The following is a 270,369-nucleotide window of genomic DNA, read 5'->3' as shown; positions in this document are numbered from 1 at the left end:
TTAGGGGGAGTGGCCCTGCTCTGATGCTAAGCCGTGGGGGTGGCAGGCATCCCCTCCCCAGACCATACCACCTCCCTCCACTGGACAGGGTAGATTGAATCCAGAGATGTCATAGTGGGAAATCAGTGACCTTGGCCACAGATCTGTAGCTTAAGCAGTGACCCTGGTAGCCTGGGCTGGGCTGGCGTGAGGTACATAAAAGGACCTCCAACATGGGGCAAGGACACCAACGTGGGTTAGGCCATGGGAAGCCCAGAAAGGGGCCAAGGTGAAGAAGACTCTGGGAATGTGTCTAGACCCGGGTTTCTCGACTTCTATTGACATCTTGGACCAGATGTAAGTAATCCTTTGCCAGGATTGGGGCCCGGTGCAGCACTGTGCATTGCAGGATGTGGAGCAGGACTCTGTCCACTAGGTGTCAGTAGAAGCCTCTTTCCCTATTGTGGTCACCAAAAAGGTCTGCAGGCACTGCCAAATGTCCCCGGGGAGGTAAAATTTCTTCCGGTTGAGAGAACCACTGATGTAGGCAAAGTTGGTTACAAATCTCATTTCTGATGCTTATTAGCTGTGTCAACTAGTCCCATTCCCTCTCTAGGCTTCTATTTCCTCATTATGCATAAAGGGACTGATGTTCACTGAGGATTAAGTGATACGGTACCTCATTTCCTCTTCTTCCCTTTTTTCTCTTCCCTCAAGTTCCCCAGCCTACCTCTCATCCCTCTGTGACCAGCCCTCACACCCCATCTCCCCTATGGACTCCTGCCATCCTTCAGCAATGTCCCTTATGGTGTCAGTGTGGCCCTGGGAGCAGAACATCGGCCCTCCCTGGGTCTGGATGCCTCTCCCTGAAGGCTATAGGAGGCAGGTGGGGAAGTGGGAGATGAGATGATGGCTATGGTGAACATGGTCAGGAGTGCACATGTGTAGGGAGGCAGGGTGGGTGCAGGCATTCCTGCAAACATGTTCACAGCAGGACTGTGCAGAGGACACTGAGTTCTCCTCTCAGAAGCAGCTGGAGACTTGTGGCTACCCTAAGGGTCTTCCCTCTGTGGCTCCTCTGATACTAAGAGCCTTTCAAGTTCTCTTGTGTGTACACCTGTAGGTGTGGCAGCCTGCAGATGAGCATGGTCAGTATGCAGAGGTGGGTCCAGGGTGTGCAGGGCCTGAAGCCTAGAGATTTTGGGGGTCACTCTTTTTAAAAAAGAAAGAGAGAAGAATACCAAGTTGGGTACAAAAGCGGATATTTATTTATTGAGTCCTTAGAAAAGGACTCAAGACCAAATACAAATTTTTTAAGGCTGACATATACTTTAAATATAAAAAATACAGAAAAAGCTTCATATTTTTATTAACTGCATGAAACACCTATATAATGATTTTAAGTAAGTTACATTTACTTGGAAGCATTCAGAATGCCAACAAAAACAGTTGCAAGGTTTTTGCAATTACAGAATAATATTTAGCTAATACAACATTTATTTTACATAAACTGCATCAAAAATGACTGAAAATTAAAATATCATCACCTTTCCTACAATATAACTATTTTTTTCTGTGTACTAGTGAAAATCCTGCTTTAAATTGCTATGCCAATGTATAGGTCCCAGATAGTACCAGGCACAGTTAGTGGCTACTGAAAACACCTCCTGACAGGACTACTTAAAGATACATTATGAAATGCAAGGGACTCAGAAAAGTCACAACAATATTGAAGAAGGAGAATAAAGCGGGAGTACTCACAATTCCCAGTTGCAAAACTACCACACTACACTAATCAAGACTGTGTGGTGTTGGCATAAGGATAGATAGATAGCTCAATGGAACAGCATTGAGAGGACAGAAATAAACTCATACATTTATGGTCAATTAATTTTTGACAAGAGTGCCAAAACTATTCAATAGAGAAAGAATTGTCTTTCAATAAATGATGCTGGAACAACTGGATATTCATATGCAAAAGAATGAATTTGGATCCCATCCTCACACCTATTAAAAATTAAAAATGGACCAAACCTAAATGTAAGAGCCAAAATCATAAAACTCTTAGAAGAACTTGAAGTAAGTAATGGTTCTGAGATATGATGTCAAAATCACAAGCAAAAAAAGGGAACAGGTAGATAACTTGGATCTCATCAAAATGAAATAAGCTTTTGTGCTTCAAAGGAAGTGAAAAGAATTCACAGAATGGGAGATGTATTTGCAAATTCTGTATCTGATAAGGGTATCTAGATTATATAAAGAACTCTCATAACTCATTGTATTAGTCTGTTCTCACACTGCTATGAAGAAATAGCCAAGACTGGGTAATTTATAAAAGAAAAAGGTTTAATTGACTTAGTTCTGCATTGCTGGGGAGGCTTAGGAAACTTACAATCATGACAGAAGGTGAAGAAGAAGCAGGCACCCTCACAGGGTGGCAAGATATAGTGAGTGCAAGCAGGGGAACTGTCAGACACTTACAAAACCATCAGATCTCATGAGAACTCACTACCATGAGAACAGCATGGGGGAAACCACCTTCAATGATGCGATTACCTCCACATTGTCCTACCCTTGACATGTGGGGATTATGGGGATTATAATTCAAGGTGAGATTTGGGTGGGGACACAGAGCCAAACCATATCACTCAACAACAAAAAGACAAATAACCTCATTTTAAAATGGGCAAAGAATTTGAATGGACATTTCTTCAAAGAAGATATACAAATCCTCAATATGCACATGAAAACATGCTCAACATGTGATTAGAGAAATGCAACTGAAAAGCACAGCAAGATACCACTTTATACCCACTAGCATACTTCTAATACAAAAGACAAACAACAGAATGTTGTCAAGGATGTGGAGCAATTGGAACCCCTATACGTTTCTGATGGCAATATAAAATGGTGCAGCTGCTTTGGGAAAAAGTTTGACAGTTCCTCAAAAATTTAAACATAGAGCTGTGATACAGCTAGCAATTCTGCTTTTAGATACACACCCGAGAAAATTCAAAGCATACATTTACACAGACACTTGCGCTTAAATGTTCATAACAGCATTATTCTTAATAGGTAAGAAGTAGAAATAAGCCACATGTCCATCGACTGATGAATGAATTTAAAAAGTGTAATATAGCCATATAGTACACTATTATTCAGCATAAAAAGGAGTGAAGTATGCTGCATACTATAAGATGGATCAACCAGCTAGGTGCAGTGGTTCAAACCTGTAATTCCAGCATTTTGGGAGGCCAAGGTGGGTGGATAACCAGAGGTCAGGAGTTTAAGACTAGCCTGGCCAACATGGTGAAACCCCGTCTCTACTAAAAATACAAAATTAGCCAGGTGTGTGTAAGGCACCTGTAGTCCCAGCTATTTGAGAGCTGAGGCAGGAGATTAGCTTGAACCTGGGAGGCAGAGGTTGCAGTTAGCCAAACTCGCCCCACTGCACTCCAGACTGGACAACAGGGAGACTCTGTCTCAGAAAACAGAAAAAAAAAAAAAAGGATAGATGAACCTTGAAAACATGATGTTAAGTGTTGTTGAGATCTAGTTACAGTGGCATATTATGAATTTTATATGTGATTCCATTCATATGAAATATTCCAAATAGTCAAGCCCATAGAGACAGAAAGTAGGTTAGTGGTTGCCAGGGGCAAGCAGGAAGAAGGGAATAGTGAAGAGTGACTGCTAATGGGTATGGGTTTCTTTTGGGGGTGATGAACATGTTTGAGATTAGATAGTGGTGATGGTTGCACAGCCTTGTGCATATAGTACAAACCACTGAACTATGCATTTTAAAAGTGTGAATTTTATGGTTGTGAATTATATCTTAATTTAAAAATTGGGAAAAGTATAAGAAAGAAGTACCAGTTAACCAGGAGGCTATAATTGACTTGTCTATGCTGAGAATAAGCTTCTCAATTTCTTGTGGCCCCAGTTCCCTTATCTGTAAGAGATCTACTTCATAATCTCTTCTTTCTTTGAAATGCTTTAAGCAAATTATGAAATAATTTCAAAACTGAGGCATACCTTTTAAATTTACTAATTTAAATTTAAACACATTGCAGGTGTTTCAAATGCCTTATAGGCGAGAAAACAAAAACGGAGCTAGGACCAACTTGTTCTTCATCATTATCACATCATCATCCTTGCCTTTACCTTCCTCCTCATCTCCTCATCTCCTCATCCTATCTACCTTCCACCTCTTGCTCCTTTCTCTTGCCTTTTTCAGTCTTGCCTACCTCTTTCCACCCTCATCCGGCTGCACATTCTTTGATTGCTTCTTCATGTGACAATGGTTTTATAATATCATTTTCTATACAGAATAGAGAGATTATTCAGTCTTTCCTTCAACATGGTTGATCAAAACTTGTTTTGTACCATTGATAATTTAAGGAAATTTCTTTCAGGCTCACAACTCTATTGGAAATGTCATGTACATTTTTAGAATTGATGTCAAATTTGAGGAAACCTCAATCAAGTTTCTTTCATCTGTGGGATGTAAAAACTCAAGGCATTTTGAGTTTTCTTGGTTGGTGACTAAATTTAAATATTTTTTAATTGACAAGTTTCATTAAAAATTGTGTTGATGATGCCGAGGTCTTGTTATAGTGGCATATTATGAATTTTATGCTATCTTTGTGGATGCTAGTATTTTGTATCAGATCAGCAAAAAATTTAACTCTTTTCCCAACATGTTCATGTAATTTACCATTATTCATTGGTGGAATTATTAAACCATGCAGGAGTCTTTTACATAAATCTATTAGAAAATTTTCTTTTTTTAATAAACCAAATGATCTAGGTACATTTTGTGGTTGTAATTGTCTTCTCAATGTGAGAATTATTTCAATTTATATCATGGTTCATCATTATTGCTTATATTTTATATTTCATTTATTTAAAATACATTCCACTAAACCCAAATGAAATTTATACCTTTAGATAGGACTGATCCCAACATGCCGATAAATGCCACCCAACACGCCCATAAATGCCACCCAACACAAGAGTAGGAATAGAAAGAGATAATGGTCATAACCAGTTGTTAAAAGTGATTTACTTTGGCAAATTAAAAAAATAACTGGACCATATATACATATTTCTAGGGTTTCCCCCAGGACCTTAGAAGGGGCTCATATGAGAGCAGAGAATTGAAGCTTAAACTTTATTGTCTCCATAGTCTATCAGCCTCTGGTGGTGTGCTCTGGGTACACATGTGCTTTTCTATGAGCACAGATGTATAAAGACATACATATATGTCTCTGCGGAGAGCATGGCCCTGGTGCTTCCTCAGATCCAATGCAGGTAAAATGGCCCCATGAGCAAAGAATGTTCCATCTACACTGCAAGTGAAGTTGGACTCAGCCAGTTGTCCCTCCTTGAGGGGACTGAGATAAGGGACAGGCTAGGAGGGGACCTCCAACTATCCTCGATGCTGTGATCCAATCTCCAGCTGCTCCCATCCCTCCTGACTTTTCTCACTTCCTCTCTTCTGACATCCTCTGCAGAAGACACAGAGCAAGGCAGCTAAGAGTGCAGTCTCTAGAGCCCTCTGCCTGGGTTCAAATCCTGGCTCATGACCTAAGCTGGTCTAATTAGACTTCTTCCCTGGGAATTTTCTAACCGGGATTTGGTGGTAAGATCCAGGGCAACCCATGAGTTTCTGGAGAAAACCAATATAGAGTAGGAGAGAGAGAGAAGCCAAGCAGAGTCAAGAAGCAGGCAGCCTAGAAGGGTGAGAGGGGCTCTAGCTCCCAAGGCCCATAGATACTGTGGTGCTTATAGCTGTACTTCCAGATATGAGCTGCCCCGTGAACTTCCAACACACCCTCTTGTGGGGTTTAGGCTAGTTTGAATGAGTTTTCTGTCATGAGGTAGTCAGACTAGGTGTGTCCCCTTACCTGCTTTTCCTCCTGAGGTCCCTGTCTGTATAATGGCACCACCACTTACTCAGAAGCAAACCATGGCCTGAAGTCAGAAGCAAACCAGAGTCTGGAGTCACCCATGGCTCCTGCTTTGTCTTCACTTTCTAGGGCCTCCATACACAAGGCACTGTGAAGTTACGCAGGTTGTTCACTACACAAATGCGCCCAGCTCAGGAGGTGAGTGAGGACTGAAGTCCAGCCTGCTCTCTGCCTGCCTAGTCATGATCCCTGGTGCAGGGCCATGTCTCAGGAGAGAAGGGGTGTTTTTTTCTAATTACACATTGACCCCCTATATGATACTGGGACCCTCTTCATGTATAGAATTGCTTCCCTTGGTGCAGAAATTCTGCCTCCTCTGTCAACCTGCTTGCCTTCTCACTCCTCATTGCCACCTCTGCTTACACCTTTTGCCTTTCCTTGTGGTGTTTCTCATCATTTATAACACTGCATTTATTCACTTGCTTCTTCCCCAGTGGATTTTAAGCTACTTCCCTAGTGGATTTTAAGCTGTGTAAAGGTAGAGACTGTGCCCTCAATGTTCTCTGCTGTACCCTCAACACCAACACATGATTTGGCCTGGGTCAGTTCAGGATATGTCATAGCTCCTCTAAGCAACCCCAGTGGCCTCCTGAAAGATCTCCCTGTCACAAGTCTTGTCTCCTACCTATTCTGCTAGCCCGAACTGGCCTTTCTAAAGGACAGAATTATTTATATCCTTCCCCTGTGTAGATTCCTGTATGGCTCCCTACTGCCTTTAAGATAAAGTCCAGATGAGGTCCACTGTGGTCCTGCCTCTGCCATTCCCCTGTCTTCCTCTGGCCCCTCTCCATGGGCATCTACAGTTCCACAAAGGCAGTTTTCTTTCTCTCACCCCTGGATCATTGCACCTGCTGTTTCCTCAGCCCCCTACTTGGCCCCTCTGTCCCGACAAACTCCTTCAAGATTCTCATTAAAGTTTACCTGCTTGTCTATATCTCCCCCAGACTAGTTAGGGAATCTTCCCCTTTGCTCGTCTGCATGTAGCAGGTGTTCCCCTGCTACATGCATCTCCAGTACAGTACTTAATTCATCGGGATATAACCAGCTGCTAAAAGGTCCCATCCTTCCCAAATGTTTGTGTGCTTCCTAAGGGCAGGAACTGCATCCAACAGTCTCTGTTTTCACCCAGCACGAGATCTGGCATCTGTGGAATAAATGAATTCATAATTGGGCCCCAGTGGGTCTCAAAAGGGTATAAAGAATCCCAAGGGACATGTGGGGAAGTGGCCAGAAGACAAGGAGAGGATCATTAGCAACAGAACAGCTCTGGGCAGCTCCCCAGGGACCCCGTGTTGGGGACAGCAGAGAGTGGATCCTCAGACGTGTAATGAGGATATTCCTTCTGGCATCACATCTTGCCTGCATTCCTGAGGGTCCCCTACTTGGCAAACAAAGCCCTTGAAAGTGGGCCTGTAGGGTTTTCAGGAAGAGCATCTGTGGGGTGGGATGTAGGAGGTACTGAGGTCTGATGGCACGTGTGTGTTGGGGGTGGGGAGGTGGCATGTGAGTGGGGAAGAACCCTTGCCAGACCATCCTTCAGGGCCTTGTACCAAGGGGAGGGCACAGGTGTCTCTGTGTGTGTGTGTGTGTGCATGCACGCCTGTGTGCATTGTGAGTGCATTATCTACTCTTGTTTCTTAAGACAGAGCTCAAATGATAATTTCTCCAGGAAGCCCCCCCCCCCAACACCCAGACTAAATAAATGGCCCCTCCTCTGCTCTCAGAGAGTTCAAGCCTGATGAAGAGTACCTATGTCACCTGTGATGATGCTGGCCCACATGCCACTCTGCTCACAGGCTCTGGGCTCCTGTCGTCTTATGGGATCTGATAGTATCAGAATGCTCTCGATGCTGGGTTACTGGCTGGGTAGAGGTGTCTGTGTCTGTCTGGCCTTCTATGCTGCCTCTTTGCAGTTACACCTATTACTAACGGCCTGTAAGTGCCAATGAGCTTACAGCACATCTCTGCACCCTTTTAGCTTTTCCTACAAATGCTGTGAGCACCTTATCACATCCTCTATACCCACGAGCATACCACCAAGTGGTGCCTGGGCCACAACCTTCCTGTGGTTCTTCTGGTTATCACACCTGGGTTCACTCACTGTATATGGAGGAGATGATTCTCAACCTTGAATGAACTTCAGAGTCACTTGGGGAGTTTTTGAAAAAATACCAATACCTGGCCCTGGGTATCTGGGGTCAGAGACATTGAATCAGAATCTCTGGTGGGGCGAGCTCAGACATAGGTTTTAAAAATACTTATATCAACCTGAGCACCCTTCCATAAGAGCCACTGACGTGTGTGATGATGTAGTCAAGGTCAGAGGAACGTCACTACATATTGGAGAAATTTGCACCTCTCCTTCCTCCCCTAGGCAGCAGGCTTCCTCCTTGCAATCCGCCGGCCACCTACAGGGGTCGCTGACGGACAGCTGGCCCAGCTTGCGGATTTTCCTCCGGATCCCACTCCCATGCCCAGGGAAAGCTGGAGCCACCGCGGTATAAATTAGCGTCTTTATTTTGAACACCTGAGCGAGCGCCAGCGGCTCGCCCGCCTGCGATATAAACGTACAAAGTCCCTGTAGCACCACACACCATGCCTCAGAGATAAATACAGCCCTAGGGGCTCCTGCTCTGGCAAAGCAACTCTTATTTACAGGAATAGATTACAAAAGTATTACAAAAAGTGGTCCTGAACCAGGGAACTGGATGAGGGTGGGGTGGGTTACGGTTACACCTGCTGCACTTGGGACGGGAGTGCACCTGGGCCTCACGCCCCCCAAATAACCGGCGCATCCAGTAGCAGGGTTGAGGTCTGCGAGGGTCTCACCCCCATGGGGGAGGGCGCAAGAAAGCTGAACCTAGCCCCTAAAGGTTCAGCTCTGGCCCACCGAGGAACACCGAGCGGCCATCGCAATGGCGCTCCAGGAAGGGTGCTGCGTGGGAAAAAACCGCGCTATGTCCTTGCCCTGGGGGGCGGGGGGTGGAAAACTTCAGTTCTCCAGCCTCTCCCACCTCGGGAAGGGTCGCTTTTAAAGCACTGTTGGGAGGGGGCATTTAAGCTCAATCTTTTGGGCGCGAGGGACCCTAGGGGCACCATCCCTCGGGCGGGTGTGTGGCCACCCTCCCCTCAGAGCACCTGGTAGATCGGGTTGGGGTTCGCACCCGCAGGGCACTGCGGGGCGTCGTCCGGGGACTGGGTGGGGTCGCCGCTCTCTCCCTCGCTCGGGGCGGCAGCCTCTGGCCCGCGCGGAGGCGACTCCGGGGGCGCCTCGGCCAGCAGGAGTGCGGGCGCCGCAGGGCTCTCGGTGGAGATGCGCTCCACGATGCTGGACAGGCAGTCTAAGCTCGACACCGCGACACTCTTCCCGGGCCTGGGTTCTGCGCGGGGAGGTCTCGGTTAGTAAGCAGGGGTGGGGCCGCGAACAAGCCTCCCACCCCGGGGCCCGGTGCTTTGAGACAGATTGGAAACTGAGGACCTGTCAGAGTCCGGGACGATTGAAAGGAGAGGGAGCTACTTGCTTAGTATTTCATCGCCTGCACCACCTCCCAGAACAGAAGCGTGTGTGAGTGGGGGTGGGGGTGTCCTAGATAGGGGGAAGCCAGGACAGCTCCAAGGAGGACGTGGGGAGAAGGAGAGAGCAGGGCGAAACCCGGAATACCCACCGCTGGGCGCCTCGCTGTAGTAGGCGCCTTCGTAGCAGTTCCGCCGCCGGGCGCCGCTTGGGGGGCCGCTGTAGTCCATCTGCAAACAGCAAGGGCGACTGAGTCAGGCCGGCGGGACGGCGCGGGACCCGAACACCACTCCCTGTACTGCCCCCTCCCTAACTCTAGACTCAGTCTCGAGTTCCCGGCCCAGATCTGTCATGGTTAGGGGATAAGGGTGGGTAGGAGATGAGGTCTGCAACATGTAGAGCCAAACCAAGGGTGGACGGTCACCAAGGGGGCAAAATTCTACATTTTGGAAGTAGGGATAAGTAGAGAAAAAGATCTTCAAGTCCACGCTGCAGTGTTCCAATAGCGCCCCCAATGGGGCGGCTTAAACGCTTGCCCGCACGCTTCCAAAGCAATTAGGCTATCCCGGTGACAGCTGCCCAGGACACAGGGGTCCTCTCTCGGGATGGATCCTGGCCCAAACTTCCAGGAAGGATAGCTCCCTGCCCTCGGAAACGCGTCCCAGATGTCCCAAGCGCCGCCCTCACTTCTACTCCCGCCTGGGGTCCCGGCCTTACCATGCCGTCCGAGCAGTTGGAGCGCGGACTGGACGCGTCAGAGTCGCCGCTGTAGTGCTCTCCGCTGCGGCCTGGGGGCAGAGGGCCTGGCGCGTAGAAGGCGGCTCCGGCGCCAGGGGGCGCGGCGTCCTGGTCCCGCAGCAGAGCCTGCAGGCCCTCGATATAGCGGATGGCGTTGCGCAGGATCTCCACCTTGGGCAACCGCTGATTCGGGTTGCTCGACGTGCAGCGCTTGAGTGTCTCAAAGGCCTCGTTTACTTTGCTCAGGCGGCGCCGCTCGCGCATGGTGGCGGCCTTGCGGCGGTCGGCGTTGGTGGTCTTGCGCTTGCACGCCTTGCAGGCCCACAGTAGGCACCGGCCCGCCTGGTGGTGCCCGCTGGGCGCGCGCACATGCTCGTCCTCACGCTCGCCCGGGGCCGGGTGCGCTGCCGCGGGGAAGTGCGAGTGCTCTTCAGGTTTCAGGAGCGCGCCCACGTGCATCAGGCGCGGGTCCAGGTCCTCGAAGAAGCGCAGGTCCGGGGAGTCGAAACACGGGTCGTCATAGAAGTCGTCCGTTGTGGCAAATGAGCAGAGAGAGCCGTCAGGGCCCGTCAGGTCTACATCGCGGAGCGGTGGTGACAGTAGCTCCATATCCTGGCAGGGACGCGGCACGGTCCTGGCTTCGCCCAACCCAAGCGGGAGGGGGTGACCGGAACTTTCTGCCGCTCGGGAGCACCGGCTGTAGATAGCAAAGGGCTGCAAGTCTGAATGCACACCCAACTGTCCCCACCCCTCCCTGTCCCGTCCCGCCTGATTTGTAGTAAGGAAAGTGGAGGCAGCGCGCTAGGGCTTCCTCACCCCTAGCTGCGCGCCTGGCGCCCTGGGCTATTTATCAGTAGTAGCCTAAACGCCCCGGAGCCCAGGCGGGCAGCTGGGGGCGGGGGAGCCCGAGGCCAATAGAAACACAGCGGGGCGGGGTTTGGGGGGGTCCTCTGGGTGGCCGCAGGGGGCTGCAGAGTGGCCAGCCCGCCCGCCCCTCGACACTGGCGCGCGCGCTCCGTCCCCTACCGGGCAGGGAGGGAGGGAGCGACCGGCAGCCCGGGCGGCTGCACTTGGCTCCCAGGCAGGCCCATTTCAAACCTCTCCAGCACTCGACTGCTGCGTCCGCTGGAAACGTTGGCTGCGCGCACTCACCACTGAGCTGACGTTGAGTACTCCTCTATCCCCTGCTTTGTGGGGGATCCAGGGTTAGAGCGGGTGTAGAAATCAGGTCGCGAGAGATTTGGAGAGAGGCAAGTCACTGGGGGCACAGAGCTGAGAGAGTGAGACGGTGAGAGAGGGACCGAAAGAGACTGAGAGATACGCAGAAAGCAGAAAGCTTAGAGGGTCAGGGGCAGAGAAACGCACGCAGCAACAGGCGGAGAGACCCCGAGAGTTTAAGTGGGCGAGACCACTTAAACGAGTCGTGGAGGCTCTGATACTCCACCAGTTCCCGACCTGGGAGTTGCTCAGGGGCTCTTGGGCCCAGTCCTTCTTCCCTAGAAGCTTGGAAACCCAGCTGCGGCTATGTAGGAATCGGGCATTGCTGCTAAAGCTTCGCGCCAATCTCTCCAAACTCTGATCCTGCGCAGGTTAGGATCTCGTTCATCTCAATCTGCACGTTTCCACAGCAGGGGTGTCCAGTGCCAGGCCTGGGGTCTAGGCTGAGCTGCCTCTTCATCTGGGAAGAAAACTCTTCTGCTCAGGGCTTGGTTCCACCTCACCCGCGGGTGCTGAGTCAAGGAAAGTGCCTTCCGCCAAGGTCGCAAACTTCAGGACCTGGCCTGAGAATCTGACCTCGGAGTGAAGTCTCTGAGAGTTCCGTTTGCAGATCAGTTGAGTCCATATTCCAAGTTTCCCAACTTTGTGATTTTATAGAAGTCGTGTCTCCTTCCTGAGCCTCAGTTTCCAGTTACAGATTTGGGGATGACAGTAATTTCTTGGAGTAATTGCGGTGGGGATGAAAGTCTGAAAAGACCAAGGATATGGAAGCCCTCAGGCGGTGGTGTAGGGTTATGCGAACAACAGGGCTTTCAGAGTTGGATGCTATGTCCTGCAAGCTTACAACTGGTGCATGGCACCAAGCCCAGACAGAGTCGAACACAGTCTCCAGGCCCCAGCTGTGTCTCTTTCCTACAGCCTCACTGGAAAGGCTAGAAACAGGAGGAGGCAACCACCCCATGGGATATGGGATCTCAGCATACCAGCCTCAGCATACTCACCACCCCCATGGGGGCCTCTCAGCCTCTTTCTGAATCTGCAGTTCACACAGTCCTCTGGGCAATCTGGGTAGGAATCTCCATTGACCATACATCCCTGCCTGGATCTCCCCTCTTGGAAACCAGAAGGTTAAGCAGGAGTGATCTTTGTGTCCCACTAACTTCTGAAAGCCATCCTGGCTGGCCCTTCTGGGCCCTGAGATGTCCTCCTTTCCCACCAAACCCAGAGGGCTCTTTTGTGGTCCTACCTTTTTCGCTTCTCTGCTGCTGGTAGTGGTGCTGCAGGTCTCCCTTCATGAAGTGCTCACCCAGCTTTACTCCACAGGACCACCTTTATTTGTGTATTCAGTAATGTCTATGTCATGGAGCAGCAGTGATGGTAACTCCAAATCCTGGCAAAGGCAGAAAAGTCCCGGAAATTCACATATTGTTAAGTATCCATTATATGTCAGGTGCCAGTCCAAGTGTGGGGCTAGAGCAATGAACGAAACCAAGACTCTGCTTACATGGCACTTACACTGTAAATGTAAGCAGGGTGACAGAAAAGGAACTAATAAGGAAGTACGTGATACCAGGATGTTAGAAGCTTTACGAGGAAAAAGCCAGGCAGGGGAACACAGTGATGAAGATTATGGAGTGGATAGGGAAGGCCTCTCTGCTACATTTGAGCAGAGACCTGAATGAAGAGAAGTGGAAACAGATGTCTGGAGATATGCAGGGCCAGATAGAAGGGTAAGCATGTGCAGAGGTCCTGGGACAGGATTGTGTTTGGCAGATTTAAAGTATGGCAAACAGGCTGATATGTCTGCGGCAAGGTGAGTGAAAGGGATAGTGGGAAATGGGTTGAGAAAGAAAAGGGTTGTTTTGTGAGATGGAAAACTACTGGAGGGCTTGAGCAGAAGAGAAGAATGTCACCATCTGACTTAGGTTTTAACAGGCGCATGCTAGTTACTAGAGGGAAAGGGCAGAAGCAGGGAGACCAATTATTAGGCTATTGCAGTAATCCCAGTGAGTGGAGGTGGTGGAAAGTGGTGGTTGAATTCGAGATTTATGTTTTCAAGATGGAGCTAGCAATATTTACTCATGATTGTATGTGGGAAGTGAAATAAGTGAGGAGCTAAGGATGACTCCTGGAAGAATGGAGTTAGGAAGAGCAGGTTTGTGTGTGGTAGATCAAGTGTCCAGGTTTGGACAAAATTTGAAATGCATATTGGACATCCAGATGAAGGTGTGGAGTAGGTGGGGAGAATTTTGAGGCTGGAGTTCCCAAGGAGAGGTCTGAGCATGAGGAAGAGCTGTTCACTCTACCTCTAAGATCTGTGTCAAGTCTGTCCATCCCTAGCATCATCATCCTGGACTAAGCTGTCACACTGCTGCTCTGGATTGCCAGAATAACCTGGCTGCCCTCCTCACTTCCTCTCTAGTCTGTATAATTCATTTTCTACAATGCAATCTGAGTAGACCTTTAGAATGTAAATGGGATTATCTCACCCTTCTGCTTCAAACTCCCCAGCAGCTGCTTCTTGCATATCGAGTAAAATCTCATCTCCATACCCTGGCCTATCAGGCCCTGCATGAACTGGCCTCAGCCTGTGTCTCCTACTACACCTGGAGCCACCATTCTTTTTGATTGCTCCACTCCAGTCAGCCTGACCTCTTTTCTTGTCTTCTAACACTCTGAACAGGATCCTGCCTTGGAGTCTTGTCCTTGCTGCTCTAAAATCATAGCATAGTCCTTTGGGCTTTCCCCAAGATTGTCTGCATTTTATATAATAGATCTTCTTGCTTCCTTGGGACATCTCCTACTATTCCCTCTAAGATAACTGCCTCCCATACTCTGGGTCACATCACCCTGTTCATTTCCTTCCAGGCACTGCCACTCTTCATAATCTTCTTCATTAGTTTGCTCATGACTGACTTAGCCTCATGAAGGCAAGGACATTTTGTTCACAATGACATTTCCAGAAACCATCACAGTGGCAGTCACACAGTAGGCACCTGATAAATGTCCAGTGAATGAATGAGTGGCCTCATGCCCTTTGGAACTCTATGCATGTATTTGAACTTCTTGAACTGTGACATTAATGAGGATGGTTGTATTTCTTCAAAACTGGGCAGTCACATACGTGATTAGACATCCATGTTCTATTGCACTTATTCTTCCTAGGCAAGGCTTAGACCCATCTGCCTAGAACATCTTCTCTTTTGTTTGGCATTATACATGGCACGCTGTAATATTTTAGTGGTATACTATAGAGAGATTTGGCATTTGTGATGTGTCTTCTTATTATTTTTTACTATACTCACAATGAGGAATGTAAGTAATTTTTGTATTAATGATTTAGAAACAAATACTTCTTCCTACTTGCTCAAGACTCAGCACAAAGCCTGGCACATAGTAGGCACTCAATCAATATTTCTTGGGTGAATGAATGAATGAATGAATGAATGAATGAGTCTACTTAATTGAAGAGTACTCAGAGATTCCCAGGTGAGCTGTTCAAACTCTTATCTATGCAAATATTGATTTTCCTCAAATCTGAATAAGCAAGAAACTACAAAATAAATTGGATGCTGAGACAAGTGATTACAACTTTGCTTTTTGTGTTTTGTGTTCACAAAAACTTCCTCAGAACTGTCATCAAGTTGCCTTTACAATAAATAAGTAAATATTATATGTTTGAACTTACCAAACACATTTAATATTTTATCACTTGTGGCTTATAAATCTAAACTGCTTTGACAGTTTTAAGCTTGATTTGTAGCTACATCTTCTTCCATAATTAGGAAGCACTGTTTTAAAGCACACACACTCTCTAGTGGTAAAATGCCATCTTTATATTAGGCTTTCAAGTGGGATTTTTGTTTGCTACCAGGCTTCTGTTGCTCAAAAAAAGTTTGAAACTCACTGAACTCGGTGGCCATTTCAGACCTCCTCAGGTCTGGCATCCACACCTGCCTGGGATCGCCCTTCTGGTTGCGCCTCTTCTAGGAGAGAGGTTTGTCAACATCATCGTCTCATCCCTGCTGTCCTCAGAGCAGGGAGAAGTGTGTCTGACCTGGGATATGGTGTCCTTTTAGTTTCAGTGTTGGGTGGGGGGCAGAGGGGAAAAGGACACCAAGTTTGGAAGCTGAAAAAGTTCAAACTCCTACACTGCAATCTCGTCATGGGTACCCCTTCTCCATAGGTGCTGGACTTGCTGTGAGGGGCCACTAGCAATGGGCTGAGGGGTTTTGAGGGGGTCCCCGGCAGCCCCCTCACCCCTCAACGCAGGAATGGTAGGCTCTGTGCTTCGGGGCAAGTGCACATCTCACCCTGGTCCTGGCTTCTGCTGTCTCTACCTTGAGGGGCTCCTGTGTCGGGGAGTTGGGAAGGAGCGCTGCCTGGGCTGCCCCTTCTCCCTCTGCCCTTTCCAGTCCTCCACACTCAGCCCCCTTGGCTGGCCTGCCCTGGGGCTATAAATGGAGAGCTGGCCTCTGGATAGGAATGCAGGCCTGGCTGGGCCCCCACAGTGTTGCGCCCTCAGGGAGCGGTCCTGGGGCTCAGGGCAGCCTTTATATATATATAGCCCCTGGAAACCCAATCCAGCCTGCACCTGCCCCAGGCTTCAAGCACCCTGCCCCTGCCCAGGCTGGGCCTGTGGCCTCTGCACTTGGGCTGACACCGGCTGTGTATCTGGCCGGGAGGTGGGTGGCACCAAAGGGCCAGAAGGTAAAAGCACGAGTGGGCCTGGTGGGGCAGGGCCAGCTCCAGGTCCCCTCTCAATCCTCAGCCTTTCCCTTCCTGTTCCTGGGTCACCCTGAGTGCCCCCCTCTGTCCCCTGCCAACCTTACTCTCTGGGAAAGCCTAAATCTGGCCACCATGTGGGTATAGATCCTTCTCTGGGCCCAGTCTGGGTTGGTCAGGAGGGACTGTGATATTGCCAGGATATAGACATGGTCCCAGATTAGGGACAGTGTCCTAAAGATTCCCCACAGATGGCCACATTTCCTTTGCGGCCACATTTCCTTTGGGGGTACTCTCCAGCCTCCCACAGACAAGCAGGGCTTGGGAGTCTGGCAGCTGAGCTGGGAGTTGAAGGACAGGAGTCCGCACTGGGCAGGGAGGGAACAGGAAGACAAGCAATGGCATGTCCCTTCCCACCCAGTGTGCAGGGTGTGGGAGTGGGGGCACTATTGGGGTGGCAGGGATAGTCCCACTCTCAGTTCTCCAGTCTGTGATTCATTCACTCATACAACAAACATTTATTCAGGTTCTGGGAATGTGGTGGAGAACGAAACAGACTGTGTTCCTTGCCCCTGTGGAACTGACATGCCAGCAGGGCAGGGCAGACAATAAGTAATGCACATAGTAATAAATTATTATATAGATGTTAGAAGATGATACATGCAGAAAAATATTGCAAGCAAACAGATGAGCAGGATTGAGATGCCAGGGTGGGGCCAGCTGTAGTGTTTAATAGAGTGGTCAGGTTGACAAGGTGACATTTGAGCAAAGAGTTAAAAGAAGCTTGGGAGTTAGCCATGTGGCCATCTGGGGAAGAATGCTTCAGGCAGCGAGAACAAAATAATCATTGTGCATCTTCGATGGGTCAGTCGCCTCTGCTAGAAGCAGAGGATTCCATGAGGATAGGCAGGCATGGCTCCTGCCCTCCCAGGATGCCTTGTGCTGTGGGGGCTGAGGGTGAGGCGTGGAGGTGGCATGAGATAGAGTTTGGGGATAGGGTTTGTTGGGCAATTTGGTACTTTTTTTTAAATTGAGACGAAATCTTGCTTTGTCACCCAGGCTGGAGTGCAGTGGCATGATCTTGGCTTACTGCAATCTTCACCTGGGTTCAAGTAATTCTCATGCCTCAGCCTCCTGAGTAGCTGGGACTACAGGTGCGTGCCACCATACCAGGCTAATGTTTTTGTATTTTTAGTGGAGACGAGGTTTCACCATGTTGGCCAGGCTGGTCTCGAACTCCTGACCTCAGGTGATCTGCTCACCTCGACCTCCCAAAGTTCTGGGATTACAGGCATGAATCACCCGAGCCTGGCAATGTGTTATTTCTAATGAAAGAATATCTTACAAACCAAGAGATTCTTGAAGAATTAGGCATAATAGGCTAGAACTGTTTACCCCCCTCTTTAATAGGTTTATTAAAACTCCCTCCAAAACTGACATAGTACTTACATTTAAGAGGGAATTCGCTAGATGTGATTTTTAAATTTAATTATAAATTCATCTAGAACTAAGCTTTAGCCCAATTCAGGAGGTGAGGTGAGGGTGGGCTGCTATCCTGGGAAGGAGCTGAAGGGCATGGGATGTGACCTATGTGAGCTTGGTATGAGGGGGGATCCTGCAGCCATCCAGCTCTTTCCCCACGAGGCCCCACATGCCATGTGCACCTCACATTCCATGCATCCCTTACAATGCCTCTCACTGTGGTTCTTTCCCAGGGACTGGGAAGCCAGGTGAGTGAAAGTAGCAGGAGCTGAGACTGCCCAGCAGGCAGGGGAAGCTGAGGTCAGGCTTAAGAACCCACCGTTGCCTGGCTTCTGGGAGGACCCAAGGCGTTCATTCATTCATTCATCCAGACTCTCTCCTTCAAGCATATACTTCATGTAATTAAAGCCCTTCTCTGTCTCAGAGGTGAGCCCTAAGGTCTTTGTGGGGCTGGATTCCTGGGGTCCAAATACACACTTACTGTTTACTAAACAACACAAATAAGGTGACAATAACTTAATGACAAGAAGTGTTCAAGCAGGCAGGGCTCATGGAGGTGCTAATTCTTCCAGCCTAAAGACATTAGGCTCCTGGGTGAGGAGGTCTACATGAAAGGAGAGTGTGTTCACTAACTTCACCTTTGAAAGCACCAAAAAAGAGAAAAAAAGTGAATTCAACTTGCAGCACGAGGGATTTAAGTCAGATGTAAAAATAATATCCCAATGTCGTATTCCTCAAAGAGCACATGGTCTTGAACTAACGTGGTATGAATGCAGGCAGAAGGATGGAGGAGAAGGCCTCTCAAAGCTACCTTCTCCTTTATGCATAAAAGGACTCCTGAAAAGCCAGAAGATAGATGTTCATCTGTCTCCTCTGCCTATGACACTGCACAGGAGGTTGTGTGAGCCCAGGACACAGCTGACAGGTACATGCTTTTGGAAGGACAGTTTGTCCTTACCTGCATTCTTCCATATGCCTTTGTGGCATCATAGGTATGAGCACTTGATAAACTGCAGACAAGTCGCACACCATGCTCACCTTACACTCCGTGCATGCCTCTCACAAAATGCACACTATACACTCCCTGCATGCCTCTCACAGAATGCACACCTTTCACATAATGCACACATCTCACATAATATACAGTTCACCCTCTCTGTACACCTCACAATCCACGTGTATCTCAAGCACTGTGTATATCTGTTATGTGCCATATCTACCTCACACTCCATGAATATGTTACACACTGGGTACATCTATTACATTATGTATATCTCACATGTACATCTCCACTCCATGTACATTTCACACATACACATCTCACACGCCTGTTACCTCACATACTATGTACAAGTCTCATGTTGTATATGCATTACATGCCATGTACACATAACACTCTGGATACACTTGAGACTCAATGTAAACTCATGTGCCATGTAAACCTCCAACATCAGTATGTCCCACATATGAGACATTTCCTCTCTCGCATCATGGCACATAACACATATTACACCTCACACACCGTGTGTGTCATACTTCATGTACACCTCACACATGTGCACACCTCCCATGCTGTGAACCACTCACCTACAGAACACACAAGGCTCACATTCCATGTGCACACCACAGACGTGTCCCAGCTGCCCATATTCTAAGTCAGGTACGTCCACACCTCTGTCCCAGTGTGAACGCTTGTCTCCACCTGTGTGCCTAAACATCCCCTGCCCCATTCAGAAAGAAGAAACTAAGGGGAAGCTATGCTGCGGCACCCATCTCTTCTTTGCTTTTTCCAATTTGAACTTTTTAAGCTGAATCTTCCCACTTCAAGGAGGTCAGACCTCCCTCTAAGGGCTGAGGGAGGAGCAACTCAGGGCTGAGGGGAGAGCTGGTGATAGGGACCTGGTGATGGGGAACTGGTGATGAGGTGGCACACATGGCAAGATTCAGAGGGCAGCTGTGGGTACCTGGAGAGGGGGCTCAGCTCCCCACCCATCTCCTGTTGCCTCCTTGCTGCCTCATTGGCCCACCTGCCAGCCTGCGGGGCACCAAGGGACTGGGATTAAGGCACCCACAACCATTGGGATCTGGGACAAACATCAGCTGCCGCCCCCAGCAGCTGCCCCAGCCAAATGCCTCTGAGTGGAGATCGGACCCCTTGGAGAAGCCTGATTCTCTCCTTAAAACCTGCTCATCCCTGGCCAATAGCATCCAGGACAGGGGTTTCCTGGCAGAGAACAGAGGGCAGAGGGTCTCAGGACTGATGCCCTGGTTGCCTGCAAGTCTATTGTCTGCCTCCGTTCCCACACCCAGTCCTGCCACTTCCGTGAAGCTCTCCTGGATTGGTGCTTTCCCCCTGGCTTGGGAAGGTGATTTATGGCTCATGTGCCTCAACAGGCCTAACCTTCCCTGACCCCTTTAGAATTCCCTAGACACCCACTCTGTTTACAGGCCCCAAGCTAGATGCAGCAAGATCTAAGGATTTAGAGAGGGTCCCCAGCCTCAGAGAGCTGTCTACTGGGGAAAGAGTGATCCATGAATGAATCATCAAAACACCCTGTGGGAGCACCCAGAGAGAACAACGGACTCTCTTGTGGACACCCAAGAAAGGTCCCCAAGGAGGAAGTGTTGCTATTCTTCTTCTTGCGTACTGAAGGATGAGTAGGAGTGCCCAAGCGGGTGGGGTGGGCTGCTGTAGGGAAAGGCTTTCCAGGCTTAGAGACCAGCATGAATGAAGGCCAGGAGGCATGACAATATGCCTTGGGATGTCCCTGAGGTGGCTGACACTGGATCCAGGGCTCCTTGGATTATTTGAGACCTGTTGCTTCAGACCCGCTGAGGGCTCTGTCTGACTTGAAGCTACCAGTTTTCCAGGCAAGATAAGAAGTCATGGCAGGAGTAGAGGATCGCAGTGAGAGGGCAGAGACCACATACAGCGGAGAGAGCCCGGACCAGAGCCAGGGTTTTCACCTCACTGTGCTGTGCCCTGCCGCGTGACCCTCTCTCAGCTCTTCCATGTCCCTTCTTGGCTCCCACTTTCTCCACATGTAGGATGGAGGCATTGCATGGCTGACTCCATGCACACTCAGGAACGAGCAGGTCTTGCCAGAGTCCCTGCTTCTCCCTGTCTTCTCAGCATCCCTTCTCTGGGCCTCCCTTCTCTGGGCAGGAGGGCAGCTGCCCATCCTCTGACTCCATCCACGTGGCCCACATAGGGCTGGGTACATCACCCAGGTCAGCCCTGGGGTGAAGCAGAAGCTGTGTGAGGCGAGGGCCCAGCATGAGATCAGAAGCCTGTTCCCCAGACTGGAAAGAAGTTAACTTGGGGACCCCACCAAGAAGTGCTGGGGAACCGTGAATAGCATAGTCTTCTGCTTCTCCCAATGACGTAGTACAACTTGTCCGGGCCCATCTGAACTTGGCCTGGGAGAATATGGTGATCTTGCCTGGCATGGCGACTGGACCACCAGTGCTGGGGCTGTGACCCTCAGGTGTCTCCACTGGACTTAGGGGTCTAAGACACCTGGATTCACATGCTGTGTCTCTGCTCCTTACTTACCTTGGGTAAGTCACTTCCCTTTCTCCATGCCTCCTTTTTCCCAGCTGTCAAATGTGACTGGTTCTAGCACCTACTTAGGAGGGCGGTAAGGGTTCAGTTGTCAAGGTATACACAGTGCTTGCATCGTGCTTGTCTCAGGGTGCACAGTAAAAGCTTGGGAATTATTCTTGCTTTGCTTGGCCTCTGTTTGGATGGAAGCTATGGGTGAGCAGTGGGTGGGAGTGGGGATGAGGAAGTTGGGAGCTTGGCCTGGTTATTCTGGACTCTGGACTTCTTGGAACTAGGGACCATGGTGGCGTGGGGGCAGCTGGAAGTGTGGGTGATGATACAGCCTGTGAGGCATTGCCTACAGCAGCAGGCATCACCGCCTCCACCATGCACATGGGCAGTCTGCCAGCCACCCCCAAACAAAGGCTGCAGAAGGGGAGCAGAGCAGGCTGATGACAGATGCAGAGAGGCTGGTGCAGGCAGGGCCAGGGCAAGGGGCTAGAGGCGGCCTGAGGAGGCAGCTCTTTGCGAAGGCATCCCCAGAGAAGGCTGAGATCCAGCAGAGTTCACATTTCAGCAGCTAGTGTCCCCACCCTGCCCCAACACCAGTGACATTTATCCTCGTTGCATGGTGTTGGAACCTGAGGCCCAGAGAGGCTAAGCCACTTGCCCAGGGTTCACATGTGCTTAGATATGGAGGTTCTGGGACAGAAACACTCATCTCTTGCTTCTACATATCTGGTTAACTCTGAATCCCAGACCTTGGAAACAGGGGAATGGACTTCTTCAGGCCCCTTTATGCCCAGGAATCTTTGAAGGAAGGAGGATGAACTCCCACCACCTAATGCCTTTGAAGGAACGAGGATAAACTCCCAGCACCTAATGCCTTTGAAGGAACGAGGATGAAGTCCCAGCACCTAATGCCTTTGAAGGAACGAGGATAAACTCCCACCACCTAATGCCTTTGAAGGAAGGAGGATGAACTCCCGCCACCTAATGCCTTTGAAGCAGGGACATCCCACCAGGGGTGGGCAAAAGCAGACACAGGACACCAGGGGCTGGCACTGACTTGGTTTCTCCATGATCAAGTGGTGGCTGTTTCTGCCCTGACCTCTGATCTCTGGCCCATTTGACTAAGGGTCTTGGGTCTCTGTTTCTCCTTAGCTATCTTGGGATGGGAGCTTGGAATAGGCTTGTCCCAGAAACTAGAGAGAGGCAGGGAGGTGGGGAGAACATGGGGAGAAAGAAACATCTGGTCTTGGGGCCTTGCTGCTCTCCATCCATTCAGGCCCTTCCCTGCCTCTTCTTCCCTTTCAAGCCAAAACTTTTCCACTCTTTCTTATGAATAATTTTGAACATAGACAGAAATAGATACAATAACACCATGAACCCCATTACCTCTTCCAATAACCGTTAACCCATGTCCAAACCCCATATGTCAATGCCCCGCCTACTTCTTCCCCTTGTATGATTTTGAAGCAAATTTCAAACATCCCATAATTTCATTTGTATATACTTGATTATGTATGTCTAAAACATAAGGACTTCTTTTTAAAACATAAGCACAATATCATTAGCATACTAGAAAAATTAATAGCAATTCCTTACACCAGCAAGTATCCAGTCAGATTTCAATTTGTCTCATAAATTTGGTTTGTTTGTTTGGACCAGGATCCAAATAGGGTCTGCACTGCAATTATGATTGATTGATCTGTCTTTTACATGTAAGTTTCCCTCCATATCTTTTTTCCCCTTGCAATTTATTTATTTTTTTAAAAAACTGGGAAACTGGGTTGTTTGTCCTGCAGTTTGTTATAGTCTGGAATTTTCAGATTGCATCCTGTGTTTTAACAGGTTCACCTCTTCTCTGTATTTTCTGTAAATTGTTGGTTGGATAGAGGCTTGGTCAGATGCAGATTTGATTTTTTTGGGGAAGACTGCTCTGTAGGAGATGTTGTGTTCTTCTCCCAGGGGCACATAATGCCTGGGTATCTTCAACCAAGTTTCTAGAGCATCTTCACTTGCTGGCTCCACCTCCTCTTCTCCTACTTTCACGTTCACTTCCCAAAGTCAAGCAAGTGAATGAGACACCTATTCACCAAAACAGCCACCAACAAACTTATTATTGCTGCAGGGACATTTCTCCCTCCTTGCCTTACATGACAACTTTTAAAAGTCACCGTTGACTATTTCCTCTTGCTCAAAATGTCCCATTCCCTTGGTGTTCAAGAAAACATTCTCTCTGGTTCTGCTCTGACTGTTGACCATTCTTTTCAAGCTTCTTCCCGGTCTTCTCATGCTCCGTCTGCCCCTGAAGTGATGATGCTCCCTCCTGGTTCTGACCTTTGGCCATACTTTCTTCACTCCCTTCAGAGTCATTATTCATTTACAAAACGTAGCCACCACCACCTGAACACAGATAAATTCATCCACATCTATTTCCCTGGCTACCCCTCACCTGCAAGCCTCAGACTCATGTATCCAATTGCCTATTTGACAAATTCACTTGAATATCTCACAAGCTCCTCGAATTCATCATGTCCCCAAATGTGCTCACTACCTTCCCCTGGAATCCAGCCAGTCCTCAGGAAATTTTTCTCTCTCATTCAATAGCACCACTAACTCCTCTGTTACCCAATGTGAGCTTGGGCTGCATCGTCTCCCACCTCTTCTCCCTCGTATCTTCACTTAATTGGCTACTAAGTCTTACTAAGTCTTACAGATTTCATCTCTTTAATATCTCTTGAAGTCATCTTCATCTCTCTCCTCCAATTACCCTGTTGTAGGGTGGCCCTTGACAGCCTTCATCTCCACTATTGTAGCAGCTTCATTGCTGATGCCTCTTCCTTGACTCTCAGTCTCCTCGGGGTCCTTCAAGTTGGTCCCAACACTGCCCCTGGGCTGATGACTCTACAATAGAAATCTAGCAGTGTCTCCCTTGCATAACCCTTTCACAGCTCCCCACTGCCTCCAGAATAAAGTCCTAGAGTCCTGGCATAGCATTCAAGGCCTTTCAAAATGCATCTCTACTTGTCTTCTGGCCACATGGCTCAGTGTTCCCTGAGAAGTAACATGGGTTCCTCCAACAGGATGACTCATGTGGCCAAAATTCTGCTCTTGCCATTTCCTTCTTCTTCCAGGAATTTCCCTTCTCCTTTCACAGCCCACCCTGTCACTTGTCCTTGAAGATTCAGTTCAGAATGTTTCATTAAGGAAGATTTTCTGATACCCTGGCCCTCAATCTCTGGCCTCCAGTCTGATTCAGTGCCCTCTCTCTGTCCTCGCATCCCAGTTTCCTCATCTGTAAGAATGTATTATACGGATGAAATACATAAATGTAAGTAAAGAATGTAAAACAGCAAACACAGTAAGTGGCTCTGTAATGCTATTACTATTACTTCTAGCACGACATTTTTCATATTAGATTGACACTATTTCCTGGTCAGTCCTCCGTCCTAGGCTGTGATTTCTCCAAGCACTTTACTCTCTTTATGCTGCGTCTCCTGTGCCTTGGAAGAGTTCCTGTCATGTAGCATGTACCAAATGTTGGAGAAGTTTAACACCCATAAGCCTCTGTGAATTCCCAATATTTAAGCCCGGGTCTCACACACACAAACTTCTGGAATACTTATAGCCATGATTCTATAGCCCCTCATTCATTTGTTTTGTTGGAGACACAACAGAGACAGCCAGTTGTCCTCCAATTTCCATACCTCACTTTTTTTTTGACGTAATGATATAATTTTTACTTGGAAACATGATACATCAGTCAACTTGGGCTTCCCACAACAAACTACTACAGACTGGGTGGCTTCAATCTAGACAATTGCTTTCTCACGGCTCTGGAGTCCAGAAGACCAAGGTCCAGGTGCTTGTGGGGTTATTTCTCCTGAGGCCTCTCTCCATGGCTTGCAGAGGGCCACCTTCTCACTGTGTACTCACATGGCCTTTTCTCTGTGCATGCACATCCCTGGTATCTCTGTTCTTGTTAGGACACCTGTCATATTGGATTAGGGTCCTGCTTTTATGATTTCAATTAACTTTAATGACCTCCTTAAAGGCTCTTTTTCCAAATACAGTCACATTGAGGATTATGGCTTCGACCAAGAATTTCCAGGGGAGGACAAAATTTAGTCTGTAACATATGGCATCTGGCAGAAGACAACATTTCCCAGATGCCCTTGCAGCTAGCTGTGGCCATGTGACTAAGTTGTAGCTAATGGGGTATGAGTGGGAGTAATTTGTGTGCAACTTCTTACTTTTGACTTTTGAGGGGAAGGAGCTGGCCTTCTTGTCTTTCCCCCTTCCCATTGGTTGGTACGTGGGTGATTGGCAGGAGCTGGAGTAGTCATCTGGTAGACAGAAGAATGGCCTTTCCTCAAAATGTACACCTCCTAATCCCTAGAACCTGTGTGTGAAAACATTACGTTACATGGCAAAAAGGACTTTGCAGATGTGGATAAGTTCAGGGTCTTGAGATGGGGAGATTATCCTGGATCGATGAAGTGGGCCCAGTGTATTCACAGGAGTTCTTATAAGGGAAAGAAGGAGTCAGAGTCAGAGATGAAAATGTAACTATGAAAGCAGAGGTTGTAGTGATGTGGCCACAAGCCAAGGATTGCAGGTAGCTTCTAGAGGCCAGAAAAGGCAAAGAATGAATTCTCCTCTAGAGCCTTTGGAAGGAGCACTGCTCTGCCAACCTTGATCTTAGCCCCATAAGAATCAGTTCAGACTTCTGACCTCCAGAATTGTAAGATAATAAATTTGAATTGCTTTGAGCCACTAAGTTTAGAGCAATTTGTTTCAGCAGCAATGGGAAACTAATATACCACCTTAGATCATGTGGTGGAAGCTGCACATAGAAAATCCACAGAGCAATGAGAAAGAGAGAGAATCTAGGTACCTGTTATTGTTAAGCTGCCACACAAGTCTTTAATCATCTACCTGGAATTTTATGTAAGCAAAGAATAAACTGCAATTTTTAGGTCTCTTTGTAATTACAGTGATCTAATCTGTATCCTACTGATATGCATACCTACTATGGTTCTGGCAATGACATGGGCCCTAGGCATTAAGATGTATATCATATGTGGTAAGTGAGGTGGCTGGGATATGCACAGAAATTGTGTGAACACAAAAAAGGAGGTGAGAAATATTTGTTATACTAGGCTGACTACTGCTAGGTAAATAAGAAATGCTCTCCTCATTTTGCAGATGAGATCAAGAAGTTGGGGGGCTGTCTCCCAGGCAGACAGATGGCGTGTGCCTGAGGAGGAGGTAGAGGTTCTAGGGTAACCTTTAGGGAAGATGTGAAGTGAGCTCCCCTTGCAGGGAAGCAGTGGGAATGATGTGGGCTGTGATGTCACACTCCCTAGGGTGTACTCATGACTCTACCACTAGCTGTGTGACTTCCACAAGCCCCTCAATCTCTCTGAGCCTTCATTTCCACATATGAAAAGTGGAAATATTAATTTATATTTCAAAAAGTGATGTCGTATGACCAGGAGTGGTAGCTTATGCCTGTAATCCTAGTACTTTGGTAGGCCGAGACTAGTGCATCCTTCGAGTCCAGGAGTTTGAGACCAGCCTGAGCAACATGGTGAAACCCTGCCTGTACAAAAATTATCTTAAAAAATTAGTTGGCCATGGTGGCATGTGCCTGTAGTCCTAGCCACTTGAGAGGCTGAGAGGTGGGAGGATCACTTGGGCCCAGGAGGCTGAGGCTGCCGTGAGCTGTGATCATGCCACTACCCTCTAGCCTGGGTGACAGAGCAAGACTCTCTGTCAAAAAACAAAAATGCTGTTATGGATATGAAGTAGGAGAATGCAGGAAAAGTGCATCCAAAGCACAGAGCTAGGAATATAGTGAGTACTCAGTCAGCAGCTACTGGCTGGGCATGGTGGCTCAGACCTGGAATCCCAGCATTTCGGGAGGCCAAGATGGGAGGATTTTTTGAGGTGATCCAGCTTGAGTTTGAGACTAGCCTGTTCTCGAGCCTGGATCTTCAGTTTGCTAGCCTGGCAACATAGTGAAACCCCATCTTTACTAAAAATAAAAATATTAGCTGGGCGTGGTAGTAAGTACCTGTAGTCTCAGTTACTTGGGAAGCTGAAGTGGGAGGTGGTTTGAGCCTGGTTGAGCCTGGGAGGTTGAGGCTGCAGAGATCTGTGATAGCGCCACTGCGCTCCAGCCTGGGTTACAGAGTAAGAGTCTCTCTGTCTCTGAGAGAGAGGGATCTCTCAAAAATAAATAAACAACCAAACAAACCCGGCAGCTACTGTTAGATCTCACCTGTTCAAAACTCCAAACCTCAACGATCAGACCCACCTATCAAATGCTGGAAAAGTCTAACACCCATCAACCTCTGTGAATTCCCAACATTTAAGCCCGGGTCTCACACACACAAACTTCTAGAATACTTATAGCCATGATTTTATAGCCCCCGCCCAAGTAAGAGAGGAAGAGGTGAAAGGGTTTGCCATGTTGTCCCTCCTTTCATCTCCCTCTCTTTTGTCCTAAATGAAGATGAAGTTCACATACGGCATGAGTCCAACTATAGGAAAAGGCCAAACTATGGAAACAGTAAAAAAGATCAGTGACTATTAGGGGTTGAGGGGATGGAGGGTTGAATAAGCAGAGTGCAGATAATTTTTAGGGCAGCAAAACTATTTTGCATGATGTTGTAATGGTGCATATATGTCATTATCTACTTGTCAAAGCCCATAGAATATACAACACAAAGAGTAAGCCCTAATGTAAACTGTGCATTCTGGGTGATGATGATATGTAGTTTCATCGATGTTGGTTTGTTGATTATAACAAATGCCCCACTCTGGTGCAAGATGTTGACAGTGGGGGAGGCTGTGTATGTACAGGTGCAGGGGGTATATGAGAACTCTCTTGCTTTCTGCTCCATTTTACTGTGAACCTGAAACTGCTCGGAAAAATAAAGTCTGTTTTTTTGTTTGTTTGTTTGTAGATGGTGATTTATTTAGAGAGAGAGAGAGAGAAACAGGAGAAGGAGAGAGAAAGAAACAGCTAACTCTCACACTAAGAAAAAGAAAAGACGGAATCCAGGAGAGGAGTCTATGTTTTTTTTAATGGCATGTATCTCTTATCTATTACCATGATAATTCTGTGTATTGAACCACTCTCCAAAATACAGTGACTTCAGTTTCTGAGTCTGCAGGTTGGCTATTTGGATTGGGCTGTTTTCCTGGACTCTGCTGGGCTTACTCACATGCTGTACTTGACTGGCCTTGGCTGATTCAAGCTGGTCTTGGCCAGGCAACTGGGCGACTCAGCTGTTCTCCACAAGCCTCACTTCCAGCAGGCTAGCCTAGGCATGTTTTCATGGTAATGGTAGTGGTACAAAAGTGCAAGCAGAAACATAATCATATTTCCTAAACCTCTGCCTGATTCACATATGTTAATTCCTCATGGGTCAAAACAAGTTACATGGCTGAACTCAGAACTGAGACATGGAGAACTATACATTATGCCTCCTGATATGAAAAGCTGCAAAGGGTCACCAGGCAAAGGGTGTGGATACAAGGAGGAGTGAAGAACTGGGTTCATTAATTAGTCCACCACATGGAGGTAATAGTACACCCACCCCAAGGGGTGCTGCAAGGGTCAGATACGGTCAAATATATGTGTTTAATATAGTGCCTGGCCCATAATGGGAACTTCTAAAGTGGTTCATTCCTCCTTACCTACAGGAGTCTTTGGATATGTATGGGACTCTTCAGATGGAGTAGAAGGTATTGAGAATCACTGGCACCACAGGAGCAAGGGTTGCCTCATGATTTGTGCTTTGCTCAGTAGAGGTACCAGCGGGAGCCTTTGTTATGTGTTATAGCTGTTTCTTGGGTTAGGTCTTCAGCCATAACAAGTAAGACGCTGCTGGCTGGCAGATACTCCCTTATCATTTACAGAGTCACATTCATCAGAATAGATTTCCTGCCAAATGAGAAGAGTCACTGAAATCCTTTGAGACCATTAGCTTCCCTCCCACTATACAAACATAAGTCCCCTAACAAATGAAAATGGATTCTCCTGCTTTTTGAGCAATATGATCATGACGATAAGAATAATAATATTAATAGCTCCCACCTACTAAGCAGGAAAACAGAATCTCATCTGATTCTCACACTAGCTCGCCCAGGTAAGTACTATTACTATCCCACTTTTACAGATGAGGAAACGGAGGCTCAGGGAAGCTATTCAGCTAGTAGTTGGCAATGTTGGGATCATTGGGACCGTTGGGACTGGAACTCATGTGTCTCCAAGGCCAACACTCGACTCTACCTTTTCTCCCTGACACAGCCTGTGTTTATTCCACTGATCTCAAGTCAGAGGTCCCTTGTCATTTGTGTTACTTTTTGCTAGCTCATTTCTGCCACCCTACACAGGCTTCATGTCACATGATGATGGGGAATGAAGATCCACCATGAGAGGGTCATGGCCAAAGGGGATTTTTTCCAGGTCTGGGCAGGTGAGGCAGGGACCCCAGTTTCAGGGCCAATCCCTCCCAGAGTTACATGTGAAACCTCCCCCTCTCCCAGAAGGCCAATGCCTGCTGGTCATTTTTGGGATAGCCTGAAGGCTTGGCCAAAACCAAGGCCTGGAACTGGCCCTCTTCCCAGGGCCCTGACCTCTCGTGGCTTGTATGTAGGGGTCAGTGAGAAGCAGGACTCCAGGAAGGAAGACAAGGCCCCAAACCTCAGGACTGAGTTGGAGAAACCAGAGAAGGCCCCAGAACAGCTGACTCTGGGCGCCACGTATTGGAGGCAGTCACCCCCTCCCCTACACTGGCTGTGCTGTGAGTCACGGGTTTTAAGCTGAGCACTCTGGGAGATTAACCAGCTTTGTGACCAGCTGCTGGAGGAGGATACTTGGCCGAAAGAAGCAGGATAAAATTACCCTCTCAGAAGTTTATAGGAAGGCCCATAAATGCCCCCAACTGCTGTGGGGCCCATGTTCTGGGGCATTCCTGGGTGTTCCCCCTGGGCAGATCATCAATGACTGTACTCATCTCCCCTGCTCCTCACCCATCTAGTAGGTTCTACTAATCTGGCACTCATTGGGAATGTCTGCCATTTGGGGCCCCATGGTTCCAAGAGGGTCTTGGGCCATGGGCTTTCCTTGCCTAGATAATAGACACTAGAAACAGAGCCCATCCTGAAGTCAGTCGGAGGAATCTGGCTCCTGCCTGGCCTAGGCTTGGGGCAGAGGCTGGTGGGAAATGCCTGAGCAGGATGGCGGCCCCTGACACACAGGCTGTCCCAGCCAGGGTGAAAGTGACAGGAAGAACTCCAACCCAGGGCCCTAGAATGCAATGTATCAAGGGGCTGAGGAGCGCCTGAAGCCTTGGAGGGGGAACCAGAAGACCTGGCTTCTAGCCCAAATCTTCCTCTGAGCTTCTGACCTTAGTGTCCCCATCCACCAAAAGGAGAACTTGTTATTTTCAACCTGTGTTTTCTGGAGTCCTGGGCCATTCAGAAGTGCTATAAGGATTTCACAAATGTTGGATTAGATTTCAGGCCAGAGTATCCACCAACCATCATACATATTTACCCCCTGATTTCATAGATTTGTTTTCATTGAAATAGCCTCATTTTTTTCCTCCACTGATGGACTATCCATTCATTCAACAATTATATCTTGAATGCCTACTATGTGCCAGGCTCTTTTGTAGTATAAGAAATAATAACTGCTATGGCTGGGCACAGTGGTTCATGCTTGTAATCCCAACATTTTGGGAGGCTGAGGTGGGCAGATGACCTGAAGTCAGGAGTTTGAGACCAGCCTGGCCAACATGGTAAAACCCCATCTCTACTAATAATACAAAAATTAGCCAGGTGTGCCAGGTGTGGTGGCATGCACCTGTAATCCCAGCTACTCTGGAGGCTGAGGCAGAAGAATTGCTTGAAGCCAGGAGGCGGACACTGCAGTGAGCCAAGATCGCACCACCACACTCCAGTCTGAGTGACACAGCAAGACTCCGTCTCAAAAAAAAAAAAAAAAAAAGAAAAGAAATAACAGTTATCTACATGAACTTATTAATCAATTTATGGCACAAAATAATGCTTCTGTCTGCTTTACATATCAGGGTTTCACCTAAGAATTTATCTGAAGACAGGATTCCACTCCTAAAAAAGTTTGGCTTGGGATGATCTCCCGGGTGCCTCCCTGTCCACCTGGCTCCATTCTCAAAACACTAAGCTGCCAGTCCCTTGGGGAAAGGTCTAGAATAGGTGAAGAGGAGACACTTTAGCCCCTGGGTACCCACTGGCATGGGGATTTCTCCACATGGTGGAGAGGCCACCATCTGAGTGAGGTCCTATGTGTCCTCCGTACCAGGGCCTGAATGTTACATGGGCAAGAGGAGGACATTGGGTGAAGACTCTGCCTCTGGATCCAAAAATGGGGCATTCAGAAGAGCCTAACCTGGCTATACCCCTCCCTCCCCATTATCCTACCAACAGCCCACCCTCCACTGGTGCTACTACTGATTCCAACTTCTGCCCTGTGCCAGGCAGTTTACATACATCCTCTTAATCTTGCCAGGTGGGTATTTTCAGTCATATTTTATAGATGAGGAAGGGAAGGACCTACTCCAGGCAAACCCTGTGCTAAGTGCTGGGGATGCAAGCAGAGAGTGGGACCGGGCCCCTTCTAGCCTAGTGGGAGATACTGCATCTTATCTAACACAGGCACTACTTACTATAGGACAGGAACTTTTCCTAACTCAGTCTCCTCAATACCAGCATTTGCTATCATGCCCATTTGACAGATGAGAAAACTGAGACAGAAATACTAGTGTCTCAAGGTCATAAAGGAAGTAAGAGCTGAGATTTGAACCCCAGCCCTTGGGCTCCTGAGCCCATGTGTGTAACTACCATGCTGTGCCCTCTAACAGCCAAGGTAATATTCTACAAGCATTCCTTCATTCCTTCACTGGGACCATTGAGAGGAAAGGACAGTCCTTGCTATCCCACTGCTCTCAAGCTAATGTGGGAGGCAGAGGCATAGCAGAGAGTCACCACCTAGGGTGAGGAGAGCAGCACCTGGGGTCAGCATTGGAAGACAAGGGCATGGAAAGATGTGGGGTGTGAATCTTGGCTCTGCCACTGACCAGTCCAACACTGACCTTGGACAAGGGATATAGCCTCTCTGAATTTCTATTTCCTCATCAGAAAGATGAGGATCATAATACCTATGTTTCAGGATTGATTTAGGATTAAACAAACAATGCACACACAGTGTCAAATACTGTGCAAAGAAAGACATTAGGTGCCTGGTAAACGGTAGCTGTTATTATTAACAGAACTAAAGAGTGGGTGGGGAAAAGGAGGTCAAAGAGGATTCTGGAACTTGTTTCTCTAAGTTCTGTTCTTGGCCAGAGGGTGGCCTTCTGTGCCCAGCCCCCTCTTCATCCCCAAGCCTGTCCAGGCACCTGCTGTGGGTCCTGGCATCCCCAGGCAGGGCCAGGGAAGAACCAGGAGGGCGGGTAAGGACAGCCCAGCCCAGCTCCTCACTGCTGGGGAGCCTGGTGTGGGGGCAGGGCTGCTCTTGGCAGATGGGTGCTCCCTAGTTGGCGAGAAGGCCTGTGTGTCTGTGGAGGAATAATTAGAGGCAGGGGTAGCCACACTCTCCTACTCCTTAGAAATGAAGGTTCTAGCAGCCTCTCTCTAGGGGTTCATGGTAGGGGTAAGGGCAGTGGCTCTGCCTGCCCAGTGCCTCAGCTCAGTGCCCATATCCCTGTCACTTATCCCTCCAGGCCTGGTCTGGGCCCTGTCTTTGTTCTTATGCAGCAACTGTCTCCAGGAGGTGGAGATGACTGGAATAGCCAGAGTCAGGTGTGATCCAAGGTTCTGCAAGGAAAAGGAAGGGTGGTGTGGAGTCGGTTGCAGCAGAGCGGGCTTGCCAGTGGAGGTGGCTCCTCAGCTCTAGGAAAAGGGAAGGGAGTGTCCTTTCAGGCAGAGGAACAGCAGGTGCAAAGGCCTGGAGGCTCACCTATGAAGTTCGATAAAACCTCTCAGTTCTAACACAAGTTTTGTTCAGATCCAATTATTTTGGTAGGAAAGGGGGCATGTTAGAGCATGGCTGGGGGCCCTTAGGTAGGCCTTGGATGAGGAGGGGCCTAGGGGGACAGGCCTGAGTTTGAGGAGGACAGGTCTCCTGTCTGCTGTTTGAGAGGTCTCCATTTCAGCACCAGAGGCCTGAGGCCTGTGGGATGATGGCTGAGACACTCCGGCTGGGAAGGAGCTTGTGGTCTTACCAGACCCCTAATGAATCCCAGGATCTTTGCAGGTGGTTCCAGGGCCTCTTTGAACCTCAGTTTTACTTATCTGAAAAATAAAGAGGTGTGATTTAGATGACCTCTGAGGACCCTCTTGCATTTCCTATCCCCAAACACTAGTAAGGTCAGGTACTTCCATTCATCTGAATACTACAGAAAGATGAATATGGAAGGATATTCACCGGCCATGTGTCCCCACTGGAACCCTTCCCATCCCATAGCTGTCAGGGTCTTAGCTAGCCAAAGGTATATCTGCAGAAGAAACTTGAGCAGCAGGTCCCGAGGAAGGTGGAAGCTCTTCCCCATACTGCTAAACACACTCAGAATATGGACGTGTCCCATAGACAGTCTAGTTACAGAGATACTCCGAATATGGGCTAAGGTCCTGGACAGTGACACACGGCCCACATAGGGTGAGAACAGGGATTGTCATATCAGAGAGGCACCCCCAGTTGGACCCCCGGGACCACACCGTCGCACAGTGACTAGAGCTCGCGGCCGCACGCAATCGAGTGCCTCGCCTCTCCCCGCGGCCCCTGGGGCAGCCTCGCTCCTGGGACCCCCTGGAGCCGGGCGCAGCCGGTGGCCATCAGCGCCAGCCGCAGGGCCCCCCGCGGCACACGTGCACTGGCCGTCCGCAGCCGCACCCCGCGCACACGCTGGCGGGGCTAACGAGCCCACAGCCCTCCAGGGCGGGAGGAAGCCAGTTGTCGGGCGGGGCCGCCGCGGTCACACAGCATTAGCCCTGCGGCCGCCCCGCCAGGTGCGGCCACTGCCCCTAATCCCTGGCCCCGGCCCCGCTAATCCGGGCCTGAACGACGCCACAGCTGGGGGCGGCCGGCCACGCGCCTCCCCTCACCGCAGCCCCGGCCTGGCCCCGGCCTCTCCAGGCGGCCGCGCGCCCACCGCCGGGCCCCTCCCCACGCCCCAGCGCGGCTCCCATCTCCCCGCTCTGCCCAGCGCTCTCTAACCCCTCCCCGCCATGCCCAGCGCTCTCCAGGCCCTCCCCGCCCAATGACCCGGTGCTGGCACCCCCGTCTCTCCCCAGCACCCCCACGGCCCCGCCCCAGATCCTCCCCGCTTTGCCCACCGGCCTCCATCTCTGTCCTCAGGCGGGCGGGAGTCACCAGCCCCATCCCAGTCTCTCCAACGCTGGACCGGCGGCGCCCAGCCCTGCGTTGGCGCCACCACCTGCCAGCTCCGTGCCTGCCCCTTCACTGGATCATGACTTGGGCTTCAGCTCCCTCACTCTCCATGCCTCTCACTTGCCGGCTGTGCCCTGCTCAGCGGGCCAGACCTTGGCCCCCTCCCTACCTGGATTTGCGGAGCCTCAACATTCATCTCCTCCCCCGCCACACTTATTCACAGCCTCCACCTGCTGACATACCCCGGCAAGACTCCCTTAAATCTTCTAGCTCTTACCAGACCCCTGATGAATCCCAGGATCTTTGCAGGTGGTCCCAGGGCCTCTTTGAACCTCAGTTTTACTTATCTGAAAAATAAAGAGGTGTGATTTAGATGACCTCTGAGGACCCTCTTGCCTTTCCTATCCCAAAATACTAGCAAAGTCATGTACTTCCATTCATCTGAATATTACAGATAGATGAATATGGAAGGACAGCCACCGGCCATGCGTCCCCACTGGAACCCTTCCCATCCCTTAGCTCTCAGGTTCTGAGCTAGCCAAGGCAGCTTTTAGCCTCTGGCACAGGGTGCGTAAAAGCGTACAGAGTGGAACCTGGTTGCTTAGGTCTGGGCCAGGACTTGGGTCTCTGCCACCTTGGGATGCATGTCTCCTAGAAGGGTGCATCTCTGAGGCTGGCCTGCTGGGGGTCCTGGCCTCAGGCACTGCCAGCATTAGTGCTGATGGACAGCCCTAGCAGGTGGGAGCCGGCTGGTCACCCCCGACAGCTCTGCCCACCTGTCACCCTCTTTGCTTGGGTGACCGGCTGCCTGACCCACTGACCAACTTCTTGCTGCTTCCCAGCACCCTGGGCACTGTGCACAGTGCCCCACCCCTCTCCCTTCAGCTTTTCCCAGCAATGTGCTGGCTCAGAGCACACAGCACACACATATCATGCATATGCACATTCACACTGCACACACAGTCACACACTAACATAGGGCTGCCTGCATGCGCACCCCACATCTGAACCTGCTTCATACTCATGCAAACTGAGCCAAGTTGCTTCTCTCCGGGTGGAGAATATTGGTATTGCCATCTCTGTGGCAATAGGGCCACATGGATAAAGCAAAGGCATTAAGTCTGGATCACCAGATGCCTGTCCTGGCTCTGTGATATCCTAACGTGTAGCCTTGTCAAGTTACTTAACCTTCCTGCACCTAATGTTCCTGATCTGTCAAATGGAGCTGATTATATCTCATAGGATTTTGAGAATCAAATGAGAAGATCCATGGAAAGGACTTAGAGCAGTTATCAGTACTGTGTGAATTCACAATACATTTTCACTGTTAGTAGTATCCAGGAGGGGCTGAGGGTCTCTTGGGCACACCTTGATAATGTTCCTTTAGTCAGTCATCTCTGGCTATAACTATTCAAATGGTAACAAACCGTCCTGATGGTACTGTTCTTCCTCTTATGAAGGCTGTGTCAGTGGCCCAGATGAAATCAGGACATGCCATTTTCACAGCCTTACCTTTATCTTGATAATGATTGTTCATTCTTTGTTGTTTAAAAAAGAGAGGACACTAGAGTGATCCATGTGGAAATAAATTATAGTTGGAGACATTAGTATGAACTCTGTTTAGCTTAATATAGATATAGATCGTTACCAGAAAAACATACATACATGCTCACATATCCAGGTTAGTGTACACATATATACTTCCTTTGCCAGTTAAGAGGGCCTAAGGGAAATGATACCCCAGTAGTAATGGCCATACCCAGTTCCCAGTTCTTAGTTTCTAATACCATTCTCCAATAAAATGGAAACAGGAGTCCTTGAAGAAATTGTGAATTCTAGGACTGGGGCGGGAAATATACCAGATGAGCCTGGAGTATCTTGTAGTGTCAGAAAGTAAGGAATATGCAAAAACAAAACAAACTGAACATAAATGCATACATAAAAATAAAATTGTAAAAACCCCACATTGATGGAAATCTATTTTAAAGAACACAGGAGCCAATGAAAGAGCTTACAATGGCCAAAGCTGGAACAATTTGAACAAATAAAGTACTATTGGGTTGTAGCCCAAAGTAAAAAAAAAAAAAAAACCAAGACAACAGGTAAAGGTAGATCTGGGTTGTTTAGAGAGCTCTGGGCTTGATCCTAGAGCTCACACATCCCTTTGGAATCTGTTCCAGACCCTCTCCCCAGATCAACATCAGCATCCTGGTCTGCGTGTCTTCAGATCCACCTTATTCTTTCTGGAAATGAAGGCAACATCTGCCTCCCCCATGCCCCAGGTCTCAAAGGCCATCTGCAACTTTTATTTCACCTCATGTGCTCCCAGTACTCAGAGTGGGATTTCTCGGGCCTAAAGAGAAGAATGTACCTGGCAGAACTCTGAGCTCTAGGAAAATCTCCTGCTACGTCTCCTTCTTCAGTCTGCTCCAACCAAACCTAATTCCATTCTTGGCCATATTTGAGAAACAAATGCAGCAGCTTGAGACTCATGGACCCTCTGGAGACAATAGCTGCAGATGAAGCTGTAGAGTTTTGCTTCTTTTCCACCCTCAGCCCACCAAAAAAAGCCTTCTTTGTTCTGTTTCTTGCCCTGAACAAAACTCAAGAAATCCCTTTTTGCTGACTTTAGTATTTCCCTAAGTCTCGCTCCATCGGGGTCCTCTCCTTTCCTGCTCCCTTTTCTGAAGTCATCTCTTTCTTTGGTTCAGCTTCAGGTGTCTGTTCTGTCTCTTATTTGGGGGTATAGTCTCTATATGTTCTTTATTGTAACTATTAGAGAGTATTATAATGTCTTTTATAATCTTTCCTATGCTCTATTACTTCTTAAATTTAGAAGCTTAAAACAACAAAGGTTTGTAGTTGCACAGTTTCTGTGGGTCGAAAGTCCTGGAGCCATTTAGCTGCAGTCTGGCTCAAGTCCCTCACAAGGCTGCAGTGAAGGTTTTGGCTGGGGCTGCAGTCATCTCAAGATTTGACCAGGGGAGGATGCACGTCCAGCTCATTCATCTGGCTGTTGGCTGGAGACATCAGCTCGTTGCCATAGGGGCCTCTCAATGGGGTGACTCCCCACATGGCAACTGGCTTCTCTTAGAGCGAGTGAACCGAGAACATGCACCCTAAACACAGCCACACCTATTTATAACCTAACTGTGAAAGTGACAACCCACTACTGCTGATACACATACTCAGAGGAAGTGATTACAGTGTGTCAGAGGCAGGGATCACTGGAAACCATTGTAGAGGCTGCCTACCGCATTTCCCACCTGGCTTCTCCCTGTACTCTTGTGCCTAACACAGGGCCCCCAGTAAATGGTTAGTACTCAGTAGATATTTGCTGAAAGAATGAAGGTGAGCATCAGAGGACACGCTGCAGAGTTTGTATATTTCTATATCGTTCTCTGCTATGCCCCCTACCCCTGGCTTATCCTATACTTTTCTTTCTGGGAATCATTTGCATTTAAATTTTAAGCATATATTATCCTTGAATAACACACTGGCTTATGGGAGCCTGTTTACCTCCTCCCCACACTTTTTGAGATTTGCCTTCCAGAAATGGGGACGTGATTGACATATATCTCATGTGGATAACTTCTATGGTGACCACAAACTAAAAAATGACGTGACTACTTTCTTTCAGGGGTTCTATCACCTGCCTTCATCTAACTGGTCAAAAGAAACCATTCCCCATGTCACATCCTCCCATGTGTTCACACCATGTGTGCTCACCTTCTCTCTTATGGCTCTTAGCCTCCTGAACTTCCCGGCTTTTGTATAGGTCTGCCTTCCTGGTAAACAATGAATGAACCCTCACAGGGTAGGAACAATTTAGCAAACATTCAATGAGCACTCACGGAAGCATGCATTATGTGCTAGCACTGGCCTGGAGACCAGGAAGGGACAAAGGAGTAACTCATGGATCCTCTAGCACCTGTGGATGGAACAGGTGCTCGGGAATACTTGCTCCTTCCAGGAGATCAAATTGTCGGCAAGTCTACCCAAAATAATTCTCGGATGCTGTAGTGGCAGAATTTCTAGGAATGGCTCCCAAGACTCCACACTCACTGGAACCTATAAATATGATACTCCCCTGACTGTGCTATGTTGTATGGTACAGTTGACCTTACAGAGGGGAGACGATCTGAAGGAGTCTAATCTAATCTCTTGAGTCACCAACAACAAAGAACTCTCTTAGGCTGGTTGCAGAAGAGGAAGTCAGAGAGATGTGGAGTATAAGAGATTCAAAGTGCTGCTGCTGGTTTGAAAAAGAGAGGGCCATGTAAGAAAGAATGCATGTAGCCTTAAAGTGCTGAGAGACAGCCAGCCAGCGAGGAATAGGGACCTCAGCCATATGACCACAAGGACAGTAATCTGCCCACAAAGTGAACAAGTTTAGAAGCAGATTCTTGCAATATGCCTCATGCCCACCCACCCCTGACATCTCAATTTCAGTCTTGTGTAACCTTGAAATTAGAACTCAGCCAAGCCCCTTCCAGACTACTGATCTACAGATCTGTGAGCTAATAAACAGGCATTTTAAAAAGTGGACAATTCATTCCCCCAGCCCCAGCAATCACGTATCTACTTTCTGTCTCTATGGATTTGCTTATTCTGGATATTTCACATAAATGGAATCGTACAATATATGGCTTTTGGTGTCTGAATTCTTTTGCTGAACATGTTTTCAAGGTTCATCCAAGTTGTAGTGTGGACCAGCACTTTCTTTCTTTTTATGATTGAATAATATTCCATTGTGTGGATATACTGCATTATATTTCTCCATTCATCAGTTAACAGACATTGGGCTGCTTCTACTTTTTAGCTATTATGCATAAAGCTGCTATGAATATTGTCAGAAGTTTTTGAGTAGTCACGTGTTTTCAATTCCCTTGAGTATATACCAGGAGTGGAATTACTGGTCATATGGTAACTTTATGTCCAACTTTTTAAGGACAGGTCAGACAGTTTTCTAAAGTGACTTCACTGGTTTAAACTCCCACCAGAAGTGTACAGTGGGGATACATCCACACGAATTCTTGTTATATCTGTCCTTTTTATTAGAACTATGCTGGTGGATATAAAGTAGAATCACATCACGGTTTTGATTTGCATTTCCTTAATAACAATTGATGTTACATGGGTATCATTCTGGGCCACCAAATTACCAATACAACAGTGAATTATATACTTGAAGAATGTTGGTGTTATACAATTTAAAAAGAAAAGAAAAAGTGGACCACAGTAAAGGAGCTCAGGATCGAGAAGGCGGAAGTTTCAACTGCAGAGAAAGGGTGGCCGGGGAAGGTCTGGTGAGATTTGAGCAGACTTGAAGGAGGTAAGGAGTTGGGAAGGTATATATCTGGTGGAAGAATATTTCTGGCAAAGAGAACAGGTACAACAAAGATCCTAAGGCACGATCATGTCTGTCAGGCTTGAGACACAGCGAGGAGGTTGGTGCACCAGGAGCAGAGCAAGGAGGAGAGTAGAGATGAGGTCCAAGTGTTAGTGGAGCCAGATGGTGCAGAGCCCTGCAGTCATTGCTGGGACCTTGGCTTTTAGGTTGAGTGAAATGAGGGAGGGCCTTTGAAGACTTTCAGCAAAGAGTTACGAGCCCTAACTTGGATTTTTAGAAGGATTCTTCTAGCTGCTGTAGCTGCTGTGCTGAGAAAGATGGGGTGGGCGTGTGAGGTTGGGGCAAGGGCAGAGGCAAGAAGACTTGTAGAGAGGGGTTGTACGGCATTAACCCAGCTGCAAGACGACCATAGCTTGGTTGATCATGGTAACAGGGGTGGGATTAGGAAGTAGTCAGCTTTTTGGTATAGTATTTGAAAGCAGAACTAATGGAATCTCATGACAGATTGGATGTGTTAGGAGTAGAGAGAGGAGACAAAACGATTATGAAATAGTACCAAAGTTTTTGCCTGAGCCACATGAATGAGGGAGTTACCCATAAGCTGAGATGGGAAAGGCTGTGTTTGTGGGCGGAGACCAAGAATTTTGTTTTGGATAGGTCAAATTTGAGAGGACTATTGGATATCCAAGTGATGACACCAAGTAGTTTGACAGATATGAGTTTGGAGTTCAGTTGAGAGATCTGGCTTGAGGATAGCCATTTGACAGTCATCAGCATATAAATGGTGTGTAAAGCAAGCCTGAAACACAATTCTTGGTGCTTTTGGCATATAGGATTGTTTCCCTTCCCCTGAACAAATTCATTTTCTTCATGCACAGGAACATTTCTATTTTGTTTCTGAGGGGTGAGTCTCATCCTACTACGTCTTCGGGAAGTTGGAAAGGTGCATTGACTTTGCTGACTTAAAATCTCAAGCTCCAGGGATTTATCATTCTACTCTGATCTCTGTCACTGCATTGTTCATCAGCCTCTCCTCCAAGTGACATCTCTGAAAAAGGGCAGCATCCCTGCGTTGCTCTTCTGTCTGGGTCATATCTGTGGATGCTATGCCAGTGTTATTTGGCCATATTTCTCCCTCTTCCTCCATTTTCAGTTTGTTTATAGTTTGGAGTCAGATCAGAAAGCTCTTGGTGTGGGCCCCAGTATACTGTCTGTTTAGGGAGTGTTAGATGGTGCTTTTAATTCAGAGAGTCATAGGATTTTAGGCCAGACCATGTTCTCAGGGGCAGGAAGTGAGGCTAGCTGTCAAAGATACCTCTGCCACCCCAGCCCTTCAACACAGGGATTTGGGATGGGCCCCAGGGTGAGGTGTTCCTTACTCTTGTTGGCTGACTATTCTCTGCCTGTTTCAGGAATGGAGACACAGTGGTCTGGGGTGGGCACAGCATGTGAAACAGATGGGATTGGGAGTCAGGGTGTAATAAACGGACATCCGGATTGCCTGACCTGTTTCACTCTGGAGTAGAGCTTTGAGGACTCTCAGAGTCATAGGGAAAGTGATTGAGTTGGAACACTCCTAGGAGCCTGGCCTGGTACCTCTCTACAAGCCCCCTGCCCTTTCCTTCCCCTGGATTCTTGCTCCCCTCTTCCTGTGGGCCTGGTTGTCCTGGCCTCCTCCTCCCCCGCTTCAGGAGTAGAGGGGCCAATTCAGGGCCCTGTGACTCAGGCGCGGGTGGGGAAGGATGTTTTGGATGCCGCTCTGCTGACGCTGGTGCCCTCTGTTCTTACATCCTCCTTAATTTACTGCCTGAGGAGGGGGCCAGGGCTCTGGAGAGGGGATTAGATGGTCCACACTGATCTGAGGCAACAGCTGTTGGGCTGGCAGCCGAGAAGTGAGCAGTGAGCAGGCGGTGGGGGAGGCTCATGCCTTCACTAGGGCCGGAAGGGAACTAGGCAGGCATCCGGATGGGGCCCTTAGGTAATGATGGCTCTGGAGGAAGCTGCCCTTGGTCTGAGGAGTAGGCTGCATTGACTTGTCTGGCCAATAAGGTCAAATCCAGGTGTCACAGGAAGAAGGCCTAGAGGGCCAACTGGTCAACCATCTTGCCAGCTTTCTGGAGAATATTGGGAAGTGTTTTCTTTGGCCTCCTGAAACCCAGAAAGGAGAAGATTGGCTCTGGGGCCCTGGTCCAAAGGGAAATCTTACCAAGCTCTAAGCTGTCATGCAGTTGCATGAGAGGACCCCTAAAGTCGAAGCTATTCTACACCAGTTGGAGCAATCCCTTCCACCATGACAGTACTCTTTTCTCCACTCACAAGGCCAGGCAGACTAGACAGTGGCATTTCCATTTGACAGATGGGGCAACTGAGGCCCACAGAAGTTGAGTGCCTTGTCTCAGGTCACACGTGGGGTTGGTAGGATGGATATGATTACAGCCCAGTGCTCCTAACTAAATTGTTCTGCTTCTTGAATACCAGTGCAACACAGTGATATTTGGCACTGGAGGCCAGCATCTCTTCTTCCCTGTAGTTCGTAACTCCAGGTGATAGCTTTGTCTAACAGAAAATAGCCCAGGCATGGGAGCCATAAGCCTGAACTCTTCGAATCAATTAATGTCCCCTTTTGGAGACTTGGTTTTCCCATGTGTATAACAGATAATATCTTGAATAGCACTATGACTGTCCTCAAAAGTATAACAGTCTTGTCTTAATCACTCAAAGGACAGGAAAGACTTTGGAGATCATTAAAAACATTGGAGTGAAGATTTGGGCTCTAGAATAAAAATATCTAGGATCAAACAAAATCTCTGTCACTTACTAACTTTATTTTACCTAGTGAGTTTCTTCCTGTCTTTTACTGCAATTATGTCATTTTCTGTAGACAAGGGATAATAATGCCTATCACACGCGGCTACTATGAGGATTAAAAGACAATGCATGCTAAGGGCTTAGCATTGTTCTTCGTGCGTAGTAAATGCTAAATGAATTATAGAAAAATTATACTCCTTGGTGGTAATACTCCTTGTTTATTGATACATGGAGCCACTGAGATTGGGCCAAGAGCTCCTGGGTTAGAGGGTAGTTTAGAGCGATGCTTCTCACTCCTGCTGACCAATCAGGATCATCGCATTGGCAGTTGATGTTTAACAAGGTTTCTAGGTGCCCCTCAGGATCTCCCGAGTTTGGTAATCACTATCATAGAGGACCTGCTTTGATGGCCAGATAATTGCCGTTTATCAGTTGTTTGTACGTAAACAGGTGCTCAGACATTTAATAGTTTAAACACTTTGCCCGATTGGCACTTTCACTACCAACTAACTCCTAAAGAGCTCTTCCTTTTCTGGGTCATGAGCAGGAATTCCCCACTGGGGGTTCCCAATTAATGAAGTTTACCCAGCTTGGGGGGGGCCTCTGGGAATTAGGCAGGACTAATTATTCTCTACCACCCTCCCTTTCCACAAAAAAAAAGAAACCCTGGCCAAATCCTCTCCCTATCCTTCATCAATCTTGCCCTGGCCTCCAGCTGGCTTGCATTAGCTCTGGTTTTCCAGCCCCCAGGGCTGCGGCTGTAGCGGAGAGGTTGAGCCAGACCAGGCTGGATGGATCTGTCACCTGATCCTGGGTCTGTGCTGCAGCCAGTCCTGGAATCTGGGGCAACGTGATCCTGCCCTGCGGGAGCCCCTAGCCAGGCCCTGGACGCCACGGTGGGGCTCCGAGCATCCTGGCTGTCCAGAGGACCTCTGTTTAAGCCTGCAAGGAAAACAACCACTCTCAGAGCACCTCTGGTCTAAGCCCGTCACCTTAAAGGAAAGAAAACTGGAGTTCAGATTGGTGAGGCACCTGCCTAAGGGCACATGCTTGTTCACAGCAGAGCCCTGGTCTCTCCTCCTAGTGCAGGACTTTTCCTGGCCTCTCCTGGAGAAGTTTGTCTGCGGATCTATTGTCTGCATGATGGGATTGGCTATGGAGGCTCCTGCTCAACCCTAGACGCCCAAGGCAGAGGAGGTCAGGGGAAGGTTTTTGGACTAAACTACATGATCCTTGACCTAGATTAAGTAAGTCAAATTTCAGGTTATTTGAAGGAGAAATTCAGAGAGTAGCAAGAATGGAAATATGGAAACAATTGAAATAAGGGAGGCAAATCAGTTTTTAAAATATCTTTTGTAGATAGTGTCATTTTTTAGTACAGTTCAGGCACAGATGGTTGGCTGTGACACATGGAGACGCTTTCCTCTGGAATCTGAGTTTGCTTTTTACCGTGTCTTGCTTGCTAAACCCAGCAGTATGGAAACCCAGACTGTGAAGCAAAACTTTTATAGAGGAAAGTTTCTTTTTGTTCTTTAGTTGTTGGGGGAAAGGTCAAGATAGTTCTCCAAAGACTGATCTTTTCCACACCATTCCATTTTTTAATGTCTGGTTTCTCTGTATCTCACTCACAGACCTACTGCTCTTGTACCTCCCAAATGGTTTGAGCCAAATCTCTAGGACATAAATGATTATGTTAGAGTTCTGAGGGCGAGGACAGCGGAGGCCATATGACAATCTGGTCTTGGTCTTGAAAGTATTGAGATGCCAGGCAGTTCTTACCTAGAGAAGGCAAAATGGCCACCTTCCCTTAGGGGCATCCTGGAGCTCAGGGCTGGCTCCTGGCATGAGTCTCTGAGGGTGTGCTTAATGTACCTGCCCTTTAGTAAGAGTGGTCATTTGTTGAGAAAGGACCTGGCAAGTCCCAAGGGTTTTGCAGACAACTGTTTTGTAAGGTAACTATTTTAATCCTGATTACACACTGGAGGAAATGGAGGGTTAGAGCAGTCAGGTGATATGCCTAAGGCTATTAACCTACCAAGTGACAGAGCCAGGATTTGAACCAAAGTTTATAGGATTCAAGAGTCAGTAGGTATTTCTTCAATGCATTTTGGGTAGAAGTGTGGAATACCATATACTCCAGTTTAGGCAGGGTACGTGGGTTCCTGTTTCTTGCTCCCTTTGAGTTTCTTTCCCTATTGTTCTCTCTCAGGGTTCAGAAAATTGTTTAGAAAGGTTCCATTGAGTGTGTGTAGCCCCTGGTGCTGCACCACAAGCCCCTGGCTTGCCCCCAACTTCAGCCACAGTAGTAGTAAACAGTTCTGTGTGAGCCTGGACTCAGGCTCAATGTCCTACCGCAAGTAGGAGCCAGAGTCTTTCCAGATTCTGATGTGAGGTTTCTTCCATGCCACAGAAGCTTGCTAACAACCTGAAAATGCTGCCTAAAGGCACAAGGCAGTTAATTTTCAACCAAGAAGGGAAGGGAGATGGTGGATAAAGACTCCACGTATCACCTGTCAGGTGCACACTGCTCAAGGCATTCTACACACTTCTCAGAGATCCCAGCAGAATTGAGCTCCTACACATATAGACATGATTTTAAGGAAACACTCTCATCTTAGCTTTTCCTCCTTCCCTATTGCACTCTTGCTACTCCATATAGACAAGGAAACACCCCTATCTTAGCTTTTCATCTCTCCCTATCTCACTCTTGCTACTCCTATCTATCTGTGTCCTCAGATCACCTTCCAAGCAGATCCCATACAAGTCCTCATCTCAGGCTCTGCCTTCTGGGCATCCCAAACAAGATGATGTACCTATGCCAGGAAGCCTGTTTGGATTGGGGAGCAACACCATGAGGTGTGGGGAGTGACACCCAGTGATAGCAGCAGGAAAGAACTTTACACAAGGTAAATTCTAAGGAATGCAACGGCTGGGGCCTCCTTTCCTTCTCTGGAGATTCTCCACATATCAAACTCCTGGAGCTCCTGAAGTTTCTTTTCAAGTGGGAGGCATCCCATGGTTTGTGGGGACCTGAAGAGATGTGATTTTTTGACATTTGTGGCAGTGGTGGGGTCCTCACTCAATACAGTGATATAGGAGTGGGTTAGGGAAGCCCTTGTTGATGGCTTCCGTGGGCTAGTCAGTTGACTAGTGGGGCTGTCTCAGGTAGTGACTATCAGCAAGGTTACCCCTGGGATGACTCCTGACTATGGTTTCAATTAATCAGTCTCACTGGTCACAGAGTCTGGGTCTTGCATGACAGGGGGCAGGAGGACTGTTTTACCTGGTAGTATCTTTGGACCTGATATCCAGCCTCATCCTAAGCCTCTGTATAAAAACAAAGTGAGGGAATTTAACCAGGCGGAAAAATCAATTTAAATGCTTACAGAGAAACACTAAGGCCCAACACTGCCGCCTCATTTTCACGAGGTGAGTCACTCAAACCGTTGACCTCATGGCTGATCTATGAGCAAAGGCGCGCTGGCAGTTGCTGCTGGCATGGGAATGGCTTCAGACCTGTTTCCTGGAACCCTGGCGCCAGGCAGAGCCCAGAGTGGCCTTTTGCCATTAGGAGGTCAGATCACCTCTCTGGGGAAGCAAGTTCCCAACACAGAGTTGCAAGCTTTCCTGTGACTCCGTGATTGGTCAATTTCACTGAATAGTCTCCTTTTCTCAGTCACTGACTGGCTGGTTTCACCACACATCTGTTACAATGTGCAGCTCTCATTGGTCAGATCCACCATATGTTCTCCAAAGCCCTTGCTCTCTGATTGGTAAGTCCAATCATCCAGTCAGCGGAAATGAATCTCTGCTTGGTCAGCTCTCATAAACCTTCCACCCAGTTTCTAGGCTAGTTCTTGCTATGATCATCTAAATTTATGCTGCTCTCATAGACCTAACATGAGCATTCCTATTTGATTCCTTTACCCTGTACTGCAGGCTTAGAAACAAAGGTTTGGAGGGGAAAAGATCTGGGTTTGAATCTCAGCCCAGCCACTTATTAGTTTCCTAACTGTAGACAAACTATTTAACTTTTCTGTGCTCCAATTGTAATAGCTAAGAGCTGTGGAGTTAGATGGGTTCAAATTACAGCTTTATTATTTGCTGGCTCTGTGCTTTCAGATGGGTTACTTAACTTCTCTGAGCCTCACTGTTTCAGGCCATAAAATAGGGATATTAGTAGTACATATCTCATGGACTTGTTTTAAGGATAAAATAAAATAATGATTGTAAAGTATTTGGCACATAATAAGTTCTCAATAAATGTTAACTGTTTTTCTTGTGTGTTTAGAAGGAAGGAAACTTGAAGAACAATAAAGACCCAGCCTTATCCTCAGGTAGCTAAATATTCAGTTCCAAAAGTCAGCCAACGTGCAGACCTGGGTGATGGTCAGGACAACCCCAGCATCAGGTTCCACCTGGGCTTGTCCCTTACAAGGTACAGGCAGAGGCTCCAGGTGTGAGCCAGAGGCCCAGGAGGGGCAGCGGGGTGTATAAGAACATTGCATTAAGACCAGTGACTCTGAGATATCCACACGAGTCAGAGATGGCAATAGTATTGGCTATTCATTACGATAAAGCATTCAATAATTAGTGTGAAAGCATTAGCAAAGAAACAAACACTCACATAGGATTCAGATATAAGATCTGACTTCAAACACAGGACTGCAGAATTATGATGTATAACAATTATTACAACAAAGGAGGTAAGATCTAAGGTATCTTAAAGTGCATCTTTGCACTGTTCTATTAATATGATTATCTGCCAGTTGCCCAATACCACTTAATTACCATCCTACTAGTCTTTAATTGGATAAGCAGTGACAAAACCAAAATATATCATTCCAATAAAGACAAAAGCATCAGTGGGTTTACAAAAAGGGCACAAGAAATTGTTATATTGGTCAAATTCATCTTTTGGAATTCAGACTTGATTTTGACAAAGAATATTTCTTTTGCATTTATTACTCTAAAATCTTTGGATTAGGCTATATTATGCTTGGATTATTTTTATGTGCAAAAATAATATACATATATCTGGTCAGTATATTGTGAGGCCCTCTGAAAACTTGTTCTCGCTTGCCCTTTGCCAGAAGAGTCTGGAGGTTTGTATGAGCATTAGCAAGGACAAATGCTGTAGTGGTTGCTAGCCCCTTGAGACTTGGCTGTTTGTTTCCTGAAAGTATATAGAAAAGTCTGTCAGAAGTATTTGGCAGGGATCATCTATAATTAAAAAAACAAAAAACAAAACAAAAAAAACCCCTCCTCTATTCTAAGAGGTTTGGGTTTATATCCTACAGCATTTCTTTTCTTTTCTTTTTCTTTCTGTCTTTTTTCTTTTCTTTTTCTTTCTGTCTTTTTTTTTTTTTTTTTTTTGAGACTGTGTCTGTCACCCAGGCTAAAGTGCAGTGGTGCAATCTGAGCTTACTGTGGCCTCTGCCTCCTGGGTTCAAGAGCTTCCTCATGCCTCAGCCTCCTAAGTGACTGAGATTACAGGCGTGCACTATCACATCTGGCTAATTTTTGTATTTTTAGTAGAGACGGGGTTTCACCATGTTGGCCAGGCTGGTCTTGAACTTTGATGTCAGGTGATCCACCTGCCAAAGTGGATTGGCTTCCCAAACTGCTGGGATTGCAGGCATGAGCCACTGCACCCAGCTTCAGCCCTGCAGCATTTCAACCATCGAATTTCAGGCTATTGGGCTGAAGTAGGAAAGGAGGAAGAGACAATGTAAGAGAAGTCCCTTTAGACAGAAGGGGAAGCAGAGACCTCTTCCTGAAAAGGATGAAATAACATCAGGATGCTGCCTTAGTCCAGTAATACAGGGACTAGAGAGGATGGATGCGCTGATAAAACCACACACCCCCAAGTTGGAGGAAATGCTACAAGAGTTCGTGCTGTGGTTGCGTTTTCTCGCTGCCCCACTCATATTCTGCAAGCTGTGTCTAGACTGATTGCCTGAAGCAGCCTTCACATGCTGTGAAAGAGATCCAGAATCATCTGCATGGCTGTGGCAAGCAGAATTTGTGACAAGAATTAAGAATCGGCAGGCCTGCCTAATGATTGCCATGGTGTGGAAGTCCAAGGACCTCCATGGCTTGGAAGTCGGAAGACTCCCATTACGAGAGGCTGGGAATAGGTGGCCCAAAGCTGGGGTTTAGGTGGGAGTTTTAGCCGAGTCTCAGAGGATCAGTAGCTTGAGCAGGAGCTAAATAGCAAAATGAGAGGGCTATCTTTTCAAATCACCGAGTGATTTGCCAGTGCTGAGGGCACAGACTGAGATTGGTTAGCAACAGATAAGGGAAGGAGGAGGTTCCCTTCTAGAGACCAGGTGGGCCGATCTATCCCTTTTCCCCAGGAGAGCAGAAGCCATATGGCTTAGATCACAGGTCCTCCTCCATGCCATCATGGTATGGAGCACCCCCTTTCCTTGCCAGTGCCTCTATAGCATTCCACGGGAAGAGGGGAAGGAATGAGTTAGGAGTACCTTGAAGAACTGAAGTACTCCCAAAAGAACTGGAAGAGTTGGAGTGTGCAATTCTCCCCCACCTTCAGTTCATCTGAAGACTTTAAAACAAGATGAAAACGTATAGAGAATAATGTCATATTTTCTAGTGTATTTGAGTTGCAATTCATAAGTTGTAGTCCAGTTACAAAATGTGCAGTGGACAGTGTCCTTGTCCTAAAGGCTATGTAACAACCAACTGTTTTAAATCACATGTTCCACATCATAAAACTCTCTTGTTTGAAAGGATAGCACTTTAAAAAATTTTTGGTCATATGCTCCAAAGCATAGATGGTTCTCTGATCCGCAGATTCTTTGGGGGAAAAGATAATAAGCCATCATTTTTCATCCTGTAATTGATACAGCAACTGCCCATTGAGACACAAGATTTCAGAGGCCAAATACAGCTACTGGCTTTGTTTTGGATTTCACCAATCCCATTAAAAGATGGATGAAAAATCCAGTGTGGCAGACACACCAAAGGTATAAAAACAATTCTCAAGTAACCCTCCAGAATTACGATCAATGCTGCTCTGTGCAAAATCATAAAAAGGGCAAATGCAAAAAATTAACACTGAATTTGCCAAGATAGCTACTTTGAAAATTACAACCCAAGTACCAGCATTTCTGCTGTGTTTACTGCAGTTTCAACAATTCCTAACACTTTTGATTTTGGCAGAACGTTCTTTCTCCAAATTAAAAATGAAGACCCTTTGGCTGGGCATGGTGGCTCACACCTGTAATGCCAGCGCTTTGGGAGGCCAAGACAGGTGGATCACTTAAGGTCAGGAGTTCAAGACCATCCAGACCAATAGGATGAAATCCCCTCTCTACTGAAAAATACAAAAATTAGGCAGACACAGTGGTGTGCTCCTGCACTCCCAGCCTACTTGGTAGGCTGACACAGGAGAAGTGCTTGAACATGGGAGGTGGAGGTTGTGCCACTGCACTCTAGTCTGGGCGACAGAGTGAGATTCAATCTCAAAAATAAAACAAAACAAAACCTTTAAGTAACTATAGGAGGTGGCACTTGATTTGTGAGGGTAACACAGCTTAACAAAAAGGCTCAAAAAACTGGAACCTCTCACTCTCTCCTGACAGGAATTGCAAAATCAGAGCGTACCCTTTTCCAGTTATAGAAAGTTCTTCTTGCAGGATAATATTGTTTGTTATATTTTTGATATTTGTTTTACAGCTTCTGTTTTTTCAAATGAAGTGTATTTTGTTTTAAGCAGTGAACCAGTACAATCATTGGTGCTTAGTAATGTGCCACTTATTATACTAAACTCTCTATATTGTACTCAGTGCTGGATGGAGGTATGGCAATGTCACATTGTGGTCTGTTTCTCCTGCCAGGAGCTCTTGCTATTCCCCAAACATCTGCTTGGAACTCCCACCCTTATAGTCCTGTGGGCTAAGGCACCTCCTTTATAAAACGTGCTCACTTGCACAGTGTGAGCAATGCAAGAAGGAAGTAGACAGGAGAGGAAGATGGGAGACAGCCACAGATACAGAGAAAGACACTTTTACTGAGAATGTGCTGGGCACTGTGCTGAGTTCTTGATAAGCATATCGTTGCTATTTTTTGAAAACTTTTTATTGAAGTGTAATACACACAGAGAAAATGCACATACATGTACAGCTTAATATATTTTCACAAAATGAGCACAGCTGTGTAATTTAGCTCCCAAATTGAGAAACAGACCGTAACAACACACCCAGAAGCCTGGAAGTGTCCCCTTCCAACACTTCTGACTCTACCAAGGGTACTACTATCCTGACTTCTAGCACGATAAATTAATTATGTCTGTTTTTTTTTTAAAAAACTTTATATTTTGAAATTATCTTACAAGAAATTGCAAAAGTTGTGCAGAGAGTTCTTGGGTACCCTTTACCCAGCTTCCCCCAATAATATATTATAAAAATTTTAAAATTTATTTTGTATTTTTTTCAAATGGAGTCTCACTGTCACTCAGATAGGAGTGCAATGGCACCATCTCAGCTCACGGCAATTTCTGTGTCCAGGATACAAGCCATTCTCCTGCCTCAACCTCCCAAGTAGCTGGGATTACAGGCATACACCACTATGTCCAGCTAATTTTTGTATCTTTAGTAGAGATGGGTTTCGCCATGTTAGCCAGGCGGGTCTCCATCTCCTGACCTCAGGTGATCTTCCCACCTCAGCCTCCCAAAGTGCTGGGATTACAGGCGTGAGCCACTTGTGCCCAGCCTATATTATAAAATTATAGTATATCCTCAAACAGGAAATTGATGTTGGTATAATACTACTAACTTAGCTACAGCCTGTATTCGGCTTTCACCAGTTTTTGCATGCACTCACTGTTTTTGAGATATAGTTCCATGAAATTTTATAATATGCATATAGATTCATGTAAATTACCCACCACAATCAGGATACAGAAAAGTTCCATTACCACAAAGAATCGTGCCTGGTTCTGAGCTTTATCTAAATGGTATCATACAACATAACTTGGTTCTTAGGGTATGCACAAGTTTATCTTGGATAAATACTGCAAATTGATTTTCCAAGGTGGTTATATCAACTTAAATTCCCAGTAACAGTTTATAGAGTCCTGGTTTCTACATCCTCAGCATGTTTTGATATTTTCTACATTTTTTTCTAGCCATTTAGTGATATTGAATGTGGTACTGTGTGGTGGTTTGATTTGCATTTCCTTGATGACTAGTGAAGTTGAGCACAATTTCATACATTTATTGGCTACTTTGATACTATTTGAATATTTTTTATTGCATTTTAGTGTGGCAATTCCTCAAGGACCTAGAAATAGAAATTCCATTTGACTATTTGAATATTAATTTTTTGAGAAGTGCCTGTTCAAGTCTTTTGCCAATTTTTATTGTATTTTCTTTTTTATTTCCATTATTGATTTGCAAGAGTTTGGCTATGAGTGCTGATATGCTTTAGATTTGTGTCCCCACCCAAATCTCATGTTGAACTGTAATCCCCAGTGTTGGGGGAGGGGCCTGGTAGGAGCTGACTGGATAATGGAAGTGGATTTCCTCTTTGATATTCTTATGATAGGAGTGAGTTCTCATAGATCCGGTTGTTTAAAAGTGTATAGCACCTCCCCCTTCTCTCTCTTCCTCCTTCTCTGGCCATGTAAGATGTGCTTGCTTCACCTTCACTTTTGGCCATGGTTGTAAGTTTCCTGAGGCTTCCCCAGCCATGCTTCCTGTACAGCCTGTGGAACTGAGTCAATTAAACCTCTGTTCTTTATAAATTACCCAGTCTCAGGTAGTTCTTTATAGCAGTGTGAGAACAGATTAATAATACAAGTGCTTTGTTGAACAGAATACCTCCCCCATTCTGTGTTGCTGTTTTAATAAAAAAGTAGACTGTTTTAAAGAGCATTTTTAGATCACAGAAAAATTGAGCAGAAAGTAGAGAGTTTTCATATAGCCCCAGCCTGACATATGTCCAGCCTCTCTCCCAGTGTCAATGCCCTGCACCAGAATGAAAATTTGTTACAATCAATGAACCCACATTGACACATTATTGCCCAAGGTCTATAGTTTACATTAGGCTTCACTTTTTGTGTTGCACATTCTTTGGGCCTTGAGATGTATAGTTACTTGTACCCTCCATTATAACATCATACTGAATAGTTTCTCTGCCTTAAAAATCCTCTGTGCTTCACTTTTTGTCTCTCCCTCCCCAATTCCTGGAAACCATTGATCTTTTCACTGTCTCCATAGCTTTGCCTTTTCCAGAATGTCATATAGTTGAAGCCATACAGTATGTAGCCTTTTCAGATTGGTGCCTATCAATTAGTAATATGTGTTTACAGTTTCTTCATGTCTTTTCATGGCTAAATAGCTCATATCTGTTTAATATCTGTTTAGTGCTGAATAACATTTTATTGTCTGTTTATTTATCTATTCACCTACTGAAAAACAGCTTGTTGCTTCCAAGTTCTTGAAATTATGAATAAAGCTGCTATAAACATCCATGTGCAATTTCTGTGTGGACATAAGTTTTTTTTTTTTTTAATTTTTTATTGGATTATAGGTTTTGGGGTACATGAGCAGAGCATGCAAGACAGTTGCGTAGGTACACACATGGCAGTGTGCTTTGCTTTTCTTCTCCCCTCACCCACATTTGGCATTTCTCCCCAGGCTATCCCTCCCCACCTCCCCCTCCCACTGGCCCTCCCCTTTTCCCCCCAATAGACCCCACTGTTTAGTACTCCCCTTTCTGTGTCCATGTGTTCTCATTTTTCATCACCCACCTATGAGTGAGAATATGCGGTGTTTCATTTTCTGTTCTTGTGTCAGTTTGCTGAGGATGATGTTTTCCAGATTCATCCATGTCCCTACAAATGACACAAACTCATCATTTCTGATTGCTGCATAATATTCCATGGTGTATATGTGCCACATTTTTCCAATCCAGTCTATTATCAATGGGCATTTGGGTTGATTCCAGGTCTTTGCTATTGTAAACAGTGCTGCGATGAACATTCGTGTACATGTGTCCTTATAGTAGAACGATTTATAGTCCTTTGGATATATACCCAGTAATGGGATTGCTGGGTCAAATGGAATTTCTATTTCTAAGGCCTTGAGGAATCGCCACACTGTCTTCCACAATGGTTGAACTAATTTACACTCCCACCAACAGTGTAAAAGTGTTCCTATTTCTCCACATCCTCTCCAGCATCTGTTGTCTCCAGATTTTTTAATGATCGCCATTCTAACTGGCGTGAGATGGTATCTCAATGTGGTTTTGATTTGCATCTCTCTGATGACCAGTGACGATGAGCATTTTTTCATATGATTGTTGGCCTCATATATGTCTTCTTTCGTAAAGTATCTGTTCATATCCTTTGCCCACTTTTGAATGGGCTTGTTTGTTTTTTTCCTGTAAATCTGTTTGAGTTCTTTGTAAATTCTGGATATCAGCCCTTTGTCAGATGGGTAGACTGCAAAAATTTTTTCCCATTCTGTTGGTTGCCGATCCACTCTAGTGACTGTTTCTTTTGCCGTGCAGAAGCTGTGGAGTTTCATTGGGTCCCATTTGTCTATTTTGGCTTTTGTTGCCAATGCTTTTGGTGTTTTGTTCATGAAGTCCTTGCCTACTCCTATGTCCTGGATGGTTTTGCCTAGATTTCCTTCTAGGGTTTTTATGGTGCCAGGTCTTATGTTTAAGTCTTTAATCCATCTGGAGTTAATTTTAGTGTAAGGTGTCAGGAAGGGGTCCAGTTTCTGCTTTCTGCACATGGCTAGCCAGTTTTCCCAACACCATTTGTTAAACATGGAATCCTTTCCCCATTGCTTGTTTTTGTCGGGTTTATCAAAGATTGTATAGTTGTATGTATGTTGTGTTGCCTCCGGTGCCTCTGTTTTGTTCCATTGGTCTATATCTCTGTTTTGGTACCAGTACCATGCTGTTTTGATTACTGTAGCCTTGTAGTATAGTTTGAAATCCAGTAGTGTGATGCCCCCCGCTGTGTTCTTTTTGCTTAGAATTGACTTGGCTATGCGGGCTCTCTTTTGGTTCCATATGAAGTTCGTGGTGGTTTTTTCCAGTTCTGTGAAGAAAGTCAATGGTAGCTTGATGGGGATAGCGTTGATTCTGTAAATTACTTTGGGCAGTATAGCCATTTTCACGATGTTAATTCTTCCTAACCATGAACATGGAATGTTTCTCCATCTGTTTGTGTCCTCTCTGATTTCGTTGAGCAGTGGTTTGTAGTTCTCCTTGAAGAGGTCCCTTACGTTCCTTGTGAGTTGTATTCCAAGGTATTTTATTCTTTTTGTAGCAATTGCGAATGGCAGTTCGCTCTTGATTTGGCTTTCTTTAAGTCTGTTATTGGTGTAGACGAATGCTTGTGATTTTTGCACATTGATTTTATATCCTGAGACTTTGCTGAAGTTGCTTATCAGTTTCAGGAGTTTTTGGGCTGAGGCGATGGGGTCTTGTAGGTATACTATCATGTCGTCTGCAAATAGAAACAATTTGGCTTCCACCTTTCCTATTTGAGTACCCTTTATTTCTTTTTCTTGCCTGATTTCTCTGGCTAGAACTTCCAGTACTATATTGAATAGGAGTGGTGAGAGAGGGCATCCTTGTCTAGTGCCAGATTTCAAAGGGAATGCTTCCAGTTTTTGCCCGTTCAGTATGATATTGGCTGTTGGTTTGTCATAAATAGCTTTTATTACTTTGAGATACGTTCCATCGATATCGAGTTTATTGAGGGTTTTTAGCATAAAGGGCTGTTGAATTTTGTCAAATGCCTTCTCTGTGTCAATTGAGATAATCATGTGGTTTTTGTTTTTGGTTCTGTTTATGTGGTGAATTATGTTTATAGACTTGCGTATGTTGAACCAGCCTTGCATCCCTGGGATGAATCCTACTTGATCATGATGAATAAGTTTTTTGATTTGCTGTTGCAATCGGCTTGCCAATATTTTATTGAAGATTTTTGCATCTATGTTCATCATGGATATTGGCCTGAAGTTTTCTTTTCTCGTTGGGTCTCTGCCGGATTTTGGTATCAGGATGATGTTGGTCTCATAAAATGATTTGGGAAGGATTCCCTCTTTTTGGATTGTTTGAAATAGTTTTAGAAGGAATGGTACCAGCTCCTCCTTGTGTGTCTGGTAGAATTTGGCTGTGAACCCGTCTGGACCTGGGCTTTTTTTGTGTGGTAGGCTCTTAATTGCTGCCTCAACTTCAGACCTTGTTATTGGTCTATTCATAGTTTCAGCTTCCTCCTGGTTTAGGCTTGGGAGGACACAGGAGTCCAGGAATTTATCCATTTCTTCCAGGTTTACTAGTTTATGCACATAGAGTTGTTTGTAATATTCTCTGATGATGGTTTGAATTTCTGTGGAATCTGTGGTGATTTCCCCTTTATCATTTTTTATTGCATTTATTTGGTTGTTCTCTCTTTTATTTTTAATCAATCTGGCTAGTGGTCTGTCTATTTTGTTGATCTTTTCAAAAAACCAGCTCTTCTCTTGGATTTATTGATTTTTTGAAGGGTTTTTCGTGTCTCAATCTCCTTCAGCTCAGCTCTGATCTTAGTTATTTCTTGTCTTCTGCTGGGTTTTGAGTTTTTTTGATCTTGCTCCTCCAGCTCTTTCAGTTTTGACGATAGGGTGTCAATTTTGGATCTCTCCATTCTCCTCATATGGGCACTTATTGCTATATACTTTCCTCTAGAGACTGCTTTAAATGTGTCCCAGAGATTCTGGCATGTTGTGTCTTCATTCTCATTGGTTTCGAAGAACTTCTTTATTTCTGCCTTCATTTCATTGTTTATCCAGTCAACATTCAAGAGCCAGTTGTTCAGTTTCCATGAAGCTGTGCGGTTCTGGGATGGTTTCTGAATTCTGAGTTCTAACTTGATTGCACTATGGTCTGAGAGGCTGTTTGTTATGATTTCAGTTGTTTTGCATTTGCTGAGCAGTCCTTTACTTCCAATTGTGTGGTCAATTTTAGAGTAGGTGTGATGTGGTGCTGAGAAGAATGTGTATTCTGTGGATTTGGGGTGGAGAGTTCTGTAAATGTCTATGAAGTTTGCTTGCTCCAGGTCTGAGTTCAAGCCCTGGATATCCTTGTTGATTTTCTGTCTGGTTGATCTGTCTAGTATTGACAGTGGAGTGTTAAAGTCTCCCACTATTATTGTGTGGGAGTCTAAGTCCTTTTGTAAGTCATTAAGAACTTGCCTTATGTATCTGGGTGCTCCTGCATTGGGTCCATATATGTTTAGGATCGTTAGCTCTTCTTGTTGTATTGATCCTTTTACCATTATGTAATGGCCTTCTTTGTCTCTTTTGATCTTTGTTGCTTTAAAGTCTATTTTATCAGAGATGAGAATTGCAACTCCTGCTTTTTTTTTTTTTGCTTTCCATTAGCTTGGTAAATCTTCCTCCATCCCTTTATTTTGAGCCTTTGTGTATCCTTGCCTGTGAGATGGGTTTCCTGGATACAGCACACTGATGGGTTTTGGATTTTTATCCAATTTGCCAGTCTGTGTCTTTTGATTGGTGCATTTAGTTCATTTACATTTAGGGTTAATATTGTTATGTGTGAATTTGATACTGCCATTTTGATGCTAAGTGGCTGTTTTGCCTGTTAGTTGTTGTAGATTCTTCATTATGTTGAAGCTCTTTAGCATTCAGTGTGATTTTGGAATGGCTGGTACTGGTTGATCATTTCTATGTGTAGTGCCTCTTTTAGGAGCTCTTGTAAAGCAGGCCTGGTGGTGACAAAATCTCTGAGTACTTGCTTGTTCGCAAAGGATTTTGTTTTTCCTTCACTTCTGAAGCTCAGTTTGGCTGGATATGAAATTCTGGGTTGAAAGTTCTTTTCTTTAAGAATGTTGAATATTGGCCCCCACTCTCTTCGGGCTTGTAGTGTCTCTGCCTAGAGATCTGCTGTGAGTCTGATGGGCTTCCCTTTGTGGGTGAACCGACCTTTCTCTCTGGCTGCCCTTAGTATTCTCTCCTTTATTTCAACCCTGTTGAATCTGACGATTATGTGCCTTGGGGTTGCTCTTCTTGCGGAATATCTTTGTGGTGTTCTCTGTATTTCCTGCAATTGAGTGTTGGCCTGTCTTGCTAGGTGGGGGAAATTTTCCTGGATGATGTCCTGAAGAGTATTTTCCAGCTTGGATTCATTCTCTTCATCCCCTTCTGGTACACCTATCAAACGTAGGTTAGGTCTTTTCACATAGTCCCACATTTCTTGGAGACTTTGTTCATTCCTTTTTGTGCTTTTTTCTCTGATCTTGGTTTCTTGTTTTATTTCGTTGAGTTGGTCTTCGACTTCAGATATTCTTTCTTCTGCTTGGTCAATTCAACTACTGAAACTTGTGTTTGCTTCGCGAAGTTCTCGTATTGTGTTTTTCAGCTCCTTTAATTCATTTATATTCCTCTCTAAGTTATCCATTCTTGTTATCATTCCTCGAATCTTTTTTCAAATCTCTTTTCAAGGTTCTTAGTTTCTTTGCATTGATTTAATACATGATCTTTTAGCTCACAAAAGTTTCTCATTATCCATCTTCTGAAGTCTAATTCCGTCATTTCGTCACAGTCATTCTCCGTCCAGCTTTGTTCCCTTGCTCGTGAGGCGTTTTGGTCCTTTCTAGGAGGCGAGGTGTTCTGGTTTTGGGTGTTTTCCTCCTTTTTCCGCTGGTTTCTTCCCATCTTTGTGGATTTGTCCGCTGGTCGTTTGCGTAGTTGCTGACTTTTCGATTGGGTCTCTGAGTGGACACCCGGAATGTTGATGATGAAGTATTTCTGTTGCTTGGTTTTCCTTCTACCAGTCTAGCCCCTTTGCTGTACGACTGCTGAAGTCCGCTCCAGACCCTGCTTGTCTGGGGTGCACCTCTAGCAGCTGTGGCACAGCGAGGGATGCTACCAGTTTATTCTTCTGCTATCTTTGTTCCAGGATGATGCCTTCCTAATGTCAGTCTTTTGGATATAGAGGGGTCAGGGAACTGCTTGAGGAGACAGTTTGTACTTTATATTGGCTTAATTGCTGAGCTGTGCGCTCTGTTGTTCATTCAGGGCTGTTAGGCTGCTATGTTTGATTCTGCTGCAACAGAGCTCATTAAAAAACCCTTTTTTTTTTTCTCAAATGCTCTGTGTTGAGGCGTTTGGGTTTTATTTTTGGATGTTCGATGAGGTGTCCTGCCCAGCTAGAAGGCAGACTAGCCACTGTTTGGCTGCCGAGGCTCCGCCCTGCTGTTGTGTGATTCGCCCTGTTCCTGCAGGCTCTGCTGTGGTCTCTGCCACACCCTGCGGCGGAGTCTCTTCATTGTAGCGTGTTGCCTCAGCAACAGCAGGCTGTGTCAGCAGTGGGCGTGTATCTCAGTAGGGACGGGTTGCCTCGGCAACGGCTGGCAGCGTCAGCAGTGGGCGTGTATCTCAGTTGGGGCGGGTTGCCTCGGCAACGGCTGGCTGCGTCAGCAGTGGGCGTGTATCTCAGTTGGGGCGGGTTGCCTCGGTAGTGGTGGACGCCCCTCCCCCACAGAGCGTCTCGGACCATCTGCTCGGGATAGTTTGAAATTGCGGTTTTGTTCGTCCCACTGGGTATCCCAAACGATCTGTCCCTGCAATCCCCTGGGCTGGGCTACTGTCCAAGTCTCGTTCAGTCTCAAGTCCAGCCCTCTCAAGTCTCAGGTTGCCGGTTCAACAGGGCACCTGGACAAGCGCGCCCTGTGGGGATTGCTGGGTGGGGCCAGCTGCCGCCGCCCCGGCTGCCGGCTTCGCCAGGCAGACCTACTGCCTGGCGTCCCGTGTCTTTTTATACTTGGGAGTTTCCCCGTTCTGTGGGCAACAAAGATCAGTCTGTAAATGCAGCTCTGACTCACCGTTTGCGGATTCAATGCGAGGTCCAATCCTGGGTTGTTCTCACAGCGCCATCTTGAGTCCTCTCCGGACATAAGTTTTTAACTCATTTGAGTAAATACTGAGAAGTGTAATTACTGGATCATATGGTAAAAGTATGTTTAGTTTTGTAAGCAACTGCCAAGCTGTATTCCAAAGTGACTGTACTATTCTGCATTCTCACCAGCAATGAAAGAGAGTTCCTGTGGCTCCACATCCTCACCAGCATTTGGTGTTGTCAGTGTTTTGGACTGTGGCCATTCAGATAGATGTGTAGTATTATCTCACTCTTTTAATTTGCAATTCTGTAATTGCACAAGGACATATGATGTTGAGAATCTTTTCATATGCTTATCTGCCATCCTTGTGTCTTCTTTGGTGAAGTGTCTGTTCATATCTTCTGCCTATTTTTTTAAATTGGGTGTTCATTTTGAGTATTAAGAATGCTTTGTGTATTTTGGATAACAGTTCTTTATCAGATAGATCTTTTGTAAATATTTTCTTCCAGTATGTGACTTGTCTTCTCATTCTCTGGATGTTTTGCCTTTTCACTCTTTTAATGGCATTTTTTGATGAAAACACATTCTTAATATGGTTTAACTTTATGTTCGATTCAAGAAATTTTTGCCTATACCAAAGGCACAAAAATATTCTGCACTTTACTTGAGAAGTGTTACTATTTTACCTTTCACATTTCAATTTGTAATCCAACTGAAACTGATTTTTGTGTATGGTGTGAGGTGGTGGGGTGGGGGGCAGTGTTCTCTTCTTTCCCTGTGGACATCCAATTGATCCAGCACCATTTATTGAAAACATCATCATTTCCTTATTGCACTGCACTTGCATCTTTGTTATAAGCCAGGTATCCACATATGTGTGAGTTTGTTTATTATAGATCTTTTATTCTTCACAATTCTTTGTAAGAGGTAAGGGCTTAGGATTCAGGGCAGCTGTCTTCCTGACCTGCTTGACAGAGACCAGAGCCAAGGCTGCCTGGAAGCTGGAGAGCTTCTGTGATAACAGTTAATGCTGAAGGCTTCGGAATCTGGTCAATCCACATTTGAATCCTAATTATGTGGCTTTGAGCAGGTTGGTTAACTTCTCTGAGCCTGTTTCTATAGGTGTAAAATGAAGATAAAAAATAACAGTGTGACCTGATACTTGGGAAGCTTAGACAATTAAATGTATATTATTGTTGTCTGTTATCTCAAGAATGATAATAACAAGGACAGAGTGCTTCCACTGTATCCTCTAAGTGTCTTAGGGCCCCACCTCTCTTGTCCCTAAGCTAACGTTCTTGTGAGGACAGGGGAATGAAGGTTGGAAGGGCTGCCTCCTAGGGAGAGCCTGCTGCTTCCTATCCTCTAGGCTTCTACATTTTCTGCATATTCTTTCTCCACAACCTCTGCTCCTTCCTGAGTCCATCCCTAACATCCCCTAAGACTTTGTTAGGTACTGGCATTTCCAAGGTAGGCACAGGATGCAGGAGCAAGAGTAAGGTGTGGCAGTCAGAAACCTCTGGTTCTTAGGCTCAGCTTAGTAGTTAATTGGAGCCAAGATTGTCTAAGATGATATTAGATAAACTTCTCCCATTCCCTGAGACATAGATTATCACACACAGTGGAATGGGATCATTCCATCCTGTTCTCAAGCCTCCTTGGTGCTCATATTCTGTAACTTCTTGATGAGACATGACATCATTTAGCCTGGTTTGTGATAAGTTCCAGGGTAAGTTTCTAGAGAAGCTGCAGAGGAGGCTGATCCCACGCAAGGGGGCCTATCACTTTCTAGAAAAGAGCCAGGCAGCCTGATTGCTGTTCTTTATTATTTGTCCCAAAAAAAGAATAAAAAAACACAGAAATATCTTTATGCACTAAGATGTTAACCACACCATTGCTATGCCAGTGAAAACACCCAGTTTGGAAATAGTTGCTTTGCCTAATTGCTCCATCCAAGGCCAGCCAGACTGGTCCTCAGGATCCCAGATTCGGCACAGAGAAATAAATCTAATATTGACTTGGCTTCAAGAAGGCAGTCACAATACTTGATATAAAATCATTTAGTCATTCGTCAAATATTTTTCAGTCACCCGTTATGTTCTATGCCCTTGGCTAAGTGGCTATACAAAGATGACTCAGACACTATTTCTGCCCTTAAGGAGTTCACAGACTAACCAAAGAAGAAGAAATATAAGGCGTGAAGTAAAAGTCAATGTAAGTGCTGCCCTAGGGACATGTGCAAGGTGTCCTGAGAACTCAGGGAAAAGAGATAGTTATTTTCCTTAGGGAGAATAAGAGAAGGCTTCCAGGAGGAAGTGGCATCTGGGTTTTCCAGAGAGAAACTGGAAAGTAATTTCAGACAGTGAAAGCAAAGGCATAGAGAGGGATTTCATCTGTGCAGCTGGGTTGCAGGGTGCATAAGGTTGGCAAAGTGCCAGAAGAGGGAAGAGAGCAATCAGGACAGCAAACTGGGATCACATGTGGAGGATCCCAAATGCCAGGGTAAGGAGTGTGGGCTGTATCCCATGAGTTGAGTGGGCTGGGGAAGGGGGTAGTAGGACAGCAAGGTAATGATGATTTGGAAATGTTTTTGAAAGAGAGATTGGGGAAGGGCAAGAATGGAGACTGAGTGATCAGGTGGGAAAACTTGTAGTTTTCCAGGAGAGGAAGGAAGAGGTATGGGAACCTGAGGACTGAGGATGTAGGGAAGTAGAGTCCAAGTGCTACTTAGGAGGTAGAATCCAAAGGCCCCTGGGCTGAGAGGATGTGAGAGGTGTGATGAGTCTCAGGTTCTTGATTCTGGCAATTGTGTATCCTTTACTAAGATGGGAAACCCAGGAGATGGAGAAGCTAGTGGGATAAGAACTGTGGTCCGGATAGTGATGAGTTTTAGTTGCCTAAGAGGAGATATCAGGAGGCCCGTGAGTGGATGAGTTGGGACTCAGAGAGATGTGGAGGCTGTGAACTGGTTTTGGGCCTCATCAGTGTTGAGTTGAGGTTCAAAGCCGTTGGAAGAGGAGAAATGTGTATTGAAGGAAAGGACTTGAGGACAGAACCAAGAGAAGCCCCTACCTCTAAAGAAGGGAAAGAAAAGCAATGAAAAGGCAAAAGGGGAAAAGCCAGTGAAAGAGGCAGAGAAAGAATCATCAGAGGAGACAAGGAGAGAGTGGTGTTCTAGGATGAGGATGGAGGAGAGAGCAGGAAGTAGGAGCTGTCACTGTGTCATATAATGCTGAGAGGTTTAGGTGGTCAGTGTCCTGCACATGCAGGAATGAGATGGTCAGAATAGGGTAGTGTCCACAGGGTGTGGAGAGTGGAATCCAGACAGCGAGACATCAAATGGGAACTGGGGAAGTTGAGGACAGGAATGGAGACAGTGATTTCGAGGAGCTTGATTAGAAAGGGAAGGGAAGAGACAGGCAGTGACGACAGTGATTAGGCATGATGGAAGGTTGAAGGAAGGTGTGAAGCATGATGGTGTCCACCATCCTCTTCCCACCCACTGCCAGCTAGGGACCTCTCTCTTCTGGCTGTACTTCCCACAGAAGAAAGTGCCTAGGCCAAATGCCTGTCGTTTTCCCTTTGGGTGTATGAGTGTTTGTGGTGTGTGCATGCCTGTGTGCAGACAGCTGTAGGAGAGAGCCTTTGGGTCAGAGCTCTAACTCCCCACTTGGTCTGGAGGTAGCCTTGGTGTGCCCCAAGATTCCTGAGAGGGTGTCTTTTTCTCTAAGATGAGGAACAGGAGCTGGAGGCAGGCTGTGGACCATCAACATCTGTCAGCAGCCCCCGTAAGTCTGCCCACCATCTGGGCCCTATCATACAAGTGTGCTTTTCCTACATTAATCTCTGATGAGCTTGGCCCGGCTTTCATTTCAAAAGGCTTCACTTCATTTTCTGTCTTCTACCCAGCCCCTTCTTTATGCCCCTTCCCCAGAATAGGGCTAAAAATTATACTTTCTCCCTTCCTTGGTTTCCCAATGCAGCTGGGGCCAGAGAAAGCTTTGAAATTGGAGCAAGGCTCAGGACGAGAAAAGAGGAGGTGCTGAGTAGGGACAGGGAGGGGGCCAGAAGCAGAAATGGCCAACAGGGCCTCCGAGGGAGGGGCAGAGAGCCGAGATCTTTTTGGTGACTGATTCTGACACCTCAGGATCTCTGATCCCTTTCTTCTCATCTCCCACCAAATATCCATCCATCACCCCAGTCCTTCCTGTCTTTGTCCCGTGTACCTGGAAACCATTTCCTGAAACTCCTAGTCCTCCCATCTCCATGTGTCTGCAGACCAGGCCAGCTCTTAGTGTGTCAGGGAGTGAGTCTGAGCAAAAGCTAACCTGTTATGCTTGAAATCAGGGGCTTTCAGAGCCATGAGCTAGGAGTTCTGGAGCTTGTTTTTTTATCTTCCTCCTTCCACATTCATTGTACAGTACAGGAAACCAGTATTGAATGGCTGTGTGCCAAATGCAAAATAGGATGTTGGGCTAACCAGTGGGCAGAGTTTGATATATCTGAGAGTCCAGGAATCCTGGAAGGTCAGAGCTAGGAGACACCTGGGACATATAGTCCAGCCCAATTATTGTATGTAGAGGACTACTATGGCCCAGACAGGAAAGAATGATCACAGAGGGAATTGGTGGCTTGGCCAGGATAAGAGCCTGGCAGTAACACTCCCATTCATGTGTCTGTCTAGTGTGGGGTCGAGCTACAGGCATAAAGATTCTCCACGGGACTGAGTTGTATCCACAGTCAAAGGAGGCCAGGGTTTTCGTGAAGATGTCTCATAATAGATCTGGATTCCACACAATGCAGATAAGGTGTGGGTTGGAGCCAAAGCCAAGGACCAGTTTGTAAGAAGATTAGGGAACAAGTGAAAGATAAGCGGCTCAAAATAAAAGGCAAGGAGCCCAGTCTTACTAAGTTTCTGCTTCTGTGAGTCTGTGTCTTTGTGAAGACTCTGTGTTTGCATGAAGAAGAGATTCATTCAGTGATGAAAGGCTGATCATATGGATGCAGGATGGATTTGGCTACACATAATGGAAAACCCATCCCAAATAGGTTTAGACCAATAAGAGCATCTATTAACTCACAAAATAAGTTCAGAGAGGAAGTAAGCCTCAGATCTGATTGATTCAGCAGCACAACACGTCACTAAGGATTCAGGTTCTTTCTGTTACTCAGCTTTGCCTTTCTCCATTTAATAATCGGGGTGCCTCCTAGTTGTAACATAGCTGCCAGCAGAAAGCTGTTTTTTTTTTAATTGTTCAGTTTAATGGGAAAGAGGAAAATAACTTCTCCCCCACCACAGAATGTACATCTTTCTCTTGAGTCTAATTGGGCAACTTTAGGTTACATGCCCATTTCTGGACCAATAATAATTACCAGAAGAACCCTACGCTTATTGGTGTAGACCAGAGGTTCGCTCATGGACCAAAGAAGTTGGGCCATAAGGTAAGAATGGCTTTCACATTTTTAAATGGCTACAGTGTAATGGTTGTATAATTAACCATGTAATCGCTTTCATGTTGTCTTTTAGCCTTCAAAGCCTAAAATATTTACTGGTTAGTCCTTTAAGGAAAAGTTTGCCAATCCGTGTCTTGGACTAATTAGGATCTACCCTGACATTTAGGATGAGTCCAACTTTCTCTGAGGTCCATGACTATGCAAAGGAAAGGTGGATATCTGCATAAAACTGGGATTCCCTTTGTGAAGGAGAAGGTTGGTAGACGTGGGTAGTAACCAACAGTGTCCACTGAGGCATAAATGATAGCCATAGAGTCAAACCTCATGAAAACTCAGGTGCGACCATTTAACAAGATTCACAGAGTCTCAAAAGTAGCTTGGGAAGTGGGAGGCCATTAACAATCCAGTGCTATCTAATAACCTCTTCTTCAGCATGAAAAGTCTTGTTGCTTTTCCCATACCAGCCATGATCAACCACAAGCTCTAGTCTTTATGTCTTTCACATGTAATTATTCCTACCTTCTGTTTACCAGGATCTCTGCTTACTCTTGCCTTCTGCTGACTGATGCTTCTACTCTCTGTCTTTATTCATAGACAACATGATTATCTTGGAAAACAGTATAGAATATACAAATAAACTTCTAGACCTAGTAAGTGACTTTATCTAGGTGGCATAATACAAGATCATATATGAAAATCGATGGTATTTCTAATTCCCAGCAATGAACAATTGAAAGTTAAGATTTAAAAAATAATTCCATTTATAATAACATCAAAATTATAAAATGTTTCGAGATAAATCTATCAGAGACTGTGCAAGAGTTGTGCAATAAAAACTTCAAAACGCTGCCAAGAAAATAGAAAACATGAGGAACAACTTGGGATTGCAGCTCTCAGTGAAGGCGCAGAGGGTGAGTCCTAGCCGCATTTCCAGATGGATCTTTGTTGCCCACAGAACGGGGAAATTCCCAGGTGTAAGAGAGACACAGGAAGCCAGCGCAGCCCTCTCGGCTTGCGCGAGCCATTTTGGCTGGCACCGCAGCGCGGTGGCACCCCTCACAAAACGCACTGATTTGGGTGCCCTGTTAAACTGTCAATCTGAGATTTGGGAGGGCAAATTAGCAAATCCATCTGATTTAATGGGACTTGGGCAGTGAGCCAGACAAGGAGATTCCGGGAAGTGACATTTGAGCTGGTGCAGTGGGCCCCTGCACAGGAAATCATACAGATCCCGATGCCCTACCCACAGGCGACTAAAACTCCTGGGATAGAGTCAACCGTTCAACTTAAAAAAAAAAAAAAAAAGAGGGAGAAAGGGCTCTGAGGCAGGAAACCAAGTGATCAGGCTCGGCAGGTTCCACCCCCACAGGGACAAACAAAACTACGATTGGAAATGCTCGGGGTTGAGAGTTTCACTGCGGGCACAGCTAAATCCAGGATGGTGCAGCTCCGTGGGGGAGGGGCATCCACCACTACCAAGGCATTCGCCCCTACTGAGGTACACGCCCATTGCTGACACAGCCTGCCGTTGCCAAGGCAACCCGCCATAACAGAAAGACTCCACCAACAGGGTGGAGCCCACAACAGCAGGGCGGAGCCCACGGGCAACAGGGCAGAGCCCAGGATGGCAGGGCAGAGTCCACAGCAGCAGGGAGAAGCCCACAGCAGCAGGGCAGAGCCCACAGCAGCAGGGACTGGAGTGGACCTCAGCAGTCGTACAGCAGAGGGGCTAGACTATTAGAAGGAAAACTAAGTAACAGAAATACTTCAGCATCAACAATCTGGGCGTACACTTAGAGACCCAATCGAAAAGCCAGCAACTATTCAGACGACAGGTGGATAAATCCACAAAGATGGGAAGAAACCAGCACAAAAAGGAGGAGAACACCCAAAACCAAATCACCTCGCTTCCTACAAAGGACCAAAACTCCTCACCAGCAGGGGAACAAAGCTGGAAGGAGAATGAGTGTGATGAAATGATGGAATCAGACTTCAGAAGGTGGATAATGAGAAACTTCTGTGAGCTAAAAGAACATGTTCTAAATCAATGCAAAGAAACTAAGAACCTTGAAAAAAGATTTGAAAAAAGATTCGAGGAAATGATAACAAGAATGGACAACTCAGAGAGGAATATGAATGAATTGAAGGAGCTGAAACACACAACATGAGAACTTCGTGAAGCATGCACAAGTTTCAACAGCCGAATTGACCAAGCAGAAGAAAGAATATCAGAAGTCGAAGATCAACTCAATGAAATTAAATGAGAAACCAAGATTAGAGAAAAAAGTGCAAAAAGGAATGAACAAAGTCTCCAAGAAATGTGGGACTATGTGAAGAGACCTAATCTACGTTTGATAGGTGTACCAGAATGTGACAAAGTGAACGAATCCAAGTTGGAAAATACTCATCAGGATATTATCCAGGAAAATTTCCCCAACCTAGCAAGGCAGGCCAATATGAAAGTCCAGGAAACACAGAGAATACCACAAAGATATTCTGCAAGAAGAGCAACCCCAAGGCACATAATCATCAGATTCACCAGGGTTGAAATGAAGGAGAAAATACTAAGGGCAGCCAGAGAGAAAGGTCAGGTTACCCACAAAGGTAAGCACAGCAGACTCACAGCAGATCTCTCAGCAGAAACTCTCCAAGCCAGAAGAGAATGGGGGCCAATATTCAACATCCTTAAAGAAAAGAACTTTCAACCCAGAATTTCATATCTAGCCAAACTGAGCTTCATAAGTGAAGGAAAAATAAAATCCTTTGCAAACAAGCAAGTACTCAGAGATTTTGTCACCACCAGGCCTGCTTTATAAGAGATCCTGAAAGAGGCACTATACATAGAAAGGAACACCCAGTACCAGCCATTCTAAAAACATACCAAATGCTAAAGAGCATCAACGAAAAGAAGAATCTGCATCAACTAATGGACAAAACAGCCAGCTAGCATCAAAATGGCAGTATCAAATTCACACATAACAATATTAACCCTAAATGTAAATGGGCTAAATGCACCAATCAAAAGACACAGACTGGCAAAATGGATAAAAATCCAAAACCCATCAGTGTGCTGTATCCAGGAAACCCATCTCACATGCAAGGATACACAAAGGCTCAAAATAAAGGGATGGAGGAAGATTTACCAAGGAAATGGACAGCAAAAAAAAGCAGGAGTTGCAATTCTCGTCTCTGATAAAATAGACTTTAAAGCAACAAAGATCAAAAGAGACAAAGAAGGTCATTATATAATGGTAAAAGGATCGATACAACAAGAGGAGCTAATGATCCTAAATATATATGGACCCAATACAGGAGCACCCAGATATATAAGGCAAGTTCCTAATGACTTACAAAGAGACTTAGACTCTCACACAATAATAGTGGGAGACTTTAACACTCCACTGTCAATATTAGACAGATCAACCAGACAGAAAATTAACAAGGATATCCAGGGCTTGAACTCAGACCTGTAGCAAGCAAACTTCATAGACATTTACAGAACTCTCCACCCCAAATCCACAGAATATACATTCTTCTCAGCACCACATCACACCTACTCTAAAATTGACCACATAATAGGAAGTAAGGCACTCCTCAGCAAATGCAAAACAACTGAAATCATAACAAACAGTCTCTCAGACCATAGTGCAATCAAGTTAGAACTCAGAATTCAGAAACCAACTCAGAACCACACAGCATCATGGAAACTGAACAACTGGCTCTTGAATGTTGACTGGATAAACAATGAAATGAAGGCAGAAATAAAGAAGATCTTCGAAACCAATGAGAACGAAGACACAACATACCAGAATCTCTGGGACACATTTAAAGCAGTCTCTAGAGGAAAATATATAGCAATAACTGCCCACATGAGAAGAGTGGAGAGATCCAAAATTGACACCCTATTGTCAAAATTGAAAGAGCTAGAGGAGCAAGATAAAAAACACTCAAAACCTAGCAGAAGACAAGAAATAACTAACATCAGAGCAGAACTGAAGGAGATAGAGACACGAAAAACCCTTCAAAAAATCAATAAATCCAAGAGCTGGTTTTTTGAAAAGATCAACAAAATAGACAGACCACTAGCCAGAATGATAAAAAAGAAAAGAGAGAACAACCAAATAGATGCAATAAAAAATGATAAAGGGGAAATCACCACAGATTCCACAGAAATTCAAACCATTATCAGAGAATACTACAAACAACTCTATGCACATAAACTAGTAAACCTGGAAGAAATGGATAAATTCCTGGACATCTGTGTCCTCCCAAGTCTAAACCAGGAGGAAGCCAAAACTATCAATAGACCAATAACAAGGTCTGAAGTTGAGGCAGTAATTAAGAGCCTACCACACAAAAAAAGCCCAGATCCAGATGGGTTTACAGCCGAATTCTACCAGACACACAAAGAGGAGCTCGTACCATTCTTTCTGAAACTATTCCAAATAATCCAAAAAGAGGGAATCCTTCCCAAATCATTTTATGAGACCAACATCATCCTTATACCAAAACCCGGCAGAGACTCCACAAGAAAAGAAAACTTCAGGCCAATATCCATGATGAACATAGATGCAAAAATCTTCAATAAAATACTGGCAAACCGATTGCAACAGCACATCAAAAAGCTTATCCATCATGATCAAGTAGGATTCATTCCGGGGATGCAAGGCTGGTTCAACATATGCAAGTCTATAAACATAATTCACCACATAAACAGAACCAAAAACAAAAACCACATGATTATCTCAATTGACTCAGAGAAGGCATTTGACAAAATTCAACAGCCCTTTATGCTAAAAACCCTCAATAAACTCAGTATTGATGGAATGTATCTCAAAGTAATAAAAGCTATTTATGACAAACCAACAGCCAATATCATACTGAATGGGCAAAAACTGGAAGCATTCCCTTTGAAATCTGGCACTAGACAAGGATGCCCTCTTTCACCTCTCTTATTCAATATAGTACTGGAAGTTCTAGCCAGAGCAATCAGGCAAGAAAAAGAAATAAAGGATATTCAAATAGGAAAGGAGGAAGCCAGGTTGTCTCTATTTGCAGATGACATGATAGTATATCTAGAAGACCCCATTGTCTCAGCCCAAAAATTCCTGAAACTGATAAGCAACTTCAGCAAAGTCTCAGGATATAAAATCAATGTGCAAAAATCACAAGCATTTCTCTACACCAATAACAGACTTAAAGAGAGCCAAACCAAGAACGAACTGCCATTCACAATTGCTACAAAAACAATAAAATATCTAGGAATACAACTTACAAGGAATGTAAGGGACCTCTTCAAGGAAAACTACAAACCATTGCTCAACGAAATAAGAGAGGACACAAACAGATGGAGAAACATTCCATGTTCATGGTTAGGAAGAATCAATATCGTGAAAATGGCTATACTGCCCAAAGTAATTTACAGAATCAACGCTATCCCCATCAAGCTACCATTGACTTTCTTCACAGAACTGGAAAAATTCACCATGAACTTCATATGGAACCAAAAGAGAGCCTGCATAGCCAAGTTGATTCTAAGCAAAAAGAACACAGCGGGGAGCATCACACTACCGGACTTCAAGCTATACTACAAGGCTACAGTAATCAAAACAGCATAGTACTGGTACCAAAACAGAGATATAGACCAATGGAACAGAACAGAGGCATTGGAGGCAACACAGCATATCTACAACCATACAATCTTTGATAAACCTGACAAAAACAAGCAATGGGGAAAGGACTCCCTGTTTAATAAATGGTGTTGGGAAAACTGGCTAGCTATGTGCAGAAGGCACCTTCCTGACACCTTACACTAAAATTAACTCCAGATGGATTAAAGACTTAAACATAAGACCTAACACCATAAAAACCCCAGAAGAAAATCTAGGCAAAACCATTCAGGACATAGGAGTAGGCAAGGGCTTCATGAACAAAACATCAAAAGTTGATTTTTTTTGGCAAGAAAAGCCAAAATAGCAAATGGGACCTAATCAAACTCCACAGCTTCTGCACGTCAAAAGAAACAGTCACTAGAGTGAATTGGCAACAAACAGAATGGGAAACAATTTTTGCAGTTTGCCCATCTGACAAAGGGCTGATATCCAGAATTTACAAAGAACTCAAACAGATTTACAGGAAAAAAACAAACAAGCCCATTCAAAAATGGGCAAAGGATATGAACAGACACTTTACAAAAGAAGACATACATGGGGCCAACAAACATATGAAAAAATGCTCATCATCACTGGTCATTAGAGAGATGCAAATCAAAACCACATTGAGATACCATCTCATGCCAGTTAGAATGGCGATCATTAAAAAATCTGGAGACAACAGATGCTGGAGAGGATGTGGAGAAATAGGAACACTTTTACACTGTTGGTGGGAGTGTAAATTAGTTCAACCATTGTGGAAGACAGTGTGGCGATTCCTCAAGGCCTTAGAAATAGAAATTCCATTTGACCCAGCAATCCCATTACTGGATATATATCCAAAGTACTATAAATCGTTCTACTATAAGGACACATGCACACAAGTGTTCATTGCAGCACTGTTTACAATAGCAAAGACCTGGAACCAACCCAAATGCCCATCGATGATAGACTGGACTGGGAAAATGTGGCACATATATACCATGGAATACTATGCAGCAATAAAAAAACGATGAGTTCATGTCCTTTGTAGGGACATGGATGAATCTGGAGAACATCATCCTCCGCAAGCTGACACAAGAACAGAAAATGAAATACCACATATTCTCACTCATAGGCGGGTGAGGAAAAATGAGAACACATGGGCATAGGGAAGGGAGTACTACACATCGGGGTCTATTGGGGGGAATGGGGAGGGATAGTGTGTGGGGGGGAGCTGAGGAGGGATAGCCTGGGGAGAAATGCCAAATGTGGGTGAAGGAGGGCAGGAAGGCAGCAAAACACACTGCCATGTGTGTACCTATGCAACTATTTTGCATGTTCTGTACATGTACCCCAAAACCTAAAATGCAATAAAAAAGAAAAAACAAAAACAAAGAAAAACAAAATAGAAAACAACTGAATAAATCAAGAGTAGCCTGCACTCATGGATTAGAAGACATAATATTGCTAAGATGTCAATTATCCCCACACTGATCTATAGATTCAGTGCAATCTCATCAAAATTATAGATTGACATGCTGATTCTAAGATTTATACTAAAATGCATTAAATTTACAATAATGAAACAGCTATGAAAAAGAACAAAGTTGGAGGACTCACAGCACTTGATTTCAAAAGTTATATAAAACTAGTTTTTAAAATGTGTTTTAAGTTAATACTGTTTTCCTATGTCAGGACACAGAGAGAAGGTAGCTTTCTGCAAGCCAGGAAGACGGCCGTCAACTGATTTTGGCACATGATGTAAGGCATAGATTGAGCTTCATTTAAAAAAATACGGATATACAATTGTTCTAGCATCAGTGAAAAGAAAATTCTGTCTCCATTCAATAACCTTTGTTCCTTTGTTGAAAACCTGTTGTCTGTATACGTGTGGATCTATTTCTGTAGTTTTTATTCTGTTTTATTAATTGATTATCTTTATTCCAATAGTAAATTGTCTTGATTACTGTTATTTGGTTGTTTTTGGACTCTCTAGTTTGTTCCATTGATTTCTTCCTATAGTCAATACTATGTTATCTTAATTACTGTAGCTTTATATTAAATCTCTAGCTTATTGCATTGATCTATGCATCTATCTTTTAGTCAATGCCATATTCTCTTGATTACTATAGCTGTATATTAAATCTTAAAATCAGGTAGTGTAAATCTTCCAAATTTGTTCTTTCTCAAAATTGCTTTGTTTATTCTAGTATCTTTTCTTTTTCATGTAAATTTTAAAATCAGCTTGTCAATATAAACCCAAAAAATTCTGCTTGGATTTTATTGGAATTATATTGAGTTTATAGATAACCTTAGGAAAAATTGACTTTTTTTTTTTCTTAATTGAAACAAGGACTCTGTTGCCTAGGCTGGAGTGCATTGGCTCCAACAAGGCTTATACAGCTTCCACCTCCTGGGCTCAATCTATCCTCCCACGTCAGCCTCCTGAGTAGCTGGGACTACAGGTGTGTGCCACCACACGTGGCTAAATTTTATATTTTTAACAGAGACAGAGTTTCCACATGTTGTCCAGGCTGATCTCAAGCAATCCACCTGCCACCCAAAGTGCTGGGATTACTGGCATGAGCTACTGCACCCAGATGAAATTGACATCTTAGTGATACTGAGTCTTCCAATTCAAAACCACATTTATTTCATTCTTCCTTGATTTCTTTCATTAGCATTTTGTAGTTTTATTCATATTACACATATTTTTTAAGCTTTATACTAAGTATTTTATTCTTTTTGGCGCTATTGTATATGGTACTTGCTATGGACTTAACTACATCCCCCCAACCCCAAATTTGTATGTTGGAGCCCTAATCCCCAAAGTGATTGTACGTGGAGATGGGGTCTTTAGGAGATAATTAAAGTTAAATCAGGTCACAGGGTGGGGCCCTAATCCTATAGGACTGTGGGCCTAGAAGAAGAGGAAGCTCTCTCCCTCTCTCTTTTCGACTCCCATCCTTTCCACTTTCCCCATGTGAGGACACAGAGAGAAGGCAGCTTTCTGCAAGCCAGGAAGACAGCTGTCAACTGGAAACAAATTGGCTTTCCCCTTGGTCTTGGGCTTCTCAGCCTTCAGAACTGTGAGAAAGTAAATTTTGTTGTTTAAGCCACCTGATCTATGATATTTTGTTATGGAAGCTCGAATTAATACAGTATTTATTTTAAATTTTATTTTCAAAAATATTTATTGATGATATTTTGATGAGTCCTACAATCTTGCTAAACTCACTTATTCTCTAGTTGCTTTCTCTATTCTTTGGAATTTCCTGCAGAGGCAATTAGATCATCTGTGAATTAGAGGTGGTTTTATTTATTTTTTTCTTTTCAATCTGTATACCTTTTATTTCTTTTTCTTAATGTTCTTCCCTGTCTAGAAATTCCAGTACCATGTTGAATAGAAGTGGTGAGAACAGACATCTTAGCTTTGCTCTCAAATTTAAAGAGAAAGCATTCAGCCTCTCATTATTAAATATGATGCTACCTTTAGGGTTTTTTTCAGATGCCCCTTATTGGATTGAGAAAGCTTTTGTCTATTCTTAATTGGCTGAGAGTTTGTATCATAAATAAATGTTGAATGTTGTCTAATGTATTTTCTGTATTTATTAAGATGATCTTATGGTTTTCTTATTCTTCTGTTGATGGCAAATTACATTGATCTTCAAATGTTGAGCTCACCTTCCATAGTGGGACCTCACTTGGTGATGATATACTGTTCTTTTTCTATACTATGAGATTTTATTTTCTAGTATTTTCTCGAGGAATTTTGCAACTATGTTTTCAAAGAATATTAGTTTGCAGTTTGCTTTTTTCATAAAATTTTCTTGTGTTTGCAGAATCAGTATCATCCCTGCTACATAAAATGAGTTGGGAAGTATTCTTTCTTCTTTAATTGTCTGCAAGAGTTTGCATAGAATTGTTATTATCTCTTCCTTAATATTTCATAGAATTTACCAGTGAAGCCATCTGGTCCTGGGGGTTTTCTTTGTTGGAAAGTGTTAAATTATTAATTAAATTTCTTTAATAGAATAGTGTTATTCAGATTATCTAATTTTTCTTAAGTAATATTTGGTTGTTTGTACATTTCAAGAACTTTTTGTATTGCTTTTAAGCAGTTAAATTTATGGACATTATATTCTCACGATAATGTCTTATTCTTCTTTAGTGGCTGCAGTGATCTGTAGTGATGTCTCTTCATTCATTAGTGATACTGATAATTTGTATCATCTTTCTCTGTATTATTGATCTGACTAGCTAGAAGTTTATCAATTTTATTGCACTTCTCAAAGAACCAGCTTTGGATTTCTTTGATTTTTTTCTGTAACTGTTTTCTTTTAAAATTCCATTGATTTCTTTTATTATCTTTATGATTTCCCTCTTTCTACTTGCTTTGATTTAATTTATTCCTCTTTTTCTATGTTTTAAGGTGAAAAGTTAGAAAATTGATTTATGGTCTTCCTTTTTTAAAAATAAAGGCATTTAATGCCATAAATATTAATTATACTGTAATTTACCTGCACCTCACAAATTTCAGCATATTGTGTTTTCATTTTCATTCAATTAAAAATATTTTCTAATTTCTCTTATAACTTCATCTTTGACCCTCTTTGACAATAAATGCATTGATTAATTTATAAATATTTATGGATTTTCCAGATATTTTGTTATTAATTTCTCATTTAATTCTATTTGGTAAGATAATCATGAATTATATAATTTTAATTTTTAAAGCAATTTCTTCAAATTTTTAACGGCTCAGAATATATTCTCTCCTGGTGACTATTTCATATGCACTTGAGAAGAATGAATATTCTGCTGTTGTTGGGTTGAGTTTTCTTTAAATGTCAATTAGGTCAATTTGACTGGTAGTGATCAGATCTTCTACATCTTTACTGATGTGCTGTCTACTTATTGTATTGATTACCAAGAGAGGAGTTTTGATATCTCCGGTTATAACGATTGATTTGTTTTATTTCTATTTTAAATTTCATTTTAAAATAGAAATAGACAAATATAGTTGATGTCTCCAACTATAATGATTGATTTGTCTATTTCTATTTTAAATTCCATTTTCATTTCATCCAAGTTGTCAAATTTGTGGACATTACATTTTTCACAATCATATTTTATTCTTCTTTAGTGCCTGTAGAATCTGTATTGATGTCCATTCATTAGTGGCTGATGTTGGTAATATATTCCTCTGTCTTTTTTCTTCTAAATTAGTTATGCTCCAGGAAAATCAGTTTTATCAAGCTTCTTTAAAAAGAAAATTTTGTTTTTATTGGTTTTTCTCTATTTTTTATTTCATTAATTCTAACTTTATTATTTTATCTTATTTATGCTTACTTTGGACTTAATTTTATTTCCCTTTTCTAGCCACATAGAGTGGAAGATGAGAGCAATGATTTAAGATTTTTCTTCTTTTTTAATACAGGCAATTAGTGTTATAATTTTCCCTCTCATAATTCTTTAGTTGTATCCCACAATTTTCACATGTTGTGTTTTCATTTACAATTACTTATCATTTTCTTTTTAAATTTCTTCTTTGACCCATGGGTAACTTAAAGGTGTGTTGTTTTATTTTTGAATATTTCAAGGCTTTCCAGAACTCTTTCTATTAATGATTTCTAACCTAATTCCATTGTGGTAAGATAAAATGCTTTTTATGATAATATTCTTTTAAACTTATGTGGACTTGATTTATGGTTCAGAATATGGTTTATCTTTGCAAATATTCCATGTCCATTTGAAAAGACATGTATTCTGCTGTTGTTTGTTGGAGTGTTCTATGAATGTAAACTAGGTCCAGTTGGTTGAGAGTGTTGTTCAAGGCTATAGCCTTACTGATTTCCTGTCTACTTGTTCTATGAATTGTTGGTAGAGGAGTGCTGAAATCTTCAAGTATAATCATAATTGTTTTTTTACCTCATATTTTTTGAAGCTCTGTTATTAGGTACATGCAAATTATTGATTGTATGTTTTCTTGATTAATTGACTCTCTTATCTTTTTAAAAATCTCTGAGAATATTTCTTGCCCTGAAGTCTGCTCTGATATTAATATATCCACTTCCTTATGATTAGTGTTTGCATGAAATTTTTTTCAATTCTTTCATTTTTTAAATTTTTAAATTTTATTTTATTATATTTTTAATTTATTTATTTTACTTTGGGTGCATACTATATCTGGTATTTCTCCCCATGTTATCCCTCCCCACCATTCCTTCCCTCCCCACCCCCCACTGTCTCTCCCCTACCCTCCTAACTGCCCCCAGTGGGTGATGTTCCTCTCCCTGAGTCCATGTGTTCTCATTGTTCAACACCCACCTATGAGTGAGAACATGCGGTGTTTGGCTTTCTGTTTTTGTGTCAGGTTGCTGAGAATGATGGTTTCCAGATTCATCCAAGTCCCTACAAAGGATACAAACTCACCATTTTTTATGGCTGCCTAGTATTCCATGGTATATATGTACCACATTTTCTTTTTCCAGTCTATCATTGATGGGCATTTGGGCTGGTTCCAGGTCCTTGCTATTGTACACAGGGCTGCAATGAACATATATGTGCATGTGTCTTTATAGTAGAATGATTTATAGTTCTTTGGGTATATACCCAATAATGGGATTGCTGGTTCAAATGGAATTTCTATTTCTAGATCCTTGAGAAATCACCATACTGTCTTTTCATTTTTAACTGACATGTGTCTTTATATTTAAACTGCTTCTTGTGACATATAATTGGACCATTTTAATGTCTCTTTATTGGATTATCTAGACCATTTATTTTAAATGTAATATAACAATTTAATATAATACTATGATAACTGGGTTTTAACCTATCATCTGGTTATGTGTTTTGTGTTGGTTCCATTAGTCTGTCTCTTTTTTCTTATTTACCTTGTCATCTGCTTTCTTTTAGATGAATTATTATTTATCATTTCCTTTTATCACCACAATTATATATTAGCTACAATTCTTTTGTTTTAGTGATTGCAGAACAGTTTAAAGTAAGCATCTTTAACTTATCTTTATCACATCACATTCTACCTTCAAATACTATTGAGGGTAGAATAATATTGAAGTCTATAATTATATGAGGTATATAATTTATATATTATATGTAATATATAATTTGTATATAAATATATAAGAATATGAAGTATATAATAATGGCTCACAAAATATTTGTAAATATACTTCAAATAAGTTGAAGTTGAAGTATATTATACCCCATATTATATTCTCCACAGAATTATACCTCGTATGTATAATAGACAACAGTATACATTATGCAACCTTAAAACAGCATATCTCCATTCCATTCTTTTATTGTTACCATACATTTTACTTCTACCTATATAAATTACCATATGAAACATTGTTATTTTTGTTTTAAAGTGAGTTATTTTTAAAAAACGCACACATTTTCACTGAGGTATAATTTACATAATATAAAATTTACCCATTGTAGGTTTACAGTTCAATGACTCTTAGTAAGTTTATGTAGTTCTGCAATCATTGCCGCAATCAATTCTAGAACAATTATATCACCCACCCACCCTCAAATTTTCTTCCTGTCCATTTGCAAGCAATTCCACTCTTATCTCAAGTATCAGGTACCCACTGCTCTGATTTCTGTCACTATACTTTTGGATTTTCTACAAATTTCATATAAATGAAATAATACTGTATGTAGTCTTTGGTATGTAGCACCTCATGCTTAGCACAGTGTTTATCATGCTATCCATGTTGTTGCATGTATTAATAGCTTGTTTCTTGTTTATTCTTGAGTAATAGTCCATTGTATGTGTATATCATATTTAGTGTTTTTTCACCTGCTGATGGACCTTTGTGTTGCGTCCAGTAAGGACACATTATTATGTATAATGCTCCCTTGAACTTTTGCATGCAAGTCTTTTGGGGACACAAATTTCCATTTCTCTTATGTATCTACTTAGGGGTGGAATTTCTGGGTCCCATGGAAAGATATGTATAACTTTTTAGAAAATGTCTAAAATGGCTATACTATTTAAATTCTCACCAGCAATATATGAGGATTCCATTTATCCACATTCTCACAAAAACTTGGTAGGTCAGTCTTTTAGACATTTGTATAGACATTCTACAGGGTGCACAGTGTTGCCTCATGTGGTTTTAATTGGAATCTCTCTAATAACCAGTGGGGATCTTTTCATGTGCATTCATATGCTTAGTTGCTATCATACAGTCACTGCACAGCAATGTTTCAGTCAGTGATAAACTGCATATACGAATGATAATCCCGTAAGAGTATCATGGAGGTTGAAAATTCCTATTGCCTAGTGATGTTGTAGCTGTCATAATGGTGCAACACATTATCCACACGTTTGTGGTGATGCTGGTGTAAACAAACCTACTGTGCTGCCAGTCTTATGGAAGTATAGCATTCACAATTATGTACAGTGCATAGTACTTGATAATGACAATAAGTGACTCCTCTACTTATATATTTAAAAGTAGGGTATACTCCTCTACTTATATATTTAAAAATTAACTGTAAAATAGCCTTAGGCAGATCCTTTAGGAGATACCGCAGAAGGAAGCATGGTTATCATAGGAGATGACGCTCCATGTGTGTTATTGCCCCTGAATCCTTCCAGTGGGACAAGATGTGGAGGTGAAAGTGATATTGATTATCTTGCCCCTGTGTAGGCCAAAGCTAATGTGCATATTTATATTTTAGTTTTTAAGTTAAAAGTTTTAAAAATAAAATAAAAAATTTATAAATAGAAAAATGTATAGCTTAAGGATATAAAGATAGAAAATATTTTGTACAGTATGTTTGTGTTTTAAGCTTAGTGTTATCACAAAAGTCAAAAAGTTAAAAAAGATTTATAAAGTAAAAAAAGTTACAGTAAGCTAAAGTTAATTTATTAAAGAAATAAATATTTTAAAATAAATTTAGTGCAGTATAAGTGTACAGTGTTTATAAAGTCCACAGTGGGGTACAGTGATGTCCTAGGCCTTCACATTCACTCACCACTCACTCATTGACTCACCCAGAGCAACTTCCAGTCCCGCAAGTACCAGTCATTTAAGTCTTTTACAGCTTTTCAATGTACCATTTTTTATCTTGTAAACTGTAGTTCTGCTGAACCTTTTCTATATTTAGATATGTTTAAATACATAAATAGGTACCATTGTGTTACAATTGCCTACAGTATTCAGTACAATAACACTGCACAAGTTTGTAGCCTAGGAGGAATAGACTGTACCATATAGTCTAGGTGTGTAATAGGCTATAACACCTAGGTTTGTGAAAATACACTCTAATGCACAACAAAATCACCTAACAATGAGTTTCTCAGAATGAAACCCCATCATTATGTGATACATGATTGTTTGGTGAAGTGTCAGTTCAAATTTTTGCTCATGTTCTTATCAGTTTTTTGACTTGTTCTTATTGCATGGAAGTATTTATGGACTCTTTATTCTAGTCCATTGACCTTTACGTACATTCTTAGGTCCATACCACACTGTCTTGATTAATGTAGCTTTATAATAAGTTTTGAAAAAATTAGTTTAAGTTCTCTAGATTTATTCTTTGGCTAGTCTAGATCCTTTACATTTTCATATACGTTTTAGGATCAGCTTCTCACTTTCTACCAAACAAGCTTGCTGGAATTTTGATGAGGATTTAGATTGAATATATAGATAAACTGGGGAAATTGCCAACTTAACAATATTGAGTCTTTCAATCCATGAACAAGGTGTCTTCTGTAGACATTCACATCTTGTAAAAATTCAGCAAAGCTTTGTAATTTTCAACATATAGGTCTTACATGTTTGTTAAATGTATTGCAAAATATTTTATTCTTTTTATACTATTGTGATTGAAATTATTTTCATAATTTAATTTTTTGTGTTGTTTGTTGCTATGATATAGAAATGCATTCCATCTTAAAGACACATGCATGTGTATGTTCATTGCAGCACTATTCACAGTAGCAAAGACCGGAATCAACCTAAATGCCTATCAATGGTAGGCTGGATAAAGAAAATGTGGTACATATATACACCATGAAATATTATGTACCCATAGAAAAGAATGAGATCATGTCCTTTTCAGGAACATGGATAGAGCTGGAGGCCATTATCCTTAGTGAACTAATATGGGAACAGAAAACCAAATACCACATTTTCTCACTTACAAATGGGAACTAAATGATGAGAATATATGGACACATAGAGTGGAACAACAGACACTGAGGCCTACTGGAATGTGAAGAAGGGAGAGGATCAGGAAAGATAACTAATGGGTACTAGGCTTAATACCTGGGTGATGAAATAATCTGTACAATGAACCCCCATGACACAAGTTTACCTACATAAGAAACATACATGCACATGTATTCCTGAACTTAAATTAAAAGTTAAAAGAAAAACTGAAATACAATTAATTTTCACAAGTTTGCATTGCATTACTTTACTAAGTAGGTAGCTTTCTAGTCAAAGTTCTAATAGCTTTTTATGTTGTAATTTCCTTAGAGTTTTATACACAAATGATCTTTTAATTTCTAAATAAAGATAGTTTTTACTTTTGTCATTCCATTCTATGTCTTTAGGTTTTTTCTCTTACTTTATTGACTGGTAGAACTTCCTGTATGACATTTAATAGAAATGGCAAGACCATAAATCCTGCTAAATTTTTACTTTTTCTAGATAAACATTTAGTCCCTGGTGATTAAGTATGATATTATTTGTAAGTTTTTTTGTAGATGCCTTTTGTTTTTTACTGAGGACATTTCCTTCTCTTCCTACTTCTATGAGAGGTTTTTTGTTTTCATCAATGAATGTTGGCTTTTGTCAATGCTTTTTCTGTGTCTATTGAGAAAATTATATAGAATTTGCTCTTCATTTTGTTAATATGGTATATTACTTGACTTTCCATTACTTGATTTTTAGATGTTAAACCAACCTTGCATTTGTAAAATAAATCCCACTTAGTCATAGTGTACCATCTCTTTTATACATTGCTGGATTTTGTTTGCTAATATTTTGTATAGGTGTTTTGTACCCATGTTCATGAAGAATATTAGAATGTTGTTTTGTTTCTTGTCTGTCTTTGTCCAGCTTTATTAAATAAGTTGAGAAGAGTTCCCTCCTTCTCTCTCTTTTCTGGGAGAATTTATGTAAGATTTGTGTTATTTATTCATCTGGGCCTGGAGTTTTCTTTGTGAGATAATTTTAATTATTAATTGAATTTCTTTGTTTGATATATCTCTTTTCATATTTTCTATTCTTTCTTGAGTCAGTTTTGGCCATTTATATCTTTCTTATAATGTTTTTACTTCATTTAACTTGTCTAATTTGTTGGTATGAAGTTATTCATAAGACTCCCATCTAATTCTGTAGGGTGTGTTCTGATGTCCCTTCCTTTATTCATGAGTTTGATAATTTGTGTGTTTTCTCTTTTATTCTTGGTCAGTATGGCTTTAAGTTTATCAATTTTGTTGATGTTTTTATTTTTTGAGATAGGGTCTGGCTCTGTCACTCAGGCTGGTGTGCAATGGCACCATCTCAGCTCACTGCAACCTTCGCCTCCCAGGTTCAAGCAATACTTCTACCTCAGCCTCCCAAGTAGCTGAAACTACAGGTGTGCACCACCATGCCTGGCTAATTTTTGTATTTTTGATAGAGACAGGGTTTCACCATGATGATCAGGCTGGTCTCAAACTCCTGGGTTCAAGCAATCATCCCACTTTTGCCTCCCAGAGTGCTGGGATTACAGGCATGAGCCCCCACACCCAGTTTGTTCATTTTCAAAGAATAGATTTTTGTTTTCATTTGTTTTTCTATTGCTTTTCTTTTTTCTATTTTATCAGTTTCTGCTCTGATGCTTACTAATTTCTTTCTTCTTAGGATTTGATTTAGCCTTCATTTTATGGCCTTCTGGAGTGAGAAGCTTAGATTTTTGATTTTGAATCTTTGTTTCTAATATGTGTTTAAAACTATACACATTCCTCTAAGAACTACTTTACCTACATTCCATAATTTTTGATGTGTTATTTTCATTTTCTTTCAGTTTAACATATTTTCTAGTTTTATTTGTAATTTTTCCTTATTTTATTTTGAATAAATTTTCTTACTTTATTTTATTTAGAAATATCTGTTAATTTTCAAGTATTTGGAAATTTCCAAGATTTTTTTCTTTGGCTGATGTTTTATGTAATTCTATGGTAATTGCTGAATATACTTTGTATGATAACATTCCCTCAAAATATATTGAGACTTATTTAATAGTCTCAATAAAAGCACTATTAAACACTTGAAATGTTTTCAAAAGCATTATTGAACACTTGAAATGTGTTTCTTTTGCTGTTGTTGAGTGGATTGATCAATATCTTTGATTTAGGTCAAATTGGTTAACGGAGTTGTTTAAGTCCACTATATCATTGCTAATTTTTTATCTAGTTTTTCTGTGAATTTCTGAGAGGAATATTAACATTTTCAACTACAATTATTGAATTGTCTATTTCTTCTTTCAATTATGTTAGGTTTTCCTTCACATATTTTGGGGCTCTGCCATAAAATGTTTTTACATATATAATTGTTGTATCTTCTTAATGTATTCAACATACTATCATTATGAAACATTCTTCCTTGTCTCCAGGAATACTTCTTCTCTAAAAGTCTATTTTTTTCTTTTTAGGGAGGGAAGGAGGAAGGGAGGAAGGCAGGAAGGGAGGGAAGGAGGAAGGGAGGGAGGAAGGAAGAGATGAAGGAAGGAAGGGAGGAAGGGGGGAGGGAGGGACAGAAGGAGGGAGGGAGGAAGGGAGGGAAGGGAAGGAAGGAATTCAAGCAATGAGAGAGACATTGCCGACCTGGATCTAGAGGTTTACAAGTTGATTTCCTTTTTTGAGAGAAGGAAAGAAAAAAAAATGAGTAAAGGAGAGAAAGAAAGAGGAAGAGAGAGAGGGAGGGTGAACGGAAATATTGCTTTATTCTGAAAAAAAAGGGTATTAACAATGGCCAATCAATCTTTCATTTAAACCTATGAGTAGGTGTGATGTGGTATTGACAAGAATGTATATTTTATGTATTTGAAGCAGAGAGCTCTATAAATATGTATTAAGTTTGCTTGTTCCGGATCTGAGTTCGAGTCCTTGATATCCTTATTAATTTTCTGTCTCATTGAATATAAGTCTCTATGTATCTGGGTGTTAGGATCGTTAGCTCTTGTTGTTGCATTGATCCTTTTACCACTATATCTTTGTTGCTTTAAAATCTATTTTATCTGATATGAGAATTGCAACTCCTGCTTTTTATGTATTTATTTATTTATTTATTTTTGCTCTCCATTTGGTTGGTAAATCTTTCTCCATTCCTTTGTTTTGAGTCTTTGTGTATCCTTGCATGTGAAACAGGGCTGGATGTAACATGCCGTTGGGTTTTGGCTGTGTCTTTTGATTGGGGGATTTAGTCGATTTAAATTTAGGGTTACTGCCATTGGATGTTAACTGGCTGTTTGATCCATTCGTTGATGAAAATTCTTCTTTATGTTGGTGCTCTTTACTTTTTGGTATATTTTTAGTAAGGCTAATACTGGTTGTTTCTTTCTGTGTGTAATGCCTCTTTCAGAAGCTCTTGTAAAGCAGGCCTGGTGGTAATAAAATCTCTGAGTACTTGCTTGTTCATAAAAGATTTTATTTTTCCTTCAGTTGTGAAGCTTAGTTTGGCTGGATATGAAATTCTGGGCTGAAGGTTCTGTTCTTTGAGGATGTTGAATATTGGCCCCCACTCTCTTCTGGCATGTAGAGTTTCTGCTGAGAGATCGGCTGTAAGTCTGATAGGCTTGCCTTTGTGGGTAACCTGACCTTTCTCTCTGGCTGCCCTTAGTATTTTCTCCTTCATTTCAACCCTGGTAAATCTAACGATTATGTGCCTTGGGGTTGCTCTTCTTGAGGAATATCTTTGTGGTGTTCTCTGTATTACCTGGGGTTGAATATTGACCGGCTTTGCTAGTTCAGGAAAATTGTCCTGAATAATATCTTGAAGGGTATTTTCCAGCTTGGATTAATTCTCTCCGTCACATTCAGGTACACCTATCAAACGTAAATTTGGTCTTTTCACATAGTCCCACATTTCTTGGAGACTTTGCTCATTCCTTTTTATCCTTTTATCTCTAATCTTGTCTTCTTGTTTTCTTTCATTAAGTTGGATTTTGACCTCTGTTATCCTTTCTTCTGCTTGAACAATTCGAGTGTTTAAACCTGTGCATACTTCTCAGAGTTCCTGTATTGTATTCTTCAGTTCCATTAATTCACTTATATTCCTCTCTAAGTTGTCTATTCTCAATAGGATTTCGTCAAACCTTTTTTCAAAGTTCCTAGTTTCTTTACGTTGGGCTACAACATGTTCTTTTAACTCACAGAAGTTTCTTATTATCCATTCCTTGAAGAGTGATTCTGTCATTGGGATGCGCTCATTCTCCATCAAGCCTTGTTCCATTGTTGCTGTGGAACTGTGATCATCTTTAGAGGGAGAGGTGTTCTGATTTTGACTATTCTCAGCCTTTTTATGCTGGTTTCTTCCCATCATTGTAAATTTATCCTCCTGTCGTCTTTGAAATTACCAACTTTCAGATTAGGTCTCTTGATTGGATGTCCAAGTTGTTAGTTCCCAGGGCCAGAATGGCGGCGTTAAGACCGATGGTGCTTTTCTGCCCAGGATTCTCCTGTCTGGCTTCCTTCTTGTGTCCTATTGGGCGACTCTGCCTTCCCCGGGCTCCAAACCTCGGTCAGAAGGGGAACCAGTCTCGTTTACTCTGCGCCGAGAGCTGCCGCGCTGAGGTGCCATCACAGCTGCTGCGCTGGTCTCAGGAGTTGTGCTGGGGACCCTTGTGGGTCCTCCAAACCTTGGTCAGAAGGGGAGCTGGCCCTGTTTACTCTGCTCCCAGAGCTGCCGCACCGAGGTGCCAGCGAAACCTCTGTGCCAGCCACAAGAGTCGCGCTGGCGGCCCGTGTGGTTCCTCCACTGGTGTTCTGCTCTGTGAGTGACCAGAATTTGTCTGAAAGTGTGGCGTCCTCTATTTCTCTGCGCTTAGACTGAGAGCTGCAATCCCGAGCTGTTATCGATCGGCCATCTTGGATTGTTCTCTAAAAGTCTATTTTTGTCTATGTTAATATGTCCTCTTCAACTTTTTCTTTGTTACTATGTGCAGAATATACTAATTTCCATTCTTTCCTTTCAAATTATTTGTTTCTGGATTCTGTCTCTTGCAGTCAGCATATACATAGTTATTGTTTTTCTTATCCTGTCTGAGAATCACTGCATACATACGTTTATGTAATATAACTGTATATATGTTTTGTTGCAATATAATTTGCATATCAATTTACCCTTTTAAAGTACATCTATGGTTTTTATTATATTCATAGGATTGTGCAACCATCATCACAATCAACTGTTGAACATTTTTATCACCCCAAAAGAAGCCCAGTACACGTTAGCAGTCACTCTTCATTTCCCACAACATGCCCAAGCTCTAAGTAGCCAGCAATCTGTTTTCTGTTTCTATAGATTTACCTATGATGGACAATTTTTATAAATGGAATCATGAAATATGTGGTCTTCTGTGACTGAGTTCTTTCACTTAGCATGATGTTTCAAGGTTTATCCATGTTGTACTATTTATCAGTACTGCATTCCATTTTATGGCTGAACAATATTTCGTTGTGTGGAATTACATTTATCCATTCATCAGATGGTAGACATTGGGGTTGTTTACACTTTTTCCATTATGAATAATGCTGTTGTGAACATTTGTGTGCAGTTTTTGTGTGGACACATATTTCCAATTATTTTTGGTCTATACTAGGAGTGAAATTGCTGGGTCATATGGTAACCCTGTGTTTAACATTTCAAGAAACTGCTAGACTGTTTTCCAAGGTATCTGTATTACATTCTGACCAGCAATGTATGAGGGTTTCAATTTCTCCATATCCTCTCCAACACTTGTTATTATCTGATTTTTTCATTACAGCCATCCTAGTGGATGTGAAATAATACCTTATTGTGGTTTCTGTTTGCCTTTACCTGATGACTAATGATGGTGATCCTCTTTTCCTGTGCTTATTATACATGTGTACATCTTATCTGAAGAAATGCATATTCAGATCCTTTGCCCATTTAAAAAAACCTGGGTTATCTTGTTGCTGTTTATTATTGATTTATAAGAGTTCTTTATATGTTAGGGATATAAGTCCCTTATCACACATACAATTAGCAAATATTTTCTCCCATTCTGAATTGTCTTGTTATTTCCTTGATGTTGTCCTTTGAAGCATAAAACCTTTCTTTCTGATGAGATTTGAAGTATCTATTTTTCTTTCGTCACTTGGGCTTTTGGTGTCACATCTAAGAAGGCTTTATTTAACCCAAGGTCATGAAAATTTACTCCTATATTTTCTTCTAATAGTTTTATCGTTTTTATCTCTGACACTTAGGCCAACAATTTATTTGGAGTTAATTTTTGTATATTGTATAAGAAACAGACCTAGCTTCATTCTTTTTCATGTAAATATCCAATTGTTCCATTGGTTGGAAAGACTATTCTTTTTCTCAGTGAATTGTCTTAGTGCCCTTATTGACAACCAATTTACCATAAATGTGAGAATTTATTTCTTGGCTTTCTATTTTATTCCATCGATCTATATGTTTACCTTTATGTCTGTGCCATGGCTGCAATTTGAAGTATGCTGGTCAACTCACATATAGGCTGATAGGCAGAGTGTGAAACCTTGTGAATTTTGAGATGGTTAGGAATAATTTCTGTCCAAATTGTTGGGTGACCACTAAGCTAAGCTACTCTAAGTACATCACATAAGTGGAATCATACAGTATTTGTCCTTGTGATTGGCTTATTTCATTTAGCATAAAGTCTTAAATTTGAATCCAAAGGATAGCATGTGTCAGAAACTTCTTCCTATTTAAGACTGAGTAATATTCCATTGTATGTACCTACCACATTTAGTGTACCAATTCATCCATTGATTGATGCATGGGTGGTTTTCATCTTTTGGATATTGTCAGTAATGCTGCTATAAACATGGGTATACAAATGTGTGTTTGTGTCTCTGCTTTCATCTTTTGAGCATATGCCCAGAAATGCAATTACTGGATCATATGGCAATTCTATTTTTAAAAATTTTAGGGAAACTACTATCCTGTTTTCCATAGCAGCGGCACCATTTTACATTCCCACCAGCAGTAAACAAGGTTGCCAACTTCTTCATATTCTCACTGACACTTATTTTCTATTTTTTGCTTGTTTAAATAATAAGCATCCTAATGGCTGTAAAGTGGTATGCCTTTGTGATTTTGATTTGCATTTCCCTAGTGATTACTAATGTTGAGCATCTTTTCATGTACTTACAATTTGTATAACTTCTTTGGAGAAATGTCTATTCCAGTCATTTGGTCATTTTTTAATTGTGTTGCTTGTTTTTGGTTGTTATTATTGAGCTTTAGGAGTTATTTATGTATTCTGTAATCAGTCATTATTTCTTAAGATACTTTTTTCCCTCCCTTCTGTCATTTTGGGCCTTAAATTTATGGATTTTAGATTTCTTCATATTGTTTTATAGGCCACTGAGGCTCTGTTCAATTTTTTTACAGTTTTTCTTTTACTCTATAATTCATTTTGTCTTTAATTTTATTTTTGAGACAGAGTTGCACTCTGTCGCCCAGGCTGGAGTACAGTGACACCATCTCAGCCCACTGCAACTTCTACCTCCTGGGTTCAAGCAATTCTCCTGCCTTGGCTTCCTTCCAAGTAGCTGGAATTATGGGTGTCTACCAACACACCCAGCTAATTTTTGTATTTTTAGTAGAGATAGGGTTCCACCACATTAGCCAAGTTGGTCTTAAACTCCTGACCTCAAGTAATCCACCTACCTCGACCTCCCAAAGTGCTGGGATTACAGGCATGAGCCACCATGCCTGAACCCTGTAATTCACTTTGGAAAGTACCTCTTGTTATATCTTCAAGTTCACTGATCTTTTCTTCAGCACTCTTTAACCTGTTGTTAATCTCATTTCATTTAAAACTTTATATGTTCATCTCTAGACTTTCTGTTTTATTTTTTAAAAATATCCCCCATCTCTGTCTTCATTATGCTTATGTTTTTCTTTACATTCTTAAGTATATGTATAATAGCTATTTAAAAGCTCTTGTTTGCTAATATCATCATCTTTGTCATTTCTAGGTCTGTTTCTAATGGACTGTGTTTTTCTCCTTGCTACGGACCTCATTTTTCAGATTCTTTGCATGTCTAGTAATTTTTAATTGGATTCTAGATATTATTAATAATATGCTACTGAATCTCTGAATTTTTTCCCTTAAAGAATATTTAGACTTTCTTATGTCTTATAGCTATTGTGTATCAGCACAGTCAGTTTGAGGCTTGTTTCAAAGCTTAATTAGGGCTTCTTAAGGGTAGCCTTTACTTCAGGTGTAGTTTAATCCTTCTAAGTACAACCATTTCTGGAGGCTCAGTTAAGTCCTGGGATGTTCAATGAGGTCTCTTCACTTTGAATGGTAAGAAATTTAATGTCTCTCAGCTCTGCAGAAGTTCCAATAATTGCTCAGTTTATAATCACCCACTAGTTCTTCACCTATCCTTATGGATATTCAGCCTACACATGTGCACCTTAATGTTCAACCACAGCCTTAATCTATGCAACTTTCTGGAGCTCTTTCTCTACATGGCTTCCTTATCTCTGATATTCTGCCTCACAAATTTCAGTTGCCTCAGACTTCCTGAATTTGATCTATCTTCAACTCAGCTAGACTACCCTGGTCTGCTGGGACATGTGCTTCCATGTCCCTTGTTCCAGAAAATGATCCAGGCAGAATTTGGAGCTTTCTAGTCAGACTTATTAATACTTCACTGATTTCCCTTTCCTGTGGGATTCTAGCCTTGAACTGCCTGTTGCCCACGTCTGAAAACATGTATGTCATGTAGTTTCACCAGTTTTCTAGTTGTTTATAATTGCACGGTAAGTCGAGTACCAGCTACTCTTTGTGGTGGAAGCAGAAGTTATGTATGTATGATTTTAATTTCTAGAAACTTTTTTTTTCTGATAGTGCTTTAACATATTAGCCTCCCATTTTTTAGATACAATATCCTCATGGACCATCCTGGGAGTATTAATTAGAATACTATTCATGCTTTTCCTCTTTCTTGAATGGATTGACATCTCATTGAGGTTAAATTACCCTGCCATTTCAACTTGGGCACCATTTCGCCATTGTCCATTCTTTTAAAATAGATAATGAGTTTCAATTGACTAGTAATATGTATACCAAAATTATGGATTAATTAGAATTGGTACTGTGAGGGCTTTCTTAGCAGCTATGGAGGCAAGTGGCTGGAGGAGACACACCATACCCATTCACTCATAGGTGTTGGTGGCTTCTATGGTCATGGTCCTCTGATTGCAGAATCACAGGGATGTTTACTAAAAATGATCTCTTCTAATCTTCATGTATTTCTCACAATTATTGTAATTATTATTCCAACTTTACAGTTGAGGAAACTGAAATTCAGGAAGGTTCGGTAATTTGCTAATATCACAGAACTCATGAGTTAAGCAACCAGGATTAGAGTCTGGACCGTCTTTCTACCTATATACTATGCTGCCTCCCATCTCCTTTATAACTTCCAGAATTTTCATATTTCTGACCTATTAGTGGAACTGTCTTATGTTTTCCAGTACAGGCTCAGATATTTTCTGGTGTTAAAATTTCTTTTGTTTTTTTTTTTTAAATATGGCTTTTGTGAGTATTTTGAAAGTATTTATGACATCAGTTTGTGTTTTCTTATAATATTGAGACTCTAGCCCACATTCTTTCCATATTATAAACTATTTCCTTAAGTTAAATTCTTCTTTAAGTTAAAGTCCTCAGCAGAATGAGACAAAGGAAGAGATATTTTTGAGGGACTTCATATATACTTTGTAAAATAAAATTAAATGTTCATAAATTTTACCAATACATTCCTATCAACAGTGCATCAGAATGCCAGCTACTCCGTGGGGTGTAGTTTTTAATTGGTGTCCCTGGAAGACCCAAACTTTTAAGATGTTTAATGGTGGAATTTGAGGCACAGTGACCTATGGGCAGAGGAGATATTTTTGGGAGCAATTTCTGCCCTGTACCTCCCAAATCCCTCACAGATCCCCTTTCTCCTTGGGCAGCCCCTCCTGCACATGCTGGGGGCAGGGCTTGAGCTTGGGGCACCTCTGCCAGGGTCCCACTGATCTATGTTCTTGCTTGACACTCAGCAGCTGTCGTGGAGGCGTGGGCTGCCGGCGCTGCTCCCCATGGGCCGTGTGCAGGCCACAGGCCGAGGAGCCTTTCCCGCCTAATCCGAGGGGCGCTGGCAGTGGGGAGGGAGACAGCTGGGTGTAACTGATCTGCAAAGGAATGGAATGGTGCAGGCCCCCCAGCACTGGGCTGGGCCGTCTGCAGCCTGCCTGTCCCAGCTGCTGAGCCTTAACCCTTCCCTCTCTTACTTCTTTCTCCCCTCCATTGGGAAGTTGATGTCACCCACCTTAGCCAAGTCCCAGGAAACCCTTTGAAAAATAAGCTTCCCTAGCTGAGTCTGTACACCTTGCAAAGGATCCAGCTAGGTGATAGTTACTGTTGGGGTGGCTTGGGTCCTACCTGGGAGCTTCCGGTCTCACATAGAGACAGGGCTTTTGGAAGGCCTAATGGGCAACTCAGATAGCAGAGGCTATGAGGTTAGCAAGGGAGGCCGACCCTGGGATGGAGCTTAGGGAAAACTCTGGCAGAGGCAATGGAATGGACACTTGGTTTGGAGTCTGGTACTGCCTTCACCATTACTCACTTTGCAGTGAGACCCTGGGTGAGTCACTGTCACTCTCTAGGATGAGTTTCCTAATCCAGAAAAGGAGGAGTTTAAAGATATTCCTTAAGGTTCTTTCCATGGTGGAAACAATAGCTCCACTTATTAAATGCCTACCATAGGCCAGGACTCTATCTATAAACGTCCTCACCAACACTTTGCCAGACTCTTATTTCCATTTTAGTGATGAGGAAACTGAGACTTGGAGAGTGTAAATTATACAGCTGTTCAGAGATAGAGCCTACCTCACAATCCAGGCCCTTTACTACATCCCAAAGATCAGCTCCAAAGATCCATAAACGGTGATCTCATTCAGTGGAACAGAGGCAAGATGGCACAGCTGGATGGGGCACACAGAGGCAAAGGCTTAGCAATGAGCCCTGAGTCTGCTGGATGGAGGGTGGGGTGGGACTGGGTCTGGCTCTTTGCGCCTGCTTTCCTCTTGTCCTGGGCCCAGCCAGGCTGGGATCCCCTGGCTCAGCCCAGCAGCCTCACATATGAGCACAGCCTCTGCAGTTGTCCAGCCCTTTCCCATCCATGATCTCACTTAACCCTCTTGCCAACCCTGTTACAGAACCTATTGCTCCTTCTCACCATGGAGAACTGTGGCTTAAAATTTGCCCATGTTCTACAACTGCTAATGGCTGAAGAGAGACTGGAACCTTCTTTCTACTGCTCCCTCCGGCTACCAGGAAGAAGGAGCCTGGAGTAAGAGCTCCTAGGTACCCAGCGATCTTCTTAGTCTCTTTCTGGGCTGAGAAGGAAAGTGTGAGTGTGGGCTCTGGAGTTAAACAAAATGCGCTTGAGTCCTAATTCCTCCACTCTCAAGCTGTGCAAGTAACTTACCCTCTCTGAGCCTTAGCAGCCTCATCTGTTGTGAATGAAGGTGTTGGAGAAATAAATGAATGACTGCTGGAGGAAGACCTGCATCTCTCCTCCCTGAGCCGAGTGCGGATACAGGCTGGCATGGGAAGCCCCAGTCAAGCAGAACCCAGGGCTGAAGGGTTAGAGGCCAAAGGGAGGGGTCCCAGGGGCTGCTGTTTTGTAGCTGCTCTGCAGCTAGGCAGAAACTGCCAAGGGAGAGGAGGAAAAGGGCACTTTAGGTGAGGCAAAGACACAGAGGCAGGAATGGACACTGTGTGGGAGGAGCAGCTACAAGATTTGGGTTTGGCTGGCTTGGGGGAAGTGGGGTCTTCGTAGCCAGTGAGAGGTAAGCTAGACAATGGTTTATCTTTAGAGAATGAGTTTTCCAAGGGTGCAGGGGCTGGACCAGTTGCTCAGCATGCTGCCTGCCAATCTCTACCCACCCCCACCCAATCCCTGGGGTGCTGTGATCCCTGGGCAAGGGGCTGGGGGCATCAGGGAGGTGGCAGAGGGAGGGGGAAGCATGCAATCCCAGCTCAGGAGAGACAGCTGTGCAGGCCTCCTGCCTGCTGCAGGGGATTAACTGGCACCACACAGTATGTTGGGGAGCACCTGGCTCCCCGGCTCTGCCCACCCCTGCACCCTTTAACTCTTTGCTGGCTGGGCTCCTCATCTTCAGGCTTAGAGGTATGTTCACACTCATTCTCCAGTGCCCTTAGTGTTCCATGTTGGGAACACAAAGATAAAGAAAGACCTAAGGTAGGCTCTGCCCAACCAGAGGTGTCTGTGTCATCACTGTCCCTCTTCATGCCAGCTGTGGCCCTCTGAGACCCTGAATTCTCTCCACAGCAAAGCCTTTCTGTCTCCACTGGCTCCTCCAGGGCATAGGGTCAAATCACTGCCTTCCTCAAATCGTCAAATCAACCTCCCCTAACTCATACGCTGTCTCTTCTTTTCCAGCCACACTTCTTAGCGGTGTCCTCCTCACTCTCTCTGCTTCCTCACTGAGACAGCACTGCCCACCAGACCCATCTTCCTGGCCATGCGGCTGGACTACATTCCCCAGTCTTTCTTGCACTGAGGTGTGGCGCATACCCCAGTTCAGGCCAGTAGGATCCGAATGGAAGGGAGTGAGCCAGTTTCAGTCTTAGGCTCTGTAAGCTTTCCACACATGCTCTCCCCGCACCTCAGCTGGCTGATGCCTGAAAGTACAGTGACCCTGGGAGACCCGTGCTGAAGGTGCCAGAACCTCAAGACAGAGGGGCCAGGATCCCTAAATCATTCTGGACATAAATCCCTAGCTACCCACTGATTAATAGGAAGAAGGAATAAGCTTCCATCATGTTTGATCCTCAGAGAAGATCTGACTTGCTGTGTGTGAAAGAAATAAGTGAGGAATTCGGTATCCCCTCCTCTACCTCCCGATCTGGGGCAACCCAGAAAAGCAGGCAAGAGGGGTCTGGAACTCAGAAAAGAGGGTTGGAAAGGGAACAGCTCTGGTGAAGGGAAAGGAACAGGATGTCAGCAACGAGGGTGAAGCTAGACGTGTAGCGTTTGACTTCCAGTTTGAAGCTGTTCCTGAACCTGTTGCCTGGCTTCCCCAAACCACCATGACAGGTATGCAAGACTCCAAGGCCTTGTGTGGTCAGAACCTCGGAAAAGTGTAAACAAAAGTGCCGCACATGGGTGAGGGGTTGAGGGGGTGAGGGGGGACCTGGACCTGGGGAGGGGGCCTGTGCTGACAGTGCTTACCAGAGTGACAAGGAAAGGGTTAAGAGGTCTGTGAGCAGGATTGGCTCTCCTCACAGTGAGGGTAGTAAAATCAGCATGTCGCCTCCAATTTGCTCCGGCCTGACCTTGAACGTGAATCATTCCATCACAATGTCCTTATTGATTTCCACAGGAAGAGGATTAAGCCCAGAAAATCAGGGCGGGAACTTGAGCCTGCAGCTCGGAGAATGGGATGGTTCTGCAGCTCAGAACTCCCCGTGTTTGCAAATACGTCACAGGGGCTGCAGGATGGGCAGCCGCCCTGCTCAGCCACCAGCTCTCTCAGTGGCCCTGCTGGGCTGGTCCCGGGGCTTCTGTTTCCTCACCTGTGTGTGGCCGCTGTGGTTGCCTCAAGCTTTAAGTCATGCACAGAGTGTGGGAGGAAACAAAAATGGGGGAGATGCCACAGATGTCCCTAGGGCCTTCAGTCTATTCTGGTCTTTTCTGAGGCTCTCCCAATCCAAAAAGGCTATTCTAGGACCAAAGTTGCCACTCAGCCAGCTGGTGGCACAACAGTCAGAAAGGACCTTCCTCAATCCTGAAAACTCTTCAAGGGAATGAGACGTGTGTGTGTGTGTGTGTGTGTGTGTGTGTGTGTGTGTGTCTGTGTATTACCTACATAGGTACATAAGGGAGGAATCATTCTGTGTGAACCAACCTACAATGTCCTATCATCATTAACATATCCTGGAGAGCCCAGCATGTCAGTACCCAAAAGGGCTATGTAATACTCGCAAACATGGCTGCACCAGGTTGTTTAATTCTTGCCTGCTGACAGGCATTCGCAGTTGTTACTCATTTTTAAAACTTGGAAGAATGCTGCAATAGACATCCTGGTACATGCCTCTAGGAATTCTTTCTTTTGATGCTATTTGCTTCCTATTGCTCCTGTGACAAACTACCACACATTTAGGGGCTTAAAACACACCCGTTTATTCTATTACAGTTGCAGAAGTCAGAAGTATGAAGTCAGCTTCACTGAGCTAAAATCAAGGGGGCAGCCTGCCGGTGTTCCTTCTCTGGGCTTTAGGATAGAGAATCCAGTTCCTTGATTTTCCAGCTCCCAGAGGCTGCCTGGATTTCTTGGCCAGTGGCCCCTTACTCCAACTTCAAAGCACATCACTCCAACCTCGCTTCTGTCATCTCATCTCCCCTCTCTGACTCTGACCTGCCTGCTTCTCTTATATAAGGACCCCTGTGATTATGATGGACCTTCCTGCATGACCCAGGATAATCCTCTTATCTCAAGGTCCTTGATCACATCTGCAAAGTCCCTTTTACCGTGTAATGTAATATAAATATTTGCAAGATTTAAGAATTAAGACATGGACATCTTTGGAGGGCCATTATTCAGCCTTCCATAGCTATCTAGAAATAAGATGACTTAGTTAAACGGGATGTGTACTTTACATTTAAATCACCATCTCCAAATTCTATCTCTTTGATATGAACACTCATATCAACACTGCAGGTTTTTTGGAGGGCAGTGGACAACACTAATTAAGGTTCAAAGTCGTTACTATTTCCTGCCTTCCCCACATTGCAAGGCAGGGTTGGAGATTTTCCTCTTGTTAGTCTTTCACTAAATTGTCTTATCCTGAAAGAAAAAGTCAGTATCCCTGGGAGGGATCTAGGAGAATAGGACTGGGAATTTTGACCTAAAGTTTAGAGTGAGAAGTTGACTTCCAGTAGGAGTAGGCAGGAGGGGTTGCCTGAGAGGGAGTGGAGGTGAGGTAGGGAGTGAGCATCCAGGCACGCTGGGACTCCAGCAGAAGGGTGTGATCACCAGGAGCTATGGCCATCTGTGAGGACACAGTGGGAGCACAGCAGGAGGGCTGAGAACTGCTGCCAACTGGAGCCAAGGAGGGCCAGGACACTGAAGCTGGGTCACCAACAACAGGTCAGATGTGGGGAACAGGCGTCTGAAAGCCTGGAGCCACCCTCCCGAATTGAGACTGCAGAAAGACGCTGAGCGAAGGCTGGTTGACTTGACCTAGTGCCGTCTGCCTCTGTCTACGTGACAGCTGACGAGGAGTGGCCTGTTCAAAAGCTGCTTTCCCATAGCTGGACATGAACAGATGGGAAGGGTGGTGAGGTGAGGAATGAACAGCCAGGAACACTGGGACTCAGGCAATGGCTAGAGAACTTCCTTCTGTCTTAGTCGAAACATCTTGCCATGTAAGAGAACCAGGATTTTAAACCCAATTCTCTTTAAAGGCCATGTTCTGTTTAAAGTCAGTCATGTTCTGTTGAAATCAGGGTTCAAAACTCTGAAAACTATTGATTTAGGAAGTGTGTGAAGCTAAGGAGATAACTGACTACAAGCCATAGCTCATCATCCCTGATAGAGAAGTTTGGAAGCCTTGTCCCACCCAGTCTCTAGCTGTAATGATGAGAAATTAAGCAGTGTGACAGATGCATTTAAAACTATAAATGTTTCTCTAAGTACTGCTTTATCTGCATCTCACAGGTTAATGTGTCATAATTTCAGAATCACACATATCAAAATGTCCAATTTCCATCCTGATTTCTTATTTGATCCATTGATTATTTAGAAGTGTGCTGCTTACGAAGCCTTAAAGCTTCATTAGGAAAATTCATTTTCATTAGGAGAAGACACAGGGTCCATGTTATCAGACAGATGCACCATGAGAAGAGCTTACTTATGAAATAAAAGCCAAGCCTTCCAAGTCTTATTTCAAAAAAAGATGTTCTGCCCTCTCTAGGCAGGGTGAAGCGCTTGCACTGTAAGCCCTGACTCCCCTAGGAGTTTCCCCCATTATTGCGGGCTGCTTTCCTAGCCCACCTCCTCCTCCTTCCCACATGGACAACCCAGGAAAGCACCCTCCTACTTGCTCCTTAGGTGTCCCAATGGTCCTTCACAGGTGAAATGTCACCGAGAACAAATCCCTGGATGCTCCCTAACCCTAGCACAGCTTACATGGCTGCAAAAATGTACTGAACTCACTGGGAGAACAACAAGGAAAGAAATAGAGAAATGTTGAGGCCAATAGGAAACCTACTGTCTGGGTCTGCCTCATCCACACCTCATGTGAGAAGCATCTGTCTCAGCCCACAGAACCACGATCACTCCTCAGTCCCTTGCCTGGGTACCAGCACCCCAGATCCCAGTGTCCTCTTCCTTCTCCTCACCCCTTCCTCTAGAAGCCAGTCTCCAGTCCATTCAATTCCAACCAGCAAACACCCACCAATGGCTCTGCTATGAGTGGGGCATGATGATGATGTCCAGGGCCATAAAATAGAGTCTTCACAGTGGACACTCCAAGTTCAAAGCAAACCTGGCCCCTCAGAGATGCTCAAAGACCTGAAGTCTTCCTTTATTGTCACATAAACAGAACACAAATATGGGCACAAAGAAGCTTGGGAACAGCAGGGGACCATCCTGGCTCAGCCTCCTCACTGCAAGGGGCATCCAGGCCACACACCTTCAGACACAGGGCAGTGCTGGGGCCTGCACAACTTCATGTTCATGCCCTTCGGATCCACATGACACAAAGTGGCACAGGGGTGGAAGACTTGCAGAGTGGGGTGTGGAAGGGGCTCTGGCCCTGGCTTTCGGGGACACTCTGGTTGAGTGACAAGGCTTAGTTCACAAGTGCTCAGGGATGCTGGGGCTGTGTTTTCCACTGACGCCAACAGACACTGTCTTCCTAAACAGTCCCATGGAGCACTGAGGCTGGCACTGGCTGAGCCACAAAACCCATATACAGGCTCCTCTGAGCTCAACTCTGTCATGGCCTTGGAGAAAAGATGCACTGCAAAGCCTGGAGCTGCACTTACAGGCTGAAGGAACCCCCTCAGCAACCTAGAGCCTCGAGGCATGGGCCACCAATCAGCATCCTAAATGAGTAGTGCTGGGCCCTCGCTGAGGGTTTCACTCCCCCACCATCACCTCACAAGGCCGGCCTGCCTTCTGGGAAGGTTGTCTTGGGGTAAAGATACAGGCTTGAGTCTTCCAAATCCTTTCCTGAATTACCATAACAATGCCAGGACACCAGGCACCTTTCTTGGGACCACTGGGGATGTGAAGGCCACTGAGCTCACTCTGACTTCACAGATCTTGGTGAGAGGACCTGGGCCCTGGAATCTACCATCTCTGTTTTGGGAACTCTTCTGGGCAGCTATCTGCAGGCACAGCCTTCTTTCCTTTTACTTCTGTAGTCAAAAAGGCCAAGAGAATGCGCCACTGCATCCCGCCCCTGTGCTTGGTCTTGTGGTGGCCATGTAGGTACCTGCCCACAACTCTCACCCCCTCCACCAAGAGCTGTGGCCAGGGTTCAGAAGTTCAGAGGCTGCTGCCCCTGGACCTAAAGCCTATTTTCCATCTCAAGCCAGAGACAGAGGTGAGTTCCCTGAACACTCATATGCTCACATGTGTCACTTTCCCACTTGTGGAAAATGGGGAGCCCAGAAATGGAGCCAGGATGGACAGGGGTGACCCATTCTGGTCATTCCTGTGACCTCTGGCCACCATTCCATGCTCAGCAAGGGCCAGATTTCTCCCACCTTTAATATCCCTGTTCATTGGGCCAACTGGAAACAGAAAGTTGGGGCGGCAGAGGTGGCCCAGCTAGCCGGGGCTCCCAGGCCTCAGGACCACTGGCAGGCACAGTCAGTGGGCTCCTGCACAGTGTAGGGTACCCAGCTGGCATTGGTGGCACAGAAGAGCTGCACAGCACGCCGCTGCAGGCCCACCTCGCGGCAGCACTTGCAGAAGCGGGCATAGGTGTTGATGTTGTAGTTGTAGATGCTGGCGGATGGGCACCTCCCATCGCAGGACACCAGGTTCACCTGGAATGGGAAGGCCAGTGAGGCAGTCTGTGGCATTCACACCCGCAACCCCCCATCCCCATGTTTTGCTGCCCCACTGCCTTGCGGGCACCACGCACAGGGGTGTTGCTCCTGCATTCATTCTTGCGGATGGTCATGCGGATGGTCACCTTCTTGCAGGAGCGCCCATCCTCCTTACCTGGGGGGACAGGGGATGAGGTAGCTGTGGCCAAGACAGGCTTCTTGGGAGCAGCAGGATGGGCCAGGCCAGGGCAGTTAGTGTCATGCTGAAGTGTCTCTCTTCCAGCATTAGCACCCATGCATTAGTGCTCCTCCCCATCGGGGAAAGCCTTTTAACCCAATGCCCTGGAAGGACGCAGGGTCAGGAAGGCAGAGACAGAGCAGTGTTAGCCAGTGAGGCAGGAAGCTGCCCGGGAGGCCTAGGCCACAGGACCCCCTCAAGGACTCTGTGCTAGGGCAGAGGAGCATCTGGGGACAGAGTGAGGCTGCCTCCCGACTCCAGCCCTGAAACCGGTCTCTAAGCTGTGTTGGCAACCTTACCCTTACCCCTCTCTGACTTTTCCCATTCTGAGAGGGCTTCTAGCATTAAGATTCTGGAATTTCCTGAATGAAGAGAAACCCCCATCTCTAGTGGGATGCTTCACTCTAGTAGGATGCTTTGTTTGGTTTCTATAGCTATCAAACCGGGCCAGGGTTTACAGGGATGGAAATTAATCAGTGCGGGTTTCCTCTGCCTGGACACCTCTCACAGGACAACCAGGCTTGTGGCTCATTCACGCCCTCACCTCCTTCAGCAATTGGCTATCTCCTCTCCCAAGCTTTACCTGATCCCTCTTCTTGAAGTCGCAACTCACTGCCTCCATCCAGTCCTCCCTCCATAACCCCTCCCTTGCTTATATTTGTCCTGGGCACAATCACTGTCTTGTCAGAGACACATCGGTAATTACAATGTTGAATCGTAAGCTTCAGGGCCTTCTTTTGCACAGGCCGCTTCCAGACTTTGTTGTAAGGTCTTTTCTCATTTTAAATAAATATTTCCTTTCATGCCTTAATGTGAATTTTTACATTTTGTATTCTTCTTATTGAAGCCCCCTGCATTGCATAAGCTTCAGGCCCCACAAAACTCAATGCATCCATATATATATTTATACTCGTATATATTTTTATACTTGTTATTCTGTCTCTCCCACTAAATGTCAGCTCCTCAAGGCTCTACAGTGCCTAGAACAGTGCCTGGTGCATAGTTAGAGCTCCATAAATATTTGTCAGGTAAATAGACTCACTCTGTAACCCCAGGAATCCCTCTAGAAATTGAATGAAATCTTTTCTTCTGGTCTCAGCCTCACCACAGAGGTTTCCTACTACAGCAGCTAGATGATATCTGGCCAGAGCTAAGTCCACTTTGTCTTCCCTCTCTGTTCCAGAAGGAAGGAGAACCATGTCTTGACATGGCCCTTTGCGTTCTGGACGGAAACTGGCTGAGTGACCAGCAGAGCCAAGTGGTGGTGGTCCAGGGCAGTCCAGGTGAGTGGGCCCTGCTGAAGCTTTCCCATGCAAGCCCAGGGGATATAGCTCACTATTCAGCATGCACTGTGGGCCCAATGGCTTGTGCCAGAGGGGAGAGTAGGCCCCCCCCCCCGCTGCCCCCAGAGCTCGGGCCACCTAGCAAAAGGGACATCTCTGGATGTAGCAATGTAGCTGCCTGCCTCCAGTCCAGTAGAGTACCTGGGCAGCAGTGGACACTAACCCAGGGAGGAGAGGCAGGACTAACGGGGACCACAGGAAACAGGGTCCCCAGGGAACCTGCGGACAGGGACATGGGGTGCACGTCACACAGGGGCACATGGGACATTCAGGGAACATGAGTTTGTGGGTCGGGGATCAGCCAATGAGGCCCCGAGCCCAGCTTTCTTGGAATATGTGAACTGGACATAACAGGGCCCCAGGTTCTACTGCCTTCCAAAGATGGGGTCTGAGCACCCTAGGAGGAGGGCAGGCCCAGGGGAAAGACATGGGTAGGGATTGAAGGTGGTGGAAAGTGGCGGCTGACTGGGACGTGCGTGGGCATGCAGTTGGGGGCTGTGGTTCTGGCTGGCTACGGATTGGGAGCCAGGTATCAGCACAGGTGCACGGAGCTCGCACTCAGACTCAGTCAGGGGCCCTGGAGGCCTGAATCCCACCCAGGAGGCTCCTCCAAGATCAGGGTATCTGACCACACAGAGAATGCATGTGGGAGCATCTGGGTTGGGGCATTGGCAGAGGCAGGAGGCGGCAGAGTAACTGGTGAGCTACTGATCTCCTGAATGCCATGCGCCAATGTCCCCTGGCTCCAACAAGAAGCAGAGTCTTTATATAGGAACAAGGGCACAAACATGGCTTCTGGCCACCTGCATATCTGTGCCAGAGCCATGAGACCCGTGGTAAGGCTGTTATCCCTTCATCTACTCAGCCCTGAAGAGCTAGCATTTTAGGTGCCAGGCCAGGAACCTGGTCCTCTGTTCCTTGGCATGACACCCTGTGCCTCCACCAAAGCCCTTCACCCCTGGGCGCCCACCATGCTCACTCACAGGTCCTGCAGCATCCTTCCAAGGAAGGTACCACGGAGCCCCCGACCTAGAGAGAAGAGTTTAGGGAAGGTAGTGGGGAGACCCCTATCCAGGCTCAGAGCCAAGATCCCAGAAACAGGCAGAGTACAGGAGTCTTGACTCTTCTTTCCCCGATGCCCCGGGCCACGAGCATAGGCCCCTTGTCAGGCCATAGGAGAGCCAGAGGGGCCAAGCTGATGGGTCGGGACAGCTGGCACTAAGGTTGCACACGGCCTCCTTGGGGCTGGTGCCTGGGTCAAGATGGTGCAGGGCCTCCTATCTTTCCTGGGACAGCTCCCCTCACACCTTCCACTGCCTACCCCACTGCCAGTGCTTCCCAGCAGAGGGTCAGGGAGGGGAGGGGTGCAGGGCTCACCCACTTGGGACAGTGGCCTGGGCTCTACCTCAGCCCCGAACAAATCATCCTTACCCTCTAGGCTTAGTTTTCCCATCTCTAAAATGGGGGCAAGTACCCCATAAAGCTCTCCTCCTCTATGCTGAAATGAGTAAAACAATGGATGGGACAGTTCTTTGTGCATAAGTGTGTGTTTGGGGGGGTCCCAGTATGTGTGTGTGATTTTGTGAGCATATATATGAGCATCTGTGTGTACATGTGTAATTTTGCATGTGTGGGTGTGTGTATGACAGTGTCATTAAGAGTGTGTATATATTTGTTTTCTAGGGAAGAATCAGAAGTCTTTAAATGTACACTATTAATCTTAGGAACTTTAATAATTCAACAGCAACCCCAAGCCTTCCAGGAAATCCTTTTCTCTGAGGTGTGCCCATACTGACAGCTGTCCATGATAGTGCTAGACACCCACCAGCCATCACAGGACTGAACTGTGCATCTGCATGGCGTGTGTGTGCAAGAGGGTGCTTATGTGAGTGCCTTGGGGTGTGATGACGCGTGGTGTGTGCATTGGCATGCTGAGTGTGTGACGTCCCTGGAGTACATGGTGTGTGAGTGGCTGGTGGCCTGTGTTGGTGTCTATCTGAGTGTGCCTAGAACCTGTAATGTGTTTGTGCTCATCTGCATGTGGTCATGTGATGTGTGAAGAGGCAGGGTGTGATGCGGTTAGGGCAAAAAGAAATGCAGAGACAGCGATGTGGATTTGGGGTGGCAGTACAGGCACAGGCTCCAGGGAGCCCCTCCTCCCACACTCCTGCACACAGGGCCCCCACCCCACCAGTGAAACAGCAGATGCCCCTGGCCTAATGCCTCAGTGGAAAAGGAGGCACAGACCTTGGCACACTCGGTCTCATTGAGCGGTGGGCAGCTGATGGGAGAGTGGACGAGCACGGCACCCAGGGGAGTGCTGCTGCAGTGGTGGCGGGTGCAGTCTGCGATCCAGGATGCCCCGGGCTGGAGGGCACAAAGGTGGGTGATGGGGGCTGTTATCGGATGGACAGCCTGAGCAAATCCATAGAGTCTGGGAGCCTGTTTGTACCCAGCCCTGGCCTGGGAGCCAGAGAGGGCTCTAGTCCTGGTGTTCCCTCCTGGGACACCCTCCTTGGTGGGCAGCAAGGGGCTTCTTACCAAGAACAGAGAGGTGGTGCCATTGGGGAAGGTGAAGAGACAGGACACGTTCCTGCAGGAGCCACAGCAGGCAGCGAGATCCCGTGGGTGCTCGTACTCCTGGTTCTGCAGGCCAGGGCAGGGTAGGCCTCAGCCATTTGCCACCTCCACCATGGTTTTCCCACTGCTTGCTTATCTGTGAGGGATCCAGGAGCCTGAAAGGGCCCTTTGTAGGTGCTCGGGAAGAGGAGCTCCCAGCCTTCTCTCTCAGGCAGTTAGTCGCCCCTTTATCTACCCTGAGCCTCCCTTATAGCAAAGAGCATCTCCACCCTTTCAAAGACATTTCTAGTAAGTAAGGATGCCAGCTTTTATTCTAGACAGACCTCAATTTGAGTCTCAGTTCCTGTAGGACTTTGGACAAATGACAGGCTCCCTAAACCTCAATTTTCTCCTCTGAAAAATGGGAATAATTCTCACCCTCTTTATCCAACTAATATCTATTTGGCCCTTACTAGAAGCCAGTCACCGTCCTAAGTCCTGGGTATGAAGTGCTCCCCAAATAGTAGCAACACAGGCATGCAAACCAAAGGGACAGGGAATGTGCCGGGCATTCAGCAGGGACCTAATAAGTGCATGCTCTCTCTTTCAACACCCACCCTTGCCAGGCCCTAAATCTGTCCCTTACTGTTCCCCTCCTGGCCTCTCCCAACCCAGTCCCTTTCTTGGCACTTTCTACAGAGGTCTCTGAGGGCCCTTCTGACTTGTCTTGAGGGTGTAGGCCAACTTCAAGGGCTCCTCTGGTTCCTGGAGCACCCAGAGTCTGCCAGGGCAGCCCTCCTGACCCCACCCGCCTGGGCTGCACCCTACCGCCTCACAGTGGATGTCACACAGCACTGAGGTGGTGTTGATCTGGTAGAAGCTGGTGAGAGGGTCAAGCACGGCGGTGCAGCGGGAGGTGTGGCACACGCCATCTGCCGAGAGCTCCACCACTGTCTGGCCCGGCTGCATCACACCCAGCTCGCGGCTCAGACACACCGGGGCCTTCACTGGATGGGCATGCAGAGTGGCCACGGTTGTCCAGAGCCCAGGCACCCGCACCCCCCAAGCCTGCCTCTGCCCGGAGGCTTCCCCACTCACCACACTCGTACTTGGCGCAGCCACACACATTCTCCACGCTGTGCATGAATTCCTCATCCAGCTGGGATTTCTCCCACTGGGTAAAGCAGAGGCTGTTAGCACCCCAGGGTCAGGGCCAGCCTGGCCCTCAGGAGTAGTCTGCCACCTGGGCCCTCTCTATGTCAGTCCCTCCCTGTGGTGGGCAGGAGGGTGGCTGGCAGGCCTGGGGCCCCTCAGCACCCTGGAAGCTTAGTCCCTGGGCCTCCCTGATGAGGAGTGCTGTCCAGTGTCCTCCCCTTCTCAGTGAGGGACAAAGCCCTGGTTGGCTCACACTACATCTCACCTTTCTTCAGCAATTTTAAGAGGAGGAGGAGAGGGATGGTGGACAGAGTGAGAGGAAATGTGTGCTGGGGTGGGGAGGGTTACATATAATTCAGAAAAGGACAGTGAAATGACTTCACATTTCTTAAAGTATTAGTGGCCATGCAGCCTGGTGGCTAAGGGCATGGTTTCTAGAGACAGATTTCCTGGGTGTCAGCCCTGGCTCTGTGATATACTAGCTTCATGACCTTAACCTTGGCTTTCTTGTTTGCAGAATTGAGAAAACAACAGAATCAACCTCATGGGGTTATCGTGAGAATAAATAATACACGAAAGGCCTAGGAAAGTTCCTGGCATTTAGTAAGCTCTCAATAAACATTAGCTACCATCATGATTGTCAGTGTAATCATCATCATTATCATCTTTACCACCAGCACCATCATCCTCACCATCCCACCACCAGCATCACCACTGCATTATCACCATTACCACCATCACCATTATCCTCACTGTCCCCACCACCACCGTCACCACTGCATTATCACCATCACCACCACCATCATCATCACCGTCCCCACCACCAGTCACCACTGCATTATCACCATCACCACTACCATCATCCTCACCGTCCCCACCACTACCGTCCCCACTGCATTATCACCATCACCATCACCATCATCCTCACTGTCCCCACCATCATTGCCACCATCAGCATCATCACCATCACCTTCATGATAATTTTCATCATCATCATTGTACTTAATCCTTACCAAAACTCTAAAGCATGATTATGTCCACTTTACAAAGGAGGGCATCATACCCAGAAAGCCAGTGGTGGAGCCTGGGACAAGAATGCTGACTTGCAACCCTGGGTTCCTTGCAGTAGATTAAAGGGGCAGGTTCTCTAGGGGAGGGGATAGAGAGGAAAGGAAAGGGGAGCAGACCAGGGAGTGTTGGAGGAGGAGGGTCTCCATACCAGATGGCACCGGGGCACTGGGATTGTGTCGCAGTCACACTCTGAAAAACACAAGGGGCCAGGCCCCACTTCATCAGAGCTGTCCAGGTGGAAATCCTATGGGTATCCTGGACCTCTCACTGCTGGCACACACCCTCCTCTGAAGCCCCAGCTCCAGGCCAGGCCTGGGAGAGGAGAGGAAAAGGCCCAAAGCTCAGCCTCCTTCCATCCCTAGAGGCAGGAGGCCTGCAACTCCCCTGGTTAGGCAGGTGAGCAGTGATGGTTTCTGAACACCAAGCTCTCCACTGGGTGTGGAGTGAGGATAAATAGGGAGGTGGGCAATCACAGGTTTCCTTTTGTCACCTGGGTTCATCCTTCCACCTGGTCCAGAGCCTATTCTAGAGCAGAGGCAGGGCCTCTCTGGGAAAAAACATGGCATGGGTGGAACTTCTGACCATCTACATTTCCTGCATCCATGTTCCCGCAAGCTGAATTTTGCTGCTCGCAGGCTTTCCCCATAGCAGGTCTTATCTGTGAGAGAGCTGATGGCTGAGCACTGCTAACAAACTTAAGAGTCCACTGCTCCAGCTGCATCAAGGGACTGAGAACTCCAGGCCAGAGTCGCTGTGAACACTCTTCTGAGTCACTCATTCATGCAACAAATAGTTTTAAGCATCAACTATACGCTGAGTTTTATTCTGTACTGTGGGGACATAACAATGAATGAAACAGACTAAAATCCCTGCCTTCATGAGGTTTACATTCCAGTGAAGCCTGGAAAAAGACACACAAAATAGACGGGGGGTTTTCAAGATGATGCAGTGAGAACAACTCGGGATTGCAGCTCTCAGCGAATGCTCAGAGGGGCGTCCACTCAGAGACCCAATCGAAAAGTCAGCAACTACTCAGACGACAGGTGGATAAACCCATAAAGATGGGAAGAAACCAGTGCAAAAAGGAGGAAAACACCCGAAACCAGAACACCTCGCCTCCTACAAAGGACCAAAACTGCTCACCAGCAAGGGAACAAAGCTGGACGGAGAATGACTGTGATGAAATGACGGAATTAGACTTCAGAAGGTGGGTAATGAGAAACTTCTGTGAGCTAAAAGAACATGTTCTAAATCAATGCAAAGAAACTAAGAACCTTGAAAAAAGATTTGAGGAAATGATAACAAGAATGGATACCTTAGAGAGGAATATGAATGAATTGAAGGAGCTGAAAAACACAATACAAGAACTTCACGAAGCATGCACAAGTTTCAACAGCTGAATTGACCAAGCAGAAGAAAGAATATCAGAAGTCGAAGATCAACTCAGTGAAATAAAACGAGAAACGAAGATCAGAGAAAAAAGCGCAAAAAGGAATGAACAAAGTCTCCAAGAAATGTGGGACTATGTGAAGAGACCTAACCTACGTTTGATAGGTGTACCAGAATGTGACAACGAGAATGAATCCAAGCTGGAAAATACTCTTCAGGATATTATCCAGGAAAATTTCCCCAACCTAGCAAGGCAGGCCAACTCTCAAATTCAGGAAATACAGAGAACACCACAAAGATATTCCGCAAGAAGAGCAACCCCAAGGCACATAATCGTCAGATTCAACCGGGTTGAAATAAAGGAGAAAATACTAAGGGCAGTCAGAGAGAAAGGTCGGGTCACCCACAAAGGGAAGCCCATCAGACTCACAGCAGATCTCTCGGCAGAAACTCTACAAGCCAGAAGAGAGTGAGGGCCAATATTCAACATCCTTAAAGAAAAGAACTTTCAACCCAGAATTTCATATCCAGCCAAACTGAGCTTCGTAAGTGAAGGAAAAATAAAATCCTTTGCGAACAAGCAAGTACTCAGAGATTTTGTCACCACCAGGCCTGCTTTACAAGAGCTCCTGAAAGAGGCACTACACATAGAAAGGAACAACTAGTACCAGCCATTCCAAAATCACACTAAATGCTAAAGAGCATCAACATAATGAAGAATCTACATCAACTAACGGGCAAAACAGCCAGCTAGCATCAAAATGGCAGTATCAAATTCACACATAACAATATTAACCCTAAATGTAAATGGACTAAATGCACCAATCAAAAGACACAGACTGGCAAACTGGATAAAAAAACAAAACCCATCTCCCATACAAGGATACACAAAGGCTCAAAATAAAGGGATGGAGGAAGATTTACCAAACAAATGGAGAGCAAAAAAAAAAAAAAAAAAAACCAGGAGTTGCAATTCTCATCTCTGATAAAATAGAATTTGAAGCAACAAAGATCAAAAGAGACACAGAAGGCCATTACATAATGGTAAAAGGATCGATACAACAAGAAGAGCTAACGATCCTAAACATATATGGACCCAATACAGGAGCACCCAGATACATAAGGCAAGTTCTTAACGACTTACAAAGAGACTTAGATTCCCACACAATAATAGTGGGAGACTTTAACACTCCACTGTCAATATTAGACAGATCAACCAGACAGAAAATTAACAAGGATATCCAGGGCTTGAACTCAGACCTGGAGCAAGCAAACCTGATAGACATTTACAGAACTCTCCACCCCAAATCCACAGAATATACATTCTTCTCAGCACCACATCACATCTACTCTAAAATTGACCACATAATTGGAAGTAAAGCACTCCTCAGCAAATGCAAAACAACTGAAATCATAACAAACAGTCTCTCAGACCATAGTGCAATCAAGTTAGAACTCAGAATTCAGAAACCAACTCAGAACTGCACAGCTTCATGGAAACTGAACAACTAGCTCTTGAATGTTGACTGGATAAATAATGAAATGAAGGCAGAAATGAAAAAGTTCTTCGAAACCAATGAGAACAAAGACACAACATGCCAGAATCTCTGGGACACATTTAAAGCAGTCTCTAGAGGAAAATATATAGCAATAAGTGCCCATATATGAGGAGAATGGAGAGATCCAAAATTGACACCCTATCTTCAAAATTGAAAGAGCTAGAGGAGCAAGATCAAAAACACTCAAAACCTAGCAGAAGACAAGAAATAACTAACATCAGAGCAGAACTGAAGGAGATAGAGACACGAAAAACCCTTCAAAAAATCAATAAATCCAAGAGCTGGTTTTTTGAAAAGATCAACAAAATAGACAGACCACTAGCCCGATTGATAAAAAAGAAAAGAGAGAACAACCAAATAGATGCAATAAAAAATGACAAAGGGGAAATCACCACAGATTCCACAGAAATTCAAACCATAATTAGAGAATACTACAAACAACTCTATGCACATAAACTAGTAAACCTGGAAGAAATGGATAAATTCCTGGACCCCTGTGTCCTCCCAAGCCTAAATCAGGAGGAAGCTGAAACTATGAATAGACCAATAACAAGGTCAGAAGTCGAGGCAGTAATTAAGAGCCTACCACACAAAAAAAGCCCAGGTCCAGATGGGTTCACAGCCGAATTCTACCAGACACACAAAGAGGGGCTGGTACCATTCCTTCTGAAACTATTCCAAATAATCCAAAAAGAGGGAATCCTTCCCAAATCATTTTATGAGACCAACATCATCCTGATACCAAAACCCGGCAGAGACTCAACAAGAAAAGAAAACTTCAGGCCAATATCCATGATGAACATAGATGCAAAAATCTTCAATAAAATATTGGCAAGTCAATTGCAACAGCAAATTAAGAAACTTATCCATCATGATCAAGTAGGATTCATCCTGGGGATGCAAGGCTGGTTCAACATACTCAAGTCTATAAACGTAATTCACCACATAAACAGAACCAAAAACAAAAACCACATGATTATCTCAATTGATGCAGAGAAGGCATTCGACAAAATTCAACAGCCCTTTGTTCTAAAAACACTCAATAAACTCGGTATTGATGGAACGTATCTCAAAGTAATAAAAGCTATTTACAACAAACCAACGGCCAATATCATACTGAATGGGCAAAAACTGGAAGCATTCCCTTTGAAATCCAGCACTAGAAAAGGATGCCCTCTTTCACCTCTCCTATTCAGTATAGTACTGGAAGTTCTAGCCAGAGCAATCAGGCAAGAAAAAGAAATAAAGGGTATTCAAATAGGAAAGGTGGAAGCCAAATTGTCTCTATTTGCAGACGACATGATAGTATACCTAGAAGACCCGATCGCCTCAGCCCAAAAACTCCTGAAACTGATAAGCAACTTCAGCAAAGTCTCAGGATATAAAATCAATGTGCAAAAATCACAAGCATTCGTCTACACCAATAACAGACTTAAAGAAAGCCAAATCAAGAATGAACTGCCATTCACAATTGCTACAAAAAGAATAAAATACCTAGGAATACAACTCTCAAGGAATGTAAGGGACCTATTCAAGGAAAACTACAAACCACTGGTCAACCAAATAAGAGAGGACACAAACAGATGGAGAAACATTCCATGTTCATGGTTAGGAAGAATTAATATCGTGAAAATGGCTATACTGCCCAAAGTAATTTACAGAATCAATGCTATCCCCATCAAGCTACCATTGACTTTCTTCACAGAACTGGAAAAAAACACCATGAACTTCATATGGAACCAAAAGAGAGCCTGCATAGCCAAGTCGATTCTAAGCAAAAAGAACACAGCGGGGGGCATCACACTACCGGATTTCAAATTATACTACAAGGCTACAGTAATCAAAACAGGATGGTACTGGTACCAAAACAGAGATATACACCAATGGAACAAAACAGAGGCATCGGAGGCAACACAACATATCTACAACCATACAATCTTTGATAAACCTGACAAAAACAAGCAAGGGGGAAAGAATTCCCTGTTTAATAAATGGTGTTGGGAAAACTGGTTAGCCATGTGCAGAAAGCAGAAACCGGACCCCTTCCTGACACCTTACACTAAAATTAACTCCAGATGGATTAAAGACTTAAACATAAGACCTGACACCATAAAAACCCTAGAAGAAAATCTAGGCAAAACTATCCAGGACATAGGAGTAGGCAAGGACTTCATGAAAAAAACACCAAAAGCATTGGCAACAAAAGCCAAAATAGACAAATTGGACCTAATCAAACTCTACAGCTTCTGCACATCAAAAGAAACAGTCACTAGAGTGAATCAGCAACAAACAGAATGGGAAACAATTTTTGAAGTTTACCCATCTGACAAAGGGCTGATATCCAGAATTTACAAAGAACTCAAACAGATTTACAGGAAAAAAACAAACAAGCTCATTCAAAATTGGGCAAAGGATATGAACAGACACTTTACGAAAGAAGACATATATGAGGCCAACAATCATATGAAAAAATGCTCATCATCACTGGTCATCAGAGAGATGCAAATCAAAACCACATTGAGATACCATCTCACGCCAGTTAGAATGGCGATCATTAAAAAATCTGGAGACAACAGATGCTGGAGAGGATGTGGAGAAATAGGAACAATTTTACACTGTTGGTGGGAGTGTAAATTAGTTCAACCATTGTGGAAGACAGTGTGGCGATTCCTCAAGGCCTTAGAAATAGAAATTCCATTTGACCCAGCAATCCCATTACTGGGTATATATCCAAAGGACTATAAATCGTTCTACTATAAGGACACATGCACACGAATGTTCATTGCAGCACTGTTTACCATAGAAAAGACCTGGAATCAACCCAAATGCCCATTGATGATAGACTTGATTGGGAAAATGTGGCACATATACACCATGGAATATTATGCAGCAATCAGAAATGATGAGTTCGTGTCATTTGTAGGGACATGGATGAATCTGGAGAACGTCATTCTCAGCAAGCTGATACAAGAACAGAAAATGAAATACCGCATATTCTCACTCATAGGAGGGTGATTAAAAAATGAGAACACATGGACACAGAGAGGGGAGTACTAAACACTGGGGTCTATTGGGGGGAAAAGGGGAGGGCCAGTGGGGAGGGGAGCTGGGGAGGGATAGCCTGGGGAGAAATGCCAAATGTGGGTGAAGGGGAGAAAGGAAGCAAAACACACTGCCATGTGTGTACCTATGCAACTGTCTTGCATGTTCTGCACATGTACCCCAAAACCAAAAATGCAATAAAATTTTTTTTTTAAATCACATATTTATATAAAATTCACTGGTTTTTATTATTGATCACTGACATTCCCACCTGTTTCCTAAAAGGATGTGAGGAGAATTTTAACAAAAATTATGTTTTTGAGGCAGGGCGTGGTGGCTTATGTCTGTAATCCCAACACTTTGGGAGGCCAAGGTGGGTGGATCACCTGAGGTCGGGAGTTTGAGACCTGCCTGATCAACATGGAGTAACCCCATGTCTACTAAAAATTAGCTGGGTGTGGTGGTGCATGCCTGTAATCCCAGCTACTTGGGAGGCTGAGGCAGGAGAATCACTTGAACTCAGCCCCTCTCCTCAGCAGGGTTACTGGATCTCCAGCTGGAGAGGCTGTCCTGACCACTGACTTACCACAGGACTTGTAGGGGCAGCAGCGGTCGGGGCTCCACACCTCCACCAGGGCAGTGCCCAGGCCACACTGCACTTGGGGACAGCGAAAGCTCTCACACACTGTGGGGGAGGAGAGGCAGATGATGTGTCAGTCACAGACACCTGGGGCTGTGAATCCTCAGAAGGGCAATGCTGGCTAGGAGGGGCTAGCCCCTGCCTCCTCCTTAGTGACCCCCACTGTCCTCGGAGCCCTAGGGAAGAGTCTGGGCACCCAAAATATCCCCAGGGAGCTACTTCAGGTCCTGGTACTGTGCCTGTGAGGCACTGGTGATGTGACAGGGTCAGAACCTCAGGCTCATTAAACTGGGCTCCCCAGCCTGGAGTCGTCCTGCAAGAGGTAGTCAGAGGAGAGCCAGCCATTAGGGTAAGGTCTGCGAATGGGGACGATCAGGCTCTGTCAACACGTTTCCCACCCTGTGGAAACGTCATCCACTTGGGGTACACCTGAGCCTACGCTGCTTCAGCTGACGCTACCCTGCAGGGCCCATACTTCCTTTCTTCCTAGTCTTCAGGCTGACTTTTCTCAGTTCTGGATTCCTTGGCCATTCTCATTTGCTGAGAGAACAAGGCAAGGGGTGAGGGAACTCCCAGGGTACAACATTTTGATGAATAGGGAGGGGCAAGGGTCAGCACTGAAGGTAAGGATCTGAAAACCGTAAGAGTTACTTGATTTACTAATAAAGTTATTGGCACAGGCAAGGATTATCAAATGGTGTTCCAAAAAATGAGGGAGAAGGACATTCTTATGGTGCCGAAGTAAATTATCCAGCAGGTGGCTATTTTCTGGTTGGAAGAGGAAAAATGTAAAATGGAGAGATCTTAGAATCATGGCCATCACCCTAATCTGGGCCAATGGTAACATCAGTTCTAGTGGCTCCCCCAGTATCTGGCACCTGATGTGATGTGCTATGAAGCTCATACACATACTGTCTAGCCCCAAATTTTTAACTCAAACCCATCAAGCCTTAGATGGAACTTTCAGTTTTAGGAAGCACAGAGGACTAGGTAACAGGTAAGCAGTTCCAAAAGAAAGCAACTGGCTAAGTCCAGAAGGTGGGCCTCTGCAGGGTCATGGCCTGGACTCCACAGTGGGAGGCCCTACAGGAAAGGGGACCTGTGCTAGGGTAAGAGAGACGTGAGGCACATCATTATAATGCATGGTCCTGGACAGGATCCTGGATTGGACAAACAAGAAGAAACATGGACTGGGCATAATATGAGTTGAAAATGTAAACATGGAAAGGTAGAGACGGTTCACTGAAAACAGCCAGTTTAAAAAAAAAAAAAGCATATCCAGAATGAGCTGATCTTGGTAAACTACATCTACTTGAAGGCATAGAGAGAATCTGGAAGGGTATGTATCCACTGAAGCATTGGCAATGGAATTATCCAGCAGGTGGGAAGATGGTATTTTCATTTTCTTGCATTTACTTGGAATGTATACTTTCTACAATGCACGTACAGTGCTTTTGTCATGTTAAAGTATGATGAAGATTGGGAGAAAGTGATTATATCAACAGCCTCTGTTTTTGAGCACCTACTGCATACCAAGGACCATTAGGTCCTTCACATAAATTATCTCTAATATCCACAACAGCCCCTGAAGGCAAATACTAGCATCGCCATTTTACAAATGAGCAACCTCAGCTCAGAGAGTAAGTAACTTGCCCTGGGCCACACAGCTGGTAGAGGGCAGAACTGAGGCTTGGAGGCTGACTGACTATGCGCACACTCCATCCACATGACTAGGCTGCCTCTCGAGAAACATGGAAAGAAATGTGACTACAGAAGGATGGCTCAGGGGTGAGGTGATGACAGAAAGAGAAAGACAGAAGAGAAGGAGAAAGGATAGTGAATCTCTGCTCAGATCAGTCTTGCAAATACTGTGGCAAGTGGCCAAACAGCTCCTGGTCAGGTGGGGCCTGGTCATCTGGGCAACTCTCATGGGATGGGAGCCTACGTTTTTTCTGAGGTGGCTCTTGACATTGAATAAATCAGGGTGGCCCTTGGGTGTCCTGATGGGGAGGCCCCTCTCCTACTCTGCTCTGGGTAAGAAAAAACATCAGGCTTCTATTATTCGTGTGTAAAGCAATTTTTGTAAATTGAATCATATTTAAATCAAACCATTTTGTTCATTTTCATCCATTAAAGCAAACAGTCCGTAATGCTGGCTGCACTATGCTTAATAGTTACTACTGAGGTCCTGTGTACACAGTGCATTCTCTATCAAGGTACTATGAACACAGTACATAATATGTACATACTATCCATGTCTACATGTATGTATAGTATCATACATACAGGTATCAGGTCCTATAAAAATACTGGAAAAGGCATACTTCTTTTTTATCATTGCAAAATAAAAGAGTTTCAGAGGCTTTGCAGCATGGGGCCTTCTGTGATAGCCTCCAGAAGCAGGCACTATGGCGACACAGTGGCGAAAGGGACCCTGAAGGGGGGCCTTGGGTCAGTCGGGAAATGAGGACTTCTTATCAGTGCTGCAGGGATGGGGGGACCCAAGCATTTGTCCTTCAACCCAAGCCTCTGTCTGCCCTTGAGAGCCTCCATGGAGGAGACAGGCTTGGACCTCCCACCTTTCAGCCTGACAAGCTGACCCAGCTTCTTCAGGTGGGCCTGCACTCATCCTGGCTTCAGCTGCTCTGCCCTCCGGAGCTCACCACCGGCTCTGTTGCTCTCGGTCAACCCCCACTGGTCCTGGGGCAAGAACTCTGTGAAGGGCTCCTTTCCACCATGGCCCACCCTGTGCCCAGCCAGGACTCACCACACTGGTACAGAGGGCAGCAGAGCTCTGTGGTGTTCCTGTGCACAGTGAGCGCCTCCCCTTCCTGACACTCGGGGATGGGATCTGGACAGTCACCGCAGGCTGAGGGGAAAGAAGGTCAATGCTGTAACAGCAGTCCCTGCATAGGGGCTTAGCACATAGCAGGTAGGGGATCCTCCACAACCCAGGTGTGGCAGGAGCTAAGCTAATAGCAGCATCACATGGTCTCATGTGACCCGTTCTGGAATCAGATTCTGGAAGTTCTCCCTCTCGTCCACCCAAAGGCATCCCTCTCATCCACCATGCCAGTTTCCTCTTGCTCAGTCATCTAGAGGGTAATAGGAGGGTGGTGTCCTCTTCCTCCCACCCTGTTTCCTGGACAGTGAGCTTGTCTTTCTCCCTTTGCCCACTCCATCTGAAGAACCCCCAGCCTTTCCTCCCAGCTGCCCAAGGACACAGGGGTGAGGCTGGCAGACTGTGATCCAGCTGTATGCACTGGCGGTGACCCACCGCAGAAGTAGGAGGTGCAGCAGGAGTCCCCCAGGCGGCCCGCGATCAGGGTCTGGTCCTGTCGGCAACTGGGAACCAGCTCTGCCTTGCAGAGATCTGGGTCACACTCTGAGGAAAAGGCCGGATTTAGGTGCTGGGAGAGGAACCTGCCTGGCCACACCTGGGCACCTGAGCCGCCAGAGCCGTCCTCCCCCCACTGCCCTCAGCCCGTCCCCACCCTCCCTGCCCCAGGCCTCTCACCACAGCTGTAGCTGGGGCAGCAGGAGTCCTCCTGGAAATGGGTGAGGAGGCGGTGGCCTGGGCGGCAGGTAGGGGCGAGGCCCTCACATACAGTCTGGTTACACACTGGCCCAGGAACCACAGGGCCTGTCACCTGGTGGCTGGATGTCCCCACTGCTCTCCAGCACTGCCTACCCCCTGGACACCTGGTCCCACTCCTCCCCACTGCCCCCAGGATGCACACTCCTAGATGAGGCTTTGAGGGTCACAAAAGGGTTCAGAACTGAGACAGAAGAGCAGCAAGACCTAACATTTGTCAACATGTGCCAAAATGGGCCCCATTGTCAGCTCATGTTCCGGGAGAATGAACAAAGGCACAGAGGATGTGAACTGATTTGCCCGAGGCCACATGGCTACAGGTGGGGGAGGAAGAGTGACCAGGCTGCCTGACTCCACAGCACTCCCTGCACTGACTTCTGAGCCTCTACCCCTGCCCCCAGGCATTCTCTCCTCCACTGGAGAGAGTGTGCATGGCTGGAGCCTTTTAACTGTTTTACAGTTGAGGTCCAAGGAAGTGAAAGCAGACACTCACCACAGACAGTCCCCAGGCAGCAGGGATCCTTGGTGGGCAGGAGCAAAGCCACCTCCCCAAATCGTGGGCAGCTCTCAGGGCGGGGGCCAGGGCAGCCCGGATCCAATGCAACGATGTTGTCTGGGGCTTGGCACTGCTGCTGGCAGCAGCCGCTGAGGGAGCTGTTCCAGGTCTCCCCCAGGGCCCTCGGCACCCCCATGCTGTCAGTGCAGGCTGCAGAGGGGCATGGCAGGGTGCAGGGGACTGAGGAAGGTAGGGAGCCCAGACCTTCCCAGGCTAGACTCTCCCTGGGGTACTGACCACCCCTAAGCAGACCTGGAATGTTGCAGATGGGTCTCAGCCATGGGCAGCAGGAGGCGAGGTCAACTTTGGAGACCCTGCCCAGGGAGGGGAGGAACCTACCGCACTTGGCCTCCGAGATGCAGAGTGCGGAGTGGTGCCGGTGTAAGATGGTGCCCTCAGAGCAGACGCAGCCCTCGCCCAGCACCTGGCAGTGCTCTGGGTCCAGAGGGCCTAGCAGCCCATCCTGGCATGTCTTGGGGGGCTCACAGGCCGTCACACATGCCTGGTATGTGGAGTCGCTGGAGCACAGAAAGGCTGCAGGGGCACAGTGGGCATCAGGCCTACCTCAGACCCCAGGCAGGGCTCCCCATTGAGGGCCGAAAGAATAGGAAGGGATGAGGAGGGGGCTCAGAGTGTCATCTGTGCCTCAGCAGAGAGTGCCTAAGTCAAAGGGCTTGGTGACATCACCTCCTTCTTTAGATCAGGCCTCAGCAAAGTACAGCCCACAGCCCAAATCCAGCCCACTGTCTGTTTCTGCAAAGTTTTATTGGAACACAGTCATGCCTGTTCTTTTATATATATTCTGTCCAAGGCTGTTTTTGTACTAAAAAGGTAGAGTTGAAGATTATGACTGAGACCATATGGCACACAAAGCATCAAATATTTGCTATCTGAATATTTACAGAAAAGGTTTGCCAACCCCTTGCTTTAGATCAGTGTTTTCAAACTTCCTCTACTGCAAAAAGTGGATATTACGTTGTGGCCCGATACACACAAACATGTAGAACAGTGGTCCTCAAATTCAACTACACAAGAATCCCTTGGGAGTTTTTGAGGTACCATTGTAGGGAGCCCACCCCAGGCCAACTGAATCTCTGATGGTGGGGTCCATGCATTTTCAAGTTCCTTGAGTGATTTCAAAGAGTATTTAGGATTGAAAATCGCTTCTATATAAAATAAAAAAATCTCTTTTACAAAATAACACTTAAACTTTCTATGAACAATACACACTGGTATTTTTCATTCTATTCTACTGTAGTTTTTTAAATGCTGGTGCTGACCCCTAAACTGATTTCATTCTCACTAAGTTGGAATCCACAGTTTGAACATCATAACACAAGAGGACTTTTGTCTTTTCCTCTTTTACTTGTCGTATTGTGGGTGTGGCCTTCCTGTGAGCCAATCCCAGCCTTTCTGGATGTGTTCACATTTATAAATCAAGCTACTTTACCCCAGGCCACCTCTGTAGACCCTACCAGTCAAACCTATTTGGGGGAGGAGGAGGCAGATCTCATCTCCTTTCTGCAGGAAAGAGGGGAAAGACTGCAAGAAGAGAAAGATGAGCAAAAAAGAAGTAGAGGGAGCTAAGATGTACTGGACGGAGTCCGAAGGGTGGGGGAGGCCTATGTGAGCACTCGGCACACTCTCCCCGACAGCCTCAAAACCACCCTGGGAGGGAGCGATGGTTGCAGACTCTACTTTCAGAGAAGAGATGCAAAGAAAGCAAATACTAAATGACAATACAATTACTATGTGCTAATATATTCAATGAATTATAATAAATAAGTGTTCATTAATATAAAAATGTATATACTTTTATATTTAATATAAAAATTAAATATAAATTAAACATAAAATATTTATAAATTTACTAATGCGATAAATAAATGCATGAATGAGTAAAGCTGGGAAACTGTACATGAATTTACATCCAGGAGCCTTTTCCCACTTTAACAGGGGATGGGAGCAATAGTCACAAAGGAGGGTCTCCCTGGTCCCCCAAACTCACGGCAGTAGTCAGAACGCCGCCACTCGATGCACACGTGAAATTTGTGGCACATGGCCACATACACAGTCAGGGCCACACAGGGCTGCTGCACGTACTTGGTGTCCCGGATCCACAGCTCACAGAATGACTCTGGAGACACCTGGGCATATGCATCAGGCAGTGCTGCTTACTCTGATGCCACACATCCCAGGACCCAACTCCTCCCCTCCCTGCCCAGAAGGAACAATGAGCCTCTGCAGGTAGGTACCGCCATCCCCAGTTAGCCCGGGAGGTGTCCCCAACGTTGGACCTAGTTGGCACATACAAAGCGGTGGCAGGCACTGAAGGTGCGGTTGGACACCATGCGAAGGCAGGGCGAGCAGTCAGTTGTGGCACAGCTGTCTGGGCGGAAGCGTGTCTGACCCACTGAGGTCAGGGAGCTGGGCACCTGCCAGCTGTCCAGAAAGGGAGCAGGGTCCTCAGCCCCACCCACCACTGAGCCATCCTTCAGGGTGAGGTCATTGGCTGCATCTCCATCACAGATACCTGAAAGGGGCCAAACAATCCCAACAGCCACGATCGTCACTACCACTCTCATGTCGTCAGCTCTCACTTTTTGTATTCTGCACAGTTTTTTGAGGTCAATAACAGCATTATCCCCATTTTATAGGTGAGGAAAATTAGGCGAAGGGAAACTAGGAAACGTGCTATAAAAAAAAATATCTTTATTCTTAGGAAATACACATGTATTTAGGGGTAAAGGGACACAATGTCTTGAAGCTATTTTCAAATGGTTCTGAAAAATGCATATATATCTATATCTATATATATATAATGTGCATATAAAAATGTATACACACAGAGAGAGAAGGAGAAAAGCAAATAGGGTAAAATGTGAACCATTGGTAAATCTGGGTAAAAGGTATACATTATCTTATACTATCTTTGCAAATTCTAAATTTTTATAAGTTTTGCTATATTTCAGCAAAATTAAAAGCTACCCTCCAAAAAATCTGCTTTAGCAGTGACTGCTAGCTAATTATTACAACTCTTCCCTCGTTTTCCTGGGCCGTCAGTATATTTTTCCCAGATGCCCTTGCAGCTAGGTGAGATCATCTGATTGAGTCCCAGACAATGGCATGTGAGCGAAGGTGACGAGTACCACCTCCAGGCCTAGTCCATAAAACCATCCCAACTGCCTCCTCTCCTGTGAATTTGGAAACTCATGTTAATATGGCAGAACCGGAAGATAGATGGAATCTAGATCTCTGAATCATTGCTATCCATTTGGGAACTTATGTATGCCAGAAATAAGCTTCTGTTGTGCTAAGGCACTGGGATGAGAGTAAGGGTGAAATTTATCTGTCCTAGCTTTTAATGTGACCTAAACTTCTGGTCTCATCTCTCACACACTATCTATGTGCTCCAGACACACACTTTCCTGCCCACAACTCTACTCAAGCTGCTCCCTCTGCCTGAAATACTTTCTCAGATGTGCTTCCTTCAAGGATGCCTCAGATGCACCACCCATGACCTTCCAAAATCTGTGTAACAGTCACTGTCTTGCAGGTCAGCCTTTCACAAAAGATTGCAGCTCTTTGAGTGAAGACTCATTTTCTTTTAGATTCTCATTTATCTCAGCACTCCCCCAAGTTTTTCTAGCAGGGTGCCCAGCTATCAGATGTTCTATCAAATAAAATGGAGATATAAATGATCTGACTTCTGCTTCAACACCTCTAACTACCATTCTGTGAATATAAAGCATGATTAAAGGCAAACTCTCATATCTTATTAATGGTCCCCACGGTCACATTTTGGGTCTTGGCTTTAAATCAGTGAGGGGTGACACAAAGGTATCCTAGGGAGAAGTTGGCTCACCAGGGTACTGCTGACCACAGTGCTGTTTGCTGGGAATGAACAGAAGAGAAGGAAGAAATGGTGAGAAAAAGATGATGGTAGTGATGCTGATGGTGGTGGTGGTGATGGTGGTGGTGGTGGTGGTGGTGGTGGTGGTGATGGTGGCTTATGTGTAAGAAGTGTTCGGTGTAAGAACAGAAGCATCATAAAACAGGAATTTTGTCTGTTTTGTTCACTGTTTTATCCCTAGTGCCTGGCACATGGCAAATATGCATTGAACAAAGGAAAGAATGAGCATGGAGCTGACCTGCATGTGTTAGCGCATGTGTAGAGGGCATTTTGAATGCAGAAGGGCATGAATGTGAATGTGTGAATGATCGCCAGGGCTGCAGGTGGAGGATGGAGGGTGTATGTGTGTGTGAGTCTATGTGTCACGAGTGTTTCTAGCTCACCCATAATGACAATCATGGTAGCCTGTCATGGATTGCCCCATGAATGTGCTTATGCCCCGGAGATGAGCAGTGGCCCACATCCAGGCTTGTCCTGTAGCTCTTTTCCTTATGAGAATACATTCAATCCCTTAGGACATGCTCTCTGCAATTATGCTGTGGTCTGAAGAGCACTAGTTCTGTGTATTGTAGCAGCTCTGCTGTGTGCCCTTAGCTAAGCCACTTAATCTCTCTGAGCCCCTTTTCTTCTTTAGTTCAGTGGGGATACTAATGGCTATCTCTCAGTGCTGTTGTGTGGATTACCAGGAATAAGTGAGATAAGAGTGTGGAAGTACTTTGTGAGATGCCCAGGCTCAGGCATATGGAGAGGATTATCCAACATTAGGAGGCTATCAGGGAAGCTGACAGACAATCCTGGCTGAAGTGACAACTAGCTGAGTCCCTACAGCCGTCTACTATCTCCCTACTGGCAGCTTTGGCCCCAGGACACAAGACATTAGACTTTCCTGCACTGGCAGCTCTCCTACTCCCACCTCTGGCCTGGTATTCTGTCACAGCCTTTCCTGCTCCAGAAGGAATTGTCTGGAGGAAGAAGTGGACCTGGGAAACATCCCCTTCCCCCAGCTGGGTCCCACCTTACCGCACAGGCCATGGCCCTGGGCCTTGCTGGCTTTGCTGGCCTCCACGATCATGAGTCCTGAGCTGTGGAGCCACTGGATCTGGATGTGTGAGGGAGTCAGGATCATGTACAAGTGGCCTGTGTCCTCGATTCTGAACCCATACCTGCTCACAGGTGGCCACACAGGCTGCGAGTCCACAGTCACCTTGGGAGGGAATTCGGTGTGAGCACAGCTTGTCCATCAGTCCACCCATGTATTCATTTATCCATCCATCCATCCACCCACCCACCCATCCATCCATCATCTGACAAACATTTTTTAGGTATTTCCTGTGTGCCAGGCTGTTTCAGACACATGCAGCCAAATCACAGTCAAAGTGGCATGGGAAGATTCTAAAACTATTTTATGGGAAAAATACAATGAAACAAGAAATGCAATAACAGGAGGCAAGCTGCATCTTAATGCCCAGATAAACACAAATCCAGAGACCTTCCAACCACTCTTCTTTCCTGATTCTGTTCCGATAATTTCTTCTGGGAGATTCTCCCTAAATTCCCAGTCTTGGGGTTACATACCACTGCTCTGGACTTTCCTTATCTCTATGCTGACCATTAAGACAGAAAATCTACTTGGTTCCACATCAAGATCTCCAGTGAACTGAGTTTCTTAAGGGCAGATACTATGTCTGATTCATCTTTGAATCCCCAACATCTGCCTTTGGGCTGACATAAATCAGGGCTAAATCAATATTTGTCAAATATGCAACACATTCTAATTATCACAAATACTTTAAATTCAAGGCTACAACCTCTACTACATATTATCAAGGTTTATATACAAATTTAAATGTACCATGGGTTATTATAACAGTTTTACACTGAAAAAAATGGGATATGAAAAGATTAAGATTTTAAAGTGTTTATAATGAATTAACCTCCTCCCTTCAAGATTAGACTGTTTCAGATGCTCCTGAATGTCAAGTGGGCCAATAAAGAAATTATGAAAAAAATTGAAACATTTCTTGAAATAAATGATAATGGAAACACAACATACCAAAACCTACAGGATACAGCAAAAGCAGTATTAAGAGGGAAATTTATAGCTATTAGTGCCTACCTCAGAAAAGAAGAAAAACTTCAAATAAATAACCTAACAATGTATCTTAAATAACTAAAAAAGCAAGAGAAAACCAATCTAAAATTAGAAGAAAAGAAATAATAAAGATCAGAGCAGAAATAAATAAATTGAAATGAAAAAAATACTTAAGATCAATGAAACTGAAAGTTTGTTTGAAAAGACAACAAAATCGACAAACCTTTAGCCTCAACTGAGAAAAAAGAAAGAAGACTCTAATAAAATCAGAGATGACAAAGGAGACATTATAACTGATACTGCCAACATTCAAAAGATCATTAGCAGCTACTATGAGCAGCTATATGCCAGTAGAAGAGAAAATCTAGGGGAAATGGATAAATTCCTAGACACATACACCTACCAAGATTGAACCAAAAAGAAATCCAAAATCTGAAAAGACTAATAACAAGTAGCGAGATAGATGTAATAAAAAGTCTCCTAGTAAAGAAAAGCCTGGGATCTGATGACTTCACTGCTGAATGCCACCAACATTTGAAGAAGAGCATATAATACCAATCCTACTCACACTATTCTGAAAAATAGAGTAAGAGGGAATATTTACAAACTCATTTTATGAGACCATTGTTACCCTGGCCAGGACATATCAAAAAACCAGACCAGGACATATCAAAAAAAGACTGCAAGTCATTATCTCTGATAAATATTGATGTAAAAATCCTCAGCAAAATACTAGCAAGCTAAATTCAACAATACATTCTAAAAGATCATTCATCGTGACCAAGTGGGATTTATCTCTGGGATGACAGGGTGGTTCAATATATGCAAATCAATTGAAGTGATACATTATATCAACAGAATAAAGGACAAAAAAATACGATCATTTCAAATGATGCTGAAAATGCATTCAATAAAATTCAACATCCCTTCATAATAAAAATCCTTTAAAAACTAGGTATAAAAGGAACATACCTCAATGTAATAAAAGCCACATATTACAGAACCACAGCTAGTATCATATTGAATGGGGAAAAATGAAAAGCCTTTCCTACAACATCTGGAACACGACAAGGATGTCCACTTTCACCACTGTTATTCAACATAGTATTGGAAGTCTTACCTAGAGCAATCAAACAAGAGAAAGAAATAAAGGGCATCCAAACTGGAATGGAAAAAGTCAAATTATCCTGTTTGCAGATGATATAATCTTACATTTGGAAAAAAAACTAAATATTCAACCAAAAAAAACTATTAGAACTGATTTTAGAAATTCAGTGAGGTTGCAGGATACAAAATCAGTAGCATATCTATATGCCAACAGTGAACAATCTGAAAAAAAAATCCCAGTTACAATAGCCACAAGTAAAATCAAATTATCTAAGAATTAACCAAAGAAGCAAAAGATCTTTACAATTAAAATTATAAAACCCTGATGAAAGAAATTGAACAGGACACAAATGGAAAGACAGTCCATACTCATGGATTAGAAGAAACAATGTTGTTAAAATGTCCATATTACTCAAAGCAATCTACAGATTCAATACAATCCCTATCAAAATACTAATGACATTCTTCACAGAAATAGAAAAAAAGAATCCTAAAATAAATAGGAAACCATAAAAGACCCAGAATAGCCAAAGCTATCCTGAGCAAAAAGAACAAAACTCGAGGAATCACATTACCTGACTTCAAATTATACTACAGAGATGTAGTAACCAAAGCAGCATAGTACTGGCATAAAAATAGGCATGTAGGCTGGGCACAGTGGGTCATGCCTTTAATCCCAGCACTTTGGGAGGCCGAGGTGGGCAGATCACCTGAGGTCAGGAATTTGAGACCAGTCTGGCTAACATGGTAAAACTCTGTCTCTTCTAAAAATACAAAAATTAGCCAGCCTGTAACCCAACTACTCAGCAAGCTGAGTCAGGAGAATCACTTGAACCTGGGAGATGGAGGTAGCATTGGGCCAAGATCATGCCACTGCACTCCAGCCTGGGCGACAGAGTGAGACTCTGCCTGAAAAACAAAAGCAAACAAACCAAAAACAGACATATACACTAATGGAACAGAATAGAGAACCCAGAAACAAACTCACACACCCTCAGTGAACTCATTTTCAACAAAAGTGTCAAGAACATACATTGGGGAAAAGACAGTCTCTTCAATAAATGGTGCTGGGAAAACTGGACATCTGTATGCATAAGAATAAAACTAGACCCTGTCTCTCACCGTATATAAAAATCAAATGAGGGAACGATAAGATGGCTGATCGATAACAGCTCAGGATTGCAGCTCTCAGTCAAAGCGCAGAGAACTAGAGGAAGCCACACTTTCAGACAAATTCTGGTTGCTCATGGAGCAGAAGATCCCCAGTGGAAGAACCACACGGGTCGCCGTGTGGCACCTCGGCACGGCAGTTCTCGGAGCAGAGTAAACAGGGCCGGCTCCCCTTCTGACCGAGGTTTGGAGGACCCACCCGGGTCCCCAGCATGACTCCTGAGACCGGCGCAGCGGCTGTGACGGCACCTCAGCACGGCAGCTCTCGGCGCAGAGTAAACGAGACTGGTTCCCCTTCTGATCAAGGTTTGGAGCCTGGGGAAGGCAGAGTCGCCCATTACGGATACAAGAAGGAGCCAGACAGGAGAATCCTGGGCAGAAAAGCACCATCAGTCTTAACACCGCCATTCTGGCCCTGGGAACTAACAACTTGGACATCCAATCAAGAGACCTAATCTGAAAGTTGGTAATTTCAAAGACGACAGGAGGATAAATTTACAATGATGGGAAGAAACCAGCATAAAAAGGCTGAGAATAGTCAAAATCAGAACGCCTCTCTCTCTAAAGATGATCACAGTTCCACAGCAACAATGGAACAAGGCTTGAAGGAGAATGAGCACATCCCAATGACAGAATCACTCTTCGAGGAATGGATAATAACAAACTTCTGTGAGTTAAAAGAACATGTTGTAGCCCAAGGTAAAGAAACTAGGAACTTTGAAAAAAGGTTTGATGAAATCCTATTGAGAATAGACAACTTAGAGAGGAATATAAGTGAATTAATGGAACTGAAGAATACAATACAGGAACTCCGAGAAGTATGTACAGGTTTAAACACTTGAATTGTTCAAGCAGAAGAAAGGATAACAGAGGTCAAAGTCCAACTTAATGAAAGAAAACAAGAAGACAAGATTAGAGATAAAAAGATAAAAAGGAATGAGCAAAGTCTCCAAGAAATGTGGGACTATATGAAAAGACCAAATTTACGTTTGATAGGTGTACCTGAATGCGACAGAGAGAATGAATCCAAGCTGGAAAATACCCTTCAGGATATTCTTTAGGACAATTTTCCTGAACTAGCAAAGCCGGTCAATATTCAACCCCAGGTAATACAGAGAACACCACAAAGATATTCCTCAAGAAGAGCAACCCCAAGGCACATAATCGTTAGATTTACCAGGGTTGAAACGAAGGAGAAAATACTAAGGGCAGCCAGAGAGAAAGGTCAGGTTACCCACAAAGGCAAGCCTATCAGACTTACAGCCGATCTCTCAGCAGAAACTCTACATGCCAGAAGAGAGTGGGGGCCAATATTCAACATCCTCAAAGAACAGAACCTTCAGCCCAGAATTTCATATCCAGCCAAACTAAGCTTCACAACTGAAGGAAAAATAAAATCTTTTATGAACAAGCAAGTACTCAGAGATTTTATTACCACCAGGCCTGCTTTACAAGAGCTTCTGAAAGAGGCATTACACACAGAAAGAAACAACCAGTATTAGCCTTACTAAAAATATACCAAGAAGTAAAGAGCACCAACATAAAGAAGAATTTTCATCAACGAATGGATCAAACAGCCAGTTAACATCCAATGGCAGTAACCCTAAATTTAAATTGACTAAATCCCCCAATCAAAAGACACAGCCAAAACCCAACAGCATGTTACATCCATCCCTGTTTCACATGCAAGGATACACAAAGACTCAAAACAAAGGAATGGAGAAAGATTTACCAACCAAATGGAGAGCAAAAATAAATAAATAAATAAATAAAAAGCAGGAGTTGTAATTCTCGTATCGGATAAAATAGATTTTAAAGCAACAAAGATATAGTGATAAAAGGATCAATACAACAACAAGAGCTAACGATCCTAACACCCAGATACATAGAGACTTATATTCAATGAGACAGAAAATTAATAAGGATATCAAGGACTCGAACTCAGATCCGGAACAAGTAAACTTAATACATATTTATAGAGCTCTCTGCTTCAAATACATAAAATATACATTCTTGTCAATACCACATCACACCTACTCATAGGTTTAAATGAAACATTGATTGGCCATTATTAATATCCATTTTTTTTTTCAGAATAAAGCAGTATTTCCGTTCACCCCCCGCTTCCTCTTTCTTTCTCTCCTTTACTCATTTTTTTTTCTTTCCTTCTCTCAAAAAAAGAAATCAACTTGTAAACCTCTAGATCCAGGTCGGCAATGTCTTTCTCATTGCTTGAATTCCTTCCTTCCCTTCCCTCCCTCCCTCCCCCCTTTCTCCCTTTCTTCCTTCATCCCTTCCTTCCTCCCTCCTTTCCTCCTTCCCTCCCTTCCTGCCTCCTCCCAAAAAAAAAAAAAATCAAATCAAAATCGATTAAAGACTTAAATCTAAGATCTCAAACTATAAAACTACTACAAGAAAACATTGGGGAAACTCTTCAGACATTGGTTTGGGCAAAAATTTCTTGAATAATGCCCCACAAACACAGACAACCAAGCAAAATGGGCAAATGGGATCACATCAAGTTAAAAAGCTTCTGCACAGCCCACTCTCACCACAAATCATCAAAGTGAAGAGACAACCCATAGAATGGGAGAAAATATTTGAAAACTATCCATCTGATGAGGGATTAATAACCAGAATATATAAGGAGCTCTAACAACTCTATAAGAAAGAAATCTAATAATCTGATTTTTAAATGGGCAAAAGATTTAAAATAGACATTTCTCAAAAGAAGACATACTTGATGAACATAGATGCAAAAATCTTCAATAAAATATTGGCAAACTGAATCCAGCAGCATATCAAAAAGTGTATCTACCATGATCAGGTAGGCTTTATCTCTGGGATGCAATGTTGGTTCAACATATACAAATCAATAAATGTGATTCATCACATAAACAGAAGTAAAGACAAAAACCAATGATTATCTCAATAGGTGCAGAAAAGGCTTTTGATAGAATTCAACACCCTTCATATTTAAAACTCTCTCTGAACAAACTAGGTATTAAAGGATCATACCTCAAATAATAAGAGCCATCTATGATAAACCCACAGCCAACATCACACTAAGTGATGGGCAAAGTCTGAAAGCATTCCCCTTCAAAACTGGCACAAGAAAAGGATGCTTACTGTCACCACTCCTATTCAACATAGTATTGCAAGTCCTGGCCAGAGCAATTAGGCAAGAGAAAGAAATAAAGGACCTCCAAATAGGAAGAGAGGAAGTCAAACTATCCCTGTCTGCAAACGACACAATCCTATATCTAGAAAACCCCATAGTTCCAGCCCAAAAGCTCCTTTAGCTGATAAACAACTTCAGCAAAGTCTCAAGATACAAAGTCAGTGTATAGAAATCACTAACATTCCTATACACCAACAATAGCCAAGTCAACAGCCAAATCAGGAAGGCATTCCCATTCACAATTGCCACAAAAAGAATACAATGCTTAGGAATACAGCTAACCAGGGAGGTGAAAGATCTCCATGAGGAAAACTACAAAACACTGCTCAGAAAAATCAGAGATGACACAAACAAATGGAAAAATATTTCATGCTTATGGATAGGAAGAATCAATATTGTTAAAACGGCCATACTGCCCAAAGCAACTTACAGATTCAATGCCATTCCTATCAAACTAGTAATGATATTCTTCACAGAACTACAAAAAAAAAACTATTTTAAAATTTATATGGAACTAAACATGAGCCCAAATAGCCAAGGCGATCCTAAGCAAAAAAAAAACAAAGCTGGAGGCATCAGACTACTCAACTTCAAACTATACTTCAGGGCTACAGTAACTAAAACAGCATTGTACTGGCACAAAAGCAGACACATAGACCAATGGAACAGAATACAGAGCCCAGAAATAAGGCCACACACCTACAACTGTCTGATCTACAGTCACCAAAAACAAGCAATGGGGAAAGTACTCCCTATTCAATAAATGGCACTGGGATAAAAGGCTAGCCACATGCAGAAGATTGAAACTAGACCACTTCCTTACACCACATACAAAAATTAACTCAATAGATTGAAGACTTAGATGTGAAACTCAAAACTATAAAAACCATGGAAGACAATCTAGGCAATACCATTTTGGACACAGGAATGGCAAAGATTTCATGATGAAGATGCCAAAAGAAATTGTAACAAAAGCAAAAATTGACAAATGGGATCTAATTAAACTAAAGAGCTTCTGCACAGCAAAAGAAACTATCAACAGAGTAAACAGACAACCTATAGAATGGGAAAAATGTTGCAAACTGTGCACCTGACAAAGGTCTTATACCATTATCTATAAGGAACTTAAACAAATATACAAGAAAAAAAGCTAATTAAAAAGTGGGCAAAGGATGTGGGGAGCCCACCCGTGTAAATGCTTGCAAAGCAAGTTTTACAATACTGGTGGTTTGAGCCCAGACACAGGGCCTCCTGAAGGAGGGGAGTCGAGATAAAAGAATCAGGAACGGACAAAGGGAATCTATTTAAAAGATAACCAGATGTTCGAAACCAAAAACTCTTGCAGTCACGAGGAACAATGTCTCCATGTAAATGTTTTTTATGAGCACCAGGAATGACTATCACCTTTTACAACCACTGATTGTGTATCTGCCATCTTTATTGTGTAGAGTAGGTCATCTAGTGATTTGCATTTCCTCTTGCAATGACGTAAACCAGAGCCTGGAAAAATGTATATATACTGAGCCTTTGAAAAATAAATTTGGTGCGGAATAAGATTTCCACACCCCTCCTGACCCCACTTTCTGTCTGTCTTTATTTCTCATGCACTCCCCCACTCAGGTTTGGAAACTTCTTGCCGGCCAAGAGTGACCCCTAGAAAAGGACATGAACAGACACTTCTCAAAAGAAGACATACATGCAGCCAATAAGCATACAAAAAAAAAGCTCAACATCACTGATCTTTAGAGAAATGCAAATCAAAACTGCAATGAGATACCGTCTCACACCAGTCAGAATGGCTGTTATTAAAAAGTCAAAAAATAACAGGTGCTGGCAAGGTTGCAGAGAAAAAGGAACACTTAAACACTTATACATTGTTGGTGAGAGTGTAAATTAGTTCAGCCATTGTGGAAAGAGTGTGGTGATTCCTCAAAGACCTAAAAATACAACTACCATTTGACCCAACAATCCCATTACTGGCTATATGCCCAAAGGAATAGAAATCATTCTATTATAAAGACACCTGCACATATATGTTCATTGTAGCACTATTCACAATAGCAAAGACATGAAGTCAACCTAAATGTCCATCAGTGGTAGACTGGATAAAGAAAACATAGTATATATACACACCATGGAGTACTATGGAGCCATAAAAAAGAATGAGATCATGTCCTCTGCAGGAACATAGATGGAGCTGGAGGCCATTATCCTTAGCAAACTAATGCAGACACAGAAAAGCAAATACTACATGTTGTCACTGGTAAGTGGGAGCTGAATGATGAGAACACATGGCATGTAGAGGGGAAAAACAGACACTGGGGCCTACTGGAGGGTGGAGGATGGGAGGAGGAGAGTATAAAAAATTGACTAATGGGTACTCGGCTTAATACATGGGTAACAAAATAATCTGTATGATAAAGCCCTGTGATATGAGTTTATCTATATAAGAAACCTGCACATGTACCCCTGAACTTAAAAGTTATAAAATAAAATAAAAAATAAGACATCCAAATGGCAAACAGGCATATGAAGATGTTTTTAACATCATGGATCATCAGAGAAATGCAAATCAAAACTATAATGAGATATCGTCTTACTCCAGTTAAAATGGCTTTTATCCAAAAGACAGGAAATAACAAATGCTAGTGAGGATGTGGAGAAAAGGGAACCCTCACACTCTTGGTGGGAATGTAAATTAGTACAGTCACTATGGAGAACAGTTTGGAGGTTCCTCGAAGAACTAAAAATAGAGCTACCATATGATACAGCAATCTGGGTATACACCCAAAAGAAAGGAAATCCATACATCGAAGTGATATCTGCACTCCCAGGTTTGTTCACAATAGCTAAGATTTGGAAGCAACCTAAGTATCCATCAGCAGATGGATGGATAAAGAAAATGTGGTAAATATACACAATGGAGTACTATTCAGCCATAATAATAAGAGACTCTGTTATTTACAACAACATGAATGGAAACGGAGGTCATTATGTTAAATGAAATAAGCAGGCACAGAAAGTCAAAGCTTACATGTTCTCACTTATTTGTAGGATCTAAAAACCTAGAAAATTGAATTCATGGACATAAGGGAAGGATAGTGGAGGGGCTGAGGGAGATATGGGAATGGTTAATGAGTAAAAAAATTATAAAGAATGAGTAAGACTTAGTGTTTGATAGCACAACAGGGTGACTACACTCATAATTTAATTGTACATTTAAAAATAACTGAAAGAGCATATAACTGGATTGTAACACAAAGGATAAATGCTTGAGGCAGTGCATGTCCCATTTTCCATGATGTGGTTGTAACACATTGAATGCCTGTGTCAAAATCTCTTATGTACCCCATAAATATATACACCTACTATCTACCCACAAAAATTAAAAAAGGATAAGACTGTTTTATTCATCACTTTGCATCTTAGGCAGCACATAAACTATTATGTAGAGGGATCCCTAGTCCAGGAGTCACAAAGAAAATTTTGTGACCCTAGGAGAGCCCCTGGCTCTCCTAGCCTGAGCCTTCCTATTTGTACAGGCAGGGACTTGGGCTTCATGATTCATGAGCACTCTCTGATTTCTGGGAGTAAACATACATATCTGAAGCCCAGAGAGGAGCCTCACCTGCATTCACAGGACTCCAAGTCCAAGCAAGGACAAAGAACAAAAGGTTAAGGACTTGGACTTCCATTTCTAACCAAGGTAGAGTAATAGCAACTGACTGGATTTACCCTCTTGCCTTAAATGACCAAACAAACTGACTAAACATGTAAAACAACAGTCTTCCATCATGAACAGTCAGCAATGCAGGAGAGTGATTCCTAAAAAAAAAAATGAAACAAATGAGGCGAGCCTTATGATCGCTAAAGATTATTACTTAGAGAATTTGAGGCTACAGTGCAGGGAGCAGGAACCCAGGCAGAGCCTGGTGGTTTCCTAGAGTTTAGAAAACAAGAGATTGATGTTCATAAAGGCCAAGGTAGCTAGAGTTTGCATGGCACACACACATACACACACACACACACACACACACAGAGAGAGAGAGAGAGAGAGAGAGAGAGAGAGAGAGAGAGTTCTGAAGCTTTGCAGAATCCCCCTCCAACTCTGTCCTGAGCCTGTCCTGAATTTTCAGCTGAATATTGACCAATGTATGCAGGTGAGAAAAATTAACTGAGACTAGAGAAAAAAACACCTAAAAGGAACAGACATAAAAATCCACAAAGTTAAACACAGGGCTGGGAATAGTTGGAGCTACCACCAGCTATAATAGAAAAAACCTTCTAATATGTAGAGTGTAGTGTAGGGTATGCAGAAGGGTATTGCTTTAGTAGCAGGGAATTGGTATGTAGGATAAAGAATAAAATCACACTCGGAATAAAGGCTACTTTGGTTTTGCCTAACAACGTTTAAAGGCAAACCTCATAAGGATCAAACTGTTTCCAAGTAGCATAACTATTACAAAGCTCAAGAATATTTTTAAAAATAAAATGAAAGAATATCCAGCATCCAACAAGGCAAAATTCCCAATGTCTGGAAATCAATTTAAAAAATTGTCAGGCATGCAAAGAAGCAGGAAAATACAGCCTATAATGAAAGAAAAAAATCAATCAGAACTGAGAAATGACACACATGGTAGACGCACATGGTAGAAAAGGAAATACAAACAATTATTTTTAAACTTGTTTTAACTATATGTGCTCAAGAAAGTAGAGGAAAACAGAAGAAGGTGAGAGGTTCACAATACAAAAAGACCCAAATTAAACTTGTACAGATGAAAAGTATCATGTCTGAGATTAAAACCACTGAATGGAATTTACATGTTCTGGCACTATAAATGAAAAGATTATTCAACTTAGAGCAATAAATACTATGTGAAATGAAGTACAGAATTTAAAAAGACCCAATAAAATGATGAACAGAGAGCATAAGTGATCTGTAGGTCAATTTCAAGTATCCTAATACACATGTAATTGAAGTCCCCCAAAGAGAAATCAATTACTAGGCCTATCATAACTAAACTGCTTAAAAACAGTGATAGAAGGAAAATCATAAAAGCAGCAAGAAGGGGAAGAAAAAGATACACTATGTATGAAGGAGCAAAGAATGGCAGCAGATTTCTTATTGGAAATAAGCAAGATAAAAGATACTGGAACTTCATACCAGCACTATTCAAAATAGCCAAAAATATGAAAACAGCTTAAATGTCCATCAATAAATGAATAAACTGTAATATATACATACAATGGAATATTATTCAACCATAAAAATGAATGAAGCATTGATACATGCTTCAATGTGGATGAACCCCCAAAACATGGATCTCAGTGAAAGAAGCCAGACACAAAAGATCAGATATTGTCTGACTCCACTTACATAAAATATTCAGAATAAGAAAATCCAGAGACAAAATGCAGATTTGTAGTTGACAGGGTTTGTGGGGAGAGGTGAATAGGAAGAAACTGCTTAATGGGTATGGGGTTTCCTTTTGGGGTGATGAAAATGTTTTGGAGCTGGACAGACATGATGGTTGCACAACATGGAATTTATTAAATGCCATGAATTATTCACTTTAAAATGCTAATTTTATGTCATGTCAATTTCTCCTCAATAAAAAAAGACAGTATCAAAGTCTTTTAAAGGACTAAAACAAAAAAAAATCAGCCTATAATTCTATATTCAAAATATTTCTTTAAATAAAGGAAAGGCCAAGACTTTCTAACATATAAAAACTGAAAGAATTTATCACCAGTAGATGTGTACTACAGGAGTGTTAAAGTCTTTCAAGCAGAAGAAAAATGATAACAGATGCAAATCTCTACTTACACAAAGGAATAAAAAGCACAAAATGGTAAATATGTGGATAAATATAAACTTTCCTTGTTTTAAAGTTCTCATTAGAAGATAAATTAACTGCTTAAGGAAAAATAATAAAAATTTACTTTGGAGTTTGTGATAAATATAGAAGTAAATTTTATGACAATAACACAAAGACTTGGGGAAAGGAAATAGCAATATACTGTTATAAAGTTCTTATGGTATATGTAATGCAATATAATATTATTTGTAGCTAGTCTGTGACAAATTAAAATTACATACTATGATATCTAAAGCAATCATGGAAGGAGAAAAAAGTATAGACAATAATCCAACATTGGAGATGAAATGGAGACATTAAAAACAATCCAAAGAAGGCAGAAAAAAGAAGAAGGAGGGAACAAAGAACAGATGTCATAAACAGAATGCAAATAGCAACAATATATAAACATCACCATGTTGAGGACCAAATTAAACATAAATGGTATAAACATCCCCAATTAAAAGGCAGAGATTGTCAGATTGGATTTTTAAAAAAGGAAGGCTCAACTATTTATCCACTGAAAAAAAACCCACATTTATTTATTTATTTATTTATTTATTTATTTATTTATTTATTTATGAGACAGGCCTTCACTCCTGTCACCCAGGCTGGAGTGCAGTGGTGGAATTACAGCTCACTGCAGCCTCCACTTTCTGGGCCCAGATGATTCTCCCACCTCAGCCTCCTGTGCATCTGGGAGTATAGGCATGTGCCACCATGCTTGACTAATTTTTTAATATAGATATTTTCAGTGGAGATCGGGTTCTGTCATGTTGCCCAGGCTGGTCTCGAAATCCTGGGCTCAAGCAATCCACCTGCCTCAACCTCCCAAAATGAGATTACAGGCATGAGCCTACATGCTGGCAAAAAATCCCACTTTAAATAAAAAGCTGGCCGGGCGTGGTGGTTCACACCTATAATCCTAGCACTTTGGGAGACCAAGGTGGGCAGATCACAAGGTCAGGAGATTGAGACCATCCTGGCTACATGGTGAAACCCAGTCTCTACTAAAAAAAAAAAAAAAAAAAAATTAGCTGAGTGTGGTGGCACACACCTGTAGTCCCAGCTACTCGGGAGGCTAAGGCAGGAGAATCACTTGAACCCTGGAGGCGGAGGTTGCAGTGAGCCAAGATCGCACCATTGCACTATGTCTCAAAAATAAATAAATAAATAAATAAATAAAAAGCCACAAATAGGTTAAAGTAAAAGTATGAAAAAAGATACATCTTAGATATACATATTAGTTATACATGCTAATACTAATAAAAAGAAAGCTGGAGAAGCTATTACAGACAAGTCATACAAAGTCGAATTCAGAACAAAGACTTTTACTAGGATAAAATGGACATTACCTAAGGATAAAAGAGTTAATTCATCAAAAGGACGTAACAATCCTGAATGTTATGGATCTAAATAACAGACTTCCAATATATGTGAATAAAAAACTAATAAAACTCCAAGGAAAAATAGATAAACAATTATAGTCATAAATTTCAATATTCTCTCAATAACTGAGAATAAACAGATAAAATTTTAGTAAGAATTTAGAAGGCTTGAACAACACTATCAGCCAATGATCTAATTAACATTCATAGAACACTCCACCCAATAATAAAATACACATTTACTTAGAGTATATTGTTGAACATAAAATAAATCTTACTAAATGTAAAAGAATTCAAGTTAGGCGAATTATGTCCTATGAACATAAGGAAATTAAATTAGAAATCTATAACAGAAAGAGATCTGGAAAATCATATACTTGAAGATTAAATAAAATACTTAAAATAATTCATGGGTCAAATAAAAATCAAAAGGGATAACTTTAAAAGTATTTTGAATTGATTGAGAAAGAAAACACGGCATATTAAAACTTGTAGGATGCAGCTAAATCAATACCTACAGGGAAAACTGTAGCACTAAATGCTTATATTAGGAAATGAATAAAGGTCTCAAATCAATGACATAGGCTTCTACCTTAACAAACTAGAAAAAGAGGAGTAAATTAAACCTAAAGTAAGCAGAAGAAAGAATATAATAAAGATAGCAGATATCAATGAAATAGAAAACATAAAAATAATAGAGAAAAACCAATAAAGCCATTCTGTGAGAAGAACAATAAGTTTGAGACGCCTCTAGCCGGGCTTGTCAGGGAAAAGAGAGAAGACACAGATAACTAATGTCAGGAATTAGATATGGCACCTAGGTTCATGTCCTACAGAAATTAAAAGTATAGCAAGAATATATGATGAACAACTTAATGTTTATAAATTTGACAACTTGGATGAAATGAACAAATTCTGTGAAAGATGCAAACTACCCAAATTTACCAAAGAAGAAATATATAACCAAAAATAGCTCTACATCTACTGAAGAAATTGAACACGTACTTCAAAATCTCCCCAGAGAAAAATCCAGGCTCAGATGGCTTCACTGTTGAATTCTACCAAATGTTTAAGGAATAAATATTACCAAGTCTACATATACTTCTCCAGAAAATTAAAAAGGGGAGAATACTTTCCAACTCATTATATGAGGCCAGTATTACTCTACTACTAATAGTAAACTATCATATTACAAGAAAAGAAAATTTAGAATAATATCCGTCACAAGGATCCAATAATATATAAAAAGGATAACATAACAAATGAAGTTAATTCCAGGAAGGCAAGACTGGGTTAACAGACAAAAATAAATGTAATTCATCACTTTTATAATCTGAAAAAGAAAACCAATATTATCCCAATAGGTGCGGAAAAAAGCATTTGACAAAATCAACATCTACTCCTGGTAATAAAAAACTCTCAGCAGACTAGGAACAAAAGGAAATGTTCTTAACTTGATAAAAGACATCTATGCAAAGCCTCCAACTAACATCACAACTTATAGTGAAAGACTGAATGCCGTCTCCCTAAGATCAGAAGAGGATGATGCTCTCAACCTTTCTTACTCAGCATCACACTAGAGGTCCTAGCCAGTGCAATTGGCAGGAAAAAATAAATTAAAAGCATAGTCATTGAAAAGGAAGAAATAAAACTGTCTCTATGTGGAGAAGAAATAATTGTCTATGTAGAAAAACCCAAAGAATATGAGAACTAATAAGTGAGTTTAGTAACATTGCAAGATACAAGCTCAATATGCAAAAATAAGTTATATTTGCATTAGCAATAAGCAATTGGAAAGTAAAACAAAAACAGCAGAATTACTTACAATAGAACTGAAAAATATAAAGTACTTGGAATACCTCTATTAAAATATGTGTAGGATCCTTACACTAAAAATTACAAAACACAAATTAAAAAATCAAAGAAGCCATTTAAAAAATAGAGATAAACCATGTTCATGAACTGGAAGACTCACCAATGTTATTATTTCAATTCTTTTCCCAAATAATATATATATTGAGTGCAACTCAAAATCCCAGGAAGACATTTGATAGAAATCAAATAGCTGATTCTAAGTTTCTATGAAAAGTTAAAGGAATTACAATAGCTAGGCCAGGCACAGTAGCTCATGCCTGTAATCCCAACACTTTGGGAGGCTGAGGCAGGAGGATCTCTTCAGGCCAGGAGTTTGTGACCAGCCTGGGCAACACAGTGAGACTTCCCCATCTCTATAAAAAAATTAAAATTTAGCTAGGCATGGTGGTATACACTTTTTGTCCTCTACTTGGGAGGCTGAGGTGGGGGAATACTTGAGCCCAAGAGGTGCAGCAAGTTATCACTGTACCACCGCACTCTACTCTAGATGACAGGGCAAGACCTTGTCTCTAAAAAAAAAGACAAAACAAACCCCCTAATTTTAATGTTTAATAATAAGAAATGGTAATCAAGAAAGTGGAGCGTCAGTGAAAGGATAGATTAATAGGACAAAATGAAAAGTGTATAAATAATCCCAAACATTAATTCATTTTTAAATAAAGGTTCAAAGACAATTCCATGGAGGAAGAATAGTCTCTTCAAAAAAATGGTCCTGGAAAAATTGAGCATTCACATTTGAAAAATGTATCTCAACCCATACTTTGCACCATTTACAAAAATTAACTTAAAATGCAAGATACACATAAAAGCAATACCTAAAACTATAAAACTTCTAGAAGAAAACATAAGAGAAATTCTGTGTGACTTTGGACAAGGTTCATTAGGTACACCACCAGTATCATGATTCATAAAAAAAAAACTAATAAACTGGACACCATCAAAATAAAAACTACTTCTGTCTTTTGAAAGACATTAGTGGGTAAGTGGGAAAACATGCTGCAGACTGGAAAATTATATTTATATCTGATAAAGGGCTTGTATCCAAAATATACAAGAACAGTTCTCAAAACTCAATAGAACAACATGATCTTTAAAATGTGCAAAAGATTTGAACAGATACTTCACCAAAGAGCATATACCATGGAAAATAAACCCATGGAAATATGCTCAACATAAGCGGAGAAATGCAAATTAAAACCAAAACGAGGTCCTATTTGACACTTATTAGAGTGACTAAACAAACAAACACATGCCACCAAGCGCTGGCAAGGATGCGAAGCTTCTGGAGCTCTCATCCATTGCTGGTAGGAATGCTAAATGCCTACTCTGGAAAACAGTCTGGCACGTATTGTAAAGCTAAATACATCCTTCCTGTTCAACCCAGAAATCTACTCCCGGGGACTTTATCTACACAAAACCTGTAAATGTTTACAGCCACTTTATTTGCTATTGCCTCAAACTGGAAACAACTCAAATTATCTTTCAACTGGTTAATGGATACATAAACCATGGTACATCCATAAAGTGGAATAGTATTCAGCAAGAAAAAGGATTGAACTACTGATCTGTCCAACAATATGGATGAATGTCACCATACACTCTGGTAAATGTATATGACATTCTGGAAATGGCATAACTATAGGAACAGGGGACAATGGTTGTCAGCAAGTGGAGGAGGAGTTGGCAACAAAAAAGCAGGAGGTAGTGTTTGGGATGGTAAAAGTCTTCTGTATCATGGTTGGAGATGGTAGTTACATGACTGTGGGAGCTTGTTATAACTTACAGAATTCTTTCCTAAGTAGGGTAAATTTTACTGCTAATATTTTTAATGGAAAAATTTTATAAACTAAGAAATGAAACTCAGGGTTCTGTTCAAGCCTCCACCCCATGGGAAACCTACTGTCCTAAGCCCTGTTCCTACAAGCACCACCAAATGTGCTGCACCCTGTGTTCAAGGGCAGATTCCAACAGGAAGGCTGCAGACCGAGGCTTAGGAATTGGAGATAGAGTCACAACTTTGGGACTTGAGGAGGAAACAGATCAGTCCCCCTTGCCCACCTGCTGGAAGGAGCAAAGGTTGGCCCTCTGGGAAGGATGTCCACATGGGAGTGGGCTGTTGTTGGATACCCCAGCCTCCTTGACAGAGGTGGACTTAGTTAAGCCAATGAAGCTTACATTTGGGGCTCCTCACTTCTTGGTAGGGGCCCTAGTTGTAATGTGTTCATGTGGGTATAGGTTTTTGTAAAAATTGCAAAAGTGAGGTCTTTTAGTCATAAATATTTAAACCCACTGTCTCTTGCCTTTCCAACTTTTTCTCTGTCACAATAATATCCCTTCCCTCCTGGTATACTTCCTCCCCTGACATTAGAGTGGCCACAAGCATTTTAATTATAATTGCTTCCAAATATATCTAATTTTGCATTATTTTTTTAAAGAAGGTCCCCTCCCTATCCCTGCCTCAAATCATGACTCAGCCTCACAGCCCCTCCACCCCTGGACTCCATGCCCCTCTGCTGACTGTGGCCCTGCCCTGGAGCCTGGCTGTTTGATGCACTCACCTTTCGGTTGAAGCGATCAATAGTGACCTGATGGGTCAAGTGAGTCACGTTCAGCATCACCAGGCAGAAGGGGGGCCAGTTCAGGTGCCCCTGCAGAGAGAACCCAGCCCTCATCAACCTGGAGCCTTCTCAGCAAATATGAGTAGTCTCCCCTGACTCCCTGCCTGCACTATGCCAGAGACTCCCATTGGGCTGGGCAGATGGTGCCCAGGGATCCATGGAACATTTCTGGTTCCATCTGACCTTATGTAAGCCCAGACCAAAACAGACAAAAGGAAAGAAGGGAGGAAGGGAGGGAGGGAGGGGAAAAGGGAGGAAGAGAGGGGGGAAGGGAGGAAGGGAGGAAGGGGGGAAGGAGGGAAGGAGGGAAAGAGGGAAGGAGGGAAGGGGGAAGGGGGGAAGAAGGGAAGGAGGGAAGGGAAGAGAAAGAAGCTGCCTCCTTCCACCCGGCTTATGGGGACATCCTAGTAGGAGATCCCCTGCAGCCAGCACCCAAGACCTCAGGTCACACCCTTGGTGTGACATTCCAGCTCCTCTGCATTTCATGCCATCCCTCCTACATGGTAGGAAGCTGAAACAAGCTGGGAATGGCACAGGCTGGGGCCAGGAGGTGGTGTACTCCACTCAATTCTTTCCCCAGTCTCCCAGGGAGCCATCACCTGGGAGGCCCTGCCCATTCCAGGAGATTCCTGGAGACAGGGAGCTCTGGTGAGCTTCCACATCTGTCCTTCCCTGTGGCACCCTGGCTCACTGCTCCATCTCCCTCTTATCCTAGTTCAGTTCCTAGTCCCCAGCAGGGTGAGACGCATGGGGCAGGCACCAGGTTGGCACTTTTGCAGTCCAGGACGTGGACAGTGACAATTTCATCTGGGCTCTGGCTGAGGATGTAGATGGCCTCCTTGAACAGAGCTACATGGCTTCCATCGAAGGTCACGAAGCTAAGGTCTGGGAAGATTGAGCACCGACCTGGGAGAGGGGCACGGCACAAGAAAAACCGGTGGATGCCTCCAAGACCAAGGCCTCCAAGACTAGCAAGATGGGGCAGGTGCCTGGGCCCCTTCCTGGATGATGCAGAGCCCTGGGGTCCGGAGGGTGGCTCAGAGACATCACACAGATCAGAGGTCCCAAGCATGGGGAATCTGCCAGCTCGGGCTCCCACAGGAGTCCTCAGCCATGGCCTGGAGGGGAGTCTGGGGCACACAGATCAGGGGAAGGGGTCTGGGGCACACAGATAAGGGGTGGCGGTCATGCTTGGGTAAGGATACAGGGAGGATGCCGGAGGCTCCGCTGACCCCATGACTCACAGGCACACTCCCAGAGTGGGCAGCAGCGGTCCCCACCCACCCGCACAGCGAGGCCCAGGATCCCACAGCGAGGGGGAGCAGCGCCCTGGGGACAGTGCTGGGACTGATTCACACGGATCAGCTGGCCTTCCAGGCAGATGTGGCGGACGCAGTCCTGCTCGGCGATTGGCTGGGCACAGAGTGGAGGATGTGTGAGTGCCCATCAAAGAGCTACAGCCCACCCCACCCCGCAAGCTGTGAAGGCACCAGATCCTTCCCACATGCAGGTCCTAGCAGCGGGGCAGGGGACCTTCTGGGGAAAGATGCCCTCACCCTCCACCCAGCAACAAGCCATCTGGGGCCTGGCGCTGTGCTTAGTGCGAGCTCGTAGGTCAGGGACCAATTCCCTGAGACCTCTGCAGATCTTCCTGACCTTTGCTGAGAGGTCTGGGTACATAGATGTGTATACACACTGGCTCACACTCACAGAAACCCTAGCATATTTGCACAAGCCTGTGCACACACGCACACACACAGTTTCTAGCAAAGCTGCGCATAAGGGTGTCTCAAACACCACACATCTCACACACAAGAACACATGCAGATGCACGAGCGTTCATGCCGTTATCACACATGTGAACACAAATGCACAGAGCAGTCTCACACAGGCACACACCAGCATCCCTACATTGTCACCTGGGCACCACACTAGGCCATCCAATCAGCTTTCCAGGGCCTAGATGGGCAAGGTGGAAACCTGCTATGGTGTAAGGGGCCAACGGGAGACTGAGAATATTTCAGAGACCAGGAGTTTGGGACAGGAATGAGGAAAATGACTAAGAGTCCTTCTAGCAGGGAAGAGGGAAGGGATAAAGGGAAGGGGCACATATAGGTGGCCAGAACCCTGACAAATCACTCACGACGCAGGTGGTGGACACAGTGCCCTCAGTGGTGGTTGCCAAGGCCTGTGCCAAACCCTCCACGACGCTCTGGGCTGGGGCTGAGCGCCCAGATGTTTCTGTGGTGGCCTTGTCCACTGGTTCTGCTGGGGGGTGAGCCCCTGCCGAGGTTCCATGGGCCTCAGCCAGCTGAGGCAACAGAACCAGCGCACTCTCTCGGGGGGCTGTCCTAGCTGAGACAGGGCTCAGGGGATAGGATGTGGGCACCGGCAGAGCTGTGCCTGCTTGGGGTCCCCCGGGTTCAGTCACCAAGGGAGCAAGAGGCTGGCTCGAGGCAGGCATGAGATCCATGGGCCCACCCTGGGCAGAGTCATAGATGGAGGTGGGTGGGGACACTTGCTTGGACAGGATGGCTGCCTTCCCTGTGGTGCTTTTTCTTGGGGCAATAGACACCGTGGAGGCCACGCCCTCAGCCACAGCCAGGACTCCAGAGGTTGGCAAGGTGGCTCCCAGCAGCAGGCCTGGAGCTGTGCCTGCTGCCGGGGGTGCTGTGTGGGCAGGTGGGTGTGTCTGGGACACTGCAGCCGGAGTGAGAGGCAGTGCTGGGCTAAACATCTGAGCAGCCGGAGGCGTGGCCTGTGGCTGGAGTGGAGTGGTGATGACAGAGTCTTTGGGGCTGGGTGTGGCCACTGGGGCAGATGTGCCCACCTTGGCCAGGGGCAGGCTGGTATCGGGAGGCAGGCCAGAGAGGAGCTGGGAGGGACGAGTTGATTCAAGGGACACCAAGGGTGTGGCTCCCAGCTCATGAGTGACTGTTGACAGGCTGGTGGCAGCTGGGGTCCCTGGGGGCAGAGCTGGAGGCCTGGTGGCCGTGGTGGTATGCTGGGTTGGGCGGAGTGGTGCAGTGGGGAGTGGGTGTGGCTGTGGGGAGGCAGGCAAGCCCATGGGCTGGCTGTACCCTGCTTCGCCCTTCTCTGTGGACAGCTCCATCTCCACGCTGCTGGTTGCAAGGGGACTGATGGGAACCTGCTCTGCTGCTGTTCTAGCCATGGTTAGGGGGCTACTGGGGCCTGAAGCACTCTGGGTCTGGATGGACTGGGGTACCCCTGTCCTGCTTATGACCTTAGTTACTGCAGGTGTCAGCACAGCCTTGTGGGATCCTGAGGAGGTGGGGGACCTGGAGATCGCTCCAGGGGAGGCCATGGGTCTGGAGGAGGGACTTGCTGTCAAGGAGGGCTGTAGGGGTGTTGTACTAACAGGCAAGGAGCCCTGGCCTGGGACTGTCACAGCCTTGGTCATGAGCGGGATTCGAGGGGCAGGGGGCGACCGGGAGGAGACTGTGATGTTGGGGCTTACTGCAAAGATCACAGTCACCCTTGTCGTCTCCATGGCACCTGACACCGTGCCAGGTGTGGGTGTCTGCAGTGTAGTGGAGAGGGATGAGGGCTCCAGGCTGTGGGGGATGGCCAGGAGGCTGGCAGTCACTCCCTTGCTGGCTTGGGCTTCTGTGGGGTGGGCAGGGAGTTGAGATGCAGTGAGCCCCAGAGGCTGCTGCAGAGTGGACTGGGTGGGGCCTGGAGACCCCACTGGCTCCTCAGAGGCTTCGACTGGCGGGTTCAGGGCTGTGGTGAGTGGGACAGCTGGACTGAGGGCTGGCCTGTGGGTGGGGGTCCTGGGGCTTTCCTGTGGCAGCTGTGGCTCCTCATCACTGGAAGCGGGCAGCCCTTGACTGGGAGGGAGGGTCTCATTGCCAAGGGCCTCTGTGGGAATCCAAACTGCTGGCTCCACGCCTGTGGAGACAAGAGAAGAGGCTCAGAAGGTGGGGTGACTGTTGCTCAGAAGGTGGGGGTCATTGCTGGCCAGGGCTGTAGGGTGGGGATTGAGGACTGGCACCCTTGGGGATGGGGTGAGGGCAGCTTCTGATGGCCAGGAGAAGTCAGCAGGTCTGGACTCTCTGCCCCAGACCTCAGTCCCTGACCTCAGAGCCAGGAGACCTCAGGTCTAAGTCTGGCTGCACCACCTTCTCACCATGTAACCCCATTCTGGGCCTCATTTCCCCTCTCTGTGAAATGGGGCAAATAGACCGAATGAGGCCTGTGCCTCTCTCTGGTGCCTGTGCCTCTTTCCAGAGGTTCCCGTGCTGATGTTGCTTCTCTGGGACCTGGGAGCTTTGGGGAATGACTGCTTAATGCAACCCTAGGAACTTAGAGGAAACCCGAGGGGAGGACGAGAAGTCCCAGCCACTTACAGTCCTCCAAGTAGACACATCTCTGTGTGACTTCATCCAGGACCTTGGGGGTGGGGCACACAGGGACACAGCCTTCTACCCTGAGAACAGAGCAGAAAGCAGGCTAGTGGCCTGAAATACAGGGAAGGCCACCTCCTTTCCCTCAATTGAGCACAGGCCTTATCCTTTCTTATGACACACGTGTGTGTGTACAGGTGCTTATTACGTTTACAGACACACAACCCTCCATAGCGATGCTGTCACACATGTACAGGTGCACACACACCCGTATACAGAGGCGGCACACTCCTGCACACTCCTACCCCTCAGACCGAGAGGGAAACATACACACAAGCAAGGTGCATTTGTGCACACACTTGTGAACATGTTCACATGTGTCTACCTGGACGCATTTTCACGTGGCCCAACATACCCCCTCCAACCCTGTGGAAGTCTAAAACTTTTACACACACATACATACACATCCACAGAGACTGCCACAAACATCAGTGAATACGCCCTCACACACACACACAGTTGCACACAACACCTGCATACATGCAGCTGTGTACAATGAATGCACAGTTGTAGCATTTTGCTCACAAACACACACAAGGCTCTGCTGCATGCAGATCATGCACAAATAGAGACTCATATATGCTCACACATGTGCACATATAGAAAGACACAGTCACCCTGGTACACACATCCCCATACACTCATACAAAACACTCATACACATATGTGAGTGCACACACACACTGGCACACACACCTTGACTCCATGCCCACAGTCCCTGACACCTCACCTGGGTACGTCCTGGCAGCTGGCTGCCCGTGGGTCCCTGCAGGTTTGGAAGCAGGGGCTGGCACAGGCATCATAGCGCCACTCGCAGATGGGGTAGGCAGCCCCCGAGGGCTTGGCATCTAAAAAGCAAGATGGGGCAGCAACTCTGGGTCAGGTGCAGACACAGAAGGAGTCCCAGAGCTCAGCCCTGTCCCCCACTCCTGTGGAGGGGACAAATGGACCCATGCAGGGAAAGTGAAGGGGGAAAACACCATGCTAAGGAGAAACTGTGTTCATGGTGGTTGGCATGAGTGCCTGGGGGATCCTGGGGATGAGACTCTGGGAACTGAATGCAGGATCGAGGACAGGGAAGCTCTGGCTGAGGCTTCGAAGGGTGGCCAAAGAAGGGGCCTGGACCCCCCATCTCTCCCTTGGGCTACCCTGCTACCCATCCTGCCCCTCTGGGACCCTGGTGCTTAGGCTTGCCCTGTATCCCAGGACCCAGTAACCTCCTCCTCACCCTCCCTCTAGTAGGGCCATTGCAGACCTCCATGGAGGCAAGAGGCTCTCCTTTGCAGGGTGAGGGGAGGCACTGGGAGATCCCTCCCCCTCTAGCCCAAGGCCTTCCTGGGCACCTGGCTCCACAGAGACAAGAGAGGTACTCTTCCCCAGGCTCAGCCCTCTTTGTTCCCAGAGGACCCCCTGAAGAGCCTTTCAGGACCTAAGGAAAGAACGGGTGCAGGTCACGTGAGCACCACCCTCACTGCTCCGGGTGGCTGGGGCTAACTCTTAAACAGCACCGGGCGCTACCTGAAACATTTCACATGTATTTTCCCATTCAGCCTTACCAATGTCCTATGAAGCAGGCACTAGTGTCACCCCCACTTTAGAGAGAAGGAAACCTAGGCACAGATGATGCTGGGAAAATGAAAGGTTTTCAGGGGAGATGTTCTCAAAAGAGGCCCTGTGGCAGGCACCTTGATAAATGAGGGAACAGTCTGCAGCCTATGGGGGCTTGGAGGCAGACAAGTAGACCCCAGACTACCTCGGCACTAGTGACCAGTTCTAGACACACAGCTGGGCAGGGAGGTGTGGGCAGGCTCCGAGGCAGGCTCCAGAGAGCAGCCCCACCCTGGAAGCCCCTCCAGACATCCTAATCCGCACGCTGCTGCCAGCTGTGAAGAAACCTGCTTTTCCAAAAGCCTAGAGAGCAGAACTTACATCTGGGGAGCACCTACTATGTGCCAGGCCCAGGGCAAAGCCCAGGAAACACAGCCAGTCCTCACAGCACACTTCCGAGACAAACATCCCCATTTCACAGATGAAGAAACCGAGTCAAGGAGATGAGGCTCTCCTCCAAGTATCTAAGACCAGGGTCAGGATTCGAACCCAAGGCTGTCTAGTTTCAAAGCCTGGGCTCATGCCATTCTGCCCCAGGGTCTTCTGGAGAGGGATGCAAATATTCCCATCATGAGTGAGTCTTGTCATCATGGCCAGTGATAAATCTGTCCCATCTCAAGTTCGAGGGAGGACTCGATAACTGGCTGCTGAAGGGAAGAATGAGCTCACCCAGCCCTGGCCCAGGTGGGGTGGGTGATGAAATGAAGAGGCTGGCTAAAGAGACACATTTACATATGTATACATGCGAGTAGATCTTCCCACAGACACAAGTACCCCCTCTTGGCCTTGGTGGAAGGTCAGGGAGTTACCCCATTCCTGTCCATAGGCTTGAGCCTTCCATCAAGAGATGAGGCTGCTGGTAACCAGACCTGTGTCCCATGTAGCAGTTTGAACTCACGGGGCAGGCATGTGACCCCATCAGCAAGAAGACTGAGCCAGCAGTGACACACACTGCAGCCAGGATCATGTCTCCCCTCACTTCCACAAAGGCTACTGTGTGTGTGTGTGTGTGTGTGTGTGTGTGTGTGTGTGTGTGTGTTTATTTTATTTTATTTTATTTTTTTGAGACGGAGTTTCACTCTTGTTACCCAGGCTGGAGTGCAATGGCACGATCTCAGCTCACCGCAACCTCTGCCTCCTGGGTTCAGGCAATTCTCCTGCCTCAGCCTCCTGAGTAGGATTACAGGTACGCGCCACCATGCCCAGCTAATTTTTTGTATTTTTAGTAGAGACGGGGTTTCACCATGTTGACCAGGATGGTCTTGATCTCTTGACCTCGTGAGCCACCCGCCTCGGCCTCCCAAAGTGCTAGGATTACAGGCTTCAGCCACTGCACCTGGCCAGCTACTGTATTTTTAGACCATGTAATTGGCCTGTGGCAGTTGGTAGGACTCAGGAAATTGACTGGACCCCAAGGCACACTGCTCGTAACTCCCTAGGCCATCAACGTGAAGGCTGGGCCACCTCTCATCTCAGGGTGGCACCCACGTGGCCCCCTGTGCCAGGAGGAGGATTCTGCCTCTTGAGGTCAATTGGAAGGGTGAGGTGGGAACAGGGCAGGAAGAGCAGTGGACTGAGAGGGCCAAGGGGCCTAGGGCGATGGCAGGGTGTCACCTACCCAGAAGGCGGAAGAGCGTGCCCCGGCGGAATGCCTCCGTGTGCTCGTACAGCCGAAGGGCCAGCACCAGGCCCGATGCATAGAGGAAGGAGCCAGGCTTGGCCAGGGACTCCAGGGCCACCAGGCCTGCATGCCACATCCCCCAGTGCAGCGAGAAGGAGGCACGCTGTTGGAATGCGTCGCGGCCCTGCCACTTAGCCAGCTCCAGAGACCCGTTGGCTGTGATGTGCAGGAAGAAGTTGGGTCTGTCTGCTGCCTCCAGGGACACAACATCTGGGTCTGCAGAAAGCCACAGGGGGAAGGTCAGTGCAGGGAGAGGTCCAGACTCGGTGGGCTTCAGGTCAGCATCCTGGCACACATCTGCTCTCTCAGTGACTCCAGACAGCAGCACACCTGCAGACCAGCAGGGCTCTGCCTGCTGGCTGCCCCTCTGCTCACACTATCCCCACATGAGGGTGAGCAGAGGCTTAGAGACCCCCCCCAATTGCTGAGACTCAGGAAAGTAAACTCTCTCCTTCCCTCCCCCTTGCACCCCTCTTTTCATTCTTCCCTCCTCCCACAAACACGTTTGAGTGCCCTCAATGTGCCGGGTGCTATTCTAAACACCCAGGATCCAGCAGTGAATACAACAGAGGCAGCTGCCCTGATGGGGCTGCATTGCATTGGACGTGCAGGGCAGGCTTGGGGTTAGTGATTTGCCAGGTTATAGGGTTCCCAGCACTGGCAGCCCTTTGTCCAATGCACAGACAGGGAGAGGGTCCTAGAGAGAGAGAGAAAGGAGCTTGCCCAGAGACCCACAGCTTGTCTCTGTTCTCACTGCAGCCTCCATGACTGCCCATTTCCAGGGCATGGGGGCATGCTGCCCGGTGGACAGTTTCCCTTGCACAGGGCTTTCTGGGTCTTCCCAATTCCCAAATCCACAAGCAGGTGCAGGCAGTGAGCATGAGGCCAGGAGTCCCAGCTCCCCACCCTGGCTGTGCTCTGGGCAAGCGCATTCATGGCCAGACTGTTGGAGAGGTCATCAGTGAGGTGTGTGTGAAGTACCTGGCATGGCCTGGTGCCAGGTGGGTGCATCTTCAGCCCCTCCTGAGTGTTCCTGTGTCCCTGTTACCCCTCCCTGGGCAGCCGTGAGAATATGGCAGGTAACGGAAGGCAGACTTCATTATCCGTGTTAATCACCACAGCTGCTATTTCCACAGCACTCACTGTGTGCCAGGCACTGTGCTAAGCAAGCTGCTTACCTGCAAGGTATGAAATTCCTACGAGAACCCTGTGACCCAGAAAACTCCTTCATTCAGCAGCAAATATCTACTGAGCACCTGCTGTGGGTCAGGCCCTATTCAAGGCACTGAGGCCATGATAGGGAGCAAAACGATGGAAAGTCTCACCCTTGTGGAGCTCATTCTGGGGGCTGAGGGGTGGGCAGAGAATACCTTTCTATGATAGGTTACAAGGTGGTGATATTGCGATTCCCATTTTACAGAGCAGGGAAGTAAGGCCTAGAGTCACGTCAGCGTTGGATGAGAGAGGCAGAGCTGGGCACAGGCAGGCTGAGGCCAGAGCCCAGCATCTTAACTGCCACACGGCCGGTCCCCACAAAGGGATGCAGGCGCAGGCATGGGCAGCACAGCAAGGTAGGGCACTGAGCCCCAGCCCCAGCCCACTCCACGGCTGTGTGACCTCAGGCAAGTCACTTCTCCCCTCTGGGCCTTGGCTTTCTCCTTCATGAAGATGGAGTTGGGCTGAATCAAGCCTTCTCCACTGTTTTCCCCACTGCCCACTGTCCTCTAACAGGGCAGAGACCTTGAGGTGCACAGTCTTGTGCTGTACTGTAAATATGGGAGTGGTTTCACCTGCCATCCTCTGTATCTCTCGTTTAATGCCTCGGTTTGGGGGCAGCATGACAGAGGAGTGTGAATGAAAGACTCTGGACCCAAACAGCCAGCGCCTGTCACTAACAAGCACTGCGCCCTTGGGTGAATCACCTAATCTCCTGGGCCTCAGTTCACTCATCTGTAGATTAGATTGGGAAAATCCACCTCCTAAGATTGTCATGAGGATCAAATGAGTCACTATACATGAAGCGCTTAGAACCATGCCGGCACATGAGAGGTGCTATAGAAGGGCAACGTATGATTATTAATAAATAAATAACCTCCCCAGGGACCTGTGCCAGGCTATGGTGGTGACTCCACAGAGTGGAAAGCCTGGGCCTCAGTGACTGCTGGGTCCTCCCCTCTGTGATGTTTCCTGCTCTCCACTTCTCATCACCATCTTTCTCATCCTTTAAGGCCCAACTCAAGGGGCACCTCCTCCACGAAGCCACCCCAGGTCCTACCTGCAAGGCACCTCTCCTTGGCTGCCCAGGACCCTGGGCACAGCTCAGGAGAAGCAGCACAGTATGGGAGAGGGAGAGCTTGGGTCCCCACTGAGCCCATGAGACCCAGGCCTGACTGAGATGGAGCCTGGATGGGAGTGCCTCTAGGACCCTGCCCCCAGCGATGTTCTCCAAGGCCAGGTGACTCCAGGGTCCTGCTTAGCACATCCATAAATCTAGCAGAAAGGCAACACCTCCTCTGGACTACACATTACCTACTAGACTAAAATTCTGCATAGAGAACAGAAAAGCCTCAGTAAGCAGATGGCTGGCTACATCTGGAAGGTGGTGAGACACCCTTCATCAGGAAGGAGCCCATGGATCTGGGGATCAGGAACACGAAGGGAGGATGAGCTCTCTTTGAAAGTGGTGCTTCTGGCTCTCCTGAGGCCCAGTCCCTGGCTCCTCACTCCCAGGCTTCCTCTTGCGGCAACTCGGTTCTGCCGGGTACCACCTACTTCCCCCAGGCTCACACCACCATGGACATCACTCATAGCTGGGGGTGTTGGCAGTGCCTGGGGCTGGGCACACCCAGGAGCCAGGATGTCCCTCCCCTCCTCAAAGCCCTTCCATGGCTCCCCATTGCCCTCAGGATGAAGTCCCAACTCCTGAGCTTAGCTTACTAAGTAAGTTCTTGCTGACTCCTTCTCACCCTCAAGGGAACATCCCCTATTTTAAGAAGCCTCTCCTGACTCTAATACTGAGTGGGGGGTGCTTCTCAGTGTTCTCATAGGTGCTGTGACTGCCTTTTGGCATGTTCGTCTCCCCGGATGGGACTGTGGACTTCTGATGGGCGAGACTGTGTCTCTTGTATCCCTGATTTCCCAGTACCCAGCTCTGTGCTTGGCATGGGATTAGGGCTCAGTGAAAGGAAGGGAGGCAAGAAGAGACATGGAGGGAGAGAGGAAGGAGAGGAAGGAGGGAGAGAGGGAGGGAGGATGAGAGAGGAAGAGGAAGGAGGAGGAGGAGCATGAAGAGGGAGAGCTGCCACTTGCTTTTCTGGAACGCAGCTATTGCATACAGCAAGGTACAGAGACACACCTGTGCCTTGGCCACCTAGTGGTTTAGGGGAGCAGATGGAGAGTGTTTCTGCAGCGGATAAGAAGCTCACCCAGAAGCACCATCTCAACTGGGAAAAGGGCACTTGCCGGAGCTCCCATTTCTCTGGCCACTACAGATACTTATGGCCTCAGTACCCTCCCCTCCTCCAGCACCCTCCTCCCTCCCAGAAAAGCTGGAGTGGGACTGGGGTGGGCCTTACCATGGGCCTTGGCCTTGTACAGAGCAGCTGTCAGCAGGAAGCTCACAATGTCCCCTGGCGCCACATCCTCTGTCCTCACTAGGACTATGTCATCGCCCACTGCCTTCATGGCCACCAGGGCACCAGCAGCTGCCAAGCTGGACAGCTGGTAGGGGCCTTTACCTAGCACTGGAGAGAAGAGGTCCATCAGCAGCCTGGCCTCCCTGACCTGCCCGACACCCCTACCTCCTGCCCCACCCCTTGGCAGCAGTGCGGTGGGAGGGGAGGCTACCAAGGAGGAACTCTTGATGGCTTCCTTCATCCCAGGTCCCAGAGACCTTGATGACCCCGAGAAGGAAGGGACGGGATCCCAGGCTGCCAGCCCTGAAAGGAATAGACCCTCTGCACGGTGCCTGAATCACTCACAGGGAGCTGGGGAGAAGGCCATCCACAGAGAGCACCTGGGCCCCCCGTGTCTCCCCCACAGCCTTCCCACTGCCTGACACTTCACCAACACAGCCACTGCTCTATTCAAGGTCCCCTCTGGAAGAAGACATCAGACCTGCTCTCTGCCCACCCCAGGCCTGAGGGACGATAGACATGTTAGTGTTTATCTAATTATTTCAAACACGTGTCACTTTTGAGTCTTTAGAATTCCTGCGGTTGTGAGTACAGGTTGGCACGGAGCACAGGTTTTCTGGATGATCGCTTTGTCAGGGTCTCCCTGCCTCTGCTGTGCCCCTGCCCTCCAAGACCTCCTCCCTATGGCTGCTGAGCTGCCTTCCCAGCCATGCCCCCTGCTGGGGTACAGCAGTGGCTCAATGGCCCACAGGACAGACTCTAAAGAGCCCAGCTAGAATTCAGGAGCCCTTCAGCCCTCAGCCCCTGCCCTCCGCCTCCAGTGCCCCCCACGCCCTGGCTCCTGCCATGCTGAACTTCTCCTGCTCTTCCTGGAAGGAGCAGTGGTGCTATTTCCCAGCTCACGTCCCATCACACAGTTCCACCCACTCAGAGTATTCCTCCCCGTTTTGTGCCTGGCAAACGCCTACTCAACCTCTGGGGCCCAGCTCAAATGTCACCTCCTCGTGAAGCTCTCCCTGCACCCCCTCCTGCCATACTCAAATGTTGTCCCCGTTCCTCTGCACCCCACCAGCCCGTGGAGAATGGCACACTCCAGTCACCACTCTTCTGATGAGGACCTGGATGGGAGGTCCACATCCGCCACCCCCACTAGACGGGAGACGGGCAGTGCTGTGAGGACCAATGGTTAACATCCAGCTCTCAAAAAATAAAAAGTGGTTTGTAGGGCTTGCGGGTTTCCATGGTGTAAACATTCCCACCAGGTGTCGACTGGAAACTACAAACTGAATGCGGAGTTAGGAACACAATGTGTGCTAGAGTCGGTGTGAGCCCGCTCCACACGCCGCTGTGGCAGGACTCATGGACCACTGACTTCCCAGCACCCAGCCAGCCTGGACCAGAGGAAATGCTAGTAGAAGAACGGAGCAAGGATGGGTGGGTGGGTGGGTAGGTGGAGGATGCTAGAAACAGCTTGTCCTTTGCCAGTTACTGCCACCCAAAATGCCATGAAAGAGCGAAAACGGAGCAGCACCCGTCTTGCTGAAATGTCTTGCCTGATGTCAGACAGATCCTGTCTGTCCCAGAGACCGCAGTTCCCCCACTGCAGGCTCATTCCTTTAGGGGTTGAAGGTTTGGTGCTGTCAGAAGCCCCTGGGGACTAGCATTTTGGCAGAACTGCAGTCCCCCGAAGGCTCATACTACACTCTCATCCAGCCCTCATCTTACAGGCCCTCAGATGGTACCCTGTCTGCAGTCATTCTCTTCCACTTCACCCATTATGCTCTTGCCAGGGTGAGGTTTCTCACCAAAATCTGATAATGCAGGCAACTGAGGACAAAGCCCTGCATCTCTGCCCACAAAGGCCTGCTCCTGGCAGCAGTTCCCAGGAGGGTCGGGGGTTGGAAGTCAAAGACCAACAGCACTGAGGAACAGATGAGCTGCATGCGAAAAACTACTCCTGGGCAGCCCTTCTCCACCCACCCACCGAATCCCGGTGATTAAAATGATAAATTGGCTCTAAACTGGACATTAGCCTCCGCTGGTTCGTTGGTTATGACCTGTGTTTTCACCCTTGTTAATCTAGATTTCAGAGCATTTCCCAGTGCCCTGCAACCATGGCTGAGTTTGAGGATGAATGTGGCAGGTCACATGTCTTGTCCCATCCATCCTCAGAAAGGGCAGTTTGTGTCTGCTTTTGCCAAAAGAAAATCTTCAGGGTACCCAGGGTGGCATTCTGTGGGCCTAATGACCTAGCTTATGAAGGCGGAGGAGCTAGTGTGTTGGTGTGAACGGGTGGGTTTTTTTTCCTTCCTGGTGGGGCTGCCTGGCTGAGCAGTCCCCAGGAGCCTGCCTGCCTGGGCCCCTCCAGGGGATGCAGGAATGCTGAGGACAGAGGCATAGGACACTCCTGGGTCCTGCACGGTCGGGACTCTCTCTGAATGATGGGGCCCTCCTAGCTCGGGTCATGGCTCTTCCAGGACCATCAGTGCCCCGGGATGGCTGATGCTGTGTGGTATCAGGACATGGCTGGCAGTGCCTGGGCCTCTGAGGATCCACGTGGGGAGGAGGGACTTACCTTTGTTAAAGAAGTCACAGTCATATGCTGAAAGAGAGAGAACAGAGACTCCTTGAGAGCCAGCCCACAGCCTGGAACAGACAGAGTCAAGGTCCCCAGCACCCCAGCCTCCCTTCTTCTCCAAGTGCTGGGCCTGGCCTGCCTCGCACATGCCAAGATTCGGGGATGGTCATGGATGCAGATATCTTAAGCAGAGGAGATAAAATGTCTCCTTTATGGGCAGACAGCACAAGGCTCAAAGACTGGCCCACAGCAGGCACCTCAGCAATGAGTCAGATAAACAAACGAATCAATGAATGTTGGAAAGAAGCGGGTCTATTTTGTGTGGTGCCAAAGGGCAAGATTAGAACCAAGGAGTGGGAGTTTCAATCGGAAATGCTGCGGAAGGTCCCCAGAGGAAGGTAAGCACAAGATAGAGGTTGGTCTTCCAAGAGACATGGATGGGAAGGGGACCAGGAGCCCGCAGCATCCCCAGCTTTTTCATGCCACTTGCGCTGCAGCACCGCTTTCATCAGCCAAGCCGTGGCAATCTCCTGCAAGCGTGAGCTCAGCGCGCCCTCTAGTGGTCAGCCTCAGCACCACAGCCTGTTCCCCTGGCCCCTGGGCCACAGATTCCTGAGTTGACTGGGGTGTGTCTGGGACCTCACAGGAGACCCGGAAAGCCAGCAGCAAAGCCATGAGGAGCCAGGTGATGGGCGTGGGATAAAGCTTAGAAGCAGCATGCTTCACACGTAGGCATGGTCTGAAGAGAGCCACTGACTCATTCCACACTCCAGACCACAAGGTCAATGCATCTGGGGTCACCAGGAGTCAGGAGGCAGGCCCGCCACATGGCTTCAGACTCGTGCCTGCCTCTCCCTCCATCTGCAGACTCAGAAGGCTGAACAAGAAAACTAGAAAATCACTAAGTTTCTGGCTTCCAGGGTGTACCCAGTCAAGGGGAGGTAGTTGAGAAGAGTCATTAATGAGCCAGCTCTCTAGAGTCAGACCTGAGTTCAAATCCCATTTCCCTCACTCATCAGACGTGCATACTGGACCAAGTTACTGAACATCAGTGAAACTTAGTGCCTTCCTCTAGAGTGGGACCACTACTAGCATCTGTCCCATAGACCAGCCAGGGCCTGGACCAGGGTAAGGCAACCTGCTCATCTCGGATGTGAAATGTAAAGGGCTACCAAAAATCTCAGCAATCAAGATAAATACTATTTAATGCAATATTTTTAGGACATCAAAATTAATGCCAAAAATCCATGAGGAAAATAACAAAATTTAAAAGCAAAGGCAGGATCATTAACAGTGTTCCACTGAGCTCCACTAGAGTCTGAGACAAAAGGAAAGATTCATACTAGTGCTCCTTGGATAGTTTGTTCATCACAGTATTTTTGCAGTAATTTTTATTTTAAAGAAATATTACATTAAAATATTATTTCTTTTGCTTACTGCATTTTGGTGCCCCCTGAAACCTTGAACCCCAGGTAAGCACCTCAATCCGCTTCCCCAGTCTTGAATATTAAATGAAGGGATGCACATAGGCACAAGACCTGGCACACAGTGGACGCTCAGCAAATGTCCTTTGGCTCCACCTTCTTCTGGGGCATCTTGTCTGGAGGCCCCAGGGCTCAGGACATGCCAGCACCCAGCTATCCATGAAAAAATGACAACAACCCCCAAATTAGCACAGGGCACTGTGCCAAGTACTGTACATGCATTGCCTTGTTTAGACCTCACAGCACCCTACAAGGTAGAAGCAGATATCTTCACTCCTCTATTACAGATGAAGAGACTCAAGAGTGTGAGGAATATGTCCCAGGCCAACTGGTGGAGCTGGGGTTCGAACTCAGTCAGTCTGACCCCAAAGCGCAAGGCTGTGTTATGGCCTTTGCTCCCCAAAGCAAGGTGCTTGCACAAGGAAAATCCTTTGGTGTGCAGGAATAAATAAAAAATAATCAATGACTAATTTAGACTCCTTTATATTTTCTTTCATCTTTTAAATATTTGTTCTTAAATCTGTTTATGTATTTTTCACTAACAGTTTAACTATGGATGCACATCTATGGGTACATATGTATGTGTGCATATGTATGTACACAAAACGATTTTACTTGATAGGAGTGTGCAATGAAAAGCATCTGCAGACCACCTTTGCTCTGAAGAAACTGATCATTTGTGCTGCCTCTCATGGGACCTGCAAACCTCAGCTGACAAAGGATTTCTACATTCATCATCCCATTTGGTCCTCAGAGTCGACCTGGTGGGGCAGGTCTAGTCCTGTTTCTCAGATGAGAAAACTGAACCCCAGAGAGGCTGGGTGAACTGTTTGAAGTCACACAGCTTGCGAGTGGCAGCTCTAAGTCTAGGCTCCTAATTCTTCCAGCAAAGTGGCTAAGAGCACAGGTTTGCACTGGACTCTCTAGGGATGAACCCTAGCTCTACCACTAACCTTGAGCATGTTACTTGATCTCTCTCTCTAGGCTGTTTCTTCAACCTTAAAATAGGAAATATATAGCCCTGTTTCAAAGGGTAGTTGTAAGAGGTCAATGAATAACATGCCCAAAGCAGTTGGTGCTTGCTACATTCTAAGTACTCAGTAAATGCCAGACAGACTTCCGATGCCTCCAGGGTATGCCCACAGGGGACATTCGGGTGAATGTCTGGGACACTCACGGCAGAGGCGTGGGGTTCGCCAGTCAACAGCCACCCCGTGCTGGCAACACTGGTGGGCATAAGCAGAGACGCTGGCACAGAAGCACTCACAGTCACCACCCCGGCTGCAGCCACATGTGTCCGTCAGGCAGTTTGAGTAAAACCAGGTGACATCAACCTGGAGATGATCAGAAGTCAGAGGTCAGAGGACAGATCCCAAATGTCAGATCTGCAGCTATTCAGCTGATGGATCCCAGCACCAACATGAAGGGACCACAGGACACGGTGAGCTGTCCTGTCTCATGAGGTGTGAAGGGAGGACAGCCAGCTCCCAAGGAAATGACAACTCCATGGACCAGGCAGATGCCCACTTTTGAGAATCAAGCTCTCTCCTCTTTAGAGTCTGGGCTGTTTGAGTCCAGGAGCTGAGAGTGGCTGAGCAGGGGTAGAGCCTGAACTGCTTAGCCGGGGCCAGAGACAGCCAAGGCCAATCTGACAGCAGCCTTCAAGTCCTGCAGGGTGCGTGCAATGCTGAGCTCTAGCCTCCTCTACGTGCACTGAGGCAGAACAGGCAATAGGTGGTGCCTCGGCATGAGGGCTTTGGGTCCACCATTAAGAAGAACTTTGTGATAAGGAGGAAGAACCAGATCAAGATGGGCTTGAAAAGGGCACAAGCTCTGTTTACCTGGCTGTCTGTGCCTGGTCATCTGGGGAAAAGGATGGACTCATTTGAACCGGCTGGAGGCAGGGGAATGGCAGATCTGGGCAGATCTTTCCTGTAGATCTGAGCTGTCCCTTCTGAGACACAGGGGAGTCTGAGAGCTGAAGGGATCCCAGGAGAGTGGAGGGGGGCTCAGGAGGGGCCGAGGCTGGGGTCCACTCACCACTGGGTGGCAGATCTCAAACACCTCACTGAGCAGGATGCTGCACTCCTTCTTGGCAAATGGTTCTCGGAGACGATTCAGGACACACGGATCCCGAGGATCAAGGGTGTCTGGGCACTAAGGGGCAAAGGCAGGCCTGTTGACCTCCCTACTTGCCAAATGCCTGTTGCCTGATGGGACAGACAGATTTTAGAGTAGCCGCCATAATCCTTGCCTCCCGATATTCATGTCCTTGTAAAATCCCCTCCCCTTGAGTGTAGAAGGGAGCTATGCCTTGCCTCAAACCAACAGAATAGGGCCCAGGTGATGGGATGGATGTGGCCATGTGTATGTGATCACATGATTCCCATCACGAGATCCCAGAGCCCATCTTGCTGGAGTCTCTCCCTTACTGGCTGTTGGGGTACCCCACATGGCAGGAAGTGCCAGTGGTCTCTTGGAGCTGAGGGTGGTCTCTTGCCAAAAACTGCCCCCCCCAAAAAAATGAAAGCTCTCAGTCCTACAATTGCAAGGAGCTGAATGTGACCAACAACCATGTGAGCAGGTGGGGAGGCAACTCCCTTCCCAGTGGAGCCTCCGTGAGAGCCTAGCCCTGGCCGACACCTTGACTGCAGCCTTGTGAGACACTAAGCAGGGAACCAAGCCAGGCCGTGCCCTGACTCCCAGGCACAGAAACTGAGATAATATATGTGTGTTGTTTAATGCCACTAAGTCTTATAAAGTTGTTGCATTGCAATGGATAACTAAGACAGACTTCTGCGATGACTGCTGAATCTCCTTTCTTAGACTACATTTGCACCGGAGAGCCCCATGGTATGTCCAATGGGATTGGCAAGAGAGAAATATGATGTAAATGGGGGTGTGGGGACAACAAGTGTTAGTCACCCACTGAGCTTCTCTAAAATGGGGGTGGGTTAGGGCACACTTTTCAGAGGCTGTGGGAACAGCCTTGTCCCACCTGGAGCAATTATGCCCAACTGCTCCCCCTACTCCCGTCTACATAGGCTCATCTCCGTGTACTACCCAGTGGGGCATTAAGATCACTAAGTCTAAGAAAGGCAAATATGTAACACTCATATCACCATTGTCCACCGCTGCTCCCATGGCAGACATAAATAATCAATCACAGTCCTTCCTCCAGCTGAGCTTGACACAGATCTTGGATGCTTCTCAACATAGCTCCCTAATAGCTTCTTTTGGCCAATCAGAGTTGTCACATGAAGTGAAATCTATTCATCATCCTTCTCTTGGCCCAGTCCCTCTCTTCACAGAGGATTTCAGAGATGGGACTTACTCAAAGTCACCCAGAAATTCAGTGGATAACTAAAGACAAGACTAGGTCTCCTGCTCTCAACTCAGTGCCGTTTCCCTCACAGGTTGCAGCTTGGCATCTCAGTTAGAAATCTCTCAGACTGTCCTTTGGGGCAGCCGCCTCATTTCTGCCTCTGCTAGTGTTGCCCTTCCTCTCAGAGAACTTCTCTCTGATATATTCATCAATTTAAGCATGGCCCAGGCTTTCAGGAAGCCTTCCCTGATTGCCTCAACCCACCTCAGTCTCTCCTGGTTTCTTCTCTGTGCCAGACCTAGTGCCAGGCACTGGGGGGCATCAATGATGAGTGACCATCTCTCCCAGAACAGACTTTATCACCTTCCCAATCCCCCACCACCCTACCAGGGCTTGGTCCAGGGTAGGGTTGGCAGCTGGATTTGTGAGACAAGAGGTTGCATGATCTTCAGGCCACAGGACAGAGCCTGTGGCTAGGGATGCAGTCAAAGGCTGAGAACATTGCAGGAGAAGCCTCACAACAGCGTCCCTCTTTTCTGACCTGGGGCCGGTTCAGTGCTGATGATGCCCATTTGAGTGAGGGGCATGAGCCAGCCTAGAGAGGCTTTACCTCGACTGCAGCCCAACTGCTGCCAAACTCCTGGGGGTTAGTCAACTCTAAGTTCTCCGGGGTCCTCATCTCATTGATGGTCTTTAAGTCAAAGTTCCCACAGAGGCCTGCCAGCTGGCCCTGAAAGGAGAGAGGACACCATGGTCAGTTGCAAGCATGCCGGGAATGAGCCACAGGCAGAGGGGTCTCCATGAGCCCAGGGGTCTATCATTGACATAGAAGCCACTGCTGAGGTCACAGTTTGAAGAGGGATGGGGCAATGCCAGAGGAGAAGAGGCCCAGAGCAGGGTGGAGGAGAGAACAGAGGCATGCTCTTCTTGGCTCCTCAGGGAGGGTACAGCTCACCCAAGGACACCTAGGGCTTGGCTCAGCCCCGGGCAGGGGCAGAGGATCCCATGAGGGTCACTGCTTATGTGAGTACCTGCCACTGAGGCCCAGCCTGGACGTGCACTGTGGTTCTCTGGTCCCACAAGAGGGTGATGTGCTCCCGTGGGAAATGCACCAGTGTGAAAAATCCCGCTCGCCACGTGTGGACCTCCTGCTTGCCATCCAGGAAACTCTCTGGACTCTAGAGGGACAGAGATGATCAGGACCTCAGTATCCAAGTGCCCCCCAGTGCCCAGGTCAGCTATACCTGCAGCCAGGCTCTCACCAACACCTCTGTCTCCCTCACACCCTGACATTGGCCTCTGTGTTCCTGACCCCAGCCAAGGAATTCAGTCTGGGCTTCTAACTCAGTGGCTCTCCAGGACAAACTGCTGTGGTAAGGAAGCCAGGCCTCAGCCCTCTTCTGCCCCAACCCCTGGTAACCTGTAAATTGTCTATACAACCTTCACAGGTACTGAGCCTTACAGGATTTCCGGAGTCATCATCAAAGACAATGAGTGAGTTCCCAACGTTGACGGAAATAAATTTCCTGCAGATCGTGCCAGAGCTGTAGCAGTTCACGTTCTCTACCATCACAGAGAAGCTGAAGTCTGATGTGCTCTGGGGAGAAAATAGTGATTCCAAGAAAACAAGAGAGAAAGAGATCCTGCCGAGAGGCACAGACGTGGAGGAACAGGCACTCCCGAGCGGTTTTCAATCCACTTCTACTTTGTATTAGCTGAGCTGTGTGACTTTGGGTAACTCCTGTTCTCTGCAGCTGTTCTGGTTTTGGATGCCTAGTACAGTGTTTAGCATGTAGTGACTCCCCAAAATAGCTGAGGAATTAGTGTATTAATAAATATATAATAGGGATTATTGTGTTGATAGAGTTTAGGGAAGCATCACATACATTCTTGATGCTAGGGTAAGCTTTCTGGAGGGCAATTAGCTGGCATTGAGTATTTTAAATGTACATAGATTTTTATACAGCAATTCCACCTCTAAGAACCTGGGGATACATCCACACAGGTATTCACTGCAGCATTTAAATACTGGCAACAACCTAAATGTCCATCAATGGGAAAAAATAAAACAAACTAGAGGACATTAATTCTGTGGAATTCTACACAGCTGTTCAAAAGAAAAAAAGTGTGCACTGACTGTATAAAATCAAGTCAAGGTATCCTAGTAAATGAAGAAAGCACATTGCAGAATATTATTCATATAAATAAAACTGTGTGTGTGTGTGTGTGTGTGTGTGTGTGTGTGTGTGTCCATGTCTGATGGAAAAATGTTGTTGCAGGATTTGTCCCTGACTGTTTGGAGTGGTTATTCAACAGGAGACAGGAACAGAAGAGATGGGAAGGGGAATATTTGTTTTTAATATACACTTCTATAATATTTTAAATGTTGGTGAAGAGCATGCATTAACCTTTAAAACTCTTTAAGTAAAATGAGATCAGTAATCTTTATCTTGGAGTTACTGCAATTATGTGAAAGATCCCAGTACAGTGCCTGCCCTATAGGTCAGATTCCTTCCATAAAAGGTTTATTAGTATTATTTGTTATTTTTATTATTGATGTTGCTCTTATTAAGAGATAGGAGTGTCTGTGTCACTCCCCCACCATGTCAGTGCACGTTCCTCCTGGGGGAGGGATCCTGCCCTCACTGTGCCCCCGTAACACCAGTTTTTTCTTCCTTCAGGTGAGCTGAAAACTAAAACCTGTGACTCCTTTGAGCATGCCACCTCTCCAGTCAGATTTCTTGGTCAAACTTGACCCCAGCTCTACCACTGACTGCTGCGTGACTTGGGCACATTACCTAACTTCCCTTAGCCTGAGTTGCTACATCTATAACATGGGATCCATAAACTCTACCTTGTAGAGCTGCTGTGATATTTAAGTGAAATAATCCACAAAATATGGCTCAGCAGACTCCTACGTATATAACAAAAGCTCAGAAAGCATTAGCTCTTGCTAGTGTAGGCAGAAAATAAGCATTGGGACCCAACAGAACAAGGTTATAATGGCGAGCAGACAGGCAGTGCAGTATCTCAGGACTGGTGAGCTCCGTCCAGTCCTGAGCTGTGTCTCAGCATTTCTTCCAGTCTCTAGACAGCCCCACCTCAGGGCTCAGATCCCTAACCACCCAATTCTGCATCAGACTGGAGTCCAGAGCACCAGCATGCCCTGACAGGTCCACATGGAGCCAGCTGGGCAGACACATCCTGGAACTCACCTTGACCAGGTGCACTTTGCATGCCCCCACGAAATCAAACGGGAGCCCATCAAACGTGCGGTAATGCCGGTCTCCATAGGCAGTGCAGGTGGAGGCGCAGGGGTGGAGGGTGCACTGGAATGAACCCCGCTGGCACACACTGAAACACACACACCCAGACTAGCTCGCAGGGCACACCCACCCCATATCTGAATACTCACGACAGGGCCATTGCCTATTGAATGCATGCACACCGTGTCCCTACGCAAAGGGGTCGACAAACATCATCGACCCCTAACAGTAGCCTGGAGGGCAGGATTGTGATTTCATGCAGGAGACACCAGGGCTCAGAGGGTTATGGGACACAGCCAATAAATGGACCTGATGTTTAACACAGATCTATTTAACTCCAAAGTCCATACTCCCTTTACCACTCTGTTCATTCACTTATTCATTCATTCAACAAACATTAGGTGCCCACCATATCAAAGGCATTATTCCAAAATTTTGAGATACATCAGTGAATAAAACAGAAAAAAAATCCTCTGCCTCTGTAAAATGTTTACTCTAGAGGGAGAAGATATATACTAAACAAAAAATAATAAGGCAGTGTGAGTATGTACTATAGTGAGTTAGAAGGCAATGAGTATTACAGGGGAGCAGGATACAGGGCACTGGGAATGCTGGTGGAGTGGGCTACAATTTAAATAGGGTGGTTGGGGCACGTGTGAGTAGAGAGGTAAAGGAGGGGACAGAGTTAGCTCCATGCGTATTCCAAACAAATGGTACAGTCTCTCCAAAGACCCCGGGGAACACCCAGGAGATAAGATGGTTAGAATGGAGAGTGCAAGGGAAAGAGAGTAGAAGAGGAATTCAGAGGGGCCATGGAGGGTCAGATGACACAGGTCCAATAAGGCCACTGAAGGAAGGCTAGCACCTGCTAGGAATGAGAGAAGGAGGCACTGTAAGACTTGATCATGGGAATGACATGATGTGATTTATGTTCCACTCTGGCTGCCACACTGAGCCTAAGCTCAAGGGGGTCAAGGGGAAGCAGGAAGACCAGTTGGGTGGTTACCGCAGCACATCAGGGAAGAGATGATGACAGCGTGGAGCAGGGTAACAGCAGTGGAGAGAGTGAGAAAGTGTCAAATTCTGGGTGTATTTTGAAGGTAGAATCATAGGGGTTTGCAGACTGGTTGGATGCAGGTAGTAAGAGAGAAGACTTAAGGTTGACTCCAGATGTTTTTGGCCTGAGTAACTGGAAGAATGAAGTCTTCACCAACTCCGATGGGGAAGGCTGAGGGAGAAGCAGGTTTGAGGGGAAAGGTCAGATGTGCAGTCCTGGACATGCTGAGCTTGAGACATCCATTAGACAAACATACGGTGATGTCAGGTAGGCAGTTGGATGTGTGAGTCTAGAGTTGAGAAGCATGGACTGGACTACAGGTAGAAATCTGGTCGTCCTCTGCCTATGGATGGGCTTTGTAGCCACGAGACTGGGTGAGTTCACCAAGGGAGTGAGTATAAATACAGAGGAGGGTGAAGAGGAAGAACCAATGAAGGAAGCTGAGAAGGAGCAGGAAGAGAGGTCGGACGAAAAGCAAGAGGAGGTGGTGTCCCAGAAGCCACATGAATGAAAGTATCAAAAAGGAGGGAATGATGGAAACATGATCAACTGTGTCAAATGCTGTCCACAGGTCTAGGAAGGTGAGGACTGAGAAAGGAAAGCTGGATACGGCAACATGGAAGTTACTGGTAACCTAGGCAGGTACACTGTCAATGGAATGATGAGAAAATGCCTGACCGAGAGGGCTTAAAGGGAAATGGGAGACCAGGAGCTTGAAACAGCAACTATAGAAAAAGTGTTCAGGAACTTTTGCAATAAAAGGCAAGCAGAGGAATGGAGCAGTTCCTAGGAGGTGGAAAGTTTTTCAAACCATATATTTTTACGCAATAGGGATGACCCAGTACAGAATGTCAAATTGTTTCTATGGGAGAAAAGGGGGAGAGATGCTGCAGTGATGTCCTTGGGTGGGCAAGGGAGGAACTGGGACCCAGAGTACAAGTGAAGGAATTGGCTTTAGACAGGAACATGGCCACATAGTCCATCTGTTGTACAGGCAGAATCCATGGGTACAGAGCCTGGAAAGTTCTCATGGCTTTAGTTTCCTCAGGGAAATAGGAAGCAGGATCATCAGAGGAGAACAAGAGAAGAGGAGGCATCAGGGCTTTGAGGAGAGAGGAGAAAGAGTGGAATAGTTACCTAGTAGGATGAAAGAGCAAAGCAGATCCGGGAGATAGTCTGAGATCCCATCACCCTGAGGGCCTTTTTGGATGGCTCTGAGTTCATGAATTTAAATGAGAGCTGGCAGCCGGGTTTTGCACATCCCTCCTGTCGCATTCAGCTTCATGGATGCAGACACGAAAGAAGTAAAGGTGTGGATGTCACCAGGGTTGTGGTTTTGCCAGGCAAGTAGGGCAAAGCAGGAGGAGGAAGAGAAGTGGGGCTGCATCAAGGAAGTGGTTATGGTGCTGGACCACAGGTTGAGGCAAAAGGGAAGGGAGACATCAAGCGGGTGAGAGGCAGCAGAGGTGGTAGGGGCTGTGGATGAGAAATCCCCATGGGGTTGCAGGATTGCGGGAGTCAGGGTATGACAGGGAGTGGAGTAGAAAGACAGAAGGTGAGCTGAGATACATTGAGATATGGGCTGGGTGAGTTGTTAGGAATGACAAGATCTACCCCTCACTCCACTAGGATGGAGAAAGGTCTTTGGAAAAGAGAGGATGAAGAAACTGAGATGCTGGGAGATACTAGAAGCACCTCTAAACAGATACTAAGCTCTCCAAGAATTAGGGAAGGAGGAGGGTTGGCAAGAGTCACAGAGTTCAGTGCCAAAATCTTCGGAAGTAAAGGGGGAGAAAGTCAAGGCTTCGTGTCTGACAGCAACAATGAGGAGCAGGCTTTCTCCAGTCACGTGCCACAGACACACTCGGCCATTCACTGACTCCGCAGCTTCCTAAGCCTGTGTATCTGTCCAGTCACTCACCCACCAACATGACCTATGACCTATCACTGCCATAAAGGCAGTGCTGGGAATACTCCCACCGTGGCTGACCATGCTGCTGACAATGCAATGCAGAACACAGAGCTGGGAAGAGATGGGCAGCCAGGCTCTGTACACAGATCCCAGCAAATGCTTGAGTGGCACCAGCATGACCCACCTCCCCCAGGGAGAGCAGCTGGAATCTGGGCCACAGTGGCAGGTCCTTCGAGAGCAAATGTCGAGGTTTGCTCATGCATTAGGAGGTAGAATTTTCACAACTGAGTTAAAAAGTAAAAAATTTCCCACCTATCTCTTAGTTTTCTGTAGAAGAGAGGACACCCACCCTTCACAGCCTCTCCTGTGAAGGCAGGTGCCTTCTCAAGTCAGAGTTCCAAATCCTAAAAAATCCCAGCTCTTTGGCCTTGGCTCCAGTCTTCTCACCACCTCTGATTTGGATTTCTGAGCACACTGCGCTCACAGGAGAAGCTTCAACGTAACTCAGCTACCTACTTCCTGCCTGAGGTTGAGGGTGCTGCTATCAGGGCTGGAGTCCAGTGAAGTGATGGAAGTGACTCTGTCTCAGGGCCTGAGCACCCCTGCACAAACCCAGGCCAGCCTAGCTGGTTCTCGAAATTGGAACAGGTACTGGGTTTACTCTCCAGTATCAGGGCACATTTACCATTTCTCACCCCCTCCCCCAGCATTCTCTCTATCAGAAAGCTGAGTCTACCCACTGCCTACCCACCACTGCATGACCCAGAACAGGCCTGCAGAACTAGCCCAGAGTCTGTTTCCATAGAATCCAATCCAGGTGCACATACTGCCATGTATGCGCACTTACATTACTGAACAAATACCCTCACATGTACTTTCGTACACAAGAATGTACCTCTGCACAGGCAAGCACCATGCATACTTACACAGATATTTTCACTCACATGTGAGTACAAATACGTATAGCCAATATACACATATATCCACACACTTTGCACATGCATGTCCACATATTTTAAATGGATCCTAATGCATACAAATATATATAAACACACCTGTCTACATATACAAATTTCTAATTGTATATATTCACTAACATATTGAGATTTGTGAATGTCTGCCTTTTTATATATATCCATGTACATGTATGTTCACAAATGCATGCATGCATTTTGGATTTGCACTCACACTCATATGTTCATATAAATATGTGAACAAATGGTCATGGTTACAAATGTGCATGTAGACACATTCATATACATCACTGAACAAACACATTCATGTATTCCTTTGTATGCATATACTTGCATATGTACACAAACCCCTATGCCACACACAACACACAAACACACCATGAATACAAACATAATGAAAGGGGAATGCTAGACTATACACTCGATCTTGTGTCCATATCCATGCCCCTTCCCAGCAAAAAAGCAAAGCCTGCTTGGGGCCCTCACTTACCAGGTATGGCAAGGAGACATCACCTGGTCCCCAGGGAAGTACTCCTTCCCCTTCCAAGTGCAGGGGCACTCCTCTGGCAGAAAACATGCATCCCCGTGTCTGAGCAGACTGTAGGGACACAGCAAGCAGGTGGTCAGGAGAGCACCCTTTCCATAGCTGCCATCTGTGGAGGACCCTGCCTAAACCTGGATGCTCAGAGGTGGCATCCAGCCTTTACCCTAGAAGATGCTGACTGTGTGTTTACTGCCCATCCTGCAGCTTCCCAGTGAAGTTCAGAGGCACCTTGGTAATTGGAAGAACCAGTAACGGACTAGGCCCAGCCTGGAAGTTCCTGTCATCCATCAGGAAGCGAGGCTTACCTCTACCAGCCACAGTCCTACTGGCCAGGAGGATGCCAGTTGCTCCTTAGGCACTAGTTGTATACTAATGAACAGGCCATGGATATGGGCACTGACGCTCCTACCCAGGTTGTTCATGGAGCTCTCAGACCACAGGTCCCAAAGCTGCAGCGCTGCCATCTTTTAGTCTGGTTTCCATGAAATCTGACCACTCCCAGGCCAGAGCCAAGGATGTCTCAGGTCATTTATTAAAGCTCTCAGGCCACAGCATCAGGCTAGATCCAGGTATCAACAGGATAGAGACTGCAGCAGGGCTAAGAACAAAAACTTTGGCAATAAATAATTTTTCGTTCAAATCCAGGATCTAACTAAAACAAGTTACTCAACCTTCCTATTTTATTTTTGAAAGGAATACAAGCACATGGGTTAAAGAGGTAAAAAGAAAGGGTGCTACAGGCATTTTACTGAAGGAAGTCTCTTGTTAATTGCTCCTGTATCCAGATTTTCTGCCTGGAGTCACTTTCTGGACTATAGTGCAGGATGATGGAACCCAAGCACAGCACACTGTCTCCCTGAGGAGGGCAGACAGAAAATGGAGTTCAGGGCTTCTCAAGTGGTCAGAATGTCCAGGTCAGGATGCAACATAGAAAGGAATAAAATAAAAGCTCTAAATTAGAAATACAAGAGCAAACTAAATCCAAAGTAAATAGTAAGAAAGAAATAAAGATGGCTAGGTCAATGGCTCATGCCTGTAATCCCAGCAGTTTGGGAGACCGAGGTGGGCGGATCACGAGGTCAGGAGATCAAGATCATCCTGGCTAGCACAGTGAAACCCTGTCTCCAATAAAAATGCAAAAAATTAGCCGGGGTGTGGCCGTGTGCTTCGGTAGTCCCAGCTACTCAGGAGGCTGAGGCAGGAGAATCACTTAAACCTGGGAGGCTGAGGTTCAGTGAGCCGAGATCGTGTCACTGCACTCCAGCCTGGGCGACAGGGCAAGACTCCGTCTCAAAAATATATAAATACATAAAGATCAGATCAGAAATTAGTGAAATAGAAAACAGAATAACAGTGCAGAAAAATCAACCAAACCAGATGTTGGTTCTTTGAAAAGACCAATAAAATTGACAAACCCCTGTCTAAACTGAATGATAAAAAGGGCAGGGGGAATATTCAAGTTACCAATATATGGAACAAAGAGGAGATATTGCTACAGATTATACTGATAGGAAAAGGAAAATAAGGAAATATATGTACAATATTAAGTGAATAAATTTGACAACTTAGATGAAATGAATAAATTCCTTAAAAGGCACAAACTATAAATATTCAGCCAAGAAGGAATAGGTAAACTGAATAGCGCAATATCTTGAAAGACATTAAATTTGAAGTTAAAACTCCTTCAAGATTGGTAAATTTTCTACCAGGTGTTTAAGGAAGAAATAATACTAGTTTTAAACAAACTCTTCCAAAAATTGAAAGGAAAATAATATTTCCCAACTCATTTTATAAGGCCAGCATTAATCTGATACCAAAATCAGACAAAAACATTGCAAGTACAGAAAACCACAGACCATAGAATATTAAATAATACACCAGTCACAGCTAGGGTTTATCTCAGGAATGTAAGGCTGGTTTAAGATTTTAAAAATCAACCAATGTAATTTGCCACATTTATAAAATAAAGGGAAAATATCATATGATATTCAATAAATAAAATCAATTGACAGGCTGGGTGCAGTGGCTCACATAATCCCAGCACTTGGGAGACCAAGGCAGGAGGATCACTTGAGACCAGGAGTTCAAGACCAGCCTGGCCGAAATGGAGAAACCCCCTCTACTAAAAATACAAAAATTAGCTAGATGTGGTGGCCCATGCCTGTAATCCCAGCTACTCTGGAGGCTTAAGCATGAGAGTCACTTGGACTTGAGAGGCAGAGGTGCAGTGAGCCAAGATCACGGCACTGCACTCCAGCCTGGGCAACAGAGTGAGACTCCAACTCAAAAAAAAAAAAAAAAAAATCAATTGACAAAATTCAATACCCATGTATTACAAAAATATGCACCATAATAGAAATAAAAAGAAACTACCCTAATCTGGTAAAAATCATTTGCAAAACAACTACAACTAATGTTAGAAATAATGGTGGAAGACTGGCTGCTTTACCCAAAATAAGACAAAGCAATGATTTTTAGTTCTATTACTGCTATTCAAAAGTATACTGTAAGTCCAATACAGCACGATAAGGCAAGGAACATATGAGATGTAAAATTTTTAAATAAAGAAGTAAAACTATCTTTATTTACAGATGACATAATCACTTAGTAAAATCCTAAAGAATCTATCAAAAAAAAAAAAAAACACTAGAACTCATAGATTTAGCAAGATTGCAGAATGCAAGGTCAATATGTGAAAATCGACTGCATTTCTATATTGTGACAATAAAAAATGGAAAATTAATAAAATAATACCATTTATAACATCAACAAAAACAGCAAATACCTATGAAAAAATTCAATGACAAATGTGTAAACCTTTATATGAAAACTACGAAATATTGCTGAGAGAAATTAAAGAAGACCAATAAATAGGAAAATAATACCATATTTGTGGTTTGAAGGACTTACTGGTGTTAAGATGTCAATTCTCCTCAAATTGATTTACAAATTCAACACAATTTAATTCAAAACCTCAGAGGTTTTTTTTTTTTTTGGTAGAAATTTATAAGATGATCCTAAATTTATTTGGAAATGCAAAGACCTAGAACAACTTCTTGAAAGAAAAGAAAAAATTTGAAAAACTCTCATTTCCTGATTTCAAGGCTTACAGTAAAGCTTCATAAATCAAGAATAGATTTATGTGGATACTGGCATAAAGACAAACAGATCAATGGAACAGAGTAGAGTTCTGAAATAGACCCATGTGTATACAGTCGATTAATTTTTCACAAAAATGCCAAAACAATTACATGGGGAGAGGAAAGTCTTTTTTAAAAAATAGGGCTACAACCACTGGATGGCCATAAAAAAAAAAAAAAAATAGACCTTGACTCCATTTTGCAACACATGTATAATGTAATAATTTTAAATAGATCGTGGGCTTAAATGTAAAAGCTGAAATTGTAAAGCTGGTCAGCTGCAGTGGCTCCCACCTGTAATCCTAGCACTTTGGGAGGATTTCTTGAGACCAGCCTGGGAAGTGGTGGAACCAGAGTTCAAGCCTGACTCCAGAATCTGTGCTCATTGTGCCTCACAGCCTAGTGGCCCCAGGGCCCTTGGCTCAGTTCCCAGATGCAAAAAACATGGAGGTGCACAACCACAGACTGCTCTTTGGAGATTCTTAAACACATTACAGAGAAGGGCATGGTGACCAGACAGCCAGAACTCTCATACACAGAGGTGATCATGGGTTCCAAGGGTCCTAGGCAGGGGTTGTTAAGGATGGTTAGGCATCTTTGGGAGCCCTGTCCCAGCAAGAGGATGTCCCAGGATAGTAGGAAATGCCTGCCCTTCCCTTACAAATTGAGAAGGAACCAATTTCACTTTGACAAGCTCCTTAGAGGGGCTTTGATACAGCACGAAACGGGTCATTGGCCGAACTGAGCGCAGAGCCCAGTCTCCCAGTCTCCAGTCTGGCACCCTTTCCACTGTGCCTCTGTGGCCTTGCCACCACTCTTGGCAGTGAGTGACCCTCGGTTCCTGAACCCAGACACCCTGGCTTTTCCTGACCTTAGGCTGAGAGGCAGGCTGTGCACACAGGATGGCGTCACAAGGGGACCTTCAGTGACAAAGATACTCCTCACATGTCACTCCGGGGCCCAAATGGCAGCAAATGGCAAGGTGTAGGATTGCTTGCAGGTTCTCTTTCAGACACTCTTGCCTGGAAGGGGCAGGCTCACAACCTACATTATGATCTCTGTGTAGGAGACCAGACCCTGGACCTCACGTGCTCTGGGCCAGCGGCTGGGCTTGGAGTAAGGAGACTTGGGTTTGAGTCCTGGTTCTTTGGGTACCACTTCCCTTCACCCTGCCCCTGGCCTCAGTTTCTTCATCTGCAAAATGGGCATCATGGTCCTCCCTTCCTTTCTACCATGGATGCTCTGAGACTGAAGGAGGTAACAACACCCAAGTGTCTTAGAAACAGTAAAGCTCCAACTGACTGCCCCCTCCCCTTGCCACCCTAGATGCCCTGACCTCCATCTCATTTTCCTTGGCCACCAGGCCTGCGCCACGACTCCCAAGTGACCCTAATCTCTGCACAGGCTAAAGGTCACAGCCCGGTGTTGCTGAGCTAGGAGATGAGGTACCAGCTGCCTTCTCAGCCCAGACTGGGGAATGAGAAGGGGCAGAGCTGGGTGCTGGGCCCTGGGCCACCTCGGTGTACAGAGCCTGACCACGCAGCTCTCACAGCTTTAATGGCAGAGTTTGGGGGACCTGGGAAGGGGACAGTTTTCTCCAGGTGGGGTCTTCGTTTTTGAATATTTCGGAGGCATTGACCCTCCTCCGAGGGGAAGAGGCTGAGAGCTGAACCTGGGTTTCCTCTCCAGTGGACAATCCACAGCAGCGCCACGGCGTGCCTGACACCCCTCTCAGTACTTCCACTGAGCGAGCTCATTGATTCCTCACAGCAGCCTGTGAAGGTGCTGGGTGTGATGATGGTTCCATTTCACAGATGGATGGCCAGGACTCTCCCTCCTACAGGGCATGCTCCAGGCTGGATCCCCAGCCCCTCCTCTTTCCACACTCCTCGCTGGCCATGATGGCTGTGGCTGGCCAGCCCAGGCCAGTGCCTTCCTACGAGGCTATGTGACGTTTTCCCTGCCCCCACTCCACCCTGTGGCCCTTGGTTCTACCAGCCTTCAGAGTCGTGGGCCCAAGGCAGCGCAGGTACCTACCCCTGGGGACAGGCACAGCCTGAGAGGCAGGGGCCACGGGCCGACATGCTCAGGTTCAGCAGTTGCTGCTCGCACGTCCTCTCCCTGCTCAGCTCTGGGTCCATGTGCAGGTTGCTGCAGTTCACGAAGACCTGGCCTGCTGGGCAGGCAGCAGCTGGAAGAGAAGAAGATGGGAGCGAAGGGCTTGGGGCCTCAGGATGGGCTCCTGGCTACAGGGGCAGCAGCAGGAGGATAGAGGGAGAGAGACGGGCTCGGAAGCCTCCTCCCAGCCCGGCTGCTCCTGGGCATTGCTTGGTTTCCCAGATGCAACTCACAGGGGGAGGGATAGATGTGTGCTGTCTGTCACACAACGGGACCACAGCCACCAGGAACCATCACTGCCTGTCCGCCATACCAGGCTGCTCTAGGCACGTCCCCTGCGTCATCTTATTGAAGCTTGCAACAACTCTAGGAAGTATTATTGTCCCCCATTTTCCCAAATAATGGAGTGAAGCCACTTCTCCCCAAAGTCATCATAAAGTGAGAAGTGCCCCAGAGGGACCAGGAGAGGGGCTAGCAAGAGGATGAGCAATCAGTGTGGCAGTGGGACCAGAGGACTCTGAATGACCAGGAGAGTCACCGTCCTGTTACCATTATTTCCGTGACATGAACCCACCCTCCCTCCCTGAGCCCTCAGGAAGGTCTGCCCTGCACATACTGTGTGAGTGATCTTTTTAAGGAAAATTAATGAAAAGGAGCTGAGTTCCATGCCCAGGCTGGGATGAACCAGAGAGAAAGGAACAAGCACAGGAGGTGAGATGAAAGTCCCAAAGAGCCAGAAATCCAAAGCCAGAAGTGACAAGGAAAAGCGCTTCTAGGAATATACACAAAACATGGGGAGGACGCAGGAATCTAGGCTATGGCCGAAGAGGAAATAAAGGCCAAGAGAGATAAAGTGGGTGGCCCAGGGCTAACCAGCTAGTGAGTGCCGGGGAAGATTTGAACCCAGGCCGGATGACTATGGAGGCCCTGCTCCTAACCACCTACCGTATGATTGTTCTCCGATCCCTTCCTCCACCCCAGGAAGCCCTCCCTGAATGCTCCAGCCCCCAGGGCCTTCCCAACCTCCAGCCCCTTGAAGGTTGCCCCCCCCACTTTTCTACCCCATCCCTGTCTCTGTTTGAGACCCTGCCTAGGAGGGTCTCAAAAGCCCAGGCTGTCCTGCCCACCTCTGTGATCCCATACCCAGCACTGTCCTGGGCAGAGTCTGCCTCAGTAGATACATGACAGCTCAGAGAGAGGAAATCAGGACTCAAAGGAAGTCAAGAAACTGCCCAGACACCCAATGTGGTTGCCCCAGATGGCTGCCCCGGAGGAAGACAGAGTCTCAGCCTCTCCTCTGCAAGCAGCAGGGACAGCCACTAGGGTGGGGCTGAGGCTGGGACAGGGTTTCAGGTGCCACCCTCCAAGCTGGAGTCTTTGCTATGAAGGCAAGGAACCCAGAAGGCCCAGTGCAGGACAAAACCTTGGGTGGGCTCGCTGCAGCCTGATCAGCACCCCACTCCCTACTCTCGTACCATGGGGAGCCCCTAGAAAGGCTCCACCCTCCAGTCACCCTTACCTGGAGCTCTGCTATCACAGCTCATGATTCCATCTTTGCAGTGGCTGCAGAGAGAGAGAGGCCCCAGGGTTAGTCGGCCCAATCACTGCAGGACCCAGACACCCCATGACACCACCCTCGGGTCACTGCAGAGTTCAGACAGACATTCTCACTCACTGTCCCCTCCCTGCACAGAGCAGGATTGGGTGTCCCTTCACAGAAAGTTCCACTCAGCTACACTGTCTTCAGTCAGCAGCCTCCCTTTAAAGAGAGGGCAAGAAGGCTGCTACCTACGGAGCTCACCAGTGGCCCAGGGATGGGATGTCGCTGTCTCCGGGGGGATAGTCCACTCCCTGGAAGTGGCAGGAGCACTGGTTCCTATAAAAAGCAGGAGCAGAGAAAGGTAAGCAGGCTCAGGAGCTGAAGCAGGGACTGCCAAGGACAAGGACCCTCAGCCAACCAGGGGCATAAGGACACAGAGAAAAATAATGGCATCTATGGTGACATGTGACACATCTCCAGCGAGCAGAAAAGCTTGCCTGGCACCAGGGACACAGGTCAGGGCTGGGTCCCAGATTCAGAGCCATGCACCAAGCTTAGACAAGGACAGCTACTGGTGTCCATACTCTCCTGCAGCCAGCCTCATTTGGACCGAGGAAGGGAGGGGCAGAACGAACAGGAGTATGGCTCCTGTGCCCACGCCAAGTCAGGAATGGGGCAGATATTAAGTCGGTGCTGCAGCCTGGTGCAGGTGTCCTGGTCACTCACGCCCAGCATTCATTCCAATTGCTCAGCGTCTGTGCTGCACTGGTTGTTAAGTACACTGAATTCTGGCCAGGGACACCCAGCCAGGCCCTCTGCATTCATTATCTCATCGATTCTTTGCAGGGATTCTGTAAGGTAGGGATTCTTGTGCTGTCTTCCTTCTTTTCTGCAGGTCATCTAAGGGCAAGGCCTTTGTTTCCTCCTCACACAGCTCTCACAGAACCTGCCCATTACAGGCACGTGCCGGTCTTGGAGCAGAGCAGTGAGTCATGGATGGGATGCCGGAACTCCTCCAGCCCCAGTGCTGATCAGCAACTGCCTACTCTCCCTGGTAAGCCACACAGACACCCTCCGATGGCAACACTCAGCATACGGGGTGGGAGCTGCCAGGCACACATCTGGATCTCAAGGGAGGATTCTGCAGTTTGGGAAGGCCTGTGAGTGATTCCTATTTACCCTCAAGAGGCCTGCTATTTGAAAACCACCAATAAAATGTGTATTATTTTATAGACAGAGAAATAGAGGCTTGGAGGGGACCAAGGACCTTGCCAGTCACCTCAGAATCATATGGGGTCACCGCCTCCCCCTCTCCTCCTCCTGCTCTGCCCTCCAGCCACACTGAGAACAAGCTGAACCTTGGGCCACCCCTTCTTCCTGGAGCCCCCTCCCTCACTCCCTCAGGTCTCTGCTCAGACCTCACCGCAGCAGAAAGGCCTTGCCTTCCAGGCTGACCTCAAGTAACGCACTAGGAACGGGCCTCCCTACTCTCACTCTACCTTACTTGGCTCAACAGCTCTTGCTCCACCTGTCCATTAAGTGTCTGTTCATATGTCTGTCTGTCTTGCCACCCTAGAATGTGAGCCCCATGATGGCAGAACTCTGGTTTGTTTGTTGCTGAATTCCCAAGGCCTAGAAATGTCTGGAACACATTAGAAAGTCAATAAATGCTGTGGAAGGAGAGGGGAGTGAGGAGAGAGTGCCCTTGGGCTCTGTGGGGTTGTTCTGTCTTGTGAGGAAGCTGCTGGAATGCCCCGAAGGCCAAGGCTGAGGAAAGATCAGGGAGGGAGGCCCCAAGGAGGGAGCCCACTCACATTACCCACCGAGGTCTGGCCTGCAACTGTGCGGGGAAGCAGGGACATGAGAGGCCCAGCCAGGTTCTCCAGTCTCAGATGCCATGGAGATCTTTGGCCTCACCAGCCCACCCAACCCACAGGTCAAACTGGCCCACTCACCGGGGGACACAGAGGTCAGCCTGGGTGTCCAGATAGGTGTCTGGTGGGCAGGCACAGCCCTCCACACACTCGTCCCTGCTCAGGTTGTCGCCACCATCAACCCCACAGGCCTCAGGGCTGGCCAGGTCCTGGCAGGTTTGTCCACACAGGGCCACGCAGGGGCTATACTCCTTGGTGGCCTCACAGGACAGTGCTGCAGTGAGAAGGGAGGTCATGCTTCGTTTCCCTCACCCCCACAGTTGTGTGGAGTGGGGCTGTCAATCTATGAGGAGAATGGAGATCCAGAGAAGTTAAGACATTTGCCCAAGGTCACACAGCAGGTCAAAGTCAGAGGTGGAATTTGAACCCGGGTCTGACTTCAGAGTGCCACTGCCTACCAATACACCGGAATGGCAAATCATTGGGTGGGCTCTTCTGCCAAGTTCAGGCTGTTATTAAAATACCATTGAAGTTTGAATACTGATCTTGTATTCTGCAATGCCGCTGCACTTATTTCTAGTTTAAGTAGTGTTTTCGCTTGGATGCACCACGGTGCCTACCACTGTCCTTTGGGGCCTTTACCTGACTGAGATCTTTGCTGTGCAGCTTTTTACATGTCAAAACTCAAGAAATCAGAGTGGCTTATGCCTGTAATCCCAGCACTTCAGGAGGCTGAGGCAGGCGGATCACTTGAGGTCAGGAGTTCGAGACCAGCCAGTGTGGCCACCGTCCCACTGCCCACAGAGTCTCCTACACACTGTGAAATCCAGTTCAGCTGTTCTCAACCCAGGCTACACATCAAAGCCACCTGGGGAGCCTCTGAAAATGCTGATGCATGGGCCTCACTGCCAGATCTGTTGCCTTAGTTGACACTCGATGTGGTCCAGATGCGTGAATCTTTTGAAAGTTCCTATGGTAACTCTAATATGCAGCCAGGGTTAAGAACCAGTGGTCCTGTCCAATCCCCTTTGGGTACTCTGGTTCAGAGAGCATCAGGGCCCTGCTTGGGGACACACAGCAAGTTACCTGCAGGGCTGGAAAAGAGCTCAGGCCTCCTGACTCCCAGTACAGGGCCTTTTTCATTTATTCAACCAACATTTGCCAAAAGCTCACTGAGAGTCAGGCCTTGTGCTAGAGCTGGGGACATAGAGGTGACAAAGACATGGGAAGGAGCATAGCCTAGGGTCAGGGTAGGGATGGGTAGGGGCTGGCTCACGACTTGAAGTCATGTGTGTACTCAAACCCCAGGGCAACAGCCGGTGGTCTTTAGAAAGGTGCAATGCAAAGTGGCTCTGATGGAGTGGGTGAATTTGGGATTAGCAGGACTGACAGGACTTGAGATGGAGTGGAAGCAAGGGTAACAGAAGCAGTCCTGAGTCACACATCCCAGGTGTTATGCCTGAGTGACCGAGGGGATGGGGACCATTGGCAGAGGTGGAGGGCACAGGAGGAGAAGCAGGTTATGGGTGCAAGTCAGGCTGGAGGAGACTGGAGGGTATCCCGGTGGAGAGGGGGCAGGGGACACTCAGCTGCAGCAGCTCCTCCAGCCCAGTCCCACATGGATAGGCACTCACCGCAGGCTGGCAGGCGGGTGCGGAAGTCAACAGGGAGCCCATGGCGTTGGCACAGGTAGGCGTAGTGGGCCAGCGTGGCACATAGGCAGGGCTGCCCACAGCGGCAGGCATCCCTGCGGCACTGCTCAAAGTAGGGCACAGGGCTCAGGAACGCAGAGCAGGGTGCAAACAGCTCCCCAGTGAGCACACTGCAGGCCTGCACTGAGTAGGAAGCTGGGGCAGGAAGAACAGGAGCCAGGTGGTCAGGGGGCAGTCTGCCCGGTGTCCCAGGACTCAGTCTCCCTCCCTCCCCATGGCTCAGGGGAGTGTGTGTGTGTGTGTGTGTGTGTGTGTGCACAGTATGGATGTAGGCAGCTACCTCAGTGCACAGCTGGCTGGGAAGGTATGGGTGTGGTTTAGTACATCTGGGTGTGAATATGCAGCTTGATGAAAATCCCTGGAGCTTACATTCTGGTTCAAGGAGACCATCACTAAAAAATTCACATAGCAACTTCAAAAGTGGAGAAGCTAAGGAGCGAGAGTAAGCTAAGAAGCAGCATGGGGAGTGCAAGGCCAAGCAGGAGGGGCAACGGCAATTTGAATTCAGGCAGTCAGGAAGGCCTCAGCAAGGGGGTGATGTCTGAGCAAAAATCTGAAAGAAACGAGGAACTGAGGAATGTGTGTGTCTGCAGAAAGAGCATTCCAGGAGAGGCAACTGCAGGTGCAAAGGCGTGGAGAGGAGAGCAGTCCTGACTGTGTAGAAAGAACAACAAGGAGGCCAGGGTGGCTGCGGCACAGCAGAGGGCATAGGAGTAGTAGGGGACATGGGCAGAGAGGGTGGGGCCTGGTGGGGTCACAGAGCTGACTTCAGCTTTTTGCCCTAAGATGGAGAAGCCAATATAAAGGTGTGTGTGTTTACATGATAGTGAAAGACTACGAGGCTTCCTGCCTGCCTGGACCTCACTGTCTCTCCTCCCCATTCCCCTGCTGCTCCTCCTTTTCTTAGCACTCCTACAAATTTGGCCAGCACCCTCCTGACCTGAGTTCCCTTTACATATCTCTCGAAGAAGCAGTCCTCCCAACCCCACTCGCCCATGCCTCTCCCCTTCCCCTGCCAACTCACCGGCTTGCAGGTGTACATCACAGGGGTCGAGTGGGGAGCCAGGGACCAGCGGGGAGCAAGCAGAAAGAGTTTTCCAGGAATTGCCAAAGAGCTGTGGGGTGCTCTCAGGTACACCCACTGGGGACCTGCAGCCATGTTATAGCCATATTCACACACTTGCCCATGTGGACCCAGGGACACAAATAGCACAGATCCAGGTCAGCATCTACTTGCTCATTTACACACACACAGTCATAATCTACACATCCATACACACACACTCAGAGGAGCATGTGTACTCACCCAAACCTATAACATGTATATGCAGACACCCTCAACATACACACACATACAGAGCACAAATATATGCCAGACAGCCAAGGTGGTCCACACAGCCACATTCAAACACATAGAGTTATGGAGGTACACATGTACACACACACACGCGCGCGCACACACACACACCATTTAACAAAAGGGCTCAAAATGGGCTACGATCATACACTGCCCACTTCATTCCCCACCCCCAGCTCTTCGGGTCAGAAAAGAAACAGGGACATCATGAAGAGAACCCTATAGGGGTAAGACTTTTTCCCTCCTCCCTTCTCCATGGGCAGTTCCTGAAAACTCCTTGGCTTCCCTTTGGCTGTCTCAGTAGGAAACTGTCACACAAGGAGCAGTGAAGGGAGGAAGGGGGATGAGCGTGTTTCCTAGACATGACAAGTTTCCAAGAGTCACCAAACACAGCCATAGGTGCTGAACGAAAGGAGGTCGTGGTCTCTATGGGGGGCAGGTTCTGCCTGGCACCCATCATGTCCCCATATTGTTCCAGGGCAACGACAGCACTCATATTATGTAGGGCAATATTCCTACCCAGAAGTCACATTTAGTAGAGTGGCAAACAGCTTACACACTAAACCAGGGTCTGTCCCTACTATTTGGCCAGCTACCCTAACATCAGCCCTACCAGGCAAGACATAGTAGAATGTCACAGTTTTAAATGTATATGCATTGAAAAGTTCTGAGCTTTATCTCGTTCTTGTTCTTTCCAGCAAATCTGAGTTCTCTTTTTTGGTTAAAGAATGCCTCCCCTGTTTCCTTCTGCATCCACTAATGCATGTAACTCGAAGGACTGGCCAGAATCTCCAGCCTTTAAGATCAATACTTTGTTCCCCTTTCTAGGAACCTTGCCAAGTTCCTAATCTATGTCTGTGCCCAAATATGCCAGCTCACAGAAAACAGCCTTTCCCTGAATATTGGGAGGCTCATGGGGTGCAAACTGAAGAGCCTTCAAGTACCAGGTAGGAAAGGTACATGGGTTAGACTGACCTGGTGGGTTAGAAAGTGGGAATGTTTGTGTCTTTGGCTCACTAGGAGCTTACACTCACCTAAAGTGTCCACCTCAATTAAACAAAACCATGAGCCAAATCAAAGTCAGCCCGAGGTCCCGGGTTTTAAGATCACATTCTAAACAGCATTTCTCAAGGTATGGTCCACAGACCTCCCATACTGGAATCTTAGAGGTGCTTATCAAAAATAGGATTCCTGAGTCCACCCTAAATCTTGAGGAGCAGGACTTAGGAGTCAGTCGTTTAACCAGCTCCCCAGATGAGTCTTCCGCACACAGAGGACTGTAAACTGCTGCTTTAAAGAAACATACTTAAATTTAAATGTAAAGCAATAAATAGTGAAGGCCCACGGGAAAGGCATATTTAGGCAGTACCTCTAGATTCCCCCACCAAGGGGCCCATTTCCCCTCCTTTTCCGCTTCCGGCGCAGGCCTACGTACAGGAAGTCGTCCTGCGTGTTGCCATTGAAGGTGCCGCAGAGGCCCACGGTGTCCTCCACCCATCGCTGGTCCACCTGCAGGTACAGCCGCAGTCCCTCATGGTCGTAGAGCACACGCACACCCACATTCGTCCTCACCCGCAGGAACACGGAGGACAGCCTACGGATCTCAAAGGCATCTGGGCACAGAATTCGAAGGGGGAGAGTGGGAGGGCAGCCAGTACACACCCCGCCCACCACTGCCACCTGCCGGGCCTGCTCAGACCCCCACACGGAAGCCGTGCCTGCCATGAAGCTGGTTTGGGGAGGCTTGAGGAAACCCTGTTCAGTGATGAAATCGGGACCCAGGGATGACATCCCACGGCGGCCTGGGCTGAGAAATTTTTTTTAGCATCAAGTGCCAATTAAAGCTTTGCTCCCACTAAGGAACTGGTACACGTTTCCTCTTCTAGCAGAAGGAGGATTCTGTAACTACCCATTCTCTTCACAGTGGCCACAACACAGTTTTATTATGGAAGCTCATGATACAATTTTAGACTCAAGTGTAACAAATTTAAATTTTAGATTTTATTGTAGAACATTTTATACCCTTTATGGTTTATATTTATTTCTGCAGCCTTTTGACACCCAGTGCATTCCCACTCCTTTCAACCTTGAGCTACTGTTGTTGTTTTTCTTTCTTTCTGGAGCTAGGTTTTTATTTCTTACTCGTTTTGCCATTTTTGTTAGATGTGTTTCTTATGAGCTACACATAAGTTCCTTGTGGAATCAGAGAGTATAACAAGTAGTTAATAAATTATGAGAGTCAGGATGGGAAATATCCATGCTTATGCTCATGTTAGGAGAAGCCACTGCACTGCTAGGAAGCCCATTGTCCTGTTGAAGTGGGACAAGGACACATTTTTGGAGTCTACATTTTTGTAACCAAAGTGTCCCCTACCCTGATCTACCCAGTACTAGAATATGAGTTTTTGCCAGTGTAGCAGTGCTTTTAGCCAGAGAAGCCTGGGAAAAGAGGTCCAAACCCTCAGTTCCCAACTACATCTGTTGTCCACCCAACCGTACCATCTGTGTATGGCGGGATGATCTTGTACTGGTCAAACAGAAGGACATCCCCTGCCTGGGTCAGGGTCACCTGCCTCCGAGGGTCCTGATGCAGAATCACTGACACTGACTGGACACAGGCTCCATCTTGGTTCTGGAGAGACAGAAAGGTCAATAGGGAAGAGATCGTTGGTTTGTCCATCCTGCTTGTTTCAACAGAGCCCTCTAGGGACAAAGACCCCAGCCCAGTTTGAGGGACAGTTGCATCAGAATGACAGACAGAACCCCAAGGATATCAGGGATCATCCAACCAAATGTTATCCTCATTCTCTGGGAATGAGCAGGCAGAGGCTCAGATTGGAGAAGGTTAGTAGCAGAATGAGGATAACACTAATAAAAATGATGGTCAACTCTCAGGTTATCTAAAGACACAGAGAAGAGATGGAACCCAGATGGCCCAGAGTCTGGCCTCAGAAACACTGGCCTCCCCCACCTCATCACAATCCGGAACTTTAATTTCATCCCTTTATGGGTGTTTATATAACTCATTTCATGTGTTATATAACACTCCACTGACAAGCAGTCAGAAAATGAGGTAATATTCTCTGGGCCTCAGATTCTCCACCTCTAAAATGGCGACACATTGGGCCCCTTCCATAACTCCCTCCACAGGAAAACATCCACACAACCATTCACTTAAACACTTAACTGAGCACCAACTATGTGCAAGGCATACTGTATCAGACTTTATGAATTCAGTGATAAGACGAGGTTTCTGTCCTCATGGAAATTATATACTTATGTGGGACACAGACATTAAATAAGCAATTAACAACGTTGATTATTCAATTATAATTGTGATCAGTGCTGTTAGCAGGTGTTGAGTGCTAGAAAAGCATATGAAGGAACCAGACTTAGTCTGCAGAGGTAGGAAAGGCCTTCCTAGGGAATGACAGTAACATAAAATTATCATAACAATAATAAAACCCATAATAATACCACAATATTATGAAATTATAACCAACAGCTAACTTTCACATGGAGTTACTATGTTCAGTGCTGTTCAGATATCTTTGTATATGTTCATTCACCTAACTCTCATAGCCATCTAATTAACAAAGTATTACTAACATGCCCACTTTGCCGAGTAGAAAACCAAGGCACATAGAAAGGTGATATTTGAGTTGAAATCTGAAGAATGCATGGAAGCTAGCTGGGCAAAGAGAGAAGAGGAAGAAGGAGACATCCAGGCAACAGGAACAACTTGTACAAAATCTCTAATGCAGGAAGTCGTTTAATGCATGCAAGGGCATAAAGAAGACAAGAGGGAGCAGAACCCATCAGGCAAAGTCGTTTAAGATGAGGGTCAAGGCTGGGCACAGTGGCTCATGCCTGTAACCCCAGCCCTTTAGGAGGCTGAGGCGGGAGGATTGCTTGAACCCAGGCATTCGAGACCAGCCTGTTCAACATAGAGAGACCCCATCTCTACAAAAAATAAAAATAAAAATAATTTTTTAGAAGGTTCAAGAGGTACGTAAAGGCCAGCTTAGGCAGAGCCTTAAAATATTTTTAGACTTTATCCTAAGTCCAACAGCCAACCAGAGAAAGTGAACCAGGAGAGTGACACAGTGAAGTGACAGAACGATCAGGGCTTAAAACTTTAAAGAAAGACACTGTGCAACAAGCCACAATCATCCTTCTGAGTTCCTGCCCAGGGAGACAGAAAATCCCTGAAACAGCTCAAAATCAGTGTGTCTAAAACATCGTATTATTTGTTCAACCCACTCATCCTCTAGTCCCCTCTGGACATGCGACCTGTGTGGAAATAAAGCCCACACCTTTTAGTCAAAAGTCTCAGGTTCAAATCCTACTGTAGCTGAAAGCTATGTGACCTTAAAGGAGTCACTTAAATTCTCCAGAGCTCAGTTCTCTCCTCTGCAAAACAGATACAACACTTGCATTTTCACAGTCCTACCCAGTTGGGTACAGATTTTTTAATGTGCATAAAATATTTTGGAGGTTGTGTTTATCTCCAAAAACCCACAGAACTTCAGTAAGAGTGAAACTTGATGTAAGCAAATTCTAAAAATCATGTAGAAGGGGATATCAGCATGAAGTGTAGACAACAATTAAAAAATATAACTGCATTACAAACCTATGAAACAATCTTAGCTAAGAGAGTGGGAGGAAAGGTGTTGACATCGTGACTTTGAAATAAGTGGAATTTATAAGACTAAAGGCAGAAGGAGCTGTGCACAAAAACTGTACTCTAGTTGATAAAGTTATTTCCTATAGAGGTATGCACTAATAGGAATATACATGTATACTGGAATTGAACAGTTAGGTAAATGGATGGTGTATGGTGAAGGCCAGGTTTCTTACTGTTAGAGTGAATGTTTACAGATAAGCAAGAGGAAGAAGCTAGAATGATCCATGTGGTATGGATTAGAATTGGACCATGAAGTCCAATTAGTATGAAGTCATGGTTAGCATATAGATACAGATGGCTATACTGAAAAACATTTATACCTATGCATATATACAAAGATAAACATGGTTATGCAGATACAGTCAGCTCTCCATATCCGGGGTGCTGCATCCATGGATTCAACCAACCATGGATTGAAAACATTTGGAAAAAAATATGGATGCTTGTGTCTGTACTGTACATGTATAGACTTTTCTTACCATTATTCCCTAAACAATATAGCATGACAACTACTTATATTAGCATTGACATTGTATTAGGTATTACAAGTAATCTAGAGATGATTTAAAGTATACAGGAGGATGTGCATAGGTTATATGGAAATACTCTATACCATGTTACATAAGGGATTTGAGCACCTGTGGATTTTGGTATCTGTGGAAAGTGGGGTGCTGGAACCAATACCCCACAGGTAATGATGGTACTTCTTTCTCCGTTAGCTGAGAAGGCCTAAAAGAAGTCATACCCCAGTAGCAATGAGCACATCTCATACCCAGATCTTGATTCTAATGCCATTGTCCAATAAAAGGAACCAGGAGAGCCTGGGAATATTTTTGGAGAACAGGATGATACTAGGACTGGGACAGGAATGATACAAGATAAGCCTGGTGCATCTAATAGACCCAGAAAGTAAAAACGTGAACACACACCACACACACTCAGGCCCCACCACCACCACCATATACACACACAATGTCAAAGGGACAAGGAGTCAATTGAAAGATCTCCTGGTGCCCAAAGCTGGAAGAATTCAAGTAAGAACATAAAGATGTAGTGGATTATAACTCAAAGTAGAAAATAAATAGCCATGAGTGTATGCTGATATAAATAAGTAAATGGGAGAAAAGAGACAAATCTCCCTGGTAGAAAAAATCTAAATAATTTATGTAGATTCTCTGCCTTCAAGGAGGGGGAGCATAACTTCCCACTCTGTAAGTGTGGGCTGCACATAGTGACTTCCTTCCAAAAAAAAACAGTGTGGAAAAGGGGGAAAGGAGTAAGTTTACAGTGGAGAAACCTGAAAAACACTACCTCCACCAGATGACCAAGGTCAGAATCAACAGTGATAAGCCATGTTCATAGTATGTACCATGGATAAGATGTGATTAACATGGCACTTTACCTCTGTGTTCTTCCTCCCAAAAAACATAACCCCAGTCTAACTAACCATGAGGGAAAAAAATCAGACATATTCCAATAGAGGGGCATTCTCCAAAACACCTGACCAGCACTCCTCAAACTGTCCAGGTCATCATAAACAAGGGAAATCTGAGAAACTGCAGCATCCATGAAGAGCCTAAGGAGACACGATGACTGTATGTAATCTGGTACCCTGGATCAGAAAAATGACATTAGGTAAAAACTATAGAAATCTAAATAAGGTATGGACTTTGGCTAATGATTATTAACATCAGTTCGTTACTTTTAACGTATGTATCATACTAATGTAAGATGTCAGGGGAAAGTGGGTGTAGGATAGACAGGAACTCTGGTACTGTCTTTGCAATTATTCTGGAAAGATAAAGATGTTCTAAAAAATAAAGTCTGCTTTAAAAAACACTTTGAGGACTGCAAACACTACACAGATTCTGGGTGGATGTATTAAGACGCTGCAATAACATCCACCCTAGGTTGGGCTCAGCTCTGCCTCCTGCTGGCTGTGGATCGTCAGGAATGCCCCAAGCCTCTGCAGACCTGTCTCATCATACTTAAAACAGGGAGAATGATAACTACCACACGGGGTATGTTGAGACTTAAATTAGATGTTATTTACAAAGTAATTAGTCAAAGTTCAAAGCACGGTGCAAACATTGTATCACTGTCATTAGCATCCTCTCTGTTAATGTCCTGCCCCACTCCGTGCTGGTCACCCAGGATTGCAGCCACAGCTTCATCTTTGACTTCTCTCCCACACACTCCCAACTTTACCAGTCAGTCAGTTGCCAAGTCCTTCTGCATCTGCTTTAATGGATACTGGAATATTCCGACCTCGTTGCTTTTCTCATATGATCTAATCAGCCCTTGGAGTGCCCTCCCTCCCTCTCCTTACCCCTGCATACCTGATTTCTTTTTAGGCTCCCTTTTTAGTCCACTCAGCCCAAATGCCATCTCTGTCATGAGGTTTTCCCTGATCCCTTTTTTCTGACCTGTAGGACTATTTCTTCCTTCACAGAACTCCCTGTGATGGCACTGATCATGTTGCAGCTTGTGTGGAAGCTCTCTGAGGACATGCTGACCTCCCTACAGGCCACAGGAGCCTGGATCAGGGTCTGATCCCTCTGTGTAACCTCACCATGCCCAGCTGGCACAGGGCTGGCCCTCCATGGGTCCATGATGTGGGTGAAGTTCCAAGGAGGAGAGCTGGCCCAAGATAAAAAGAACCTGCTGTCAAGAGGCACTGTCCTGCAAAGAAGAGGGCTGCCTCAGGCCAAGGCTGGCCCACCGCCTATCAGGGACCTGGCAACCTTCTGCAACCTTCTCTCTTCTCTTTGGCTGGAAACCAGTCTTCTGCCCCTGACTCTGCCCAGAGAGAATATGGCCTGCTGTGGTGGCTCACACCTATAATCTCAACATTGGGAGGCTGAAGCAAGTGAATCACATGAGCCCAGGAGTTCGAGACCAGTTTGGGCAACATTATGAACCCCCATCTCTTACAAAAAAAAAACAAAAACAGCCAGATGGCATGTGCCTGTGGTACAAGATTACATATAATCCAGGATACCAGATTACATACAGTCATCATGTCTCTTTAGGATCTACTCTGGAGGCTGAGGTGGGAAGATCAACTGAGCCTGGGAGGTTGAGGTTGCAGTGAGCTGAGATTGTGCCACTTTACTCCAGCCTGGGTGACAGAAAAAAAAATGTGGGGGGGATGCTCAGTAAGCAACCCTGAGGCCCAATAGCCCTCAGAATTCTGTGAGTGGGAAGGAGCAGCTGGGCTGTGTCTGTGTGTCCTGTCTGTCTTTTGCCATCCTCAGAATGTTATAGAAATGACTCCACTTTTGAGAAAGAGCCATTTCCTGACTCAGAAAGCAGCCAAGGCAGGGCCAGGCCATGCTCTAGCAGAAAGAAGGGAAGGGGACCCTCAGGCCAAAAGGAGAAGAAAATCCAGTCCTCTGCCTCATCCACAGTTCAGCCTGTGTCCCCAGGGTCATGGAGTGACACCTTCACCTGATGCCTGCCCACTCTCAGGGCCCTCAGTGCTGGGGGCTGGAGCAAGGCCAGCAGGGAGGCAGGACTGGGGGGCAGCTGCCCTGGGTGTGGGTGTGAGCTCCTGCTCTGATGTGCGGGGAGGAGCTTGGGCACAGCCCAGACTGGAGCTTCCAGGACTGGCTGAGCATGATCAGCCCAGGGACAGCAGAGTCACCTCTGAGAGGCAAACAGACCCCCATCTACCCCAGACTTGCACGTTGGCCATTTTCTCAGTTATGCTCACAGGTGACTGACACAGCTCAAGGGTCATGTCCTCCAGGAAGTCTTTCCTGATCCACTTCACACTCCTGCCACCCAGAGCCCAAGTAAAACAAGAAGAAGAAGTTCCCCCGTGGAGATCCACCCTGTGCCCTCCATGTTCTCACAGCTGCTGAAGCCAAGTTACAACAGGTTCACTTGTCTGCCTTGCCCACCAAACTATAGGGCCCAGGAAGGCGGAGCCACCTCTAATTCATCCCAGTCTCCACCCAGCTCAGCTTCTGGCACAAATAGGTATTCAATGTTTGCAAAAGGAAGGACAAAAAGATGGAATGAAAGAAGGAAGGAAGAGAGGGACGAATGTTGAAGGTGCAATCCAATGAAACAGAGAAGATAAAGTTGAATTAAACCAATTTTAGAGATTTTTTTTTTAAACACAGAGGCCCACTCCATGATCAGGAATTCCAGTTAAAAATTTATAAGGAAGAGATTTCTGTATGCCATTCACACTGGTCTTTCTAACACTGTTTTGAGTTTATTGCAGTAAATATTTTGGGATTTTTCTGTAAAATGGGTGTAATTTTCCTAATACAGGTATGCAACAACAAAAGAAGTTGTTTGCATGCTGTTCAAATTGTTCTATATAAAAATGCTCTTAAAAGACACAGAGTTATCCTAGAAGCTGAATTCTTTTTTATTTGAAATTTTAAGTCAAGTCCTTTATGAGGACCATAGCAGGCTGGGCGCAGTGGCTCACGCCTATAATCCCAGCACTTTGGGAGGCCAAGGAAGTCAAATCATGAGGTCATGAGGTCAGGAGTTCGAGACCATCCCGACCAACATGGTGAAACCCCATTTCTACTAAAAATACAAAAATTAGCCAGGCGTGGTGATGCATGCCTGTAATCCTAGCTACTCGGGAGGTTGAGGCAAGAGAATAGCTTGAACCTGGGAGCGGAGGTTGTAGTGAGCCAACATCGTGCCATTCCACTCCAGCCTGGGCAACAGAGCAAGACTCCATCTCAAAAAAAAAAAAAAAAAAGCAGTAGACGACAGTGTCCTTTTGTAAAAATTGTGGAATATAAAATGTTTTAAAATTTTAATTTTCTTCATGTGTGAAGACACATAAAGTATGGGAGGAAACCAGCAATCAAACTAACTTTTTGTAGATAGTCACTACATTTCTTTAAACTGTTTGCCACTATGTATTCTGCAAGAGATTTGTTTCAGAAATTAATTGGTTTAAAAGTAGGCACCAGTGTTATACTTTCATATATATATTTATATTTATATATAGAGAGATTGAAATTTTACTATATATTTTATATATTTATGTATATTTATTATATATAGATATATAAAAATTATATATAGATTTAAATTTTACTACATATTGTATATTTATATATTATATATACATTTATATAAATATACGTGTGGTGTGTGTGTGTGTGTGTGTGTATATATATATCTATCTATCTATCTATATATATATATATATAAATTTTAGGTAGTAAAATCTAAAAACAAAATCCAAAGCCCACTGAGGCCCAGGAAAGGGAAATAACTCTCAGTCAGCAGAGGTGCTGGGGCCGGAAGCCAGTCTTCTGCCCCTGGCTCTGCCCAGAGAGAAGAGGCAGCAGGTGGGGGCCATGGGAAGACCAGAGCCCTGCCCTGAGTCCCAGTCTCTCTTGGGGGCAGGAGACAGGGGTAGCTGGGTGGATGGGGCTTGGGAATCCCAGCTCTTACCAGGCCACACGGGGCATTCTGCAATGTCACGGTGAAGGTGCCCGAGGAGCGGCTCTTGGCCAGGATGTACTGACATGTGGCGGGGAACGTGTACCGGCGGCCATCGAAGGTTGTGAAGTGAATGTCACCAGTCACTGAGCACTCAGCTGAGAGGCAGAGAAAGGCCACTGACCCACGGGAGCTACCCCAGGGGAACTCTGCCCTGCAAGCTCCAAGCATGAGCAGGACACAGCACCCCACCCTCAAGAATCAGAGCAGTGTAAGGAATGAGGCCTGCCCTCTGAGAGCCCTGGGCAGTGGGAGACATAGGCCTGTGCCCAGAGAACTCTTTGAAGAGAGGCACAGCCTTGCCCTGGGAGTCTCCCTTGGAGGGGAGACCAGGGCCTGCCCTTGAGAACCAGGCTCAGTCCAAGTCCCCCTACCTAACTCAGGAAGGTCCTTAGATATACAGAACCCATGGAAAACCCTTCCTGGCAGGGGCTGGAGCCATCCCTTAATCAGGCAAAGTGGTTCTGAGGAAAGAAAGGGGCCCAGACTTAGCCAAGGGAACTGAGTGACACCCCCACCTGCAGCAGGCCTGGCCCCCAGAGGTTCCTCATCCCAAACCTATCAGACTGGTGGAAGGGAGTCTAGTGCAAGATGGAAGTCAGACATACCTGGGCAGACGGCTGTGCTGCACACCCACTTGCCCGCGGTGCATGTGCTAAAACACAGAGACCAAGGAGGCAAGGGGTCACCCCTCCAGGCTGGGGCTAGATGCTGGGAAACTGCAGGGCCCACAGTGCGCCTGTTCCCAGCACTCAGTCACCCATCTCTAAAATAGGTGGTAGAGATTCTCCCCATGGATTGGAGCTAATGAGATTTCCCTGGGACTCAAAGGTACTGAGTGAGAGCCCCTAGACCCCAGAGGGACAGCCCTCGTGGAAAGCCTCAGCAGCCATGCCCCACACCCTGCTTCCCGGCAGCAGACACAGACCAAGCATTGCAGTCTTCCTTCACCACAGAGCCAGGTGGGTACATAGTCCCGTGAAACTCACAGGGACACTCAGCTGGTGCCACACAGTCCCCATCCTCGAAGATGAGCCCTACAATGACAGCAAAGGGCTTAACTCACCTCTGCCCCTGTTCACAAACCATTCGTGGCTCCTGGGCCTGCGATAAAGATCCCCTTATCTAACTTCTTTCACCGCTTAACTCACTTCCAAACTTTCTCCTCTCTAAACCCTTGGCTCAGCCAGAAGTGAACACCTTCTGGTGAAAGAATCCCATCTCTAGACCTTTGCTCAGAGAACTGCCCACAACCCCACCTCCAACCTGCACGTGAGCTTCTCCTCACCACCTCTCAAAAGCCTGTGACCACATCTAAAGCAGCTTAGGCACCAGGCACCGCCTCCTCCAGGAATGACTTCCCTGACAACCTCTCCCCCTTCTGAATTCCCGTATTTTTTCTCATCTGAACTCCTGAGCTGGTCTTCACCTCACCATACCTTAGACTGGTCATATGAGTGTCACATCCCTGAAACCAGATTCTGATCCCCAAAGTCAATGCCTGTATCTTTATGTTTTTATCTCGGCCATCATCCTAGCCAAGTGAGTTGCACATTATAGATGTGCTGCAAATTTATACACTGAAAAACAACAGGATAAAGTCCCCACACCTGGGTGCATGCTTAAACAAATGTATGTGTTTATGTAAGTGATGACCTGTTCTCATGATACACACAAGAAGTGCAGTCCTGATTAACTTAAATACCCCTATGAAATCAAATGTCCTGATGAATCTCTCAAGAGGCTGCCATTCTGTCCCCACCCTCACTTCCCTTAAACCATTCTGATTCATTTATTTGTTAATTGTTGTTTCTTCCTTCCTTCCTCCCTCACTCCCTCCCTCCTTCTTCCTTTCTCCCTTTTCCCCTCCCTCCCTTCCTTCTTCCCTCCCTCCCTTCCTTCCTTCTTCCCTCCCTCCCTTCCTTCCTTCTTCCCTCCCTCCCTCCCTCCCTCCCTCCCTTCCTTCTTCCCTCCCTTCCTTCCTTCTTCCCTCCCTCCCTTCCTTCCTTCTTCCCTCTTTCCCTCCCTTCCTTCCTTCCTTCTTCCCTCCCTCCCTTCCTCCCTCCCTCCCTCCCTCCCTTCCTTCTTCCCTCCATCCCTCCCTTCCTCCCTCCCTTTTTCCCTTCCTTCCTTCCTTCTTTCCTTCCTTCCTTCCTTCCACAAACAGGAATCTTCTGAACTCCTGCTTTATGCCCATCTGTGCCAAGCCATGAAGATGGTGCCAGGCACCTACATCTGCCCCTAGCATACCATTGGGGCAGTAGCAGCCATCCACACAGGCGATCTCACTGTCCACGCAGGATGCCCGGGGCTGGCAGGCGGCAGGGCAGCAGGCGATGCACTCATTGTAGGTAAAGGCCTTCTCCTTGCAGTGCACAGCTTAGGAAGGAGGGAGTCCATGGTCTGTCAGCTACTGGCCCCAGCTCTGCCAGGACCCAACTCCTACCCCAGGCCATGGGTGGGGATGGGAGGGAGGTCTTTGATTTTCCTAATTCTCTAGTTCCAGAGGGAGCATTGGGGGCCCAGGAAATTGTCAAGGAGAAGGAATTGCAAGGGGAGGCTCTGAGAATCACCCAGTCTAGTCCCTCCCACTCTGAGCCTCAGGGTTTTCATCTGTCACATGGCAACAAAACCTCGGGGCTTACAGTTCTGACAACTGTGATTCTGAGCAGGACAAGACATTGAGCTGAGGCCTGAGAATGCCACCCACAGCCTGAAGCCCTCCCTGCCCACTAATGCGCTGCACCTACTGCATTGCCAGAGCTGGGTCCTCCAGCCCTGCAGGGGCCGCCCTGCCTGGGCACATGCCCGGGCATACTCCGCCAGCGCCCGGCACCAGGTGGCCTCATCACCCATTGACCTGTGCAAAGAAACCAAGGGTCACACTGGAACAAAGCCCAAAGTGCCACCAGCCCACCAGCATGCCAGAGCTTCAGGGAACCCCCTCCTCTCCACCCAGCTGGGCAAGGCTGCCCAGGAAGGCATCTAGGTGCACAGATCCCTAGACTTGAGCCACAAATCCTGGATTGTAGTCCCAGCATTGCCACTAACTTGTTGTATGACCCTGATGGGGTCCAGCCCCATTTCCGGACTTCACTTGAATGGGGCAGCTCAGTCCCACCTATGCTGGGATAAGAATTTCCAAGCCTTGGGAAGCAGATCTGGCAGTACCTGGGTTCAGTCAGCTTGGTGGCCCATGTGCTGAGCACTCACCCAAATACTAGAGAGTTCCCCATAGCCCACAGCACCCCTACTTACTGGCAGAGATCACTGGTGCAGCTGGCTGTGAAGGGCAGAGGGCTGACATAGGCATGGCAAGCATCAAAGGGGGGCCGCAGGAGAGCCTCACATTTCTCATACACACCCTGGAGCAAGGAGCCAGAAGCCAGGGCTAGAGGCTGGCAAAGCCACACACAGCCCCACGCAGAACCCCAACTTGGACCGGAGGGAAAGGGTAGAGAAGAGAGGGATGGGGCCAAGGTCACCAGCCACCCTGGGGTCCTGCAGCCAGTGGCTTTCCGAGAGTTGAATAGCAAGCCAGGCTCTAGGGTGGGGGAGTCTCTCCCCAGGGTCCAGACCTGCATGGTTCCTGGGCTCTGCTGCAGGCATGGTGGGCGAGGCAGGGAGGAGGTTGTGGGCCCTGGAAGCTGGTTTGGGGCCTGCTCCTGCCAGCTGTGCACAAACTCAGCCACGTCATCAGTCAGCTTCCCTGGAGGAGGGAACTGACATAACAATGGGGCAGCGGTGGGGTCGGGTGGACAGGAGGGACAGAGAACTCTGAGGGAAAGTCGATGTCAAGGGATGGGTAAGGAGTTTTGAAGAATCCAGTCTCCTGAGCTCCCATCCCAATCAGGGTTTCCCAACTGAGCCATTCTCCTGAAAAAGCTGTTTGGAAGTAACAGCCAAGAATGGTCAGGAACCTTTAGCAGCTCCCTATGGCTCCAAACTTGACGCAGCACCACACGCTAGGAAGAGAACTGGTATGTGAGCCTGAACAAATTCCTGTGCCTCTCTGAGCCTCAGTTTCCCCATATTTGCCATAGGGAACATAATCTCCCAGTGAGATTATTGCAAGGACTACTTGAGGTGGTGCATGTAAAGTGTTTGGTATGGTGTAGTTACTCAAAAGGGGCTGCGACCCTTCTAGCCAGAGCCACCATAATTTGGCCCTGAACGCTCCACTCTTACTTCCTACCACTCCTCCATAGGTATCTTTAGCCAGGCCAATTATCTTCCTGGCTGTCTCTGACCCTTTGCTCCCTGCCTGCCCACCCCATTCCCCACATTGCAGGGTCAATCCCACCGGCAAAGTGCCCGTTAGATCCCCACACAACTGTAGTGGGAATTCCATCATGAGTATTTTTGCAGATGAGGAACCTGAGGTTGAGTGTACTTTAAGAACATGCCCAAGAACACACATTTGTTAGGAAGAGGCCCTTGGCCTTCTGCTGCATCTTTAATACCATGACCATGACCATGACTGCAGGGCTCTGTTCCAAGTCCCCTCTGACCCCTCCCAGCCTGACCTGTTCCCCTCCTCCCCAAAACCTCTCAGAGGCCACCTGTCTGTGCCTCACCATAGCTGGTCACCAGGTCATCCTGGGGGTCAGCATTGTTGTTCCCGCACAGCCCATGGGTCCAGCCCAGGAACTCGGGACTCATCTTGATATAGACAGCCGAGGCGCCATCCCAGGCCAGTGTGAAGGCCGACTGATGCCGCACGATGATGTAGCCAGCAAGCCGCTGCAGACGCAGGCTCCCCATCACATGTGGCAGTGGGATCCTGCAGGGCACATCCCAGAGCTTCAGGATATCCACACCACCTCCCTTCACCAAAGGCACAGCCAGTCCCTACCCCATAATCCAAGGCCCCCAATCCCCTCCCTATGAATTCCCAGAATTCCCAGGTGCCTATAAGTGTACAATTAGAGCCGGATTCTTTTGTCTTTAAAGGTTTTTTAAAATGGCAATTTCCCGGGCAGAGATAAATCTTAGAGTTAAGTGACTCCAAGTTCCTTCCTCCCAAACAGGTGAGAATATAAGCAAACATCTGCTGTATTTTTTTGGCCAGGTGCAGGAACCAAGTGGAAAGAGAAGCCAAGAGAGGAGGAAAGCTGAGAGCGCAAGAAAAGATGCCGGGCCCAGCAGCCTTGACCACTTTCCCAGTTCTCCTGGTATAGGCGCCCCTAGCCAATCTGGAATTTGGCAACCTTCAACCCAGCAAAATACCAGGAAACAGAAACAAAAGTAGTGTCTAACTAGTCACAAGACCCATTTACCAACTCTTCATTCACAGGAGAAACCTATGGGCCATTAATTTTACACTCAGCCCCAGACACTTGGTTGCCCAGTTTCCGGATATGAAACAGCATATGAGGACAGGGAGAAGTCTCATTACAGGAAGACCCCCTGACAGCAACACGAAGAGACAGTGGACGTGAGGAAAGGAAAGAACAGTGAGGAAAAGACGCAAGAAAGTTTTCACAAAGGACCACAGTCTGGGGCCATTTGGCGTGGAGCAAGGGGTCATCAATCCTTTGGTGGTCCCCCAGCATCCCTGATGGCCCAGCAAGATAACTGACATCTGCAGTGACCCAGTGTCATCAGAAGTGGGTAAAAGTGTGCTTAGAATCTGCTGGGAGGAGGCAGAAACTGTGGATGATCCATTTGGGAAGATTCTGTAAAATTTGGGGAGGGAAAAGTAAGCATTTATCATGGTAAACTCTCAACTCTCTGGAAAACTCTATTTTCCGGAAAGCCTACTGTCTGGAAACTAACAAGGTCTGAGAGTTCCAGGAAAAGAAAAAATCATCATTCTTCAAAAGCCCAGTGGCAAGAAACCCAGTGACCCACCGGTGTGCTTCTGCCCAGATGGTGGAAATTGTTGTTTGTCCCCAGAAAACAATTTCCTTTGGGCTTGAGAAGAGCAGATGCTCACCTATCCATCACCACCAGTGTCAGGGATAGGCCAGCTCCGTGTGGAAGGTGTTAGAGTTACCTCACGCCTCCATGGGTGACCTCCTTGGCCAGATGGATCTCCTGTTCCCCCGCAAAGAAGAGGCTGACAGCCCTGGAGCAGGTGTAGGGGGAAGAGCCGCACTGCGGGTCATTGTGCACCTGAGTAGGGAGTTCAGAGGGCGGTTTGCAGGCTTCTGCCACAGGCCTGACCCTGAGCTTCACACCTTGTTGAGTTTCCACTAATGCTGATGGCCCATCTCCTGCACACCAACTGCCTTTCCCCTGCGATCTCACCCGGTCCCCATACATCACAGAGGGGAGGCAATGGATTCACAGAGAGATGAAGTGACTAAGACTGCACACACACAGAACTAGGAAATCACAGAGCTGGGATTCTAGCCCAGGTCTGGATGGCTCGATTCCAGGGCTCTTCCCAATCACGCCATCTCCCTATTTCTGAACCTTTTTGTTTATCCTACCCAGGCTACCCCAACAGATTGAAGGCCAACAGACACACTCACACCATTTCACACTCATACAGAACACAAACACACGCATCTATACACACTCCATGAATTCTCACATGACACTCTCAGTGCACACACTATATACATACTCCCCTTCCCCCATGCCCCTGGCAGGTATAGATTGTACCTTTCCCCTACACACATAGGCACACATGCAGCCCCCGTGCTACTGTCAAACACACACACAGACACATCTCCTCTGCCCCCTGTTCAGACAGAACTCAGACTTCAAAGACCATAGACCCAAAAGACGGGGTAGGGTTGCAGGGAGAGCTTCCCAAAGCTTACCCCTGGCAAGTTTGGAAACCCTTCCCAGGAACGCACCTTCCACCAGATTACTGTTCAGTGTGATTAAGCAAGCTGGAGCCACTTCAAGTGGGAACTGCGAAAGCTCCCCCACAGTCTAACTAAAGGATGTTCATGCTTTTGTGACCATGACCCACAATAAGAAATATATGTAACTGAAAGTTTTATAACATAATACTTATCCCTATCATGTAATGCATTCTTATAATATTTTCTATTTTATTTGTCTCATTTTTTATGATGGTTGTTTAAGTTGATTTTGTAACCCACGAATGTATGGCAACCCATCTGTCTAAGTAATTGTAACATATCCATCATGAAATGATGGGTCATGAAAATCTCTGCTATGTGACAGGCCGAGTCAGAGACAGGGAAATTGGTTGCAGTTCCCAGTCCATCCAGGGCATGGTCCCTAGGGCAGGCTCATAGGTCCATGCCTGAGACAGAAGGATCAGGAATGGGTGGGAGAAGGGAGACACTGAACACTGGAGACTCCCCACACCCTCAGTCCCTTGAGCCTAACTAGGTACTGACCATGGTGCCCTCCAACAGAGCTGGTTCTCCAAAGAGCTGTCCTCCAGGTGGAGGCGTATTGAGTTGTGACTGGAGGTGACTCCTGGTTTAGCACATGGGCTAGGCATGAAAATCAGGCTTGCCTGATAGTGGCTTTCACACATGTGTTCCTATACTTCACAAACCTTAATGAGGCACTGTGAAACAGAAAGACATGGCCCCTGGCCCAGAAAGCTCACAGCTGGCAGAGGAAAACAACCCAAAACCAGACCTTTGTAAGAGAAATACAATGACAGAGTCATAATGTGGAACTTTGAGTTACCCAGTGAGGAGCTCCTCAGCCAGCTTGGAAGGTCAGGGGATCCAGGAGGGCTTCTTAGAGGAGGTGACTCTAAACTGAGTCATCCAGGACCTCCATCGTGTCCTCTGAGGCACTATTCTCTTTCAAAGCACCCACTGATCTTTTTGCCCAGAATGTTCTCAAGTCTGCCCACACTCTCCTACTCTTCACTTGGCTAACTCCAACTCATTCCTTAGATCCCAATTTAAATGTTACTTTCTCCAGGAAGCTTTCCCAGGCCACCATCCTTCCCAATAAACAGGACATGTTCTTTTAGCATTTGGCGTTTCTCCTCAGTAGCACTCAGTTGCACTTGAAATGAGTCATCTGAGATGATGTCTTTTTTCATTAAACTATAAGTTCTGTGAGGACAAAGACTATATCTGTGTTGTGTCTACAGGGCCTCCCAACACCAAACCTTATGCCAGAAAAGAGTACAGTGTGCACTTAATAAATACCTGATGAATGAGTGGCTCAATAAACGAATGGCCAGGGTGAGTGGGTAAGCGAGAGCCGTGGAGCCCCCAGCTCCTTCCAGGTGCAGACTGCCTGGGCGGAAGCTGGGGGCTATGCAAAGAAGAAGAGGCCAGTCTCTCCAACCATGACAAGCAGAGCCCAGCCCAGTGCAGCCTCCAAGGCCTAATGAAGCCTTCCTGGACAGGCAGGGCAGGGGAGGCCTCACCTGGATGGAGAAGCTCTGTCCCTCGGGCTCATGGCGCCCCACCAGCGTGTAGCTGCCCTTCCCAGCGAGGTAGTAGTAGAGCCCATCAAATGTTTCCACGTGGTGCTGCCCCCACGCCCGGCAAATGTTGTCCCTCTCAGGGCCGGCATTGTACACTGAAGCAGGGAAAAGAGAAACTCTCTGTGTAGCTTCAGTGGGTGCCAAGCCAGAGGCTGGTGGATTCCAGCCCTGGAAGTGCTGCCCCCTTTCCTCTAGCTTTCCCTGCACCCATGGTCCTTCCCAGGGTTGGGGTGGAGCCCAGACCCACCCATCTGGCAGCGAGGTCCAGTGGCATTGAAGCGTCTGCAGTCACAGAAGGCCGGGTGCACACACTCGCCACCATTGAAGCAGGAGAACAAGTCTGCATGGGAGACACAAAGGCATTGCCCCATCAAGCTGAGATTGGCAGAACCCAGGGAGGCAGGGCACTCAGGGTTCACAGGACCCAGACCCCCAGGGCAGCCCCAGCCCCAACATTCCTCAGCAGGTAGCCCGAGTGTGGGCACAAGCTGGTGCCTCTGACCATAGCCCTGCCCCCATCTCTGGCAGGCAGGTGGGGTGGGGTGGCAGGGCATCTGCCTCCAATATGCATCAGGTGGCCCCCAGGCCAGCCCCACCTGGGCTTTCAGTTCCTAGAGCTGTTCCTGGCTAGCAAGCAAGGCAGGAGAAACTGAGAATAAGGAGCATGTAGGTGAGCAGGGGGTCTGCCCAGAGATCTACTGGTGCTGCTCCTCCTCACTGCTCCACATGATCAGGAAGAGGCCACAGGGGGAACCAGGAAACAGGGGCGAGGCCTGTAGCAAGAACAGCCACAGGTGAAGAGGAGACAAAACAAAGCAAGGGTGGTGAGGGAAGGAGCCATGATGTGAGAGGACAGGTGGGGACACAGGACAGGTGGAGGACACAGGACAGGTGAGGGACACAGGACAGGTGGGGGACACAGGACAGGTGGGGGACACAGGACAGGTGGGAGGAGAGGCTACAGACCCAGGACAGGTGAGGGAAGCCATGGACGCAGGACAGGTAGGGGAGCTACAGAAAACAGAGGATGAAGGGCAATGGCATGGGAAGTAGAGAGAAGCCACAGAAGCAGGGTGAGATGGAGGGGAAAGCACCACTAGATAACGAAGCACAGCCTCACTGGAGTCAGCCTGTGAGGGAAGTCCCGGGCTGTGGTCACAGGAACAGGACTCTAGAGAGGAAGCTCTCCAGGCAGGGAGGAGAACGCAAAATGGAGGGAGGCCAAGGCTGGGGCAGGTAGAAGGAGACCGCGAGCAGAAAAAAGGGGTCACAGACGCCTGAGGGAAGCCCCACCTGCCTCTCAGCCTCTACGTGGGCAGGGGCCCTCCCATGCACAACCCACGGGCCACAGCGAAGGTGCCACTTACAGGATGGGGCACACTTGGCTCGATGGAGCCGCCTTTCCCAGGAAGACATGGCCACAGCATCCAGGGCTTCAGGCTGCTTATAAAGACAGGAGGAAGAGAACACACTGAGGGCTGACCTCAGGGTGGGTCCCTGGCTGGCTTCCTGGTGGCCACGGCCCTCCCTGTTCATCTCTTAAAGGAAGGAGCCCTGCCCTCAGTGCCCAGCCACTTTTTGCCTGGCGCCTCTGAAAGGCAGAGGAGAGTGTTTGGGCCTGCCCTGGGCTCAGAGGAACAAAGGCCTAGCTCTGACCTTCCCAAGTGGCATCTGTGGCAGAGCATGAGGCCCATGGCCAGAACACATCCCCTCCCCTCTTCCCTCCTCCCAGTAAACCCTCATGTCCTCCACAGCCTCACACCCAATCCCTTATCTAGATAAACAGCCTGAGGAAGAGCTAAGGAACAAAGGCGGACCCTCACCCCAGGTCAGGGGAACATCTCACCCCCACAGCCACCCCCACCCCAACCTTCCTCTGCGGCTCTTCCAAGAACAGCAAAAACAGCAGCCCACAGATCACCACCCACTGTCCCCACCACCCAGCTCCCAGTCAGGACTGCTGCCCTAGCAGCTCAGGTCCGAGGAGGAGACAGGACAAGGGTGGCTAAGAAGTCCTATTTTCCAGACAGAATTCCAGAGCATGGTCTCTCCAGACATGAACTCCTAAAATCAGGACTGTCTAACAACATGGGTGTTCAGTCACCACTTGGACACTGGCCCTCTCAGAACCCCAGTTCAAGACCTCTAATGTCATCTAGTACCGGCATCCTGGGCACAGTCGACTTCCCCTCCCTTAGAGGCTCAGCCTCCTTTTTTCTACAACATCCCCAGAACCATGTGTCAGGCACTGTGCTAGGTACAGTGAACAGGGCAGAGTCCCTGCCCTGATGGAGCTTATGTGCTTGTTCACAGGGCCAAAAAGCCAGCAATCGCACTGTAGGTATTTACCTCACACATCATCCTCCCTTGCAGTCCTCCAGCAAAGGACTGGAACATAGGAAATATTCCGGCCCTTGGTCCCTGAAGCCAACCCCAGCTCCTGGCCCCACCCTGGCAGGCACAGCCAGGGCAGCTGGTTCCCTGATGCACTGCCCTTCATCTTCATGGTCTTTCTGACATCTTTGCCAGGTTCTGGTGTCCTCACCCACTTTGGCCTTGGGTTCCCAGGTTCTCCCTAGCAATCCTTACCAGCTGACCCAGGCCCAACCCCAGGAGTCAGGCCTCGCACCTGGGTACTAATCTATCTCACCGGGCCCTCAGAGACTACAGGAAATAGGAGAGGGTTGGGTCACAGGAAACAACCCCATCCTGTAGCCACCAGAGAGTTGTCATTAAACTCAGTCTTTGTGTCTTCACACTTCACTCTCACTTCAGATGTGGCCTCTGAGATATGTGAGTTATGAGGATAAGATAACCTGCAGTGCAAAGACTCAAAGCCATTTTCTAAAGGATTCCTTAAATCCTGTCCAAATGATTCGTCTTCAGGGGTTAATCAATCAGGTGCTCTTAATCATTTATGATAATCTAGTGAAACTTATGTGGACACCTCAGAATGTTTTTAAATACACAAAATAAAGGATAAGGTCTCAAAGGAAATCACTTACAGTGAAGTATCATTTTATGAAAATATTTTATAAAAACATATAATTTAGGCCAGGTGCGGTGGCTCACGCCTGTAATCCCAGCACTTTTGGGAGGCCAAGGCAGGTGGATGAGCTGAGGTCGGGAGTTCAAGACCAGCCTGACCAACATGGAGAAACCCCATCTCTACTGAAAATACAAAACTAGCTGGGCATGTTGGCAGGTGCCTGTAATCCCAGCTATTTAGGAGGCTGAGGCAGGAGAATCACCTGAACCTGGGAGGCAGAGGTTGCAGTGAGCTGAGATCACGCCATTTCACTCCAGCCTGAGCAACAAAAGTGAAACTCCATCTCAAGAAAAATAAATGTAATTTAGGAATATTTGAGCTTCTTTAATAACACATTAAATAAAAGATCTAGCAGTGGGCCTTATCGCTGCCAAAATTTTGAAGTACTGATGAACAGAATGATATCTTGAGACAGCAACAACTATAAGTGGTAGGAAAATATCTGTAATGTCTATTGGTGACAGTCAAAACAGTGCAAATACTCATGTGGTTTGTACACTATAATAATAATTGAAAGGGATGCTGAATTTCAGTTGGATTGAGGTTCCTATAAATAACAATGTGTTTTTATTTTTCCCCATGCAAGTTCATGGACCCCTGTGTGCAACAATTCTCTAGAGAGTGGTTGAGCTCTGCAGGAGGGGACAGCACTGAAATGAAGATTGGTTGCCCATCCCCACTTCCTGAAGAGGGCATTCCAAACAGGAGCCCTCAAAGTATCCCTGGTACATGGGCCTCAGTCCCCCACCCCACAATCCTGTCACCTTAGAGGGAGGCCATTCTAATCCCTTGTGGCTCTAAGGAGCAGTGTGAGAAACCTGCCTGGCTTGCCTGTTCCACTCACTGGTGCATCTTCCCCCGGGAAAAGAGGGATGCCTACCCTGGAAAGCTGCACAGGAGGATGCCCTCAGGGAAATGAAGTGTTTGGAGAAGGGTCATCTCCCCCACTAAAACGCAGGGACTTCTGGAGTCCTGAGTGCACGGCCTGGCTCTGCCAGGAGACTTAGCTCCACCTGCTCATTGTGGGACCCCTGCAAGTCATCCATCCACCTCAACATCCCTACCTACAAAAGAATGGCTCCATTACCTTCCAACTCAAACTGTATTTGACTGTGATTCTAAATCTTTGGGCCTGGAAGAGTGGACAAAGAGGAAATAAGAGATCCAGGAAATCCACACCAGAAAAGAAGCACACCCACCCTATCCCCCCTCATTCCACTTTGGGGCCTTCATGTTTATTTCCAAAGGGCTGGAGTTAGGACTCATTGCTGTTATAAATGATTCTCCCCAACCTGCTGCCTCAAGGGGCTCCCTAGAGCTGGTTGCTGGGGCACTTGAGCTGAGGCTCAGCTGCTTTGGGAGACCTAGCTGCAGGTGGGGGAAATTTATGCAGAGCAGGATTAGAAAGTAGACCCGAGTCACCCGATCCAGAGACCAAAGAAGTTTGGCAAAGGGAGAAAACAAAACTGCCACCTCTCCCACAAACACAGAAGGCCCTAGGAAGATGGACAATAGAATGGTCAAGACTCAAAGGACAAAGGCTGGGCTCAGTGGCTCATGCCTAATCCCAGCACTTTGGGAGGCTGACACAGAAGGATCACTTGAGGCCAGGAATTCAAGACCAGCCTGAGCAACATAGTGAGACTCTGTCTCTACCAAAAAAAAATTGAAATTCAGCCAGGCACAGTGGCACACACCTATAGTTCTAGCTACTCAGGTAACTGAGGCAGGAGGATCACTTGAGCCCAGGAAGTTAAGGCTGCAGTGAGCTATGATTGCGCCACTGCACTCCAGCCTGTGCCACAGACCAAGACCCCTAACTCAAAAAAAAAAAAAAAAAAAAGAAAGAAAAAAGGAAAAAAGGCCCAAAGGATAAGAGTTCCAGGCTCTGCTTCTCGACCAATCCTTCCTTGCAACTTCCACCAAGTGGCCTAGTTTTTGTCTTGCCTATCAGTAGCATTCTTGGGGCTCTGCCCCGGGTATGGGTTGAGGGTCTTTGTAGGCCAGTCAGGGAAAATAAAACTCCATTCTTCTAAACGTTCATCTTTCTACTTTTACCTGCTGGAAGGGAGAGCTCAGCTCCCTCCTGAAAGAGCACTGGTGCCCACCTCTCCTAAAAGAAAGAAAAAAAAAAAGACTGGGCTACAGACCCCCAAGAGATTAGGAAAGCAGGAATAGAAGGGTGTGTTAATCTGCAGACCTCAGACATATAGCAGGAGTTTTTTGTCCCTTTCTGAACAAGTTCAGAGACCCCTCCTGTAACCTACAGAGTTCCCTGCCAGCCTCAGATCCAGACAGAAATGAGCTCCTGCCCAGTGAAGCTCCCTTCCCAGGCACCCCCTTACCTGGCCTCCCATCACTGTAACAGCATCCCCCATGGCAATGGCCGCCTCCTGGTGGCTGCTGCTGAAGTAGAAACGGAGTCTGGCTTGAATCGGTGGCCAGGATGGGTTATGCCTCCCGCCGTCACCAGGCCTATTCCACCCTAAGTGCTAAAGCCCTGGGGTCACCAATGCCAGAAATACGGATGGGGGCTGTGGGTGGGGCTGCCACAGCTCACACCTACTCACCTGGGTTCCCCGGCTGGCTCTGGCCGCAGCTCTGCGCTGCTCCACGAAGACGGTGCTGCCACTGGGGAGGGGATCATTCTCCACTCGAGTTGTGCTTCTCTTTGTTGGGGCCTCTCACCACCCTATCCCAGCTGCTAGAAAGCCTCTCCCACACCACCGGGCGCTCCCCCATTCTCCCTCCCTGCAGCTTTCTCAAATCCTTTCTCTCCCTTCCTGGTGACCCTTCTCCAGCAAGGATCTCCGTCTTTCCTGTCACTCCTTGGCCGCCAGTTCTCTCTAGATCCTCGCCTCGGGTCTCTTGCACCCAGTCTTGCTTGGGACACTTTCCCTTCACTGTCACAGGCCTGCCTCTCTTGCCTTCGGGGTCCCTCCTCTCTTGACCGCTCCTCTGGGGGTCCCTCTGCTCTCTTTTCTCTCTCTCTCGAACCTGCCCCAGCCCGTTCCTCTAAACGTTACTTTTTCCTCAAGCCAGAGACCTCCCTGAGTCCACACGCCTCTCACCGAGGGACTCGGCCGCCGGCTCACCCTGGGGCAGCCAGACACAAAGCAGCCAGCAGAGCGCAGACGCCGGGACCCCCATGGACGCGAGGGGACCAGGGGACTTGAGCACAAGACCAGGCTCCGGCGGTGCTTCTCCGAGCCAAGGCAGGGTCGCGCCTCCACTCCGCAGCCGAGGTCCCTCTTGCTCTCTTGGCCCAGGGCTCCCTCAGCCCCTCCTCCCAGGCCCTAAGCTCCTCCCCGAGCTAGAGTGACAGGAGTGCCGGCTTATTATCATAATTTAGGCACCTGTCCACGCCCAGCCTCTGCTCTTCTTGGCCTGTGGCTACTCCTCCCCAGGGGAGGCTGGATTCAGATTACTCAGCCCTAAATTTTCCAGAGGAGCAAAGAGGCAGCCTGTGCAACCTCCAGCTCCCCTTATCTAGGTCCTGGAAGCCTAACACCAGAGACCCAAGATGCTGGTATGAGTCTGGCCCTTCCTTCTCCATCTCCTTGGCCCTGTCAAGGGCAGGGGCAAGTTCAGGCACAAGTGCCATATTTAACAGCCTCTGATTCACATGTTTTAATCACCCCTTTCTGGCCCCTCTTTACTTTCATTCCTTTCCAGGCCTGGTTCATTATTGTCTTCGCACCCAGCACTAGACCTAGGAGTTAAGCAAATGTTGGCTGAGTTGAATTAAATGAACTAGAGGATCTGGGCCCTGGGTGAAGGTCAGCATAGATCAGAATGTCACTGCCAGGCTCTGCCAGGCTTTGGTGGATATGTGAGTGTGTTGGGTTTGGGTTTCTTTTGTCTTGTTTTGTTGGGAATGGAGGTGCTAGGGAAGGTAAGAGAAGAAGTCAGTTGAGGTGGACACTCCCACACACACTGGTTCAGACCCCTGTGGCCCAGAGTAAAACCCAGCCCTGCCCCCAAGGAATTTACAGAACAAGGACTGATTTCTCCCTAGTGGAAAAGTGCAGGAGAAGGCGCTGAAGGTGAGCACGTGGCAAGGACTGACAGTCTAGGAGGGCGATGAGCCTCAACAGGAGTAGCCAGAGAAAACTGACCAGATTGCCCCGCCCTCTGCCCACCCGTGTGCAGTTTCCAGATCTCTCTATTCTGGTCCCCACAAAAAAATTCCAAACCTCCTCCCTACGTCTCCACGATCATCGTCCTCAAAAGCAGTGTTCAGGTACCACTTAAAGAGGAATACTACCTCGAAGCCCAGCTCCTGCCACCACAGGCCCATAGGCACACTTGCTCCCACGCTTCAGTAGGAGGTGACAACTCAGCACCGGCCACTCGAGCCTCGCAGCGGCCCCGCCCCACAGCGGCCCGGCCCCGCCCCTCCGCGCTCAGGCCCCGCCCCCAGATCCCGAGGGCTGCTGGGCGGGTCGCGGTTGCAGCTCTTTCTAGCTCCTGGCAGCCGGGCACCTGAAGGAACCGGTAGTGCAACGACACGGCTGGATCTGGCCCAGCCATGGACCGAAAAGTGGCCCGAGAATTCCGGCATAAGGTCAGAGCTGCTGGGCGCCCCAGGCTTCTGGGACTCCGGAGTCCTGGTCGCGGTGGGTGGAGGGTGGACACCCCGGCACTGCCCCTCCCTTTTCCAGCCCCCTGATGGCTCTGGGTGGGCTGGGATACCCGAGGGTCATTTGGCTGGCAGCAGGGATCCCCAGTATAGTGAGGCAGGGAGCGCGGGGACTCCGGGTTCAGGGACTGCTAAACGGATCCATCTTCTGCCAGTCTTTCTCCAGCTCCTTCCAGGTGCGGAGATGGTTCTGGGTTTGGAATTCCTTCCAGCTTTGGCCGCTTCTCTGAGGTGCCCACTTTGTGGGCAAGCCCCTCCCCTTCCTAGTGTCCCTAGCTCAGGGCTGTTGAGGCATGTGGAGAGAGTCTGGGGCAGTATCTGAGAGGTGAGGGTTGGGAGAAGGGAAACCAGACGTCTCTTTGCTTTTTGACCTCAGAACAAGCGTTAGAAGCTTTTCAGAGGTCCCCGCCTGCCTAAGGGCGTTGCTTGGGCCTTAGAAGTAGCTGAGGAGCTGGCGCTGACTCGGTGTGGTGGGGAGGAAGGGAGGAGGTACTGAGAGCGTGAGAGCTGCCTCTGGGCGGCCAGATCCTTCAGGCAGAGCAGTCTCTACCCTGGTGTGTCCCAGTGAGGGGCCTCACTGGTGGGATCCTCAAGGACCATGACTGGAAGAGGCTGGATTTCACACAGGGCATTTCCAGAACAATTCCCAAAGCTGTGCAGAATCTGCTGAGGCCCTGAGAACAGAGAGGGACATCGAAGAGACCCAGCTGACCTCCCCACCAGGCCCTAGGATGCCTCTGAGTCTCGGGATGAAGCCAGGGGTTTCTGGAGCTCCCCACAGGCCCTGCCTGAGGAGCACCTAACTATTAATAACTGTGTGACCCCAGGCTCTCCCATGCCCCTAGGAGCAGTGTCTTTAGACCAAGCCAAACCTCTTCCAGGTCTAAGGGCTGAGCTCAGGCAGGGGAGGTCAGAGTGCTTAACCCCTTCCTTCCCATAGAAAGGCCCATAGGAGCCCAAGGAACCAGTCAGTGCAGGGGCCACAGGGGCTTGGGGCCAAGGGCCGGAAGTCAGTTATTCATTTAATAAGCATGTTTTGAGCATCCTCTCAGCCAGACCCAGTCCATGCCCTCAAATTGCTGGTGATGTGAGGTGGGAGGCAGACCCTACACTGGTAATTTCCCATGGCTGGGCGCTGCATGTTGGGGCTAAGCTTTTGTAAGGGGCACAAAGGGGACAGCTCAGACTGGCAGAAGGCTCCTGAAAACAAGGTTTAGGGCATCCCTGGTCCTACTCCAAGGGGTGGGTGATAGCTGGAAGTTCAGTAGGAATTTAGGGACTGGCAAATACCAAGGGGAGCATGAGACATCATTCACTGGTACATTCTGTTGCAAAGAGACAGAAGAAATTTCAGCCGCTAAGGACATTCTGTGAGTGTAGATTTCAGGCAACCCAGTTTGAAGGAGCTCAACCTTCCGTCCCCCAACTCAAGACTCAGGGTTGAATTTCACTGTCCTGCCTCTGGCCTGGAATAATATCAGGTCTTCTGCCTTTACTCTGAGGGGTACCTACTCTGCCTCTTTTGCAAGGATCCCCTCCAGGGTCTCTGCTGTCTGACTCAGACCCTGGGTTTGCCCCTGTTCCTCTTCTCCAGGTCCCACAGGCTCCAAAGGGCCTCAGACTTCCATGTTTCCTCTGCCCTGCTCTTCCTCATCACAAGAGTCATTACCTGTTAATGTTCCTGTGTGCAGGCAGGGCAGGCGCCATGTGCTAAGCAAGGCTCAGGCTGGACTTTGTACCCTGCTGCCTTGGAGACAGCCGCAGCCTTCCCCTCCCAGGTTGGGGATCATCCAGGAACTAGGGAGAGAGGACAAAGCAGCAGAGAATAGAGAGGAGGCACACAGACATGCTGGGAGAAATTTACAGCTTGCTGTTGTTTGCTTTGTAGGGGTCGCTTCCTTAGTGTTTTGGAGCAAATGGCTTGTGATCTGAATCCTTAGTTGTTGGAGGCAATAGTTAACATAATGTGTTATAATGGAAAGTGCTGTGTGACCTTGAGCAAGTTACTTAATCTCTCTGTGCCCAGTGCTCTTATTTGTGAAAAGAGATAACAGTATTCAATTAATAAAGTTATCCTGAATGCTAAATGATCTACATGTGTTGGGGGGAACTTAATTAAATATACCCTGGTACTTAGGGAGCCCTCGACAAATGTTCACTGCTGTTTATTATCTGGAGTTAGCACAACTGGGATCAAATCTTAGCCATGTTAATTTACAAAGCTAAGACCTTGGCCAAGCCACCTACTCTCCCTAAGTTTTAGTTTCTTCAGCTGTGAGGTGGAGTTTGTAGTCCTTACCTCACAAGACATTCAAGACTAAATAGCAATTAAAGTACTGGGTGCTCTGGCCCCACCGTCACCACGCTGTTTCCAGCTGATAACCTGGCCAGTGTCCAGTGTGAGTCAATGGGCTCCAGGCATCGGCTCCTTTTGATTTGTGAAGTTACCCCAAGGCTGCCAGAAGCACTTGCATGCCCTTACGGAAACTAGTAGCAACATTGGGCCAGGATTTGGGGGAGCAGGACTTGGTCAGAGACTGTTTTCTCCCTCAGAGAACCAGCTTTCAAAGGGAGACTGCTCATCTGTTCACAGCACCAGCACATGGTAGGAACCTGGTTACTCATTTGCTTAAAAGTATTTATTGCCCCTTCAGAAATCACACATTTATGAGCATAGCTGGTGTACTCTGCCCAAGGCCAGGCATCTGAGGACCGGGTGCGACGAATAAGATCAGAAAGAACCCCTGCTCTCTAGGAATTTGCTAATCATTCATTCATTCACATAGACAATAAATACTGACTGAGCTCTCAATATAAGCCGGGCAGTACTCTAAGCATTGAAAACCAAAACTAAGCCCTTGCTTTCTTAGACAGCATGTTCTAGTAGGGAAGACAGATAAAAGTAAATCGACAAAAGTATTGTATAATGCCAGGTAGTGATAAATGCTATGAAAAAAATAAACTGAGATGGAGAGAGAGATAGTCACAAGGTGGACAGTCAGGAGGGCCTCTCTGAAGAGGTGACATCTGAGCAGAGACCTAGAAGTGGGGATAGGAGCCACAGGGATACATGTAGAAGAGCATCCCCGAAGTGGAAACAGCAAGTGCGAAGGCCCTGAGGCAAGCAGGTGCCTGCCTGTATGGAACAGCAAATAGAATAGTGTGTCCCAGAGGAGAGCGGAGAATGGTGAGAAATGGGTCAGAGGGCCAGTGGGAGCCTGGTAGGACATGGTCAGGTTGGGATTTTCTTGTGAGTGTGAATGATCTACATTTAAAAGGAATTACTCTGGCTGCTCTCTAGAGAACCTGCTGAGAGGTCAAGAGTAGAAGAGGGACCTGAGTCAGGAGGCTCCTGCAGGAGCCCACGCCAGAGGCAGGGGCTGACTCAGTGAGAATGGGTCAGATTCAGGGTACATGTTAAAGGAAGAACTGACAGGCTTTGCGGATGGATTGGTTGTGAGTGTAGAAAGAGAAACATCAAGAGTGAATCCACATTTTGGGGAGAAGGAACGGGCTGGTGGGGACAGAGCAGGAGATGGTGGAAACCTAGCGTTCCACTTTGAATGCTGTAAGTTTGAGAGGCCTGCTAGACCTTCAGGTAGAGAGGTGACTGAGAAGCTGTAGGTCTGGCCTGGAGATAAGCCTCAGTAGGTCCTTGGAGGTGTAAGTGGTATTTGAACCCCTGAGACGGATGAGGTCCCTTAGAGAGATGGTGCAGATGGAGAGGAGACTCAGGAGCAGCAAGTGAGGAAGGAAAACAAGAAGGAGCGTGTAATTGCTGTGCCAGACACTGGGTGAAATGCTGCAGACTAGCTGATGTGACAAGAGCCTCTGAAAAGATAAAGGGCACTGTCTATGGCCTTGATGGTGGCAATGCTTTCACATGTGCACATATATCCCCAAACTCATCAGGTTGTAGACACTAAATATATACAGCATTTTACATGTCAGGCATACCTCAATAAAGTGGTTCCAGAAAAAGAAAATAAGTCAGGTGTGGTGGCTCATGCCTGTAATCCCAGCAGTTTGGGAGGCTGAGGTGGGAGGATCGCTTGAGCCCAGGAGTTTGAGATCAGCCTGGGAAGCATAGCAAGACCCCCATCTCTACAAAAAATACAGAAATTAGCCAGGTTTTGTGCTATGCTCCTGTAGTGCCAGCTACTAGGGGGGCTGGGGCAGGAGAATCAATTGAGCATGGGAGGTTGAGGCTGCAGTGAGCTGTGGTCACACCACTGCACTCCAGCTTGGGTGACAGAGTGAGACCTGGTCTAAGAAGGAAGAAAGAAAGGAAGGAAGGAAGGAGGGATGGAGGGAGGGAGGGAGGAAAGGAAGGAGGGAGGGAGGAGGGAAGGAGAAAGAAAAGGAAAGGAAAGGAAGGAAGGAAGGAAGAAAGGAAAGAAGACAGGAAGGAAAAGATGGATAATAAGAAAACAAGAGTCAAATAAAGCCCCTATCTGGGATGTACACTCTGAAGGCCTGGGAAGAAGTGTGGCTGGATCTATTGATCCCACTAACATCTACAGAGGGCCACTTGCTGTCCACTGCTGAGGATATAGAATTTATATCCATTTATTCTCACTTATTTTTATGTAACCAACACAGGACTTATTACTTGCCAGGCACTGTTCTAAACTCTTCATAATTATTAACTCATTAAATTAATACTAAAAACAGTTATTAATCTCTCATAGTGATTAAATCACATTTTTTTTGGTAAATATGAAATTTTTGTTTTGTATTTTCCTGACAATTAAAGTGATACAAACCCATTTGGAAATTTTTGAAAATGCATCACACATTAATGTGCGAAGAAGATATAAATAAAAAAATCAATAAGTTCACCAGTCAGTTTTAAAAGTTAACTTTTTCGTGCATTTTTCTATAAATGTTTAGATCATATTGTAGGCATCATTATATATATTACTTTTTTGTCAAATACTATATCAGAATCATTTCCATTACATGAAGAATGTATCAAAACATCTTTTCCAAATAGCTGTGTACTATCCCATTGCACACGTTACCATGTTTCATTTAACTATGGTCATTTAGATTGCAGTGAACATTGCTGTATAGAGTCCTTATCCACATACATGATTTTTTCTTGTGATTAACTCATTAAGAAGGGAGACAAATGGCATGAATAGTTTTAAGGATATTTACATATGCAGTCAACTTGCCTGTCAGAAAGGGGATGCCAATTTCTACTTCCACCAGCAGCATAACTGTACCAATGAGAGGTTACAATAGAATTAAACATCATAAAATTCTTTAATCTTCTCCTTAAAAAATTTATACATAGAATTTCATATATTCCAATAATCCCTCTTCTAGATATATATCGGAAAGTATGGAAAGCAGTATCTCCGAGAGATACATGCATAACCGTGTTCACAGCAGCATTATTCATGATAGCCAAGAGGTGAAAGTACCATATGTCCATTAATAGATAAGAAGATAAACAAAATGTGATATATACATGCAATGGAATATTATTCAGCCTCAAAAACGAAGAAAAACCTCTCACATGCAACAACATAGATGAACATCAATGACATTAGGCTAAGTGAAATATGCCAGTCCACAAAAAGACAAATACTGTATTATTCCACTTATATGAGGTACTTAAAGTACTGAAATTTGTAGGAGCAGACATTAGAATAGTGATTACCAGAGGCTGGGAGAGAGAAGAAGGGGAAGCTGTTTAGTGGGTATAATGTTTCAGTTTTACAAGATGAAGATGTTCTGGAGATCTGTTTCACAAAAAAGTAGAGATAATACTACTGAACTTCACACCTAAAAATGATTAAGATGATCAATTTTGTGTGTTTTTACTATATTAAATCTCATTTTCAAAAGAGATGTTTGTCCCCATTTTACAGATAAGGCAACTAAGGCACACAGAGGTGCAGACCGAGTTGGAGAAGAGGTTCTTTGACTCTACCACCACATTCACATCCCAGACCTGTGTCTGGGCCACACACAGTCTTGTGGGGAGACAGGAGGGTCAAGGCAGAAAGTTCAGCAAAGCTTGGTGAGTCCCATGGCAGAGTTGGGGACAAAGTGCTGTTGTGTGCACAGAGAATGATGTCACCAGCTTTATGGGGGAGCCTACGGAAAGACTTGACCAGGAAGAGGTGATATTTGGAGTCTTAAAGGTAGAGAAGTCTACAGAGAGGAAATACTGGTGGTACGATGACTGCTAATGGCTAAACAGGGTGGCAGCAGGGAGCAGGTGGCTCGTCCAAGGAGGAAGCCAAGAAAGCTTTATGAAGGGGCTCTGCAGAAAAGGGAAGGATTAAAGGACCCGACAAGCTGCACCCTGGGACCAGCTTCAGGAGGCCAGCACCCCTGAAGGGGCCAGAAAAGGGAAGGTTACCAGAACAGGTGAGAACCAGGGCTGCCAGAGAGGCCCAGACAGGAGCTGCAGCCTTAGGCAGAGGAACCTGCCTAACTGTGGCCCAGCAGCCCGCCCCCAGGAATTAAGAGCCTCAACTCCCGTCTCCCCATGCCTCTCATCTCCTACCTGTGCCTCATGGCTGAACACAGCAGGAAGCCAGAGGGGAGGGGAGCCCTGGCAGAACATCCTGGACAAAGGGCAAGGTAGAGAAGGCTGGAGGCACAAAAGGAAAAGATCTAGCACACATTTTGGAGCCCTTGAAATGTCCCAGGCGTTGTCATACGTGCTTTAGGTATACTCACTCATTTAATCCCCGCAGCAGCCCAGAGACTTCATCGAGTGGAACAACATGCGTTATTTAATTGGTTCTAGCTCTTTTTCTCCCTGTTTGGCTGGGTGCTCACCTAAAGTTGAATTTCCCTGAGTCAAATGTCTCATGGTTCCCCTGCGCAGCTATCCTGAAGGGCCAGTTCACATGGGGGAACACTGGGGGATGAGACTGGAGGGTACCACATGGCCAAGTCCGGCTTTTGCCTCTAATACCCTAGACAAGCGGCCTGAAGATTGTGAGGGTGGAGATATTCCCTGTCCCCTCCTCCCGTACAGGCCGATAGCGCAGTACCGGAGGAACATCAGCCAGAGAACACTCATCTAGGCACAGCCAGTGGCGGGGGAAGCAGGGATGATAACAGAGATCCCTAACAGCTATTCGTAGATGGTGGGCTCCTTTAGGGTTTCTGTGCTCAATATCAAGAGGGATCTGAGAAAAGGAAAGGCTTTCTAAATCTAGTCAGAGAAAGAAGACTGGTGTCTTTCCCACAGTAGGTGTTCAATAAGTGTGTAATGGACAAGTACACAACAAAGGAGTTATATATGGTAAGTGGATACTATGTGATAGTCTGAAAAAACGCAGAGGTTTTGGAGTCAGCAGGCATAGGTTGGAGTCTCCGTTCTGTCACTTCTCCGAGCCTCTATTTCCTCATCTGTAAAATAGGGATGATAATATTCACCTCAAGTGGTTAGGAGATGAAAGATAATACATGTGAAGTTCCTCAGGCATCAGACAGTCAGTAGGGAGAGGCCGGCTGGGATGAGTGAGCCAGACAGGAAGAGCTCAGGCTGGGAGGCAGGTGAGGAGACTCTGGACTCTAGAGGAGGGGACTTGGGCCTCATCTGAAATGAAGGCAGGGTTCAGATGAGAGGAGGGAAGCCATCCACTGCGCATAGATGGAGTAGCTGGGACCCACTTGTTTTGTGATGAACTGGAAGTGAACTAAGGGGAGGCTGTGTGCTGAAGATGTGTGCTGAGGACCAGTGGAAAGGTGGTGACCCAGGCCTTCGCCAAAGGTCAGAAAGAAGGCTCTAGACTAGAGCAAATGGAGTTCACTTTTCATCAACAGATGCCACTAGGCACCATGAGCCTGTGTGCATGACATGGCTCTGGGTTCCACAGGGAAACAAAGAACATGTTTGAAATGAAGGAAAGAAAGGAGCATGGGAGACCTACTGCATGCCTGGCTCTTCGTATGTACCTGAGCGCAGAGTACTGGGAGAGTGGTGAAAAGCAGGAACTCCCTGAAGCTGATCCTTGGGCTGGTGCTAGGCAGAATTCCAGAAGAGAGGACACTATATAATTTTTTTTTTTATATTGGAAAAGTAATTTAATTTGGACCACAGGAAAGACTACAAAGAAAAAGTAATTTAGGTAATGGTGGTATTGTTACTGCACATTCAGGCTTTAGAGAAACTTCCTTCTTTCTCAATTTTCTTTCTTGGTGCCTTTTAATGCCTGAAGAATGAGGTGTGAGTGTGCGTTTTCACTGAGGTGTGGTCAGACAACAAAGCAGTGCTGTTCTCTTTGAGTCTCTCTGAGATATTTCTGGGTGGAGAATGATCCCTCTTTGCAGGATCCCCTGTGTGAAAACCAGTTTTCAAGTTTGTGATGATTTATCACTTAGATTCATATTTAAACAGCATTCTATGTAAAGCAGATCTATGTTTCCTGTTAGCTGTTAGGGTCTATAGCGAATTGTTTAAATGGACAAGTCAGACATGATAGTAGATGGGATGTTGTGAGTGAGGACGAGGAGAATCCAGTGTGTCGGGAAGGATCCGTTCTGCTGCAGCCGAGTCCCACCTGGGATGTGCCGGAGGTGACCGTGGAGAAGTGAGCACGGGCAGAACTGAGGACAGGGTTTGAGTGACCTAACTGGTGACAGTGGGTGGACATGGGGCTGAAGAGCTGAGCTCTGCAGCTGTCTCAGGAGACAGGTAGGATAAGGCCTCTGGGTGCAGTGGTCAGTGCTAGAGAGCTGCTGACAAGGGTCAGGAGCCCAGGACCCTCAGTGCCAGGCTCCTTTCCACCAAGACCATCTCCAGGTGATCTGTGCCTAGTCCAGGGAAGGCGGAAAAATAGAACCCTAGACCCTGACATTGCAAGTGACCTTAATTTTCCACCTAATGCACAATAAACATGGTCTAAGGAGGACAGTTCTTCACCACTGAAATCTAATGCTACAGCAGGATACAGTTCTGCAAAGAGGGAACAGAGAGAACTTCAGTCTTGAGGCCTCAGTCAATGAGAGATTCCCTCTCCCAGGCCAGGTGCAGTGGCTGAAGCCTGTAATCCCAGCACTTTGGGAGGCCAAGGCAAGAAGATCACCCAAGGTTGGAAGTTCAAGACCAGCCTGGTCAACATGGAGAAAACCCATCTCTACTAAAAATACAAAAAAATTAGCCAGGTACGGTGGCACATGCCTGTAATCCCAGCTACCCAGGAGGCTGAGGCAGGAGAATTGCTTGAACCCAGGAGGCGAAGGTTGCAGTGAGCTGAGATCACACCATTGCACTCCAGCCTGGGCAAGAAGAGTGAAACTCCAACTCAAAAAATAAAAGATATTCCCTCTCCCATCTTCTTTCTTGTGTCACCACCCAGAGCTAGAACTAGGCTAGAAGTCTTTGGTCAGGGTGTCCTCACTCCAGCCAAAACACACGGGATTTTTATGCTCCTCTTAGAAAGTAGAACACTTGGGTTCAAAGAGTCATTCAAAAGATGTTGCGTTTTTCTCTCTATTATAGACCAAGCCAAGGTGTTTTCTTAACGATGCAGAGGAGAGAGATGGGGCTTAGAGACAAGAAAGAAGTGATTGAAAGCAAAGAGTTTGAAATTCTAGCCTAAAGGGACCTTGGGAGTTATTTCCCCTGCCAGGCCTGAGTCACAATCAATGGACTTGGCATAGCAAAAACAGCACAGGCTTTGGAGTCAGACCTGGGTTCACATCCTAGCTCTGGTTGTTAGCTGTGGGACCTTGAGTGAGTTGACTTAACCTCTCTGATTCTCAGTTTCCTCAGCTGCAACATGGTGTGAAAATATTGGCCCCAGTGTGATAAACAAATGGAATAAAGCCCCTTCAAATCTCCCGGTGCCACCCCAAGTGGGATCATGGGGGCAACATCATTTCCTTTCCCCTTCTGTTCCCATGGTTACCTCTCCCCCACCTGTGAACCATGTGGGCATACCAGGAGGCAGGCAGGCAAATCCATTCAATATTTCTTTATGGAGTGCTTCCTATGTGTTAGGCACGAGGAGTTTAGAACAAAATAGACGTCTTTCCCCTCATGGGATCTTTCTGTCCAGAGAAGGAGACAGAGAAAACAAACCTTAAATTACAAATTGCAGTTGATGCTGTGAAGGAATTGAAACGTCTCCGGGACGTAGGAGTGGGTTCTGTCTGGGTGGGTGAGCAGGGCAGACTCTCTGGGAAGGAGCAGCCAGGCAGGGAAGTGGGGGAAGCAGTCCAGGCCAAGGGAACAGTATGCACCAAGGCCCGGAGGCTGTAGAGAGTTCGGCCTGTGGAAAGAACGGAAAGGAGGCCATTGTAGCCAGGAAGACTGGTAGGAGAGGAGACTGGGCTTTGATAAGTCAAGGAAAGGAGTTTGGATTTAGGTTTGATTTGGGGTATAAAAAACTATTGAGCGAGCAAGCAACATGATATAATTTATAAAGATATTTCTGGCCCCTGCTACTAAGAGAGTTGAGACTCCCCCATCACAGCTTAATGTGGGCAGCCCAGGCCTGTCTCATGGAGGCACCCCCAACCCCGCCGCCGCACAGGCCTAGGCAATGGTGGTGAGAGAATCCAGGCTATGTAGAGAGATGGGCTTTTGGAGGTAGTGTGTGCAAAAGGCCAGCCTCCCACCCTAAGATTTAGCACTGCCCACTCAAGCACATGCTTCCATCTCCTGTCTTCTCGCTGGAAGCTCTGTTTTTTTTTGTTTTTTTTTTTTTGGTTTTTTTTGAGATGGAGTTTCGCTCTGTCACCCAGGTTGGACTGGTGAAGTCTTGGCCTTGGCTCACTGCAATCTCCACCTCCCAAGTTCAGGTGATTCTCCTGCCTCGGCCTCCCAAGTAGCTAGGATTACAGGGTCACACCACCATGCCCGGCTAATTTTTGTATTTTAGTACAGATAGGGTTTCGTCATATTAGCCAGGCTGGTCTTGAACTCTTGACCTCAGGCGATCTGACCACTTCGGCCTCCCAAAGTGCTAGGATTATAGGCGTGAGCCACAGCACCCGGCCTTCCTTGCACTGAGGTAGGGAGAAAGCAAGGGTGCCCTTTTGGAGCAAGTGGGGTGAACTTCTGCAGCAACTGAAGCCCAAGCTGTGAGTTAAGCCTCCTAAGTTATTCTCACCTTTAATGAAATGCTCAGCCTGATTTTGTAGGGAAGGAGGTACTGCCAGATCTAGGCCAAAAATCTGCATTCTTTACTCCCTGCTCAAGCCAGAAATCCCAAGGGCTGGGCCCAGCATGTCGTCTCTGTGGTAGGACAGACAGACTGCCCCAGTCTTTTGGAACTCTTGGAATACCCCAGAAAGAGGTAACGCTGCTCCAGCCCTCTTCTGAGGACCAGTCAGTGGAGTGCAGGCAGCTTCCAGCAGCAGCCTCTCTATGAAGGGCTGAGGCCCTGGGCCCGGAGGCTGGAGGAGAGAAGGACCCAGTGACCCCTCAAGCTTCTACCTTGCTCTGTTACCCATTCCTGAGCTGAAGAGAGAGCCAAAGATACAGTGTAGAGATTCACACTGAGCTAACTCAGAGAGCGAAATTCAGGGCCCCCCAGTGGGATTGAGGTGCTAGTGAAACAACTCCTGAACCTGACCTTTTTAGAGTCCCAGCCATTGACGTCAACCAAGTTGAAATGATGTAACCTGACTCCTCCTGCGGGGCATGTGCAGGGGCCTGAGGAGGGGAAGGAGTGGCCAGGAAACTGACTAGTGGTCAGAACTCAGGGCAACCCAACTAAGTCCAGGACAGTACAGAGTCAAGGTCCCCTGGCATTGATGTTACAGAAGAATTCGGTGGTGGGGGCTTCTGGTGGGTGGCATGTGCCATCTGAGTGAGTGGCCCAAATCCTTCCTGAAAGCATTCATCCGGCACTACAGCCACCATCAGGTGAGACAGTGGACTGCTTCTGGCCACGGATGACACAGCCATGGGGGTAAGCAGCAGCACTGCTGTGGCGGCGTGTTGCTGTCCCATGGGGATTCACATATGTGCATGTGTGTGCGTCCCCGTGTGTGCACTTATTGCCCCACCTGGGGACAAGGCTCAGCCTGGCCACATCTGGAGGGGCAGCCATACTCCTGTGGCTGCAGTGAGGTGGTCTGGATAGGTCTGATGCATTGGGTCAGAGGGGCAGCCTGGCCTGTGGCTTCGCTTCTCTCCTCTCCTCACCACCCCAGCCCTGAAAAGCTGCTGGGGAGGCCCCTGGGGATGATCTCTCCTCCCTGTGGTCTGCTATGGGGGGTGCTGGGCCTGGAGCTGTGATTCTGCTGTTGGATTTTCCAGGTGGATTTTCTGATTGAAAATGATGCAGAGAAGGACTATCTCTATGATGTGTTGCGGATGTACCACCAGTAAGTATGCTGGCTCCAGCTCCCGTGGACCACCCAGGTTCTTCTGTCTTCAGGGAACCCAGGGACAGGTTGCTCTGAGACAGAGGAGCTTGGGGGGTGGATGCCCACTGCTCCTAGAAATCAAATGAACACACCATTTGTTCATTTCTGCAACTATTTACACAAGTACTTTGTACTTGGCTTTGTACTAGGGGCTGGTGTATACTTGTTAGCAAGACAGATTGGTCTCTGTTCTCAACTTGCTCACAGTATGATGGAGGAGGCCGTCTAGTAGCCAGATAGATTCAGTAGAGCATGATTGTTGGGATAGTACAAGAAATGCCAGCTGGCCACCACCCTTGTATCAGATGTCTCTGATCACCCACTTGCTTTTTGATTCATTCTGTGTACTTTATAAGCTCCTGCCACTGCTGGGCACCATGCGGAATCTGGGAATGAATTAGGCCCACTTTCTTTCCTTGAGTAACTTGCGGCCTGGTGAGGGGAGATGGACAGACACTACAAACACAAAGAACTCTAATATAAGTTACATCAAATAACTGCGAAGTAGAAGTCAAAGCAGAAAGGTGAAGAACTTCGAGGGAAGAGGGAGGACCAGGAAGGCTTGAGCAAGGCTTTGAAGGGTGAGAAAGACTTGGGGCCAGGCATGGTGGCTCACATCTGAAATCCCAACACTTTGGGAAGCCGAGGCAGGAGGATTGATTGAGCCTAGGAGTTAGAGACCAGCTTGGGCAATATGGCAAAATCCCATCTCTACAGAAAAAATTAAGAAATTTGCCAGGTGTGGTGGCACATACTTGTAGTCCCAGCTTCTTGGGAGGCTGAGGTGCAACAATCACCTGAACCCAGGAGATCAAGGTTGCTGTGAGCCATGACTGCATTGCTGCACTCCAGCCTGGGCAATAGACCAAGACCCTGTCTCCAAAAAAATGCTAATAAAATAAAAGAAAAAAGATTTTGGTAGGTGGAGTATCAGGGAAGGGCATTCCAGAATGAGGCGTCAGCATCAGCTAAAGTGTGGAGGCACCAGAGCAAGGGTATGAATGGGGATATGTAATTCAAGGGGGTGGAGTAGGACTTGGGAGGACATGGAGATCATAAATAACCACGAGGCTGGAGAAGCTCCATGGGGACAGGTCATGGAGGGCCCTGAACCTGCTGAGAAGAGTGGACTTTGTCCTCTAGGCAGTAAGGAGCCATCAAAGGGCTTTAAGCCAGGGAGTGCCTTATATTGAGAAAAGATGAGATGACAGTGAGTCCGTGGGCAGGCAGCTGCCGTCCAAGGTCTGAACAGTGTGAGGGAGGAGGCACATAAACTGTGGTGAGGCGGAATTGACAGAGCTTAGCAGCAGATACGAGTGGAGCTGATGAGTGCGTGAGGGGTCGTCAGCATCTCACATAGCCCTTTCCCGTCTGGAAAGATCCCAACTTCAGAGCTAGGCAGTGCTGAGTTTAAAATCCTGGCTTTATCTCACCCACAAAATGGGTCAACAGTCCCCAGTGGGCAGGTTTCCTGGGGATATTTATATGAGAGAACAAAGCCTTCTCAGGCACTGGCTCGGTGTGAAGGGCTCTGGGCTTTTCAGGAGCGGTGTCCCCCATTCCTAAGCCTGGGCCCAGTGGCTGAAACAGCTTCCTCTAGGAATCCCTGGGTGCCTGAAGTGGTGATCAGGAGGGAGGCTCCAGGCACTCCTGGCATCTCCATAGGACCATGGACGTGGCCGTGCTTGTGGGAGACCTGAAGCTGGTCATCAATGAACCCAGCCGCCTGCCTCTGTTTGATGCCATTCGGCCCTTGATCCCACTGAAGCACCAGGTGGAATATGACCAGCTGACCCCCCGGCGCTCCAGGTGCAGAGGAAGCCACCAGGATGGAGGCAGGGGGTGGAGAGGTCAACCTGGGATGGACAGAGTCCCCGGCTAGTGGGCGGGGCAGAGCTGGCCATTGGGCTGCACCGTCACCAACCTCTCCCACGTGGCAGGAAGCTGAAGGAGGTGCGTCTGGACCGTCTGCACCCGGAAGGCCTTGGCCTGAGCGTGCGTGGTGGGCTGGAGTTTGGCTGTGGGCTCTTCATCTCCCACCTCATCAAAGGCGGTCAGGCAGACAGCGTCGGGCTCCAGGTGAGCAAGCAGAGTCTGGCGGGAGAGCCAGGCCTCAGACCTCCTGCCTCCCCCTCACTCATCCACTAGGCTGTGTGGCACAACGTGGTCACCCACATTTCTTAGTCTTTGGGTGAGGAAGAGGCTGGCACCTCCTGAGAGGCTCTTAGAAATCAGGCCGCAGGCAATTGCCTGTTTTCTTTAGTAAGGCTGCTGGCTCCTTCCAGCCGCTGCCGCTGCACCTCACCTCACCTCGCCTGCTTCCCAAGGGAGGAGCATAGCAGCGCCAGCACGTGAAGTTCTGGACAAGTCACCTTTTACCAGCAGGGAGAAAGCAAGCCCAGTGCAGTGTGATATCAAAGAGCATAGACCCGGGAGCAGGGTTAGCCGGGTTCAGTCCCGGCTTTGCTCTTCATTAAGCGGTGTGACTTGGTGGAATGACTTAACCCTGGGCCTCAGTTTCCTCACCTATAAAATGAGTTGCTGACAGTACTATCTACCTCGTCAGGTTGTATGAGTCAATGAATTAATAGTAGAAAGTGCTTATAACAGGGCCTGACACATAAATGCTGTGAGTTTGATAAGTGAACAGAGAGAGGGAGATTTAAGAAGCGCCTGGAATGCGCCAGGTCACATGCTCGCAAGCAGTCCTCACTTATGCATTGAACAGATTGTCCCCATTTTACAGAATTAATAGAGGCTCAGAGGCCAGTAAGTGGCAGAGCCAGGATTAGAAACTGGGTCTCCTGACTGCCAACCCCAGAAATCTTTCTTCAGCATCCCAGGTGCCTCTCTCTTGGGGTCCCCGCACCTCAGGGCCTGAGCACAGACAGGCAGACCACCAGGTCTTGCTCCTACCAGAGCCCAGGGCTGTGTTTTTATGTGTCAGGATAAAGGAGGCCCTCCCACCAACTCCCAGAGCTTCCAGCGGATACGTTATCAACATCCCAATCCGGGCTGCCAAGCTGGGGGCTTCAAGGGGCTCAAAGACTAATGGCACAAGACACCATGGTGTGGGGAGTGGGAACAGGGAGCTGACAGACACCGCTTTGTTCTAAATCCCTGTCTCACGGCTCACTGGTGGTGTCTGAAATTTCAGCCCTTTCATTATTTCTTTCCTCTGCTGCACATTTTCCAGCTCAGAAACGCCGCCAGAGAAAACATATAATGAGCTCTTCTCTTGGCGTCAGCTGAGGCCCTCTTTTTTTCCAGGGCGAGCTCTCCTAGGACAAGCATTTCTCAATGCTGCCCCGAGGATTGGGGATGTTGGGGTATTTTAATGAGACCTAGAGTTTTACCTTCCTGACTGTTTCTCAGGCTTATGAATTATCGACCCTTTCTCTAGCTGATGGATTCATCTCTCCTTTGTGCCGCTGTCCCTCGCATCATCATCCTATCATCGTGGCCCTTGCACAAAGAGCCCTTTGCAGGGCTCCTCACAGGGAGAGGGGGAGGAAAGTTGATCCTGCAACCTGAGCCAGGGGCGGCATGGGAATCATTCCGACGGGGGTTCTGGGAAAGTTCCCTTTAGGAACAAGACAGGGAACTTCACTCGGAGGAGCTTGGGGAAAAATGGCTGCATCCATTGACCTGTCTGGGGTTTATGTTTCTGGGGAGAGCTTGTACCTGAGGGCAGCTTGGAGAAGATTCTGGAAGGCAGAGGAGGGACGAGTTCAGATACAGTCTGGCTGGGCTAAAGACCTGTGCTGATTTGACATGTGAGACTGGGTCCCCAGTGGTGGGCTTGGACCCTCCCATAGGACCTAGTCATGGAGGTCCTCCCCTCTGCCTTTGTCTCCTGCTAAAGATATTTGAGGTTTATTTTTTCAAGAATATCCTAGCTTAACCTACGTCCTCTGCCTTGCACAGGGCAGCCTGTGCCATACAACTTGCTGTATATTCCAAGCCTAGAAAATTATTCTGTGTGCCTTGGCTGTCCCTGTCATAACATGGACAGTGTAATCCTTGCCTCTGTTTGGGACTTGAGGGCTCTGACAGGTGGCGAGGATCCAGAGAGGGCAAGGTGCAGGAAATGACAGCCAGGCTGGCCAGGTGCCCTCCTTTTCTGCTTCCAGACACCCAAGAGACATCACTTGTCTATCAGGGAGACCTGACTTCAAGTCTCACAACACTGTTTACTAGTGAGGTAACCTTGAGTAAGTCACTTTACCTCCCAGAGCCTCAGTTTCCTCATCTGATTAAAAACAGAGATACAGATTCCTGCCCTGCAGGTTGTTAGTCTGGCTGCTGTCCTGGAATTCAGTGTTCCCAGACAGGTGGGTTCTGTAGTGGGCTCCCACCCCGTGCCATTTTGAGCCCTTGGCCATTTCTGTCAGGTCCCTGAGAAGCCTGGGTTTGTGTCCCAGAGTGGGAGGGAAGCGTTCCTTGGAATAGTGAGAAGGCGACTCCATGGAAGTGCTGTACAGGGTAGGAGTTGCCCTAGAGGACCCCTCAGAGGCTGCTTGTCCTCCCAGTCCCTACCTACCCAGACCCACAGGGAGGTCAGCTTGTGTCCCTCACGTGTGCCAGCAAGGCTCCAAAGGGTGAGCATGTGTGTTTAAGTTAAGGCCCCAGCAGACCTGCACTGGCCTCAGATGGGATCCTCTCCAGGAGCCAGTCTGTGTTTTGCAGCTACTGGCTGTGTGACCTTGGACAAAACCTCACTTCCTTGGGCCTCAGTTTCAGCTGATATCTGAGAGTCCCTCCTGCCCTGTGGTTATTAAATGAGGAGCTCCAGAATTGATCCCCAGGGTCAGGGTGCCTGAAGGAGCTGGCAGTGTCCAGCAGGGGGCAATCTCACCTCAGCTCTGTATCCAGGGCTGGCCACCCAGGGCCCTGAGTCTCCATCTCACCATCTGCTGTGACCTAAGCCCGGAGAAGAGAGACCTGAGCCATATTCAGGGATCAGGACTAACTCATGATAACAATAGCAATCATTTATTAAGCGCTTACAGTGTGCCAGGCACTGGCTGGCTTTACATGCACAAGTTCATTCTCATAGCAACCTTGGTATTCCCCGTTTTACAGATGAGGAAAACAGGTCAGAGAGTTCAAGAGACTTGCCCAAGGTCACATAGCTAATAATAATAAAAGAATGGATTTGAACCCAGCACATCTGATGCCAAAGCCCTGTGCTCATTCACTGTTCTTTGCTTGCTCCCAAAATAGGAATTCAGAGGTCAGGGCCATGGCAGAGTTAAAATGTTCCTCAAGTTTCCATACAGTGGGAGAAAAAGAAATCATCTGTGTGTGTGTCGGTGATGTGAGCTTGGGTCAGAAGTTACAAAGGGTCCCCACCCTGACCTATTTACAGTGTTGCAGCTATTAGCAGCGATAGGGATCTGACTTCCTAGAGGCGGGTTGGGACAGAGTCCTGGTAAGAGCAGCTTAAAGCTGAATGAAAGATCACCCTTTACATGGAATCCAGAATCTGATGGTGCCCCAATGGGGTGAAAGGGACACAAGAGTGAGAGTGCAGAGAGTTCTGAGTTCTTCTCCCAGCTCTGCTGCATACCTGCTGTGCCCCTTGCCCCCGTCTTTGTTTCTCCATCTGTAAAAGGGGGCGGTAAGACTGCTTGGACATGCCACCTGCTCTGGAATCTCCCCAGCTGATGGAGGATGGGTCAGTTGAGATGAAGACTTATTCCAGGGGATGGCACAGCCACCCTTCCCTTTTCTGGAGAACAGGCCGGAAGCATCTGGTGGTGAGCCTGCCCCAAGGCCTGATACTCACTCTACCTGGTGCTTCCTGCCTCTCTCTATGGTCAAGGTAGGGGATGAGATCGTCCGGATCAATGGATATTCCATCTCCTCCTGCACCCATGAAGAGGTCATCAACCTCATCCGAACCAAGAAAACTGTGTCCATCAAAGTGAGACGTAAGTGAGGCCAGAGCAGGGCAGGGCTCCATGATGGTGGGTTCGGGTAGGCAGTCGGGGTACCCTGCTCCTGGGGAAGGGAGGGAGGGCGGAGGAGCTGCCCTAACCCCTGTGCCTTTCTCCCGCAGACATTGGCCTGATTCCAGTGAAGAGGTGAGAGGTCCCTCCTCTGCAGGCCAACTCTTCCCTGTGGGCCCAGGGTCCTGGTACAGCCCTGGGGTCCGGCTACCACCATGCCAGCCCTGCTCCTGGGCCAGTGGAGGCTGAAGGCTCCGGACATGGTAGATCGAATTTGGGTCATGGTTCCTCAAATATCTCTCACTAACCACCCTCCCATCTCTTTTCTCTTCCCATCAGCTCTCCCGATGAGCCCCTCAAGTGGCAGTATGTAGATCAGTTTGTCTCGGAATCCGGGGTAAGGGCCAGACCTCCTGTGATGGGGCTTGGGTGGGGTCATCTTCCAGGAGGGGCGGCCAGTCCTGAAGCAGGAGCTTGCCCTAGAGATGCATCCTCAGGGGCTTCACACAGGCCCCAGGGCAGCCAGCACACCACTGTGGGGCAGCGGTCCTCAGCTGGTGGTGCATACACATCCCAGGGACAGAAGGACGATCTCGGTGGTGTGAGTTCAGCAGTGCTCGTCCTCCAGATCCCACGAGCTCAAGAGGCTGCTTTCAAGCATGTGGACACTCAGTGATTCTGCTCCTGTCTCTTTCAGGCCGGGCGAGGCAGCCTGGGCTCCCCCGGGAATTGGGAAAACAAGGAGAAGAAGGTCTTCATCAGCCTGGTGGGCTCTCGGGGCCTTGGCTGCAGGTAAGTGGCAGGCATGCCCTGGGGTCATTTGTGGCCGGTGCACCCCAACAGGCCCCTATTCTCTCAGCCCTTCCTCATTGCCACTTCTGAGGAAACCTTGCCCACCAGAAATGGGACTGTCCTTGGGCGACAATACTTCTTTTGTTGGAGACAGGGTCTGGCTCTATCACCCAGGCTGGACTGCTCTTATTATTGAAGTTATTCCTGTTCCTTCCTTTCATTCACATTGATTCAATGTCTTGTGCCAAGCATAAGTGGCTAAAAAGTCCCTCCTTTCTGGGAGACAACAGCCTAATCTAGAAGCCAACCACATAAGCAGTTATAATATAGGATGATAGGGGCTCGAATGGAACTACATTCTGGGTCCAGGATGGCAAATAGGTGCCATCTCTAATCAATTAGTAGCAGCTCCCTGGAGTGCTACTTTGAAAAGGATTCTAAAGCTGTATCCAGGCTTGTGGGAAAGAGCTGTAATCAGTTAACAATTTCTGCCACCGATCTAGGAGGGAAGAATAACAGCACATGTGCCATCCTTGCCGTAAATGTCATAGGAGCCCTGAGAACAGAGTAGCTAGCTTAGTCTTAGGATAGAATAAGGGATCTGAGCCAGGCATGGTGGTGCGCACCTGTAGTCACAGCTAGTCAGGAGGCTGAGGTGGGAGGATTGCTTGAGCCCAGGAGTTGGAGGCTGCAGAGAGCTAATGATCACGCCACTGCACTCCAACCTGGGTGACAGAGCAAGACCCTGTCTCTAAAAAGAAGAGGATCTGGTAAAAACCTTGTAGAGGGGATGAATAGGAAAGTGCTAGAAAGAAGAAACAACATGTGAGGTATATTAGGTGAGAGGCTGGGTAGGAAGAATTACAAGGAGTTTTCTGTGGCTGTCACCCAGGGTAGCAGTGGAAATCAGGCTGGACGGGGAGACAGGTAGGCAGCTGAGGGCTTTCAGTCCGGAGCTCATGAGTGACCTGTGTCCTGAGCCCTGGACCTGGGTGACCTGTATCCCGAGCACACATTTCCCACCTCCCACAGCATTTCTAGCGGCCCCATCCAGAAGCCTGGCATCTTCATCAGCCACGTGAAGCCTGGATCTCTCTCTGCTGAGGTGGGATTGGAGGTGAGTGGTGCTGGGCCAGCCCCAGCGGGGGCCCACTGGATATCAGGTCACACTGTGATCCCATGGTGACAGGGGCACATGGTCCTCTCTCAGTGGTCACTGAGTGACGAGGAGCCCTACCCACCCCCCAGAGAAGGCTTCACAGAGCAGGGACATTTGCCCCTTCTGCAGCCTCCCCCCAGCTCTCATAGTTGTTGGTCATGAGCTTGAGAATGTGCTAATAGTAATCAAAGAGTAGACATTCAGTGTCCACTTGCATCAGACGTTGTTCCACGCCCTTCACACTTCACAAGAACTCTGAGGATTAAGTACCACCATTATCCCCACTCTACATATGAGGAAACTGAGACTCAGAGAACGTATCTGATTTTCTTAAAATCGTGTACCTATTATGGTAAGGCTGGGATTTAAACCTAGGTGGTCTGATCCCAAAGCAGGAACCCTTAACCTTTTCTTTGGACAAGTTACTGCATGTCTCGGTGCTTCAGTTTCCTTACCTGCAAAATGGGGATGATAAAGCCTTTCTTCTAAGGTTGTTGTGTGGGTTAAAATAATTAAGACGTGATAGAACTGTGCCAGGCACACTGTAAGTGGCCAGTGAATGTTAGCTATTCTGTTATGACGATTCAATACAGCCTCTGCTAAATGAGAAGCTCCAAAGTTCCCGCATCTACAAACTGTGATTTCTAAAGCAAATGTCATCAAATTTAGCCAAAGAAATGAACATGTAATGGTATAATATTTGATGGCTGATAAGATAGTTACGAAGTAGGGGAGTGGCAGGGTCAGCTTTAAGCCCTCCCAGCGCTCCACCAGAGCTTTCCAGCTGCTCCATCTCTCAGGGGGAGTTGAGATAGAGCCACTTGAAGACCCAGCATCTGGGGGCTGGGGCAGCCGTCATGCGGATGAGTGAGGGTACAGACAGCACAAACACACTAATCCTTCTCCATTTCCCCAACAGACAGGGGACCAGATTGTTGAAGTCAACGGCATTGACTTCTCTAACCTGGACCACAAGGAGGTGAGCTGTGGGGGTCTTCCCCTGCTTGCCCTTGTCATCTCCACACCCCACTCTCACCCCCACCAACCTTGAGCCTGGGGCCCTGTGTGCTGTCTGCCTGGACTGCTCTGTTCTATAAGGCCTCAGTCCACCGTCCTCCTGTCCCCATAGGCTGTGAACGTGCTGAAGAGTAGCCGCAGCCTGACCATCTCCATCATAGCTGGAGCTGTAAGTCCAGAATAAGCTGGTGGGAGCCTCATGATCCTCATCCCCAGCCCCTCTGACCTTTGATCTCTGCCACATTCCCAGGGTGGCGGGTCTTCTTCCCTGAAGCTCTAACAGAACAGAGGGAGAGGACTTCTGCCCAGCAAGAAGTTTGGGTCAGGGATCCCGGGAGCCACAGCGCCTGATGGTGCTGAGAAGACCGCTTGCATTTCGGCTCCCAGGGGTGTGGCAGTGGATCCAGGTTCCCCGGGGGCTAAGCAAGGGGCCTCTTTCCTCCTCACGAGGGCCGGGAGCTGTTCATGACGGATCGAGAGCGGTTGGCAGAGGTGCGGCAGCGTGAGCTGCAGCGGCAAGAGCTTCTCATGCAGAAGCGGCTGGCAATGGAGTCCAACAAGATCCTCCAGGAGCAGCAGGAGATGGAGCGGCAGTGAGTGCAGCCGGCCCTGTATGCCCTGCCCCACCTCCCACCCCACCATAGGACCCTACCCAGCTTGCTTCCTGCCTGCTGGGTCCCCAGTCTGCTTCCTCCTCCTCCCTAGAGGCCAGTCCTCAGACCTGATGAGTTTGGTAGTAGGTCAGCGTATCCATCCTCGGCCTCAGACCACCTTGCCCCTTCCTACTTGCTGAGCCCCCTGACTTCCAAGATTCCAAGAATATGGAAAATAAGCATCCTACTAGCAATAGGCTCTAGCTAGGATTAACTACTACATTTAAACATCCAGAGTACCTCCGTAAGGCTGGTGTTGTATTAGGGCCTTGTTTATGTTTCTTAATCCCCACTATAGCCCTGGGAGGTAGATAGTATTAACCCCATTTTACAGGTGTGGAGACTAACACTCAGAGAGGTGAAGCCACTTGTGTCCAAAGTCACATGTAGCCAAGTGGAGATCACCCCCAGGCAATCTGGCAAGTCCCCACAAGGCTGCCCTGCCTGTAGTGATAAAGCCCACCCTGACCCAGGATGATTGAAATGATAACCTAAGAGAATAAATGGGGTGAGCAATTCATAAATCAGAAACTACTGTCAAGATCCAGATGCATTTTAGGCATTTAAAAGTATTTCATGGCCAGGTGTGGTGGCTCATGCCTGTAATCCCAGCACTTTGTGAGGCTGAGGCAGGTGGATTGTTTGAGGTCAGGAGTTCGAGACCATCCTGGCCAACATGGTGAAATCTTGTCTCTACTAAAAATACAAAAAATTAGCTGGGCTTGGTGGCATGTGACTGTAATCCTGGCTTCTTGGGAGGCTAAGGCAGGAGAATTGCTTGAACCTGGGAGGCGGAAGTTGCAGTGAGTTGAGATCGCACCACTGCACTGCTGGGTGCAGAGTGAGAGTTTGTCTCAATCAATCAATGAATCAATCAAAGTATTTTGAAAAGGAAGGGGGAAAGGCTGTTACTTCCCCCATCACAGAGTTAGCTGAGAGTATTCCACCTGGCTAGGAGCCCCTGCTTCGCTCCTGGGGTCAGTCCAGGCCCCACCTGTCATCAGTCACCTTACCCAAGCGTGGAGTGGCCTTCGCATAGATCTGCTTCCCTGCTCCCACAGCCCAGCATCTCTGCTCAGCCATGCCAGACGAAAACAGTCAAGAGCACAGGGCTCAAACTTTGTTAGATAACATCCCCCACACCCAAAGCTGGTCCAGGCCTCCTAGGAAGGGGGCTTGGCGAAAACACTTTTCTCGGATCAGGAATTCACAGTAAGGAAGAGTTCACTTCTCTTGCATAGGCTGAAACATGACAGTCTGCATTTGTGTTTCAGAAGGAGAAAAGAAATTGCCCAGAAGGCAGCAGAGGAAAATGAGAGATACCGGAAGGAGATAGAACAGTGAGTAACTCGTCTCCATGCATGCCTGTGTGTGGACACCCATGTACTTCGGGGAGTGTTGCCTGCCAGAGGCTGTCTCCAGAACTGGTTGACCTGGCTCTTTCATCCCCTGGTGGGTCCTCCTTTATTCATAGTAAAGCCTGTCAAATTAAAGTAACTGGAACATAGTCTCATGTAACTGCCAAGGTGGGGTTCACACTCAATTTAGAATACAAGCTCTGGGGCTTTGTTTGATTCACCATGGGTAGAACCACAGGCTTCTCCCAGGCTGGTTGGGGCTCTCCAATATGCAGGAGGTGGGCCTATGAGGGTTCTGACTCCAATCACAGGCATGGGGGTCTCATTTCAGGATTGTAGAGGAGGAAGAGAAGTTTAAGAAGCAATGGGAAGAAGACTGGGGCTCAAAGGAACAACTACTCCTGCCTAAAACCATCGCTGCTGAGGTGCACCCAGTACCTCTTCGCAAGCCAAAGTGTAAGTTTTGTGACCCGGGGGGAGACACTAAGGGGGCTAGACAGAAATGCTGGCCCCCCTCCCCTCACCACCGCCTCCCAGGTGAATAGCCCAGGGCGCTCTGGGTTGTAGTTCCTTCATGGAGGAGCAGCTGTGAGTCAGGGGTCATCTGCCCTGGCATCGAGGTAGGAGGAATCTGTCTGATTCCCTTGTTCATGGGCCAGCTCCACATACTCAGCTCCCAGGTCCCCACACTGACTTGGACAGGCTGTCAGGCTGCTGAAGAGGGAATAAGAGCCATGGCAAAAGTGAAACTAGCTCATGGGATTACTGTCCTAGTGTTTTGGGTGCCAGGTTCTGCTCCTACTTGGTTCTGAATAGGGGTTGGGAGGAAAGCCAGCAGCAGAAAAGAGAGGAAGGAGCTCACATCAGAGAAGGGCTCTGGTGGTCCAAGGTTGATGCATAACTGTGGGAGGAGATTGCCAAGGGTCTCCAGCCCCTACACCCCTGTAGGTGGACCACTGTCATGCCACTCCAGGGATGGAGGCAGAAATAGGACTAGGAGACCCCTCCCAGGCACCCAGCTGTGGGCTGCAGCTGTGCTATCCTGGGGCCTCAGCTCATGCTCTCCTTACTATCACCTCTCTTCATCTGTCCCATATCCTCACCTCCAGTTTCAGTTCAGGCCTCTACCACCTGCTCCCTGACCACCTTCTCAACGCCAACTTCCAGATGCCTCTTTAAGAGACAGCACACACTGATGGAGGAAAAAGGGGGCCATGACAACCGCAAGTCCAGGACTGCTGGTTGGGTCCTTACTCCCATCTTCCAGCTATTTTGACTTATAGTCAAAACAGGACAGGCCCTACTCCAGCTGATTGTGCTCAGCTGACCTGGGAACCTCCCGCTAGGGGCGAATCTGGATTCAAGAGCCCAGGTTCCCCATCTCTTCTGTGGGGCAGCCATTTGGCATGTTGTGCTGGGGTCTGGACAGCTCTGTCCCCAACTTTGGGTCACATCTAAAACCTATGGGAATGTCAACCTGCCAATACAGGCCACTTGCACCAAGGAAGAGGTGCAGGGCATCTGGATGCTTCCATTTCACCTCTCCCTGGTGCAGGCAAACAACTCCCAACACATTTCTTCCTGGCAGCAGGGCAGTGTCATCCCCTGGTCCTCTCAGAAGGACAAAGCACATTCTCATCAGCCTCCCCCGTGACATTCAGTATCAGTTGAGGATGTGGCCAGAACTAAGTTCCCGATGAATGATCCGTGTTTTAGACGGGCAGCTAATTTGTTCTTATCAGTGAAATAGGAGCTGCAGGAGAGAAATCGATTTTAATTGCTTCTCATGGAAGTAATCCTAGTCAATTTGGTACCTTCCAAGAAATTGGGTCTTAGCTTCACAGCAAACACACCCTCTCAGGAACAATGGAAAATAAAAACCCTTTCACTAGCTGGTTATTTATTTAGTGCTTTTTAACCAAATCAAGCTCCTTGAATAAAAAGAGAAAGAATTTTGCCTTTGCTCAAGGTAAATGTAATCTTAGGCAGCTCCACAAAGCGCAGGATGGATGGCCCCCGCCTGCCCGCTGAGTTGGGACAGCTGCCGCCTCCATCCATCTCGGTATGCACCGGCAATTTAATTCTCATTTGGACCTAAGGCAGGAAATGCAGTGAGGTCCCTGAGCCAGCTCCCGTCCTGCCTCATTCCCTGTTCCCTGGGGGCTGGCATTGTCTTGGCTGAGTTGGTCCAGCAGGCCTGGGCCCCAGCCAACCCCTACCCAACCACCCTTCAACTTGGGGACCTAGCTTGTGACAGGTTATTCCTGACTCAGGCTTCTGTGCCTGCAAGGGATCAGCCCTGCATTTTTTAAAATAAAGGAGCATAGAGCATCTCTTATCTACAAAATGAAGTCACTCATCCTAATGATATGCCTGGGGCTAACTGCCCCCCAACCTATCCCAGGGGGCTCTTACAATTTCTTCTTCCCACCTACCATGGCTAATCCAGCCGACCCCAACATTTTGCCAAGTCCTGAAGACTGAGAAACCACCACAGAGGCTCCTTTCCTTAGCTTAGCAAGGGGTGGTTGCATGGAGGTCGGGGGCAGGGGCAGTCTTGATGTAGGATCCAGTAGCTGAAGGATTCTTGAAAGATGAGGAGGTTTAAATAAGAGATCTCCAACTTTCTCTCCCTATCCAGGGCCCCATCACTATCTTCCCAGTCTCCACCACAACAGACTCCATGATTTGGAAGTTGAGGTTATTTTCCTTTCAAACTATTAAATAATTGTTTGTGTTCCATTGTTTTATTAAGTAGTCCTTGTTAGTAAGGGAGCATCCAGGTTCCACTGTTGGGTAAATGTAATTTGAGCCAAGAGTAAAAGAACTTAACAGCCTTTGCATAAGCTAATGGGCAAGTTCTGTTAGGCTTTTGAAATATTAAAAAACAGCTCACAAGCAAACTGGTACACTACCTTCCAGGGTCCTAGGAAGGCCAGAGTCCAAGCCGGAACAGCTGGAAAGGAGGGTTTGCTCTTCTCTCCACATTATGTCAAAATTCAGGTCTTCCTAACCACATGTACCCCTTTTACCTTTTGGGATATCCCCACCTCCTCAGGACCTTCAGCCTCCATCTGCTGCCCAGACTGTTCAGACATCCCCTGAGGACCCAGAGCTCTAAGGCAAGGGTGATAAGCAGAAGACAGGAGGATCTGCTCTCCCGTTGCAGCGCCTTGTCCTCAAACCTGTGCAATTATCAGCTATTCCCATCCTCCTCACTGTACTTTCCAACCTTCAGCCCAACACCCTACAAAATAGTTCTCACACTGCCCTCAGAGCTGAGTTTCCTGTTGTTAGCCCTTTGTGCAGACAGAGAAATTCAAGTTGCCAAGATTGAAAGCACTGTATGCACCAACTCAGAGCAAAAAACCTTTGCTCTGCACTCCTGAACTCTGTCCCCTGCCCCTCACCTCACAGCTTCCCTGGAGGAAGCAGATCATAGGTCTCCACACTCCTGAGAAGCTTCTCTGGCCTCTTGGTCTCCCAAGTCCCTCTTGGTTCACCAGCTCCCTCCTCTTTTCCCTGGGTAGATGATCAGGGAGTGGAGCCTGAGCTCGAGCCCGCAGATGACCCTGACGGAGGAGGCACGGAGGAGCAGGGAGAGCAGGTTCGCGCCCCCGCTTTGCTCCCTAGCCTGGCTGCTCTGCTTGCCCTGCCCACCTCCTCCTGACCGCAGTACAGACACCCGGATTCAGGGGACCGGCATGTATGGTGACTGCTGGAGTCTACAAAGCTCCTTGAAACCCTGGCTTGGCCCAAGCACCGTATATAAAGCCTACAGGACAGGACTCAATGGCCAGGCTAGTAGATCAGCTGCTACACACCAGTACCACTGAACTGCTGGCTCAAATATTTAGATACTGCCCAAATTCCCCCTCTGCTGCTCTGGCCTCTCCCCCAGGACCCCCTAGACCATGCACAGATCCAGCAACTAAGGATCTGTCCATCAGGAGGCTGGTCCATCAGGACCAGCTATCAACATCTTGTTCCAGCATTCAGGCTGGCCTGGGGTGGGTAATTCAGCCATCACTCTTGGCCCCAGGGAGCTTCGGATTGTGGGTATTACTCTGTGGAGCTGTGGCCTGGGGCAGGAAGGGGGCTGGTGCACTGGTTATCTGGCCTGGATGAGGATGTGTTTTCTGGGAGCACATCTCCTGCCCACTCCTGCTGGAGCCGTCCATCCCAGAGCTGCCCCAGCCACTGCCTTCTCTTTCAGTGTTGAAAGCAGAGGACTTGGCCTGCGCTATGAGACAAGCCAGTTTTGTTCTGTTGAACAACAGTCGTAGGCAGACACCCAGGCTCCCTTTTGTCTCGAGCCGTTTCTTGGATGGAGGGACTAGACATGGGCTAGAAAAGGCCTTGTTCTCTTTCAACAAGGCTTTGTATGTGAAGACTGATTTGGAAAAGCGTGTCCTTCCACAGGGGTTTTCTCTTTGATGTTCTGGCCCTGACTTCTAAAGCCAGTGTACTGGGGAGAGGCGTTTGAGAGTGACCCAGGGCCTGGGAACCAGGGCTTTTCTCAGGTGGTCTTAGGCCTGTTCTGCAACCCAGGTGAGGCCAGGTGAGCAGACAGTTGGACAAAGGTTGCAGTTTTGCTGTCAGATCTGCAAGTGTTGTTCATCTCACAAAGCCGTGCATTCTTTGGGAACCCAGCTCCCATCTGCTGCCCATGAACCCTCTGGCTGAACGGAGCTAAGCTGCGTCTTATCATTTTGTTCTCTGTGTTCTTATAGCTTTTGGGTGGTTTTATCGTTACGATGGCAAATTCCCAACCATCCGGAAGGTAGGACAGGGCTGGGTGCTGTGCTGGTGTGCTGCTGAGTTTGCTGTGGGTTTTGGCTTTTCACAAACATTGCTTGCCCTGTCAACACTAAATGGTGTGCCTTGGCCTGTTCACTCAGAAGGCTAACCCCATCTGTGTCTCTGTGTCAGGCTGACATCAAATGGCTGCGTGCCGTTGCAAAGGCAATACTGGAGGAGGTATTCATGGCATGAGACCTGCCCAAGTACCATCTGGCACTGTGTGCATCAGCACCAGCGCTGATGGGCACAGGAAAGGGGCAGGAAGCTTCTCCTGTGTTTCTCTGACAAGTAGAACTAGATGCCAAGGCCAGAAGCCTGGGGTCAGACAGAGCGAATTACCGGGGTGGGTGTACATAGTGCACGTTATGAGACCGGCTGTGCCAGACGCAGCCTGGCTGGTGAGGTGGGGATTTGCTGCCTCAAGTCGGGACAGAGGCCTACACCAAGCACAGCCCTCTCCTAGGAATCTCTCTGCATGTGCCCAGGATAATGCATTTTCCAATCTCTAGGACCTTTAATTTTCTCTCTAAATCCTATTACAATATCTCCAGGCCTTGTAAAACTCTCCTGTCCATGTCTGTCTAAATCACATTGACATTTGATTGTGAAAACACTGCTGTTAATATCTGTAATTGGACATTCGAGATGACTTGGTATTTGGAAGTCAGGCATCAGCATAAATCTGGGTGAGCTAAATTGGATGTTATCACTTGACCAGCACTTGCTGGCAAGATGTTGGCTCTCCAGAAACTAGAGCACTGGCAGCTGAGTGACCTTGATGATATGTAACTTCTCCCTGCCTGTAAAATGGGAATATTAACTGTGCCAGGAAAATCTACCCCCTTCCTCCAGCACATTGCTATTAAGATAACTGACAGTAATATTTTTCCTGACAGAGGTAAGTGTCTTTATCTAGGAACACAGATCATGATTTGTACCGCGTTGAATAAACTTGGAAGAGTTCCTCAGGGAATTCCTTCCCACATTGCCATGGCCTCAGAAAGGCCTTGGTCTCATAAGACCGTCTGTTTCATTTGACAGGCTGACTTTGGTGGCTTAGGATGCCTCACTGGGTTTGATTTCTAATTCTTCTCTATATGCTGCCTCTACTAGAACTCAGCTAGAGAGGACAAAACACACACACACACAATCACACACACACAAAACGACACATAGGATTTTACATGAAAAAAATAATAAAGGGGGCAGATACATCAAATCTTTTTCAGGTACTGATAACATGTAAATGTAAAAGAACTAGAGTCTTCCACACATACCACCTCCCATCAGAAATCGCGTCCTTTCAAGCGCTGGTGATAGTGAGGGCAGCCTTTCCCCCATCCCTTAGTCTACTTACTCCAGAAACAGCTGGCGTTTTGGTTTTCATTTTTACTTCCAAAAAAGAGAAAAATTGCTTCTGGGTAGAATCAATAGCACAATCACCCCATCTGCCTCCCCTCTCAGTCTGGACCAAAAGGAATATTGTAACTGACCGGCCATGGATGTAACTGACAGCTGAAAGGACAACAGAACCCTGCCCCTCATGCTGGCTCTGAAAACCCATCATCATTTTGTCTAGAGCCATGAGAGACTCTTTGTCTCACAGCAGCTGGAACACCAAGTCCCCAGGAAATACAAGTGGGCATCCATGGCCATTATCATCAGTGCATGAATTCCCTTTATTTAAAAATACAAAGATTCAGCTCACGCCTGTAATACCAGCACTTTGGGAGGCCGAGACAGGTGGATCACCTGACATTGGGAGTTCATGACCAGCCTGGCCAACATAGTGAAACTCTGTCTCTATTAAAAATTCAAAAATTTAGCCCAGCATGGTGGCACATGTTTTAATCCCAGCTACTTGGGAGGCTGAGGCAGGAGAATCACTTGAACCCAGAAGGCAGACGCTGCAGTGAGCCAAGATTGCATCACTGCACTCCAGCCTGGGTGACAGAGCAAGACCCTGTCTCAAGAAAATAATAATAATAATATAAAGATTCAGTGTCTTCTATTTCCACCTTGGCAGTAAACCCCTCTGAGGCTCAAGGTTTCCAGGCTTTTGGCCCCATAAAATTTATGCCAGGGCCTGAAGGATTCACGATTCTGACTAAGCCTTTGCACCAGAATTGCTTGAGTCACTCATGTAGACCAGCCCTACTTGCTGGAGCCCACAGTCTGACGGGGGAGGCAGATTCACACACAGCTAGGTAACCTGCGTGGGGCTAGTCTGAGATCAGTGGGAAATGTCACTGGGAAGCTTGCCCTCTGCATCTGTACAGATGTGACTTTCTTGGGCATGAAACAGAAACTGTCTCCTGCCCTGCCCAGAAGCCCTGATTCTATAATCCCAGCGCTAGCAGTTTTTTGTAAAGCAACAGAATGGTCATTTCTCTCATAGTGGTCCTGGGAGAGGCCAGGCTCTTACTCTAGCAAGCTGCCATTAGGCAGTGTCTCTGGCTCCTCTTGGGAAATTGCTGTCTGCATCTCTACCACAATGGCAGGGATTCATCTATCAACTGAGCTAGGAGTCTAGTGAGCAAGGTAGGCAATGAAGCAAGCAGGACTCTGAAGCAGGGAGAACCATTTTCTCGAGAGGCTCATACACTGCTCTGGAGGTGGGTCCCAGAGGTGACCATTTCCAGAGCACATTAGCAGTTCACAGAGGTGTGTGTCTTTAGGAGAGGAGCTAGGAAGAGTCCCTCAGAGGTCCCACCAAGTCCCACCAACTGTGGATGAAAGATGTGTGTCCATTACTAGGGAGCTCAATTCCTCATTCCTGGCCTTGGATGCTGAGTTGATTTAGGAAATTTGAGAGCAGATCCCCGGAAGGCTTGTTTGGAGTGGAGTTGAGCTCAGTGAACAGGGGGTTTCCTCCTTACCCCAGAAATTGCCCAGGGTGTGGGCTGTCTCTGCTGCCCCTCTCCTGATTGCTCGCTCTGTCCTCCACACTGTGCATGATGGGGGCTGACACTCCCTCCCTCCTGCAGTGTTTCCCTTGCCCCCAGCTCATAGGGGCACTGTAGAAAAACTGGGACCTCAAAGATTCAGGTCCAAATCCTGGCACCATCGCTTATGAGATGTCTGATATTGAACAAGGGACTTTACTTCTCTGAGCCTCAGCTCCTTCATCAAAGAATGAAGATAAACCTACATAGGAGATTATTGATGTAAATCCCTTGGCACATGGGCAGTTCATAAATGATCATTCTCTTCCTGCCTTAGCCCCTGGCTTCTCTGCAACCCCATGAGGGAAATGACCAGGAATGCAGGGTCGGTGGGTCTAGTTCCTACAGGAAAAATAAGGAGTCTGTTTGCCTTTCCTGTCCCTCCCCAAATCCTCTAGAACCTGATGGTGGGTGTAAAGTACTTAGGCCATTCTCTCCATCCCCTCCGTCCCAGTCCTGCAGTTTCCAGCTAGCCCTCAGTAGAGGGTCCCAGTTCAGAGGAAACTGTGGGTCTAGATTCACCAGAATGAAATGGTCCAGAGCTTAAGCACCCGGGAAAAATCGGATATCCCTGGCTCTGAGCCCCCAGGTCTGCATGTGGCTTAGGACAGGACCTCTACGGTTGGGGCTTGCCAGCCCTCCCAGATTTTCTCTGGAGCCTCCCAGGATGCATCTCTGAATCTGAGCATGAGGTGATGTATAGAAAGCATGTGCCAGATACAGGGAAATCAACACAATGCCCTTTATTTATATAGTACTTATTTATTTCTTATTTATACAGAACTTTTACAAAGTTCTTTCATAGATCTCATTTCATTGGCACTGGGTGACAAGCCTGTGGAGGAAGTATTTTTACCATTTGGGAGATGAGGCAAATCAGGCACAGAGAGGTTAAGGAACTTAGCCAAGGCCACACAGCTAGTTAGTGAACTAATAAGCCAGTCTTTCTGGCTGGTAAAGAGAATGTGTCTCCCACTCTGCAGTGGGTAGCTGTGGCCTTCCTGTCCTAAACCTGAGGTCTGATCTCCAGTGCGGTGAGGCAGAGCTGTGGGAGGGGCTCACTGTGGGACGGTTGTGCTATCTGAGAACTGGATGCCTGTGTGCTGTGCTGTGCTAGTGTCGATACTCCTTGCAATTCTCGTCATACAAACAATGCCACATCTACTCAGAAAGGAAAAGATAAGAAGAAAGCCAAGTATGACAGCCTGCAGGACTTGAGAAAGAATAAGAAGGAACTGGAGTTTGAGCAAAAGCTTTACAAAGAGAAAGAGGAAATGCTGGAGAAGGAAAAGCAGCTAAAGATCAATCGGCTGGCCCAGGAGGTATGTGTCCTGCCTGCAGGCCAGGTGAGCATCCCTGGGACACAATGTGATTGTTCCCCATGTGCTCCCAGAGGACCAGCTGGAGTTGTTCTCCCCAGATGACATACAAGGGTGGAGTGAGCCCCTCCCCGCTCTCCAACCTGGAGAGACAGAGATCACGCCACCTGCCCAGGGCCATCTGAGGTTAGCTCCTGGCTTACATGTTTGGAATTGAGACTAGCCTCCTTGCTCGGGGGTGTGTCTGAGGCTAGCCTCTCTGACCAGATGTTATGTCTCAGGTTAGCCCATAATACACCTAGCTTAGAGGTGTGAGTCTGTCCTTTTCACTTCACCACACCAGAGTCTAAGCCTAGGCCTCTCCATCTTACGTATGGCTCTGAGGCTACTCAGAGTATGGTCTGAGTCTAACTCTTCTGCCTTGCTTGTAGCTTTGAAGTTAGGCTTCCACTGACCTGTTTACAGGTCTGAATCACTCTGGCCTCCCTTTCCAGGTTATTCTAAGACAAGATCCCCCCGTCTCCCACAACTTAGCTTGGCTCAGGAAGTATAGGTCTGAAACTAATCCCTTTATGCAGGTGGTAGGTCTGAGGCTGTCTCCCCATTAATTAGGCTATGAGTCTAAGGCTGCTCCCATCAACATAGGGAAAGTCTGTGGCTAGACCTCATCAACCTAGGAATATATCTGAGGCTGTTTACCTGAAGACATGTCCAAAGCAACTGTACACCATGAATAATTCCTATGCTAGGTGAGATGGGTAACCTTAACTCCCTAGCTGTAGGAGGTATCATTGTTTCTGCTTCTCTTTAGTGCATACACAAATCAGAATGCCAATTGGATTAGATTATAAAACAAGAGAAGTCCTGGAAAATGTGAAATGATTAGGTCTGACATTATGAACAAATTAGCTACATAATTAAAAATAAGATTGAACCCGTGCTTCCAAGGGCAAGACACAATGGAGCAGGGAAAAAAGAGTTAAGTTAAACTCTTGGAATGTGCTGGGGGAGGCTACAAAAAGACCATTACCGGAAAATTGTAAAAGCCTCAGGGTCCATGGGGATCTGAGGTCCAGCTGATCCCTCACGATACATAAGCCCCTTCTCTGATTTTGCCAACAAGTTCTGCTTGGTGAACTTGACACCCCGCCATACTCTTCTCCCTTGTTACTGCCTCCTTGAGGGCCAGTTGGAACAAGCCCAGGTCTCTTTCTAGATAGTTGCTGCACCTCACAGAACTCTGGAGTTTTTGAAGGAGTGCTTTCATGCTACTTCTGTCCATGTTATTCAATATGCCCTTTGTCCTCTCCTCTCTGCACCGATCCTGGGTCCCAGGTGTCTGAGACAGAGCGGGAAGACCTTGAAGAATCGGAAAAGATTCAATATTGGGTGGAGAGGCTCTGTCAGACGCGCCTTGAGCAGATTTCCTCTGCTGATAATGAGATTTCAGAGGTAACAGAGCCCTTTCTTCCACAAAGACCCTCCTGCTACCTTCAGAATGACCCACTGTGGGGACAGTGGGAGATGAGATGGCCACTAGCAAGTATCCCCAGCCTCACAGGTGCCCATCCACTGCCCAGGCCCACCGCTTCCAGCCCACTCCCCTCTTGGGGAGGAGGGATATGTCTGTATTTCTGGATGTATTTCCAGAGTGATTACTAAGTCCCAGCTCATTTGAGATGGTCCCAGTTAGGGATGTTGTCCTGGCATTATGGCTAAGCATGCCCTTACACTCTCTAGGGTGTTCCAATTTAGAGGATGAACTATGTGAACACCTTACCACCCACAGATGGCATAACTCGGGGGCTCTCCTGCATTTGGGCACTCCCTGCCAGCAGCCTAGTATGGGCTCAGCTGGGCATCCAGGTGGCAGAGGAATGGCACCCCATGGTTCTGGTTTAAGGGCGGTGGGTAGCAAGAGAAACAGATTAGAAGAGCATAGTGCTCGATGTGAAGTGGAGCACTAATCAGAGTGACAGTTACAGAACCTCCTTGCAACACCCCCCCCCCAGATGACCACAGGGCCCCCGCCTCCTCTGCCTTCTGTTTCTCCCCTGGCCCCACCATTGAGACGCTTTGCAGGTGGACTGCACCTGCACACCACTGACCTGGACGACATCCCTTTGGACATGTTCTACTATCCCCCCAAGACTCCCTCTGCTTTGCCGGTGATGCCCCACCCTCCATCCTCCAACCCACCCCACAAGGTCCCAGCACCCCCTGTCCTCCCCTCATCTGGCCATGTGAGCACCTCATCTTCCCCCTGGGTGCAGCGCACTCCACCCCCCATTCCCATCCCTCCCCCGCCATCCATTCCCACCCAAGACCTCACTCCCACCCGCCCACTGCCCTCGGCGCTGGAAGAAGCACTGGGCAACCATCCCTTCCGCACTGGGGACACAGGCAGTCCAGTGGAGGACTGGGAGGGAAAGAACCACAGTGGGAAGCCCACCAACTCCCCTGTTCCTGAACGCAGCTTCCCACCCACCCCAAAGGTACTGCCCCTGTTCTGCATGCTATGTTTGGAAGCAGCAAGAATGGGGAGAACTGCTGTTTCCCATGTCCTCCACTGCTCCTGAGAGTGGGGACAGAAAGAAACATTGTCTCACCCCATTTCCAGGAATGCCCCCTCTGTGTGCATGTGTGGACATCCTGCATGTATATGATTCCTACAGATTTTGAAGTGCTATACTGTATGTGAATAGCCTGGGACCCTTGGGAGAAGCAACAGTGTATCTAATATTCATTGCTCTCTGGTAGCTCTTCTTTGTTAGCATAGGCTGGTAACTTTCAATGTAGTTCTTGCATGGCTATGGTAAGGAATAGCGAGCACTCTTTCCACTTATTATCCCAGAAAGCCTTGAATATGGGAAATGACTCCTGATTTAACAGGAAAAAAAGGGAAGGGAGGAGGAAGCAGGAGAGGAGTACTAGGCTCTGTAAATGAAGTGATAACACTGTCAAATGCAGTATTAGGACATTCCAGGGCCATTTTCTATGCTACTGACCAACTGCACTGGCTTGAAGTGTAATACCCAGAAATTTCTGACCTATTTTCGGCTATAGAAAAAATAAAGATGGGAGAGCTCCTAGAAATCTCCAAATTTACTACTAAAAGAATAGGAATGTTTTTCTTGGATGTTGGAAAGATAAATTGTCTCTGAAAAAAACATATTTCTTATTAATCATTCGTAATCCAAAGACTTTTGAAATATGCAGTCTCTGAAGAAGACACGGAGCTTGGATCCCATGAAGAGAAAAACAAAATATTATTCTGCTCCCGTAGCCATGAGGCCAGGCTTGAGTCAGTGCAAAAGCAGCTCATGTCAGCTGAGGGTAGCAGGGGCTGCTGGGGGAGGGCATAGTCAATAATAGCACCTGACCAGTGGTTTTTATTAACCTGCCCTGCATGGATTTCAGTTCCTTAATGGAGAGAAGGACAAGCATCTCAGAGCACTCAGGAGAGCTTAGGAGAAGGAAGGTAGCAGTGAAGGCAGTGCCAGATGCCAGCAAGGCTGCAGCTTCCAGCAGGAAACTCTCAGAGGGACCCTTTCTGGAGCTCTGGTTGGGATCATGGGCCCTGCAGCTTTGATAGGAAGATATCTCCCTATTCCTGGGACATCTTCCCCCAGATCCCAGCCAGGATCTGGTTTCTAGGGCTGAGTTAGCTTTGCACAACATTCTTCTCTGTAAGTTACCTCCATCAAGATGAGCAGTAGCTTTTCCTCAACAAATATGAGTCCACACTGATTGAGTACCTGCCTGGGGCCTCTCTTTGCGAAAGGAAGAGGGAAACAGTGCTGAAGAGGGTGCAGAGGAGATTGACATACCTGTGCTTTCCAGGACTTCGCCATGTGACAGATGAGCTGCTGCCCAGGCAGGCTTCTGCTATAAAATATGGATAGGCCATGTGGTGTGGGAGGGATTCATTTTAACTGAAGGTTGAAGACAGCTCTGTGGAGTAGAGGGCTTACAAGCTGAGCCTCGAGGGATGGCAATACATGGAGGACAGCAGCAAGGGCATTGCAAGTGCAGGGAACATAAAGATGGCAAGTTGGAGCCACAAGGAGTCAGACTGCCTGGGTTTGAATCCCAGCACTGCTACTTACTAGCTGGGTGACTTTGAATACATGCTACTTCATCTATCTGAGCCTGGGCATCCCTGTCCAAAAATAGGAATGCTAATGGCAGCCACCTATTTGAATCAGATGAGTTAATACATGAACACATTCCAAGTTAAGATGGCAAGGGTGGCAGGCACATCATGGGTGTTCAGTAGTCATTAACTATGGTTATTGACAGTTCAGAGTACAAGAAGATTTGGGTGAAGTTGCAAACCTGGGATCTTAGCAATCTCATTAATCTCAGCAAAACTTTCATTCAGGGTCAAGATTCAAGACAGAGTCCAGCGTTCTCTGATTCTTCATGGCATCACCAAGTTCCCACTGTTAGTTCCTGATCAGAGCCCAGGGAAGGTTAAAAGCCCCCCAAGCAACACATGGAGCCCCTGAAGAACTGGACCATAAATGTCTTTAGTGACATCAAAGCCAGGGTTGTCCCAGCCTCAAAGGCCAGGGGTCCGTTGTTTGGTTGGCTTCATCTGGCCCACCTCTCACCCTTGTACCACCTACCCCGCCCAAACTCCTCCTCCCTGCTGCCCCTGGCGAGCTGTCATCAGTGCTGCAGCAGGACATGTGGGTGACCACATGCCCACACAGTAGCCCAGCCACCAGCAGGCCCCAAGTCATGGAAACAAACACCTGTGTTGGCTTGACACTTGTGCCTGCCACACCAGCATCTGCTATCGGGTGGTTTTCAGGGCCAAATCTATCCACAGGCACTGTCCCATGTGCTTACTGTACTATTTAGTCATTCATGTATTCAGTCAACACATGCTTATTGAGCATCTACTATATGTCAGGGCACTATGCAGTGCACTGGGAATCCCCGCTACATAGACAGCTGCAGTCCCCTGCTCAAGACAGTCTGGTGGGGAACACAGAAAAGTAAGCAGGCAACTGCCACACCACCAGGGTGGACACAGAGGAAGCACAGGTGCTGTAATAAAGAAGAGGGGTGGAGGAGAGCAAAATCTCAAGGGAGGCTTCCTGAAGGCACTGATGCCCAAGCTAAGACCTGGAAGGTAATGCGGAAGAAGGAGAGAGCACATGCAATGACCTCAAGTCAAGAAAGCCTGGCATTTTGGAAGCTAAAGTTAGGCAATGCGAGGAGAGTGGCAAGGAGTGAGAGATGAGGCTGAAAAGGAAGGTAGAGAGGCTCGTGAAAGGCCTTCGGGGTGAGGCCAATGAGCTCAGTAGTCAATGGAAACTCTTGGGAGGTTTTGGGGCAGGGTTGTGAACTGATTAGATACACCTTGCCCAAGATGTTCAAGTGGGTTAGAGCCAAGCAGACAGGTTGCATCAGCTCCCCTGGATGCCACTCTTACTGGTCCTCACCCCATGGCTTCTAGAGACTACGTGCCCCCACCCACTAGGAATGGCAGATGCTTCAGAAACTGGAACTGTGGCAGAAGAGAAGGCCCTTAAAGACAGGGGACACTGGATAGCACCCATGGCCACTGAGAGAAGGGTCTGAAAGTGTGTCTCCGGAGTGACATTGGCTGCTAGCACCCGCAAGCCAGGCTCTAACTCAAGCACCTGATTTCTTAGAACCACTCAGTAGTTTCTGTGGTCTCAGCCCACACTGTGGCCAATGCACTTCTCATCCCTCTGCTGAAGCCTGTGTTGGCTTGACACTTGTGCCTGCCACACCAACATCTGCTATCGGGTGGTTTTCAGGGCCAAATCTATCCACAGGCACTGTCCCATGTGCTTACTGTACTATTTAGTCATTCATGTATTCATTTAACACATGCTTATTGAGCATCTACTATATGTCAGGGCACCATGCAGTGCACTGGGAATCCCCGCTACATAGACAGGACCTCCAGCAGGTTGCATGGACCAGGCTGGCTCAGCATGTGCATGGGTGTAGATTTGCATGTATGTAGAAGTAGCATGACTGGCCTCGGCCACCGCACCATGACCTCACCTGGGTCCCTGTTAAACTAACCCCTGTAGACATTTTGCCCAAGCCCACAGCCTCCACGAGGCCCTGGCGTGTCCACCATCTCCAAACCTGTCATGGTCCACCAGGAGCCCAATTTCATCTACAGGCCAGCTGTGAAATCTGAAGTTCTGGTAAGCCCCTTGGGCGCCCTCTGGGTCATCTCTAGAGGAGCAGATGAAGGCTACCCACCCTGAGTTCTGCTTTCTCTAGAAGGCAAGTGAGGTGGGACAAAAATGCAGATCACAGATGCCATCTTGTAACCTTCTTATTGGCCAAGAGTTGAGGCCACATGGGTGTAAGCGGATGTTGACATGACCAGTGGAATTTCTGTTCCCCACTTGACTAAACAGCCTGGAGCTCTGTCTAAAAGTAATAATAACCGATAAGACCTGTGAAGAGCCTCCCATGTGCCAGGCTTTGCACGGCCTCAATGAATCCTCACAGCAGTGCTGTGAGATGGTTCCTGGGGGCATCCTGTTTAACATTCAAGGAAAGGGAGGCTTAGAGAGGTCACCAGAGGGGCACCAGGTGCCCCAGGCAGAGCCTGGACTTCCTGCTTACCCCAACGCCTTTCAGACTCCAAAGCCCACACTCCCACCCTCATTGCCATCTTGCCAAAACCTACAGAGATTCCAGGTGCCCTGGCCCTGGCCCTAAGGCCTGTTGAGGCCTGGCATGAAACACCCTCAGATGGGGCACTGGCCAGAGCAGATACAATCCCTTCCTCCAACTCACTTCTCACCTCTCACCAGGACTAGGAGTCTGAGGTGAGGTCCTGGGGAAGTGGAAGGGTCTGCTGGCCTCAGTTATCAATGGCTAAGAGAGCTGGGATTCATGTGCACCTCCTAGAGGTGCTGACTGCTGACTGGCCTCCCATGCACAGTGAGAAGAATCATGTCAGAATTTTAACTTCCCTTTCAAGGAAACTCTATCCAAATGTCAGGACAGGACAGCTGAGATATTTATTTTGGGCCTTAGCTGTCCCATCAGCTCCCCAGAGAGCAAAGATTTGCTCCTGGGATAGCCTGGCAATGCATTCATGTCATGTTCTCTGGCTAATGTCAAGGGGTGGTGTTTGCTGGACAACAACTGGGTAGCATCTTTGGGTGTTGAGTAGGCCCTTAACATAAGCCAGACTGTCTGCTCAGGGAGGGACATTAGCAGGGCAGCCCTAGGCTGGCAGGCTTGAGGCTTGGCACCAGAGGGCAGCCAAGATCTATGGGTAATATCCAGTGTGGAATTTTCTTTCCCCCAACCCCGGCAGCCACAGGAGATGTTGAAGAGGATGGTGGTTTATCAGACAGCATTCAGACAAGTAAAATGATATACACTGTGTGTCTGGGGGTCTCCCCACCACCCCCTGTCCCTCCCACTCTGTGCCACTTCTTTCTCTCTGGGAGTACCTGGTCAGGTCCGCAGCAGCCCCATCTGCCACGAAGCCTCAGGCCAGAACTATGTTATCCATTGCCTGTGCAAGGGTTGGGGAGGATTTCATATCAGATGGGGACCCAGGGCTTGTTAGACCCCGGGCATGAGCTGAGAAGGCAGCCAGATCCCTGGGTACTTACCTTGTCTGCTGCTGTTTGTTCAGAGAGGAGCAGGGCAGAGGGAAGCCTCAGAGGCCAAGATGGGCCCTCACTCCTGGGAGAGAGGGAAGGCACTGCCTCAGGTGTCTCCCAGTACCTTCCCCTCTTCTCCTTTGGGTAGATCACAGCTTCACCAACCCTGCCTGACACTGAACCAGCATCAGGGAGGAGGTGGTGGCTGAGGTCCTCCATGTGCCTAGGGTACTCCTGTGCACAGGGACGTGGAAGTCCTTGCTGGTCCTCTGAGTGTCATCAGACAGGCAGCCACCTACCCCACTGCCTCCTGGGGTGCCTCCACAGAGCCAGCCATTTGGTTGGTTGTATCATCACCAATGAAAGAAACCCCAGGACAGAGGGAGATCTTGCAGCCAGCCCAGGCTTCTCCAGCCTCCTCACTGATAACACCATCAGGCCACAGGCTGATTTGACCACAGGCAGGGAGCAAAGGGGCAATATTAATAGTGAAGTGAGACATAGGTGTTGGCAAAAGAGACTGCTCCCAGCCCAGGGATTTGTCAATCTAATCTTTCCAACAACTCTGGATGGTAATGCTGTTATCATACCTATTTTATCTATGAGAAACCAAAGCAGAGAGATTTGAAAATGTGCCGACATTGGCACAGCTAGTGTCAGTCCCTGGATTTGAATCTGGGAGGTTGGTCTCTGCAGCCTGTGCTGTTAAACACTGCGCCTTCCTGCCTCTAAAGCACTGTCGCCACAAAAGAGGCCTTCCAGGAACTGGTGGTTTAGGGGGCAAATAGCCCTCGCAGGGAGAGAAGTAGGGAAGTGCAGTCTAGGCTCCAGGCTTGGAGGCAAACCCTTGCTCTCCTGCCCACTGACTGGATGACCTTGGACATGAATATCACCTCTCTGGGCCTCAGTTTCTTCCTCTGTTGAATGAGGGGCTGGGCTGCCTCTTTAAGGGTTGACCAGTTGCAGCGGTTTGTGAGTCTCTGATCTAAATGCACACAAAACACAAGTACCTGCCATCTGACCCATCCCTGAGAGCTGCTTCATAGGATCATGGAGAAAGGAGGCCAGAGCCAGCCTTCCAGGGGAAACAGCCGAGGTAGGCAGGGCCCTCAAAGTCGAAGAGCATCGACTCCACACCCTGCCCAATGACCCCTCTTGCCCATGCATTCACTGCGCCCCCTCCTCTGTCTGCTGCCCACACAATGACCTGGATGTAGCCTCCAAGCTGAGCCAGGCTCGTTTTCTCTTGGGGTTGAGCCTAGGTGATGGAAGCAAGTGAGGAGGGATGCCAGGGAGATGATTGGGAATCTATTTGCTGATACTTGGTGCTCATCTTGTGCCCAGAACTTGGTTGTTGCATTCTGAGGATTGGGGTGTCTGTGGCCTCCCCACCACACAGACCATGGGCCTCAGGGGACACTTGGTGTGGTCTAGGGACCTCATGCTGAGGGTGGCTCCATTCAGTCTGGTGAGGCCAGCTCCACTCAGTCTGGCGAGGCCTGCCACGGGGCTCTCCTCTGCTCCACCTTCCATGGGGACCAGCCATGGCACTGCTACCCTCACACTTAGCATCCTGGTGCCTCAGCCTGGGGATGCCCCTGGCTCCCACTCACTGCATGTGACTCCCAAGGAAGGCCACATGTTTGGGCACTGCCTCACTGCATGTTCAGGTGCTACCTCGCTGTCTTCTTTCTGCATCTTGGAGCCACTGTCCCCACAGCATCCCCCATCAAGCCAGGTCCCTTGAACTGTGTGTCCTCCCCTCTCCCCTGGCTAAAGGGCCAACCTGGGCTCCCCAGAACCTGGGGAGGCCTCTTACCTTCTAGGTGAGTATTACATGAGAGCACTGCCAGGACCCAGGCCAGCACAGCTTCTCATCACCACCTGCTTTCCTCTTGTGCCTGTGGCCTCCCTCTATCATCTTGTGGCTCATTTCCAGGAATAGCCTTCTCTTGAGCTGGATGGGCCCCTCCTGGGAGTCAGCGCACTGGGTGGAGATGCCCTGAGCTTCATCCCCACAGGGCCTGGGCCTGCTCCAGTGAAGACTTGGGAGAGATGAGGTGGGACCTGAAGGACTTGAGGCTGGGGCTGACACTTTCAGCAAGGCAGACACTCCCTCTCCAGACCATCTAGACATCACTGGTGCCCCTGCAGCCCCTGATGCTTATGCCGCTAAAGCAGGGCAGAGCCGGGGTCCTCTAAAGCCTTCTTCAGCCTCCTGCTTGTCCCTGAGCCTGGGTGCCCTGGCTACTGGGGCTGCTGGCATCCTGTCTGCATCCCCCACCCTGGCCATGCCTGCTCCCACCCTGCCCCCCACTTCTGACCCTTGGATTCTGACCATTCACCCTCATCCTCCCCAACCCTGACCCTCAAGGGCTTCTGCTCTGTTGCCCTAAAACCCTCCCTTTGCTTCCAGGATTTCCGGAAATATGAGGAAGGCTTCGACCCCTACTCCATGGTAAGAGATGACTCTTCTCTCCTGGAGGAGTAACCCCAGGAACAGGGCAGCATGGGGTTAGAGCGTTTGACAGTAATGCATTCTAGGCACTGGGGTCCTGGGATGAGGTGGGGCATAGAAGAGCCCCAGTGATGCCCCAGCTGCTCTTCCCACAAAGGTTTCTTCCAGAGGGCATTCCAGCGTGAACTGTATGGTGCATATGCACATGTGTCCACTGTCCCCATTGGGCCTGGGACCCCCAGTTGAAGACCAGTGGAGAGTAGGACTGGGCACAGTGCCCTTGCTTATGTGCTCTATGGGGTCCAGTGTCCCATAGGTGCCTGGATTCCCCTTCCACCCCTACCCCCAGCGCCATCCTTCAGGCCAGCTCAAAGCATCCCACTGTCTTTTCCCTTCTAGTTCACCCCAGAGCAGATCATGGGGAAGGACGTCCGGCTCCTGCGCATTAAGAAGGTACCTGGGCACATGGAGGCCAGTAGGCTGCCATCCCACTCTGCACCCACCCCTCCCGCCTTGGTTCCCTGCTTCTACTCTCAAGGTCACTCCCAGGTGTCCTCTCAGGTCCCCACTGTCCTCCCCTCTCCCCATGGAGATGCCTTTCTGTTACAGGGCCGCATATTACCCAGGCCCCACTTGGCATCCAGGCCCTGTCTTCTCCTAATGGCATTGCCAGTGGCCCCATGGCTTCTCCTGATCTTACTGTGGCTTTGTAAAGAGACTCCTTCATGCCCAGGGTCCACAGGCTGCTGTCGGCTTGGCTCCCTAAGGCCTGTTTTCCTCTAACCAGGAGGGATCCTTAGACCTGGCTCTGGAAGGCGGTGTGGACTCCCCCATTGGGAAGGTGGTCGTTTCTGCTGTGTACGAGGGGGGAGCTGCCGAGCGGCATGGTGAGTGGGAAACAGCCACACCCAGCTTTGGGGATGATACAGAGGTTGGGCGGGGCCCTCTGGGAAAGCAAACAGGTGACCACTTGGAGTGGGCTGTTGTTTGCTGGGGAACACACTCACACTCAGGTCCATCCATGCAGTCATCTGTCCAATCCCTGGGGGATGGGATGGTGATGGGACCTGTGAGTACACAGGCAAGCCAGATGCCACCCTACCCTCAGGGGCTCCCCAGCCAGGGTTGGAGACGGGCTCAGAATTGCCAGATACTGAAAGTCAGAGCGTGGTCTCCTAAGGGCTGACGGGGAACTCAGAGTGGAGGGAAGCTGTGGGAACCCAGAGGGGCCCATAACCCACCAAGGGGAAAAGGGAGGCCAGGATCGCTCCTCAGAAGGGTGAGCCCTGAGCTTAGCCTTAGTCAATGGCAGCCTCATGAAGCGGAGAAAGGGCTTTTGAGGAAGAGGAGAAGCGTGGAAGCCCCCGAAACCTTTCCTGTCCTTTCAGTGATGGCAAGAGCCAAACGTTTGCCCAGAACTAGCCATGTGCCAGATGCCATTCATCTGGCTCACAGCCCTGTGTCTGAGCGTTTCATGGATATGAACTCACTTAATCCTCACAACCCTGAAAGCAGGTTCTGTTACTTTCATTTTATAGTTGAGAAAACTGAGGCTCAGAGAGGTTAAAGTATTTGTTCAAGACCCACAGCCAGGAGAAAGTGGAGGCTGGACTTGAATCCCGGCAGTTTGGTTATTTTGCTTTACTTCCAGCACAAGTGCCACCTCTGCCTGAGGTCTTCCACAGCCTTGGCCCCTCCCAGAGGGCCAGAGGCCCCCATACTCCATGTCTGTCTTCTCATTTTGCATTGATCTTTATCCCCTTATTAACAAAAACACCCTCTGCTGATGAGTGAAACCTTTCCAGACCCCAGGCACAGTCTCTTGCTTCAAACAATCACCCCCTTCAGCTGTCGGACAGTGTCTGAACCCCCACCATTGGTGATTGCTTCTTCCATGTCAGAGTGGCTCCTGAGTCCTTTGTGGGGATGTGGGTGCCCTTGGATGAGGAGCCCTAGGCCTCTTACTTTCCCAGGCCAGAGGTGGGGATCCCATAAGCAGATCTTTTCCAGGCAGTTCTAGGCTGGAGCCAGGCTGTACCACAAGCTGGAGGTGGTAAGAGGTAAGGGGCAGGAAACAGAGTAGGAAAAGGCCCTTTGGGGCTGGCAGCCAGGCTTCGGTAGGTTACTAAGGTGAGGTATGGGCACTGGGAGCCCTGGGTACAAGTCCAACTCTGCACCCATGTCCTTGGTGACTTCACACTCTAAGCTTTCATTTCAGCCCTAGGAGGGGGCCTGCTCAGCTGGGCAGCTGCCCCAGCCCATCAGTGCCCACCCAGGCCCTACTCTCCTCTTCTATCTTCATTTCTGTGTCACCTGGTGACATTTCTGTGACACCTGCCTGCTGTGTCTAGCAGAGAGAGGGGACCAGGATGGAGGGGCGACTCTCTTGGGTCCTTCCCACTTACAAAGCCCCAACCCAACCACTGCCTTATTGCCCCTGAGACTCTTTCTTGAATTTGTACAAAATGAAAAGGTGAAAGTCGCCTATCCCCATCTGCACTGCACAGAGGCAACTTATTTCTATGGTTTGGTCCTCCACTGCTTTGAACATAACCAGCTGAAGATGAAGCTTCCCTAGGAGCATGTGTGTTTCAAGCCACCTTGGCCGCCACTGTCAGTATCATACACCACGTTCCTATGGGCCTTCCTGCCCACAAGGCTTCTGGCTGATTTATTTTCAATGTCACCTGGAGAGTGTTCTGTGGACATTAGGACTGGAAGAAATTCCTCAAAAAAGGGCTCTGATGTCGAAGAGGTGTGGGAAACCACGCACAATTTGTCTACATCTTGGAGAGCCGCAGTGCATGTTAGCATATTCAAGACTGACAGATCCTGCAGTGAGTAGCTCTGTTCAGCTTATAACTCAGCTTTCCCCAAAACTATGAGATCCCAGGCAGCTCTTCCAGGAGCACCTTTTTTTTTTTGAGACGGAGTTTCGCTCTTGTTACCCAGGCTGGAGTGCAATGGTGCGATCTCGGCTCACCACAACCTCCGCCTCCTGGGTTCAGGCAATTCTCCTGCCTCAGCCCAGGAGCACCTTTTTTATAGCATTCGTTTATTCAACAAATACCTACTGAGGTCCTATTTTGTGCCAGGCATTATGTGAAGTGCTGGGGATATTATGGCAAACCAAAAAGACAACCCCTGCCCACGTGGAGCTGGCAGGGTGGTGGGAGAGACCATCAGTAAACAAGTAAACAAACAGGTTAATGATTACAAATTGTGGAAAATGCCAAATAAGAAAAGCCCAGGATGCTGGGAGAGAATAGGCAAGATCTACATTCGATTGAACGGGGGTCAGAGAAGTCCCTTCCGACATTTCATCTGAGACCTAGGAGAAGAGAAAGCGAGGTGGGGAACAGTGACACGAAGGCTCTGAGGCAGGAGAGAGCATGGCAGCTCAGGGACCAGAACATACCGGCACGGCTGGGCAACAGGGAGGGCCGGCCAGCAGAACTGACTCAGGCATCATACAGTGCTGGAAATGCAGGACCATCTCCCTCTGTAGTAACAGAGGCTCATCGTCAATGATGTCCCTGTTCTCCTGAGCTGGGGTGAGGGGGTGTGGATGGGATGGGTATAAAATGCCTTTTGACTAACCACTCACTAGGTGGCTAGTTTCCCCTCATGCTTCCTGAGTCCACATGAGCTTTCAGAATCCAGTGACGGGTCTCTTCTACGGTCTGGCAGTGACCCCCTTTGTCAAGCCCTGGGGCCAGGCACGTGTCACATACAGCCCAGTTGGCCCATCAGCCTCATCTTCTTGCAGGTGGCATTGTGAAAGGGGATGAGATCATGGCAATCAACGGCAAGATTGCGACAGACTACACCCTGGCTGAGGCTGAGGCTGCCCTGCAGAAGGCCTGGAATCAGGGTGGGGTAAGAATAAGTCCCCTCCCTCCTTTCCTCCCTCACCTGCCTGCCTCAAACCCTTGCCTCTGCAGCCAGCCCTCCAATCGGATGCCTCATCCCAGGGCGGGCATCTGGGGTCCAGGCAACTCTTTGGTGACACCACATACTCCATCCAGCTAGTGGTTTAAATCTGACAAGGTGGTATTCAGAAAAATAAATGTCAATTCCTGACCTTAGAGCTAAAAAGCCAGTGGCTCACACAGACTCCCAAAGCCAGAGCATGGCAGCTCATCCAAGAAAAAGACTTAAGGTCTTTTCTGAGTGCACACTGAACAAGAATCAAGAGAATGCTGGGGGCTACCAGAAAGCATTAGCAAAAGCAAAGAACCCAGGATGAAGGAGGGGCTGGTGGGAATCCGCTCTGCACTCATTAGACACCCACCTGGGGCAGGGCTGCCACATAAAGTTGCCCAGGCTGTGCACTGCCCAATCTGAGGGGGTGCCCTTTTATAAACCGTAGTGTGAATGGCGCCTGCTCATGTTGTGCAATGCACAACCTGTGCAACTGTATACAGGCAGCCGAGCCTGAGGTATTAAGTTCAGTGCCGAGGAAGCTGACCAGATGGGCCTGGGACCCACATGAAGGGATGTGGAGAAGAGAGGACTCACGGGTAACATGATGACTATCTTTGATTATCTGAAGGGCTGCATTAGGACAGAGGGAGCAGAAGTGTTCTCTGTGATTCTTGAGGGAAGACCTGGATTAGATGGAGGGAAGTCCTGGGGGAAGAGAGAGAGATTTCAGCTCAATATTAGGAACTGGCACATGGTAGAGGGGCCCAGTGATATTTCTGATACTTTTCAGGGGATACACCCAAGCCAAGGAGGGAGAATGAAGGGCAAGTCAGGGATGGCAGTGAAGGGGATTCAGATGTTAAGATCAAAAAGCTGGGCCAGAAGTCCCCGTCTTGGCTGTGCAACAGAAGCTACATCGGAATTACCCAGAGAGCTTGTTAAAAGTGCTATTCACCAGGACTCACCCCTGACTTCTAGGGGCCAAGTCCATGAGTCTACACTTTTAAGAAGTTCTGTCAAGTGACTGAGGTTGCTGCCTGTCCCCAGTCCATAGATCAGCATTTGGGAACTTAGTGTCATTCGAAGGCCTTTCAACCCTGGCCTCTGTGGTCCCGAAGCCTCAGAGACTAGAAACGTCCTCAGACCATGGAAGCCCACAGTGAGGCCCATGTGGGCCCCTGGGAAGAAGGCGCAAGCTGGCCGATCTGGGCCACAGTGCCCAGAAATGGGGATGGAGTGCCGAGGCAGATACATCATCCAGTGAGTGTGCCCCAGAGTCACACACCTTCTCCCCACAGGACTGGATCGACCTCGTGGTTGCCGTCTGCCCCCCCAAGGAGTACGACGATGAGCTGTAAGTGTGTGTAGGCACCTAGCCTGAGAGCGCCTCTTCCTTCTCTGGAATCTTAGCCACTTTTCTCCAGCCCACCCCAGCCTTCTCCTGCCTGAAGGAATGGTCCAGGCACGCAGCTTCTCCTAGCCAGAGCTCCTAGAAAACTCCTGGACTAGCGCTAAGATTGTCCTGAAGCAGTGTCCGAGCTGCATCCCAGGAGGGCTTGTTCAAATTCTTCTCAACCATGGGGAACTGAGGCTCGAGATCTCAGACTGAATAAGCCGTGACACTGGGACAAAGACTCAGGATTGTTAATTCGCCACTTAGAACTTTATCCCCTGCCCCGTGATTAGACAATTAGAAGATATCTGTGTCCACCCTTCACTCTCTGCAAGGTCTTCCTAGTGGCTCACTGCATTCACTTTGCTGTGTCTGTAGGCAGCCAGGGCCACAGGCTTTTGTCCCCAATCTGTGGGATCTTCAGGGAGCTTCGGCCTAGTCTGTCTCTCTCTGTGATTCCCTGTGTGTCTGTCTCTGTGTACTGTGGGTCTCTCTGCCTTCTCTCCTCCTCCCTCTCTGTCTTTCACCTTCTCCTCCTTCCTTCCTGTCAACCTCTTTCTTATCTGCCCTCCTCTTTCCCCTTCTTCTCACTCCCCTTTCTCTCTTACTGTCTCCTATTCTTTCTTCCCATTCCTCTCCATCCCTGGCTCTGAGTCCCTGCTCCTCTGTCCTTGTCATTCTGCATCCATTCTTACCTCTCTGTCTGCCTTTCTCTGTCTCTCTGCCTCTGTGGTGTCCCACCTCCATCCTTACCACATCCCATCACCTCTCCAGCCCTCACCCACCCATCACTCACCTACTCACTGGCTGCCTCCTGCCTCCTGCCTCCTGTCGTGGCTGTGCCTGCTTGCTCCCCATGGCCAGCAGAGTCTGAGCTCTACACATGTCTTGGAGAAACCAAGGTCCAGCAGCTACTAATTCTGGAACCCAGGGGCTAGGCAAAACCCAAGGCAGGAGCCCAGTGAAAGGAGAGGCCCATGGAGCTCTGCCTGGCAGTAACCAAACCTGTTTTGTGTTTCCTGCTTTGCTCTGTGTATATAGCGCTTCTCTTCCCTCCTCCGCAGCTGAAAGCCCCCAGCCGGTCCGAAAGCTCCTTGAAGACCGTGCTGCCGTGCACAGACACGGGTTCCTCCTGCAGCTGGAGCCCATGGTGAATAGGCAGGCCACAGGGCCCCGTCTGTCCCTGCTGCGTGCAGTGGCCATCTGCTGCCCACGCAGTCAGCAGGTTCTTTGGACTGGCGTCTGGAGGGTACACAAAGCGCCATCCCTGAAGTACTGCCTGGGGCCTGCTGTTGGCCACAGTGGAATTGTTCAGACTCAAGGCCCTTCCCTCAGGGAGGTGGTGCAGAACCCAGTCTGCAGAACTTGCTTGTGACCCAGGTGTCCTGACTTATCACAGCCTGGGACCTGCTTTGGGTCCCAAGCAGCACCCAAATGAGCAGCATGAAACACTGGGCACTATTCTCTGCCGGGCACAGACAGTGCCTCGAACCAGGCATGTGGGGCTGGGGGAGCCCACAGGAAGCCTAGCTGAAATTTCCCCCCAAAAGGTGTCCTCAGCAGAATGTGAAAATTCCCCTTCGTGTGAATGCCAACTTGCTGGGAGCTCTGCTCTACCCTGGCCCCCATACTTGGCCAGAACCAGGGCTAATAAGAGGTTTCGAAGACTGGTCCAAAGAACCCAGGTTGGCAGATTAGAGTTGCTTGTGTCCTCTTGTGACCTGTTGTGGCTTGAGCCCTGCTCAGACCAGCTGTCTTCTCTGTCTTCTCCCTTCCTTGGCCCTGGGCTCTGTCTGTGGGACATACCGCAGAGCCCAGCTGTGGGATGTGTTTCTCACCCTGTGATAGGGATGTGCTCGTGGACAGAGCTGGCAGGTGGCTGTGAAACTGGTTTTTAGTGTGGCCTGAAGCCACAGATGGCAGCATCTGGGGCAGACCCAAGCCTGGACTTGACTTTCTTGTTACAAGTTTCCCAAAACATTAGGGCCTCATGCTCCCAAGATAGTTGGCCGGCTGGACCACGGCTTCTGGGATGGCCTGCATGGCCCTGTGTTTTCTGTCACTTGCCTTTTGCAAGGGACTGTTGCATGTGTTCCCCCCAGTCTCCCCCTCCCCCAACCCCAGGTGTCCCCCTCACCCCCTACTTTCTCCCTGGCCTCCTGCGTGCTGTGGCTGTGGCTGGTGTGTAGCCACTTGGGGCCTGCACCCAGAGGGGTCTCCAAAGGTTGGCAGGGCCTTGTACTGCCAGGGCAGGTGCTCCTGTTGTGGGGCCTTGTTCTGGCTGGGCTGCGTGTGCACTCACAAGGCCTGCACCCACCTGGACTGCTTCCACTTCCCTGCAGGACCTTCTTCTAAAGTCCAAAAAAGGAAAGCAAATTCACCCCTAGAAAATGGTGAGCTCCACCTCCTGAACACAAAGCCTCGGACCAGCCTTGAGAGAGGCCATACTGCAGGCACCAGATGGCCTCCCTGGAGTCCTGAATCCAGCACCCAGAAATCTCAAACTTCTTTGGCCCTGAACCAGCGCCAGATAAGGAACAGCTCTGCCCACTCTTCTGAAGGCCAGCATCAAGGAGAGGGAGCAGGCAGCTGTTTGGGAAAGTATCTCAGGGATCCAGACTCTCATTCCTTTCCTCTGGCCCAGTGAATTTGGTCTCTCCCAGCCCTGGGGGACTCCTTCCTTGAACCCTAATAAGACCCCACTGGAGTCTCTCTCTCCATCCCTCTCCTATGGTGCCTGCTCTAATTGCTGCTAGGATTGTCACTGCAAAACTTACTGTGAGCTCATTAATACAATAAACAGATGTCTTTTCCAACTTATAGGAGTGAGTGTGGATTTGGGCAGCAGATTCAAGGCTGCAAACCAAAAATCCATGAGGATTGTGGCTCCTATTCAAGGGTGAGAGACAAATCCCAGTGCTACGATCTGGGTCTGACATGAAGGATGTGATCAGATGGCCAGGGCTTGCTTGGAGCAGAGGGTTGCAGAAGCAGGAGACAGGCAGGGCTGGGCTTCAGTGTCTTCTCAGCAGAGATGGGAGGAGATGAAGTCTATGTGGCAGGGATTTTGCTCACTTCCAGAAAGCATAGCTGAAGGCAGGAGACCCAAAAGGGTGCCCCACCTTCTTTCAAGGACATCACATCCACCAGTGCTTCTCCTGAGGTCACCACGACAGCATGTGAGGGGTCAGATGCAGGGTCCACTCCTGCCGTGGAAGCGCATCCCACAGAGACACAGGGGCTTGAGGCAGGAAGCCATAACTCCGAGGGCCCAGCAGGGGGCATGTCAAAGTTCTGCTGGTGACAGGGACCAGGGCTGCTAGCTCCAAGGAAGACAGCGGGGCTGTATCAGCATGACTCGCCTGACCCCGTCTCTGTTTCCCCATTCCAAATTCCTGAGGTAAAATCTGATCAAGCCAAATCACCTGAGTGGGCGGCCCTTGGGTTAGAGACCAATCACAGGTCCAGTCAATGGTGGCTGGGGGTGGGGTCACATCCCAGCCAACATAGCTGCTCAGGCAGCAAGGACCGCAGGTAGCAAGTCATGATCACCACCCCTCCCAGTGGATGACTTCAAAACACCCACTGCCCATCCCCCAGGTTCAGCCCTATGAATGAATCCCCCAGCCTCATCCCACAATGGATTCAGACCAAGCTGGACCCTGAGGACTTGGTGATAAAACAGACTCCCTGCTCCCAGCACCTCCCAGAATCATGGTAGGGGTGAGGGGCTCAGACCAAAATGCAGGGACTACCATGTGGGACTGAAAAAAATCAATGGGTGGGGACAGAGAGGGGGAGCAGAGAAACTGCCAGGCTTTCTGATGTCCTCAATGAAGACAAAGCCACAGTGTTATTCGAATTACTGGCTCTCTGAGACAGCAACCACACAGACGAGTTCCTTGTGTTTTCTTATGTAGCACCTAACCTGGCTCTGGAGACAATTCCAAAACCCAGGTGAAAGGTGGGAGCTGCTGTTTGCTGACACCCATGTGCCTGGCCTAGGCTAGACCCTTGTCTGCCATCTAAACTACAACACCTGGGCTTCATGCACGGCCATCCCAGGAGGCTGGTGACAGCAGCCCACACTCAGATGGCATGGACTATGTGCCAGGTATTGTTCTAAGCACTCAGCTCATACACTCCATCAACAACTCCGTGAGGCAGGTGCTATTATTATCAAACTCATTTTATTAAGAGACAGTTGATATACAAAGAGGTTAAGTCACTTGCCTGAGGTCACATGGTGAGGAAGTAGCAGAGCTGCGATTCCAACTGGGCACTTTGGTCCCAGAGAGTGTGTTCACCCATTTCCACCTTATGCTGTAGAGGGCAGGGCAGCTCCCGTCGGAATACTGCAAATTCCAGTCTATTGGCAGAACACTTCTCCCCACCACTGAAGAACCGTGAATGTTCCGCTGTTGGGTGATGGTCACCTCCTCTTGTGACCTACAAAAACTTCTGCTGAGGCCTTCAGCTGGTCAGTGCCTGCAATCTCACCATTGGAAATTCACCTGCAGCTGGAGTGAATAAGTTTATCAGTGCTTATCGGGACCTGGTGAGTGAGATGATAAAGGGGCCTTGAGCTCCTGATTAGAGGAGAACGGCAGGGAGGGTGAGGGCTGGCCAGGGCAGGAAGGGGGACTGAGAGGAAGCAGGAGAAGTGGATGGCACAGCCCGAGCCACGAGGTCACCTAGGCCCGACAAAATGCGGAGAGTACAATGGGCTTCAGCTTCCTTTTTTATGATTCTCTCTTCATTGTCATCAAGGAAATGAACTCTCATTAGGAAGTTGTCCCATGTTGAATCCAGAGTACATAGTTCTCTCCAGCAGACACTGGCATTAACCAGGTAAGAAGGGAAAGTGTGGAAGAATTTGTATAGAAGTAGAATCTAAATCAGCTCCTGACTCGCTCTGGGAGCCATAGGAATGCTGCTGGGGCCAGAGTCCATGGGAGGACTGGGCCAGACATCAGGATCCTCTTCAGTGACCAAGACTGAGCATTTTAGGGCTAAAACTAGGGCAAGGACCGCCCATGTGCCACACTCTCTAACCAGCCAGCCAGACAGCCACTTACCACTCAGCAAATCTGACCCACAAGATGAACCTAGTTTGCCACCCTAGACCCTAGACCTTCCATCACTGGATGTTCAGGAAAATTGAAGCCAAGGAGGGGATGATTTGTCAGGATCCCCCTAAGTTGTTGGCAGAGGTGCCCTTTCTCTGCACCACCCCATGGAAACACAAAACGTAAAAAGCCTGGGAATCCAAGGATGCCCTTTAATTCTGAACTTTTGGCATTCTATGCATCTCATTGAAGTTGCTTTCTACAGCTACTCCCCAGAGTTTGCCAAGCTGGCTTTAAGCCTCTCGCCTCCATTTCTGAGAGTCAGAAGGGAAAGGGCTAAGTTTATGGCCTCTGTGTTTCTGGGACTCCCTTTGGGCCTGCGTGTCTGGAAAGCTTGTTCTCACCCAGTTCCAGCCTAATTCCCAAGACTGAGATGTGGCTAAGAATCTGTTTCCAGAGCTGAGAGCCCTGTTCTCTCCTGCTGCTGCAATGACAATTCCAGCTCCCTGGAGCCCAGGCTGGCCATGCCTCTGTGAGAACTAGAGGGGGCAGGAGCAGCCCCCTGGGGAGGCAGGTGGGGCTGCGTGATGCAGGGAGAGGGTACAGGGCTGCAGTTGTCTTTCTGGGGCCTTGGGTTTGCAGCCCAGGAGCTTGTCACTGGCCTTCGTAGGAATAAGATTGTTACCAACTACTAGGTGTTTACTACGTGTCAAGCACTGTGCTGAACTCTAAATGTGTAGTGATTCATTTAATCATTACATGGAACCCTATGACTTAGACAATGCTATTATCTTCACTGGGGAAACTGAGTCACCAAGGTGTTAGGTCACATACCTGAGGTTGAATAGATAGTAAGTAGTAGACCAGGCAAGGCAGCTCCAGGAACCCATGTCATTAACCACAGTGCATACTACTTTGAGTAGATGAGAAAGAAAGGCTGTATGGAATCTGATTTCAGGTGCCCCTCAGCCTGGCATTCAAAGTTCTACAACCTCTGGCCCCTAGACTTTCTCCAGCCCCATTTTCTTGCCAAATCACTTCCTCTGCTTCTGCCACATGGAACGCTCTGGTTTCCTTGGCCTGCCATGCGCCATTGCTTCTCTATGTCTTTGCACATATTCACTCTACCCTGTCCTCCTCATGCTACATGAACTCCTATGCACCCTTTAAGGCCCGGTCAACCATGAAAGGAGGGCACTGAGCCTAGCATGGAATGAGAGTTCAGTAAATGTGAGCACACCGCTCCCTCTTGAAATGGACCCTTTGGGTTCCAAGTGACAGAAACCCAAGTGAAGAGGACCAATTGCATGAAAAAAACAGAAGTATATGATGTTGGGTTTGGCTGGATCAAGGTACTAAAATGATGAATCTATTCTGGCCATCTGTGTTAGTCAGGGGTCTCCAGAGAAATTGAAGCAAGAGACAGACATTTTTATTTTAAGGAATTGGCTCACAAGATTGTGGAGGCCGGTAGGGCCAAACTCTGCAAGGCAGGCCAGCAAGCTGGAAACAAGGGAAGAGCTAATACTGCAGTTCCAGGCCAAAGCCAGTTTGTTGGCAGAATGCCCTCTTCCTAGGAGGACATCAGGCTTTTTTTCTATTAAAGCTGTCATCTGATTAGATGAGGCCCATCCACATGATGGAGGATAAGTCTACTGATTTAAATGTTAATCTCTTCTAAAAAATGCCTTCACAGCAATATCTAGATGTGTTTGACCAAATATCTGGGTACTGTGGCCCAGCCAAGTTGACATGTAAGATTAACCAGTGCACTGTCTCTGGACTCCTCTGTTTGGCTTCATTCCCAGATGGGCTCTTTCCACATGGTGCCAAGTTGGCCTCTGCTATTCTAAACGTATTCTACAAAGTAGTGCAACCTCAGGGGAAACAGCCCACCTTTTTCCTAATAGTTTCAGCTAAATCCTGAGGACTTAACTCTGACTAGCTCAAAATGGGACTGTGGCCATCTCTGATAAGACAGACCTGGGTCCACACCTGCCCCTGTAGCCAGGGTTTGGAGTGACCCCCTCCAGTAACACATGGACTAGGTAAAGGGGAAGAGTGGGTTCCAAAAGGAAAACTGGGGGCTGCTACAGACGAAGGAGAAATGGATCTAGGCAGACACAAAGGGGTGTCCCCTGAGAACCCTTGTCCCCAGAAGTGCCCTTTCTCTTCCTTTTCACCTGTTCTTTCCTTTTCCTCTGCCTGTGACCTATATTGAAAGGGGCCTATGGCCAAGACACCAGGGGTTCATTCCCTTAGTATATAAAATCCTCACCAACTCTCAACTGCCAGGGCTAGGTAATTGGCCAACAGTTGGGAGTGAAAAATAGTATGTGGTCTTACATGACCACAGGACCCCCAAGGCTAAGATATGACGGTTCCAACACTTGCTCCCCAAAAGTCCTGAGGCGAGAACTGAAATCTGACCTTGGTCACATTTCTTAAATCTCATTTTAGTTTCTCCAGCTATAAAGGGGGTTTAAATAGAACTTTCTAGAATTATGAGATCAAAATAAATACAGATCAAGTGCTTAGAAATAGTTCTTGGTCCTGAAATTAATAGTAACTTAAAATCTGGGATGAATGCTATAGAAAGAGCAGCTTGGGGCCAATCTCACTCTTGAGGATGGAGCTTCCTAAGGGTAGGCTCTGAGGCAAAGGGTTGTTCCCTACCATGCCCCCACACTTACACCTGTAGCACTTACACCTGTAGCAACTTCTCCTCTCTGAAGAAAGTCTTCTAAGCTCTTTCTCTAGGAACCCCCAATACACCACCAGATGAAAGCATGCATGTGGGTATACACATATGTACATGTGGGGCTTTAGTATTCATTTTTATTAATTTTATCCTCAGTGCACACAGGAGGTAAAACAGACAGATCTCTTGTCAGTTACCTTACAGTAAATATTAAGTGTGTCAGTTTCCCTTGCCCCAGACCTTATCTCTGCATGGCGTGTTTAAAGCCTATAGGAAAAATCTCCCTGAGTGGCAGGACAGTCCATACATGAGAGACCAAAAACAATGGTTTTCTCCATTTATATACAGAAGTTAGACAGCTGTCCCTGCCTCCTCTCCTGAAAGGTGAAGGGAAAAAAGAAAACAAAAACCTTTGCTTCTTTGAGAAGGGATGGAAAGAATCTTGGATTTTCAATCTTAACTTTCTTGAATGTAAATTAATGGTAAGGATGTGGAGAAACGGGAACCCTCATACACTGTTTGTGGGAATGTAAATTAGTACAACCACTATGGAGAACAGTTTGGAGATTTCCTCAAAAAACTAAAAATAGAGCCACCATATGATCCAGCAATCCCACTGCTGAGTATATGTCCAAAAGAAAGGAAATGAGTATCTGGAAGAGATAGCTACACTCCCATGTTTGTTGCAGCACTGTCACAATAGACTAGATTTGAAAGCAACTTACGTGTCCATCCACAGATGAATAAAAAAAAAAAAAGTGGTACATACACGCAATGGAGTACTATTCAGCCATAAAAAAGAATGAGATCCTGTCATTTGCAATAACATGAATGAAACTGGAGGTCATGATGTTAAGTGAAATAAGCCAGGCACAGAAAGACAAATGTCACAGGTTCTCACTTATTTATGGGATCTAAAAATGAAAACAATTGAATTCAGGGAGATAGAGAGTAGAAGGAGGGTTACCAGAGGCTGGGAAGAGTAACGGAAGGCTGGGGGGCGGGGAGATGGAAATGGTTAATGGGTACAAAAAAGATAATTAGGATGAATAAGACCTAGTGTTTGACAGCACACCAGGGTGACTATAGTCGGTAATTTAATCATACATTTAAAAATAACTAAGAGAGTGTAATGGATTCTTTGTAACTCAAAGGATAAATGCTTGAGGGCTTGGACACCCCATTTTACATGATGTGATTACTTCACATTGCATTCCTGTATCAAAACATCTCCTATATCCCATAAATATATACACCTATTATGCACCCACAACAAATAAAATAAAGGAATACCTAGGGAGATAGCATTCTAGTCTTCCTGGCACCTTGGGACCATAACCTGGGAACCTAACCCTAGCTGTAACCCTTTGGCCCCCTTGGGGAGATAAGAATTTTTTTATCCTTTTAAAAAAATTGTGTCCCAGCACTTTGGGAGGCTGAGGCAGGGGGATCACAAGGTCAAGAGATTGAGGTCATCCTGGTCAACAGGGTGAAATCCCGTCTCTACTAAAAATACAAAAATTAGCGGGGCATAGTGGTGCTTGCCTGTAGTCCCAGCTACTCAGGAGGCTGAGGCAGAAAAATTGCTTGAACCTGGGAGGTGGAGGTTGCAGTGAGCTGAGATCGTGCCACTGCACTCCAACCTGGTGACAGAGACTCTATCTCAAGAAAAAAAAATTATGATAAAATGCACATATCATAAAACTTACCATCATAACTATTTTTAAGTCCAGTTGAGTGATATTAAGTACATTCACACTGTTGTACAACCATCACCACCGCCCATCTTAATAACTCTTCGTCTTGCAAAACTAAACTCTGTACCCATTAAATAATAACTCCCATTCTCCCCTCCCCACTGCCCCCCTCGTAATCATCATTCTACTTTCTGTCTCTATGAATCTGACTATTCCACATGTCTCATATGGGCAGATACATTTTATTATCCTTTTAGAACAGCACCATTAACTAGACAAATAGCTACAGATCTGATTCTCCTGCTTATGTAAAGGACAGAATGCTTCTACGGAAGGGGAAAGCACAAATTCTTTTCCTTTATGTCATATACATTTCCAAGTCTCAGGGGGCTAGGGCTTTTTACAGGAGCACTGAGAAATTGAAGGAAATGTTATTTCTCCACAATCCATGTGTGCAAACAGTGTAATGGTTACAGGCTGGCCGATGACAGCAGGTTCTCCACAAGCACAGAAGGCAGTCACTCCAAGGAAGTAATCTCTCCCACTGCCTATATGTGGCACAACAGGCCACTCTGGCCACAGACTCTTCATTGGTCAAGGGTGATCCTGAAACTACTGAGTCAGCTCAGACTACTGTGCAGGCCCCATGGCTTACCTGACAGGTACCAAGGAGCAAAATCTTGTCTTATGTGATTCCAGACCCTCGACACAGTCCAACAGCAATCCAGCTGGCAGCCACCTCAGGTCTGCAGCTCCTAACTCTGAGTCCATAAGTGGGCTTAGGAAAGGGGACACAGGAGAGGGGACTTTAAGTCAGATCACCTTGAGGAAGGATCAGGAAAGGGTTAATTAGGAAGTGACACTGGAGCCCAGTGCTGAAAGCTGAGAAGCAGGTCCTCAGATGGCTGGGGGATTTGGAGGTGCTGTCCCCAAGAGGGAAGAGCACAGCCTCTGGGAAGACCTGTTTTTAGCTTCCATTGCCCCCTTCAGGGCTCACACAGCAGGTGCTTTGTAAATGTAGATTGTCAAGAATGACGGTTGCCTATAGGGGCAGAAGCTCTGTGGGGAACTCCTTAGCTGAAAGTTCCGAAGCACTAACAATCCAGCCCCCTTCCACCCATTATTTTCCATGACTCCCCTCAGTGCACCTCATCCTAGAAAGACTCATTAGTTTACTCACTGCATCTGGAAAATCATATCATAGTGGCCCCTCCTTTGCACACACTGGTATACCCTTCCCAACCAGGCCATCTTCTTCACCTGTACAGACTGGGCCAACCTCAAGGCCACTTTTCCCCTAAAGCTTCTAGGAAGCTTCCTTTCCAAGCCCAGCCAACTTTTTATTTTTCAATATATATATATTTCTTTTGTTTTCCTAGCTGTATTTTAACCCCCCTTGGGGAGGGACCATCCATTATTATTCCTTATTGGGAGACAATCTGGTGGAGAGAAATAGTTCTCAAACTTTAGCATGCAGCAGAGTCACCTGGAGGACTTGTTAGAGCAGATATTTGAACTCTACCTCTGGAGTCTCAGATTTAGTAGGTTAGGGGTTGGCCTGAGCATTTGTATTTCTAACAAATTCTCATGTAATCCTGCTGGCCCCAGGGACCACAGTTTTTGAGAACCACCAGTACAGAAAGCACATGGGTTCCAGACACAGCTGAACCTGGGTTCCAATCTAGGCTCTGAATCTTACTGGGCTGTGTGAACTAGGAACAGTCCCTTAGCTGGGCCTCAGTTTCCTAAGGACACAATAATACTGACTTTGCAGACTTACAGAGTAATCCAGCTGGCACAGCAGGTGCTTCATAAATGCCTGTTACTGACTGTCTCAGTTATATATGGGTGCACCCCTTGACTAAGCCAGGTTATTTCCCCAATTAGGGGAATGAGCAGCACCTCAACACCCTCCTCCCCTACTCCATCCCACCAGGGGACCAGTCTCTGGGGTAGCAGAGGAATTTTACATGCTTTCTCTGGCTTCAGTGGAAAAGGTGATGCTTCTCTCCAAACCACCGGTGTTGCTCTTTTAAACAGAACTTCTGTAGTCTCTGTCCTCTGCCCAAGCCTCAGAGCACTCACATCATTAAATAATTATCTTCTCAAATACACACTGGATATTAAAAAAAAAACTTAAAATTTAATATATTCACTAATTTGAAATTTAGTGTACAAATTTTAGCTAAAAATAGCTGTGGCTCAACATGGGGCATGAGGGGACACTTTGTCAATGTCACCTTACAGCAGGTAAACGCTAGGCACTGGCTGTGAGTGTGTCTCCATGTTTCCCTCACTCCTAGTGGAGAGGTTCTTCTCTGGCCAAGTACCAGAGAAGGGTCTTTTTCACTCCTCTCCCTCAGAATCACAGTCTCACGTGTGTCCACACTTACCTCCATTTATACAGCAAGTTTTCATCAGTGCACCAATGCCTTAGTTTGTTTGTGCTGCTCTAGCAAAATAACATAGATCGGGTGAATTTTATAAACAACAGACATTTATTCCTCTAGTTCTGGAGGCTGGGAAGTCCAAGATCAAGACACCAGCAGAATTGGTGTCTGGTAAGAGCCTGCTTCCTCATAGACTCCCATCTTCTCACTGTAAACTCACATGGTGGAAGGGGCAAATGAGCTCTCTGGGACCTCTTTCATAAGGGTAGTAATCCCATTTATGAGGACTCTGCCCTTATGATGTCATCATCTCCGGATGGCCCAGCCCCTAACACCATCATCACTTTGGGGATTAGAATTTGGGGCTGTGAGGTACACAAACATTCAGTCCATTGCAACAAAGAAGTCAACTATATACGTTCCGTATAGACACACACTGGACCAGCCAAGTCTGAATAAGAACAGGGGACTGATTGTCTGAGAAATGCAAATTGAAACTACAGTGAGATATTATCTCACCCCAGTTATCCAAAATACAGGCAAAAACAAATGCTGCTGAGGATGTAGAGAAAAAGCAACTCTCGGACACTGTTGGTGGAAATGTAAATTAGTTCAACCACTGTGGAGAACAATTTGGAGGTTCCTCAAAAAGCTAAAACTAGAGCTACCCTATGGTCCAGCAATTTCACTGCTGTGTATATACCCAAAAGAAAGGACATCAGTATATTGAAGATATATCTGCATACCCACGTGTGTTGCAGCACTGTTCACAGTAGCCAAGATATGGAAGCAATCTAAGTGTCCATCCACAGATGGGTGGATAAAGTAAATGTGGTACTTATACACACTGGAGTACTATACAGCCATAAAAGGAACGAGATCCTTTTTGCATTTGCAACAGCACGGATGGAACTAAAGATCATTATGTTAAGCAAAATAAGCCAGGCACAGAAAGATAAATTTCACATGTTCTCACTTATGAGAGCTAAAAATGAAAACAATGGAAGTCATGGAGATAGAGAGTAGAAGTACCAGAGGCTTGGAAGGGTGGAGGAGTGGGGGAGAGGGAAATGGCTATGGGTACAAAAATATAGTCAGAGAGAATGAATAACATCTAGTATTTGGATAGCACAACAGGCTGACTACAGTCAGCAATAAATTACTATACATTTTACAATAACTCAAAGAGGGCCAGGCACAGTGGTTCACACCTGTAATCCCAGCACTTTGAGAGGCCAAGGTGGGTGGATCACAAGGTCAGGAGTTCAAGACCAGCCTGGCCAATATGATGAAACACCATTTCTACTAAAAATACAAAAAAAAAAAAAACAGCCAGATGTGGTGGTATAGGCCTGTAATCCCAGCCACTCAGGAGGTTGAGGCAGGAGAATCACTTGAACCCAGGAGGTGGAGGTTGCAATGAGCTGAGATTGTGCCACTGTACTCCAACCTGGGCAGCAGAGTGAGACTCCATCTCAAAAACTAAACTAAAATAAAGTAATTTAAAAAGTATAACTGGATTATTTATAAGACAAAGAAAAGATAAATGCAGCCAGGTGTGGTGGCTCATGCCTGCAATCCCAGCCCTTTGGGAGGCCAAGGCGGGCGGATCACAAGGTCAGGAGTTCTAGACCAGCCTGGCCAACATGGAATAACCCCATTTCTACTAAAAATATAAAAATTAGTTGGGCATGGTGGTGCACGCCTGTAATCCCAGTTACTCAGGAAGCTGAGGCAGGAGAATTGCTTAAATCCTGGAGGCAGAGGTTACAGTGAACCTAGATCATGCCACCGCACTCCAGCCTGAGTGATAGATAGAGCAAGACTCCGTCTCAAAAAAAAAATGCTTGAGGTGATAGACCCCCTATTTATTCTGATGTGATCATTACACATTATCAAAACATCGAATGTACCTCATAAACACATCCACCTACTCTGCATCCACAAAAATCAAAAATTAAATACATGAATAAGAACAAGGGGCTTGCTCTGCAGAAACTGCCTCCAGACAAGTCCCTCTACACACCATCTCACACCCCCTTCCAAATGGAAAGCTTCCACTCCCGCTTTTGCCTTCTCCATTTCTCCCACCCCTGCCTAAGCCCATCCCTATATCTCATAAAGCTGCCGAGAAGGAACCTGGACTCTGCCACCTTCTTTGCTGGATGACCTTGGGCAACCAAGGTTTTCACTCTGCCTTATTCTCACCTTGGTAATAACGATCATACTACCTGCCTTAAAGAGAGATGGTGACTAAGCCAGACAATGTAATAAATGACTTGGCACTAAGTAGGAACTCAATCAATTATTTTTTAAAAAATCAGTATCTTGGGATTTCAGGCAAGAAGCCCTCAACTGTTCTGAAAGTGGAAAAGCTTGAGTCGAATGTCTCCTGTGTGCCAGGCTTTCTCACACACACGATCCATAAGAGAGAGGTTATTCTTCCTACTTGACAGCTAAGGCTCAGGGAGGTTGACTTGCCCAAGGTCACACAGCTGGTCAGGGGTAAAGCCAGGATCTAAACTTTCCCACCACAGAGTTTGGGTTTAGGCAAGCTCTGCTCAGGGGACAGGAGCTGAAGTCCCTCTGCAGAGAGGGGAGGAAGGTACAGGAAATGGGAAATTACTGAGCAGTGCCCTCAAGTTACCTGGCTTCAGCCCCAGCTCTAGCAGGACCCTCCAGGTCCAGACAGCTGAGGCCAGGCTGTGTGTGCCAGAGGCATCTGTCAGAGTCCTGACTGTGCCAGAGAGTGGCGTCCTCTTTGTCCTCTTTGGCTGAACCCTGAGAGAGAGTCTGCGGCAGTGTGGCCATGGGCAGGGAGCGGATTCAGCCAGCACACCTTATGGGACTCCACAGCACTGGGCCAGACCGGAGCTGTCTGCATGCTACTCACACACATCATTTCCTTCCGTCCACAGTGGCAGCTGTCTCCAAAGCAGACCACTGCAGGGTCATTTGTGTGCCTGCTTCACCCATGGGTAAGGCCCCAGGGAGCAGGGCCCCCTCACACTTGAATATTCCCATCTGGTCCCCTGACTGATGCCAGCAACAGAACTAGGCCTTTCTTTCTGGTTCTAACACAGAGAAAAGGCAAAATGCAGAGATACACAGGTTTCCCCAAAGGTCTGTTCTTTGGGTCCTGTACTACCTCCTCAGGAGCCAAAATCTCAGAGGCAGAAAAATCCTTGGTACCCCCAGGATCCCTATGAGAAGTGGTTAACAGCACAGGCTTTGAAGCCAGGTGTCCCTGAGTTTGGGTCTTTTCTCTACCGACTCCCAGCTGTGTGACTAGGGAATGGGGCTTAACCTCTCTGAGATTCGGTTCTTCCGGTAGTTGTAACTACTAGGCAGGGTTACTGTGAGATTTAAAACACATAAAGTGGTTGGCATACACTAAGCACTCAACAACTGTTGGTGAAACAAAAAGAAGAAAATCTCATCCCCCCGTCCCCTCAATAATCTGCCCAGGAAGAGAGCAGGTTTGGGGATGACCAGCAGCTTGGGAAGGGAGCGAGGCTTGCTTGAGAAGCCCTAAGTGGGCAAGCAAGCTGAAGGCAAATACTGACTTGCTCTGAGGCTCAAGGGGCATGTTTTTTAAAAAGACACTGTGTGGAAGAAAGGAAGGAGATATGAGATACACACAAGGGAGAAGATCACTTGGTGGACAGGAGAAATGGGGACTTTTACTAAGTTTCTGCTGTGAGATATGTGAATTACACCTCTTCCAGCTCTCTGTAAAGAGCTCAGTAAAGTTTTCATTTCTTTTAATCAATGGACTGGGAGTTGGCTCTTTTAGAGGATGCAAGGAGATGCTCAGTTTGACCTTAACTGACCTCAAGGGTATAGAGCAACCAGGCCATGAGTCAGCTGAACCCTTCTGGGTTATGTAACTGTGGTGAGGGTGATCTCGGACCAAAACCTAAGTGGGCAAGAACAAGAATGTGACTTAATATCTATATCAAGCCCCCATCCCACTAGGATGGTGGAAAACATTAACCTTGGGCCTTCTTGGAATTCCTCTCCCACCTCCTCAGTTATGTCGTGCCAAGAGACTGGGGAGAGTTCCTCTCGTTCCTGCCTTATCCCCGCCATTCAAGTACAGCTGAGGGTCCCCTGCCTCTGTCATCTGGTGGCCCTGCCCTGGAACAAGAAAATCTTTCTTCAAAACAGCCTTTGTATGTGGGCCAGGCACAGTGGCTCACACCTGTAATCTCAACACTTTGAGAGGCCAAGGTGGGGGGGAATTCCTTGAGGCCAGGAGTTCGAGACTAGCCTGGGCAATACAGTGAGACCCCCGCCCCCCATCCCTACGGGAAAAACAAAAAAACAAAAAAACTTTTTTTTGAGACAGATTCTTGCTCTTGTTGCCCAGGCTGGAGTGCAGTGGCGCAATCTGGGCTCACTGCCACCTCCTCCTCCTGGGTTCAAGTAATTCTCTGCCTCAGTCTCCCGAGCAGCTGGGATTACAGGCGCCCACTACCACACCCTACTATTTTAAAAATATTTTTAGTAGAGACGGGGTTTCACCATCTTGGCCAGCCTGGTCTTGAACTCCTGACCTCATGACTCACCCTCCTTGGCCTCCCAAAGTGCTGGGATTACAGGCATGAGCCACAGTGCCTGGCCAAATATTTTTTATAAAACCTAAAAAGCCCTTGTATGGATTTTCTGACACAGTCTACACACAACCTGCCCTTTCTGGGTGGCTGTACCCCAGCCACCCCTACAACTGACAGGCAGGGAGGCTGGGTACAGGTTCCCTCTCTAAAGCACTTCTCCCCCTACTTCCCTCCTCCTGACATGGGGCATGATGGCGGTGAGACGGGAGATCACTTCTCCTTCCCAGGTTCCAGTTAAGACACTTTGTGTCTACTTCAGTCCTCTCTTTCACTGGCTCTACAGTCTTCCCAAATCCCTATGGACACAGGCTTGGAGCACCTGAAGGAGACGGAAAAGGACACATCTCTGCCAGTCAGTGCGGTCGCCCAAACTCAAGCTCTGTACTTGTTCCCCACTATTCTGGAGTTTAGATCACACCGTGAGTTTTGCTTTTGAGTTTTTAACCAGCCCACTGTTGATTGGAGTTATCGAAAGGGTTCGTTTTTTAAAATATCACCCCACTCCATTATGTCACCATTGTCATTGTAATGCTCTCTGTGCCATGGTCATTGGAACACTGGCACACCTAGTCAGCCAGACAGAGACAAAGGCACTAAGGCCAGAATGACATCAGAGCTGGAAGGGCTTTTTTTTTTTTTTTGAGGCAGGGTCTCGTTCTGTTGCCCAGGTTGAAGTACAGTGGCCTGATCATGGCTCAGTGCAGCCTTGACCTCTCTGGCTCAGGGGATCTCGAAGGGACTTTTCTGAAGCTCTGTGCCTGGCATACCTAGTCAGCTAGATAGAGACAAAGGCACTAAGGCCAGAACGACATTAGAGCTGGAAGGGACTTTTTTTTTTTTTTTTTTTTTTTTTTTTGAGACAGGGTCTCTCTCTCTCTGTTGCCCAGGCTGAAGTACAGTGGCCTGATCATGGCTCACTGTAGCCTTAACCTTGCTGGCTCAAGGGATATGGAAAGGACTTTTCCGAATCTCTGCACCAGTCCCTTTCCTGCACTCTGCCTGAGGCCACACCCACCCAGTAGCCATTGAGAGTGAGAATCCAGTCTCTGAAATCCAGCCCTGGTTTTCATTTTGCCAGGAGAATGGCTGGGAATTCGCAGAGGGAGGTACCCTAGCTCAGAGCAAGCTCCCAGAGTCTGACCTTCTTCCAGCCCCTAGCAAGAGAAACAGGAGGCGTCGATGGAGGTGGGGAAGCACCAGAGACCCAGCACCTCCCCAAAGAAGCATGCGTAGTCCTGTTACAGACATAAATGATTTTATGTGCCACACACTGCTCTGCATCTGTGTCTTGGACATCTGCCCATGCCAGTAAGCCTAACTCTATTCTCTGCACTTGCTCCACAGTATCCCACAGTACAGACAATACCTAGTTTTTGTCTGTTTGGGTTTTGTCTGTTTGAACCAGGCCCATATTGATGAGCATTTGGGTTAATTCCAGGATTACAATCCATATACTACAAATGAATTCCTTTCATGCCTCCGTGTGCACCTGACTCCACACTTTTCAAAGTAACTCTCCAACCCACATGGTGGGTGGGTGGTGCATGTCCTCACTGTAGAGCTAGGTGCAGGGTGGAATTTGTTCACAGTCACACGAGCTTGTGCTAGAGATGGCAAACACTGGCCCCCAAGACTTCAGACTTAATACTCTCTTAGTCTCAGATAATGCTCCCTTAATACCAGACTTTTTGTTTATTTTAAATGACCCAGAATAGGCAAGTGTGAGGGTTACAGCAGGCACTGTGAGGTGAGGGAGAGACCATTAAATATCCCTGATTGATCGAGGAGTTGCTATGTGTGGTCACCCAGGGGATAAAGTAGCTTGGACCATCTCCCCAGCTTACAAAGCACATTCACACCCATGATCCCATTTTTTCCTTTTAGAAATAAGGAAACTGGAGTACATAATGGCAACTTACCCCCAAATCACACAACCAGTAGTGGTAGAGCCAGGACTAGGAACCCTGTTCTTTAAGTGAATGTTATTACTGCTAGAAAGAAAGATAGCATTGCTGAAAGTGTGAAAAAATGAAATTGTAACTACAAAACAAAATAACAACATTGCAGAAAATATGAAAAAAGCCTTGAAAGCAAGAAAAAGAAACTAAAAGAAAAGATCTTGCTGGGTGACCGGCACCTGCACCTGTCATCTCATCTCTCTGAACCTCAGTTGT

General features: G+C 47.1%; 3 protein-coding genes and 1 long non-coding RNA gene across 37 annotated transcripts; 1 reads left to right on the top strand and 3 right to left on the bottom strand.

Annotated features, from left to right (window-relative positions):
• Nucleotides 1-8,450: 8,450 nt before the first annotated feature.
• On the bottom strand, nucleotides 8,451-11,889 carry MYOD1 (myogenic differentiation 1). Its single transcript, XM_035265936.3, has 5 exons — nucleotides 11,659-11,889; nucleotides 11,356-11,475; nucleotides 10,183-10,900; nucleotides 9,617-9,695; nucleotides 8,451-9,331 (listed from the first exon to the last, which is right to left on the bottom strand). The coding sequence occupies exons 3-5, from the start codon at nucleotides 10,810-10,812 to the stop codon at nucleotides 9,081-9,083; spliced, it is 960 nt and encodes a 319-aa protein (XP_035121827.3). The 5' UTR covers nucleotides 10,813-10,900; nucleotides 11,356-11,475; nucleotides 11,659-11,889; the 3' UTR covers nucleotides 8,451-9,080.
• Nucleotides 11,890-31,746: 19,857 nt separating this feature from the next.
• On the bottom strand, nucleotides 31,747-34,765 carry LOC103796232 (uncharacterized). The gene is made up of 3 exons (XR_623946.5): nucleotides 34,571-34,765; nucleotides 33,460-33,529; nucleotides 31,747-33,127 (listed from the first exon to the last, which is right to left on the bottom strand). It is a non-coding gene; the product is annotated as an uncharacterized LOC103796232 (long non-coding RNA).
• Nucleotides 34,766-97,621: 62,856 nt separating this feature from the next.
• Nucleotides 97,622-202,604, bottom strand: OTOG (otogelin). Its single transcript, XM_017977939.4, has 56 exons — nucleotides 202,386-202,604; nucleotides 201,885-201,945; nucleotides 201,660-201,720; nucleotides 197,633-197,708; nucleotides 196,513-196,605; nucleotides 196,206-196,360; nucleotides 193,878-193,996; nucleotides 192,457-192,662; nucleotides 191,458-191,588; nucleotides 191,138-191,244; nucleotides 190,630-190,739; nucleotides 190,130-190,258; nucleotides 188,808-188,916; nucleotides 188,488-188,534; nucleotides 187,832-187,977; nucleotides 180,205-180,337; nucleotides 179,141-179,318; nucleotides 177,373-177,497; nucleotides 176,271-176,483; nucleotides 174,718-174,910; nucleotides 173,024-173,098; nucleotides 172,742-172,785; nucleotides 171,142-171,295; nucleotides 165,911-166,018; nucleotides 161,427-161,565; nucleotides 159,674-159,808; nucleotides 159,243-159,389; nucleotides 158,822-158,941; nucleotides 156,927-157,043; nucleotides 156,064-156,220; nucleotides 153,400-153,426; nucleotides 150,765-150,932; nucleotides 147,127-147,405; nucleotides 144,631-144,748; nucleotides 143,844-143,923; nucleotides 141,617-143,385; nucleotides 140,718-140,886; nucleotides 140,234-140,379; nucleotides 139,414-139,503; nucleotides 121,205-121,388; nucleotides 118,584-118,804; nucleotides 118,280-118,418; nucleotides 116,611-116,805; nucleotides 116,209-116,421; nucleotides 115,638-115,742; nucleotides 115,398-115,505; nucleotides 114,888-114,989; nucleotides 112,067-112,165; nucleotides 105,639-105,679; nucleotides 104,363-104,438; nucleotides 104,093-104,271; nucleotides 103,247-103,351; nucleotides 102,953-103,072; nucleotides 101,689-101,734; nucleotides 99,220-99,299; nucleotides 97,622-99,121 (listed from the first exon to the last, which is right to left on the bottom strand). Exons 1-56 carry the CDS (start codon nucleotides 202,462-202,464, stop codon nucleotides 98,921-98,923), a joined length of 8,727 nt encoding a protein of 2,908 aa, XP_017833428.4. The 5' UTR covers nucleotides 202,465-202,604; the 3' UTR covers nucleotides 97,622-98,920.
• A 1,131-nt stretch (nucleotides 202,605-203,735) lies between these two features.
• Nucleotides 203,736-254,539, top strand: USH1C (USH1 protein network component harmonin). 34 transcript variants are annotated; one of them, XR_013523329.1, is made up of 26 exons: nucleotides 203,736-203,881; nucleotides 216,204-216,271; nucleotides 217,979-218,122; nucleotides 218,254-218,392; nucleotides 222,141-222,249; nucleotides 222,378-222,402; nucleotides 222,607-222,664; nucleotides 222,965-223,059; nucleotides 224,092-224,176; nucleotides 225,138-225,197; nucleotides 225,348-225,404; nucleotides 225,686-225,828; nucleotides 227,163-227,228; nucleotides 227,578-227,702; nucleotides 231,980-232,029; nucleotides 236,164-236,316; nucleotides 237,649-237,765; nucleotides 238,396-238,808; nucleotides 242,394-242,513; nucleotides 243,647-243,697; nucleotides 246,358-246,399; nucleotides 246,799-246,852; nucleotides 247,187-247,286; nucleotides 250,169-250,278; nucleotides 251,625-251,680; nucleotides 254,062-254,539. XR_013523329.1 is itself a non-coding variant. In XM_009007754.4 (26 exons), exons 1-26 carry the CDS (start codon nucleotides 203,846-203,848, stop codon nucleotides 254,072-254,074), a joined length of 2,559 nt encoding a protein of 852 aa, XP_009006002.1. In that variant the 5' UTR covers nucleotides 203,736-203,845; the 3' UTR covers nucleotides 254,075-254,539. The 34 variants fall into 34 exon arrangements, 20 of the variants coding, with proteins under 20 accessions (XP_009006002.1, XP_009006001.2, XP_078196825.1 ...); XR_013523334.1 differs by lacking the exon at nucleotides 243,647-243,697 and adding an exon at nucleotides 230,777-230,853; XR_013523333.1 differs by lacking the exon at nucleotides 243,647-243,697 and adding an exon at nucleotides 230,777-230,853 and having other exon boundaries at nucleotides 238,326-238,808.
• Nucleotides 254,540-270,369: the final 15,830 nt, after the last annotated feature.

Source organism: Callithrix jacchus, chromosome 10 (assembly GCF_049354715.1).
Source record: "Callithrix jacchus isolate 240 chromosome 10, calJac240_pri, whole genome shotgun sequence".
Taxonomy (NCBI): domain Eukaryota; kingdom Metazoa; phylum Chordata; class Mammalia; order Primates; family Cebidae; genus Callithrix; species Callithrix jacchus.
The sequence above is the reverse complement of the archived record's forward strand: the minus strand, read 5'-3'. Positions and strand labels throughout refer to the sequence as shown.

Excerpts from the sequence above, each read along its gene's own strand:
- MYOD1 (XM_035265936.3), bottom strand. The coding sequence starts at position 10,812 with ATGGAGCTACTGTCACCACCGCTCCGCGATGTAGACCTGACGGGCCCT. Across the intron at positions 9,696-10,182 it reads CCAACTGCTCGGACGGCATG|ATGGACTACAGCGGCCCCCC; the intron begins GTAAGGCCGGGA and ends TGCTGTTTGCAG. Across the intron at positions 9,332-9,616 it reads CTACAGCGAGGCGCCCAGCG|AACCCAGGCCCGGGAAGAGT; the intron begins GTGGGTATTCCG and ends CTCCCCGCGCAG.
- USH1C (XM_078340699.1), top strand. The coding sequence starts at position 203,846 with ATGGACCGAAAAGTGGCCCGAGAATTCCGGCATAAG. Across the intron at positions 223,060-224,091 it reads TCTCGGGGCCTTGGCTGCAG|CATTTCTAGCGGCCCCATCC; the intron begins GTAAGTGGCAGG and ends CACCTCCCACAG. Across the intron at positions 236,317-237,648 it reads TCAATCGGCTGGCCCAGGAG|GTGTCTGAGACAGAGCGGGA; the intron begins GTATGTGTCCTG and ends CCTGGGTCCCAG.
- OTOG (XM_017977939.4), bottom strand. The coding sequence starts at position 202,464 with ATGGGGGTCCCGGCGTCTGCGCTCTGCTGGCTGCTTTGTGTCTGGCTG. Across the intron at positions 196,361-196,512 it reads TGGACCTCGCTGCCAGATGG|TGTACAATGCCGGCCCTGAG; the intron begins GTGGGTCTGGGC and ends TCCCTGCTTCAG. Across the intron at positions 139,504-140,233 it reads ACTGCAAAAGTGCCAACCTG|GGGCACCTGAACTGGCCCCC; the intron begins GTGCCTGCCCCA and ends TTCTCTCTGCAG.